The sequence below is a fragment of the Schistocerca cancellata genome, chromosome 1 (assembly GCF_023864275.1).
Source record: "Schistocerca cancellata isolate TAMUIC-IGC-003103 chromosome 1, iqSchCanc2.1, whole genome shotgun sequence".
NCBI lineage: Eukaryota > Metazoa > Arthropoda > Insecta > Orthoptera > Acrididae > Schistocerca > Schistocerca cancellata.
In genome coordinates, this window is record NC_064626.1 from 366,919,267 (window position 1) to 367,207,624 (window position 288,358).

The 288,358-nt window shown below is 43.7% G+C and overlaps 2 protein-coding genes across 2 annotated transcripts; one reads left to right on the top strand and one right to left on the bottom strand.

Annotated features, from left to right (window-relative positions):
- Nucleotides 1-8,999: 8,999 nt before the first annotated feature.
- Nucleotides 9,000-37,318, bottom strand: LOC126176815 (uncharacterized). Its single transcript, XM_049924031.1, has 2 exons — nt 36,075-37,318; nt 9,000-9,111 (listed from the first exon to the last, which is right to left on the bottom strand). The coding sequence occupies exons 1-2, from the start codon at nt 37,316-37,318 to the stop codon at nt 9,000-9,002; spliced, it is 1,356 nt and encodes a 451-aa protein (XP_049779988.1).
- A 52,284-nt stretch (nt 37,319-89,602) lies between these two features.
- Nucleotides 89,603-237,341, top strand: LOC126174785 (transient receptor potential cation channel protein painless-like). The gene is made up of 4 exons (XM_049921153.1): nt 89,603-89,690; nt 206,136-206,314; nt 215,081-215,438; nt 234,567-237,341. Exons 1-4 carry the CDS (start codon nt 89,625-89,627, stop codon nt 237,021-237,023), a joined length of 3,060 nt encoding a protein of 1,019 aa, XP_049777110.1. The 5' UTR covers nt 89,603-89,624; the 3' UTR covers nt 237,024-237,341.
- Nucleotides 237,342-288,358: the final 51,017 nt, after the last annotated feature.

The window sequence follows — 288,358 nt, forward strand, 5'->3', positions numbered from 1 at the left end:
GGTTTTACTACTTGCCGTGCAATCAGCTACATCTGCACATGTACGGGGACCTTTCAACAGAAATGGCAAACGGTCTCAAAAACAGCTAGAAAACATGTAAGAATAAAGTGGCCTCAAAACGTTTAGAAAACTATCTTTGTAATTCTTTCAAAGCCACAATGACGTCGTCAGACGACAGTGATCTTAGGAAATAGACTGTTTTTGTCTGTTTGTGTCCCTCCTAGAATGAGATTATACTTTTAAATGCGTCCCCATCAAATCAAAAATAAAATGCGAGGCCTGAAATCAACTCCGGATTTTCTAATTTTTGTTCCTGCACTCCTGTTCCTTCATAAATTCAACATTAGCGAGCTTTAAATCGAAAACTCGTTCCAGGTATGCCCCTTGACTTGAAAAACGTATCTTACAGTGGTATATGAAGCCTCCATATTCCTCGTTCAGTCCCACCGAGAACTTTTGCAACTGACAGTGGAATAATGTGTGCGACTTCAGAAATTTTACTATTCATGCCACCGGTTTCTTCACGTGCTGCATGCCTGCAAATTTAGCACTAAGTACTCCTTGATGTACTGAACAATGAAGCTCGTCTGTTGACCATTAATCTTTCCCTCTTTCATTGTCAGCTAAATCTTTAAATTCTTTGTGCGTGGTACTGTGCTATCGTTTCATAGCAAATTTTTTGCAGTACATGTCACTTTGCAACTCACTCCCATTCATTTTTAAACGCTTGTGACGTTAGATCGCTAGACTGCTTCTTTTTGTGCGAAAATCCACTGGACCTGTGAACATTCTTGATACCTTGAACAAATAGCGGAGGGTAAACAGTGCTGACATCGCGAATCAACCGAAATGAAGAGAATTGTGCCAACCGAAAAATGCCACACCGTAATACGAAATGAAATGTTGCGCCGTGATGAAGGGAAGGAATGAGCAAATCCCAGTGAGGCAGAGCCGTAGTCTGCACACACCCGGCCCACCGTGGCTGCAATGGCAAAGATTCACGAAATAATTATTTCCTTCACACAGTGTTAGTCTTCCGTAATACTTAGAACAAATTAACGTTAGCAGACAAGAATAAAGAAACCGAAGTATCAATAAACATATTTAAATATTTAATCACATAGCTTGCTTGGGTGAACGCTGCTGCATAGCCGTAATTTAGGCAACTATGTTACGTCAGCATCAAAGATATGAGTGCATCGGCAAATGGACTTATATCGATAATATCACACGACTTTAATTATCGGCTGCTTAATTGCTCATTCATTCTACCTTAAAATGTGTTGAACGTAATTAAAATTCCATTAATAACTAAACAACGAAAGACTTTTCAGACTTGTTTTAGAATGAGTAATCCTGACCTTATAGATAACACAGACATCGCTTGAAATTACATAGCAACTAACATCTCGATCAGCTGAGGGACTGATATCTGTTGTGGTTGGCTTACGGACCAGATTTGCTAGTAAATTTTACTGCTACACTGTTTTCGGATAATATTTATTCATTATAGTGGTGAGATCTACCTCTTCATTTACATCTAGAGCCATACTCTGCAAACCACAGTGAAGTGCATGACAGAATATACTCCATTCTATCAGTTATCAGAGTTTCTTCTAGTTCTATTTACGTATGGAGCCCCGGAAACAATGACTGTGTGAATGTCTCCGTGTATGCTGTATTTATTCTAATCTTGTCCTTATTCATCTACGTGAATGATACGAAGAGGGTTGTAGTATATTCCTTAAGTCATCATCTGCGGCGGGCACTAAATAAATAAAAATAGTACCCAGTTCGCTTGTGTAAAGTCTGTACCAAAACTTAGATTATTTTCTGGTCCCAGCACCACGAACCGTGCGTAGTCTCAAGTATTTTAGAAGAATTTAAAGAGACTATTTCGCAATCCCACTGTCTGTCTAGCTGGAGGCATTTACAGACGGATTCCATCTACATCTACATCTACATTTATGCTCCGCAAGCCACCCAACGGTGTGTGGCGGAGGGTACATTACGTGCCACTGTCATTACCTCCCTTTTCTGTTCCAGTCGCGTATGGTTCGCGGGAAGAACGACTGTCTGAAAGCCTCCGTGCGCGCTTGAATCTCTCTAATTTTACATTCGTGATATCCTCGGGAGGTATAAGTAGGGGGAAGCAATATATTCGATACCTCATCCAGAAACGCACCCTCTCGAAACCTGGCGAGCAAGCTACACCGCGATGCAGAGCGCCTCTCTTGCAGAGTCTGCCACTTGAGTTTGCTAAATATCTCCGTAACGCTATCACGGTTACCAGATAACCCTGTGACGAAACGCGCCGCTCTTCTTTGGATCTTCTCTATCTCCTCCGTCAACCCGATCTGGTACGGATCCCACACTGATGAGCAATACTCAAGTATAGGTCGAACGAGTGTTTTGTAAGCCACCTCTTTTGTTGATGGACTACATTTTCTAAGGACTCTCCCAATGAATCTCAACCTGGTACCCGCCTTACCAACAATTAATTTTATGTAATCATTCCACTTCAAATCGTTCCGCACGCATACTCCCAGATATTTTACAGAAGTAACTGCTACCAGTGTTTGTCCCGCTATCATATAATCATACAATAAAGGATCCTTCTTTCTACGTATTCGCAATACATTACATTTATCTATGTTAAGGGTCAGTTGCCACTCCCTGCACAAAGTGCCTATCCGCTGCAGATCTTCCTGCATTTCGCTACAATTTTCTAATGCTGCAACTTCTCGGTATACTACAGCATCATCCGCGAAAAGCCGCATGGAACTTCCGACACTATCTACTAGGTCATTTATATATATTGTGAAAAGCAATGGTCCCATAACACTCCCCTGTGGCACGCCAGAGCTTACCTTAACGTCTGTAGACGTCTCTCCATTGATAACAACACGCTATGTTCTGTTTGCTAAAAACTCTTCAATCCAGCCACACAGCTGGTCTGATGTTCCGTAGGCTCTTACTTTGTTCATCAGGCGACAGTGCGGAACTGTATCGAATGCCTTCCGGAAGTCAAGGTTCAAATGGTTCAAATGGCTCTGAGCACTATGGGACTTAACATCTGAGGTCATCAGTCCCCTAGAACTTAGAACTACTTAAACCTAACTAACCTAAGGACATCACACACATCCATGCCCGAGGCAGGATTCGAACCTGCGACCGTAGCAGTCGCGCGGTTCCGGACTGCGCGCCTAGAGCCGCTAGACCACCGCGGCCGGCCGGAAGTCAAGGAAAACAGCATCTACCTGGGAGCCTGTATCTAATATTTTCTGGGTCTCATGAACAAATAAAGCGAGTTGGGTCTCACACGATCGCTGTTTCCGGAGGTGCCGTCGTGGCTTCAGCCAGCAATAGCTCAATAGTGCGATTATGCTGACATGTTTAACATAACGTTATTGGGTGTCCACGGGTCGCTAGCTGATGGAGTAATAGCTCATGGATAAAAATTACATACAATTGATAACACTCGAACACTGAAGTGCTCCTTGTCCCCCCCCCCCCCCCCTCTCTCTCTCTCTCTCTGAAACACACACACACGAACGCTCAAGAGTTTGTATCATCCGTGTATCAGGTGGCAAGCAAAACCACGTTGTATCATCCCTGTATCAGGTGGCAAGCAAAACCACGTTGTATCATCCCTACCCTTCTATTTTCAAAATAATGAGCATTTACATTTCACTATAGCTTGCCGTGCGGAAAAAGTGCGTGTAACTAGATTCGAAGAGCAAGCTTACTATTCCAATTTGTTTGTGGCTGATATCCCTGCTCTCATTGTCAGTTCCTACTTCTAATCTTGTTTAGTAAATTACCAAAAATATTCGTGTCGGTGCGAGACAAAGACGCTGTCTTAGAACAGTTATTCTCTAAGCAAGGTAATTTCTTTTGGCGTCAACCAGCAGGATAGTTGAGTTGCAAAGAGCTCACACACTAACAAGTTTCCTAGAATTTCTTCTATTACTGAGCGTAAGCATCTCTTACAGCATTTACACCCGCATTGTTAGGTATCGCCACAGTTGTATGCATAGTTCCCCAGTCAGTAAATTCGTGTTGGTTATTACATATTAAAACAAGTTATTTCCTGGCCGCGCCTGAGTGGTCGTCAGGTAGCTATTGCATATATCCGAGCCAGTGTCTGGGAGAAGGAGGTTTCCTCTAGCACAACCTCCCTAATGGACGGGTCTTTCCCGCCACCGGTAAAAGAAAAAGTTGTAAAGGTCCTACCAGGAGGCAGCACCTTACATAAGGTATTAGCAGCAGCAGCAGCAGCAGGAAATGAACAATGAGAATGGCTACGTTCTGCTGATTCTGAGTGATCGAAAGGCCCAAACATTAAATAATTCCTTGGAGCGGTTTGGAGCTCGCGAAATTCACCAGTCGGTCGATAACCATCGGCCGGTGTAGAAGTCGTGTGCCCTCTGGGGCAGAGGTGGTGTCTTGCGTTGGGTATTTCTGAAGTCGGGAGGGAGTGGTCCTCTATGTTGAACAGATTTATTCCCTACAAAGCAGAAAACAGAGACGCCGCAAGTGCGTTATCGTGCGCTGTTGAACTATTTCTAGGCTAGTGTCGCCGTTTAACTAGTGTTCAGAGGCTCAATAGACACAGACCTGAAATTACTGCGAGTGAGTTGGAAGCGGCGTGTGAACTGTTAGCGGTGTTCATATTCCAGTGCTGTCGTCGGATTAGGGACTCTTTGTGAAAGTGGTTGGATTGGTACAGTGCTTTTAATTATTGACGTTGGAGTAATGGGTCGCGTGGTTTGTCTCGCGCACCACACGGCGCTAAGGCCGTCGTAACACGGAACCAGTTAGCTAAAGTTTACGTGGTTGTTTCACGTTGAGCATCCATTTCGTGATATGAAACATAAAATAAGTTGTGCGGTATTTCGGCAACGTGCCACGTCAAGTAGAGCCAGTAGGAAGCAAAAGCGCTCTGTACATCACAACCAGAAAGCGGGGCTTAATATACACTCCTGGAAATTGAAATAAGAACACCGTGAATTCATTGTCCCAGGAAGGGGAAACTTTATTGACACATTCCTGGGGTCAGATACATCACATGATCACACTGACAGAACCACAGGCACATAGACACAGGCAACAGAGCATGCACAATGTCGGCACTAGTACAGTACATATCCACCTTTCGCAGCAATGCAGGCTGCTATTCTCCCATGGAGACGATCGTAGAGATGCTGGATGTAGTCCTGTGGAACGGCTTGCCATGCCATTTCCACCTGGCGCCTCAGTTGGACCAGCGTTCGTGCTGGACGTGCAGACCGAGTGAGACGACGCTTCATCCAGTCCCAAACATGCTCAATGGGGGACAGATCCGGAGATCTTGCTGGCCAGGGTAGTTGACTTACACCTTCTAGAGCCCGTTGGGTGCCACGGGATACATGCGGACGTGCATTGTCCTGTTGGAACAGCAAGTTCCCTTGCCGGTCTAGGAATGGTAGAACGATGGGTTCGATGACGGTTTGGATGTACCGTGCACTATTCAGTGTCCCCTCGACGATCACCAGTGGTGTACGGCCAGTGTAGGAGATCGCTCCCCACACCATGATGCCGGGTGTTGGCCCTGTGTGCCTCGGTCGTATGCAGTCCTGATTGTGGCGCTCACCTGAACGGCGCCAAACACGCATACGACCATCATTGGCACCAAGGCAGAAGCGACTCTCATCGCTGAAGACGACACGTCTCCATTCGTCCCTCCATTCACGCCTGTCGCGACACCACTGGAGGCGGGCTGCACGATGTTGGGGCGTGAGCGGAAGACGGCCTAACGGTGTGCGGGACCGTAGCCCAGCTTCATGGAGACGGTTGCGAATGGTCCTCGCCGATACCCCAGGAGCAACAGTGTCCCTAATTTGCTGGGAAGTGGCGGTGCGGTCCCCTACGGCACTGCGTAGGATCCTACGGTCTTGGCGTGCATCCGTGCGTCGCTGCGGTCCGGTCCCAGGTCGACGGGCACGTGCACCTTCCGCCGACCACTGGCGACAACATCGATGTACTGTGGAGACCTCACGCCCCACGTGTTGAGCAATTCGGCGGTACGTCCACCCGGCCTCCCGCATGCCCACTATACGCACTGACTCAAAGTCCGTCAACTGCACATACGGTTCACGTCCACGCTGTCGCGGCATGCTACCAGTGTTAAAGACTGCGATGGAGCTCCGTATGCCACGGCAAACTGGCTGACACTGACGGCGGCGGTGCACAAATGCTGCGCAGCTAGCGCCATTCGACGGCCAACACCGCGGTTCCTGGTGTGTCCGCTGTGCCGTGCGTGTGATCATTGCTTGTACAGCCCTCTCGCAGTGTCCGGAGCAAGTATGGTGGGTCTGACACACCGGTGTCAATGTGTTCTTTTTTCCATTTCCAGGAGTGTATTTTTCGACGTGCACTAGATAGAAACCCATAATAGGTGCTTTTTATATCGTACCTTATACCCTATGAATATATGCTGTTTCTAAGCACCAACACAGTGAGTGTCTCGAGAAGTAATCGTTTTTGGTACTATTTGTTGTATTGGTAGTTAAAGAAGTTTCGTATTTAGCTAGTTTCGCGTTATGGTAGTTATAAGAGTAAAGGGGCATGAAAGGGAAGCAGTGGTTGGGAAGGGAGTGAGACAGGGTTGTAGCCTCTCCCCGACGTTATTCAATCTGTACGTTGAGCAAGCAGTAAAGGAAACAAAAGAAAAATTCAGAGTACGAATTAAAAACTATGGAGAAGAAATAAAAACTTAGAGGTTCGCCGATGACATTGTAATTCTGTCAGAGACAGCAAAGGATTTGGAAGAGCAGTTGAACGGAATGGACAGTGTGTTGAAAGGAGGATATAAGATGAATATCAACAAAAGCCAAACGAGGATAATGGAATGTAGTCGAAATAAATCGGGTGATGCTGCTGGAATTAGATTAGGAAATGAGACGCTTAACGCAGTAAATGAGTTTTGCTATTTGGGGAGCAAAATAACTGATGATGGTCGAAGTAGAGAGGATATAAAATGTAGACTGGCAATGTCAAGGAAAGCGTTTCTGAAGAAGAGAAATTTGTTAACTTCGAGTATAGATTTAAGTGTCAGGAAGTCGTTTCTGAAAGTATTTGTATGGAGTGTAGCCATGTATGGAAGTGAAACATGGACGATAAATAGTTTGGACAAGAAGAGAATAGAAGCTTTCGAAATGTGGTGCTGCAGAAGAATGCTGAAGATTAGATGGGTAGATCACACAAATAATGAGGAGGTATTGAATAGAATTGGGGAGAAGAGTTTGTGGCACAACTTGACTGGAAGAAGGGATTGGTTGGTAGGGCATGTTCTGAGGCATCAAGGGATCACCAATTTAGTATTGGAAGACAGCGTTGAGGGCAAAAATCGTAGAGGGAGACCAAGAGATGAATACACTCAGCAGATTCAGAAGGATTTAGGCTGCAGTACGTACTGGGAGAGGAAGAAGCTTGCACAGGTTAGAGTAGCATGGGGAGCTACATCAAACCAGTCTCAGGACTGAAGACTACAACACGTGTGTTACGAAAGTAAGGCATTTTAAGGCAACCGCACACTGAAGATTCATGAAAAAGGGTGTCGTTATTGTCAATATTAGTTATAATCGAACTTCGATTATAATATTTTGGCGATTATAACCTTTACAAGACCGCAACATAAAGTACGTCATTAGTTGCAGACTTTCAGCGTAATGCAGTTAGTAGAGGCTCAACATTACGGAACAGAAGGTACACTGGCAGAGGCCTCACGTTCTACTTATCCAAATTTTTTTTCACCGTCGCCTTTTTTTAAAATCGTATAGGACCTGACCACAATATTATTGTACTTGGCTTCCCGCGGTGAGTAAGCAAAGTGCATCGCATTGTGAATGATTTCAAGACAGTTGTGCACATACTGTCAAGTGCTTCAATGGGTCTTCGTGAAATATCACGATAAAAACAGAAGCGCCCGTAGTTGCAGGTGCAGTAAGATTGTGGTCGACTACTAATAGAAATAATTTCTGTAACATTTGATCTTATGTAACTATAAGAGCGCTCTCTCAGCAGAGAGTTTATTCGATTTGGTGTACTTCTATGAACTGATGTGCTTAGTGACTGAACATTTATCTTTTCTTGTTGGTTCATTACATGTTCACTGATATTTAAGTTCTTATTTCTGTGTACCACAGACAGAACAAAATGAGTAGCTGATGGACAAGGGAGGAAATGTGCGTTTTAATACAGCTAATGTAAGATTTTTACGCCGGTCGATTTTTGTAAACAAACTGTATAGTTGGCAACACAAATGACGTCGACAATTCCCGCTGGAGAGCGCTGAGAGCACACACTGAGCTTGTCCCGTGTTCCGTCTGCAGTCTCTCTTGTGACGTTGGATACCCGTATGTGTGAACGTCAACGTTAGCTTCCTCGTCTCGTGTGATGACGGCTTAGAGAGTGTGGACTGTGACCACGGCAGGAGTGCGACATCACATGATGATGCGGAAGCTCCGAAACGAAAGAAGGGCAGGTTGATTGGTTTTTCTGGGAGGGACCGAAACAGCGAGGTCATCGGACACATCTGAGTAGGCAAGGATCTGGAAGGAAGTCGGGATGCTCTTTCAGCAGAACCATCCCGGCATTTGCCTGAAGCGATTTAGGGAAATCACGGAAGCTCTAAAGCAGGATGGTCGGACGCGGGTTTGTACCGTCGTCCTCCCGAATGAGATTCCAGTGTGCTAAACATTGTGCCACCTCGCTCGGTAAGACGAGCAGGAATGTTTCAACTATATTACTTCCTGACCCTAACGGAGATTGCAAATGGACCATCCCTCGCAGTTTCTCTTGAGTGTAGACTCGTTATCGCTCGCCTTGTATGCTTTGCACGATGTTTTGGCACAGCGGATGTGAGTGTTGCCTTCACAGGAAGCGCGGCGCCTGGCGAGGCACACCTGCAGCAGGCACACCGCCCCCTGTTTCAGGGGCCGCCGTGGGCAGCGGTTTTACTGCTGCGGCGCTTCCCGGAACGGCTTGTCGCCCAAAGGTGCCGCCAGTGTGGGCCAGCCTTCGGCATCCCTGCACAGTATATGACATCCGACAAGTGCGTACCCCCACCTACAGCGTGGAGCAGAGTTTAATGAAGCTCACTGCGCATAATGTTAGTCAAGTCCTTGAAAGAGCACAGTGGCAGCTATGGAGCGCTTCAGACAGTATGGAACTGGTACTAGGCGATAATGTGACATTGCACTTCTGACATTAAGTCATGTCACTGGTATGTACGCGCCAGTTGGATGTACGAACTTGGCGCAGAAAGTAGGCTCTACATGGATAGCTGACTGAATAGGGGAAAGGGGCTACACTACTGGCCATTAAAATTGCTACACCAAGAAGAAATGCAGATGATAAACGGCTATTCATTGGACAAATATATTATACTAGAACTGACATGTGATCACATTTTCACGCAATTTGGGTGCATAGATCCTGAGACCTCTGACAGCTGCTTCAACGCGATACCACAGTTCATCAAGAGTAGTCACTGGCGTATTGTGACGAGCCAGTTGCTCGGCCACCATTGACCACACGTTTTCAGTTTGTGAGAGATCTGGAGAATGTGCTAGCTAGGGCAGCAGTCGAACATTTTCTGTATTTAGAAAGACCCGTATGGGACCTGCAACATGCTGTCGTGCATTATCCTGCTGAAATGTAGGATTTCGCAGGGATCGAATGAAGGGTAGAGCCACTGGTCGTAACACATCTGAAATGTAACGTCCACTGTTCAAAGTGCCGTCAATGCGAACAAGAGGTGACAAGTTCATGACCACAACCATCAAAGACTTTGCCTGATTTATTGGTACATCAAAGCGGATTGTCCAACATGTTTATACAGCAATGGTGTACCACAAGAAAGCCACCTAACATGCCCTAAGAATAATCGTCGTAAAAGGGTCCTACTCGTCACAGGCCGCGTTCTAGTCTCTCAAGCGTTATCACGGACAACCTGTTTCAATCCAGACAGGAAATGTGCGGTACCGCAACTAAACTGATTTCGTTTGTTACTTTTCGACTGATCCTTAGTTTGCGAACTAGGGAATTTCGAGAGGTCTGCATTTTTCGAGAGGTTGATATTTTTCGAGAGGTCATATCTTCCGTGAGTCGATATCTTTCGAGAAGTCGATCTTACGAGAAGACGATATTTCTCGAGAAGACGATATTTCTCGAGAAGTCGATATTTCTCGAGATTTCGATAATTTTCGAGCGGTCGATAATTTTCGAGCGGTCTATAATTTTCGAGCGGTCTATAATTTTCGAGCGGTCTATAATTTTCGAGCGGTCTATAATTTTCGAGCGGTCTATAATTTTCGAGCAGTCGATGATTTTCGAGGGGTCGATGATTTTCGAGGGGTCGATAATTTTCGAGGGGTCGATAATTTTCGAGGGATCGATAATTTTCGAGGGGTCGATAATTTTCGAGGGGTCGATAATTTTCGAGGGGTCGATAATTTTCGAGGGGTCGATAATTTTCGAGATGACGATAATTTTCGAGCTGTCGATAATTTTCGAGGTGTCGATAATTTTCGAGGGGTCGATAATTTTCGAGGGGTCGATAATTTTCGAGGGGTCGATACTCTTCGAGGGGTCGATACTCTTCAGGTGTCGATACTCTTCGAGGTGTCGATACTCTTCGAGGTGTCGATACTCTTCGAGGGGTCGATACTCTTCGAGGGGTCGATACTCTTCGAGGGGTCGATACTCTTCGAGGGGTCGATACTCTTCGAGGGGTCGGTAAATTTCGGGAGGTCTGTGTATTTCGGGAGGTCTGTGTATTTCGGGAGGTCTGTGTATTTCGGGAGGTCTGTGTATTTCGGGAGGTCTGTGTATTTCGGGAGGTCTGTGTATTTCGGGAGGTCTGTGTGTTTCGGGAGGTCTGTGTGTTTCGGGAGGTCTGTGTGTTTCGGGAGGTCTGTGTGTTTCGGGAGGTCTGTGTGTTTCGGGAGGTCTGTGTGTTTCGGGAGGTCTGTGTGTTTCGGGAGGTCTGTGTGTTTCGGGAGGTCTGTGTGTTTCGGGAGGTCTGTGTGTTTCGGGAGGTCTGTGTGTTTCGGGAGGTCTGTGTGTTTCGGGAGGTCTGTATATTTCGAGAGGTCGACATGTTTTCGGGATGTTGGTATTTTCCAACATAGGTCGGTACTTTTTCCGGAGGTCGGTGGTTTCCGAAGGGCCGGTACTTTTCGCTCTCGTGCCAGAGCATCCACATGATCAAAACCAGCTGTAGCCACAAGAAAATTATCTAGTATTGCCAATACTGAGGACAACATAATCGTCACAAGTGGAGGCTGCGGTAACAAATTACCACTTGACGTTTCTCGGAGACGATAGAAACGCTTGCTGTTGGTTTATTAAATAATTTCCATTCTGGAACTTCAGCAAGGATCGCATCTCTTCCCAGTTTTCGCCTGAACCTGCCGCCTAACAGTTCCCTCCCATTTCTGTGACCTTCGCGAGCTCGTTTCTTATATCCTCGGTTTCAGAAGCGTTTCCCTGTTTGCTTCGCTCCAACTCGTCTTGGAGAGCACTAATCGCGCTGCTATCGAGCTCCATTAGGTCTTAATGGGCCCTAGACACTGTGCGCCGGCTACCTGCATCTTAGACAATAGGTCGAGGGGTCGGTATTTTCGCCGAGGGTCGGTAGGTTGTGTGATAAGGTGAGAGAACAGAATAACAAAAAATGACATTAGTCACAAACTATATATTGTAAGCTGGCAACAGCCTTGCACCTTACATGAATCCAGTTAGCGGGACACTTAAGGTTTTGTTGGAGTAATACTCTAAATTACCGTGTTAGAAATCTATGTGGAAACGCATCGGCATGCGAGAATTCTGCGATTTTGTAATTATAAGATTTTGCGGAAAGGCAGTACGCGAGGCAGAGCTCAGCTACAGAGCTCGGCTACGTCCCCGCCTAGCCGCCGAAGGCCACAGCGTAACGGTATGAATGGTGAACTGGGGGATTTCTGTAAACTGTTTAGAGAGGCCACAGCGATCGCCAACCTCTGAGGGATGTGCAGCTGCAGGTGTTCAAGTGTTTACCAAAACAGAACAGTGGAAAATCTCGAGTGGTCTAAATCAAAATGGTTCAAATGCCTCTGAGCACTATGGGACTTAACTTCTAACGTCATCAGTCCCTTAGAACTTAGAACTAATTAAACCTAACTAACCTAAGGACATCACACACATCCATAGCCGAGGCAGGATTCGAATCTGCGACAGTAGCGGTCGCGCGGTTCCAGACTGTATCGCCTAGAACCGCTCGGCCACCCCGGCCGGCCCTCGAATGGTCTCTTGGGAGAAAACTTCCAGTAAACGTCTTATTGCCCACAGCTGTGGTTCTTCCCAGCCGGCGAGGGCGGAGTTTACTTGTGAAATTTTATAGAAATAAAAGAATTGTGGAAAAGAGTTCTATTCCCAGGCCTTACATTGGTCGGCAGTGGCAAACTGGGTATTTTGAGAGCTTCTACTGATGTGATCCCCTCGGTAAAAGTTTGGGTGAGAAAAGAAAGGTGAAGAGCGATCTTGCTGGACTCTCGGTCGTGGTCTTCCGTTCTGGGCTCTCGTACTGAGAGGACGTTAGCCAAGTCGCCTCCCCTCTTGGTCATTCGTTAAAAGAGGACGTTAGCCGCGCGAGCTCATTGCTGACGGAAACATTGTGGCAATTAGAGAAGTTTACGGACAGCAATCTGGTGTTCGAATACTGTAAAATTGTACTTTCCGAGACGCCAAACGTCGATCGCACGGCCGCGCCGTCGCCGTCGGACACCGCCGCTACAACTGGAATATTACGGTGAGATCGCTCCCGCTTCGGCCTGTGTTAGGAGTAACGTTAAATAGTTGGATCAACTGCAATTGCTGTTTACACAGAGGTTTCACGGTACTTTGGAGTGTAGTGGTTCTTCGTTATAAGAGATCGCGTTTTGGACCGATTTTAACACAAGTTACTGCCAATGCCAGTTAGGGGGATAATTTGTAAATTGTTCATTGTGTTTCATTCAGCATTGATCTGAAGGTTATAATAAAATTATTGTGATTCAGTAGAGCCTTTCCTTCAGTAGTTGATCCTGTATTCACCCTTCTGCTTTATTTTATTTTTGTGTATGTGTTTGATGTCATTGAACACCCTAAGTGTTCGTGATCGTTCATGTTTGGAAGTAAAAATAGGTGTGATTTATCGTCAATACTACCACCGCAGATTAATTACGGGTGACAGTGCCACATTTAAATCTAGCGTTATCCATTTTTGCGTACAGTTCCACTCCCAATTTCTCTGTAAGTGTTTTGTCAGGGGCGAACACTCACAAAAATCGGACAAGCAACGGGTGGGGTGTTACATGTGGCTGACCCATGCCTAGGGTTAGTAATTTTGGGATCTGCCTGAGATACAGTTAGGAGAAACCTCAGTTTTGTTTTTCATTGTGATGCAACTTGTCTGATCATTTTGATAGTAGAATCACGGATAAAAATAAGTAGCATTAGTTGTGTGTTTCTTGCTTCTATGCTGTAAGCGCGCTGTTCTTTTGTAGTTTTGTTGTGTGTTCTCAGCAAATGCTAAACAGTAAGTGCACAACCGTTTGTGTGTCAATCCTATTAGCAAGTATAAGTTGGTGGCATTTCTGTTCACTGCGCAAACCCAGTTTAGCATTTTGTTTTTTGATTTGTATTTTGTACCTTTTTATTGTTAAGACTAAAATATATGTTGTTGTCGAGTGTACACACGTTGACTAGAGCGAAAGCCAGGGCCACAGCAGAGCAGAATCTCGTCCGTAATAGTGATAAAATGGGTGACAGTCGCGAGGGTACTGCAAGCGAAAGTGACGAGCGTGAATTGCACATGCCGGATGGTGATGATAAGGATAGGTTCAGCCCAGTGGGTAGTAGAATCAACGAGTCCGACAGCGACGCTAAGGAACGGAGGCACGTGGAGGCTGATGTCGTAATCCATAATTATGGAGGATACAGCCCACGGAGCCATAGTGCCGCTGAAACGAATTATTTGCGATCCCCGTCGAGTGGTTCAGTCCGGACCGACCCGACCGACACAGAAAGGTTAACAGGAAAACGGGAAACGGTGCTCATTGTAGTTCACAAGGGACAGAAATTCAAAATGGGCCAAGTCTAGAGAACATTGTAGAAATTTTGAAAGGAATGCTGGCAGAAATAAAAAATGACAACACCTCGCTTCACGCCGATCTTAATACAAAATTATCGAACTGCTAGCGCGAAAATGGTGTGTGAAATGAAAGAGGAGGCAAAGATCCTAGGTGCAAAGTTAGAAAAGGAGGTAGCTATAATTAAAAGTACAGCCAATGTTGCGAAGCTGATACCAAAGGGGGCAAAGAAAATTGCGAAGGAAACTCGCGGCTTGACACCGAATACCGCGAAAGTAGGGAAGGCTGTCTTATCCAATTTGCAGAGTCGTATTAAGCGAATTGAGGACAAGCAACAGCAACAACCGGACGTGGCGCCTGGGGACGCACTAAGAGATGAAGTCTCCAAATTAAAACGAAACCTAGAGAATGAAGTTATACGCATTATCGGGAAAACCACAGTACCAACTGAAGGTAGCCATCCTGGCGAAATACACTCCTGGAAATGGAAAAAAGAACACATTGACACCGGTGTGTCAGACCCACCATACTTGCTCCGGACACTGCAAGAGGGCTGTACAAGCAATGATCACACGCACGGCACAGCGGACACACCAGGAACCGCGGTGTTGGCCGTCGAATGCGCTAGCTGCGCAGCATTTGTGCACCGCCGCCGTCAGTGTCAGCCAGTTTGCCGTGGCATACGGAGCTCCATCGCAGTCTTTAACACTGGTAGCATGCCGCGACAGCGTGGACGTGAACCGTATGTGCAGTTGACGGACTTTGAGCGAGGGCGTATAGTGGGCATGCGGGAGGCCGGGTGGACGTACCGCCGAATTGCTCAACACGTGGGGCGTGAGGTCTCCACAGTACATCGATGTTGTCGCCAGTGGTCGGCGGAAGGTGCACGTGCCCGTCGACCTGGGACCGGACCGCAGCGACGCACGGATGCACGCCAAGACCATAGGATCCTACGCAGTGCCGTAGGGGACCGCACCGCCACTTCCCAGCAAATTAGGGACACTGTTGCTCCTGGGGTATCGGCGAGGACCATTCGCAACCGTCTCCATGAAGCTGGGCTACGGTCCCGCACACCGTTAGGCCGTCTTCCGCTCACGCCCCAACATCGTGCAGCCCGCCTCCAGTGGTGTCGCGACAGGCGTGAATGGAGGGACGAATGGAGACGTGTCGTCTTCAGCGATGAGAGTCGCTTCTGCCTTGGTGCCAATGTGTGGTCGTATGCGTGTTTGGCGCCGTGCAGGTGAGCGCTACAATCAGGACTGCATACGACCGAGGCACACAGGGCCAACACCCGGCATCATGGTGTGGGGAGCGATCTCCTACACTGGCCGTACACCACTGGTGATCGTCGAGGGGACACTGAATAGTGCACGGTACATCCAAACCGTCATCGAACCCATCGTTCTACCATTCCTAGACCGGCAAGGGAACTTGCTGTTCCAACAGGACAATGCACGTCCGCATGTAACCCGTGCCACCCAACGTGCTCTAGAAGGTGTAAGTCAACTACCCTGGCCAGCAAGATCTCCGGATCTGTCCCCCATTGAGCATGTTTGGGACTGGATGAAGCGTCGTCTCACGCGGTCTGCACGTCCAGCACGAACGCTGGTCCAACTGAGGCGCCAGGTGGAAATGGCATGGCAAGCCGTTCCACAGGACTACATCCAGCATCTCTACGATCGTCTCCATGGGAGAATAGCAGCCTGCATTGCTGCGAAAGGTGGATATGCACTGTACTAGTGCCGACATTGTGCATGCTCTGTTGCCTGTGTCTATGTGCCTGTGGTTCTGTCAGTGTGATCATGTGATGTATCTGACCCCAGGAATGTGTCAATAAAGTTTCCCCTTCCTGGGACAATGAATTCACTGTGTTCTTATTTCAATTTCCAGGAGTGTAGCTGGTAATGATAGCAACAGGGAGGTAGTGCGTGCTGAACAAATAGTTCTATCAGCGCGTAAACCGACTTCTCTGTCCGGTAATTTGGACGGCTCGAGTAACACGGCGGAAGCGGGTAGCAGTGGAGCATACCGTAACGCCGCGCCGACGCCTGTAGAAAACTCGGTGCGCACGCATACGTCGACGGGGCACAATTGCTGTCACCTAGTACGTAGTACGGAACATTTGTCGAGTACCCACATTGACAGAGAGGAAGACAGTTTCTGAACAAGGAAGTTTGCACCCTGAGATACCGCTTCAACAAAATGTAGGAATGATGACTGACAACCTCAGCTGCCGACAGGTGTTGTTGATATACCTCGATGTGGACAGCTGAAAATGTTATTCCAGGGAAAAGCTGCGTGGTCATCAACAGTAACTGTTCTTTCGAGAACAAGTTACTGTCTTCGTAAAATGTAGAAAGAAATCAAAACTATCATGGCGAAGATAGATTTGATTTTAAACACTTCATCTCGGTGAGGAAGTTTCAACATTACAGAGATGAAGGCAATAGTCCTCATCCCAAAACATTTATAGGCCAATTTGAACTGTCTTTGCCTCCCCACTGGCCACTCATGTATAAGCTCGATTTCGTGTGCTCACATATGCAGGAAGCCACAGCGGAATATATGAGGAACTTTGACAGGACTTGCAACTCGTATGATGCGTTCCGGAATGCCTTCTTGGGCAAATTCTGGTCAAAAACTCATTAAGAAGGAATTAATGATATCTAGAGATATGGAAGGCGCAGGTTACCGAAGTCCTGTAAAATTCTTCGAGAATATGACAACGAGGAACCAGTATCTCGACAAGCCGTGTAGCGCAGCTGAAATTATACGCCTGTGTTATATGAAGCTACCGATTGCCTCCCAGCAAACACTTGCCGGAAGATGTGGAAGCGACATAGAAGTATTCAAAGGAATATTGAGGGAACTCGAGTTCGCATTTAACGAGGATCAGGCCCGTGAGAAACGCCGACAGCGGGAATGGCAAAACGATCGATGAAATAACGGCTCACAGTGGGAGAACAAACAGGTGCATAAGCACAACGGATTTGGTCAGGATAAGAGTAACAGTGAGCCTGGGAATAAGCGCTCTCCCGACAGTAACAAGTGGAATAAGACGTGGAGAAGAGGTCAGCAACCGAATCAGGGTTGGCAAGGTGGTAATAGAAACAATGCCATAGAAGAAGTAGAAACTCAACCACCAAAACCTGGGCCATCTCACGTTATTGATGTGGAACATAATTGACTAGGACGCGCAACGGACACGACCCTTAATGCGTCCGTGTCCTCAGTCAAAGCCAGTTACATAAACATCGTGGAGTACGATGATGTGACAGAATTACTTCTAACATTATGCGTGGTGTCTGTTGTTCTAAGTCGTGTCTCCCTACCACTTTCGCGTAACGACGCTCTGAGTGTGTTTTTAGGGAATTGACTAGTTTGAACCTGGGACCTGTTGCTGGTAAGGAGACGCCAGACCACACATGACATGTAGAGTTCAGAAGAGTTCAGTGAGACTAGCGATGACATAACCAAATACTTAATGATTTCAACGTCAGTTCCACTGCACTCCCTGTAAAAGAATCTTTAATACTAACTAAATTTAGTGGAAGGGGTTCAAGGCTTTCCTATTTTTAGTTAGTTGGTAAAATAACGTCGAAAAAGCAGTTAAGTTTACCATTGGAAATTTTATTCTACTCACAAAACATTGTTTATAAATTGCACTATTGATAAAAGGAAATGTTTTAATACGGGATGATAAAAACCAACTGCATTCAACAAAAATGTGAACGAATATTCCCTGAATGGGTTTCCAAGTTCTACAATGGATCGAAGGATGACCTATGCCATATCATATCTATAATCTAGGTTTAAATTAAGTTTCACAAAAGAGAAAACTATCAAAATGGTCTACAGTGACCCTCAATTATCTTTAATTACGTATCTAACTTGTCGTAAATTACAGTGGCTGATGTGGCTTCTCAGTAATTATATAACGGAAAAATCATCGCGTTTCAGATTTTAACTTATGTAGCAAATGTGAATACCATGATCTTCAATTGACGATCGACACTAGTATTTCGCAAAAATGGGGTGTAACAGATGAGACTTCTGCAGTTCAGAGTGAAGCCTTATGCACTCAAAAATGCGGCATCGCATGCGTTCATTACCTTGTCGGTGTTCATCAGGGTGCGGCGGCCGGCGCAGCTCCATACAGCTCGCCGTCTCAGAAGCAACTCTCTCCTAACTTCTCCTTACTACAATTTACCGAAGTTGGTTTAAAAAAACTATCTGGCTGTGTTTTCATCTGACCAATCAGGGTCTCAATGTTAACCTTAAGCTCTGCCTACAAAAATTCTGTCCATCCAATGAGAAACATTATACTTTTTGTGGTGGGGCAATGTTTTTTAAGTTTGCAATGTAACAGAGACGCGAAAAAGTCTCACGCTAAAATTTGCGGGTGGTGTGGCCCTTTTAGTGTTATCATAAGATCTATACTGTTCTTCTGGAGGGCTCTATCCTTTAACATGGGCTGGGGGGTGGGCCTGGTGGTCATCTGGTGACGTGGGTGTCCGTCCCTTATCATAGGGCCTTCCAGCATAACACAGTTCTGCTCTCGGCTTCTGTTCTCGTTTCTTCCCTCGGAACTGTGTCTGTCTCACGGTGGGAAATTATGACATGCATTTAGGCACTTTTGTGTTAGTCTGTGGTATTCCATTTGCTCACTCGTTACTTGTATTACTTTGGTTAATTTAATGTCACGATTTATTTGGAGCTATGTGACATACTACTGGATTTGCTTATCATGTCAGGGTTTTCATGGAAGGTGTTGGATTTGCCTGCCTTACATATCACCACCCTTCAAACTTAATTTTTGCACTGAAGTTAGGCAATGATTGAATCGTTGTCTAAATCAGTCAAAAATTATTCCTTTATCTAAATTTTGTTGCCTACTGTTCAGCCACGTTATTCTGGTTCTATGCTAGTTTGTATTACTAATTTATATTTTTATATTCTTCCACATTATTCTCAAAAATATGTTTATATTGATAATAGAAGAATATTTTTATGCTATTATTATTATTATTAATTTTTAATTAGTTTCTTTCTTTATTTAAGTGTGAAGTTTGTTTTTTTAAGAAGTTTGCTATCGAAAGTGAGGAGTCTTTCACATCGATTTTCTTAGAGATATTTTTTTTATAAATGTAGTAATTAAGTAAAATCTATTCCTAACACATTTTCTAAACATCATGTACAAGTAAAATGTTTTTGTTTCTAGACACTCATTTCAAATTGTTACACTAACAAATAAGAATTATTTCCAAGAATTGCTTTGACAAAGAAATATACATACACAAGTATTGCAAAGAAATATACATACACAAGTATTGAGATATTATCCTAACAAATGGTACAAATGTTAAAAAAAGGGGAAAACATCCAACAAGATAATTTTTTATTCTTTGTTTTTATAAGGAGAAAATAAGTAAAATATAGTTATTCTTTTATTTTTATGAGGAGAAAATAAGTGGCATATAGTTTTAGTGTTTATTATGCCTTACTTTTGTTCTTTATATACTGTCCATTTCAGAACTAATGACTTATTTTTAACGATAGTCTATTTTTTACTTAAGTCCATAGTCAATGACTGTTATTTTGTAGTTTATTAGCTGTTTGGTGTGCTTAACTTATTTAGTTTTTCACACGTTTCTTTTGCACTATTCCTATATCACACAATTTGATTTCACACATTCACACAATCCTATGAATGTTTAAGCATGAGGTTACCGAATGTTTTTGCACGAAGGTGATGGACTTGAACGAGATGGATGTGGGCAAGTATTTGATGTACAGCTTCGTTCGTCATTTCTCATTGGCTTTGCAAGTGTGTGTTGCTGTTGTGGAGCTCCCATAATGGAATGGAGCTGTGAGTGCAGAATCTCGTGGTTTACTGGCTTTGTATGCATGAAAGTCATCGTTATGTGTCGCTGAAAGCGGTAGTTTTTCGTTGTAATAGTTTGCAGACGACTAGTTTACAGTAGGATAGGGATTTGGGAAGGTATGTCGTCTATTCTTCACCCATCTTCTTTCTTGGTCTCAATCTTGCGAATCGTCAACTTCTGTTCTTCCTGCTTTTTCTCTGCTTCTTACTTGCTTCTTGGTTCTTCTCTGGGCAGGATATGGAAATATTTATTGATAACTAGTCGCTTTGATGTCCTACTCTTAGTAACAGTTTGATAAATTGTTTGGGCATGTCATTTTTACTTTGTGGAAGTTTTCTTCAGTTTAGTGCATCAGCGTGCTGTTTGATAGCAGTAGTGTGACTTTCACACATACTTTTTTGCCAGTCATGGCTTGCCCAAGCAGTCTTCTCGTCAGGCCGTTTTTTGCTCACTCCGCTGAGTGGGGGCGTTCCAAGACCCTGTTGGCCTTCCGTGTTCCACCACTCTGTGGTTCCGTGTTCTGTCCCAGCAGGGTTCCGCCACCCAGTGGTTCAGCAGATTTACTGCCCACTTCGGCTACAAGGCCCCTCTGTTGGTCTCCTGTCCTTTCCCTTCTCTCGACACTTCTGCCTTGTAGGAGTCGTGTCTTGCTAATTACGTCCTTTTCTTTCTTGATACTTCTTGTGTTGCAACTTGTGGGTCGTTGAATCTGGTCTTTGCTGGAGTTTTTACAATGGTTCTTACAAAAAGTTTTACTTTTAATCATCTAACATATGTCTAGTACCTACAATGTTTTACGCCTTCTTAAAAAGCTTTACAAATTTCGGCACCCTTTCCATGTTACAATTCTAAGATATTTTGAGTCTTAACTTCTACAAGAATCCTCAAATTCGTTTTTTATTTTTGTGTAGTGTCGTGGTGTATAGCATTTTAGTATTTCATGCTGTTAGACTATCTACAATTTATCCCTTCACCTTAATCTATGGTACTATTGGTGTTATTTTTGTTTTTATTGAAACTACTTTCTTTTTCCCACCTTCCTCTTTCTTCATTCTTCTTTCTCCTGACGATCTTATCTGCAATATGATCTTGAAATATTGTGCTGATGAATTACCAGTAATAAAATTAATCTTCAAACTTTTTGATATGGCTCACATGGTGAAGTCCTAAGGTTTTGCCTGTTTTTGGGTTCATTAGTTCCATAGCATTATCATGAGCAATTCGGCTAATTATGACAGGTCCTTTGTATGCAGCGTAAAACTTATGTATTTTGTGTTTCTGTTTGCTGGAGAGATGGTGTGTTTTTACAAATACTTTCTGGCCTACTGAGAATGTTCTTTTAATTGCTGTTCTATCTCCTCTTTCTTTTCTTTTAATGGCTGCCTTTCTGATGTTGGAGAGTGCTGTTGCTATGACTTGTTTGTGCTGTCTACGTGGTACAATAGGAAATCTAACATTTTCTCTGGTTATGTTTGGGGGTTCAGTATTTTTAAGTACAGTAAATGGAGGTAGTAGTGTAGTGCTATGTGGCATTTCATTTATTACTTCTTGAAAATCTTTAAGGTATAAATCCCAAGTGTTGTGTCTTTTGCCTGCGTATAATCGGCATGAAGTGCCTTCATAGATCGTTCTGCTGGATTTACGCTAGGTTTGTACTTAGATATGTAAATGGGTTTTATTTTGTGTTGTTTTAAAGTGTTCTGCCATTGCACTGATTTGTATTGTGGGCCATTGTCCGAAATTATTCGTTCCACTCGACCTACTTGTCTGAAAAAATCTTGTCTAAATGCTTTACTTATAGTAAGTCCTGTTGCCCGTTTTAAAGGTGTCAAGGTAACATATTTAGAAATAAGTTCGAAAACGACAAATATGAAAATATATCCATTTTTTGTGCCTGGGAGGGGCCCCATCAAATCTGTTGCTGCTATTTGTTTTAATTTTTTAGGGATTATTAGAAACATAGGTGGTTTGGTTTGGAAAGTGACATGTTTAGCCCTCATACATTTTTTGCATTTGGCTAATACTGTTCTAATTCGTCTTTCCATATTAGGAAAACGACTTGTTTGTTTTATTTTTAAAAAGCATTTCTTTGGTCCAAAGTGGCCATTACTTAAATGTGTATACCATATGTACTTATTAATTAGTTCATCTGGGATATAAATTAAACATTCATTCGTTGCAACATTTCGTCTAAAAAATAAAACATTGTTTTTTACGAGATAGTGCTGTCGAATGTCTGGAAAATCCTTTCTTCTCCACTTGTGTTTGATTCCTAGTATTTCGGGATCCTTGTCCTGTTCTTTGGCTATGTTTTTCAATGCTGTCGTAATGTCGTTTTCGAAAGGTACTTGTTTCATATAGTACATTGTAAACTGGTCTTCTGCTGCTTCCAAACCTATGTTATTGGATGCACCCTGTGGACATCGTGATAAAGCATCTGCTAATACATTCGCTGGTCCTGGTATGTGTGTAATAGTGAAGTCAAATTCTTATAATATTAACATCCATCTGGCTAACCTCCCATGAGTTAGTTTGGCGGACAACAGAAATTCTAATGCTTTGTGGTCAGTGTATACTTTTGTTTTTCTTCCGAATAGGAAGTATCGAAAACGGTGGAAGCCCCATACAATGGCCAATGCTTCCAGCTTCGTGACTGAATAGTTTTCTCGCTTTTTGTGAGTACACGACTGGCAAATGCAGTTGTTCTCTATGATCTTAGCCCTGCCTGTTCGTATTCTTGGAATAAAACAACTCCTAAACCTGTTTTCGCGCTATCAGTGGCCATACAAAATTTTTGTGTTAGATCAGGATGTGCTAAAATCGGTGCTGTTGTTAGTGCATTTTTCACTTTTAAAAATTCTTCATTGGCTTGTTGATCCCATACCCATGGCGTGTTTTTTCCAGTCAATGCACATAGGCGTGGTGTTGAGAGAGAGTCGATCGAAATAAATTTTTTATAGAATCTGGTGAGACCTAGAAATCCTCTGAGAGTTTTCTTATTGTATGGAGTACAGAATTCTTTGATTGCCGTTAGTTTTTCTGGGTCGGGCATTACCCCTTTCTCGGAAAATGTGTGTCCTAGAAATTTGACCTCTCGCCTTCCAAATTTGGATTTTGTTATATTTACTGTGACCCCATGCTCTTTCATGATCTGTAAAAACTGATTTAATGTGTCGTTGTGATGTTCCCAAGAGGGTTCTGCTGTAATCACATCATCAACATAACAAGTAATTTTTTGTAAAATTTCAGGACTGAGTATAGTATTAAATCCCCTAATAAACGCTGCTGATGATATGTTTAAACCCAATGGCAATCGTTTAAACTGGTAACATCTACCGAATACGATAAATGCTGTAAATTTTATACATTCTGGGGCCATTTCTATGAAACAATTGATGAAAATATCTTCGCACCGTGGAAGTTTTGTATTAATGTCTTTAATTTTTCTGGACGATCTGTCTCAGTGATTATGATTGTGTTGATCTGTCTGGAATCAAGCACTAACCTGATGCTCCCATCTCGTTTTTGTACAATATGGAGCGGGCTGTTATATGTGGAGGTAGCTGGTTCAATAATATCATCATCTAACATTTTAGATATCTCCTGGAATACTTTATTCCTATAGCTTAATGGGATTGTATAGGGTGGCACTCTAAATGGTTTGTGCTGTTTTACTTCAAACTTGTACTGAAAGTGTTTAATACTGCCAGTCTTAGGTAAAAATGCCTCTGCTTTATCTCGTAAATTACCCTCTAATTCTCTTTTACTGTGTTCCGAAATACCTTGAACTTCTTGCAATTTTTTGTCGATTTCTTTATGGACTTCCTAACATGAGTTGAGGCGATTCCCCCTTTTGTGCATACCATTCTAATTCTTCATCCTCTTTATCTCGCGTCATTCTTAATTGTTTGTTTATAACTGGTATTTCTTCTAATTTTAGCTTTTGCTCAAAGAGAAGTGTGACATTCCCGAATGTTACGCTACCTTTCCCCATATCTATTATCGCTCGTCTCTCATTTAAAAAATCTGCACCTATAATCAAATCTACAGTTAGTTTAGGTGTAATCACGAAGTTGGCTTCGATCTTTTGACCTTGACACGAAAGAGTTAACCTTGTTTGTCTCCTAACTTCCGCAGCATTGTTTCTAATAGGACCTTTTACTTTAATCTTACTTGTTTTCAGAACTGGCAATTCCTCATTGGCATTACACTGCATGAATAAATTTTCTGTGATCGCAGTCAGTTCACTTCCGCTATCAATTACAATATTGACTGGGATATGCTTTACCATGGCCTTCACAATTGGTTGAATTTGAAAGGGTTGGTTCTGTTCTTCTTCTTGCATCAACGAATCCTCCACTCAATCATACATCAGTCTTTTCAGGAATTTCCCTTGTGAATTCGAACTTTCTCTAGGATAAGCTTCGACTGCTACTTCTCTCTCTTTTATTACTTCTTCTCTATTTCTTCCTTCATTTACGCTTTCTTCAACATCCTCTACTTTTTCCTCATCCTCGTCTATCTTCTCCTTCTTCGTCGCTGCTTCCACATAATCGCATCTAAATGCTCTAATTATCGCTTCATAACTTCCTTCATTATATACGTTGGGTTGTGTGCCTACTAGTAACTTAACTTATTTTCAACTTCTGTCGACTGCGCATTATCCTCATTGTATTCGCTTTCCCTGGTTTCCATATGAAATAGCTCTGCAATACTCATTACTTCGTCCTTTCCTCCTACATTCGTTGTGCATGCCATTGGTAATTTATCTTCCTCATCAGTATTCTCCCAATTCATTTCGTCCCAACACGATATTGTTATTTTCCTGTCTTCGTTTTCATCTGGTCCCTGCGGATTTGTTTCTTCCTTCTTCTCTTCTCGTGATAAGGTATTTACTTCTCTGTTCAAGGTGCTGCAATTGTCCTGGGTCGGTGCGTCATTCCCTTTGGCATGGGCGCTTAGCTGTCAATTCGAACGTTTATCGGGGTTTGGTGGTCTTACCTCCACCTCTTCTATCTGTATTCTCTTTTCTTGCTCCGCTTGTTGATATTGGTTTATTTGTTGATAATTTGTCTGTCTATTGGCACTCCAATACACGTTCCGGTTTTCGTTATTCCCTCTGTAATAGTTGTTGCCGTTCCTGGGTGAATTATAGTTATTGCCATATTCTCTTCTAAATCCATAACCGGTTCTTTGTTGAAATCCATTGTCGTTTCTTGGTGCGAAGTTATCACATGGTTCGTAATTATAGTTTCTTCGTACTGTGTCTTGTGGATTCCACTGCTTTTTGCTTTCGTTCTCACGTGCGCTTCGTCTTTTTCTTGCGTCATCTTCCGAAAATATGAACTCTAGTTCCCTTAGAATACCTTTAAATGCCTCGACGTCATTGCCTCCGTGACCTACTAATGATTGCTGGTATTTCAGTGGTAACTTCATCGCGCATAATTTAATCAACTCTCCGTCACTGTATGGTACATCTAAGCATTGATTTTTCTTTGCCATTAACTCGAAAAATTTCACGGGACTCTTCTCTCCTGAATTCTCAAAATATGGGTTCTGTCATAATTCGTACTTCACTCTGTTCTGTGCTTCGCTGGAGCAATATCGTGAGAGAAACTTCTCTCTGAAATCTTCGTACGATCGGCATGTCGCTGCAACATTTTGCATGGTTTCTGCGACTGTTCCTGACATGTGTGCACATATAAAGTCTAATTTGTGTGCTAGCGTCCAGTGTTCTGGTAATCCTACTCGGAATTGATCAATAAAAGTTCGTGGATGTAATGAGTTTCCTTCTCTGAAAGTGGTGAAATTTTCTGACTGTGAGGAAATGATCGTTGTCGTACTTCGTCATAGTTCCGTATGAAATTCGCAATTCTTCGCCACTTTTGTTTTTGATCATTTCTCCCGTCGTTATTTCCGGTTGTGGTAGATCCATTGGATATTGTCCACTGTAACTTTCGCCTACCCTTGCGTAGTATCGTTGGAGTGGTACGCAATAATTTTCTTCAATCGGTTGTTAACGTGTAGCTGAATGCATTGCACTGTACTCTTCGCGACCTGGCTTTCCATTGTCATGTATTGGTTCGGTATCTTGTCTGGCCAATCTTGCCGCTTCATTGCACGATCCAAACTGTCTTGACACATACATTTGTGGTTCTGCATGTGTTTGTGGTGCCGTTTGTTCATCAAGAATTTCGAAACATGTTTGTTGCTGTGCAGGCTGTCTGATTTCACGTATGTTATTTTCCGCCTGTGATTGTAATAAAAAATGCATGATATCTTCGTTTATTGCTTGTTTTTCCGGTGCTGTTACAGATACGGATGTGGTCGCAGACTCAGTGCTTTTTCGATCCTGTTCACTACGCTCTTCTATAGTTTGCAACAACTCTGTTCGCAATTTCTGAAATTGTTGTTTCGTTTGCAATTCTATTTAGACTATGCGGTTATCATATCTTTTCAGCGCTGCTTTTGTGATACGTTTGTGTAACACAATGTTTTCAACAATTTCACGCGCTGTACCTGCTGCTTGTCTAGTAAGTACGTTTATCTATTTCACTAGTTTCTTGACTTCTCCCTGGGTATTGTTACGTAATGTTTTGATCTCGTCCTGAATGTCATTACGCAATGTTTGTACGTCCGCTTGTACCTTGTCAATGTCTGTTCTCAATTGATTGTGACCTGTTACTAAGTTTCCTATCACTTCTCGAGATTCTTTTGCCTCGTCTTCAATATTATTTAGGTGTAACTGAATTTTTTTTTGTTTTGTTCTTTAATCTCACGCATTTGTCTCGTGATTTCTGCAATTTGGTTCGTCGTTTCTGCATTCTGAATTTAATTTGGTTCGCAATTTCTTTGTTTTGTCTTGTCATGGTTTCCGTCATTAATTGTAATAATTCTGCCAGATTGGTGGGTACTATTGCGTTTTCTTCCGACGTCCTACGCTCTGTGTTTTCGCGCAAGTATTGGTTTGCAACCGATTGCATTGAACTGTGCGGTGACACGTTTCTGCAGGAATTCCTTGTACTCTGTGGTGAGGAAGCTCTGATTACTTGTACTATGGGTTCTACGTATTCAAGACGCAAGTTAGAATCCTCATCGGCTGTCTCTCCTGCTCCTCTGTCGTATGCTGACCTAGGTTTTCTGTCCCTGGCGTACATTATCCTCGTTATGGTGCGTTATTTGTCCTATTTCTCGCGATACTGCATCGTCTGTTGTACTGTCCTCTATTCTCTGTCCATCTTCATCCTGGGTCTCTACCTCAATTCGGTCACGGTCTCGATCTGCCATTGCTAATCTTTCCGAATCCCTTATTTTCTGTTTTAAAAGCAAGTCAAGCGCCCTACTTCGCGTCAACATGCGCTCATACGACCTCACCCGTTTCATAAACTTTTTGCACACACGACTTGACAATCCATTTACTTGCTTGTTGGGTCAGAAGCAACTTGTCAACGATGTATCCTCCACCTGTGCGCTTGCACTGGAGAGAGAACTTAATTCTAACAATATTAAAATTCATAACTTAATTATGCTATTGTCTCTGCTAGAATGTCTCACGTTCTATTGAATAGTTTCTTACGATCTATCGCTGCAGCTACTGTTGTCGACTATTTATAACTTTAGGAAAAAATTTGTTACTACGAAAATTTTTCAACATGATATTTTTCTGACCTGCTTAGGCATTTGGTCGACCTTCAATCATGGTATTTTACCATCCTGGCAGGGTCGCCATTCTCTAACATTCTGCGTGGTGTCTGTTGTTCTAAGTCGTGTCTCCCTACCACTTTCGCGCAACGACGCTCTGAGTGTGTTTTTAGGGAATTGACTAGTTTGAACCTGGGACCTGTTGCTGGTAAGGAGACGCCAGACCACACATGACATGTAGAGTTCAGAAGAGTTCAGTGAGACTAGCGATGACATAACCAAATACTTAATGATTTCAACGTCAGTTCCACTGCACTCTCTGTAAAAGAATCTTTAATACTAACTAAATTTAGTGGAAGGGGTTCAAGGCTTTCCTATTTTTAGTTAGTTGGTAAAATAACGTCGAAAAAGCAGTTAAGTTTACCATTGGAAATTTTATTCTACTCACAAAACATTGTTTATAAATTGCACTATTGATAAAAGGAAATGTTTTAATACGGGATGATAAAAACCAACTGCATTCAACAAAAATGTGAACGAATATTCCCTGAATGGGTTTCCAAGTTCTACAATGGATCGAAGGATGACCTATGCCATATCACATCTATAATCTAGGTTTAAATTAAGTTTCACAAAAGAGAAAACTATCAAAATGGTCTACAGTGACCCTCAATTATCTTTAATTACTTATCTAACTTGTCGTAAATTACAGTGGCTGATGTAGCTTCTCAATAATTATATAGCAGAAAAATCATCGCGTTTCAGATTTTAACTTATGTAGCAAATGTGAATACCATGATCTTCAATTGACGATCGACACTAGTATTTCGCAAAAATGGGGTGTAACAGATGAGACTTCTGCAGTTCAGAGTGAAGCCTTATGCACTCAAAAATGCGGCATCGCATGCGTTCATTACCTTGTCGGTGTTCATCAGGGGGCGGCGGCCGGCGCAGCTCCATACAGCTCGCCGTCTCAGAAGCAACTCTCTCCTAACTTCTCCTTACTACAATTTACCGAAGTTGGTTTAAAAAAAAAAAAACTATCTGGCTGTGTTTTCATCTGACCAATCAAGGTCTCAATGTTAACCTTAAGCTCTGCCTACAAAAATTCTGTCTATCCAATGAGAAACGTTATACTTTTTGTGGTGGGGCAATGTTTTTAACGTTTGCAACGTAACAGAGACGTGAAAAAGTCTCACGCTAAAACTTGTGGCTGGTGTGGCCCTTTTAGTGTTATTGTAAGATCTATACTATTCTTCTGAAGGGCTCTAGCTTTTAACATGGGCTGGGGGGTGGTCCTGGTGGTCAGCTGGCGACGTGGGTGTCCGTCTCTTATCGTAGGGCCTTCTAGCTTAACACGGTTCTGCTCTCGGCTTCTGTTCTCGTTTCTCCCCTAAGAACTACGTCTGTCTTACGGTGGGTCAGTATGACATGTATTTAGGCACTCTTGCGTTAGTCTGTGTTATTTCATTTGCTCACTCGTTACTCGTATTACTTTGGTTAATTTAATGTCACGATTTATTCGGAGCTATCATGTCAGGGTTTTCATGGAAGGTGTTGTATTTGCCTGACACCTTACATACTATTAGAAGAAAAGGAGGGGCAACAGAATAAAGAAGTTTATCCGGTAGTCCAAATTAAGATAGATTTGTTACTGGCAGCAATAATTGACAGTGGAAGTCAACTTTCTGGAATTTCCGAGGAAGCGTTCAGGAAATGCAAAAATACGCGGAATCCACCGACTCTAGGAATACAAAAGACCAAAGTCAGGGGTGCGCCCCTAGGATAAAGTATGGATATTTCACAACAGACACGGTTGGAGTTCGAATGTCAGGGGCATAAATTAACGGCGAATTTGTGCGTAATCCCTAAGCTTTTAATTGATGTCATCATCGGAATGGACTTCCTATGTATGAATAAAGCGATACTCGATTTGGGACGAGTTGACGCTAGGAGAAGACGATAAAATTCATATTCGGTTCGATGAGCAAGCAACCCCAGGTCAAATTCATAAGAGCTGCCTGAGGCTGCAATCCTCAAATCAGGCGGATCTGAGAAATGAATCGCACGATGGAAAGAGTAGAAGAGAGGGCGAATCCATTGAAGCGCAGTTGAAGTAAATCCACAGGGAAATTAATACAAAATTAGAAGAAATAAAAGACATAAGGTACACTGACAAGGACGTGTTGAGGAACAATGTCAGTCTTTCTTCTGAAGACGGGTTCGATCCAAGGTTACCAATACAGATTCGAAGTGAAAAAGCACAAACCTTTCCGGGTAACACCATACGCCATTCCCTGGTCATACCGAGATCGCGTTTTGACTGAACTGGAGAGAATGTTATATGAGGATGACATTGAACACACGAAATCTCAGTATAACAGCCCCTTGCGGATTGTGGACCAGAAGAACGGAGAGATTCGGCTCGTGTTAGATTCTAGACAAATTAACACGATTATTGTACCTGAAACTGACAGACCGGAAAGGCTCGACGAGCTACTTCTGAAGTTCCATGGAGTTTCGGTGTTCCCTTCCCTCGATATGCGATCGAACTTTTGGCAAAGTGTATTAGACCCTGATTGCCAAAAATACACAGCATTTATTGTGTTTGGTGGGTGCTACCAATTCAAGACTCCTCCTTGGGTTAAACATTTCGTCAGTGGCTTTTATTAGGGGTCTCGGAACAATTCTTGATGACAAACTGAGGGATAAAATTACATGTTATGTAGATGACATTCTCATAGCGGAGAATACCTGGGAATCACACACCGCTGTCCTAGGAGAAGTTTTATCCAAGCTGAGAAAACGTGGGGTGACCGTGAACATAAATAAGTCGTGTTTCGGAGAAAGAAAGGTACGTTTTCTGGGACATGTCATCTCAGGGGAGGGAATCACACCCGATCCAGAGCAGATAACCGCAATTGCAGATTTTGCAACGCCGATGACCAGAAAGCAGTTAATAGGATTTCTTGACGTTATCAATTTTTACAAAAAATTTATATACGTATCGGCATTGGCGACCACGCGACTTTGTCAGTTGCCGGGAAAGAACACGCCCTGGGTATGGGACGAAGAGGCAGATAGAAAAGTCAGTGTTCTCAAGTGAGCTCTCGCGAAAGCCCCAATATTGTCACATCCTGATTTGTCACAGGATTTTTGTATGGCCACAGACAGCGCAAAAACTGGGCTGGGGGTCATGGTATCTCAGGAATACGAAGAAGACGGGAAGAAGATACATAAAAAAAATTGCGTTCGGCAGTAGGGTGTTAACAAAGAACTTGAGGCCCTAGCTGTGGTCTGGGGATTCCAGAAGTTTAAGTATTTTCTGTTTGGACGAAAAATGCGGGTCTACACAGATCACAGAGCTCTGGAGTTCCTCCTAACGGCAATACTAACTCATGGAAGACTAGCAAGGTGGGTCGCTGTTCTCCAGGAGTATGACTTTACGACGATCTACGTCCCAGGCCCAACGAATGTCATTGCGGACGCTCTATCCCGTTCCCCTCTGGGGATAACAGAATCTGTGGCAGAAGAACTCGAACAGGAGCATTTTTCTCTGTTCTACCTGCAGAAAGTGGCGCTTGAAAATTATATCTCCGTCACAATGCGTGACATTAAGAACGAACAGGACAAAGATCCCGTACTACTAGGGATAAAAGAGAAGTGGAAAGATAGGACCCTAACCAAAATCAGGCAGCACTACCTTTTACGGAAAGGGATACTCTTTTACCGGAGAAACCCTGGTGAGTCGTTGTGGGTAGTGTGTGTACCGGATGAGGTAATCAACAAGCTCAATTGGTATACACACCTCAGCTACGCTCATTTCGGACCCCAGAAATGCTTCCTGAAATTAAGGAACGTCTGCCACTTCAGCAACATGGGGAGAAGAATCCGCAGGGTTCTGTCGGTGTGTAAGAAATGCCAGAAGGCGAAGACAAGTACAGTGGCAATGCAAGTACCGCTGTACCCTATAGTACCACAGAAATTACGACAGACAGTGGCAACAGACTTGATGGGACCTTTACCGACGACACAAAGGGGGTATAAATATATTATGGTGGTCCTCGAGTTAACCTCCAATTCGTGACTCTGACTCAGTTCAAGAGAGCGACAGGGAGAACAGTGAGTCGAGCGCTTTGCAGAGATTTCCTCACGCAGGTAGGACCTGTGGACTGTATTCTATCGGATAACGGGCCGCAATACAAGTCGGTGATGTGGAAGAGAACAATGGAGAAGCCAGTGTTCATATCCCGCTTTCACCCCAGCTCTAACCCGTCTGAAGGACGATGAAAGATCTAAGAAACCTGTGTAGGCTGTACTGCAGCAAGAAGCATGCCACCCGGGATGTCTTCCTAAAAGACTATCAGGATGTCATGAACGAGCTACCCCACACCCCACAGTACCACGTTATTGGCTCCTATCACGGTACTAAAAAATAGACCCACCAGATAGGCTTCGACAACTGGTCGAGTTCCCTCCGAGGACTCGTCGACAACATCGAGCCATCGTTGAGGAAGCTCTGCGCAACATTCGTCTCGCAGGGGAAAGGCGAAAAGCATTCGCAGATAAAGGGACACGTGTACGTCAATTTGTTGTTGGAAAGAAGGTACTGGTTAAGACGCATCGTTTGTCCAACAAACAGAAAAAACAGTGCCACAAGTTCTTCGCAGCGTACAGCGGGCTTGTACGCGTTCGGAGAATAGCAAACGCGAACGCACTGGAGGTAGAGTCCGTCAAAACGGGAAAGCCACTTGGGGTGCACCCCATTTCCCACATCAAACCATTAGTGGAATAACGGACAACGTGTAAATAATTGCAAATAGTAAACTTAGAATTAGAAGAAGATATTTAGATTAAATAAATTAAGTCTGTGTCGTATTTTAGAAGTAAGTAATCGACAAGTATTCCTGACAAACACTGTTTAGATGAGAGGTAGATATACGTTCTGAGGAGGCTGCACCAGTAGGTGGCTCTCTGTTGAAAGGCGGTAAAAGAGATCTCAGAATTCATATCTCCGTCAAAGGAGACAGCTGAAACTTGAAGTGACCTGTCTCGCCTGCCGTTGTGGGGACGCACCGTTGTATTTACTCCTGATAGAGTGTACAAGTGGTTTTGAGGTGGCCAGCTATGTGCAGTGGCGTACGTAGCGCTACTTAGTACACACAATTCTGTGAGAATAGCGTGATGAAGTCGCGGAAATAGCGGGCATTAATAACGGTTTTAAGAATACTTGTCGAGAAATTTGAGTTATCTGAACAACTGCGTGTGCGAGCAGTGGGTTGTTTGTTTCCTTTTGTGGTTGCATTACACTAATAAAATTCCTGTCAACAGGTATAAAGAGACCATAATATGGGCAAGGGCTAACAGGAGAAGAGCAAGAGAATTCGAAAGGCGTAACTATACCGAACAAGCCTGGATCATTGGGTAAGATAAGAAATTTGTTGTATCTGCTTGATTCACAGGGACTGCTGGAGGGACATCAGACCTGGAGTAAAACCCCGGAATGCATCGACTAGTGGCATATAAAACATTGTTAAAATCTACATAGCTTGTAGAGATGGCCATCTCTGTGGTAGTTAGAAAGGTGATGGAATCCCGATCCCCTGAATACAGAGATTCCCTTTCCACTCAAGTCTGATAAAAAAAATGATACTCAGACGATTTATTATTATAAGGAGATTTCATTTTGTCTGATGTTATGTTTTCCGTGTATATGTTTGATGAAATGAATTAATATATAGTGAAAATTAGTTAACGTATGTAAAATTTTGTAAATGACGAATATGGAAATTGTGGTCATCCCTTATTGTAGAAAAATAAGTTCCTTATGTAATGTCATTATGTAAATGTGTCAGCAGAGAATTCAGAGGGGGTAAAGTAAGGCGACATGGAAATTGGCGCACCACACTTTCGATGGCACGGGAACGAGGACGGTGGCAATCAGGAGATGAGAGAACAGCTGGCCGATGGAATGCAGACCAACTCCTGCAATGATGGAGGGTGTGGTACACTGACCACTCACTGAAAGCTGACATGCAGAGGTCCATGACGTGCAGCTGGGATACACCTGGTCCCTGTACGCACGTGGTGGTTGGGAGGCCAATTCGAAGAAGCATCATCGGTAACTTCCATTTGTTGCTCACCGTGTCTGGCGGTGCAGCATTACTGCAGAACCTCTTTGTGTCTTATGGCACCTTCACTTAGGCCTGAGCCAGGCAACAGCTCACGTCTTATGGTATATCAACCATAACCACCACTAGCCAAAGAAGGAGTTCCGTCTTGCTGCCTGTCTGCATCAGGTCTCTGCAGATGAGGACAAATCAGAGGATCACCGGTCTCTCATGTGAGGGACATCGACGCCGAGCTCTAATGAGGGAGCGGTCCTTCCAGCTGTTGGGCCAGAAAGGACCTCACTACGCACAGCAGCACTGTGATCCACACAGTCGGTACTGTTGCCTCCGCATCAAGAAGATATGGGTCGCCATGCCGACATCTTGCTACCATTGTTGGTCTCACTGGGCTCTCGCGTGCTCCTGCTCGTGATAACCAGTTTCATCGTTCCTCCTGTTCCTGCCACATAAACATTACAAATAAGGGTGTGCGTGTAGCTACAAACAATTGGACACCAATGCAGTGAAGTTGTCCCTCATAAATATGAAGAAAAAAATTTAAATTAACCCCGACAGTCAGACAATCCTGAAATGACTTATATATTTTTTAAAACTTTTATGTTTGATAATCTGATACAATCTATGTATTATGTCTTCAGTGTGATTTTAATTATCATTTTATTACACTTGTACATTTTATCCATATTGTCATGTTTTGAATTCCTATGTTAGGTTAATACACAAAGTACTTAACGTGGTCATTCCTTATTACATAAATATCAAGAGAACTTGTCAATTTGGCTTCTATGTGGATTTACACAATTGTACACCAGCCAAGCACTGGACTTGGGCAGACATTGATAGGACTGTATAATTAAGACATTTACACCACAAACAAATAAATGTCCAGCAACAGTGACACATAGTTTGTTTACAGACTGTACTAATGGCTATTTGCCTCACCTTAAGTGTAAAAAGAACGACCATGACATTAGTCACTGATTTACATTAGGTTATAAATTTTTTATTTATTTGAAATTGTATAGGTAAAGATGTTTGAGCTTTCAATGGACCTTCAGTCAAAATCATGAAAAGCACTGACTTTGCGACGTGAGTCCTTGTATCTTACATTTCCTTTCTACTTTGGCCATGAATTGTTCATACTTGACAGAGAAATTAGTCAACAATGAAAGTGATGACCACATCAATAAATGTAAATTCCATCAATGAAAGCATTATCCCAGGGATAAGTGAAAGAATGATTGAGAAAGGGCAGCTGGCAGTCAATTGTCCGTGAATAACACTCTCGAAACGGTTATGAACCGTTAAAATGATAAAAATACTAATTTTGAAATACAGGAGATGACACAAAATGAGTCATCGCCTGTACTCCAAAATTGCCCTGAAGGAGGGGACATTGTAAAGTGGCAACGGCCTTGCACCTTACATGAGTCCATTTAACGTGACACTTTAGGTTTTGTTGGAGTAATACTCTAAATTACGGTGTAGGAAATCTATGTGGAAACGCATCGGCACCCGAGAATTCCGCGATTTTGTAATTGTAAGATTTTGCGGAAAGGCAATACCTGAGGCAGAGCTCGGCTACGTCCCGACCTAGCTGCCCCCCTTGGTCTGCCCCCCACTCCCTTGGTCTGCTCCCCCACTCCCTTGGTCTGCTCCCCCACTCCCTTGGTCTGCTCCCCCACTCCCTTGGTCTGCTCCCCCACTCCCTTGGTCTGCTCCCCCACTCCCTTGGTCTGCTCCCCCACTCCCTTGGTCTGCTCCCCCACTCCCTTGGTCTGCTCCCCCACTCCCTTGGTCTGCTCCCCCACTCCCTTGGTCTGCTCCCCCACTCCCTTGGTCTGCTCCCCCACTCCCTTGGTCTGCTCCCCCACTCCCTTGGTCTGCTCCCCCACTCCCTTGGTCTGCTCCCCCACTCCCTTGGTCTGCTCCCCCACTCCCTTGGTCTGCTCCCCCACTCCCTTGGTCTGCCCCCCCTCCTCCCTTGGTCTGCCCCCCCTCCTCCCTTGGTCTGCCCCCCCTCCTCCCTTGGTCTGCCCCCCCTCCTCCCTTGGTCTGCCCCCCCTCCTCCCTTGGTCTGCCCCCCCTCCTCCCTTGGTCTGCCCCCCCTCCTCCCTTGGTCTGCCCCCCCTCCTCCCTTGGTCTGCCCCCGCTCCTCCCTTGGTCTGCCCCCCCTCCTCCCTTGGTCTGCCCCCGCTCCTCCCTTGGTCTGCCCCCCCTCCTCCCTTGGTCTGCCCCCCCTCCTCCCTTGGTCTGCCCACTCTCCTCCCTTGGTCTGCCCCCTCTCCTCCCTTGGTCTGCCCCCTCTCCTCCCTTGGTCTGCCCCCTCTCCACCCTTGGTCTGCCCCCTCTCCACCCTTGGTCTGCCCCCTCTCCACCCTTGGTCTGCCCCCTCTCCACCCTTGGTCTGCCCCCTCTCCACCCTTGGTCTGCCCCCTCTCCACCCTTGGTCTGCCCCCTCTCCACCCTTGGTCTGCCCCCTCTCCACCCTTGGTCTGCCCCCTCTCCACCCTTGGTCTGCCCCCTCTCCACCCTTGGTCTGCCCCCTCTCCTCCCTTGGTCTGCACCCTCTCCTCCCTTGGTCTGCCCCCTCTCCTCCCTTGGTCTGCCCCCTCTCCTCCCTTGGTCTGCCCCCTCTCCTCCCTTGGTCTGCCCCCTCTCCTCCCTTGGTCTGCCCCCTCTCCTCCCTTGGTCTGCCCCCTCTCCTCCCTTGGTCTGCCCCCTCTCCTCCCTTGGTCTGCCCCCTCTCCTCCCTTGGTCTGCCCCCTCTCCTCCCTTGGTCTGCCCCCTCTCCTCCCTTGGTCTGCCCCCTCTCCTCCCTTGGTCTGCCCCCTCTCCTCCCTTGGTCTGCCCCCTCTCCTCCCTTGGTCTGCCCCCTCTCCTCCCTTGGTCTGCCCCCTCTCCTCCCTTGGTCTGCCCCCTCTCCTCCCTTGGTCTGCCCCCTCTCCTCCCTTGGTCTGCCCCCTCTCCTCCCTTGGTCTGCCCCCTCTCCTCCCTTGGTCTGCCCCCTCTCCTCCCTTGGTCTGCCCCCTCTCCTCCCTTGGTCTGCCCCCTCTCCTCCCTTGGTCTGCCCCCTCTCCTCCCTTGGTCTGCCCCCTCTCCTCCCTTGGTCTGCCCCCTCTCCTCCCTTGGTCTGCCCCCTCTCCTCCCTTGGTCTGCCCCCTCTCCTCCCTTGGTCTGCCCCCTCTCCTCCCTTGGTCTGCCCCCTCTCCTCCCTTGGTCTGCCCCCTCTCCTCCCTTGGTCTGCCCCCTCTCCTCCCTTGGTCTGCCCCCTCTCCTCCCTTGGTCTGCCCCCTCTCCTCCCTTGGTCTGCCCCCTCTCCTCCCTTGGTCTGCCCCCTCTCCTCCCTTGGTCTGCCCCCCCTCCTCCCTTGGTCTGCCCCCTCTCCTCCCTTGGTCTGCCCCCTCTCCTCCCTTGGTCTGCCCCCTCTCCTCCCTTGGTCTGCCCCCTCTCCTCCCTTGGTCTGGCCCCCTCTCCTCCCTTGGTCTGGCCCCCCTCCACCCATGGACTGGCCCCCCCTCCACCCTTGGTCTGGCCCCCCTCCACCCTTGGTCTGGCCCCCCTCCACCCTTGGTCTGGCCCCCCTCCACCCTTGGTCTGGCCCCCCTCCACCCTTGGTCTGGCCCCCCTCCACCCTTGGTCTGGCCCCCCTCCACCCTTGGTCTGGCCCCCCTCCACCCTTGGTCTGGCCCCCCTCCACCCTTGGTCTGGCCCCCCTCCACCCTTGGTCTGGCCCCCCTGCACCCTTGGTCTGGCCCCCCTCCACCCTTGGTCTGGCCCCCCTCCACCCTTGGTCTGGCCCCCCTCCACCCTTGGTCTGGCCCCCGTCCACCCTTGGTCTGGCCCCCCTCCACCCTTGGTCTGGCCCCCCTCCACCCTTGGTCTGGCCCCCCTCCACCCTTGGTCTGGCCCCCCTCCACCCTTGGTCTGGCCCCCCTCCCCCCTTGGTCTGGCCCCCCTCCGTCCCCTGGTCTGGCCCCCCTCCGTCCCCTGGTCTGGCCCCCCTCCGTCCCCTGGTCTGGCCCCCCTCCGTCCCCTGGTCTGGCCCCCCTCCGTCCCCTGGTCTGCCCCCCCTCCGTCCCCTGGTCTGCCCCCCCTCCGTCCCCTGGTCTGCCCCCCCTCCGTCCCCTGGTCTGCCCCCCCTCCGTCCCCTGGTCTGCCCCCCCTCCGTCCCCTGGTCTGCCCCCCCTCCGTCCCCTGGTCTGCCCCCCCTCCGTCCCCTGGTCTGCCCCCCCTCCGTCCCCTGGTCTGCCCCCCCTCCGTCCCCTGGTCTGCCCCCCCTCCGTCCCCTGGTCTGCCCCCCCTCCGTCCCCTGGTCTGCCCCCCCTCCGTCCCCTGGTCTGCCCCCCCTCCGTCCCCTGGTCTGCCCCCCCTCCGTCCCCTGGTCTGCCCCCCCTCCGTCCCCTGGTCTGCCCCCCCTCCGTCCCCTGGTCTGCCCCCCTCCGTCCCCTGGTCTGCCCCCCCTCCGTCCCCTGGTCTGCCCCCCCTCCGTCCCCTGGTCTGCCCCCCCTCCGTCCCCTGGTCTGCCCCCCCCTCCGTCCCCTGGTCTGCCCCCCCTCCGTCCCCTGGTCTGCCCCCCCTCCGTCCCCTGGTCTGCCCCCCCTCCGTCCCCTGGTCTGCCCCCCCTCCGTCCCCTGGTCTGCCCCCCCTCCGTCCCCTGGTCTGCCCCCCCTCCGTCCCCTGGTCTGCCCCCCCTCCGTCCCCTGGTCTGCCCCCCCTCCGTCCCCTGGTCTGCCCCCCCTCCGTCCCCTGGTCTGCCCCCCTCCGTCCCCTGGTCTGCCCCCCTCCGTCCCCTGGTCTGCCCCCCCTCCGTCCCCTGGTCTGCCCCCCCTCCGTCCCCTGGTCTGCCCCCCCTCCGTCCCCTGGTCTGCCCCCCCCTCCGTCCCCTGGTCTGCCCCCCCTCCGTCCCCTGGTCTGCCCCCCCTCCGTCCCCCTGGTCTGCCCCCCCTCCGTCCCCTGGTCTGCCCCCCCTCCGTCCCCTGGTCTGCCCCCCCTCCGTCCCCTGGTCTGCCCCCCTCCGTCCCCTGGTCTGCCCCCCCTCCGTCCCCTGGTCTGCCCCCCCTCCGTCCCCTGGTCTGCCCCCCCTCCGTCCCCTGGTCTGCCCCCCCTCCGTCCCCTGGTCTGCCCCCCCCTCCGTCCCCTGGTCTGCCCCCCCTCCGTCCCCTGGTCTGCCCCCCCTCCGTCCCCTGGTCTGCCCCCCCTCCGTCCCCTGGTCTGCCCCCCCTCCGTCCCCTGGTCTGCCCCCCCTCCGTCCCCTGGTCTGCCCCCCCTCCGTCCCCTGGTCTGCCCCCCCTCCGTCCCCTGGTCTGCCCCCCCTCCGTCCCCTGGTCTGCCCCCCCTCCGTCCCCTGGTCTGCCCCCCCTCCGTCCCCTGGTCTGCCCCCCCTCCGTCCCCTGGTCTGCCCCCCCTCCGTCCCCTGGTCTGCCCCCCCTCCGTCCCCTGGTCTGCCCCCCCTCCGTCCCCTGGTCTGCCCCCCCTCCGTCCCCTGGTCTGCCCCCCCTCCGTCCCCTGGTCTGCCCCCCCTCCGTCCCCTGGTCTGCCCCCCCTCCGTCCCCTGGTCTGCCCCCCCTCCGTCCCCTGGTCTGCCCCCCCTCCGTCCCCTGGTCTGCCCCCCCTCCGTCCCCTGGTCTGCCCCCCCTCCGTCCCCTGGTCTGCCCCCCCTCCGTCCCCTGGTCTGCCCCCCCTCCGTCCCCTGGTCTGCCCCCCCTCCGTCCCCTGGTCTGCCCCCCCTCCGTCCCCTGGTCTGCCCCCCCTCCGTCCCCTGGTCTGCCCCCCCTCCGTCCCCTGGTCTGCCCCCCCTCCGTCCCCTGGTCTGCCCCCCCTCCGTCCCCTGGTCTGCCCCCCCTCCGTCCCCTGGTCTGCCCCCCCTCCGTCCCCTGGTCTGCCCCCCTCCGTCCCCTGGTCTGCCCCCCCTTCGTCCCCTGGTCTGCCCCCCCTTCGTCCCCTGGTCTGCCCCCCCTTCGTCCCCTGGTCTGCCCCCCCTTCGTCCCCTGGTCTGCCCCCCCTTCGTCCCCTGGTCTGCCCCCCCTTCGTCTCTTGGTCTGCCCCCCCTCGTCTCCTGGTCTGCCCCCCCTCGTCTCCTGGTCTGCCCCCCCTCGTCTCCTGGTCTGCCCCCCCTCGTCTCCTGGTCTGCCCCCCCTCGTCCCCTGGTCTGCCCCCCTTCGTCCCCTGGTCTGCCCCCCCTCGTCCCCTGGTCTGCCCCCCTTCGTCCCCTGGTCTGCCCCCCCTCGTCCCCTGGTCTGCCCCCCCTCGTCCCCTGGTCTGCCCCCCCTCGTCCCCTGGTCTGCCCCCCCTCTACCCCTGGTCTGCCCCCCCCTCGTCCCCTGGTCTGCCCCCCCCTCGTCCCCTGGTCTGCCCCCCCTCGTCCCCTGGTCTGCCCCCCTCCACCCTTGGCCTGCCCCCCCACTCGTCCCCTGGTCTGCCCCGCCGCCCCCTCGTCCCCTGGTCTGCCCCTCCCCTCGTCCCCTGGTCTGCCCCTCCCCTCGTCCCCTGGTCTGCCCCCCCCCTCGTCCCCTGGTCTGCCCCCCTCTCTCTCTCCTCTGCCCCACTTGGTCTCTCTCTCTCTGTCTCTCTCTCTCTCTCTCTCTCTCTCTGTCTCCTCTGCCCCACTTGGTCTCCTCCCCCCCCCCCCTGAGAGGACGTTAGCCGCGCGAGCTCATTGCTGACGGAAACATTGTGGCAATTAGAGAAGTTTGCGGAGAGCAGTCTGGTGTTCGAATGCTGTAGGACTGTACTTTCTGAGACGCCACACGCCGATCGCACGGCCGCGCCGTCGCCATCGGAGACCGCCGCTACAACAGGAATATCACGGTGAGATCGCTCCCGGCAGGCCGCGGTGGTCTAGCGGTTCTAGGCGCTCAGTCCGGAACCGCGCGACTGCTGCGGTCGCAGTTTCGAATCCTGCATCGGGCATGGATGTGTGTGATGTCCTTAGGTTAGTTAGGTTTAAGTAGTTCTTAGTTCTAGGGGACTGATGACCACCGATGTTAAGTCCCATAGTGCTCAGAGCCATTTATATCGCTCCCGCTTCGGCCTGTGTTAGGAGTAACGTTAAATAGTTGGATCAATTGCAATTGCTGTTTCCACAGAGGTTTCACAGTACTTTGGAGTGTAGTGGTTCTTCGTATATATGTTATAAGAGATAGCGTTTGGGACCGATTTTAACACAGATACTGCCAATGCCACTTAGGAGGATAATTTGTAAATTGTTCATTGTGTTTTATTCAGCATTGATCTGAAGTTTATAATAAAATTATTGTGATTCAGTAGAGCCTTTACTTTCAGTAGTTGATCCTGAATTCAACCTTTTGCTTTATTTTATTTTTGTCTATGTGTTTGATGTCATTGAACACCCTAAGTGTTCGTGATCGTTCAATTTTAAACATACACAACCAGTAACATTTTACATGCAAAGATGGGGTTAACAGTAAAGATCAAATCAATAACTCACGGAAATTCGAAGATTAATAATTGAAAACAAAATTGTAACCATATAACATTGCTGTTGTTCTGTCACATAAGGTTATCCAAAGAGAAGAAAAACATGTAAACAGAACAAGAAGGGAACAGCCAACAGAAAATCTCCTCTATAACACCATTAACGACCAACATATGACTGTATAGTTTTTACACTCATAACTCCACATATAAGACACAACAACCAAATAGCAGTGACAGCACCAATCGATGTTTTGTGGATGCTAGACGTAAGTTCCTTTGTATAATCTTTGGAATACTGTCAGTATTATACATAGGAATTGGAAAAAGTTTGATGACATCGTGTATTATTTACAGGCAGCTAGAAAATATCGGTTTAGCCGAAATAGGCCCCTCGCAAACCAGTGAAGCACTATATGCTTTAAACATAGCAGCGATTTGATTTCTCTACTTTTAATGTCTCTGCAAGACATACATCGCGCTGCGGGCCCTCAGGAACACAAACTGTGACACAATGTTTCTGTAGTCTTAAGATACTGCGTTATTTCGTTTTTTGAAGCGCAAAATTTTTCATCTCTGAACATTTGAAGCAAGTTGCCAGTCTTTGCACCGCTGTGCTGTCTTATTAAAATCTGACTGAATATTTGTGCAGCTTTTTCTAGAGTGCTTCATTACATGTAAGTGAATCATCTGCAAAAAATCTGAGATTATTGCTAGTAATGTCTACCAGGTCATTAATATACAAAATGAACAGCCAGGGTCCCAACATACTTCTCTAGGACCCACTTGAAGTTACTTCTACACTGGTCTATGACTTTCTATCACATTGGTCGACGACTTTCTATCCAAAAAAGCATGCTGCGTCCTTCCTACGAACAAATCCTCAATCCAGTCACAAATTTCGCTTAATACCTCATACGATTCTAGTGGCCATAATAAGTGTACGAGTGGTACTTAGTTAAATTATTTTTGGTAGTCAGGATGCACTGCAGCCACCTGACTGCCTTGATCCGTGGTTTTCAGGCTACGATGTGAAGAAGTGCGAGTTGTGTTTCATCTGATCGACATTTTCGGAGCGACGCGGGAGCAGGGTTCAAACTCCAGTCCCAGCATCCTGGTTCTCCGTGGTTTCCCTCAACCATTTAATATATTTTCTTGAGCACCCTTGTCCGTTACGAGCTTGTGCTTCGCCTCTGACCACCTCCTCGTCTACTGGACCTTATACGCTAATCTTCCTCCCCTTTTTTCGACTTTAACTAAACGTAGTCTCACTGTGTAACGTGTGATGCGACATAATTACGGACAAGAAATTTATGGTTGGCTTTAATAAATGTTTGTTATGTACAAGATGGATGAGTCAGTTTTGTAAGTCATATGTAACATCTGCACAATGTTTTCTTACCCCAAGCAGCAAAAGAGCATGACTTATAGGGATTTGTGGTACCGTCTGGAGGGTCTATGAACTCCATAGTAAGCGAATTCTGTGCTTAATGCAAAAATGCTCGGCGTGTTAAGGGGTTCGGAAGGATGATTGTGAGCACCAACACATCCTCTGAGAGCAATGGATAGATGAACTAAGGATTTCGGGTTGGAAAAGTGAGCTTCCTTCATGGGCTCCATAGGCTAAAACAAATGGTGTTTCAGGAAGAGCAGTAAACATTTTAGGAGGTAGTAGTGTAGACTAATTCGAATAAAATATTCCATATAACATGTAACACAGAGCCTTTCAAAAAATGGTTCAAGTGGCCCTGAGCACTATGGGACTTGACAGCTGAGGTCATCAGTCCCCTACAACTTAGAATTACTTAAACCTAACTAACCTAAGGACATCACACACATCCATGCCCAAGACAGGATTCGAACCTGCGACCGTAGCGGTCGCGCGGTTCCAGAACGAAGCGCCTAGAACCGCTCGGCCACTCCGGCCGGCCAGAACCTTTCCAGAGACGCTTAGAGTACTTGTCAAAGTCTCTATAGTGGTCCAGTTCCTTTACAAAGAGAGGGGGTAAGATAAAATTAGAATTGCTGTTTCAATCACAGCTTCTGGTTCCTAATACAATTACGACTTCAATGGTGGTAGGCAAGGGGCTACACACCTCTTCCTTAAAAAGACGATGAACTTAATTCACTTAATTATGGATTTTCTCAAGCCAGCTGTAAACATAGATACGAGGGCTATTCGGAAAGCACGGAATGGTAGGTCGCGAAATGGAAACCACAGTGAAAATCAAAACTGTTTTATTTGCAACAGTTAGCTTCCAGCTACTTATCTCCATAGTCGCCGATCCGACTTAGACGTTTGTCGTATCGTTGTACCAACTTCCCAACACCATCGTTCTAGAAAGCAGCTGCCAGTGCTTTCCACCAATTCTCTATGCGGGCCTACATCTCGCCAAAATGTCTTCATAGCCAGTGGTTCATGTGAGCAGAGGAGAAACTAAGAAATAGACAATTGGGTGGCTGTATTGTGGGTAATCAGTCATTTCCAACTGAAAATGATGCAAGAGCTTCTTCATTGACCCTGCAGAATGCGGCTGAGAATTGTCGTGAATAAGAAAACGCACAACAGTTATGTAATGTTGGATGCATAGCTTCAGGCGAAATTTCTCTCCAGGCCCTCGTACTTGGCGGGAGACACTATTGCTCGAGGTATCTTTAAGTGCTCCCTGTGCGCTCAGAATTAAAAAAAACGACGTAACGCGATCGACGGGCATACTAGAGACACTGCCCAACTCACCTGTGCAAAACTTCATCGGATTTTCACTGTGGTTTCCATTTCGCGACCGATCGTTCCTTACTTTCCGAATAACCCTCATAGCTTTCCTGGTTAAAGGACTACCAAATTTTCTGAGTTCATTGATGACTTAATTCATAAATTCGTCAAAATGTCGTAGAGCTGCAGAATATCTGGTGGTCAATGGTTTCAAATGTCCTCTGATACTAAAATGTAGACTTTCACGGCCGGAAATATCATGTTCATTATAATTATCCGGGCTGTTATGCCGTGGTCGGTTGATGCATTCTGTGTCAGTTCCCAACGTTTCGTCTCAGACTGCGGGAGACACCTTCAATGGGGTCCGTAGCTCGATGGAAGGTCCAACACACCCACTGGCTTGCTACTGACTGCCGCTAAATTCCGTGTCCGCGCGCTTCCGCTTGTGGCCGCTCCTCGAAACGAATATTGTGGTTCCCTGGCTGGAAAGCATGCTCCGCAACAGCTGATCGTTCCGTTTCCCCTCTTCTAGTGGGTACCACCAAAAGAACTGTTTCTAAACGTTTGGAAGAGCACAAGGGCAATTGTAGAAGAGGGTAAACGGAACGATCAGCTGTTGCAGAGCATGCTTTCCAGCCAGAGAACCACAATATTCGTATCGAGGAGACGCAAGTACTAGCGGCCACAAGCGGATATTACGAAAGGCTCTACATGGAGGCTATCGAAATCGCTACACACCCTAATAATTTCAATCGAAAGGAGAGGGCGTGAAATTAAACGGTAGATGGATGCCGGTGTTAAAGATGTGTACCACCCGTCCACTATTGGGTGATGGCAACGGCGATCGACGGCGACGGACAGCGGCCAATTCCACTGACGTTTTCAAACCACGTGACGTCACGCCGCGGCGCGGGAGGGCGCGGACACGGAATTTAGCGGCAGTCAGTAGCGAGCCAGTGGGTGTGTTGGACCTTCCATCGAGCTATGGACCCCCTTGAAGATGTCTCCCGCAGTCGGAGACGAAACGTTGGGAATTGACACAGAATTCATCAACCGACCACGGCATAACAGCCCGGATAATTATAATGGACATCAAATGTCCTCGTCAAGGCGACGGTTGCGCGGAGAGACACCGGCCTCTGCGACGGCCAGAAGCCTGGCGCCGCCCCGGTAACGCCGACCTGTGCGTGGGCGGTCCGAACAGCCACTCGGCTGGACGTCTAAGCGACCGTCTGCTTTCCCGCCCCCTCTCATGTTGGCAGCAGGACCTTTTCCTCTTGGAGGACACGAGTTTACAAAACCTCTGAGAGTCGACCTCTTGGGCTCATTTCGTTGCAGTGATTGGCAGGATCAGTTCGTGGCAGGACGTTGTAGGCTTTATTTCGTGACCAGCAATCGTGCCGCAGTATCTGCCATTTTGTGCTGCATGTGTTCGTTTCCATCGCCATGGAAGTAGCCAGGAACCACTACGCTCGGTTTTAATCAAGTCGTTCGCGGTACAATGATCATCGCAACACTGACCGTGTTTAAGACGTAAGTATTCGGTTTGGCCGGAGAGAGATCAGCCTCCCGGTTTAACAGCGTCAGTTCAGTAGTCTTTGTCGTGTTTCCCCTGTTCGTGTACTCTTTATATAACTCGTGATTCGAATCCTGATTTCGTCTTTGTCAAGCCGTATCAAAACTCTCTCTGTCGACTGGGATGGTTATCGTTATCTTCATTAATATTTTGTGTCTTTCCATGTATGTACTGTATTGCCCACACTTAGCCCGATGATCGCTTTTGTAGTCCGAAATTGTGAACTGGCTAGTCACTGCCTATGTGTATAGACACTGCATCTCATTCCAATGTGTTCACGAGGATGTATAAGCTTTTCTTTATGCTGTCAGTGATCTGTAGTCTCCCCCTGTTCTCTCCATTAATCAGTTAATTTCAGTCAGCAATCGAAGTCCTGCAATACGTGGAGAAGAATCGGACATCATGGTCCGGAAAACAGCAGATCAGCAGGTGAGGTTCTTCTGATACTGTGGTAGGGAAGACGGTGACACGAACAACGCATTTATTTATTTCATTTTTATCCCTCTTAAGCCGAAAGAAACGAGGAAGCTACGAACGTATCTCCAACTTTTATTGGTTAGAAAGGTAAATTCTCATTGCTAACATTCCCAGAAATAAGATGTCAGTAGAAATGGTCCCCTTTCTTGGCCACTAGGGTCCCCGTACTTGCCCCCTTTATATTGCCTGTGCGGATGGTTGAAAGATAAAACCTACAAAGAAAAACCTAAGCACAAAAAACGAATAGATCGCTCGGGTTATGAACAGTGCTGTCCTCTTGAAAACACGCCAAGATGACTTGCGAAGAGCTGTTCGTGATAGTGTAAGGCGAAGTCGAAAGCGCATTAAAGCCGGCGGTGGAATTTATCAAAATCAACTTCTAAGTAAATCATTTGTGTTTGCTTAACACCTTCTGTATGTATTTGTTTGGATTACATTCTAACAGCTCTGTCTTTGTACCAATAAAAATTGACTTTCGGGATTTGCCCACACAGCCATCTTAACAGTGAAAAGTCAGTTATCACGATACGAACGTAACGACAACACAACACCCAGGCCCCGAGCGGAGACAATATTCGACCCGAGCGGGAATCGAAGCCGGGCCTCTTCACATACAACCCGCCGTGCTGACCGCGCAACTACCGCGGACCGCACCACACTTGAGGTCCCGTCCCGCCGCTCAGCAGCCTTTTATTCTTTTCTTTCTTTTTTTTTTTTAAGTGTGGGCTGAAGAGATCATCCTTGATGACTTATTCTTCTAGGATAAGATGTAAGGATAAAAGGAAAGCACTTTATTTATTACACATTCAGTTAGGCTTGAGCACTCAATTGATCCTTTATCCTGCTGTCTTTGGTGATGTCTATCTGCTATGGAGGGTGAGATGTGTCTAGGCTGTTATGTGTGACTGCTTCCTCGTGTTATGACAGAGTGCCTATGGGGTTGAAGCGTTATTGACTTCGGGATACTTGTGCCATCTTGCAGGGTTTACCGTTCCTACCTATTCTAATTGTCGAACTTCGTCCCTAAGAGAATCGATCTTGTCAAAAAACTCGTAGACCCTTGTCATGGACCTTCTCTTGTATAGTCGTCTCGTGGAGTGCGGTGCGGATGTCGACGTTTCTTGTCCACCATGGAGCTCCTGTAATCCATCGGTAGCAAATGTTTTGCACCGCTTGGAGTTTGTTGTAGTTGGAGACGCATGTAGTTCCCCACGAGGTGGAGCCATATAACATTGTGGGTTCCACCGTTGCCTTATACAGTTGGAGTTTAGTCTTAGGGTTGAGATCCTTACTCTTCAGGAACGGAATCAATGACCTGGCCATCTTCTGGGCTGCCGTCTTCTTGTCGTCAATATGCTGCGTAAAGAGTAATTTTTTGTCAAGGTGGACACCGAGGTACTTCACTCCCGGCGACCATGGGATAAACTGATCAGCTATTTGGAGTCTGTAGTTCAGAACTGGTTTCCTCCGTGTGAACATAACGGCTGCCGTCTTCGTCGGGTTGTTCGTCATCTTATTTTGCAGCGCCCAGCGTTCCATTACAGCAAGTTGCCGTTGCATCCTAGCGATTAGCTTCTCATAGTGTCGTCCAGTCGTCAGAAAGGCCATATTATCCGCATAAAAACTCGCCGTAACAAGGGGGACTGTTGGGATATTATTTATATATAAGTTGAAAAGCAGAGGCGAAATGACAGAGCCCTGCGGAATTCCTGCGGAGATCAGTTTCATTTCGGAGTTCTTATCATCGACTCTGACATACAGTTTCCTGTCCTGCAGAAAGCTGTCTATGAGTCCAATGTAACAATCCGCAATAGGGGTAGTGCGATGCAGTTTGACGATAAGTTTGGACCGCCACACCCTATCGTATCCTTTTTCGATGTCAATGAATACACCAATCGTGAAGTGCTACTTGTTGTATCCTTCTTGTATCCGTTCAGTGATCCATAGAAGTTAAAGTTCGGCAGATAACTTGTCCTTGAAACCGAATTGTTCGGGTCGTATAACATCATTCGCTGTAAGCGTCTCATGGAGCCTCTCTCGAGCACCTTGCCAAGGGTCGGCAAGAGGCTAATTGGCCGGTAAATGTTGGGTTCTGCTAGGTCTTTACGTGGCTTTGGTAGTGGAACTATTCGAGCCGTCTTCCATGCCGTAGGAAAATATCCCTGCAGAAGACAGCTGTTGAAAATTCGGGTAAGGAGCACAGTTGGCTTCCTGGGCAGCTGCTTCAAATCGGTGTTGCTTATGGAGTCGTTGCCTGGTGCGTTATTCCGAGTCTTCCGGATAATTTTACGGTTCTATGCTGCTATGGTGAGTTGTGGGCGCTCTGCACAGGCGCAGTACGAAAAGCAGTCCATTCTGCTGTAACGACGGCTTCCTGTTCTTGCAGTAGATGTCGTTCACGGAGGTCGCTGGTGTATCTCAGCAGCCGGTGCCACAGCTGTTGGCAGTTTTCTCCCTGTTGACTGGAGGACGCTGGTATCATCAGAGCAGGCTGCCGCCAGAGCTACCGGTGTTCACTACGTGGCGACCAGAGCGGAACGATGGTGGTCTGTCTGGCCGGAAATAATGGAACGAGCGGGTCACCTAGTGCCCGATGCCTTGCTGTTGTAGTGCAAGGAAACTGCTTGTACCTTGTGCCCTCTTCTAGAGTACCCAATTGAAACATCTTCCTATTTTACTGAAGTTCAACTGAACTGATTGAATACGCCATGTGGCAGTGAAAGAGGAATGTTATGTACCTTACTCCTTAAATGCTATGCGTTTCTAGTGTAGAGCTGATTTCCTGTTGATGTTACTGAAAATGCTGCTTCAATTTCTTTTGCCAGTGAATCTCGCGTCCGTCGGCCGTCGTAATATAATTTATTATTTATTGGTAATGTTTATTGTTGCCGACTTATGTGGTGGTCCTTAATCAAGACATTTCATTCAATTTTGATTTATAATTAAATGCTCACGTGAAATTCTCCTTTTTAACAATATTAATCTTAAATTATTTGTTACGTTAATGAATGTTAGACTCGTTGAATCTTAAAACATGAACATGTAAGTCAAACAATGGAATAAATTTTTATATTAATTGCCTCGGCTAGTTAGTTCACTTTAAAGCAAAAAATCTTTAGTTATTAATTACACACACGCGCGAGAGTATTTCTTCTTACCTCCGTTAACTATTGCATTGTAGTCGGAGTCCTGGCTCTGGCTCTCGGCTGTGGTACTGAAAATAAGAATCTTAAAGCTACGTATTTTCTGCAACGTCAGGTGGCTGTGGAGAAAAATGTATATTATGTTAATAGCGGGCGAGTTTTTCGCTTCCGCTAAATTTTATAATATCGCCAGGTAATGGCGTCGTAGGCTGCATCGGCCGCTGCGATTGTTGAACTGTAAATTGCTCGAATGCAGGTTAATTCAAGGAAGGCGGACATGCAATCGGGATCACCTCTTACAAATTAAAAGAGTGCAATAATATTAAATCAATATATTATCTGCTTAATTAGTACAAATATGCTTAAATTTGCCAGCACTCGCAAGATGTCCGTCTACACGCAACCAAGACAAGAGAAGACGACTAAAAAATTAACAAAAGAGCGTATCTTGTCATCTCTTTAGATCATTTTGTTACATTTCTTTGCCCTCGAAACTTACACATAGAAGTTATTATAATACGGGTACATGAGAAAAATGTGTATTATTCAATTTTAAAATGTCTCTTCTTTATAAATACTGTTTTTAAGTGTTTTCTTGTTATTTCGCTGGGGACGCTATACAGTGCACTTACCTGAGTGCATACCGTATTATATTTTTGTTGTTTAGTCATAGCAGTTCTTGTGTATAGACCTGTGAGCTTATTTTATTTTCATTTTATTGTTGTTTCTTAACGCCAGTCACATATCTTGCATATAAGCCTTTGAAAATATATGTTTTACACTGAAGCGGAAAAGAAACTTACAACCGCCGTGCGGGGTAGCCACGCGGTCTGAGGTGCCTTGTCACGGTCCACGCGGCACTCCTCGTCGGAGGTTCGACTCCTACCTCGGGCATGGGTATCTGTGTTGTCCATAGCTTACGTTAGTTTTAAGTTTGATTAAGTAGTGTGTAAGCTTAGGGACCGATGACCTAAGTAGTTTGGTCCCACAAGATCTTACCACAAATTTACAAATCTTATAGCCATGCAATTCAAATACGGAGACATCTAACCAGGCAGAATACGGTGCTACGGTCAGCAACGCCTATATAAGACAACAAGTATCTGGCGCAGTTGTTAGATCGGTTACTGCTGCTACAAAGGCAGATTATCAAGACATAAATGAGTCTGAATGTGGTGTTATAGCCGGCGTTCGAGCGATGGGATACAGCATCTCCGAGGTAGCGATTAAATGGGGATTTTCCCGTAAGACCATTTCACCAGCGTACAGTGAATATCAGGAATCAGTTAAAACATCAACTCTCAGACGTCGCTGCGGTCGGTAAAAGACCCTGCAAGAACGGGACCAACGACGACTGAAGAGAATCGTTCAGCGTGACAGATGCGCACCCCTCCCGCAGATTGCTGCAGATTTCAGTGCTGGGCCATCCCAAAGTGTCAGCGTGCGAACCATTTAATGAAACATTATCGATATGTGCTTTAGGATTCGAAGGTCCCTTCGTGTACGCTTGATGACTACACGACACAAAGCTTTACGCCACACCTGGGCCCGTCAACACCGACATTGGACTGTTGTATCCTGGAAGCATGTAGCCTGGTCGGAGGAGTCTCGCTTAAAATTGTATCGAGCAGACGGACGTGTACGGGTATGGAGACAACCTCATGAATCCATGGTCAGTGCATGTCAGCAAGAGACTGCTCAAACTGGTGGAGGGTCTGTAATGGTGTGATACATCTAGATACGACTCTGACAGGTGACACGTAAGTGATCATCCTGTCTGATCACCTGCATTCATTCGTGTCCATTGTGTATTCCGACAGAATTGGACAAATTCAGCAGGACAATGCGAGACCCCAAATTTCCAGAATTGCTACAGAATGGCTCCAGGAACACTCTTCTGAGTTTAAACATTCCAATGGCCACCAAACTCCCCAGGTGTGAACATTATTGAGCTTATCTGTGATGCCTTGCAACAAGTTGGTCAGAAGAGATACCCACCCACTTGTATTCTTACGGACTTATGGAGAGCCCTGCAAGATTCATGGTGTAAATTCCCACAGCACTACTTCAGATATTAGTCCAGTCCATGCCACATCGTGTTGCGGCACTTTTGCCAGCTCGTGGGGGCCCTACACGATATTAGGCAGGTGTACTAGTTTCTTTGGCTCTTCAATATATTTTATTACTATTTCTTAATACCAAGTACCTTTCTCTTTATAAATCAGTTCTGTTTATTATCCTATCTCTTTTTGCAATAAAAAGCGTACCTAGATACCTATATGCAGGGCGTTTCACAAGCCCTCTTACAGCCCTCTAGGGATGAAAAGTGAACTTAGTAGATAAAGTCCTACAGATGATCGAGCGGGGACACGTCTGTGTGAAATCAGGATGCTGTTGGGAGCCTGTGAACTGCACATGACGTTACTAAAGCATTAATATAATTCAATCATTTATTCTCAGTGTTTACAAGTCGTCGTTCTTCCGCACCATCCTCAGCTGTTGCTCTTTCAGCTTTGTGAAGGATTATAGATGACATCTGTCCAGCCAGCTCGCACAGGTGAGGTTTCACGATCCTGGCAACCCGACAGACTGCCGGAGAGCATAGTGGTGTGTGGCACGGTGTAAGTAGGCTGTTTAGGTTTTAATGTTGGTAACGCCACGTAGCGCTCTGTATGAAAATCACTGACTGTGCTATGTGCGGTCTGTGGCTAGTTGGCATTGTTGGATTATTCACTATTGTAGTGTTTGGCAACTGGATGTGAACAGCGTGTAGCGTTGCGCAGTTGGAGGTGACCCGCCAGCAGTGGTGGATGTAGGGAGAGAGATGGTGGAGTTTAGAGAGCGGATGATCTGGACGTGTGTCCATCAGAGACAGTAAATTTGTAAGACTGGATGTCATGAACTGATATATATATTATGACTTTTGAACACTATTAAGGTAAATATATTGTTTGTTCTCCATCAAAATCTTTCATTTGCTAACTATGCCTGTCTGTAGTTAGTGCCTTCAGTTGTTAGATTCCTTTATTATTTTAGCTGGCAGTATTGGCGCTCGCTGTATTGCAGTAGTTCGAGTAACGAAGATTTTTGTGAGGTAAGTGATCCATGAGAGGTACAGGTTATTGTTAGTCAGGGCCATTCTTTTGTAGGGATTATTGAAAGTCAGATTGTGTTGCGCTAAAAATATTGTGTGTCAGTTTAGTGTTGATCAGAATAAGTAAAGAGAGAATTGTCTTGAGTACGTTCAGTTTTGTTCAGCTGTTTGAAAATCTAATAACGTAAGAGTTCTTCCAGCACTGTCATACTTCACATTCTAAGGAGATGTTACATATGTCGACCCTTACCCGAGGATACCCCACTGGAATCTTCTGATTTTTTCTTGTAGTTTGTGTAAATAGTGTAGCTATTGTTTGTTGCCAGTGCGATATTGTAGAGAAAATCTTTGTAGTTCTAGTTTTCCATTGTTGTACGGTAAAAAAGTTGTGGCATGCATGTAGATTTGTACCAAAAAGTTCGCAGCCGTGCTTGCAATTAATTACATATTATTTTCAGTGCTATTTTAACGTGTTTTCTTATTTTACCCTTCAAATTGTGCTTTTCTGTGTTACGGTGTGAAATATTGTGACTATTATGGTGTGTGAAAAAAGTAATACTAGGCTCCAAAATAAACTGAGAAAGGACAGTGAAGACGAGAGTAATGTGTTAGCGCCACTGTCTAATGAATTAACTAATGTTCAATACAGTAATTTGGTACTTGTGCATAGGGGAATGGACCAGGCAATAAAAAATCGTGTAGACAGTGAAACAACTGGTGAACAGGGTAGTATTGTCGATAGATCGGTCGCAACAGCTCGCCCCAGGAACCCGAAATGACAGGACACAATCTTGCAAATACCGTTGATTCAGGTTTTGCGTCCTCACATTTTCTGCTCTTCAAAATGTGAATGTTGCCGGTGCAAATCCACTGCCGTTTCAGACGCAAGCGCATTGTTATTACAATTAATGCAAAAAATGTGAGAAAAGCTCAAAGTTAGACAGAGTGGAACAAAATCTTCAAAAGTTAGACACAATGCTTGAACAAACACACGGTTTAACTACTGAGTTACATAACATCGAATCTAAATGTCAGAAGATCTATAATGACGTAAAAACACAAATTTGTGAGCATTTTCAACCTATTTTTTGGCTGCATGAAAAGGCATTACAGAATCACGAAGTAGCCATAAAATAACTGCAAACTATTGCTCATGAAAATCGCAACACGTTGCAAGCTAAAATTCACTCAGTTGCATTTACCGTTTCGGTTACACAATTTGCAAATACTCAAGAAAAATTAAAGGACACAATAGATACGCTTTCAACACAAATAGATACTCTAAAACTTGGTTCAGAAAAACACACAGAGGAAATCAGCACATTATCGGAAAAGTTGTCGAACATTCCCATCAGTTAAATAATTTATATACGAAGGTAAACGATGATCTGAATGACACAAGACCGGTAGCCTTCACTGACACAGAAGATTATGAACAAATTACGAATTTTAAACAAAATCAGAATCAAATCAGTACACAGTAAAAAGAGAAATCCGGGAAGTACAAGATCAGTTCACACAGGTAATACAAGAATAACATATTTCAGAGGAGACTCGCGCTCCAACACGGGAAGAGGGACTTAGAAATACGGAAAAGCCACAAAATAATAACACAGGGAATTTCGGAAATTATGAAAGAAATTGGCATGGTGCACCACCGACACGACGTAACAATGACCGTTATGCGACTCTCTGACAAGATGACCTTGACTATAGGCTGTTCATTACTACACGAAAATTCAAAACATTTAAGAATTCCAGCAACGATATTTATCCACAAGCATGGCTTCATCAATTCTCTCATTGTTTTCCTCCCAACTGGTCAGTGGAGCACAGATTAGAATTTATGTGTCGCTACTTAGAGAATAAACTAACTGTAAGAATGCGATCGGTCATCCACGATTGTCACAGTGAAGGAGAATTTTATCATGCCTTCCTCTCAGCATATTGGTCTCAAGCTAATCAAGATCGCGTAAAACATAGCATCATAATGATGAAACAGTTCGAACAATCTGAATTTTCCAGTCCTGTCGAATATTTTGAAGACATTTTGCATAAGAATCGGTATCTGTGAAACCCATACAGCCCCTCAGAACTTATTCGCATTTGCTTAATCAAATTTCCTGAACATTTATGATATATTATTTTGGCATGACGTTGCAAAGACGACATTGAAGCTTTTTGGGGACTGTTACAAGAATTGGAAATTGACACTGACAATCGCGGGATGCGAAAACAGTAACACAGCAGTTACAGGTCACATCAGTCACATTTCCGTGATGACAGAAAGAATAACTGGACACGACAAGGCTGTTCTTACAACGCAAATCATGACCTAAACAGACACTATCCGCATGACAACCGTTGGCAGAGTAGTAATGATTACAGGGAAAGATCACCTCCCCACGATAATGACTGGCAGAGACACTCAGAGAAACAGACAATATGGGAACCAAAATAATTATTATCAAGGGAGACAGAATAACTTCAGACGCAACGGTCCACCACGCAGTTATGACTCAGGGAGAAGTTCTCCACCACAGGACCGACAAGAAAGAAATTACAGAAACTACCAACATGACGACAGACGATATAATCATAATAACAGACCTGAATTTCATCAGAACTAGCGGGATTCAAACAGGGCAGGGCCCTAGACAAGGTGAATTTGTAGAAGTTAGAACTCCAAATCCCAGTAACAATGCACGACAACAAAGGTAACAGACAGTGACTCGACAACAGGCAGCCACGTGCGCCGGCTGGCTCAGAGAAAAATAACATAGACGCTAACCTAGAGAAAAATCTAAGCATTTTTTACCAATGTATACCACAGAATAATTGCGTTGAAGCTGAAGCTCTGCGTACCAGGAAGAGTAAAGGTTTACACCACATTTCATATGTAAAATCATTTATTGAGAGATAATCTGCTTTTTAACTTAGTCTTTGCCATAATATCTTTCACTTCACATTATTAGTACGCTTTGTCACACTTAGACTCTGTTAACATGCAACAATATTTTAAAGTTAAGTATCCACTCAAGAACCTACTTCGTGTTCTTTGTGAACTAAGCATGTGGAAAGCACTGGGAGCACTAGCTAATATGGTATTTGCTTATACAACTTTACACATCGGTACCATATTTCTGTACCACAGAATTAAACAGCTATCTGACCATTTAACTACGAGAGACAAACATTGTTTTACTACGTCAGTGACACATGTTCACGCAATTACACAGTTGGATAACTTCACACTTATGAAATTGTAGTTTGTACTTTGTGAACTCTTCATATTTTTTCAGAACCATTGTGATACTATGAGAGCTTTGAATGATGTATTTGATATGGGATCATGATTTTTAAAGTACGTTTGAGGTAGATGACATTATTGAAATTAGCAGAGAATTTTTTTTACGTTTTGATATTATTGAAAGAAGCTGCGATGATGATGTTATTAGGATGATGATGTGTTTTATGCTATAGAGGTATGTTTATGATCAATAAGCTGATGCTGTATGAGGAATTTGATTATGCTACATATGTATTATGATGAAATATTGAAGAAGTGTCGACGAATATGTATTTGTAATAAGGTAAGGAATAATGAGTAGTGGTTAGGGACTCTGATTTGTGAAAAACGATGTTGGAAACCAAGAATCGTACTTTAAGGGTTATGAAATGGGTGTACATGTGTGAATGTATCACAACACTGCTATTCATGAGATTTCGTTTCTACACATTTCTACTCTAATTTCTCGACCTAAAATTAGAGATGGGGCCCCTCCACACCCACACCAATGTGGTGACCAGACCAAAAGTTCTACTGTCAGCTCCGTCAACATGTTAGTTATCTAATAAGTGGATCACAGGATGCTGGGCTGTGATGTTATCCGTGTGCCTGGGTAAGACTATGCATTAATACGGTCCATCAGGTGATAGATACTGAACGAAACATGAATGAGGGTAGCAATTTGAAGAGCAGAGGGAAAGAAAGAGCCAAGGCTCGTGCCATGGGAAAAAACCTCTGCGACAGTGAGATGGGTAGTAAGACCAGTAGTGGCTTACTAGCTGCGATAGTTCATGCAAGGTTGGATTTGTTAGTATGGGTATCATGCATCATTACTGTGTCAAGCGATGGTGATGTATCCCAGTTTGTTGCAGCCGCTGCATTCCTGGAACAATCAAGATCATTGTATAGTAGTGGGAGATCGGCCATAGATAATCTCACTGTGTGGGGTGTGTGTGGAGCTTGTCTGCATGTAGTATACGGTACGGCTTCCCTGCGTGGTTCCAGTTATTCGGCAAGTGTGTTCCAGCTGGATAACCAGTAATGGTGTCTGATTAACAGAAATTTTATTTGTATCACACTCTCCCTGCAGCAGAAACTGCTGTCATAAATATTTCGGTAAGGAACGTAAGTGACCTTGATGTATTGCATTGTGAGCACCCAGCTGCGCAACAGTCACCTGAAAAAAAGGCCATTAGGTGGAGAAAAAGAGGCCATTAACTTCGCTATTGACATTTCTTTGTAGAAAGCATCGCAAATACGACACGCTCAAACTTGGAAACATATGATTACACTTTGGAGCTCATACTTTCTGATATTTCTGGAAATGCCTATAAAATTATGACAAATATTATATGTCTATACACCAGATTATGACTAATGTCTTTCTAGTTGAAAGATATTTTACTGCCTTAGGAGATGCAGCATTGGTTAAAATAAAGTTTAATAGATGTACTAACAGAAATGTTTTCTGCCTACAGACCCAGTATATAATAATTTTATGATCTACTTTCTTAAAAAAGGGAGCACAAATAGACATTTCCCTTCACAGGAATTGCATACATAATTTTTTCAACGATTTGGTAACTTTTTTGGCAGAGTAAGTTTTTGTGATGCATCACTCTAGTGTTAAGATCTGACATAGGTATTAGACATTTCTTATCTTCACTGTAATATTTTTTCTGCTTGAACTTTGTCATGTTTATATATAAGTTAATGCATTTGCTGCTGTTGTTTTCCAGGCATATGGCTACTGAATTTTACTTTGTGTTACTCTGCTAAGCCAGTTTTACTACTGATTTTTTTTTTTTGTTGCTGCACATTGGCTCATATTAGTTGTAATGTTGTATTTGCTTTGTTACTTTAGATATACTGCTGCTTGCATTGCCAGTTTGCATTATTTGTCATTGCTGTTTGTGTTAATTGTTTTGTGCTGTTGCATTGCCTCGTGCCTTAGTTGATGCATCTGAGCTCAGTAGATTTAAGTTAGCTAAAGAGGGGGAGGGGATGCTATATGAGAAACTAACTATGAAGAATGAGGAAAGAATGCATTGAGAAGTTATATGAAAAAGATTTGGGCCAAAATGAGTATTGTACAATGAGAAATAATTATTTTGAAAGAGGGTATGGAGAAAACAGTAGGGTTTAGGGCAACTGGTATAGATAGGACTTTTTTGGAATAATGATGAAGTAAGGGAGATCTCCAGGAAGTAAAGAAAGTTTTGTTTGCAAATCAAATACGATAAATACTGCAGTACCAAATGTCATACTGAAAACAAACCCTGTCCTTTCCTTTTGTGTTATCCCACTATGTGTTTGTGTATCCTTGTGTATTTGTGTTCTTCCTATCTTTATATGTTTATCTGATAAGAATTATCTTGTAGAATTTTTCTAATAATATGTTATTTACTTTGTGAAGATGTTTAGACATTATTTATTCTGTTTTGTTTTAATACTCATGTGTGAAGTTGATGTTTCGAAAGCTATTCTGATCTTTTATGTATTTACTTATGTCATAATTCCTGTAACAATGATGTATATGTTTATTTCTATTCTTTTGTAAAGCCTGTATTACTACAAATGTTATCTGTATTATTATGTTCTTTAATGATGTATTCTGTGCCTTTGTAATTGTATTATAATTTTGTAAATTTATAATCTTATAGACACCAATTGTAAAAATTAAGTTTCATTTCACTGCACACGTTTCTGTTGGTCATAGTATATGCATAATATGTGAGAAGTTAAAATAAAGGGGACTGTTAGCGTTTGCATGTGTGTTGATAATTCAGCAAGGGACTGGTTAACAACACTGCTGGTTCTACACCTACAGTGTTATTACAAATGATTGAAGCGATTTCACAGCTCTACAATAACTTTATTATTTGAGATATTTTCACAATGCTTTGCACACACATACAAAAACTCAAAAAGTTTTTTAGGCATTCACAAATGTTCGATATGTGCCCCTTTAGTGATTCGGCAGACATCAAGCTGATAATCAAGTTCCTCCCATACTCAGCGCAGCATGTCCCCATCAATGAGTTCGAAAGCATCGTTGATGCGAGCTCGCAGTCCTGGCACGTTTCTTGGTAGAGGAGGTTTAAACACTGAATCTTTCACATAACCCCACAGAAAGAAATCGCATGGGGTTAAGTCGGGAGAGCGTGGAGGCCATGACATGAATTGCTGATCATGATCTCCACCACGACCGATCCATCGGTTTTCCAATCTCCTGTTTAAGAAATGCCGAACCTCATGATGGAAGTGCGGTGGAGCACCATCCTGTTGAAAGATGAAGTCGGCGCTGTCGGTCTCCAGTTCTGGCATGAGCCAATTTTCCGCGGGCTAAGCGTGGAACTTGCCCTCGCGCGTTCAACCGTTTCTTCGCTCACTTCAGGCCGACCCGTTGATTTCCCCTTACAGAGGCATCCAGAAGCTTTAAACTGCGCATACCATCGCCGAATGGAGTTAGCAGTTGGTGGATCTTTGTTGAACTTCGTCCTGAAGTGTCGTTGCACTGTTATGACTGACTGATGTGAGTGCATTTCAAGCACGACATACGCTTTCTCGGCTCCTGTCGCCATTTTGTCTCACTGCGCTCTCGAGCGCTCTGACAGCAGAAACCTGAAGTGCGGCTTCAGCCGAACAAAACTTTATGAGTTTTTCTACATATCTGTAGTGTGTCGTGACCATATGTCAATGAATGGAGCTACAGTGAATTTATGAAATCGCTTCAATCATTTGTAATAGCTCTGTACTTCTTCAAAACTTCGACTCTGCTGTGGGTTTGCTCTGTTGTGGTCCATCACCTATCTACATGTCAAGATTCGGCATTGTCTTTCCGTTGGAAGGACAACATTTCTTCTTCAAGACTGCATGGAAATCCACTACTTCCATGTGCATTTTCTTTTACTGCTCAGACTTTGTGCATAAAATTGCAATTACTACAGTGATGAATGATCAGGACTCTCTTTATGGACTGTGAGGACAATTTTTGCTTTTAACCAACAGTGTATCAACAAGTGTGTGCATTTGATATATTTGCTATCGTTAATATAAAAAAATTCAGCAAATAAGTATTGGCCACTGCCCAAAACAATTTGTAAAATTTTTTGTGGGGAGCATGGGGGCTAGAGTGCTCTGTGTGAAAATCGCTGACTGTGCTGTGCGCAGTCTGTGGATGGTTGGCATTGTCGGAATATTCACCGTTGTAGTGTTGGGCAGTTGAATGTGAACAGCGCAGGTGAGCTGCCAGCAGTGGTGGATGTGGGGAGAGAGATGGCAGTGTTTTGAGAGCGGACGATCTGGACATGTGTCCGTCAGAAAAGGAAATTTGTAAGATTGGATGTCATGAAGTGATATATATAATGACTTTTGAACACTTAAGGTAAATACATTGTTTGTTCTCCATCAAAATCTTTCATTTGCTAACTATGCCTGTCTGTAGTTAGTGCCTTCAGTTGTTAGATTCCTTTATTATTTTAGCTGGCAGTATTGGCGCTCGCTGTATTGCAGTAGTTCTAGTAACGAAGATTTTTGTGAGGTAAGTGATCCATGAGAGGTACAGGTTATTGTTAGTCAGGGCCATTCTTTTGTAGGGATTATTGAAAGTCAGATTGTGTTGCGCTAAAAATATTGTGTGTCAGTTTAGTGTTGATCAGAATAAGTTAAGAGAGAAATGTCTTGAGTACGTTCAGTTTTGCTCAGCTGTTTGAAAATCTAATAACGTAAGAGTTTTTCCAGCACTGTCATACTTTACATTCTAAGGGGATGTTACAACGGTGCTGGTATGTCCTCAGTCGCACTTCGAACTCTAGGGTGACCCTTGATGACCTATCCGCGATGTACCTGGTGTCGGTAGTCGTGTAGTCCTCCCTACCGGCTGGTAGGTTTCAGCACCCGGAGCAGCCTGAGTGCTGACAAGGAATGTGAACCCCAAGATGCATTGTTGCTGGCTTCTGCATCGAAGTTACTGCTGGCGGCACCGTGCGACGTGGTGTTGTCGGTTTTTCCATCAGTAATGACAGGCGGCGAGCATCATGAAGTTCGTCAGGTGAACGTCATCATCTCGAGTGCATCTTCAGCTAGTACACAGACTGTGCTGGAGCATCTAGGACATGGATTCACAACTGCATTGTAATCATAGAATCGAGTGCTAATAATGTGAATGCCGTCGATCCCAATGACCAACACAGGACGAGAGCGAGGGTATTTAAAAGGAGCTAGCGCGAGGCTATGATGCATGATGCGGTTCGTAATTACAGCAAGTATCGTTCTTATTCTGCTATATTTACATAACAGGCTGCTAACTCCTGTGTCAGTTCCTCCCTATGTCCTCTTGCGAGAACGATGCAATTTCTTGTAACATGTCTTACCTGATAGCGAATAGTTTGTCTCACTTTCTCTAGTTTTCTGTCACAGTCTCCTTTATGCTGAATGCATATGCTCGCTCTATAGATGGTGTCGTAATGTACCGACGACCTGACCCCCTTGCAACAGACTGGCTCGCTTCCACCTCTGTCTCTGGCATGATTTTATTTTGCCTGTGGCAATGTGAGTGAGTATTACTAAAATTTTTCTAGTTTATAGCCCCCTAATATTCTGTGCCGTAACAGTTCTGATGAGGAACCCGTGTCCAGAAATGGATATAAAATAAGTTCGAAGATCGAATCACATCCACATCTCCCTCCTCTCGGTACACACAAACTGAGAAGAGAGAGACGTCGTCAGTACCTGTTATAATTACGACATCAGATATCATTTTTGTGCGATTACAACTGGAGCTACGACAAAATGGTACGTTCGCACCTGTATATGAGGGTTGACTATGGCGGTCTCACGGACGCCCGCACTCTTGACTTTGAAGTGGGCGTCCTTCATCACATAGAACCGAACCCGACGACGAGTACTCGAAGCTTAGTCTATGTCATGGGCTCCCGTGGACCACTCAGGCCAGAGCTGTGTTAGTACCATGAAACGGGAGATTGAAAGTAATCCGACCTTCAAACTTAATTCACACCCGAACGATTTATTTCTGGACATAGGTTCGCTATCAAAACTTTATCTAAACAGTCCCCTCCACAAACACTGTAACACCCGACCCGTTGCTTGTCCGATTTGTGCGTGTCTTCGCCCCTGTCGAAGAACTTCCAGAGAAACTGGGAGTGGAACTGTACGCGAAAATACACTCCTGGAAATTGAAATAAGAACACCGTGAATTCATTGTCCAAGGAAGGGGAAACTTTATTGACACATTCCTGGGGTCAGATACATCACATGATCACACTGACAGAACCACAGGCACATAGACACAGGCAACAGAGCATGCACAATGTCGGCACTAGTACAGTGTATATCCACCTTTCGCAGCAATGCAGGCTGCTATTCTCCCATGGAGACGATCGTAGAGATGCTGGATGTAGTCCTGTGGAACGGCTTGCCATGCCATTTCCACCTGGCGCCTCAGTTGGACCAGCGTTCGTGCTGGACGTGCAGACCGCGTGAGACGACGCTTCATCCAGTCCTAAACATGCTCAATGGGGGACAGATCCGGAGATCTTGCTGGCCAGGGTAGTTGACTTACACCTTCTAGAGCACGTTGGGTGGCACGGGATACATGCGGACGTGCATTGTCCTGTTGGAACAGCAAGTTCCTTTGCCGGTCTAGGAATGGTAGAACGATGGGTTCGATGACGGTTTGGATGTACCGTGCACTATTCAGTGTCCCCTCGACGATCACCAGTGGTGTACGGCCAGTGTAGGAGATCGCTCCCCACACCATGATGCCGGGTGTTGGCCCTGTGTGCCTCGGTCGTATGCAGTCCTGATTGTGGCGCTCACCTGCACGGCGCCAAACACGCATACGACCATCATTGGCACCAAGGCAGAAGCGACTCTCATCGCTGAAGACGACACGTCTCCATTCGTCCCTCCATTCACGCCTGTCGCGACACCACTGGAGGCGGGCTGCACGATGTTGGGGCGTGAGCGGAAGACGGCCTAACGGTGTGCGGGACCGTAGCCCAGCTTCATGGAGACGGTTGCGAATGGTCCTCGCCGATACCCCAGGAGCAACAGTGTCCCTAATTTGCTGGGAAGTGGCGGTGCGGTCCCGTAAGGCACTGCGTAGGATCCTACGGTCTTGGCGTGCATCCGTGCGTCGCTGTGGTCCGGTCCCAGGTCGACGGGCACGTGCACCTTCCGCCGACCACTGGCGACAACATCGATGTACTGTGGAGACCTCACGCCCCACGTGTTGAGCAATTCGGCGGTACGTCCACCCGGTCTCCCGCATGCCCACTATACGCCCTCGCTCAAAGTCCGTCAACTGCACATACGGTTCACGTCCACGCTGTCGCGGCATGGTACCAGTGTTAAAGACTGCGATGGAGCTCCGTATGCCACGGCAAACTGGCTGACACTGACGGCGGCGGTGCACAAATGCTGCGCAGCTAGCGCCATTCGAAGGCCAACACCGCGGTTCCTGGTGTGTCCGCTGTGCCGTGCGTGTGATCATTGCTTGTACAGCCCTCTCGCAGTGTCCGGAGCAAGTATGGTGGGTCTGACACACCGGTGTCAATGTGTTCTTTTTTCCATATCCAGGAGTGTAGATAACACTAGATTTAAATGTGGCCCTGTCAACCCTAATTAATCTGTGGTGGTAGTGTTGACGATAAATCACACCTATTTTTACTTCCAAACATGAACGATCACGAACACTTAGGGTGTTCAATGACATCAAACACATACACAAAAATAAAATAAAGCAAAAGGGTGAATTCAGGATCAACTACTGAAAGTAAAGACTCTACTGAATCACAATAATTTTATTATAACCTTCAGATCAATAATGAATAAAACACAATGAACAATTTACAAATTATCCTCCTAACTGGCATTGGCAGTAACTGTGTTAAAATCGGTCCAAAACGCGATCTCTTATAACATATATACGAAGAACCACTACACTGCAAAGTACCGTGAAACCTCTGTGGAAACAGCAAATGCAACTGATCCAACTATTTAACGTTACTCCTAACACAGGCCGAAGCGGGATTGATCTCACCGTAATATTCCTGTTGTAGCGGCGGTCTCCGACGGCGATGGCACGGCCGTGCGGTCGGCGTGTGGCGTCTCGGAAAATACAATCCTACAATATTCGAACACCAGACTGCTGTCCGTAAACTTCTCTAATTGCGACAATGTTTCTGTCAGCAATGAGGTGGCGCGGCAAACTTCCTCTCAGAACGAAAGACCAAGAGGGGAGATGACTTGGCTAATGTCCTCTCAGTACGAGAACCCAGAACGGAAGACCTCTATCGAGAGACCAGCAAGATCGCTCTTCACCTTTGTTTCCTCACCTCAAGTTTTAACGAGCGAATCACATCACTAGAAGCTCTCATAATACCCAGTTTGCCAGTGCCAACAAATGTATGGCCTGGGAATAGAACTCTTTTCCACAATTCTTTTATTTCTACAAAATTTCACAAGTAAACTCCGCCCTCGCCAGCTGGGGAGAACCACAGCTGTGGGCAATAACACGTTTACTGGAAGTTTTCTCCCAAGAGGCCACTCGAGATTCCCTGTCGTAGCAAACACAGATTCTTGCATTGAAAGTTTGTTATTTGGAACTCCTGGCCTGCCCCACTTGAGTTACTCGAAGGCGTAAAATTAGTGGGACATAGGCGAGAGCACGCACAGGAAAGCTCATCCAGCTATCACTGCTCTGTTTTGGTGAACACTTGAACACCTGCAGCTGCGCGCACCTCAGAGGTTGGCGGCCGCTGTGGCCTGTCTAAACGGATTACAGAAATCCCCCCAGTTCACCATTCATACCATCAGGCTGTGGCCTTCGGCGGCTAGGCGGGGACGTAGGTGAGCTCTGTGTCGCGTACTGCCTTTCCGCAAAATCTTATAATTACAAAATCGCGGAATTCTCGGGTGCCGATGCGTTTCCACATAGATTTCCTACAACGTAATATAGAGTATTACTCCAACAAAACCTAAAATGTCTCGTTAAATGGACTCATGTAAGGTGCAAGGCCGTTGCCACCTTACAACACTAGAAGCTCGCAATAGAAACTGTGAAACACCCTGTATATTTATGCCCCCTCCAGAACTACCAGTCACTCAGATTTCACTGCCTACCCTGCTGCTAATCAATCCACTATGCCGACACGTAATATACAATATCTTATTGGTATTAATCTATACCTCGTATTTGTTATTCCTCCTAAAACATCCTATATTTGCCGTTGAAGATGTTACATCTTGAACTAACGAGACATGGCAGTTTATCAGAAATACGATAATTTCATAAGCTGTAAACTTGCTGAAGAGCTTCACCCCAAAAAATTAAATACATGAGACTTTAGATACGGATTTCCTCTGAAGTCGTCAACCAAAATACCATTAATCGGTACCTGCTGCATGATGACAACAATCCTAAACTACATACGGGAATGTGAGCAGTAGTACAATATTCTCTATGCAGCAATGATGTCCATTTCGCATCAGTTCGATAATCTTACGCGACTCAAGCCTTAATATTTCTTAGGTCAAAGATTAAAAACAAAGAAGACAGGTACCTGCTTTTCATTTCATTATTTTATTACTATCACTCACAGTGCTCTACACAATTTACCTATCCTTTTTCTCTGGCACCTTCTATGATACCACTGACATCTATTTACCATCCATTTGTGATTATTGTATTTTTTTCTGATACTTCGTGGTTGTCTCGTTTCGTTCACTTCCTCAGCAACCACACCTAGAATTTATCGATAACATATCATTGCTCTGTATTTGAAGGTGGATAAACTCCCTCGAGTTTGTTTCCTACAGAGATTATTTCTGCAAAAATACCTCAGTAAACTTTTAACTTCTTCCTCTTTAGATATGATAAAAGAGTTTTTGTCGTTAAATAAAGGCGTTCCAGTATCTCAGTACTCTTCCTGTCATTGGTAATATTTCAGAGTTCTTTGATAAGACGTTTGAAGTGAGACTTTTATGTAACAAGTGATCTGTATTTCTTGCAAACATGACGCGGCAGTGTTGGCAAAAAATGCCAGTGGGAATTAACAGTAGACTGATTTTTCAGGGTTGGGTTTAACTGTCTCGTCGTACGCAAGTGAATAACACAGAACCAGAGAAAAGGACACATTAAGATCGTTCAGCAGTGTTGCAAAACAATTTTGGCCGAATGAAAACGACTTTTCATATTGTCTAGTTCATTGTTCAGCTGCAGACAGAACATGCAAACACGTAGCTGAGAGCCGGTGTACAAATATTAGTTTCCGTCGGCTTAACCTGTTGTATTCTTCCATCGTTCCAACGGCAGGAACAAGAAAATTAGCCGGCCGAAGTGGCCGAGCGGTTCTAGGCGCTACAGTCTGGAACCGCGCTACCGCTACAGTCGCAGGTTCGAATCCTGCCTCGGGCATGGATGTGTGTGATGTCCTTAGGTTAGTTAGGTTTATGTAGTTCTAAGTTATAGGGGACTGATGACCTCAGAAGTTGAGTCCCATAGTGCTCAGAGCCATTTCAACCATTTGAACCAAGAAAATTAAAGTAAATACTTATCTAGAAACACTGCTCTGATAAGGCCAAATTTTTTTGCCCATATCGTTTCATGTTTTCGTTCAATTTTGTTTCGCGTACTGTTGCGCTGACTCAACAGACAACAGAACCTAAGATGTGAAACTTACATCGCGAGCTGCTTCGTTCCTGCTAGTAGGCCCACACATTATCCGCCTTTCCCGTTCCATACCATCAGTTATTACTCTCGACTAGTTCTAGTGGCACAAGCACGCACTCTGCCGCCTCTTCACTTCCAGTGATCAATTACCCGCAACTTGTTCTAGTGCTGTAAGCGCCTGACTTGTTGACTGGATCATTAGGCGGTTCCGAAATTTTGCTCTTTTTATTTTTAATATATTTTGAATTTATTTCCCACCCCATTGGGCAGCGGGAGGAGAGGAAAAGGGGAGTGGACGCTGTTGGTGGTACAGACATCCCGTTCTTCAGCCAAAATGTTTAAAATCGAAATAGAACAATTGAAAGGTGAAACATTTACATGTGCTTTTAACTGCATTGACTGCCTATTCCTTCGGTTCTTGGTAGAAAATTTTATACATTATGAATGAAAACACGCACAGCACCGCTGTAATATTCTACAGTATTTATTATTCGTTTCACAAACTGATTTTCGGCTGTTACGTCGTCATCAAGTAGAAAGGTAAATATGTGCTGCTGTGAAATTTTGTAGGATCAAAGATTTTTAACTAGTGTACCTACAGGGTACGTCCTTTTCCGAATATAAAAAGGATTAATGTTAGATTTAGGAACAAACGAGACTAATTATTTCAGTGAAGGTGCGATGTAAGAATATTTAACTAAGATAAAATACCTGACACATTAACTAATGAACTACATACATATTACAACAGTTACCCACACAAGAAAATAAGTCGAACAATAAACTTCGGTGGCATGTTCCAAAAGTGTGGCTGAATAAACCATTCTTTTCTTTAGTAGATCCTAAATTACAGACAGATAAGATATGCTGGTGAGATAGAGCAGGTGAGTCAGGCAGCTGTGATTACACAAAGCAATTTTTTTACTACGATAAGAGAAATTGTAGCAAATGAAATAAATGCAAATGGGGTATCTGAGTAAGAGGGGTAATTTACAGCATGGTCTGGGTGGGCTTATGAGTAGTATCTGCAGTCAGAAGTGGCGAGTAAGGGAACCGTATCTGGTCATTCTGTACTAAGCTTGGGCAAATGGACATATGTTTATTAATTTCCATTATGTCAAGGTAGTTCGTCTTGCTTCCTTTATGGATGTGATATATTTCATGTCGCACCTTGTAGCTATGGCCTTTTTTTAGCAGGTGATCTGCAGAAATTTTCCAAGTTTCCAACGAAGTCCACCTTAAAGCGGGAGCATTTTGCTCTGCAAGTCTGACCTACATAGAATTTGCCACAATTCTAAGTAAGTGTATATATTCCACTCTTTTCCAAAACTGGTGGGCTGTCTTTGCCATTCGACAAAAACTGTCGAATAGTGTTGTGCAAATAAATGATGTTTTTTAGTTCCTGGATTTAAGCTTTCTGGCTATATTCAATGAGACTTTTATTTATGGAACTGTGTACCAGTTATTGCGCTCTTGAGGCGGTGGGTCGAAAACATGGTAAAGAAGGAAATACATCTGTTGTTTCTGCTTTTTGTCCGTTATAGAATCTACCAAGGTAGGAGTGTAGCCATTGTTTCATGCTATTTGTTTGAGTGCATTTAATTCCATTTGGAAGTTGTCTTTATACATGGGGATGAATATTAGGCGATGTATCACTGAATGAAAGGCAGCATGTTTATGGGTCACTGAGGAGTTGCGCTATCTGTGTTGGTAGATTTCCTATAAAGCTTGAAAGTATGAATGTGATCACTTATGTCTATCGTTAGATTAAATAATTTATGCAGATGCCCCCAAACTCCATTCCATTGTCAATTTTATATTGTTGTGTTAAGAATTTAGCTGGTTTTTTTTTTTTTTTTTTTTTTTTTTTTTTTTTTTTTTTTTTTTTTTTTACTAGCAGTTTAACGGATCAGATTGTGGGTCGACCGAGGCAGGGTGGGCAGGCGTCGCAACGCAAGGTCTAGCCACAATGTCCCCTCCCTCCCGTTCCTGGGGATGTGGGCACCCTCCCGTTCCTGGGGATGTGGGCAAAGCGATGAAATGGTTGCGTTTATTTTATTTTTTAATTTCTTATTTGTTTATGTCTGTTGCGATTTATAGGAAAAAAACTCGACATAAAGAAACCGAAGGTGCTAGTCAACATATCCAAACGCGAAACGGCTTCCTATGCTGCATAGATGTAACGAACTCATTATCAAAACAAAACGAGACACTGCAACGGAACAGTTGGCGCGTATTCAGATTTGCTTCTCGCTAATATGTAGTCTCCCGAATACATAAGGCATGAACATAATGTCCTGAACCACGATCTATCATCTCACTCATTTCTTGCACCCAGAACACCCCAGCTAACCAGAAGATCCGTAAATAAAGAACCCACGTAATTGGCAAAATATGTTCTATATTTCCACGTGGCCGCAAAATCATATGTTAGTCTTGCAGTATGTACTAAAACTCCAGGACATCCTTGTCGTCGGCACGATACAGATATTACATCGCCATCTCCTTTACTCAGTTGGTGGCGTTTGTCCGGGAGGTGGAAAAGTAGATTCCGTCGTGGAAGAGCAGGTCGTCAGCTTTGACTGCCGTGTGCGCTGTACGCGGTAAAAGGGCCAACATTTTCTTCGTGAGTATCTAACATTCGATTGCTGCGTCACATGCCAAACGATGCTAGTTAAGTCGACGAACACGCAGTGGGAGTACATCGGTGTGTCGACCAGGTGAATAGAGTGCAGTCGTTGACGGTACGGGAATTTGCCGTCCACCGCTACATATCACGACGCAGCTACCTCCATATGGAAAGAAGGGGGATGAACTGCTCTCCATATGCCCTGCTATTGTACAGGCGCATACTTTTGTTTGACACCCGGCCGCTGTGGCCGAGCGGTTCTAGGCGTTTCAGTCCAGAACCGCGCCGCTGCTACTGTCGCACGTCCGAATCCTGCCTTGGGCATGGTTGTGTGTGATGTCCTTACGTTAGTTAGGTTTAATTAGTTCTAAGGGACTGATGACCTCAGATGTTAAGTCCCATAGTGCCTGGAGCCATTTGAACCATTTTTTGTGCGACAACATTGCGAGGGAGTCGTTGGGGGAAGCGTTGATAAACATCTTTCGTTGTGGGCGGCCTGATCTCCGGAAAACCGTCCTGAATGTAACTGTTATCAGCGAAGAATTTCCGGAGTGTGCTAGTGGTGCCGTAATGTGACCAACATTGTGTGGTGGACGGGGTAAAAGGGGGAGCCACTTCGTTGATCACAGTGACCGTTAAGAGGACGTGCTCGGCTCTCCAAAATCGTTGCATTGTACTAAGAAATATTGTGCGCGTCCTTTTCCTCACGTTTACGAGTCTGATTCGTCCTTCCCTTGGTGGCAGCTTCAAGGTATCGTAGGGGATTTTAACGAGGCGGTCAACAATGTCCAAAGGCTGGCAGTAACCCTGTCGCGATCGTGGTGGGCAACGGCAGTATGTACGCCAAATAAACTATTTTTGGGGCCAAATAGAAGCTGATGTCCTGTGCGAGCTGGAAAGTATCTGATGCACGCAGTGCGTGTTGTCGTACTATCAGACGAATCTGCCGCAGTAGCCGTCGATAATTATCCACCGCTGTACGTCGTATCTTTCAACTGAACACCACTCCCAACCACTTGAGAGTGGGGACCTTGGCAATGGGCACTAATGTGCCTGGTGGCAGCCTTCTTGCCCACTTCCATACATCGGGTCTTTTTTGTGTTAGTGACACTACCCGTCACCGTTCCATGCTGCTGAAACCATTCCAGCGCCGCCTGGACTTCGTCTCCTGACTTGACCAAAATAACAACGTAGTCGGCATATGCGCGGCATCGGAAACATGCGGTCCGTAGTTGGACACATCCAACGCGTCGTCGAAGGCCGTGTACAGCTGCCTCAAGAGCGATAATAAGATGGCCGATAGGAGGTAACTCTGCCGCTTAGAGCGCTGGATCGTGATAGGTTCAAAACTAGTATCATTCAACAAGACTCTCGCGTGGGCGCCGTGAGTCAACCGCAAGATTCCCATAAGTTCCGTGCCCGCTCGTAGAAACACATGGTTCATCGGCCGAAAGCGTAATCGAAATCCACTGCCACTAGGGCTCCTCGTAACCTGCACGCCCGACATCAGTGGTCTGACATCCCAGTATGCCCTTAGTGCTGTGCGTATGTTGCTCTTCTCTCCTAGATACTGAGATGTTTATTTTCCATCTCCGCGTCGTTGTCGATTTCACAGTCCAGCTGATCCACCTCTGCGTTGCAAATGTTTTGAGTGAAATGCCCACTTGATGCGCTGTTGTTTTCACGTCAATTCTACCAACATTGAGAGTTATTTAGTTCTCGGGGTTTTGTAAAATTCTTGGATTCATGTCTCGTCGCTCCGCAGCCTATGAAAAGGATTGCGGAAGACTCCCAAATAAATTCCAAAGCACAGTGCAGTTTTAATACCAATATATTTCCAGGACTCTGGTGTCCGAGCCTGGTGAACTGTACCGGTTACATCACATGTACATAAAGTTGACATCAAACAACACAGAGTTCACGCCACAAAAATCAACAAACGAATCAGCCTGCAATACATGTGCTCGCAACCATAGTCAAAAAACGAGTGCCCCAATGCGCCTGCACGACCTCTATTTATACTTTTGTTAACAATTGCATACAGTGAAAATTACGGTTTTATGTAAAATCACAATTAGAAGTTAAACAGAATATGAGATACACATTGCTAAAAATTTACAATCTCAGTGCTGAACAAGGTGAACCTATTTTCAACTTAGTTACGAGTTAATATAACATTTTCTGACCAATTATGTTACAGGTAACAATTACATTTCTAAATTTGTTTATAACAAATCAACTAGTGCCTGAATTTTAGTGCTAACATATATCGGAGATACAATTAACGTGCTTTATTTAAATGTTCTATTTAATTTGCTGTAGTAATTTTATAATTATAGGTTTACTGGTACGTCCTGGCCATGTGCTCCATTTCTTTCGATTAGTTACAGTATTAATTTCACATTTATAGTGAGTTTCTCATATAAGAACAATGTTAAATGCTTTTGGCACATTCAAAATACACACGATGGCTTTTAGACATATGGGTTCAGCCAAGCATCGTTTTCGAATTATATATATACTGAAATAGTGGTTATTTTTGTATGTAATTTGGAAACAGGTCACTTTACATTTTGTTCTTTATGTCGAAATGACTGCACTTGAAACAGTTATTTAGTTATTCACATTGGACAATTAGGACTGGTGTTCATTTTTAATGCTCTCCGAGGGGTTCTGATAGGTAGCAATGAGATACAGTAATATTTCAATACCTTGATCAAAATGTCTCCTGTCCTTTACTGTCGCTTGAAGGTGGGCATGAAGGATAAGTACAAAGATTTTGTAATCTGCATTCAATAATGTCAAAGGCCGGTAATCTTGTGGTCTCTGATTGTTCAAATAGCTCTGAGCACTATGGGACATAACATCTGAGGTCATCAGTCCCCTAGACTTAGAACTACTTAAACCTAACTAACCTAGGGACATCACACACATCCATGCCCGAGGTAGAATTCGAACCTGCGACCGTAGCAGCAGCGCGGTTCCGGACTGAAGCGCCTAGAGCCGCTCTGCCACAGCGGCCTGCTCTTGTGGTCTGTGACTACCACTTGGTTTTGGAGTGGTTATCATTATGCCCTCTGTGAACACGGTAGGGAGTCCCCTTCGTTGTACATCTGTATCCACGTCGGTCCCATCAGAGGAGCAGAAGAATTCAAGATAGAGTTAACCCAGTCCAGCAGATTTGTTTAACGCACCACACTTCAAGGCTGCATTCAGACAGTCTATATAACTTCAGCTATAAGATCGTCCTCTTCTGTAGAATGTTCGGCCGAAGGTATTTCTCGAAGCACGTCATTGAGTCGTGCTCTGTCAAGTTGGTCCTCGTCATAGAAACTGCGACAGCGGTGAGCAAAAGCACATGCAATATCTTTCTGTAACATGGCCCGCGACCCATCGGCCATTTCATCACGTGTAAGTGTATGTCGCCGCTGCCGCCTTTGTCTCACTATATAGAGTAATGACGGTCGTTCGTTTCGTAATCCATCCAGTATCCTTGCATGTACTTTAACTCCTTCCATCTGCACTGCCATAAGACGCGGCAGTTTTCTTTGATACGTTGAACATCCCGCTGACGTTCGGGGGACGGTGGTTGTGGTGCCAGCTCACATAGAGCTGTGAAATAAAATTCGGAAGTCGTCCGTTGTCAAATTGACTTGGCTGTATAATGTGAGCGTTCTGCGTAAAGCTGCTTTGACACTGTAGAGCCACCATTTAAGCGTTCAATCGTACGTGCGTTGACGCCGCTTTCACTGACGCCGTGTGTCTTCAGTCTCCTGGACACAGTCCTCATCTTGTAGATGGATAACGTTGAGCTTCCATGGACCCCTGCTGCGCCATGTTCTTTGTCGTGACACAGCGATGGTGCACATGTAAGCCTGGTGGTCTGTAAATGGCGTAGGCCACATCTCAGCGTCAATTGTCGCTGTGCGTAGCCCACGAGACATACGCCCTGTCTAGTCGACTGGCCAAACGGTCGTAAGGGACATATATCCGCAGCTGTCTCCGTATTCACTTCCCAGGTATCAATCAGCGCAAGGTCCCAGACCAGCGTTTGTAACGTAGGGCAGGGGACGAAGTGTGGGCATGTAATTCTCTTGACGTCCTCGGAAGCGCGGTGTCACTTCCTCTCAATAAAAAGTTGTGCGCTCGTATCTCTTCGTCGAACAAGACGGCGCGTAAACATTCATCAAGCGGACGTCCGCTACACTTAGGGCAACACCACGCGTCGATAATAAGTATTACACATCCTCCGCCACTATTCCTTCTCGGAACAGTATGGTTGTGCCACCGCTACCGTCGGCGCCCTTTTAAACGATATACGTCCTAACCATAAAACTCTATAGAGGTATCGGTTCATACCTCCTGCAAAGCAGCTATGTCGATGTTCGCTGCCCATAGCATGTCTCGCAGCATTTGTATCTTTACTGGGGTGCTAATACCGTTGATGTTAACTGTGCCAATACGGTAGACAAGCACTGCTACAAGGTTACCACCAACGGACAGTCTGACAACGGAGCATTTTTCCTGGACGGGGACCATAAGACATAGGCTAATTGGCCGCTGTCGAGAAGAAACAATTTCCACCTCACACTACTACAGAAGTCAGACAGACGCTCCTAATGTACCAACAAGAACTGCTTGAAAAACATTCAGCCACAAACATCTTCTGGAGTCGTCTGCTGTAAGGAAAAGACACAAAAATATTCTATATTCTTATGTAACTAGTGGAATACTTGGGTACTGGAGTATTGCTGGTTAGTGTAAGAAAAAGATTAAACGAACGAAAAATATTATTTATTGCAAAAAAATTCTGAGAAATCAAGTGAAACTTTTTCTTATAAATTAATAAATTTCTGGGTTCTTTTCGGAACAGTGGATTGCCTCTTATGGATAGGAATGCTATTATTTTACAAACTATGGAAATGTTCTTTTCTCCCTTTCCTTTAAGAATGTTATTTACTCGGCAGAATGGCTGAGAGCCGCGCCTACACAACTTAAATAACCTTTCTAGGTATGGTCAAGGCTGTCGTGTGAGAAAAGTAGTGGAGTGTACTGTTAGGGAGGAAAGATGGGGCTCGCATACGCTGTGGCACGCAATACCAGGAGCTACGACAACTGCTGCTTGCGTCACTCGCTGCTGACAAATAACACAACCATCCCTTTCTATCTGGATTGACCTTCGCCAATCAAACTCTCCCTATGCCTTGATGAAGTCAAGGACTGCTATCTGCCCCTAGTCTAACTACTGGTGAGGTACACCGGTCAGATAACCAGTCCACCGCAATGCCACTCAATATTCGCTCGCAGGCATTTAACTACTACTCTGTCCATGTTCACACTGCACAATAAGTGTGGCGGCCAACACAGTGAACAATGCTTAATCGTGAGCGACTCAATATAGAGTACCACTCTGATTCGCTTATGACAGAGGTTCTCTCCCAGTGAAGTACTGAGGAGAGACTTTGTTCCTCACTTTTTGCGTACATGTATGAGCGCACTTGCTCTCGTTATGTGTTCCCGCTCCAAGAGTCACAACGGATTGGCCCCTTTTTCAGGAAAAGTTGCAAGGGTATATAATTTGCTGTCTTCCCTCACTCCTCTGGCTCTTTGCATCAGAAATATTCCGCCAATCAGCACTGCTGTTTTGAACGGGAGAATGACGTTTCGTTTAAGTCGATCAATGTGGAAATACTGTAGCATCTCCGTTAGGTGTGTACTGTCCTCCTGTGGGAACTCTGTAGCTACACAGTCAGTCCATCAAAAAATGCGTCTTCTGGGCGCTCCCACACAATGTAGCGGAATTTGCTTTTAAGTCGAACATGGGGGTCGTTATCCCTTTGCTCTGGCAAAAGCTTTCCTCTCTCTGGGCAGTCGCTCCAGCCGAACTAGGTGTGTATTGATTCACCCCTCTGTAGGGACAGGCCTCCCAGCGGGCTGGTTGTCTCTTTAGAACGGAAATTCCTGTGGCCGTCATGTTGTTTATGCCAGCCTCAACTTTTTCAACCTCGGTGCGCACTTGCGATTTACTTATTAGATCTGCATATCGATTACATGAATTCATACAAAATTGACTCTACCTTATCGAGTTTGGGTTCGAATGAATCGTCTTGATGTGCAGAATACGATAGTCAGGACGGAATATGTAAGAAATTAAGGTCAGGAGACCACACCACCTTACAGTATGTGCTTCCAGAGTTCAATCCTTATTTGGCGCACCCCACTGAGGACGGGATACGTCTCGAAGCTGGTCTATTTCTCCGCAGTATGATTACTCCGTCCGCAGGAACTTTGAATAAAAGTACCGCTCTAACTCCGAGACCGGTATGATAAACTCAAACAACACAAATGTTCTGGTGTGGCAAAAATGATAACTATCAGCGGATCGACGAATGGGTCTGTTGCACGCTGCTTTGTCTATAAGTTTGAAGTATAGTACTGGACACTATGGACAGGTGGTTTTCCTGTCAGCTCCCGTGGATCTATATTCACCACATCTCGCATGTAACGTTCGATTTCGTGCGCTTTCGGCCTTGTATATTGTGCGTCGGACGTGAAATTGATTGTCGCCTTCCGGTAGGAAAGAGCCATCATGATCTGTAGTGAGCAACACACCGCTATGTGAAGCCTTACAAATGTAAACAAAGCTCGTGTTAATGTAGCACTGGCAGAGCGCTAGGCACATCCGAGCCGCTACAGTGCCGAAGGTGGACTGTACCACTAGACCACGAGCTGGGGACAGTAATGAGTTAATGAAGAACCACGTGCCTGTAAGTTAACTTTCATCCTTACTTCTTTCCACTGTTTTGCTGAAGCAAACTTAAAGATTTTGCGCCAGAGTCTGTGGTCTGAACTGTTTTGTGGCCGACTCAGGAGAATGTGTTAGCTACCAGTAAAATAGCAATTTGCTTTACATTATTATCATGTTATTTTATCCTATATGCACATTGATACTACTGCTGTATTGATATATACATAAAATGTTTACACGAACATGGAATACACACACACACACACACACACACACACACACATACACACTGACACACACACACACACACACACACACACACACACACACACACGCACATACACACACATATACATACATACCACACACACTGATGAACCAAAACTTTATGACCACTGTCCACCGCGAGAATGAATGGCACCTGGTGCCGTTGCAGGTACGTGACGCGATGAAGAACGTATTGTCCGACCTCGATATTACTGCACTTGGATTCCCATGCCAACTATCGGAAACATGCGGTGACGTTACGGTAAACAAATGCAGTGGTGACCAAGGAAAGTGCATCACACTGTGGATGATTTCAAGACAGATGTGTACATACTGTCAAGTGGTTCCGCCTGTCTTCGTGAAGTATCAGGACAAAAACTGACGATAACCGCCCTCACTCCCAGGTTCAATAATATTGTGGTCGACTAATACAAGGTGGGTAATATAAAACTATCTGAGAAAATACTTACAGTAAGACTGACACGGTATTGACCCTCGTTAATGAATATCAAACAAGAGGCTGGAAATGGGCACTGTCGATGCCGATGCAGCGCTGTGCTTGATTTACCAACGTGTGAGGCCCGCGTACCAGCTGTGCATGAAGCACAACAGCGTAGCGTTTCCAATGTTCTGCTGTAGCTCTTCCAGTGTGTGAGGGTTATCTGAGCACATCTCACCCTTCAATTCTTCCCGCAGGTCAAAATCACATGGAGAGAACGAGGCAATCAAAGTGACCAGAAGATTGCACTACCCATGCTGATTGTCCTCTCCTCACCGAGTACCTCACGCGCTACTAACAAGATTCTGAAGACGGTGTGTGCTGTTGCTCTGTCTTTCTGAAAATATCCATATAGTCGTTTATCTTCTGTGAGTTGATCCACATATGGTTTAAACGATTTCTGGACATAACAGTTAACATTAACAGCTTGGTGAAAGCATCATGTTACAGTCTTGACGTTACACAACGGCTCTTCAAGTTACTGTTGGGGCTTTCCCGGTACATAATGTCGCATGTTCTCTCCTCTCCCCCTAAGTCCACATACCTCTACAGGCTGAACAAGGCTTCATCTGAAGAAACGAGAAACTGAGGATCCAAAATTCTCGATACCACTCCACTCTGACACCAGTATTCAACACGCGAACGTTCGTTTGGACGCTTCAACTCATGCGCAACAATAAATTTGTAAGGATTCAGACAAAGGTCTTTTTTAATAATTTTTCGTCATGATGATATCTTAAATTCCATTTGCTCAGGTAAACGGCGTTGAGATTTCGACAGATTTTGTTCCAGGCTTTCCTGCACTTGACCAATGTCCCGTGGTGTTCGGACTCTTTTTCGGACAGTTACGGATTTTATTCGCTGCACAGCCCTTTTCGGGATATTTTACCACTAAGATTTGCAGTGCGCACTTTGCTGGAGATTCTGCAAATCACTTCCAGTCTGAAACTCTTGCGTAAAGATTCTGCACACATTTTCAACGAAATTTGCCTCTCGTAACACTCGACAATAAACTCGTTTGTCTTGAAGTCAACTGGCCACTAAACACGTCTGCTCCTTTCACTCAATCAGTTGTAATGACCCAGAGAAGTACTCATGACAGAGCATGCAGGAGTTGAGCATATGAAGACATGTGACAGCACCGATTGACCCATCAAAATCACTGTTTCCTGCAGTTTCTGCGACGGACAAATCTCCTGCTCATTAACAAGTGCCATCTTCCCGTCGGTCTCATCTGTACTTTCCGGGGAAGTTTTGTTTTGCCCAAACTATATATAAGCGGACAGTAGATCGTACGCAAGAGCAGCATAAATTTGGACAGGATTTAGCATTGATCAAGAGGTGACTTTAAGTTTAAGAGAGTCGTCCGGAAGAATCAATGCACAAACAAGTGGTATACTAAATTATTGACGCTGTGAAAACCACAGTAGACAGTTCGAATGAAAAAAAAAGGTCACCTACAAAAAGTCCAATCACAGAAGCTGGAAAGACAAAGATAGGTACAAGAATCTTGGGTAGCAGAAGAACCACTTCAATTGATTTCTCTCACTGAAAACTTGCGAATCAAAGATATGAATTTCAATTTTTTTTATTATTATGATTATGAGAGATCTCATTATGCTTGGTGGCTGGATAAGAATGACTGCTGTGTAATGTGCGTATAGCGGCGCAGTTTTATCAGGAAAAGGATTAATATACTGATTAATTAATTTCAGAAAATCAATAATTACGTGGAACAGTCTCCCCACTTTATTTGTCGTAATCTTCAATCATCATCAATCAACATAAATCGCTGAATCAGATTCTCGTGATATAGCTATCTCCATCTAAATGTAAAATCAGACAAATCTCTCAACATTTTCCTTTTTTGGTAAGAAATTATGGAACAATTGAAGTGTAGCAGCAATAACAATAACCTCACAGCACTCTTTACTGTCAAGTTTACTGCAGCCACTCACACAACAGCTAGTTTGCCTTACAAATAACGTAAAAATGTTTTGAGATATTACGTGGGGAAACGACAGCAACACACCAGTATAACCCTATTGGGAATGAAACAGACAAGAAGCGGATTGAAGCAAGGCAAAATGACTACAGGAAAAAGCGATAAAATAGGAAAAGAAATGGTCATCGGAACGCCTGATTCAGCATGTAGAAAACTCAAAACAACTATTAGTGAAATTAGAAGGAGGGACTCAACATTAAGAGTGCAACGGGAATTCCGTTGTCAAAGGCAGAGGAGAAAGCAAATAGATGGAAGGACCACATTAAAGGGGAAGGAGTTGTCTGTAGACTGATATAACAAGGAATGGGAGTCTGTGTAGAAGACATATCGTAGCAGTAATAGTTATGGTCGTTTTATTCATCCATAGATCACTTTTACAAGGATAGTCGACATGGTGTGCAGTTACAATTTAAAAATAACGTAAATAACTTAATTCATATACATAGGTCTACTTTGATAAGGACGCGAGAGCTACACGGCCGCGGCCTTACAGTAGGAACCATCCAGGCATTTCCCTGAAGCATTTTGAGCGAAACCACTGAAAAGCTTAATCAGAATGGCCGGATGAAGACTGGAGATTCCATCCTCCTGAATACAACGCCACGGGATCCAATACCACAGTCAGAGTTCAACAGAGTTCTGAAAGACATGTGATCAAATAATGCAAAGTGGCATATAACAATCCTTCGGCATACAATAAAATCATTCATGGAGGTGGCAACCAAGCGACTATTCAAATTGGCCTGTAGAATCTCTGAGTCTGGAGGCATACCATCAGACATACGTAAAAATATCATCCACGCAATCCCGAAAGCAGATAAGTTGCGATTACTGTCGCACAGTCAGCTTAACTTGTCATGCATGCAAGTTGTTGACAAGAATAGTACACAAAAGAATGGAAAAGAAAATCTAGGAGCTGTTAGATAAAAATTTCTTTTGGCTTTAGAAAAGGAAAAGGAAAAGGGATGAGAAAGACAGTTTTGAGGGAAGCAAGACTTAAGAAAAATCCAGATAGGTTCATTGGATTTGTCTACCTAGAAAAAGCGTTTGACAATATGAAATACTGTAATACTTTCGAAATTACGAAAACACAGGAGTGAGCTCTATGAAAACTCGGTTAAATATACTATGCGTACAAGAAAGAAGAGGGAACAGATGGAAGGTCACGAACGAACTGCTCAGATTGAAAAGGGTGTAAGGCAGGACACAATCACTACTCTTCACTCTATTCATCGAAGAAGCAATGAGGGAAATAAAAAGGAAGGTTCAAGAGTAGGACTAAAATTCAGGGTGAACGGAAATTAATCATACGATTCGCTGATGACATTGTATTGTCGATGCAAGAGATGAAGAATTAGAGGAAATATTGACCTGAATGAACAGCTTAATACGGGTTGAGGGTAAATATCCACATCTACCGAAGAAAGGCGAAACTAATGAGGAGTGGCAGAAATGAGATTAACGATAAACTTTAACATCAAACTTGGGGACCACAAAGCAGACGAAGTTCAAGAATTCTCCTACCTCGGAAGCAAAGTGACACACGACGGATGGCGCAGGAAGGTCATAAAAAACAGACTAGCACAGTAGAGCATTCCTGACCATCAGAAGTTCACTGATATCAAACATACACCTTAATTTCAGGAGAAAATGGTGAGACAGCACATTTGGAGCACAGCATCGTACGATAGTGCATCAAGAACTGTGGGAACACCGGAAAAGAAGAAAATCGAAGCGTTTGAGATGAGGTGCTAGTGAAAGATTTGAAAGTTAGGTGGACTGTTAAGATAACGTTTGAGATGAGGTGCTAGTGAAAGATTTGAAAGTTAGGTGGACTGTTAAGATAACGAATCGGCGAAGAAATAATCATACGGAAAACACTTAGGAGACGACGGTAAGAAATGATAGGACAAATGTTAAAACACACAGAAACAACATCCATGCTATTATGTTGTGGTCTTCAGTACTGAGACTGGTTCGATGTAGCTCTCCATGCTACTCTGTCCTGTGCAACCTTCATCTCCCAGTACCTATTGCAGCCTACATCCTTCTGAATCTGCTTAGTGTATTCATCTCTTGGTCTCCCTCTACGATTTTGACCCTCCACGCTGCCCTCCAGTACTAAATTGGTGATCCCTTGATGCCTCAGAATATGTCCTACTAGCCGGTCCCTTCTTCTAGTAAAGTTGTGCCACAAATTCCTCTTCCCCCAATTCTATTCAGTACTTCCTCCTTAGTTATGTGATCTACACACCTAATCTTCAGCATTCTTCTGTAGCACCACATTTCGAAAGCTTCTATTCTCTTCTTGTCTAAACTATTTATCGTCCATGTTTCACTTCCATACATGGCTACACTCCATACAAATACTTTCAGAAACGACTTCCTGACACTTAAATCAATACTCGATGTTAACAAATTTATCTTCTTCAGAAACGCTTTCCTTCCCATTGCCAGTCTACATTTTATATCCACTCTACTTCGACCATCATCAGTTATTTTGCTCCCCAAATAGCAAAACTCCTTTACTATTTTAAGTGTCTCATTTGCTAATCTAATACGCTCAGCATCACCCGCCTTAATTCGACTACATTCCATTATCCTCGTTTTGCTTTTGTTGATGTTCATCTTATATCCTCCTTTCAAGACACTATCCATTCCGTTCAGTTGCTCTTCCAAGTCCTTTTCTGTCTCTGATAGAATTACAATGTCATCGGCGAACCTCGAAGTTTTTATTTCTTCTCCATGGATTTAATTCCTACTCCGAATTTTTCTTTTGTTTCCTTTACTGCTTGCTCAATATGCAGATTGAATAGCATCGGGGAGAGGCTACAACCCTGCCTCACTCCCTTCCCAACCACTGCTTCCCTTTCATGTCCCTCGAATCTTATAACTGCCATCTGTTTTCTGTACAAATTGTAAATAGCCTTTCGCTCCCTGTATTTTACCCTGCCACCGTCAGAATTTGAGAGAGAGTATTCCAGTCAACATTGTCAAAAGCTTCTCTAAGTCAACAAGTGCTAGAAACGTAGGTTTCCCTTTCCTTAATCTTTCTTCTAAGATAAGTCGTAGGGTCAGTATTGCCTCACGTGTTCCAACATTTCTACGGAATCCAAACTGATCTTCCCCGATGTCGGCTTCTACCAGTTTTTCCATTCATCTGTAAAGAATTCGCGATAGTATTTTGCAGCTGTGATTTATTAAACTGATAGTTCGGTAATTTTCACATCTGTCAACACCTGCTTTCTTTGGGATTGGAATTATTATATTCTTCTTGAAGTCTGGGGGAATTTCGCCTGTCTCATACATCTTGTCACCAGATGGTAGATTTTTGTCAGGACTTGCTCTCCCAAGGCTGTCAGTAGTTCTAATGGAATGTTGTCTACTCCCAGGGCCTTGTTTCGACTTAGGTCTTTCAGTGCTCTGTCAAACTCTTCACGCAGTATCATATCTCCCATTTCATCTTTATTTACATCCTCTTCCATTTCCATAATATTGTCAAGTACATCGCCCTTGTATAGACCCTCTATATACTCCTTCCACCTTTCTGCTTTCCCTTCTTTGCTTAGATCTGGGTTTCAATCTAAGCTCTTGATATCCATGCAAGTGGTTCTCTTTTCTCCAATGGTCTCTCTAATTTTCCTGTAGGCAGTATCTGTATTACCCGTAGCGAGATAAGCCTCTACATCCTTACATTTGTCCTCTAGCCATCCCTGCTTAGCCATTTTGCACTTCTTGTCAATCTCATTTTTGAGACGTTTGTATTCCGTTTTGCCTGCTTCATTTACTGCATTTTTATATTTTCTCCTTTCATCAATTAAATTCAATAATTCATCAGTTACCCAAGAATTTCTAGTAGCCCTCATCTTTTTACCTACTTGATCCTCTGCTGCCTTCATTACTTCATCCCTCAAAGCTACCCATTCTTCTTCTATTGTATTTCTTTCCCACATTCCTGTCAATTGTTCCCTTATGCTCTCTCTGAAACTCTGTACAACCTCTGCTTTAGTCAGTTTATCCAGGTCCCATCTCCTTAAATTCCCACCTTTTTGCTGTTTCTTCAGTTTTAATCTACAGTTCATAAACAATAGACTGTGGTCAGAGTCTACATTTGTCCCTGGAAATGTCTTAGAATTTAAAACCTGGTTCCTAAATCTCTGTCTTACCATTATATAATCTATCTGAAACCTTTTAGTATCTCCAGGGTTCTTCCACGTATACAACCTTCTTTCATGATTCTTGAACCCAGTGTTAGCTATGATTAAGTTATGCTCTGTGCAAAATTCTACCAGACGGCTTCCTCTTTCATTTCTTAGCCCTAATCCATATTCACCTACTACGTTTCCTTCTCTTCCTTTTCCTACTGTTGAATTCCAGTCACCCATGACTATTAAATTTTTGTCTCCCTCCGCTACCTGAATAATTTCTTTTATCTCATCATACATTTCATCAATTTCTTCATCTGCAGAGCTAGTTGGCATATAATCTTGTACTACTGTAGTAGGCGTGGGCTTCGTATCTGTCTTGGCCACAATAATGCGTTCACTATGCTGTTTGTAATAGCTTACCCGCACTCCTATTTTTTTATTCATTATTAAACCTACTCCTGCAATACCTCTATTTGATTTTGTATTTATAACCCTGTATTCACCTGAGCAAAAGTCGTGTTCCTCCTGCCACCTAACTTTACTAATTCCCACTATATCTAACTTTAACCCATCCATTTCCCTTTTTAAATTTTATAACCTACCTGCGCGATTAAGGGATCTGACATTCCACGCTCCGATCAGTAAAACGCCAGTTTTCTTTCTCTTGATAACGACGTCCCCTTGAGTAGCCCCCGCCCGGAGATCCGAATGGGGGACTATTTTACCTCCGGAATATTTTACCCAAGAAGATGCCATCATCATTTAATCATACAGTAAAGCTGCATGCCCTCGGGAAAAATTCCGGCTGTAGTTTCCCCTTGCTTTCAGCCGTTCGCAGTACGACAACAGCAAGGCCGTTTTTGTTAGCGTTACAAGGCCAGATCAGTCAATCATCCAGACTGTTGCCCCTGCAACTACTGAAAAGGCTCCTACCCCTCTTCAGGAACCACACGTTTGTCTGGCCTCTCAACAGATACCCCTCCGTTGTGGTTGCACCTACGGTACAGCTATCTGTATCGTTGAGGCTCGCAAGCCTCCCCACCAACGGCAAGGTCCATGGTTCATAAGGGTGGCGGGGGGGGGGGGGACATGTTATTAGAGGAGGGTAAAAACTGCAGGGGAAGACAGAGTTGGAATGAACCCAATAAATAATTGAGGACGTTAGGTGCAAGTGTCACTTCGTGATGAAGAGGTTGGCTCAAGAGAGGATTTCGTGGCGAGCCGCGTCAAACGAGTCAGTAGACTGATTATTTAAAAAAAACGAATAAATAAAGGAAGAAAAAGCATAGCAGAGAAGAATGGGTAATCATTCTATCGTCGATTAGTCCACAAATGGGGAAATCGAGTTTCATAAGCGAATTTGATAAAGGGCCAATTGTCATGGTCCGGTGACTAGGAACGAGCATCTTACTTGTTAGAAACGGCGAAGCTGCCACTCTCGCAAGCATCTATGGAAAGTGCAAAACAAATAAATATTGCGCCACTTAAACACGACACATTCGGCGTTGCCATCTTACTATTTAAGAGAAGTAACAGTCCTAATTCACTGAATACTCTCCAGAACTGCCCTCAGCTGTCACCTTCACCTGAGACGGCGTCTGTTTATTATGGCTGCTTGTGACGTCATTCTTATAGTTTTAATTAATCCGAACGTTAGGATTACGAAGTCTCTTTTGAATCAAATGATTATCTGTACAATTACAAATGAGACTGAAGCCCAATTTTCAGTATGCCGTAGATTGCCGGTTCTGTTTGCGTTAAAATCATGCTTGTAATGTATTCAGTGGACCGTGTAAGTGTTAAAAGAAAACGTACAGAAAGGAGGTGCACACCTCGACCTACAGCAAAGGAAGAAATTATACTCCACATTTTGCAAATAGATTGTCCCAAAGGTGTTCGGGGGTCAGTCTGTCAGTGGCGCCAGGACAGAAGCTGAGTCCATAAGCAAGTCCTTAGATCATAGATACATTTAAATTTCGCAAGCCCCTATCTCTGCTCTGTTAAGTTTTGAAACCAACATCTAAGCCAGGGAAGCCCAACACGCGGTCCCAAGCAACTATGAGTGCTGCCTAAGAAGTGAGGATCTATCGCACGAGTGACAAAAAAAAATCTGTAAAATTCCGTTTATATAAATTTATGATAAACTGGATATTTTCAATTTGAAACTCTTGGCACGCGATACTATTCTCCCATTCGTCCATCCTCCCATCTACTTTTTTGCTCAACGATTGTTAGTGTTACCTGTAGGTATGAATGTGCGGCCCAAAAATATTCGTCTTCTTCCATTGTGGCCTAGGTAAGCTAAAATGTTGGACACTCATCAAAGCCGTGTTACGGTGTTACGGAAGGCAAGAACCAGAGTCTCTGTTAGTGTTGCACTGTAAGAAGTGGAGCACCCAGTTACTGTTTTTCTCATTTATAGCTGAAATTAAGCATTGATTTTTAACAATTTAACGGCTTCCTTTGTTACTATTACTCATGCAATAGCACAATTATCACTGTTTCTCCAAAATTCTCTGTATTAATGGGAGGATTATAACTTCTTTATATTTGACGAGAGGATAGGTAAACAGTTTGATACATTGTATTGATAGTTCTCACTTTTTACAAATGACATAATTACAGTTCTTCAGTGAATTACTGGTTTGTTGCACTGAGAGTAATTTAGTTCACCGCTTTCATAGGAGCTGAACACAAAATATTAGTCTGCCAGGAAGCACTTATTTTGCTAATGATTCCTCAAGAACACGTGTATAATGTTGTACGTTTATGATAAATGACATCCACTTCCGTCCATATCGTCCGGTTTTTCACACAAAATAAGCGTTTATGCTCTATGAGTTTTCTTTGATCTCGTTCAAATACCGAAAAATATCAAGAAGCATAATGAATTTTAAAACTGTGGTTGTAGAGAAAACTCTTGCATTGAGTATGTGATCGAAAGTATCCGGACACCCCCAAAAACATAGTTTTTCGTGTTAGGTGCATTGTGCTGTCACCTACTGTCAGGTACTCTATATCGGCGACCTCAGTAGTCATTAGGCATTGTGAGAGAGCAGAATGGGGCGCTCCACGGAACTCACGGATTTCGAACGTCATCAGGTGATCGGGTGTCATTTGTGTCACACGTCTCTACGCGAGATTTTCACACTCCTAAAGATCCCTAGATCCAATGTTTGTGCGATGTGATAGTGAAATGGAAACGTGAAGGGGCACGTACAGTACAAAAGCGTACAGGCCGTCCTCGTCTGTTGACTGACTGTTGAAGAGGGTCGTAACGTGTAATAGGCAGATATATATCCAGACCATCACATAGGAATTCCAGATTGCATCAGGAACCACTGCAAGTACTATGACAGTTAGGCGGGAGGTGAGAAAAGTTGGATTTCATGGTCGAGCGGCTGCTCATAAGCCACACATCACGCCGGTAACTGCCAAACGACGCCTCGCTTGGTGTAAGGAGCGTAAACATTGGACGATTGAGCAGTGGAAAAACGTTGTGTGGCGTAACGAATCACGGTACACAATGTGGCGATCCGATGACAGGGTGTGGGTATGGCGAATGCCGGTGAACATCATTTGCCAGCGTGTGTAGTGCCAATAGTTAAATTCGAAGGCGGTGGCGTTATGGTGTAGTCGTATTTTTCATGGAGGGGGCCTGCATCGCTTGGTCTTTTGCGTGGCACTATCATAGCACAGGCCTACATTTATGTTTTAAGCACCATCTTGCTTACCACTGTTGAGGAGCAATTTGGGGACGGCGATTGCATCTTTCAACACGATCGAACGCCTGTTCATAATGCACGGCCTGTAGCTGAGTGGTTACACGACGATAACATTCCTGGAATGGACTGGCCTGCACAGAGTCCTGAACTGAACTTGAATCGTACAGAACACCTTTGGGATGTTATGGAACGCAGTGCCAAGCCTCACCGGCCGGCATCGATACCTCTCCTCAGTGCAGCACTCCGTGAAGAATGGGCTGCCATTTCCCAAGAAACCTTCCAGCACCTGATTAAACGTATGCCTGCGAGAGTGGAAGCTGTCATCAAGGCTAAGGGTGGGCCAACACCGTATTGAATTCCAGCATTACCGATGGAGGGTGCCACGAACTTGTAGGTAATTTTCATCCAGGTGTCCGGATACTTTTGATCACATTGTGTATCAAATTATATCCTCTCAAAATCTTCTTCACTTACCGCATTTTATATCTGACAACCAAATATACCGTAACTTTCAACTCATGGAAACATCTTTTCTAGGATTATGAAAGCTGCATCTACATGACTACTCTGAAATTTACAATGTGCCTGGCAGAGGGTTCATGAATCACCTTCAAGCTGTTTCTCTATCGTTCCAGACTCGAATACCGCGCGGGAAAAACTAACACTTAAATCTTTCCGACCGAGCTCTGATTTCTTTTATGTCGTTATGATGATCATTCTTCCATACATAGGTGTGTGCCAACAAAATATCTTCACACTCTGGGGACAAAGTTGGTGACATATTTTACGAGAAGATCCTGCCGCAACGAAAATCACCTTTGTTTTAGTGATTTCCACCCCGATTCGCGTACCAATCCGTGGCACTCGCTCCCCTATTTCGTGATAATACAAAACGAGCTGCCTTTCTTTGAACTTTTTCGATGACCTCCGTCAACCCTATATGACGCGTATGCCACACTGCACAGCAGTACTCCAGAAGAGGGCGGACATGCGTAGCGTAAGCAGTCTCTTTAGTAGGCCTGTTGCATTTCCTAAGTGTTCCGCCAGTAAACGGCAGTCTTTGGTTGACTTTTCCCACAACATTATGTATATGATCTTTCCAATTTAAGTTATTAGTAACTGTAATCCCTATGTATAACTGAATTTACAGCCTTTAGATTTCTGTGTTTTGTCCTGCAACAAATTCCTTTTAGTACTCATGTGAAAGTCTTCACACTTTCCATTATTTAGAGTCAATTGCCACTTTCCACACAATATAGATTTCTTGTCTAAATCGTTTTGGCATTTGTTTTGATCATCTGATAACTTTTCAAGAAGGCAAATGACAGCATCATCTACAAACACTCTAAGAGGGCTGCTCAAATTGTCTCCTAAATCGTTTATGTAGATGAGGAACAGCAGAGGACCTATAATAGCCGGCCAGAGTGGCCGAGCAGTTCTAGGCGCTTTAGTGTGGAACCGTGCGACCGCTACGGTCGCAGGTTCGAATCCTGCCTCGGGCATGGATGTGTGTGATGTCCTTAGGTTAGTTAGGTTTAAGTAGTTCCAAGTTCTAGGGGACTGATGACCTCAGAAGTTAAGTCCCATAGTGCTCAGAGCCATTTGAACCAATCTTTCTGTGCAACCAAACACTACATAAGATTTCACCACTAGAACCCTACTGCTAATACTATGATTAAGATAAAGACTGGACTTAGCCTGCAGATAGATCTTGCCATCAGTCGACTGACAGAAATGTTGGTTTCAATTGAAACCCACGAGAAATTCTATATAATGTCATGCGCGGTCTGTATGATCTATGGTCAAAGCCAGTTTTGGTCCCCCGTGACCTATGCTGTACAGCAGTTACACATTGTACGATATCCGAAGAGTCTGGAATTCCTTTTGAGGCGTTATGCCACTTTATGCCGATACACAAGTGTATTCACAAGCAGCACACACGTGCAAGACGAGCGGAAGTCTTCACAAAGAGTATACAGTAGACTTGGCCACTGTTTCTATGTTTCGATACAGTGTATCGATACGTGGAACTGTTTCAGTGTTTCGGAACGGTTGTGGTTCACTGTTTCGAAACAATGGTGTTTCATTCCGCCCCCGTCTCGGACCAGATTCGATCTCGAGCCAGACACAGAAACTGTATCGTTGTTTCAAAATAAAGCTGTTTCAGTCCACCTGTGCCTGGAACGGACTAATTGTATCGAAACAGTGATGTTTCATTCCACTCTGTGTCGGACGAGACTCGGGCTCGGCACAGGTACTGAAACACAACATACCACTTCATGAAACTCTTTCAAGAGTGTCGAAATCTTTTTGACAAGCAATAGCATGAAGCTTAAGATATCCGAAAATAAAGCTTCGTTTCTAGCTGACTGTCCTGTTTCGAAATGGCGTAACATCTGCTTTATAAACACTAACCAAACAATAAAACAACGCATACTATTCACATTCAAAATAATAAATATGTGAAAATCATTCAGTTAAATTACACTTTTTTTATAACATACGCTTCTCTGTTCATGCACAGTAATCATATTAAGAAACGCAAGTAAGCCTACAACATTTTGAATAAAAAAAGGCGTAGAGTGACAGTTATTAGACATATGCATAGATTTGATGTAGGCATAATTGCAAGCAATCTGTTTGACAAATCACTGATAGTGTAATGGTGTACGGGAAGGGCTGGGAAGCATGGTGAATTTATAGTAACGGTTCGAAACACTTTGAAAGACAAAAAAATTTTCTGTTATATTTTGTTATTTATTCGAATTATTTGGCGTTATTTGTGAGTCTATAGTCACTGTGCCTATTATCCACAATGATTCCCTTTGTGTAGATGGAAATTAGCAGTATGGGTATATTACCCATACTAACGGAATGTGTGTTTCTGCAGTTTGCTCCCACCTCCAGTTCCGTTCGTGGTGGTTCTTCTGTCTTCAGCTATGGCTGTCCTCAGCCAATTGAAAAGTATGAAAGTCACGCGACACGAAAGCAGCACATTTGCTGCAGGAAATACGAAACTGCCAAGACGCCTATGTGATAGTTCCATTCTTTTTGCGACATGATTAGCGCTCTCGCACCTCATTTGTGTTTATATGGACATACTTATACAGTAGACATTCAAGATGATAAAATGTGTAGGTTTATTAGAATACAAAATACAAACTGTTTCACTGTTTCGAAACAACGTATCGGAACATTACATTGTACTGTTTCATTTGTTTCGAAACAATTACGTGTTTCAGTTTGCCCATCTCTAGTATACAGTCTTGACTGAGGAGTTGGCAGCGGCGAAAATGGGCGGAGCGCGTTAGGTTGGCAACAGTGGCGCAGTGGGCGCACGGGAGCCGCTGCCGGCAGTGCTGGAGATGCAGGCGCTGAGGAAGGGTGTGGGTCGCCACAGGCGGCTCGACAGCGGCGACCAGGGCTGCGAGGTGAGTGAGTCTGCGGCTGCTTGCTGCCCCGCCTGGGCCGAAGCGCGCGTTTCCGCCTGCACACCACACCTCACCGCTTGCGAAATAGTTGCAGCCGGTAAGGCGGAAGCGGCAGTTCTGTCATTACGCGGTACCATCTGTCAGTACCGATCAAGTCTCTGCGTGGTAGATGGCATATCACAAACATAAGTAACTGGCAACATAGGCAGAGCATTTACTTATTGCGAAATAAAAAGAAAAAAATAGCACTGTAAGCTGCATCTGTAAGAAGGTATTTTTGAGGTACAAGCGGACTCGTAGCAATGTCAACAATGATACAATACGGCTGAAAACTGTATGTGATGAGAGCCACTAAATATAGTATTGCAAAGCGATATAGCAATATTCTGAATCTTGTACAGTGATTCCGGCCGCAGAAAGGAGCTACATCAAAGATTTCGGGTCATATCAATATTACCAACTTCATAATTTACATATTGTTTTGTATTATGACATCAGTAATACACACATGTTCGTTATGTAAAGGAACCAAGTACTAGTTCACTGGCCGAGCGCTTCTAGGCGCTTCAGTCTGGAACCGCGCGACCGCTGCGGTCGCAGGTTCGAATCCTGCCTCGGGCATGGATGTGTGTGATGTCCTTAGGTTAGTTAGGTTTAAGTAGTTCTAATTTCTAGGGGACTGATGACCTCAGCTGTTAAGTCCCATAGTGCTCAGAGCCATTTACTAGTTCATCTTATTGTCTCACTTGCCCTTTCGGTCACACGGCTCACAGGCGAAAATGTATTGGATTGCCACTAACACAATTTAAAATGTGAAACGTGAAACATTTCACCCGATTGCATTATTAATTACTCAGAGTTTCACACAGCAGTCGATTACGACGAATTAATAACTTTGTATATTTTGTCCGTTGCTGAACATTGTCCTAATTTTAATATTTCACCTGTTTAGGTGGTTTTTAAAAATGGTTAAAACTGTAAACAAATGTGTTTTAAACTGCGAGAAGGACAGGAGATTACAAATTCTAGATACTATACTATTCAGACGCAAAAAGAAACAATAGTATCGTTAGCAATTTACACGATATAAAAGGCTGGTATTAAACCTCATGTAAATACTTACTAGCGCGAAACGTAGCTGTAAATCGCTCAAGCACGGAAATTGCGAGCTTATACAATAATCTCGCTTACATTTTAAATGTCGGAAATGCTCCTTCATCAGCGGTAAGCTGAGCTGTTGTTTATACTTTATGAAGATATGAAACTAAAGCTTACACACATACTTATTAGTATAGAAAACGACTGAATACCACCTTCAATTGTGAGCGCATTCGAACGTCTCGCTTTAATGGGCTAAACTCCGGAAACGCCCCTTCGTCAGCGGAAATTCGAGCTCATGTACTGGCCCGTTTCCTCGCGGCTACATACGTTGATGCGATATTCACGTATGAAAAATAAAGAACTTCAGATTCCATGTCACAGGACTACAACGTAAGTACGATTTGTCTTCTTTCATTGTTAAACTTTGCCGCTGTGAATCATCACCGAAAACGCTGCCGAATTTCGACCCACGAATTCTTTCTCCTCTCTCATACATTAAAATCCTGTTTCCGGCTGCTGCTAATTTTATTATACATTCGATTAAATATGTTGGAAACCGTTTTCTACGGTGTCATATTGCCATTATTCAACTTTCATGCTTGTGCCACATGAGTAAAACCCTAGTAAAGCTGAAGGTCTGACGTGTTTTAAAAGACTGTGTTGATCCATCATAAATCGTTTTGAATGTGTAACATGCAAGACGTTTTCCCTGAATTTAATATTATTAAAAGGAAAGGTATTGCAAGGACTGGACAAAACTATCGAAATGTATGCTTGAACATAAAAGCAGATACTAGCCAAGCCTCCAGATTGCGGTGTTGTATTTGAACACGAACGGCATCTGTGCAATTTCCTCAATGCGTTGGAAATATTAGTCGTGGTTAGAATAGTGTTATCCGTAGCTGTGAGAGCATTATGTTGCAAAAAAATGTTCAAATGTGTGTGAAATCTTATGGGACTTAACTGCTAAGGTCATCAGTCGCTAAGCTTACACACTACTTAACCTAAATTATCCTAAGGACAAACACACACACCCATGCCCGAGGAAGGACTCGAACCTCCGCCGGGACCAGCCGCACAGTCCATGACTGCAGCGCCTTAGACCGCTTTTTTTAAAATCTCATTTTGTTCTATAGTGTTCGTTGAATTTGTTCGTGGTGGACGTCCGATGACATCCGTTCAGGTTGTTCGTTAATCCGTTCACGCAGTTTTTTTATTACAGAGTGGAGCTAAACCCTCTGACCGAACACGTTGAGCTACCGTGCCGGCAGACCGCTCGGCTAATCCCACACGGCGCATTATGTTGCAGCTGAGTGAATTAGAACATGGGCAAATTATTGGTAGTCCTACGGTGAGTGCTTCCGTAACCAACGGAGCCGAAGTCTTTGATATTTCAAGATTAGATTAGATTAGATTAGATTAGCACTTGTTCCATAGATCATGAATACGACACTTCGTAATGATGTGGAACATGTAAGGTTAATAAAAGGTGTCTATACAAGATATTACATTAGACAAAACATTACATGACACTCAATTATTTTTTTTTTTTTTTTTGTGTGGAGGTTGGGAAATTACCCACTTACTATATCCAAAAATTCATCTAATGAGTAGAAGGAGTTGCCATTAAGAAATTCTTTTAATTTCCTTTTAAATGCTATATGGCTATCTCTCAAGACTTTTGATGCTATTAGGTAAGTGACCAAAGAGGCGCCTATCGAAGATTCGTACCAAACACAGGAAAAGCGGAAAAACATCATTCGTTAAATCATAACATAAACGAAAGCGTGTGTTGAGTGATCGTGACGGACGATCATTGAAGAGGATTGTAACGGAAAATAAGACGACGACAGCTGCGAAACTAAATGTCGCGCTAGTGAGCCATGTCAGCACGAAAACAGGATGAAGAGAGCTCCAGAAGCTGAGAATTCCAGGGGGAGCTGGAATTTCAAATCCAGTCATCAATGATGAAAATGCCCATAACAAGGAAGAATGGTACCCAAGCCATAAAACTTGAACTATGCAGAAACAGAAGAAAGTCGTTGCGTCGGATGGGTCTTATTGCACATGGTTTCCAACTTATGGGCGACTTTAGGTTCCGGGAGTGAATCATGGAGGGGTTCGATGATAATTTGGTCATCCACATCAATAAAACCCTAGTAGTAATAGACGGAAAGTCATCGAGTAAAACAGAAGTAATATCCGGCGTTCCCCAAGGAAGTGTTATAGGCCCTCTACATCTACACCTACATCTACATGATTACTCTGCAATTCACATTTAAGTGCTTGGCAGAGGGTTCATCGAACCACAATCATACTATCTCTCTACCATTCCACTCCCGAACAGCGCGCGGGAAAAACGAACACCTAAACCTTTCTGTTCGAGCTCTGATTTCTCTTATTTTATGTTAATGATCTTTCCTACCTATGTAGGTTGGGCTCAACAAAATATTTTCGCTTTCGGGAGAGAAAGTTGGTGACTGAAATTTCGTAAATAGATCTCGCCGCGACGAAAAACGTCTTTGCTTTAATCACTTCCATCCCAACTCGCGTATCATATCTGCCACACTCTCTCCCCTATGATGTGATAATACAAAACGAGCTGCCCTTTTTTGCACCCTTTCGGTGTCCTCCGTCAATCTCACCTGGTAAGGATCCCACACCGCGCAGCAATATTCTAATAGAGCACGAACGAGTGTAGTGTAAGCTGTCTCTTTAGTGGACTTGTTGCATCTTCTAAGTGTCCTGCCAATGAAACGCAACCTTTGGCTCGCCTTCCCCACAATATTATCTATGTGGTCTTTCCAACTGAAGTTGTTCGTAATTTTAACTCCCAGGTACTTAGATGAATTGACAGCGTTGAGAATTGTAGTATTTATCGAGTAATCGAATTCCAACGGATTTCTTTTGGAACTCATGTGGATCACCACACACTTTTCGTTATTTCGCGTCAACTGCCACCTGCCACACCATGCTTCCTTGTTATTATTATTGGGGTCTTACAGCTTTCTTTCAGAGCAATCAGCATATTACTTACGTATAGGTATTCTTCGTATAAGCTGTCTGTTGAGGTAATGGTAATTCCTGCAACGTCCCTAAATGTGAAATTGTGGACGGTCCTGATCTATATTAAGGACATAGGAGAAAATCTGCGTAGCCGTCTTGGATTGTTTGCAGATGATGATGTCTTGTAAAGTCATCAGATGGTCAAAACGACTTGCAAAATGATTTAGGTAAGATATCTGTATGGTGCGAAAAGTGGCAATTGACCCTGGATAAAGAAAAGTGCGAAGTTATTCACATGAGTACTAAAAGAAATCAGCTAAATTTCGATTACGCGATAAGTCACACTAATCTGAGGGCTGTAAATTCAACTAAACACTTAGCGATTACAATTACAAATAACCTAAATTGGAACGATCACATAGATAATATTGTGGGTAGAGCAAACCAAAGACTGCGATTCATTGGCAGAACAATTAGAAGGTGCAACAGGTCTACTAAAGAGACTGCTTACACTACGCTTGTCCGCCCTATTCTGGAGTATTGCTGTGCGGTGTGGGATCCGCATCAGATGGGACACGGATGACATCGAAAAAGTACAAAGAAAGGCAGCTCGTTTTGTATTATCGCGAAATAGGGGAAATAGTGTCACAGACATGATACGTGAATTGGAGTGGCAATCATGAAACCAAAGGCGTTTTTCGTTGCGACGGGATCTTCTCATGAAATTTCAATCACCAGTTTTCTTCTCCGATTCTAAAACATTCTGTTGGCACCCACATACATAGGGAGAAATGATCATCACGATAAAATAAGAGAAATCAGGGCTCGCACAGAAAAATTTAAGTGCTCGTTTTTCCCGCGTGCGGTTCGAGAGTGGAACGGTAGAGAGACAGCTTGAGGGTTATTCATTGAACCCTCTGCCAGGTATTTTTTTGTGAATAGCAGTAATCACGTAGATGTAGATGTAGATCCATATCGTGGTAGTGCAAGGCCACCATGCTTACTCTGCAAGATCACATTACTGCCACGTATTATGTGATCATTTTGTTTGATCAGGTTGTCCCATGGTACAATATTTGATCCCCAATAATGATGCTGTGTTACAAGACAACAAGGGCCTTGTTTACAGAGCTCTTATAATTGAGGATCGGTTTTGTGGGCACGAGCACGAATTGTGGCGTCTCCCCGGGGCACCACAATCATCAGATCTCAATTTATTGAGACTTCCTGGTCTGCTTTCGAGGGAAAATTGCGTAATCACTACCCACTTCCATCTTCGTTACCTGAACTTGCCACTATTTGGCAGAGGGAACGGTATAAGATTCTCTTGAAAACCATACACGACCAGTATTTAAATAGTCCAAGACCACTAGAACCTGTTTGGAAAAACCGACGAGTTTTGCTCGCCGTTTTAGGCATGGTGAAGTAGGGAGTTTTTTATGTTTCCGTATTTTTGTCCGACCACTGTATACGTTCAATTTCATCTTTAGTGACGGAGTCATTAATCGGACAGAACAGTCTTAATTATACTCGTAAGAATTCTCTCTTTAATACCAGTCGCTACAAATTATTACCACCTTCAGTGAAAACAAAACAAAAATTAAGGCCGAGAAGCACCAAGCCTTTTATTTGTTGCTTCCTTGTTACTGTTATTTGGTACTTACAGCTTTCTTTCAGAGCAATCAGCATATTACTTACGTATAGGTATTCTTGGTATAAGCTGCCTGTTGAAATAATGGTAATTCCTGCAACGTCCCTAAATGTGAAATTGTGGACGATCTAAAGAACCTTCACTGTGGCTTATATGGGCTGCATCAGGTCACAGTGTTGACATTCGTGCAGATTCTGCGATGAAACTTCCTTAGAAAACGCGAGTAATTGCCGAACGTTATAACTGTGTTTAGGAAACTGTTCGGTAAGAAATCCGGATACGCTAAATATGTGTCTCTGGACCAAGTACATTATTCGTGAGATAAAAAAATCTAATACAATGCCCACGACAGCTGAATAAGTGGTTGCATTTGTCTTATTTCTTACATAAATGCAAGAACAGTACCTGTTTATTCTTTCCTATCTACTTTTCTGTTTGAAGACGACTGGTCTTGTCTATCCACATTTTGAGACTTCCTAGCAGATTATGACTGTCAATCGTACCAGCATTCGAATCCGAGATCTTGACTCTTTTTCCTGCTTTACCATTTGATCTACCCATACACGCCTCATGACCCAACTTACAGCTTAAATCTGCCACTGCTTTCCTACTTTCTGTTTCCAAAGATAGAAGTGTGTTATAGGCTCGCGTCCCAGCCCGACACATGATCTCAGTCTGTCAATAAATTTGACAGCAGCGCACCCCCATATACATAGAAAGAAAGATTCCTTCTAGATGCACATATTTTGTTAGTTAAATGCGAACTTGGGCCAAAAAAAACCAAAATATTCTCCCTCTACGGTATCAATTTTGCATTACAGTACTTATTTATGTAATATGTAACCTCAAACTACCTACTTTATTGAAACTTCCTGGCAGATTAAAACTGTGTTGCCGGACCGAGACTCGAACTCTGGACCTTTGCCTTACGCGGGCAAGTGCTCTACCAAATGAGCTACCCAAACACGACTCACGCCCCGTCCTCAGAGCTTTAATTCCGCCAGTACCTCGTCTCCTACCTTCCAAACTTCGCAGAAGCTCTCCTGCATAGGCAGAGGTCCCGAGTTCGAGTCTCGGTCCGGCAAACAGTTTTAATCTGCCAGCAAGTTTCATATCAGCGCACACTCCGCTGGAGAGTGAAAATTTCATTCAACCTACTTTATTCTTCGCCAATTCAAGTTGAGTATTTGTGTAATACGTCCTTACTTAGAATTGACGAAGCATATAATAGTCGCAGGCTCATTGAAACTGACACGTTACTCCCGTAACCAAGGTAATAATATTTAATGACGGCTTTTCTCAGTGCAAATATTTCGTCAGATATTTTAAATTTGTGACCAAGGCGGACAATAAATTTTGTTCTAATAGTGTAATAAATTATCCCACTGATCTCCAACACACACTATGTTAACCTTGTATTTTTGTTTTATAACACAAGAATGGGAAACAAATCACCTGCAAACAGGAAGTCCAGAAAGTAACAGCCAGTTTCTCCGTAGATAATTCTGGACGAAAAAAAAAAAAAATGCAACAACTATTCATCTACAATTATTTGTACACTCCTGGAAATGGAAGAAAGAACACATGACACCGGTGTGTCAGACCCACCATACTTGCTCCGGACACTGCGAGAGGGCTGTACAAGCAATGATCACACGCACGGCACAGCGGACACACCAGGAACCGCGGTGTTGGCCGTCGAATGGCGCTAGCTGCGCAGCATTTGTGCACCGCCACCGTCAGTGTCAGCCAGTTTGCCGTGGCATACGGAGCTCCATCGCAGTCTTTAACACTGGTAGCATGCCGCGACAGCGTGGACGTGAACCGTATGTGCAGTTGACGGACTTTGAGCGAGGGCGTATAGTGGGCATGCGGGAGGCCGGGTGGACGTACCGCCGAATTGCTCAACACGTGGGGCGTGAGGTCTCCACAGTACATCGATGTTGTCGCCAGTGGTCGGCGGAAGGTGCACGTGCCCGTCGACCTGGGACCGGACCGCAGCGACGCACGGATGCACGCCAAGACCGTAGGATCCTACGCAGTGCCGTAGGGGACCGCACCGCCACTTCCCAGCAAATTAGGGACACTGTTGCTCCTGGGGTATCGGCGAGGACCATTCGCAACCGTCTCCATGAAGCAGGGCTACGGTCCCGCACACCGTTAGGCCGTCTTCCGCTCACGCCCCAACATCGTGCAGCCCGCCTCCAGTGGTGTCGCGACAAGCGCGAATGGAGGGACGAATGGAGACGTGTCGTCTTCAGCGATGAGAGTCGCTTCTGCCTTGGTGCCAATGATGGTCGTATGCGTGTTTGGCGCCGTGCAGGTGAGCGCCACAATCAGGACTGCATACGACCGAGGCACACAGGGCCAACACCGGGCATCATGGTGTGGGGAGCGATCTCCTACACTGGCCGTACACCACTGGTGATCGTCGAGGGGACACTGAATAGTGCACGGTACATCCAAACCGTCATCGAACCCATCGTTCTACCATTCCTAGACCGGCAAGGGAACTTGCTGTTCCAACAGGACAATGCACGTCCGCATGTATCCCGTGCCACCCAACGTGCTCTAGAAGGTGTAAGTCAACTACCCTGGCCAGCAAGATCTCCGGATCTGTCCCCCATTGAGCATGTTTGGGACTGGATGAAGCGTCGTCTCACGCGGTCTGCACGTCCAGCACGAACGCTGGTCCAACTGAGGCGCCAGGTGGAAATGGCATGGCAAGCCGTTCCACAGGACTACATCCAGCATCTCTACGATCGTCTCCATGGGAGAATAGCAGCCTGCATTGCTGCGAAAGGTGGATATACACTGTACTAGTGCCAACATTGTGCATGCTCTGTTGCCTGTGTCTATATGCCTGTGGTTCTGTCAGTGTGATCATGTGATGTATCTGACCCCAGGAATGTGTCAATAAAGTTTCCCCTTCCTGGGACAATGAATTCACGGTGTTCTTATTTCAATTTCCAGGAGTGTATTTACTTACCAGTCAGCCTGGCATTCGCAACACCTGACGCCGCAACAAGTCTTCCCTATAATGCTTTCTGAACTACATTATTTCAAATTCTCCAACATTTTACGTGAGAGCACATTTTAGAGTCCACTTCTCAGATGCTGATCTTTACCTACGTTATTTCTTGATGTCTTATATCATTATCTTCATCGGTTACATTTGAATAGGGAAATAGAAAACACTCTAAGTGCAATTTTTTTTTTACAAAACTCATTTTCAGCGCTGCTGTGCTCTCAGCACTCTGTCCCTACACTTATTCGAAGTAACAAATCATGGAGAAAATATGTCAGATATTCATTACTAGGTGGGGGATACTTTTTGTGCGAAGCAGTCTTTCCCAAAGGATTTCCAAGTGCTATTCGTCAAGGTCTCCTCCATTTAGTCCCGGATAGTTGGAAGAGACCACACACAAGTGTTTGTTGAAAGAGTACAGTTTCTTGAACTGGCATGGAGTTTCACTATTATAGAGAAACGAAGAAAAGTAAGCAAGCATTTGGTCCACAAAATTTACACAAGACTACTGAGTCAGTTAAAATATGAATCCGTTCCATGTAATTCAAATGCATACAAGTAACTACGTTGATTTTAAATATGCTGCTGAAATATTGTTGTTAATGCAGGCGTGTTGGACCTTCAAAAACAATATGAGCAAAGGCTCTCATCCTCATCCACCTCAAGTGGATATTTCAAAACGCTTACTTTCAAATAGAAAAATGGAAAAATCTCAGTGTATTCAAAAGAGGAAAGATGTACGCAGTGACGTACTTCATCTGAAAGACCAGCCACGTATATCAGTTGCAAAACAGAAAGACTGCTCCCTCAAAGGGAGTTTTACAGTAAACTTTACAATATTTGAACCTAAGAACGGAGTTGTGTAAGAAACAGAAGTAAATACTGAGAGATTTTTCTATTTTTGATTTAACGTTATTCCCTTGTGAAGAATTTAAAAGAAATGAGAGATGATTTCTGTTGAATACATTCCTATTTGGATAGTTAATATATTACTGCTGTATTTCTATGCTCTTGTATTATCACGAATAAAATGTAGTGCCTCAGTATTAATAGCATTTGAAATAAAAATTTTCTTATTTGAACTTACAACCAGTGAGTTTCCTGGAATGGCATGTAGAACATCCTTAATAAATTCCTCATCTGATTCATTGATGAAGTGAGCAGCATAATTTTGTGGTATTAGCGTACCTTCTCAGTTTATTGGATATAAATAAATAATGTACAAAAGGAGATACAGGTTTTTTTAATTCTTGTGACAAATGTGAGATTTGGCGCTTGGAATATTTTCAGTTTCCTCTCTCGATTTATATTCTTGTCTCTTCTACGTGTGGGTGCTTTTCTTTTGATGTTCCCTTTTGGTAAACGCAACATTTACTGCAGACTCGTTTTGTTGTGTGTGTGTGTGTGTGTGTGTGTGTGTGTGTGTGTGTGTGTGTGTGTGTGTACGTTTTCAGTTTCCATAAGTGACACTCTGGTTCTCGGTCTCCACATTGAACTCTATGAGGTGTGTGAGAATAGTAATGAGACTGATCTTTTATCCACCAAAGTTCATTTTTTTAAGAAACAGTATTTTTTCCTTCAAAGCAGTTTGCTTCAGCAGTTGTACACCGGGGGAGACATTGTTCCCAGTGTTGGTAGTAGCGCTGAAAGGCTTCAGTTGATAGGGCGGTTAACATGTCGGTCACTTTCTTTCTGAATGTTCTCCACAGTCATTAAATGAGGTCTTTTTAAGGAATTTATCAATTTCTAGAAAATAAAAAAGCCACGAAGATTTATATGGTGAATAAGGGAGCTGTGGAACAGAAGAATGCTTTTGAGGTCAAAAATTCCTAGATGGAAATTATCGTGTGACGTGGGCGTTGTCATGATGCACCATCCACTTGTCTGCAACGTCTGGTCTCACTCTATTCACCCTTTCCCTGAGCCTTTCAAGGACATTTTTGTAGAACACTTGGTTGACAGTTTAACTTGGAGGTACAAACTTTTTATACGCGATACCCCTCCAGTCAAAACAACAAATCAGAATTGTTTTGATGTTTGATTTGCTCATTCGAGCTTTTTTCGATCGAGATGTTTCAGTGTGTCACTCCTCTCTTTGCCGCAGGATCGCACTCAAAAATGAACGACCGAACCATTTGTGGTCATTGGCAAGAAGACCAACTCACATATTTCTTCGACTGTCCTCCTGGTCAATTGTTAGGTTTTTCGGCACAATTTTGGTACAAACCTTTCACCTGTGTAAAACTTAGGTCAAAGTGTTTCGGTGAAGTCGTTTATGTTTAATCGGTCACCCACCATCCTTATTATTAAACGTCGATCTGATCTCACAAGCGCACGCACACGTTCGACATTTTCGTCGGGTTTTGAAGTCGAAGGTGTACCTGAGCGAGGGTAATCTTCAACGTATTCTCGGCCTCCCAAAAATGACTTGTTCTAGCGAAAAACTTGTATTCTCGACGTGGAATGTTCTCCATACGCCTCTTTCAACCTTCCAAAGTTCACTCTCGCGGATTCCCCAAGTTTAACTAAAAACTGATGCCGCAACGTTGCTCTAAATTTCGCAGTTCCATTTTCGTAGCACACAATAAAAACACAGCTTCGCTGAAGACGCTATCAAAAATCACTTGTTGGCTGAGATGAGCTGAAACTCGGACTGGGCATCTGGAAGTGATGAATACACAGGTCTACACAAATAGAACAAGACAGCATTACCAGACTATGCACAGTCTCCTCAGTCTCATTACTTTTCTCACACACTTCGTATATTGGACTTCCCAAGTTAACGGTCTATCTGGCTGACACAAGACCCAATCTTCTGTTGTTTCTGTATACTGTCATTAAAACACGGGAAAGGTTTGTATAAAAACTGAATATGTTCCAAACAAGAAACTGTTAATTACAGTCCGCAGCTCGTGGTCGAGCGGTAGCGTTCTCGCTTCCCACGCCCGGGTTCCCGGGTTCGATTCCCGGCGGGGTCAGGGATTTTCTCTGCCTCGTGATGACTGGGTGTTGTATGCTGTCCTTAGGTTAGTTAGGTTTAAGTAGTTCTAAGTTCTAGGGGACTGATGACCATAGATGTTAAGTCCCATAGTGCTCAGAGCCATTTTTTTTTTTTTTTGTTAATTACACGTAACACATTTTAACGCGCCCGGGCGCTAATGACCGTAGCAGTTTTGCGCCCTAAAACTATAACACAAAAAAAAACAAAATTATCGTAATGACGTGGAACGTGTCATTTTGCTGAATATGCATATATCTTTTGTTTCTGCGTATGAGTGTATGCTATCCATTAACAGACTACTAAATAGGACATTGGCTTAAAATTAAGTCAGTACTGGAATGACAAACAGAACCATGTTTCATTAGTCTAAGACCGTCAAATATAAAATCGGTTTTTGTGTATCTCACCGTATTTCCGAGTAAAACCTCGCAACTTCATTAACTCACAGATCTTAACTGACGCTTTTACACATATTGGATATAAAATTTGTCAAATCTAAATCCAAGATACACAGTTTGTCTACTACACTACCCATGCTACCGGTGTTTAACCAAATATCGATCTAGAGAATAGAAAGAGCTGACTAGAGGAACCGGTTTCAGAGCACATTTATGTTTTGCTACCTATTAGATATTTCATGTTACTGTCACTGACAGCTTTAGTGATGAATAACGAACGTCGCTTTTTCTTATAGTGTAGTAACCGTGTACATTATTGTTCTTCTCAAACTGCGATTGATCATTTGTGAATAATTCCATTGTAGGTTGTCAAGTTGCAGTTAGAATATCTAATTCTTTGAATAGGCGTCGATTAGAACATCACTGCTCTGGTAGAGACTAACATAGACGGGTCGGATGCCGCTTAAAGATTTAATTTTCCACGGAACTTCTACCTGGCCATACCACTATCCAGTGGATGGTGACAGAAATGCAAACAGGAGCAGACGCCACTTCATTATGTCCCGTACAGATATACTGGCCATTTCGAGCCGTTAGGCCAACGGTAACGGTGCTAACCGTATTGTGTGATGAAACTCTGTAATGAGTCCAGAGCGCCGGCCGAAGTGGCGGAGCGGTTCTAGGCGCTTCAGTCTGGAACCGCACGACCGCTACGGTCGCAGGTTTCGAATCCTGCCTCGGGCATAGATGTGTGTGATGTCCTTAGGTTAGTTAGGTTTAAGTAGTTCTACGTTCTAGGGGACTGATGACCTGAGCTGTTAAGTCCCATAGCGCTCAGAACCATTTGAACCATTTTGAATGAGTCCAGAGCGAATATTTTCCTGTTGCTTGTAACGCCATACAACATTCGGTCGCACACCTGTCACTTGAAGATGATCATGTCACCGTTGGCGGTAGAAGAATGGAACACTTCATTAGCACCTGTGACTTTTAGTGATGGTTTATTATGATGCTGGCCATAACAGTGTTATCTTGTCAATTCTAGTGTGTGGATACAACTTAGTTTTCTAATTTATTGTTATTTTTAATAGATTTTTACCACACTCGCCTTTACCTGAATCGAGAAAGGGTGCTAATGTTCTTGCTGTTTGCGCCCTAACCCACAATACATCATCATTATCATAGTAAAAATGAGTTTCCTTATGAAATACTCAGCAGCTGTGGAGCACGATATGTGCAGAAGCCTCATTAAAATCTTTGAATTACTGAAGATGGAGGTTTTGCTCTGATGTAGGAAAAGGTTAAATAAAAGCCGATTTTACATTTTCCAGAGGTAGACAAATGGAATACACATTTTTCGCTGCCTCTGTTTGTCAAGCCAATATCGATTCGTTAAAGAATGTAGTTTTTTTAACTCTATGTTAGAATAAGTCGAACGAGTTAATTTCGAACTACATGTAAACATTAAGAGCTTCTGATATTAAAGACGTCACTTTACAGTAATTAATTTATGAATCCAGGAAAAAGCACTCCTTGTATTGAACTGTGTTTTACAGAAGCAAAGTGGCGTTCTTTCGGACTAGCGTTGAAACGAAAGGGAGGATGCTTAAAAAATATGACCAACCATACTTATCAAATTTCATTTTTAGAAACTGTACGGAGCTAAAGATACTTGTTAAACGGACTGTCTGAAATTGAAAAAATTTGGAAATTTGTTGTCAGTTTTATGGGACCAAACTGCTGAGGTCATCGGTCCCTAGGCTTTCACACTACTTAATCTAACTTAAACTAACTTACGCCAAGGACAACACACACACCCATGCCCAAGGGAGAACTCGAACCTCCGACGAGGGGAGACGCGCGAACCGTGGCAAAACACCCCTAGACCGCACGGCTATCCCGCGCGGCCTCTGAAATTGAGCAGCTATTCATTCTTCCTGTTTGGAACGACTTCTCTGTGGCCCTTGTCATTTATTCACGTTGCATGATCGCTTGTAGCACGTAGATGGATTGACTGGAAGCAAGTAATTTTAAAAGTTGCTTAACGGGACAACACTAATGCTCCTCAAACTGATGTTTCAAAATTCAGAATCATAAGAAGTAAAGCGTGGAACTGTCTGTTTCCTACCAGTAAATTTTTCATAATACTGTATTACGAGCCATCTTTTCGATAGTGGAGTTTTGCTTTATACTGAAGCACTCACATAATCAGCGTTTGGAGGAGGAGTGGTGGAGGGTTGGCGAAAATGGTTATCAAGGTCCAGGAATGGCTTTTTCCTCCTAGAATTATGTTTGAGTGACTTTGCATGTACTGCTAGTTGCTATTTCTGAATTTTTTCCCTAATTACACGATTATCTTCCCATACGATAAAAATTGGAGTTCTGACTAGGCTGATCGGGCAAAAAAATTAACAGCTGTTCTATTGTTCACAGCTTTGGTAAACTTTCAGTTGAAAAATTATAGAGAAACTCAGTTGTTGTGTTAGAATGGTATGCTGTCTGTATCAGTGATGCGTATCATTCAAGCCGCCACGAGATGCAGAGAAGTAACATACAGTTATTGTAACTAGTCGTTGCAGTTAGTAACGAAATATATATTTGCATTATAGTTTCTGCAAAGTAGGAAAGACATAAGGTTTCTTGTTGCAGTTATTTTTCGTTAACGTGAAATTTGTTCTCATTTCATCTCCTGTGCGTGTAAGTTGCGGAAAGAGCAGAACTAAAATATGAATCAAGTTTTAAATATACTTTAAATATACACCTCCTCAGTCGAAAACGGATTTCGCATTACTAATACTACAGTACTGGCCATTAAAATTGCTACACCACGAAGATGACGTGCTACAGACGCGAAATTTAACCGACAGGAAGAAGATGCTGTGATATGCAAATGATTAGCTTTTCGGAGCATTCACACAAGGTTGGCGCCGGTGGCGACACCTACAACGTGCTGACATGAGGAAAGTTTCCAACCGATTTCTCATACACAAACAGCAGTTGACCGGCGTTGCCTGGTGAAACGTTGTTGTGTGTAAGGAGGAGAAATGCGTACCATCACGTTTCCGACTTTGATAAAGGTCGGATTGTAGCCTATCGCGATTGCGGTTTATCGTATCGCGACATTGCTGCTCGCGTTGGTCGAGATCCAATGACTGTTAGCAGAATATGGAATAGGTGGGATCAGGAGGGTAATACGGAACGCCGTGCTGGATCCCAACGGCCTCGTATCACTAGCAGTCGAGATGACAGGCATCTTATCCGCATGGCTGTAACGGATCGTGCAGCCACGTCTAGATCTCTGAGTCAACAGAGGGGGACGTTTGCAAGACTACAACCATCTGCACGAACAGTTCGACGACGTTTGCAGCAGCATGGACTATTAGCTCGGAGACCATGGCTGCTGTTATCCTGGACGCTGCGTCACAGACAGGAGCGCCTGCGATGGTGTACTCAACGGTGAACCTGGGTGCACAAATGGCAAAACGTCATTTTTTCGGATGAATCCAGGTTCTGTTTACAGCATCATGATGGTCGCATCTGTGTTTGGAAACATCGCGGTGAACGCACATTGGAAGCGTGTATTCGTCATCGCCATACTGGCGTATCACCCTGCGTGATGGTATGGGGTGCCATTGGTTACATGTCTCGGTCACCTCTTGTTCGCACTGACGGCACTTTGAACAGTGGACTTTACATTTCATATGTGTTACGACCCGTGGCTGTACCCTTCATTCGATCCCTGCGCAATCCTACATTTCAGCAGGATAATGCACGACTGCATTTTGCAGGTCGCGTACGGGCCTTTCAGGATACAGAAAATGTTCGACTGCTGCCCTGGCCAGCACATTCTCCAGATCTCTCACCAATTGAAAACGTCTGATCAATGGTGGCCGAGCAACTGGCTCGGCACAATACGCCAGTCACTACTCTTGATGAACTGTGGTATCGTGTTGTAGCTGCATGGGCAGCTGTACCTGTACAAGCAATCCAAGCTCTGTCTGACTCAATGCACAGGCGTATCAAGACCGTTATTACGGCCAGAGGTGGTTGTTCTGTGTACTGATTTCTCAGGATCTATGCACCCAAATTGCGTGAAAATGTAATCACATATCAGTTCTAGTATAATATATTTGTCCAATGAATACCAGTATATCATCTGCATTTCTTCTTGGTGTAGCAATTTTAATGGCCAGTAGTGTGTACATTCACCTCAACAGTTTAGAAGTACTTCGAGCATCGGAAATAGATTGAATGTTATTTATGCGCAAGGTGACTTGTACCTCTTGGAATATTGTTTCCAAGAATTTTGTATGTGTACAGTTCCATTTTATGTACAACAGTGGTCTATGTACAGTACTGGTCTGCTTGTATTGGAATAACTGCAATTGATTGTGTATAAAGTGTGCTTCTTAAATTGTGCATAAACACATTCTTAATCTATCAATACAGCATTGCTTTAAACTTAGAATCCAGCAGCGTGCTGTATCTTCATGACGTGTATCTTACTCATGCTTCTTCAGCCACGTGCATGTGTTAGTAATTTGTCAGCGATCGGTGAATCAGAGTACCGAAGGAGTAGCGCGCCTGCGAGTGACGTCTGGACCACCTGGAAATCATTAAAGATGAAAGCAAATTAATGATTGTGACAGTCGTAGACCACTTGTTTTGTACTAGCGCAGTCTGGACTAGTGAGACTGCGCAGTGGTAAGAGACTGAACTGGCATACGAGGGACAGCGAATCAAACTCCCGTACGACTATGCAGCTTTTGCTTTTGCGTGGTTTCCCGAACCCGTCTAAGGTGAATGGCGCAATGGTTCCTTTGAAAAGGACACTTTAATATACCAACATTCTCCATTCCTAATTCCTGCTATGTCTCTAACGAACCCGTCGTCGATGTGACGTTGAATCCTAATCTGCCGTGGATAGGTTGCTGTGGATCGAGGAGAACGTTATACATCACGAAATGAAATTTTCTACAGATGAAGGTGATGTAAGGCTTTGACATACAGTATAATCATAAAAAATGTCTTTTCGTGGACAGTAAATGACTCTCTCACCAACGGAGTCACAGAAAAGGACACGGCAATGAATAACAGATATTTCTATGCATCACAGGTTTGTCGCGATTAAGGTTCTTTATCATTGTCAACACAGAGAGTTTAGTACTGTCACTCATCTTTAAACGGGAGTGAAAAGCCGTTTTACTGACCTCTAACCGCATTAGTTTTCTCAAACTGTGTCAGCCTGCTGCCACAGTGATATATGAAAACAAATATTCATAATCTGCTACTTCTGCAGCGTCTATTGCGTTCCTTCGAATACAGTTTCTCAAAATTTAAAACAAAGTAAATGTAAAGACTCTCGTTATCAGTAACGCTGTAAGTATATTTATTTTCTCTTTCACATTTACATCTTATTTATTTTTATCTTTGACTGATGCTTCCAGTCAGTGAAATTCAGTCTCTTAAGTGTCCATAATTCAGGAGCCGTACAGTATTTCAATTGGTTTTCATTGATTGCCGAATTTTCGTTTCCCAACATTCCTTAATGAAACATATTAGAAGCAGAAGACATGCATACTTTGTAGCATTCTTCGGTCATTTTGCTGCTGAGTTTTCAGCATCTGCAATCAGCTGAAACTTACTTAATGTTGAAATTGCAAAAGTGAATTTTTCAATAAATAGTACAGCTAATAGCGGATATGATGTTATTTGAAAATTGTTATAGTTGGTTAATGCACTGTCCAATGTTCTTCGTTCTTTTTTTTCGCATTTCTGCACGAGATCCCTCAGGTATACGAACGTATACACGAAAACTTTTTGCCGAAAGCATACGTTTGGCATTACATAGACGGTGTCCAGGAAGTAGGGGCGAATGATACAGTGCTATAAAACATGCAAAATTTACTGAAAATGTAATTTTTTTTAACAAACACATTAAATAACTTCTCCCATTTATGTATGAAAAATTGGATCCTCCATATGACCATCCAAGGCAGCGCGGCAACGAGCAATGCGTTCACTGAAGTTCTCGATGACGCGTTAGCAAACATCTGGTGAGATGCCGTTAATAACCCTTTTAATTTCATCCTTGAATTGGTGTATTGTTTGTGGTTTGTTCTCTTACACTTTTGATTTCAGTAATCACTACAAAAAAAAAGTAACAAGGCGTAAGATCACATGACCTGGCAGGAATTCCCGGTTGCCACGCAAAAAGATAATTTTTTGAGAAAACTTTTCATTCAGAAGATTCATTGGATGTGTGACATGTCACACCACCTTGTTTTCAATAAAGTGCGGGCCTATCGCTCCTGCCCAGTACCCACACCGCACAGTCGGGCGTTATGGAGGCGTCTCATCTCCCACAGACGCTCGTGGATTGTCGCTACCGCAAATTCTGCAGTTCTGCTTATTGACGTACCCACATAGGTGGAAGTGCGCCTCATCTGAGAAAATTATTCTTTTTGTGAAGTTCTCGTTCTCCGCTTGTTGAACCAAGACCCATTGGGCAAATCGATGTCCCTTCTCATGTTCCGCAGGCTTCAGCTATTGTGTACGCTTGCATTTTCAGATCTTTTGAAACGATTTCATGCAGTGAACTTGGTGATAAATTCAGCCGTTGAGTTCGTCCGCGAACCGATTTTCTGGGGCTTACGGTCACGTGGTCACGCACGACACGAATGTTTTGTTGTGTTCGATCAGAACGCGGTAGTCCTGTTTTCTTAACTTTTGAAACAGAGTCCTTGGTCGCAAACTTCCGTGTTAGCTTCCGAACTGATGATTCGATTGGAGTAGCATTATGCCTGAGTGTCACATGCAATTCACGAACGGTTGCCGTGGGACTTTCTCTGTTCCTATAACAACTTTTTATCACTTGGATACGTGGCTCAGTTGTCATCTGCTCCACGACGAAAATAAACATCAAACAACAATGCTCACCACACAAAAGCTATCAGGCTATTTATGGAAAGGATCACAGATAATAAAACATGAAAAAACCACTGCTGCCAACCGTCATATGATAAAATGCCGCAAAATTCAAATTCATCCTTACCCCCTGACATCCATTAGTTATCGCCTTGTAAATCTTCCACTTTTTAATATAGAACTGTGACTTATTAGTGTTTTGCTCACGTTTAAATGAAACATGGTACAATTCTCATTTTGTAGCGCTGCCTAGCTTGTCCCGTGAAGAAAAAAATTTAGAACGAAGGTGTTCTATAAAGAGACACACTAAGCAATGCTACTAGAAATCCGATTCCTGCTTTCGCCCTATGTAAATGATGTTGAGGTGACCTTGAGTCTAGGGATCACATCGGTAACAGCGATTACACTAGATGTCTCGACATCGATCGGCCGTGTTGACGAAGTACTTAGAGACAACGTTGAGAAAAGCGAAAAGTATGTGCACGGAATAGTGTAGCTAGAAGAACACGTTTCTCTAGCAACGACCGCAAATAGGCCAAAACATGATCTGGACGTTCCCTGCATTGCTCACTGCAGTAATTTAACTGAACTTCGTCTCCGGCTACGAATGCCGGAATTTCCAATTGGAACTCCACCTCCGACTCCGGTGCCGATAGTTTTGAAATAGAAGTACCACCAAATACGAAGTTTCAAATTCTGATCTTCAAAAACCAAAAAGTCAAGTAGCAGCTATAATAATGCCAGTCGTCAGTCACGTTACAATCTCTCAAGCCGCCTCGGACCACCATGAAAGACTGTCGCTGTTTACATACCGCCTCAGAGTTTACAAGAGACTTCTGCAACAGAGAAGAATATCCATACCGCTTCCCGGTGACGGTTGGCGGACTTTAATTGAGCTTGAAAAATAATCGTAATGGCCCCTAAGAAAAATCTGAACTGAAATTACTTCAATAAAGTCGGCGGAAGTGCTGCGAAGTGTTAAATCTGCAGGACTAGTCAGAAAATAGAGATTCAATTACCTCAGTAAAAGAAAATTTACAATCCTTACACGCTGCTAAATATGAACAATGCGGGATACTCGAACTTTAGAGAAGTGTTACTTCAATGTCCTACACTTTAGTCACGGTACGAACAACTAAACAGCACGTAACTTTCAACAAGGTTTTCATGAGAAATCAAAAATAAGATGCGTTGACCCTAATAATAAAAAATTCCTGAAATCGTCCGTCAAGACTTCGCCTTTAATTTCGTGGTGTCGGTCTCCAACGCGTAGTGTAATTTGTTATACCATGCTATTTGTTAAGGGGTACCTATTGCTTTATTTTCAGTACAAGTATTTTTATTATATATTTTAATCGTTAATTCCGTAAGTCATTTACAATAAAAGTACTTTTGCTACATGAATTTATAAAGTGGCAATTTTACACAATGCCGCTGTTATTCAGAAATGATCTACATATATATATTATGAAACATACTCCGCAAGCTACCATAAGGTGCATGGCCGAAAGTATCCTGTACCATTAGTGTTCATTCCCTTTCGTGTTCTCCTCGCAAATGGAGCTAGGAAAAAGGGAGTGTATGTATGCTACCGCACAATTTCTGATTTGTCTTATCTTGTCTTCGCGGTCCTTACGTGAGATGTGTATTGGCGGCAGTAGGCTCGTTCTGAACTGTGTCGCAAACGCCGGTTTTCTAAATTTTCTCAATAGTGTTTCAGGAAAAGACCGCCTTCTTCCAACCAAGGGCAACATTTGAGTTTCAGGAGCATTTCCGAAATACCGATACTCACTGTTTGACTGAACCTATCGATGACGAATCTAATAGTACGCCTCTGAATGGCTTCAGTGTCTTCCTTTTAAACCGACCTCTTGCGGATTCCATGCCCTGGAGCAGTACTCAAGAACGGGTCGTAAAAGTAGTGTGTACGCGTTCTTCTTCATAGATCAGCTATACTTTCCGAGAATTCTCCCAATGAACCGAAATCTACCATTCGCCTTCCTTCAACAACGTTACGTGCACGTTTCATGCAAGTCGCTTTGCAAAGTTACGCCTATGTATTCAATCGACGTGACTGTCTCAAACGGCACACTACTAATACTGTATTCAAACATTACAGGATAATTTTCCTCACTCGTCTACATTAACTTACATTTTTTTCCAAAATTTAGAGCAAACTATCATTCATCACACGACACAGAAATTCTGTTTAAGCCAGTCACTCAACAATGAAACCACCCCTTGCACTACAGCGTTATCCGCAAACAGTCGCAGAGTGCTGCTCACCCTAACCGACACATCGTTTATGTACACGGAGATCAAGAGCTGTCCTGTTTCACTTCCCTGGAGCTCTCCCGACGATAAATACGTAAATACCACGGCGGCCAAAGATTCCGGCAAAACAGTTGCCTAGACGTTCAAGTTCCTTCAACAAGTATAACAGGTGATCTGTCATTACAGGCTACGGCTCTCCATACCGTGATGTCCGAAGATGCCCTAAATGACGCTGCCAAATATAAGTGTGTACTTTCAGCTCTCCTAGTCAACGCCGCAATCGCAACCAACCACCCGTGTCGCCAAGGCAGAATCTTCTCTTATCACAAAACACATCTTTGCGTCATTCATCCTTCCCGTTACTTGTTTCATTAAACCATCGGAGGCTGGTGTAAGAAAGACATCCTCGCAGCTGGGCTTCTATTAATTGTCATCGCGGTATAAAAATCATATAACAGTTACGTCTCATGTCTACCTACCACATGATGCGTTACTAATATATGATTTTTTGTACCATGAAGATTGTTGATAACCGAAAGCAGTTGTAATAAGAAAATATAGATATCTGTGAGTCACGCACTTCCTAAAAAATATAACAGCTGTTGACAATCGCCTACATAAAAAGGTCGCCCTTCCGTCAAACTGTTCCTATTGATTCTAGCTGGCTTTGTGAATGAGGCGTTACTTATTTTTTGTACTGCGGACGCCTTGCAATTAGCAATTGTTGCCGATCTACGTCTACATCTACATTTATACTCCGCAAGCCACCCAACGGTGTTTGGCGAAGGGCACTTTATGTGCCACTGTCATTACCTCCCTTTCCTGTTCCAGTCGCGTATGGTTCGCGGGAAGAACGACTGCTGGAAAGCCTCCGTGCGCGCTCGAATCTCTCTAATTTTACATTCGTGATCTCCTCGGGAGGTATAAGTAGGGGGAAGCAATATATTCGATACCTCATCCAGAAACGCACCCGCCCGAAACCTGGACAGCAAGCTACACCGCGTGAATCTACGAGTATTTTCCTCCCCCCCCCCTCCCCTCCCTGGAGCCAAAACGGCGAGCATGTGCGCCTTCCAAGGACTGAAGGCACTATACTAACACAGAATCACACTGGGCCTCTCACTTCCGACGTGCTGGGCAGCTTTTCAAAAGAAACGTCCAGTTTCTCCCTGTTATACGATATGACGTAACTGAAATGTAGTGAATTTCAGGAATCGTGGCCTCTCGGTGCCGTCCTGGCACGTCTGCGATGTTACAAACCCAGATCGTTACTCGAAACAAGAGAGCATAATTTCATCAAGTAGTTTGCTCATCATTTGCACGCTCAGTACGTGGCTCTTCCCACCGCTCCAAAGAAAAACTTTGTCAATCGTTAACTATACCGCCCTTCAACAGTCTGTGCAACCTGGAATGTAGCTGACACTGGCGCTGGAAGTGGAGGACTGGAGTGTTTGTCTGCGCTGACTGGGTGCTCCTCGGTTCTGGCACGCGCTGACGTAACACAGCTGTGGCCGTGTCAGCGAGAATAGGAAGGGTGCGTGCTGTCTGCTGTCTGCTTCCGATAAGCTCGCCGGAAACAGTCGCGGCATCGCACTACACAACTCTCTGATGGACTTCTTACACGCTTGGCTGGACGGTTACCGTCAACAGCGTGGCATGCCATCTGCATCTACATTCACACTCCGAAAGCCACCTGACGGTGTGTGGCGGAGGGTACCTTGAGTACCTCTATCGGTTCTCCCTTCTATTCCAGTCTCGTATTGTTCGTGGAAAGAAAGATTGTCGGTATGCCTCTGTGTCGGCTCTAATCTCTCTGATTTTATCGTCATGGTCTCTTCGCGAGATATACGTAGGAGGGAGCAATATACTGCTTGACTCCTCGGTGAAGGTATGTTCTCGAAACTTCAAAAAAAGCCCGTACTGAGCTACTGAGCGTCTCTCCTGCAGAGTCTTCCACTGGAGTTTATCTATCATCTCCGTAACGCTTTCGCGATTACTGAATGATCCTGTAACGAAGCGCGCTGCTCTCCGTTCGATTTTCTCTATCTCTTCTATCAACCCTATCTGATACGGATCCCACACTGGTGAGCAATATTCAAGCAGTCGGCGAACAAGTGTACTGTAACCTACTTCCTTTGTTTTCGGATTGCATTTCCTTATGATTCTTCCAATGAATCTCAGTCTGGCATCTGCTTTACCGACGATCAGCTATATATGATCATTCCATTTTAAATCACTCCTAATGCCTACTCCCAGATAATTTCGGAATTAACTGCTTCCAGTTGCTGACCTCCTATATTGTAGCTAAATGGTGAAGGATCTTTCTTTCTATGTATTCGCAGCACATTACCCTTGTCTACATTGAGATTCAATTGCCATTCACTGCACCATGCGTCAATTCGTTGCAGATCCTCTTGCATTTCAGTACAATTTTCCATTGTTACAGCCTCTCGATATACTACAGCGTCATCCGCAAAAAGCCTCAGTGAACTTCCGATGTTATCCACAAGGTCATTTATGTATATTGTGATTAGCAACGGTCCTACGACACTCGCCTGCGGCACACCCGATATCACTCTTACTTCGGAAGACTTCTCTCTATTGAGAATGACATGCTGCGTTCTGTTATCTAGGAACTCTTCAATCCAATCACACAATTGGCCTGATAGTCCATATGCTCTTACTTTGTTCATTAAACACGATGTGTCACTACGAAGAGATTTCCGGTTTAATGCAACGCATTGGAGCAAAGTCTCGTCATGAAATTTACACCCCCCACCCCCACCTTTGTGTCATCCACATACCGGTGTTGAGAACTTCTTCCACTCCCAGGACGCGAACCGGTTACCTCGTGTCGAGCGCCATCCCCCAAGCGAGGTTAGCAGCTTCGGCTACCGAGGAAGCTTAATGCATACTAATGCATATCATCGAGCAGAAAGGAAACTCAATTTCAAGAACTTTTCAACAGAATAAATAGTTACTTCCTAAAATCTCAGAATACCATTGAGGGAGAATGTAATCAGCTGCGACTTTTTCAAAGGGATCATCCCGAAGTTGGCGTCAACCTTAGTAAAAAATGCGAGCCTAAGGTCTTAACCACAGCGACACCTTCAAAAAGTGAAAGTAATGTTGAGGCACGGAATGGACAATGTCGACCGTCTAAACATATATTTGGGCAATAGACAACAGAAAATTGAGACCGGTATATTATCTTGGAACTGAATTACACCAGATAGCCGAAGCAAGCGAAACGTCGAAAACACAATGGCGCAAGTGAAGAAACTTCCTCTAACGGAAGTTAACTAGTGCAGGCCGTGGTGGCCGAGCGGTTCTAGGCGCTATAGTCCGGAACCGCGTGGCCGTTACGGTCGCAGGTTCGAATCCTGCCTCGGGCATGGATGTGTGCGATGTCCTTAGGTTAGTTAGGTTTAAGTAGTTCTAAGTTCTAGGGGACTGACGACCACTGAAGTTAAGTCCCATAGTGCTCAGAGACATTTGAACCATTTGAAGTTAACTAGTATAAAAATTGGCATATTGTAGCATTGAGAGAAATCTTCTAAAAATTTACTATTTCGGCATTGCATTGTGTTCGAGTGAGATGTGAGACGCGGAGAAATTATAAGAAACGGCGGTATATGAATTCGCAAAATAATGTCAAAAATTATGTATATAAGAGCAGTTCGAAATGAAGGGAATACTAGAAAGACTACCAGGAAAAAGAAAAGTGTTAGAAGCACATATCCTATGACACCCAGGAGCATTGAAGGAGCTGAAAAGAGCGATTATTAAAGACAGACGAAGACTATAGTTTGTAAAACAGATTACCGGGAACGATGCAGGCAGTAGGAATCCAAGAAGTAAAGGGTTACCATTGAATATCAAGAGACACTAGACGATATAAAAGCATTTGTAAGAATGGTATCCAAAAAGAGAGAACAGCAACCAGTATAGAAGAGAAATGTGTGGTGTGATGCGATAGAGTAATTGAAGAAGTTACACCGATATGTTCTAACCATAGCGGAAGCATAAAATCCAGACTGGGGTAGTCAAATAAAAGCTCCTACAACCAACCATAATACTGCAAGAATATGAAACTTGACTAGAAGAGGATTGGACTAAAAATAATGATAATGTGGTATCAGACGAAAATGTTAAAAATCGAATGGATTACGGTAAGTCCATAAATAAAGAGCTATTAGACAGCACAGTCGAAGAAAACGTTGTAGTTAACTCTTTCCAGAGACAGGTTTGTGCAGAAATTAATGTATGGTAGTATAAAGTAAACGCTGCAGCGCCCGGTAAGGGATCATTGAGGAGTTTTAGTAGCAACGGAACTCCTGATAAAGAAATAATTTGGAGAATGTTCAGGATATAAACTGCGAGAATCGCACGGTCGCGCAGTAAAGTGGCTGTTTTGCTCTATCAGCGGGGCCTAACAGGGCGTTAATTGAGTAGACGGTGTTTTTGTAGCTGCCTCAGCGTCCAGCCGTAAGTTATCTCTGGAACTATACAGCGTACCACGACTATAGGAATACCTTCTGTGCTGTTATGCTCCAGCAGTTTCCTATTTACACCGCATCAGCCTCATCGCTCTGAAGCCAAGAGTGGAACAAGAACTACAGTTCAAGCTCGCCAGCGAGTTAACACTCCTCTGGCACAGGTAGATCAACTTCTGTTTAATTCCTAATGTAAGAAATAGGAGTAAACCGCTCACACTTCGTTAACTGCAAGCAGTTCTACAAACCAACCTTTCACGTGCGACTGTTCGGAACTATTTAATCATTTTCCAAGAGCTATTTCATCATTTTCCAAGACCAGCTCCGTTATAAGCGGAACAACGCGCGGTAGGCGTTTGAGAGACCCAAACGAAGTGCTCGCAAATGTAGGGCCAAGGCTGAACGCAAATGAAAAGAGAACAAGGCTGAAAGAACAAACAAAAAATGCTTCTTTCTTTGCCGTAATGGTGACTAACAATACCTTCACTTCAGACGATCGCCGTGTGTGCATACGTGTGCGGTGGGGTGAGGTGGTGAGTAGTACCGGCGTACTTGATAGTTTCCCCACACGGTTCACGCAGTATATTCGAAACATGTACGACATGAGCAGTTAACTGACCGAGCGAGGTGGCGCAGTGGTTAGCACACTGGACTCGCATTCGGGAGGACGACGGTTCAATCCCGTCTCCGGCCATCCTGATTTAGGTTTTCCGTGATTTCCCTAAATCCTTTCAGGCAAATGCCGGGATGGTTCCTTTGAAAGGGTACGGCCGATTTCCTTCCCTGTCCTTACCTAACCCGAGCTTGCGCTCCGTCTCCAATGACCTTGTTGTCGACGGGACGTTAAACACTAATCTCCTCCTCAGTTAACTGTTGCTGGTGATTCGCCCATACTATACGAGACCATCTGTTCTTACTTCGCTGAACGGACTGTTCACTTTTTGGCATTTTTACCATTTGACATTAGTATCAATATTTCATTACAACACTGTCGAGAATATAGCCGGCCGAAGTGGCCGTGCGGTTAAAGGCGCTGCAGTCTGGAACCGCAAGACCGCTACGGTCGCAGGTTCGAATCCTGCCTTGGGCATGGATGTGTGTGATGTCCTTAGGTTAGTTAGGTTTAACTAGTTCTAAGTTCTAGGGGACTAATGACCTCAGCAGTTGAGTCCCATAGTGCTCAGAGCCATTTGAACCATTTTTTGAACTGTCGAGAAAATAATATAAATCGCTGTCCCAGAAACAGATTACAAATATAATCCCCCGCTTTCGAAATAGGATTTCGGAAGGTTTCATTTTGTTAACTGTCGACTGCTGGAAATGGAACAGGTTCTCACGTAGTCGCAATTGGGAAACCGTTCTTGAGGCATTCAACTGAGAAAATAAAAATCCTGAGTCCTACAACAGCCCGCCCAGCACACTTGGGCGGAAAGTGAAAGATTTAAAGAAACGTTAAGCTAGGAACAAACTGAAAATTTTTCCAGAGCCTTTGCTCCGATGGAAGTTTTCGGCATATTTCCTTTGATTATTAGGCGACTGCTGGAAGCGGAATTGGCTTTCGAAATAGCCGGAATTAGGAAACCGTTTGTTCCACTGTCAATTAGGGAACTGATTTCGGTGTTGGAATCCTCTCATTGGCAAAATATTGGACAAAATACATGGATCTAAAAGGAGATGAGATCTAAAGGTAAGTGCATTGTAGATAGCCTGGCTGAGAACTCTTCAGCTTGGTGTTTGCATAGGACATCCTCGGGCGCTAGACGCGTTGGCCTATCCAGATCCTGTACTGCACTGAGTAAGACGCTCCTGAACCTATCGTTTCCATATTTCATGACAGTCGCTGGATTCCGACCGACGCGAGTAGCAGCAACATCGCAGAATGAATGACCACGGTGTTGAGGGACCATGGTCCTGCCATTGTCAAATTCCAATATGTGCCGGTAGACATTCCTCGCCGGCCGGAATGGCCGAGCGGTTCTAGGCGCTACAGTTTGGAACCGCGCGACCGCTACGGTCGCAGGTTCGAATCCTGCCTCGGGCATGGATGTGTGTGATGCCCTTAGGTTAGTTAGGTTTAAGTAGTTCTAAGTTCTAGGGGACTGATGACCTCAGAAGTTAAGTCCCATAGTGCTCAGAACCACTTGAACCATTTTTTAGACATTCCTCTCTTCTTACACGAGGCCTAACACAATCTTCTTACAAACAAACAACACTCAGATGATTCTTCTGAACTAGAAACCCACTGCGTAATCTTTCCTCATATACAGAATACAGTTAGCGCTGCTCCTATCTACATAGTGCGGTTGGGCCGAAAATCTGAAATGCTAGTCACTTGCGCATCCAAGCACTTTACTACTGTCCATGCCAATTTTGCGTTTGTTGCATGCCACCTTCGTGGCGTTGCAATCATAATGGCCAGCGGTGTATATATCAGTAGACATCACAGTTAAGACGACTCACACCATAGTGTTTTATAACATTGTTACGGAATCATCAGTAGTTTGTGAAGTATTGTTGTCTGTCGGGTTACCCGGGACACACAGAATATCCTTTCCATCCATTCCAAACGATTCCTTTTTTTACAACACATCGGGGTCCCCTCCTTCAGTGTCCATCCCAAAAATCTTTCACTGGTTGTATTTATTCACTGAATCGCACTCGTCTGTTACAGTAGGATGCAAATTGTTGTACAAAATCCTCTCCCGATTTCCCTGTTCCAGCTCCATTACAACACTTACATCTCCCATCCCCCTCCCCCCTGCAGTTAACTATTAAATGATGTGGCGCATCTGTCAGCATATCCGACTGTATAGGCTGAAGAATTTTACTTCAAGTGCACGATTTTTGGGCCATCATTCCTCGGTGTTCTTTTTATATTTTTTGTTGTTCTTTAGTTATACCGATAGAGCTAATCCAAAGTTACAGTGCTGTCTCTCTTCTGAAGACATGAATCTATTGTTTCTACAACTTCCGGGAAATTTAAAACAAATTTCACTGACAGGCTGAATAACACAAAACGAAACGCAGTGGCCTCTTAGGTTAAACAACAGATTGCTAGCAAACTGCACGCCAATGTAACGGTTATAGTTTGATCCCAACTTCTAACACGAATTCCACAAGCAATTTACAAATTTCTGTATCCACTGAAGTCAAGAGCGTTAACACATTCGAAGAAAATTCTTGATTCATCTAGACAATGTCCGTAAACAGCTAATCTGATTCTTTTTTGAATCGAGTAGGCATTTCAGTTGAAGAGGACTGGACGTCTATACGAAGTGCAATCACAGAACTTGGAAATAAAAGCCTAGGTATAAGGAAGGTAGCTGCCAAGAAACCACGGGTAATAGTTGATCTACGAAAGAAGGAAGCACAGAAATATTCACGGAAATTTACGAATAGAGAAATACAACTCACTTAAACGCGCTGTTAGGGAGTGGAATAGTAGACAACTATTGTGAAGGTGGTTCGGTGAACCCTCTGCTGGGCACTAGAGTGTGACTTGCAGAATGTCCATATACATGTATATATAAGTGCATGGTAGCTAAGGCGAAATGACTGCGTGAAAAATGTGAAGAAATTTGAAAAGAAATGACTGTCGGAAGGACTGACACGCTATACAGATAAGTGAAAACAACCTTCGGTGAAATTAAAAACAAGGGCGGTAACATTAAGAGTGCCATGGGAATTCCACTGTTAAATACAGAAGAGAGAGGGGATAGGTGGTGAGAGTAAATTGAAGGCCTCTATGAGGGGGGATTTGTCTGATGACGTGGCAGAAGAAGAAACAGGAGTCGATAGGGAAAAGATGGTGGCCCAATATTAGACTTTAAAAGCGTTTTGAGACGCTTAAGATCAAATAAGGTAGAAGGGATAGATAACATTCCATCGGAATTTCTAAAATTATTGGTGGAAGTGGCAACAAAACGACTATCACGTTCGTGTATAGAATGTACGAGAGTGGCGATATACCGTCAGACTTTCGGAAAAAAAACGTCATCCACATAATTCCGAAGACAGTGATAGCCGATAAGTGAGAGAATCATCGCACTGTCAACAGTTCATCCATTGAAGTTGGTGACAGAGGAATGGAAAAGAAGTTTGTAGATATGTTAGATGATAATCAGTTTAGCTTTACGTAAGGTAAAGGTACCAAAGGGGCAGTTCTGACGTTGTCATTGACAATGGAAGCTAGACTAAAGAAAAACCAAGACACGTTCATTGGATTTGTCGACCTGAAAAAAGCGTCACAACAGATTGATGCAAGACGTTAGAAATTCTGAGAGAAATAGGTGTAAACTATAGGGTAAGACGGGTAATGTACAATATGCACAAGAACCAAGAGACAACCTTAAGACGGGAAGATCAAAAACGAAGTGGTCGGATTAAAAAGAGTGTCAGACAGGGATGTAGTCTTTCGCCGCCTGCTGTTCAGTCTATTCGTCGAAAAAGAAATGACGGAAATAAAACAAAGGTTCAAGACTAACTAAAGAACAACAAAAAATAAAAAAAGAACACCGAGGAATCCTGGCCCAAAAATCGTGCACTTGAAGTAAGATTCTTCAGCCTATACAGTCGGATATGCTGACAGATGCGCCACATCATTTAATAGTTAACTGCAGGGGGGAGGGGGATGGGAGATGTAAGTGTAGTAATGGAGCTGGAACAGGGAAATCGGGAGAGGATTTTGTACGACCATTTGCATCCCACTGTAACAGACGAGTGCGATTCAGTGAATAATTACAACCAGTGAAAGATTTTTGGGATGGACACTGAAGGAGGGGACCCCGACGTGTTGTAAAAAAAGGAATCGTTTGGAATGGATGGAAAGGATATTCTGTGTGTCCCGGGTAACCCGACAGACAACAATACTTCACAAACTACTGAAGATTCCGTAACAATGTTATAAAACACTATGGTGTGAGTAGTCTTAACTGTGATGTCTACTGATATATACACCGCTGGCCATTATGATTGCAACGCCACGAAGGTGGCATGCAACAAACGCAAAATTGGCATGGACAGTAGTAAAGTGCTTGGATGCGCAAGTGACTAGCATTTCAGATTTTCGGCCCAACCGCACTATGTAGATAGGAGTAGCGCTAACTGTATTCTGTATATGAGGAAAGATTACGCAGTGGGTTTCTCGTTCAGAAAAATCATCTGAGTGTTGTTTGTTTGTAAGAAGATTGTGTTAGGCCTCGTGTAAGAGAGAGAGGAATGTCTAAAAAATGGTTCAAATGGCTCTGAGCACTATGGGACTTAACTTCTAAGGTCATCAGTCCTCTAGAACTTAGAACGACTTAAACCTAACTAACCTAAGGACATCACACACACTCATGCCCGAGGCAGGATTCGAACCTGCGACCTTAGTAGCAGCGCTGTTCCGGACTGAAGCGCCTAGAACCTCTCGGCCACGCCGGCCGACGCTGTGATGGTCATGGCATGTCTTACTGCCCCCTCGCTGGCTTATTCATTTCGCTATTATTACTAAAAACGTACAAGAGGCACCATAACTATAGTAAACATAATCAGAAAAAACCACACAGTACTAGCAAACCGTCAGTAATGTTGTTTCGTTTTTGTCACCATCACGTGAAATCGTATTTCTTACTATGGTTGGTTGGCTAATTTTGGGCAGGGGACCAAACAGCGAGTATTTCTTACTATTTATCACGCTAAATCTTTTTCCTATTTTATTCATAGCTGTTTCCCACAGCTTGGGTGTATATTCCTTTCACCAAAATTAAAAAGGAATCGTCAGGTGCACAAAAACACCTTTTATTTCGTTTTATCAGTTTCAACAGATTAATTTGTCATCGTCAAAAGTTTGATACAGGCTTAGTAAAAAATTGTTCAAATGGCTCTGAGCACCATGGGACTTAACTTTTTGGTCATCAGTCCCCTAGAACTACTTAAACCTAACTAACCTAAGGACATCACACACATCCATGCCCGAGGCAGGATTCGAACCTGCAACCGTAGCGGTCGCGCGGTTCCAGACTGTAGCCAGGCTTAGTAGTTCGATTCTGTTTAACATTCCTATAGGTGGCGACAGCTTAGTTTGACAGATTACAAAATAACAAATTACTGCCTAGTGAGGTAGAAAACTAACTGTCACCAAGTATAAGAGTATTAAACAGAGTCCGAGCAGTAAGTCTGTATCAAACTTCTGAAGATGACAGATCACTCTGTTGAAATTTGTGAAATGAAATTAAAAAAAAAAAACAATAAAAACATGTGCAGCTGACTACTGATTTTTATTTTGGTTAAGGATAATAAGATCTTAGTACCTTTAGGGCTAGAATCGTCGCTGGTTTCCTTATGTAATTTCTACTTTTTTTCTGAAAAACTACGCAGGAGTCGTCTGCCCATTGCATATACAGGCATCTACATGATACAGTTAACGTGGATACGAGCAAGGCATCTCCCGAGGCGGTTTACCAAGAAAACAGAAAGGAATACATTCTTAACAACAGAAGTGATGCAATAGTTAAGGCGCTTGGCTGCTGTTTGGAAATGTGGGAGCTGAAGTTCACGACCATTCATCCATCCTGACTTTCGTTTTCCGGGTTTCCCTAAACCTCTTGACACAACCGCAGGGTTGGCGTCATTAACAAGGCCGTGGTAATCTCGTTCTCTCTAACCTTTTCGTACGCCACTAGCATTCCATCTCTAATTACCTCGCTTTTGTTGACATGTAAAACTCGCCTTTTTCTAATTTTGTGGTAAGATCGTCTGGAACCAAACTGCTGAGGTCATCAGTCCCTAAGCTTACTCACTACTTAATCTAACTTAAACTAACATACGCTAAGGGCAGCACACACACCCAGGCCCGGGGGGAGGACTCGAACCTTCGTCGGGGGAAACTCACCTTTCCTACAACCACAGAACAATTAACATATCGCGCTGAACTGAAAAATAAATTAAACAGGAACCGTCGCCAGAAACTGCTTCATTCGAGCAGGGCAGACGGTCATTACGTGGTGGTGTTTCGTAAACGCTAGCGCCTCATCGAGAGGGCAGAGTGATCCAACAGGTTGCTGCCGCCACACAGCATTCCAGAGTCACGAGCTGCCCCGAGCGCTCCAGAGCAGGAACGGAGGGGGAGGATGATGGTGACGTCACGGGTTGCGCAATTGGCGTGCGCGGTGCGTGGGACGGAGGCGTCGCCTCGCAGCCAGATGTCTGTGGCGCGACCTGCCCCGCTCTTGCCTTGCAGATGACATGCTAATGCCGCGCCGTCCTGTCTGCGGGGGTGCAGTGGGTCCATGAATAAGTTTCGCGAAGTAAATTACTGTGTACGCTCTGTTGGAAAACTCTTACAACAAGTTCTGGAAAACGAAGCTCCTTGTTGCCGGCCGCTGTGGCCGAGCGGTTCTAGGCGCTTCAGTCCGGAACCGCGCTGCTGCTACGGTCGCAGGTTCGAATCCTGCCTGGTGCATGGATGTGTGTGATGTCCTTAGGTTAGTTAGGTTTAAGAAGTTATAAGTCTAGCGGACTGAAGACGTCAGATGTTAAGTCCCATAGTGCTCAGAGCCATTTGAACCATAAGCCCCTTGTTGATTAAAACTGTACTCGAAGTCATAACCTTGCCGTCACAGGTAATGCTATCAGCGAGTGATCCTTCAGACACGACTTGCAGTGCGCTTTAGCAGCTTTAAATCTACCAGAACCTCTCTCCCATTCCCCCATCTTAACAAAAGATCACGAAAGAACCTCAGACGGGGACTACACCTCCGATTGTAACACACTGAGGTGACAAGTCATCGGATAGCGAAATGCTCATATACATATGGCGGTAGTATCGCGCACATAAGGTATAAAAGGATAGTGTCATTTGTATTCAGGTGATTCATGTGAAAGGATTTCAGAGTTTGAACGCGGAGCCAGACGCGTGGGACATTTCCAGATCCACAGTGCCAAGTGTGTGCAGAGAATACCAAATGTCAGGCACTTCTCTCTCCACGAACAACGCAGTGGCCGACAGCGTTCACTTAACGACCGAGAGCAGCGGCGTTTGCGTAAAGTTGTCAGTGCTAACAGACAAGCAACAATAGGTGAAATAACCGCAGAAATCAATTTGGGACATACGACGAACTTATCCATTAGGACTATTCTATCGCTTTGCGCCTTGTCCTGCAGTTACGCAGGGTCGGCCTTGGTTAACCGGGTTTGGCATTTTAATTGTAAGGGGTTGCTGGATGCCCTTCCTGCCGCCACCCTGTACCCCCCAGGACGGAATCAGTGTACCCCAGCTGTCTGTATCTAGTGTAAATCGTGAAATAGTGTGAATGCGTTTCAAATGTCCTTGAGTCGTGTAACTGAGGCGGGACGTGGGGACCAGCCCGGTATTCACCTAGGAGGATGTGGAAAACCGCCTAAAAACCACATCCAGGTGGCCGACACACCGGCCGTCGTCGTTAATCCGCCGGGCGGATTCGGTCCGGGGCCGGCGCGCACACCCGAGTCCAGGAAGCAGCGCGTTAGCGCTCTCGGCTATCCTGGCGGGTTTAAACTTATTCGTTAGGACAATGCGGTGAAATTTGGCGTTAATGTACTATGGCAGCAGACGACCGACGCTCGTGCCTTGGTTAACAGCACGACATCGCCTGCAGCGCCTCTCCTAGACTCGTTACCGTATCGCGTGGACCCTAGACGACTGTAAAACCACGGCCTGGTCAAATGAGTCCCGATATTATTTGGTAAGAGCTTATAGTAGGGTGCAAGTGTGGCGCAAACTCCACGAAGCCATGGATGCAAGTTGTTAACAAGGCACTATGCAAGCTGGTCGTGGTTCCATTATAGTGTGTGCTGTGTTTACATGGATCATTATTGTTTACTTGGGGACCATTTGCAGCCATTTGGGCCACAACTGCTCGCGATTAGTTTGAAGAACATCCTGGATAATTCGAGCGAATGATTTGGCCACCCATTGAACATTTATGGGACATAATCGAGAGGTTAGTTTGTGCACAAAATTCTGCACCGCCATCACTGTAGAGCCGGCGTGGCTCAATATTTCTGCAGATGACTTCCAACGACTTGTTGAATCCATGCCATACCTAGCTGCTGCTCTACGCCCGGCAAAATGAGGTCCGACACGATATCAGGTGATATCTCATGGCTCTTGTCGCCTCAGTGTATATTCCGTATACAAGGGAAGATTACGCACGGGCTTTCTTTTTCAGAAATGCCTTTTCAGAGTTGTTGTGAGAAGACGACGTTTTTGTACGAAGAAGAAAAGTCTACTAGCACTTGTCGGAATTTGACAGTCGCAGTTTCATAGTCTATCGGAAGAAGGAAGGAAGGAAGGAAGACTAGAGCTTAAAATGGTTCAAATGGCTCTCAGCACTATGGGACTTAACATCTGAGGTCATCTGTTCAAATGACTCTGAGCACTATGGGACCCAACTTCTGAGGTCATCAGTCCCCTAGAACTTAGAACCACTTAAACCTAACTGACCTAAGGACATCACACACATCCATGCCCGAGGCAGGATTCAAACCTGCGACCGTAGCGGTCTCGCGGTTCCAGACTGTAGCGCCTAGAACCGCACGGCCACTCCGGCCGTCCTGGTGTAATGGCCAGAATGTTGAATGCAAGCATGCAAAAGTGCATGCATGTGTTGTACAGGAACCGGATGTCAGTTTGTGGAATGGAGTTCCATGCTGTTGCACTTGGTTGGTCAATACGTGGACGGTTAGTGCTGCTTGTGGATGACGCTGGAGTTGTCGTTCCATGATGTCCCTTTGCGTGCTCGATTGGAGACAGATCTAGTGATTGAGCAGGCCAAGGCAACATGTAGACACTCTGTAGGGCGTGTTGGATTCAGCAGTAGTTTGTGGACGAGCGCTATCCTGTTGGATAACACCCTCTGGAGTGCTGTCCATGAAAGGCAGCACAGCAGATCGAATCACCAGATCGACGAACAGATTTTCAGTCAGGGTGCGTGGGATCACCACGAGAGCCATGGTTCGTGGGATGAGCACGCGAGTGCTCCTGCTGTCATACGAAATCGCACCCCGTATCACAGCTACAGGTGGAGGTCCAGTGTGTCTAGTAAGCAGACAGTTTGGTTGCTGGCCCTCGACTGGCCTCCTCCTAACCGACAGACGTTCACCCCTGACACGGAGAGAGAACTACACTCCTGGAAATTGAAATAAGAACACCGTGAATTCATTGTCCCAGGAAGGGGAAACTTTATTGACACATTCCTGGGGTCAGATACATCACATGATCACACTGACAGAACCACAGGCACATAGACACAGGCAACAGAGCATGCACAATGTCGGCACTAGTACAGTGTATATCCACCTTTCGCAGCAATGCAGGCTGCTATTCTCCCATGGAGACGATCGTAGAGATGCTGGATGTAGTCCTGTGGAACGGCTTGCCATGCCATTTCCACCTGGCGCCTCAGTTGGACCAGCGTTCGTGCTGGACGTGCAGACCACGTGAGACGACGCTTCATCCAGTCCCAAACATGCTCAATGGGGGACAGATCCGGAGATCTTGCTGGCCAGGGTAGTTGACTTACACCTTCTAGAGCACGTTGGGTGGCACGGGATACATGCGGACGTGCATTGTCCTGTTGGAACAGCAAGTTCCCTTGCCGGTCTAGGAATGGTAGAACGATGGGTTCGATGACGGTTTGGCTGTACCGTGCACTATTCAGTGTCCCTTCGACGATCACCAGTGGTGTACGGCCAGTGTAGGAGATCGCTCCCCACACCATGATGCCGGGTGTTGGCCCTGTGTGCCTCGGTCGTATGCAGTCCTGATTGTGGCGCTTACCTGCACGGCGCCAAACACGCATACGACCATCATTGGCACCAAGGCAGAAGCGACTCTCATCGCTGAAGACGACACGTCTCCATTCGTCCCTCCATTCACGCCTGTCGCGACACCACTGGAGGCGGGCTGCACGATGTTGGGGCGTGAGCGGAAGACGGCCTAACGGTGTGCGGGACCGTAGCCCAGCTTCATGGAGACGGTTGCGAATGGTCCTCGCCGATACCCCAGGAGCAACACTGTCCCTAATTTGTTGGGAAGTGGCGGTGCGGTCCCCTACGGCACTGCGTAGGATCCTACGGTCTTGGCGTGCATCCGTGCGTCGCTGCGGTCCGGTCCCAGGTCGACGGGCACGTGCACCTTCCGCCGACCACTGGCGACAACATCGATGTACTGTGGAGACCTCACGCCACACGTGTTGAGCAATTCGGCGGTACGTCCACCCGGCCTCCCGCATGCCCACTATACGCCCTCGCTCAAAGTCCGTCAACTGCACATACGGTTCACGTCCACGCTGTCGCGGCATGCTACCAGTGTTAAAGACTGCGATGGAGCTCCGTATGCCACGGCAAACTGGCTGACACTGACGGCAGCGGTGCACAAATGCTGCGCAGCTAGCGCCATTCGACGGCCAACACCGCGGTTCCTGGTGTGTCCGCTGTGCCGTGCGTGTGATCATTGCTTGTACAGCCCTCTCGCAGTGTCCGGAGCAAGTATGGTGGGTCTGACACACCGGTGTCAATGTGTTCTTTTTTCCATTTCCAGGAGTGTAACTTTCATTAGAAAACCTGGCCTACCTCCACCCTGCTCTCCAGTGAGCCCTCGTTTGACGCCACTGAAGTCGCGTGTCTCGGTCAGTGGAATGCACGCTATGGGGCATCTGGCTCAGATGAAGTAACCGATTTGTAACAGTTCGTTGTGTTACTGTGGTGTAAACTACTGCTCAAATTGATGCTGCGGTTGCAGTACGAGGTGCCAGAGCCATACTCCGCACACGATGGTCTTCCCTCTCGGTAGTGCCACGTGGCCGTCTGGGTCATACCGTACATTCTCGTGGCCACCGATGCCACCAATCTGCCACATTTCTAGCACGTCTTCCTGAAATATCGCAGAAGGAACAGTCCCCAGCTTCTCGTAATGATAATGGCGCCTTAGTCGCCGTAAAGGCATTCTTGACTAACATCTACTCATCACGGCCGGTCTCGAAGGTAAAAAACACGCTTGATCGTTACACCGTGTATTTAAAGTAAACCTGATTTGCATCCTGATAATGGCGCTACTAGCACCATTCTTATATAACTGGCAAGGTATTTTAATTGTCGTCATCTTTCATATGTAGAAGCACGGCTTCTACATATTCGCTTCGTTTATGTCGTACAACTCCTTTTTGGTGTTGGAACTTTTTTTCCTTCAGTGTATATCGTCGAGCCCTGACACTTTGTGGATATCCGCGGCAATCGCCACCGTTTGCACGTCAGAGAAATGAACGCGACGCAAACGGTGGACGATCGATAGCTTCTTGAAACGATTGCATCTTAACCTCTACATTTGACGTGAAGGTATATGTATCATTGGGTACACAACACAACGGTGTTACAGCCGCTAATTTAGACAGCAGGCCGATAGCCATGCCCCATCTTCGTGTATCCGGGATGGTACCGTTGAATGAGACAACGAAATACAGCGTAATGCCTGCGCTGTCCTGACCTACCTCTATACAGACGCTGCTTTAATTCTACCTGTGCCTCTCTCGCACTTACCGTATATCAAACAGCTACAGAATTATGAAGTATCGCAACCGAGATCACAATACGTACTTACAGGGCACTTTTGCTGGATGCATACAGCATGATAATCAATAAAACGTTGTAAACTACAGATAGTATCTGTACTACGAAGAATTAATACGCAAGCAGAATGTCAAACGTTTACACATATTCCTGTTATGTCAAAACATACTTTCCGTAAACACTAAACGCTGTGCTCCTGTATTATGTTGTTGTAATAGTGACTGTATCTGAAGCTGGTAATAATTTATAGAAACTAATAATAATAATACGAGGGTTGGAACTTAAATAGTGGCAACTACTTATTCACAACCGATACAAAAGAGTTACATGTTTGCACCTCTTACTGTCCTTCAAAGTAGTCACCAGCGTTGTGTAGAACCCATTTCCAGCGATGTGGAAGGCGTAGTATACCGTTAGCAGCGTCTTTTCTGTTGATGGTGCGAATGGAGCGGTCTACTGCCTGTCGAGCCGACCGGGTTGGCCGAGCGGTTATAGGCGCTACAGTCTGGAACCGCGCGACTGCTACGGTCACAGGTTCGAATCCTGCCTCGGGCATGGATGTGTGTGATGTCCTTAGGTTAGTTAGGTTTAAGTCGTTCTAAGTTCTAGAGAACTGATGACCTTAGAAGTTAAGTCCCATAGTGCTCAGAGCCATTTATTGCCTGTCGAAGCTCTGGAACAGTTCTGAAGCGAATGCCACGAAATGGTTCCTTCATCTTCGGATTCAAATCAAAGTCGCAAAGACGTAAGTCCTGGGAGTATGGTGGATGGTACAGTACTTCCCAGTCCCATCGACCGGATAGAGCAGCCACAGCTTGAGCTGTATGCGCCAGCCCATTCTCGTGCGAAATGATGGGTGGGCTGCGCAGAAAGTGTCGCCGTTTCTTTCGCAAAGCTGGTCGCAGGTGATGCTCCAAAAACAAACAGTAATACCACTTAAGTCCTTGTGACTTTGATTTGATTCCGAAGATGAAGGAACCACTTCGTGACATTCGCTTCAGAACTGCTGAAATGACACCATTAAGTATGCTTTAAAATATTTATTGTGTTCACGGAAATTTTTACGGACCAGTGCCCCCTTTTTTTAGCAGTCGAGGCCTATGAAAATCGCGATGAATGTAGTATGGTGGATGCGGAACATACTGTGGGTCTTTGATGTCGCAACTTTGCACAGGCCATTTGGGACCGTGTATTATCATGTTGCACCAAAACACTATCAGAGTGCAGTCAAAGTGTGCATACTGCAAACCCAGAAGAGTTTTCAGGACGGTCTGAGTTTGATACGTGATAATGGCATCACGGGACTTTAACCGGAGCCGGCCGGAGTGACCGAGCGGTTAAAGGCGCTACAGTCTGGAACCGCTCGACCGCTACAGTCGCAGGTTCGAATCCTGCCTCGGGCATGGATGTGTATGATGTCCTTAGGTTAGTTAGGTTTAAGTCGTTCTAAGTTCTAGGGGACTTATGACCACAGCAGTTGAGTCCCATAGTGCTCAGAGCCATTTTTGACTTTAACCGGTCCAAGATGAGGACTTTTCCGTTCCCATTAGAACCCGCGATGCAATACTGGTGTTACAGTTGATGTTAGAGAGTAAGTTATTTAAAGACCAGCCAACTTTTATAGCATTTGTAGGCTCACAGAAAGTTGTTGACTGCAATATACTCTATCAAAGTCTGGAGGTAGGGGGGGGGGGTAAAATACAGGGTGTCAGGTTTATTTACAACTTGTGCGGAAACTAAACTGCAGTTATAAGAATCGAGGGGCATGAAAGGGAGGCAGTAATTGAGGAGGAAGTGAGACAGGGTTGTAGCCTATCCTCGATGTTATTCAATCTGTACATTGAGCAAGCAGTACATGAAACCAAGGATAAATTTGGAAAGGAAATTAAAGTTCAGGGAGCCGGCCGCTGTGACCGAGCGGTTCTACGCCCTTTAGTCCGGAACCGCGCTGCTGCTACGGTCGCAGGTTCGAATCCTGCCTCGGGCATGGATGTGTGTGATGTCCTTAGGTTAGTTGGGTTTAAGTAGTTCTAAGTCTAGGGGACTGATGACCTTAGATGTTGAGTCCCATAGTGCTTAGAGCCATTTGAGCCAAAGTTCAGGCAAAATTTCCTTCAGCCACGATAGTGGACTTGGAAGAGGAGTTGATGGTTCCGTGGTGTCGTGAAAAGAGTTTATAAAATGAATATCAAGAAAAGTAAATTAAAGGAAATGGAATGTAGTCGAATTAAATCAGACAGTGATGAGGGATTTAGATTTGGAAACTAGAGGCTAAAAATCGTAGCTGAGTTTTGCTATTTAGGTAGCAAAATGACTGATGAAAGCCGAAGTAGAGGGGACATGAATGCAGACTGGACATAGCAAGAAAGGCATCTGAAAAAGTGGAATTTGTTAACATCTATTACAAAGTCAGGCGTTAGGAAACCTTTACTGGATATTTAAGTGTCTTGAGTATAGCTTTTTGCGGAAGTGAAATGTGATTGATAAGCAGTTCGGATAAGAAGAGAATAGAAGCTTTCTACATGTGGTTAGATGGTTAGATCGACTAACTAATGAGCAGTTACTGAATCGGATTAGGGTAAAAAGAAATTTATGGCACAACTTGAATTAAAGAAGTGACCGGTGGATAGGCGCACCATGAGTCTACGACTAATGATCAATTGGTGATGGTGTGGAGCGTAGGATAAAACATGTCGAGGGAGTCCAACGTGTGAATACGATGATCAGATTCAAATGGGTGTAGGTTGCGGCAGTTATGTAGAAATGAAGAGGCCTGTACGGGATACACTGTAGTGGAGAGCTGCATCAGTCCAGTCTTCGGACTGAAGACCACAACAACAAGAGGAACAGAGTCAGCATAACCTATCCTGATGATAGCTGTGTCTGGAATTTTGCTCATTTGAGTGATGAAAAATATCGCCATTCCCTACTCGCCCCTCTCGTTCTTGGATGGTGGTAGTGGACTCAGGTTTCGTACCTGGTGCACGGAAGCCAACACTGCGTTCAACGCGCAGCAAAAGTTCTTTACACGCACCCACGTGTCAGAAGGCAGTATGGTTGGTAACCACCTTGCAGCCTCCCTGTGGTGGGGGTGGCAGGCGAGCACTCAGCAGCGCAGTGGGTGGTGGAAATCGATGGAAGGAGGCGTGGCTTGCTGGCGGAGCCACGAGGACCATCTGACGTAACGCGCGCAGACCGAGAGAGACGCAAGATGCAGTTTCAAGCGGCACAAAATGTCGCCAGGTTACAAATAAATGCTGACCATCAAAGCAATAATCTGGTGCGGACACACGGGGCTGCATCTCTCAGCCTGGCAGTCCCTGTAGGACGCAAGGTCTGAGGGCATCAGTTATTACTGATTTCCCGTCTTAGGCTTACTTTAATTTAAGAATAGTTTCTCCAGAGACGTTTTACTTTTATTTCTGAAGCATCTTCCATAGTAATTCTGCAAATATCGATCCGTAATGTGTGTGTAAATTCTGGCATTTATACAGAGTGAACCACCTGAAACTTGGACCGCAAATATTACGGAAATGGATGCTGCTAATGATGTGCAGTTTTCACAGAATGAATTGGCAATCAGGGACAACCAACAGATCGTAATAATGTTTTCAAATTGCATTTTTTGAGAAAACATACACTCTTTAATGGAACAATTCCTGTTGACATTAAGAAACTAAAAGCAGGATAAGTCAGTATGTCAGTGGTGTTTGTTGCAAGATCCTAATGCGAATCTGTACGAGATATCGCATTTTGAAAAGTTTCCACACAGACACCTGTTTGTGCCGTTCATCAACCGCATATGCTAGGTATGATGATGTTATGTTTGCTTACAGTGTGTTTGTGTGTGTTCCTTGAGAGGCCGCGCGGTGCAGCCGCGTGGTCTGCGGCGCCTTGGCACGGTTCATGCAGCTCCCCATGTCGGAGGTCCGAGTCCTCCCTCGGACATGGGTGTGTATGTTGTCCTTAGCGTAAGTTTAAGTTAGATTAAGTAGTGTGTAAGCCTAGGGACCGATGAACTCAGCGATTTGGTCCCATAGGAACTTACCACAAACTTCCTAATTTTGCCACCATCGTTTCAGTCCTGGACGACATTCATTACTTACGAATCATTGTTCTATATTATTATTATTATTATTATTATTATTACATTTCACCAGGCGAGCTACTTACAAAACTCGGTACACTCCTCGGTTGTAATTCGACTACTTCCTCCAACCGACTTATCGCGACCGCCCGCATCTGTAGACTCCCCTTTAACGATTGCCGCCCTGACGCGATCTCAAAGCCAAACAACCGCAAAGCCTACTGTCGAGTCAGGAGATACTTTGTCACCCCCTGTCGCGTCTCACAGAGGTTGTATTTGTTCGTGTATCCATCGATACACAGCAACGGTAACCTCACAAGCCGGATGAACAACATCGCCACTCCCACTTACTTCTTACCAGAACATCTCGCTTCGTCACCGAAACATTTTGTGGACATAGACCAACATCATATGTATAAATTCTGCCGTCTTTAGACTGAAGTATCTACTATTCAGTGAATCGGACGTATTAGTAAGTTTGTATGTCTCATTTTTCACTCTGAGATTCGCTAGGACTAATCGGCAGTATGTCTAAAGTCGACATAACAACGTTGTTCCATCGTGCTCCACTCTCAGCTTATTTTTTATTCAGTAGTGAATATTTTGCACTAACCGACGGTGTTTTCGACACACGAGTCAAGGGCACGTAAAACATGAATCTCCTTCTGGCGCTGTGTGGGGAACACGGTAAGTAAAAGGTGTTAAGTTTTTTACATATAAATCCAATCCACAAGAATATCCAATTCACTATGGAAAAGGAAGAAGATGACTGTCTACCGTTTCTAGACGTCTTAGTCAGTCTGAAAGGATGACTCATTCGAGCATTGCACTCCCCGTAATCCCGCACATACTGGTCTATATTTCCAGACGTCTAACGACCGCAACCTTCATAAGCTTTCGGCGTCCTACGAATTGTGGCGCGCAGGAAACGTGCTGTATATAATGGGTTCAGCCTTGCAGAGGAGTTGGAACTCTTACTTACTATATGCCGCTCGGAGTGGCAGCGTGGTTTGAGGCGCCATGTCACGGATTGGGCGGCCCTCTCGCTGGAGGTTCGAGTCCTCCCTCGGGCATGGATGTGTGTGTTGTTCTTAGCGTAAGTTAGTTTACATAGTGTGTAAGTCTAGGGACCGACGACCTCAGTAGTTTTGCCGGCCGGTGTGGCCGTGCGGTTCTAGGCGCTTCAGTCTGGAACCGCGTGACCGCTATGGTCGCAGGTTCGAATCCTGCCTCGGGCATGGATGTGTGATGTCCTTAGGTTAGTTAGGTTTTGAGTAGTTCTAAGTTCTAGGGGACTGATGACCACAGATGTTTAGTCACATAGTGCTGAGAGCCATTTGAACCATTTTGAACCTCAGCAGTTTGGTCCCTTAGGAATTCACACACATTTTTTTCTTACTATATGTTTTCAAGGAAAATATGTCTTTGAACGTCAGTTTTGTACAGCTTTAGTGATGAGTAAACGTGGCCGGTCACGAGATAAGAAGTATAAGGCGCTTTTCAAGTCCTGGTAGTTCCACCCATTTGTTTGCAGCGTTTCATCTGAAATAGAATATTAAACAGTTGAAGCATTTTTTCCGCCACTTAAAAGTGCCTCTGCCAATTTCGGCTCGGTAAAAGATGATCTTGGTTTGCGGAAGGTTAACATCTACAGAATACCACGTCAATGTGGCAAAGTCTATTTTCGCCCGATGACATGCACAATAGATGGAAGGCGCGTGGAATGTGATCGTCACACTTACCTTTCGCGGGCCAGTAAGTCAGCCATAGCTGAACACTGCATCTAGATTATTCTGTCACGAACATCACGACCAGAACGAGATTCTTCCAGGGTTCGATTATCAAACAATCTATATTATGCTTATCTGAAAATTGTATTAATCGTAATGACGGTTTTCAGCTGGATAATGCATGGGATCTGAGCGTTTCATTAATTTTACGCTCAGTGCCACGTCCAGTGATTTTGACTACTGGATTTTGATTCCGCGCGCCCACAGTCCGACAGATGAAACCGTCAGTCGATGTCAGGTATAAACGTAGCGAGGTTGGCCAATAATCTCCAGTTTTAAAACTCATTTGGTAATGGCTAGCCGGCTGTCAGCCGGAATATCACGGCAAGAAATCTACGTCATTCTGCAGCAATCCCGAAATCTCATAGAATAATAGACAATGGTTGTGGAGTTCACCGTTTCCGACAGCTCGTCCATGACTAATTGTCGAAATTAGCACATTCCTCTTTAGTGGAACCGCAGACAAGCATTTGACTCGTTATATTTATTTTTAAAAAATGGTTCAAATGGCTCTGAGCACTATGGGACTTAACATCTGAGATCATCAGTCCCCTAGAACTTAGAACTACTTAAACCTAACTAACCTAAGGGCATCACTCACGTCCACGCCCGAGGCAGGATTCGAACCTGCGATCGTAGCAGTCGCGCGGTTCCGGGCTGAAGCGCCTTGAACCGCTCGGCCACCGCGGCCGGCATTTATTTTTTATGTAAAGACACAAATCACACATTACTTTCACATAAAAGTCGGCCAGATTTTGAAAAATAAAAAAATCATCGGGTTTTATAAGGTGAAGCAATCAGTAAGTTTCTTTTGAGCCAAATCCGTACATTGCAGCACCATCACGTAGCTTTTCAACAGCAATAGTTCAGCCGAGGTTGTTCCTGCCTGGTGTTCCAAATAAACCATTTTTTTCAGCTACAGTGTTGCTCCTGTCTATGTTACAATGTCTTTGGACGGAGCGCCAATTTCGACAGTTAATCCATCATTGTCTGCAGAGGCTCAAACGACGATAATTTCGTCATCATAAATCATGCCGTAGCAAAGATCACTGTCATTACGCAGCCAGCCATTTCTATCTGTAACACCTAAAGTACGTCTGAACATCGTAGAATCTTTGCAAATGCTTGAACACAAAATTCAGCAGCAACGTTTTTCAACAGTTCAGCTTTATCCGCGTTAAGCAGTACATCTAACTTTTTGTCCCGGAACGCTACAACATTCTTTCTGTTTTATTTCATTTTACACTTGCAACAAACGGAACAATGTAGTTCTGTACAGCTCAATTTCAAGTTGTTGATTGGCACCTTGCTAAGATCCGTGTATGGCGCTTAGGCGCTTAGCTGAATTTAAGTCTAAAGACACGTGCCATAGATTGTTGCCGCTGTTACTTCAGCAGCATCAAATACGGTACAGTTACTGTACTAAAAAATTAATAAATAAAAAAAAGATCCGGATAAACCGTAGACATAAATTAATGGGGGCCTGATAAACAAGGTTTCGCGGCCCTTGGAGATCCGGACAAAAATACAAAGAGTTTCGCATCGACCGCTATCGTATTTGGAAGAAATTATCCCAAAGGATAGAAAATTACGAGGGCTGGGTCGCACAAGCCCACAGAGTTACTCGACGTTCTCAACAAAGAACTGTTCGTAAAGTAGAGTTTGAGGAGATGGTTCGTGTGGGAGAAGATTCATCAGTAAGGACACATCAGATTACCCCCAAAACGGACAGTTCGAAGAACACAGCTTTGAGAATTGTTGTGTAGGAATGATTACACCCCCGTCACAAACAACGTGTGCAGGCAATGTAGCTGGATGATTTTGAACCCAAACTTTAGTTCTGTCAGTAGATTATGTCATAATGCTTGGACTGAAATTTGGCCTTTGAACACTTTCTACGTACTTAAGAGTCGAGGGGCATGAAAGGGAAGCAGTGGTTGGGAAAGGAGTGAGACAGGGTTGTAGCCTCTCCCCGATGTTATTCAATCTGTATATTGAGCAAGCAGTAATGGAAACAAAAGAAAAATTCGGAGTAGGTATTAAAATTCATGGAGAAGAAGTAAAAACTTTGAGGTTCGCCGATGACATTGTAATTCTGTCAGAGACAGCAAAGGACTTGGAAGAGCAGTTGAACGGAATGGACAGTGTCTTGAAAGGAGGATATAAGATGAACATCAACAAAAGCAAAACGAGGATAATGGAATGTAGTCAAATTAAGTCAGGTGATGCTGAGGGAATTAGATTAGGAAATGAGACACTTAAAGTAGTAAAGGAGTTTTGCTATTTGGGGAGTAAAATAACCGATGATGGTCGAAGTAGAGAGGATATAAAATGTAGACTGGCAATGGCAAGGAAAGCGTTTCTCAAGAAGAGAAATTTGTTAACATCGAATATAGATTTAGGTGTCAGGAAGTCGTTTCTGAAAGTATTTGTATGGAGTGTAGCCATGTATGGAAGTGAGACATGGACGATAACTAGTTTGGACAAGAAGAGAATAGAAGCTTTCGAAATGTGGTGCTACAGAAGAATGCTGAAGATAAGGTGGGTAGATCACGTAACTAATGAGGAGGTATTGAATAGGATTGGGGAGAAGAGAAGTTTGTGGCACAACTTGACTAGAAGAAGGGATCGGTTGGTAGGACATGTTCTGAGGCATCGAGGGATCACAATTTTAGCATTGGAGGGCAGCGTGGAGGGTAAAAATCGTAGAGGGAGACCAAGAGATCAATACACTAAGCAGATTCAGAAGGATGTAGGTTGCAGTAGGTACTGGGAGATGAAGAAGCTTGCACAGGATAGAGTAGCATGGAGAGCTGCATCAAACCAGTCTCAGGACTGAAGACCACAACAACAACAAGTTGTCGCTATAAGGCGCAAGTGTCAACAAAAAACTAATTGTGCATTTTCGATCGTTCATGATCTCAAGGTATCAGTCTCAGTTTAGGAAACACTACTATCTGAATAATGTTGGCCCTAAAGGTCTGGTACACCACAGACAACACTGACGCCACCCACCACAAAAACAAGTCTTATGCTCGTACATTCAGTAGGGTCTCTCGCTACACAATCCGTGGGGGCTGCACAGTGGCCAGGAGTGAGAGGGAATCACGGGGACTACAGAGTTGCTCACGTCTCAGCGTCCAGCAAAAGGTTCCTGCTGGCCGCAGTGAACATTGGTCGTAATTTGAGCTCTGGTCGCTGTGCGTTCACAGTGTCAGAGACGGTAGGTGGTTCCTCCTGTGACAGTAGCACAGCGTATTATATAACCTACTTGGTTTTTCCGCCCTCTGGCAGCGCCCCATCAAGAATAAGTTTCTACGTCACATATTCCGAGACGATCATTTTTAATTTTCCGCTATATCCATGAAAAGTTTCTCGTCTCCGTTTTATATTCATTATTTTATTTATTTATTTAACCTGATACGATTAGGGTCATCAGTCCCTCTCTTACATCGGCACGGGGTTGCACACATACAGTACCATTTTTTAGATCATAGTTACCAAATAAATAACAATTTTAAATAATATTAAAATGAACTGAGTGTCTGCAGTAACAATGTAGCCTAAGTAAATACTGACTATGACTTAATTACATTAATACTGTCAGTACTTGTGCTCCTGTTGCTGCTGCTGCTGCTAATAGTGATAATAGTAATAATAATTACAAAGAAAATAATAATAATATTGGAAGATATAGAAATAATTTAAAGATGTTCAAAATAGATGTTTTCTGATGCAGCGAGTTCCGTGGAAGGAAGTTTAAGAAGACTGCACCATCTAAGAACACTCGGTGATAATAAACGTACTTTAGTCCTTTATTGCTCTAAGCAACGTTACAATAAATGTTCAAAATGAACACTTCTAGCTTCATCGCAGAGACGGCACCGACATAGCAGGGAGTCGCTTGTTGGATGCAAAATTCATTTATTTTATTTACACCTCAAATTCCGTAGGACCAAATTGAAGAGCAAATCTCCAAGGTCATGGAACATGTCATTACATGAAATTACAACATAAAAGTAATAACAGATAAAATAAAATGTTTATTAACCCGAAAAAAAAACAATCCATAAGTTTGAGTAAAAGCAATCAACAATACAAGAATCAGTTTAATTTTTCAAGGAACTCCTCTGCGCCGGCCGCGGTGGCCGTGCGGTTCTGGCGCTGCAGCCCGGAACCGCGAGACTGCTACGGTCGCAGGTTCGAATCCTGCCTCGGGCATGGGTGTGTGTGATGTCCTTAGGTTAGTTACGTTTAAGTAGTTCTAAGTTCTAGGGGACTTATGACCTAAGATGTTGAGTCCCATAGTGCTCAGAGCCATTTGAATCATTTGAACTCCTCTGCAGAATAGAAGGAGTGGCCCATGAGGAAACTCTTAACTTTCGATTTGAAAGCGCATGTATTACTGTTAAGATTTTTCAATTCGAGCGGTAGCTTATTGAAAATGGATGCAGCAGTATAGTGCACACCTAATTTTCGTGTCGAACGATCACTCACTTCTGATACCGTTCGAGTAGTAATAATGGCAGCATTAAGTCTTTGAACAAGATACTGAACGTGGGCTTTCCACGACAGTTTACTATCTATCTGAGTACCTAGACATCTGAATTGTTCAGTTTCACTAATCATATGCCCATTCTGTGAAATTAAAACGTCAGGTTTTGTTGAATTGTGTATTACAAACTGTAAAAACTGAGCCTTACGCCGGCCAGAGTGGCCGAGCGGTTCTAGGCGCTACGGTCTGGAACCGCGCGACCGCTACGGTCGCAGGTTCGAATCCTGCCTAGGGCATGGATGTTTGTGATGTCCTTAGGTTAGTTAGGTTTAAGTAGTTCTAAGTTCTACGGGACTGATGACCTCAGAAGTTAAGTTCCATAGTGCTCAGAGCCATTTGAACCATTTGAGCCTTACTGTGATTTAGCGTTAGTTTACTTTCTATAAGCCATGAACTTAGGTCATGAACAGCACTATTTGAAACCGGGCCAGTGTTGCACACAACACCCTTCACTACCAAGCTAGTGTCATCAGCAAACGGAAATATCTTAGAGTTACCCGTAATACTAGAGGGCATATATATCGTGGAAGACGAACCGCAGTCTGGACAGGGCACGATGTGCTGCTGTGGAATTCCGTCACTTACAGGAAGACGATTCTCCCTTTTACTCGCGGCATTAGAAGATCTTCTCACAAACAACCAGTATTCAAATGTGATTTATGAATGAAAAGCCCACTGCGCACAGAACATAGATGGCTTTACTGGTACCTACTTCGAGTGGTTTCGCTCATAAACCATTCGCATATCCAAACATGTAGAAGAGTTCCCGCCGGTTTGACGATTTTTTGCGTGCCGCCCTCCTGATAAATGGAAATGTCGTGTGGCTAGGGCCTCCCGTCGGGTAGACCGTTCGCCTGGTGCAGGTCTTTCGATTTGACGCCACTTGGGGATGAAATGATGATGATTAGGACAACACAACACCCAGTCCCTGAGCGGAGAAAATTTCCGACCCAGCCGGGAATCGAACCCGGGCCCTTAGGATTGACAGTCTGTCACGCTGACCACTCAGCTACCGGGGCGGACGCCCTCCTGATGTTAGAATTTTAATAGCTGCCTTATATAAGGTTGCAAAATTCGAAAATGGCTGCGTGAAATCTCAGGAAGCAGAAGAGGTGAGTGAGGGTAAGCAGAAGCTGTGCCGCGTAGTTGCCGGATTTCTGGTACACATGCGTCTGAGAGAGCGCAAGGAGGGCTACAAAAGAGGGACTGAGATTGATAATTAAAACGGAAGGAAAGCAAAATAGTCGCGAGGTAATATGAAGGACAGTGCCGCAGTTGTTCGATTATGAAACGGTTTATTGTTCTGATGTGTCTGAAATCAAGTGTTCCTTCACACATTAGCATTCAATGTGTGTTGATGTACATGAAGGTCTCATTCAAATCTCAAACTGCCATATGAAACATGAGTAACTGACATCATTTTACTTTACTAGAAAAAAAACTAAACTCCGCCCGAATAGGCCATAAAGGACCAATGATACAGTCGGCCGCCGTGTCCTCCTCAGCTCACATGCGTCACTGGATGAAATATGGAGGGGCATGTGGTCAGCACACCGCTCTCCCGACCGTATGTCAGTTTACGAGACCGGAGCCGCTACGTCTCTATCAGGTAGCTCCTCAATTTTCTTCACAAGGGCTGAGTGCACCCCGCTTGCTAACAGCGCTCGCCAGACTGGACAGTCACCCATCCAAGTGCTAGCCCTGCCCGACACCGCTTAACTTCGATGATCTGACGGGAAGCGGCCATTTTACTTTCGATTCATACTAAATTATTCAGTACAGTTAGCTCTTCTGATTAGCCTTTTATCAATGACAAACGTTTGTAAAAATAATACACTCCTGGAAATGGAAAAAAGAACACATTGACACCGGTGTGTCAGACCCACCATACTTACTCCGGACACTGCGAGAGGGCTGTACAAGCAATGATCACACGCACGGCACAGCGGACACACCAGGAACCGCGGTGTTGGCCGTCGAATGGCGCTAGCTGCGCAGCATTTGTGCACCGCCGCCGTCAGTGTCAGCCAGTTTGCCGTGGCATACGGAGCTCCATCGCAGTCTTTAACACTGGTAGCATGCCGCGACAGCGTGGACGTGAACCGTATGTGCAGTTGACGGACTTTGAGCGAGGGCGTATAGTGGGCATGCGGGAGGCCGGGTGGACGTACCGCCGAATTGCTCAACACGTGGGGCGTGAGGTCTCCACAGTACATCGATGTTGTCGCCAGTGGTCGGCGGAAGGTGCACGTGCCCGTCGACCTGGGACCGGACCGCAGCGACGCACGGATGCACGCCAAGACCGTAGGATCCTACGCAGTGCCGTAGGGGACCGCACCGCCACTTCCCAGCAAATTAGGGACACTGTTGCTCCTGGGGTATCGGCGAGGACCATTCGCAACCGTCTCCATGAAGCTGGGCTACGGTCCCGCACACCGTTAGGCCGTCTTCCGCTCACGCCCCAACATCGTGCAGCCCGTCTCCAGTGGTGTCGCGACAGGCGTGAATGGAGGGACGAATGGAGACGTGTCGTCTTCAGCGATGAGAGTCGCTTCTGCCTTGGTGCCAATGATGGTCGTATGCGTGTTTGGCGCCGTGCAGGTGAGCGCCACAATCAGGACTGCATACGACCGAGGCACACAGGGCCAACACCCGGCATCATGGTGTGGGGAGCGATCTCCTACACTGGCCGTACACCACTGATGATCGTCGAGGGGACACTGAATAGTGCACGGTACATCCAAACCGTCATCGAACCCATCGTTCTACCATTCCTAGACCGGCAAGGGAACTTGCTGTTCCAACAGGACAATGCACGTCCGCATGTACCCCGTGCCACCCAACGTGCTCTAGAAGGTGTAAGTCAACTACCCTGGCCAGCAAGATCTCCGGATCTGTCCCCCATTGAGCATGTTTTGGGACTGGATGAAGCGTCGTCTCACGCGGTCTGCACGTCCAGCACGAACGCTGGTCCAACTGAGGCGCCAGGTGGAAATGGCATGGCAAGCCGTTCCACAGGACTACATCCAGCATCTCTACGATCGTCTCCATGGGAGAGTAGCAGCCTGCATTGCTGCGAAAGGTGGATATACGCTGTACTAGTGCCGACATTGTGCATGCTCTGTTGCCTGTGTCTATGTGCCTGTGGTTCTGTCAGTGTGATCATATGATGTATCTGACCCCAGGAATGTGTCAATAAAGTTTCCCCTTCCTGGGACAATGAATTCACGGTGTTCTTATTTTAATTTCCAGGAGTGTAGTTGTTGCCTCTTTGGTAAGGCGATCCTATTTTCTTCTCTTCCCTCACTTTGTCCTTCGTGTTATGAGCGACCACCTGTTCATAATTTGGTAATTACTTTCTTTTGATCCTGAGGACGGTCGCGTTTTCTGACTCTGTTTAGTTGCTCGTTCATCGTATTCTATAGACATCACCAAGAAGAAGAACCTTCAGGGATGTGGTACAAATCAAGTATTACAACGAAAGAGAAGGAAATCATTGAAACTTAACCTGTATACTTATTTACAAAATACGATCACTAAATTACTAAATGCCACTCACGTTTACGGCATCTAAATGTAATCGAGTAAATTATAAAGTAAGCTGCTGCTTTGAAAAGGTATGGTACCCTCTCAGCTATACTATGGGGCTGCTGCTTTTTTGATCTTAGCAGCTTAATATTTACTTGACGACAACGGTATTTTTTAAAGGAAATACTGAGTCCTGTTTACAATACATTATGTCATGCAGCTTTGCAACGACAACTGCTTCTTGCCATGTAGCAGCAGAACTTTTCAGTCCCTTAATCTACACTTTTAGATAATTTTTATAAAGAGTGCGTTATGTGTTGATGATGTTATTGTTGTCGTCTTCAGTCTGACGGCTGGTTTGATGCAGCTCTCCCTGTTACTCTATCGCATGCAAGCCTATTCGTCTCGAAATAACTGCTGCAACTTCATCCATTTGAATCTGCTTGCTGTGTTCATCTCTTGGTACCCTTTTACAATTTTTAGCTCCCGAATTTTCCTAACTGGTGATTCCTAGACGTCTCAGAATATGTACTATCAACCGATCCCTCCTTCTAGTAAGGTTCTGCAACAAATTTCTTTTCTCTCCAATTCTGTTCAGTACCTCCTCACTAGTTACCTCATCTACCCACCTAATCTTCAGTATTCTTCTGCAGCACCACATTTCAAAAATTTCCATTCTCTTCTTGTCTAAATTTGTTATCGTCCATGTTTCACTTACGTACATGGCTACGCTCCACACATATAGTTTCAGGAAAGACTTCCTAAAACACTTAAATCTATATTGGATACTAGTAAATTTCTCTTCTTCAGGAACGCTTTTCTTACCATCGCCAGTCTACAGTCTATATTCTCTCTACTTGAACAATCATCAGTTATTTTGCTGCCCAAGTAGCAAAACTCATTTAATTTCCTCAGCATCAAGTGATTTAATTCGACTACATTCCCTTATGCTCGTTTTGCCCTTGTTGGTGTTTATCTTATATCCTCCTTTCAAGGCACTGTCCATTGCGTTCAGCTGCTCTTCCAAACGTTTCCTGTCTGTACAGAATTATAATGTCATCGAGAAACCTCAGAGTTTTTATTTCTGCTCCCCGAACTTCAGCTGAGCCTCCAAATTTTTCTTTCGTTTCCTTTACTGCTTGCTCAATGTACGGATTGAATAACATCGGCAACAGGGTATAAGCCTGTCTCGCTCCCTTGTCAACCCCTGCGCCCTTTCGTACCCTTCCACTCTTACAACTGCCGTCTGATTTCTGTACAAGTTGTAAATACCTTTCTCTATCTGTATTTTACCCTGTTACCATCAGAATTTGAAAGAGAGTATTCCAGTCAACATTGTCAAAAGCTTTCTCTGAGCCTATAAATGGTATAAACGTAGCTTAGCCTTTTCTTAACCTAGCTTCTAAGATAAGTCGTAGGTCAATATATCTCTGGAATCTAAACTGATCTTCACCATGGTTGGCTTTTACCTGTCCTTCCATTCTTCTGCAAAGAATTCGTGTTAGCATTTTGCAGCCATGACTTACTAAACTAATAGTACAGTAATATTCACACATGTCAGCACCTGCGTTCTTTGGAAATGGAATAATGATGTTCCCGATTTTTTAATTCAGTTGTGCATTAGTGTATTTGAATACTGGAAATGCGAAGCGCTCTAAATATAATTTTTTCACAGAACGCGTTGTGCTATTGAGATCTCGGCACTCTCGCTAGAGCTGATCCAGGTGCCAACCATGGGGAAAGTGTTACAAACATTCTTTAGTAGATGGCGCATGGTCATTGTGCCAAGCAGTGTTTCCCTCTGGAGCTGGAAAATGTGAAAGATCTGAGAAACTGGTTTTTGTTGAATAAAGGAATATTAGTCAGAAATTTATTGCTGTATTTCTGTACTTGTATTATGGTAAATAAAACATAGTGCCTCATTATTAATGGCACTTGGAGCAAAAACTTTCTTATTCACACTTACACCCGGTCGAACTCCTAGTATGGCACTTAGAAAGTTCTCAAAATGTATCTACTTCCTAATTTGTCTCATTCATTTTTTGTCGTGATGCGGTGAGAAGCATAATTCCGTAGTACCAGAATACCTTCTCAATTTTTTGGATACAAATCAGTTATGTATATAGAGAGATACGTCGTTTTTTCATTCTCCTGACAAATGTGAGAGTTGGCGTTTCGAACGTTTTCCAATCCCACTTATCATATGATTTTCTACTATTTTTTCTTGCGTGGTAGATATTGTTCTGCTATTAATAATCGTCGCTTCAGAAACTTGTTGAGATGGATGTGCATTCACTAACACCAGCAGTTATTGTAGAGTTTGAAACCTATTGTTATTGATAAGGATGACTTTCGTCTTCTACATCTACATATATACTCCACTAGCCACCAAGCGATGTGTGACGGAGGGCACAATTCGCGCCAAAGTCATATCCCCCCCCCCCCGTTCCACTAGCGGATCGCGCGAAGGAAAAACGACTGTCTGACACGCCTCAGTACGACCTCTTATTTCTCTTATCTTTGAATGGTCGCTGTCGGTGTGTGTGTGTGTGTGTGTGTGTGTGTGTGTGTGTGTGTGTGTGTGAATTCCTTAGGGACCAAACCGCTGACGTCGTCGGTTCCTAGACGTAGACACTACTTAAACTAACTTACGCTAAGAAAAATACGCACACCCACGCCGGATTGAGGACTAACCGCGCGGCCACTCCACTCGGCTCGCTGTCGGTTACAATAGTTTTACGAACGCCGTTCGTGCGCAGTGTTACGTCGCTGCAAGTGGCATTCATTCCTGGTAGGCAGTCCGCGCTGATGCACCAACAAGTTAGGCAACTTCGTTCGCGTTGTCGTCGTAGTTACACCGAAGCACTCTTTCTTTCTACATATCTATCGCATCTCCACTGCGCTGGTTCCACACAACCGAAGGCACGGACACACCACATCACAGCCACAATTTACAACAGCGCTTACATCAGCGCTGGAGGAACACCATCAACAGCACTGCAAAGCCGGCAGTGAGTACTTTGAATGGGATCACTAATATTTTGTCCGACGAGCTTAGCTTCGGATGGAGTGGAGGCGTTATTTAAAAGAAACAACTCTATTGTTCCCAGTTTCAGCAGCGGAGTTGGAAAACAGAATAGCGAGAGGAAACACCAACAGTGGAGAGATTGTAAAACAAAGCGCGAGTCGCTACGGTCGAGAGATCCCGCTGGCTCATAGGCGCTGCCAGGTGGGCCGGAACGGCGGTATTCAGCGGCGCTTCCGCGTGAACCCAGTCTGGGCGGACAGCAGCCACAGCCGACCTGGTGCACAGTGGCTCCCGCGCTCTCCCCGCCCGCTATGAACCCGGTAACGGTCGGGTCCACACACTCGCAGCTTTGTTTCTGGCAACTGAGGTCACAGCCACTGGGGCAGTGGTTCCATACCTGTCTGAGATCATTATCCCTAAATGCAATCAGAGATTAGCTGGTACTGTCCCCCTCCCCTCCACCGCCACCGTCATCATTAGACTAACTAAGCTTTACAACGAAAACGAATTTTCCTTGAACACTATTATTTATAAAAGGACAAAACATAAATGAAATTAAGCTTTTCTAGTGATTTTGTTAAACAACGAACTAATGAGTCAACGAGACAACTAGTACTGCTTACTCCTAACTATATTTCTTAAACAGAGTGAGTCACTAACTATTGCCACCAAGAATAACTCCGAAAGCATGATAGTAGCCGGAAAGTTTGTGGGACAAATGTTGCATCGGACAACAGGGGTCATACTTTGACATTTAATGGGATGCTATAGTTTGGTACTTATTTTCTGGTAGCGGCTATCCAGACGAATCCGATGATGTGTAATAGTAAGGTCTTTGAAGGTCAACGCCCGCATCTCGTGGTCGTGCGGTAGCGTTCTCGCTTCCCACGCCCGGGTTCCCGGGTTCGATTCCCGGCGGGGTCAGGGATTTTCTCTGCCTCGTGATGGCTGGGTGTTGTGTGCTGTCCTTAGGTTAGTTAGGTTTAAGTAGTTCTAAGTTCTAGGGGACTGATGACCATAAATGTTAAGTCCCATAGTGCTCAGAGCCATTTGAACCATTTTTTTTAAGGTCAACGAAGGTCAAAAAGGTGGCATCAACGTCCATTTACAAAAGGTGTTCGAAGTGACAAACCTGGGTTTCAACGCAGTGCTGGAACTTCTTATTGTGCATTGAGTGGTATTCCTTAGCAGTTCGGCACTTATCGAAGCACATGCTCTGACAATCCTCTCTCATATATCGTGTAAATGATAAATATTCGCCGAATACGGCGTATCCATCTAACGCGCCATTGACATGTAAACACCATTCGACGGTTTCGCAACACAACATTTATAGGAACGGTAAGACTAGTATCGTCGAATCAAGCGAATGTGAATGATGTATTCCTTCGAAGAACAAGTCGATAAGCTTCTCATTTACGGAGAATGCCAAGGAAATTCAGTGAGAGCTAGAGACTTATACGCTGCACGATATCCTTAACGTTCTCAGCCGGCCGAGGTGGCCGAGCGGTTCTAGACGCTACAGTCGGGAACCGCGCGACCGCTACGGTCGCAGGTTCGAATCCTGCCTCGGGCATGGATGTGTGTGATGTCCTTAGGTTAGTTAGGTTTAAGTAGTTCTAAGGTCTATGGGACTGATGACCTTAGAAGTTAAGTCCCATAGCGCTCAGAGCCATTTTGAACCGTACTCACGCTACACGTCGTACATTTAAATATGTGTATGATAAATTGAGAACAACTGGATCTTTAATATATCGCAAACATACCCGGAAAAGGAAAGCTACTACCGAGGAAACGGAAATTGGTACTCTTGCCACTGTGGTTCGACATCCTTGTGTTAGTTCGCGTCAAATCGCAAGGGAATCTGGCATGAGCCAGAGTAGTGTTTCCGTATTCTGCATGGTCATAAATATCATCCTTACCATACCACTCTCCACCAAGAATTAACTGGTACGGATTGTATGCGACGCACTGATGTGCTCAACTTCAGATTCAGAGGGATGACACATTTATTAATTTGATTTTATTTACTGACGAGGCTACATTAACGAACCATGGAAATGTTAATTTGCATAACATGCATTATTGGGCACTGAAAATCCATGTTAGCTGTGGCAAGTGGCACACCAAAAACCGTGGTCGGCGAATGTATGGTGTGGGGTTCTGGAGGACAGAATTATAAGCCCCTATTTCATCGAAGGAAATCTTAATGGTAGGAAGTACACCACATTCATACAAGAAACATTACGTCTGTTATTGGAAGAAATACCCTCAGCAACAAGGAACAAAATGTGGTATCAACACGATGGGTGCCCGGCATATTTTTCGCTGACGGCTAGGAATAAGTTGCAGAGACAGTACCCAAATCGTTGGACGCGGAGGATTTGTGTCGTGGCCAACCCGTTCGCCAGACTTGACGCCTCTGGATTTTTTCTTGTTGGGATTCGTAAAAGACATTGTTTATAAAGACGTTCCAACTACACCTGAAGATATGCGAAAGAGAACTGTCAGAGCATGTGTTTCGATAAGTGCCGACGTGATAACGAATACCACTGAAGGAGGAGGATTGCAGCACTGCATTGATACCAATGGTCAACACTTCGAACACCTTCTGTAAATGGACGTTCATGCCACCTTTTTGACCTACGCTGACCTTCAAAGACCTTACTCTTACACATCACTGAATTTGCCTCGATAGCCGCTATCAGAAAATAAGTACCAAACTATAGCATCCCATTTAAAAAAACAAAGTTGACATTCATATCTCTGAAGCGACCCCACCTAACAACAAAAAACCAACGTCATATTATGGCCCCCGTTGTCCCATGCAGCATTTGTCCCTCAAACTTTTCAGCTCCTGTCATACTTTCGGAGTTATTCTAGGTGACGATAGATAGTGACTCACCCTGTAGAATGATGAAGTATATCTCAATCTATTGCCAGTGTTACCTACGAATCCTTCTCAGAAAAGAAAGCTTGCTATCCACTTTGAGGGTGAACACTTGTTACAAAACAAACTTCCTTTGCACCACTCCTCTCCCTAGCAACGCTTGGTTCACCCACACCCTCCACCCTCATTTAAAATAAACCGACTTAAAACGTTTGCACTATTCTTACTGTTTGTAAATCACTTGATTGCTGGACTCCTTACTTCTTTACTGACAGACACTGGAAGACTTCAGACTGCCAATGTTTTGTGTGTAACCTCTGCCACTAACAATACTTATAATAATAATAATAATAATACTGTTCATGCTGCACCGCAGTGTAGCAGCCATTGTGCTGTCAACCAACTGACTAATAATTCATTCGTGCATCTGTTGCGAAGTGAGTAATGAAGCAATTCCGGCCACTACCTACAACTCGTAGACGACTGTTTCATGAGATTTTTAAGTGTATGTTATGCATATATCTCAATTTTACTGTCACAATTGTATGGTATAGAGTACAAAGTATGTGTGTAGTGGGTGGACTACATGAGGAAGAAGTAGTTCATACACTCGTTTCACAAGCTGTAACCTCCACCGCGCGTAATGCCAGTATTTAAAAAAATTAATTATTGGTAACGAACGTAATATTTATTACAGTCTTACGAAATAGTGATAATAGTAATGATCTTTCAGAAATAACTTATTTTCGTGATCGAAACACAATTGAACTCTTTTGTTTTTATCCCTCTGAAAATTTCATTTTACTCATCAACGGGTTAATTACCCTCAGGTCGGTAACAGCTGATTGCGGAGACTTTTCATAATGCCCACCAAAGAGCAAAATGTCGAGAAAGTCTTCGACTTTACTCTGTATATATATAAAAAAGCACACGTTTACATTCACTTGTTTGGAAAGTGCTGTTCCAGAATTAAATTACAAGTACTTCCCACCCCCAGTTCTCACCAAGGTCTTCGGATGGTTTTGCTTGGCTGTAAAGCAAGTGACTAAACCTGGAGACCCTTTCTCGAATGTTCACAATTTGGATCGCCCCCACAACCCCATCGCCTCATCCCCACAACTAAGAGCCTGTTACATTACCAGGTAACTTAGAGAATAAAAAGTAAACAAAAAAATCCATGTCCTCCGCGATTGGGTGGTGTCTTTCCCAGCACCAGGCACTAATTATCTGTGTGACACAAACTGCGTATCCACTCGCACTACATCTGTTAAAGTCTTACATTTGCAATAGCTGTCTATAAGATGGCGCAGATCAGAATGATATCAAAGGACTGAAAATAAATGGGTGATCTTAACTAACTTTTCTAAACTGATTCCAGAACTATTCTTACTATTATTTTATTACGTTGAGTTTTCTTCGTAATGGAATAAATTTTGTTTAATTTTTAGTTATATTTATTTTATTAGAACAGCAAACTGAATGTATGAAAATGCTCGCCTTTTTTATATGAATGAGGTAGCCAGTCAAAGCAGAAGCACTGGAGTGCAAAGGGTTGGCCAAATCGGGGACGTTTTGTGCCTGGGGCAGAAAACACTTTCCACGAACAGAACATTGTCAGAACTATGTTGGACAATTTCAAGAAGTTGGTTTGTAGAATGAGTGCAAACAGTTACACCCTACACTAACAGTTTGATACTTCCATGAAAATGTGGGATGTTATAGTGAGGAACAAGGAGAACGCTTCCTCCAGAACGTTAAAGGAATGAATAAGAGGAACCATGGAAGAAACAGTGATTATATAGACCTATACTGATATTTTATTTTAATATTTGCGATTCAATCACTTAATTCTTTAAGACGTGAGATTTTATTTTTTGAAAAATCGTGAAGTGAAAGAACAAAATTAAGTTTCAGAATCACCATTACAAATTAGTTCAAGAACACCTGTCCAATACAAGTTTTAAAAATTCAGGCTTGTGTTATCTGAGATCCACTTTCTATTAGATGAAAGGAACGAAATCTGACAGACTTAACTAATATCGTTGCAAGTTCCGTAAACTTGGTGGTCCATAAAACTCTGTCAGGTGATCCTCTAAATCAGTATTTCACCTGGCAATCAGGGAGACAAATTCCACAGTTTACTCTACTATTACGTTTCTATTCTTTATTCCAGTTTCCGTCTAGGTCACACGCGTAACTTATTTGATTTCAATTACATAATATAAATGTAGATACTACATTGCTGCTTCCACTTTCAGGTCAGACTCTCGGATGTGGTAGTCTCGTTCTCGCTGTAGTACATTTTTCATTCTTCGAGGTCATCTTGAGAATCCATCTGACAATGCAGCGGCGCCTAAATAGGAAAGAGGCTGCTGCGTGATGTGTAGCGAAGTTCGTGCAGCCTAGGCGGTGACGAAACGAAACCTGTTCCGATGGCGAGATTCCAATGTCGCGGAGTCACGGAGAAAGTGCTGCGCATACGAGTACAGCATCTCAGTAGCTCGCGGCAAAACAGTTATACCAACTTCTGAACTGAATATAGATGGTTAACAAAATAATGAAATCGCTTTACGGGCGTGGATAATACTATGTTGGATAACGTTCAGGTTGGTATACAGTGGTTTATGATCGAATGAACCAATGTCCATACTGCACGACACGTTGCTCCATTAGTGATAATGAGGACAAAAACACGAACTGAATCTTATGCTGTAACGAGGACAACAGTTCCGTGATAATCTTAAAGCCAAGTGATTGGGTGGATCTGAGACTTAAAATGCACCCACTCGTTTCTTGAAACACGTACGAACACAACATTTGCATTGCACGACGTAACCCTTAATAAGTGAGAATATCTGTACCACAGGATGCAGTAATCACCTACGATGTCCAACAATTTTTGGCTGTAATTCATCTTAATAACAGCAGAACAAATATATTACAACAAAAATGCTATCACAGAACTCTCTGCTACAGTTACATGTCTGTACAAATAACGTGAGCGCTCGGAAGTTTAATACTGACCCTCTCCATAATGAAGAACGGCTTTCTTGTAGCGTCTGGCGCTTTTCTGTGAAGCAATCACGCTGACTAAACGAATCCGTGACGGAACGCGCACCCCTTCTTTGAATCTTCTCTTTTCTGCCCTATTAATCCTATCTGTTATTGGACCATTCTCAACACATAACACCACACAAAGAAACATTTATTTTCTTTTTTGTGTTGTGTTTTAAGCACATGTTTATTACACGTATTGTTGATCGATGATGACAGCGAACTGTGATGCCGAGGAAGTAGCACCTAGTATCGATTAGAAGCATATATACACAGTGTATGTGAGAATGCAGCTGGTAGCCCCAAAACTGATAAGGCAATAAAGAAATTGAAAATAATTGCCCTTGCAGCCAGACATTAATTTCTTTATAGTTTCAACTAATCACACGACCACATTTCCCCCTTGCACCATGATGACACCTTTAGCAAATGAGAGGGTACAAAATTAAAAACCACGCAATATTGACGGCTTACAGCCCAAGATCACATTTGCTGTTGTTACTTAAGAGAGGAAAATTATCTGTCATGTTGAAATCATTATAAGAACAGAAATAACTTTGTCTTATGCTAAGGGTCTTCATCTTATTCGACTGCTAGAGTGCAGACAATCATACACTTCTATTTATGTAGCCCACCATCAGAGGAAATGTAGCGTCGCTGATAGCGTTGCGCAAACCTAATTGATCCGTAACGACCCTTCTGCGAAACTATCTCCCCACGCGCAATGTTGTGAGTATTCTAAGATATTTAGGACATTTGAATTGCTTAGAAACTCCCAGAAATACGTTTTGAAGACCAGCCGTGTAGCGGCCGTCACCTTCATATATATATATATATATATATATATATATATATATAATTCACGTTTGGGCCCTACTGGACCACGCGAAGTACAATCACGGGGCATTCAGTTATTTTCTTTTAGACTTTCTCTCTGCCCACATTGTTTTCATTCTCTCGGAATGAGCTCTTTTCCTTTCATCAGACCATGTGGTTCCAGTTTTCTGTGGTTTTTCAGCTTGACCAACTACCCAGTCATGAATTTTTTGCCTAAATAATTTTCTGTCTTGAATTTCATCTTGTTTTATATCTGCCTCTTTCATGTCCTCTTTTATAGCAGCAATCCATTTTATTGTCTCAAATTTAGCTTTACTTCGATTTTCGTAGAATTCCACTACTTGTTTAGTTAGTCTGGTAGCATCCATTCTTTTAATATGCCCATAAAATTTTAATCTGCGTTTTTTCATATCCGAATATATGCTGGTGTATTGTTGAATTTCACTATTTGCTCTTAGCCTGTATGTTCCTTCTTCAGTATATTTTGGACCTAGAATTTTTCTGATTACTTTTCTTTCTCTTTTTTGGATTTCTTGAATGTCCTTTTTTCTGTTTAAAATTAGCGTTTCAGCCCCATAAAGGCACTCTGGTTTTATGACCGTGTTGTAATGTCTCAATTTAGAGTACCTCGAGAGACATTTTTTGTTGTAGATGTCTTTTGTAAGTCTAAAAGCTGTCTCCATCTTTTGACAACGAATTTCATTTCCAATTTTTTCTAGACCAGTCTCTGAGATTGTTTCACCTAAATATTTGAATTGCGAAACTCTTTTGATTTTTCCATACTTAGTTTCCAAAAGTTTGGGTGCCAGTTTGTTGCTAGTCATATACTGTGTTTTTTCAAATGAGATTTGGAGACCTACTCTTTCTGCTGTTTCTTTAAGAATTTCTATTTGTTTCTGAGCAATTTGGATGTCCTGCGTTAGAATAACCAAGTCGTCTGCAAAGGCCAAACAGTCTATTCGAATATTTGTTCGTCCTAATTTCACTGGTTGGTCAATTTTGAACTCCAATTTTCGTTCGCGCCACTCTTGTATTACTTTTTCTAGAACGCAGTTAAATAGCAACGGAGAGAGTCCATCACCTTGCCTCACGCCTGTTTTTATTTCAAAGGGTTCTGAAATTTCTCCTCTGAACTTTACTTTTGATTTTGTACCAGTTAGCGTGTCTCTGATAATTGCCGTGGTTTTAGGATCCAGGCCTTGTTCTTTCACAATTTGGAAAAGAGATTCACGATCCACTGAGTCATAAGCCTTTCTAAAATCTACAAAGGTACAAACTAGTTTTTTATTGTAAATTTTTTGATGTCTGAGAATTAGTTTGAGGACTAAAATCTGTTCTGGGCAAGATCTATTTGGCCTGAAACCTGCTTGATATTCGCCAATTTTCCATTCAAGTTGTTGTTGTGCTCGGTTCAGAAGACATTGAGAGAGGATTTTGTATGTGACTGGAAGAAGAGAAATTCCTCTGTAATTATTAACATCAGTTTTGTCTCCCTTCTTATGAAGTGGGTGAATCAAGGCGGTTTTCCATTCATCGGGAATTTTTTCAGTTTGCCAAATGTTTTGCATGATTGAAGTAATTTCTTTAACGGTTTTTGGACCAGCTGCCTTTAAAAGTTCTGCAACAATTCCATCTTCACCAGATGCTTTGTTGTTTTTCAACCTATGCATTTCTTTAATGATTTCCTCTTCATTTGGTGCAAGTGAAACTGGATTGCATTGTTGGGGAATTTTTGGTGGAAATCTTTCTGTGGGCTCGGGGCAATTTAGAAGATTCTTAAAATATTTAGAAAGTTCTTTGCAATTTTCTTGGTTGTTAAGAGCCAACTGTCCATATATATATATATATATATGGCTATTACAAATGATTGAAGCGATTTCATAAATTCACTGTAGCTCCATTCATTGACATATGGTCACGACACACTTCAGATACGTAGAAAAACTCGTAAAGTTTTGTTCGGCTGAAGCCGCACTTCAGGTTTCTGCTGTCAGAGCGCTCGAGAGCGCAGTGAGACAAAGTGGCGACAGGAGCCGAGAAAGCGTATGTCGTGCTTGAAATGCACTCACATCAGTCAGTCATAACAGTGCAACGACACTTCAGGACGAAGTTCAACAAAGATCCAGCAACTGCTAACTCCATTCGGCGATGGTATGCGCTGTTTAAAGCTTCTGGATGCCTCTGTAAGGGGAAATCAATGGGTCGGCCTGCAGTGAGCGAAGAAACGACTGAACACGTGCGGGCAAGTTTCACGCGTAGCCCGCGGTAACTGGCTCATGCCAGAACTGGAGACCGACAGTGCCGGCTTCATCTTTCAACAGGATGGTGCTCCACCGCACTTCCATCATGATGTTCGGCATTTCTTAAACAGGAGATTGGAAAACCGATGGATCGGTCGTGGTGGAGATCAAGATCAGCAATTCATGTCATGGCCTCCACGCTCTCCCGACTTAACCCCATGCGATTTCTTTCTGTGGGGTTATGTGAAATATTCAGTGTTTAAACCTCCTCTACCAAGAAACGTGCCAGAACTGTGAGCTCGCATCAACGATGCTTTCGAACTCATTGATGGGGACATGCTGCGCCGAGTATGGGAGGAACTTGATTAACTGCTTGATGTCTGCCGAATCACTAAAGGGGCACATATCGAACATTTGTGAATGCCTAAAAAAACTTTTTGAGTTTTTGTATGTGTGTGCAAAGCATTGTGAAAATATCTCAAATAATAAAGTTATTGTAGAGCTGTGAAATCGCTTCAATCATTTGTAATAATCCTGTATATATATACCCACTGACACTAAGAGTTGTAATCAGCTTTCGTGAATAGCTGTAAGGGTGACATGTCGCAAATTCCATATCTTTTATCTTCTTTTCATTGAAATCTTTTCCCAGACTACAGATTTCCTTTTTTCGTAGCAATTGTGCACTGAAAGCATAGGTATTTTCAAAATAGTATGAAGCAGTGATATAGGTATCATTGAACCATTCAGTTTCATGTCGAAAAGTATTTGCACATCGTTCAATTATAGGGGAGTTAAACTGAACCGCGCCACCGCTACGGTCGCAGGTTCGAATCCTGCCTCAGGCATGGATGTGTGTGATGTCCCTAGGTTAGTTATGTTTAAATGGTTCTAAGCTCTAGGGGACTGATGACCTCAGAAGTTAAGTCCCATAGTGCTCAGAGCCATTTTTTTGAAAGAAACTACATAGTGGGATAACATTTCAGTATGTCATAAACTGAGGTGACATAAGTCATGGGATAGCGATATGCACATGTACAGATGGCGGTAGTATTGTAAACTCAAGGTACAAAAGGGCAGTGCATTGGCGGAGCTGTTATTTGTACTCAGGTGATTCATGGGAAAAGTTTCCCGACGCGATTATAACCGAACGCGGAATGGTAACATGGGACATTCCATTACGCAAACCGTTAGGGAAATCAATATTCCGAGATACACAGTGTCAAGTGTGCACCAAGAATACCAGATTTCAGGCATAAGCTCTCCCCATGGACAACGCAGTGAACGACCTTCTTCAGCTGACGACCGAGAGCAGCGGCGATTGCGTAGAGTTGTCAGTGCTAAGAGACAAGCAATACTGCGTGGAACAACCGCAGGAAACAATGTGGAACGTACGACGAACGTGTCCGCTAGGACAGGGCGACGGAATTTGGCGTTAAAGAGCTTTGGCAGAAGACGACCGACGCGAGTGCCTTTGGTAACAGCACGACACCGCCTGAAGCGGCTCTCCTGGACTCGTGACCATATCGGTTGGACCCGAGACATTGGAAACCGTGGCCTGGTCAGATGAGTCCCTATCTCAGTTGGTAAGAGCTGATGGTAGGGTTCGAGTGGGGTGCAGACCCCACGTAGCCATGGACGCAAGTTGTCGACAAGGCATTGTGCAAGCTGGTGGTGATATCATAATAGTGTGGGCTTTGTTTACATGGAGTGGACTGGATCCTCTGGTCCACCTGAACCGATCATTGACTGGGAACGGTTATGTTCCGCTACCTGGAGACCATTTGCAAGTATTCATAGACTTCATGTTCCCAAACAACAATGGAATTTAATGGATGACAATACGCCATGTCACGAGGCCGCAGTTGTACGTGATTGGTTTGAAGAAAATTTTAGACTACTCGAACGAACGATTTGGCCATCCAGATCGCTCAACATGAATCACATCGAACATTCATTGGACATAATCAAGAGGTCAGTTCGTGGACAAACTCCTGCACTGGCAACACTTTTGCAATTACTGACGTTTATAGAGGCACCATGGCCCAGTATTTCTGCAGAGAACTTCCAACTACTTACTGAGTCCATGTCACGTTGAGCTGCTGCACTACGCCGGGAAAAAGGATTTCCGACACAGTATTGGGAGGTACGCCATAACTTTTGTCACTTCAGCATAAATTAGTTGCAAAAGTGGAAAAGTGCACGATACCTTCATTTTCATTTATTCCATGAAATTTCCTCAAGCCAGTTTAAAGTCGGAACTGCATTCCTTACACTTACCAAACATTTCTTTTTAGTTTCCTCAATAAATTGTCTGTTATATTTTACCTGCGGTTAGACACTGTGATTAAGGCACAGGCCATGTAGATTTCGCGTGATTATGTTAATCAGTTTGCTTGCGCTGGTGATTTGTTACTGGTGACTTACAGTCCCGTAAACAGGTTCTCGTCCAGTGCACAGCAAGAGAAGACATTCGATGATGATATCTGTGTTGTCACCGCTAGGCTGATGAATGTCGGACGAGAAGTTATTCGCAGTGGAGAGTCGCAGTGATGTGCGAGTCCACTGTGAGCGGCATGAATGTCACATACATTGGGCAGTACCTCTGGAGTCGTAAATTCTCTGGTTCGGCTACGAGGACTCTGGACTACTACGTCTACGGTCGTTTACATTCGTGTTGTTAGTTTTCCGTGCTGTCGTGGTCTCTTAGCTGCGGGTTTGTCGCTGACGGTGCTTTCGGACCCTCTGCTCGCCGGTTAGAATGACAATCAATGGCTGTTCAGGAGCACTACGCTGATTCCTAAAGTAATTAAGAGATATATCTTACGAAGCGAGATATAATAGTACTAATGGCTCTTCTGTCATGAAATCCATCGATAGTCAGCCCTTACTCTAGCTGAGGCTGACAGCGGATAAGAGACAACAGCTATCGCAGAGACACTACTTGCATGCCATTCCATGAGGACACCAGATGCTTCCAGCCTTCCACCTCCACAGCCTGTACCTCCGAGCAAGCCTCCAATCACCACTTGTTCTACGCATCACGTATGCTTCAACTCCAAATAACGTTGACGCTCGTGGCGGTGGCGGTGGTGGTGATTTGTGTGTGTGTGTGTGTGTGTGTGTGTGTGTGTGTGTGCACGCGCGCCTCCGAGTACGCCTCCAATTACCACTCGTTTTACGCATCATGTATGCTTCAACTCCAATTATCGTTGACGCTCGTGGCGGTGGTGGTGATTTGTGTGTGTGTTTGTGTGTGTGTGTGTGTGTGTACTCACAATCTGTGCGGAAAACGATGAACAAAAACATTGTCCTGAGGTTCAGGACATGTGAACAACCGTACTGTTTCTCTTGAGAAGTTTCACAAAAGTGAGGTGAAGTGGAAATAACAACGATGCAATATGAGAAAAATTGGGTTCAAAAGAGAAGAAAAATTGTCAAGAGTGTATGTGAAACCAAGTTTCTTCAGACCTCATCGTTCGCTAACAACCAAACAAAAAGTAGCGACTTGCTGAATATGTAAAAAAGAGACAAAAATACCGTAAGCAAACTATACGCCAGTTTCGTAAAATAATACTTTTATTAATATACAGGATGAATCACCTAAAACTTGCGCCACATATGTTGCGGAAATGTGAAGTGCTATTGATGTGCGGTTTTCACATATTGGATTGGTAGTTAGGGGCTCGTATTGTTAGCCAATCGCCGGGCGGAGTGGCCGCATGGTTTGAGGCGCCATGTCACGGGCCGGCCCCTGCCGCCGGAGGTTCGAGTCCTCCTTGGGGCATGTGTGTGTGTGTGTGTGTGTGTGTGTGTGTGTGTGCGTGTGCGTGTGCGTGTGTGTGTGTTGTTCTTAGCATAAATTAGTTTAAGTAGTGTGTAAGCCTAGGAACCGATGACCTCGCCAGTTTGGTCCTTTAGGTATTCACACACATTTGTTAGCCAATCAACAGATTGTAATAACATTTAGAAAGAGTTTACTTTGTGCAAACGTACACCTTTTGAACGGAACAATGCCTGTTGACGTTAGCAGGCTATAATTAGGATAAATTACAGTGTCAGTGGCGTCTGTTGCAGGATTCTAGAACGCGTCATTTACAAGATATCGTTTTTTCAAAAGTTCCCACATCGACATTTATACATACCTGTGGAAGCACACGCTAAAGAACCACACAAGTATATACACTAGTTATGCGGATTCTGACCATGAACGAGACAATCAACCATCACAGATTGCGTTCGAAATGTCACGCTTCCATTCTGGTGTGGAACGTCTGCCAGACGCGTATTAGCATTTCAACAATGTCTGAGCAGGCGCAGTAATATTTCGCTGCATACCATAAGGTGTAGTTGGCATGTGCCTGTAGACAGCGTCTTTCAGTTTTCCCCACAGAAAAAAGTCTACACGCGTCAAATGCGAGGAACGGACCTGCCAAGGTCCACGTCCACTGAGTCCGGCGACAATGTGGAAACAATTCGTAAAGACAAGCTCTAGAGCTTCGTGCACTCTGGGCTGGACAGCCGCCGTGTTGGTGCCACAGGTTCCTCTTAGTTTGCAGAGGATCTTAAACTACACCACGAAGATGACGTGCTACAGACGCGAAATTTAACCGACAGGAAGAAGATGCTGTGATATGCAAGTGATTAGCTTTTCAGAGCATTCACACAAGGTTGGCGCCGGTGGCGACACCTACAACATGCTGACATGAGGAAAGCTTCCAACCGATTTCTCATACACAAACAGCCGTTGACCGGCGTTACCTGGTGAAACGATGTTGTGATGCCTCGTGTAAGGAGGAGAAATGCGTACCATCACGTTTCCGACTTTGATAAAGGTCGGATTGTAGCCTATCGCGATTGCGGTTTATCGTATCGCGACAATGCTGCTCGCGTTGGTCGAGATCCAATGACTGTTAGTAGAATATGGAATCGGTGGGTTCAGGAGGGTAATACGGAACGCCGTGCTGGATCCCAACGGCCTCGTATCACTAGTAGTCCAGATGACAGGCATCTTATCCGCATGGCTACAACGGATCGTGCAGCCACGTCTCGATCCCTGAGTCAACAGATGGGGAAGTTTGCAAGACAACAACCATCTGCACGAACAGTTCGACGACGTTTGCAGCAGCATGGACTGTCACCATGGAGACCTTGGCTGCGCTTACCCTTGACGCTGCATCACAGACAGGAGCGCCTGCGATGGTGTACTCAACGACGAACCTGGGTGCACGAATGGCAAAACGTCATTTTTTCGGATGAATCCAGGGTCTGTTTACAGCATCATGATGTTCGCATCCGTGTTTGGCGACATAGCGGTGAACGCACATTGAAAGTGTGTATTCGTCATCGCCATACTGGCGTATCACCCGGCGTGATGGTATGGGGTGCCATTGGTTACACGTCTCGGTCACCTCTTGTTCGCATTGACGGCACTTTGAACAGTGGACGTTACATTTCAGATGTGTTGCGACCCGCGGCTCTACCCTTCATTCGATCCCAGCGAAACCCTTCATTTCAGCAGGATAATGCACGACCGGATGTTGCAGGTCCTGTACGGGCCTTTCTGGATACAGTAAATGTTCGACTGCTGCAGTGGCCAGCACATTCTCCAGATCTCTCGCCAATTAAAAACGTCTGGTCAATGGTAGCCGAGGAACTGGCTCCTCACAATACGCCAATCATTACTCTTGATGAACTGTGGTATCGTTTTGAAGCTGCATTGGCAGCTGTACCTGTACATGCCATCCAAGCTCTGTTTGACCCAATGCCCAGGTGTATCAAGGCCGTTATTACAGCCAGAGGTGGTTGTTCTGGGTACTGATTCTCAGGATCTATGCACCCAAATTGTGTGAAAATGTAATCACATGTCAGTTCTAGTATAATATATTTGTCCAATGAATACCCGTTTATCATCTGCATTTCTTCTTGGTGTAGCGATTTTAATGGCCAGTAGTGTAATTGCAGAAATGGTTGACGTCTCTCGCTATATCTTGTGCATACAATGTACAAGAGCGAATTGCATTTTCCCTAAACTCTCCGTACACCATGAGCGTGCTGGTTTTTTGTGCATTCGTAAATCCCTTCGCCCACTCACGACATACTGCTTGGACTGGCATACACTAACTGACTAGGAAGTCGAGTGCACTCAAATAACACATAGGCACACATCATGCAAAGATAACAACAACTACGCATTTTGAATGACACAAACAAGTGTCGGTGTGGAAACTTTTCAAAATACGATAACTCGTAAACGACTCGCACGAGAATCTTGCAACAAACACCACTGGCATATTGATTTACCCTACTTTTAGTTTGCTAATGTCAACAGACATTGTTCCATTTAAAAAGTGTGTGTTTTCTCGAATATTACAGTTTAAAAATGTTGATACGATCTGTTGATTGGCTAACAATAGGAGCCCCTGACTACCAATACATTCTTTGAAAACTGCACATCAGTAGCACGTTCCATTTCCGAAATATTCGCGGTCCATGATTCAGGTGGTTCACCCTGTATAAATAGCAAAATGTAGACACATATTATGGATCGATATTTCAAGAATGAGCGCGGAAGATGCTTTATAAATAAAAGCGAACTGCGTCTGGAGAAACTATTCATTAATTAGGGTAAGCTTAAGACGGGACATGGGTCATACTTGACGGTCCGCAGACGTTTCGTCCTCCAGGGACTGCCCGGCTGAGAGATGCAGCCCCGTGTGTCCACGCGTGGCTCCCCCTACACGCGCAGTGGCCGCCCCAAGGTCACTTGACAGCTACCCACAGAGCGGCAGCTGCCGACACGCCGTTCTCACGTTGCGGCAGGTCCCGCCACCGTCACCACAGCACGCTCCGCTCGGCTCAGGTGTCCGCCCTCGTTTCACAGTCGCTGCTCCGCTGAACAAGGCACTCAGCTGTCTACGCGAGGTGCAGCTCTCCGACATCATACTTTACAGATCCGCCGACGTTCACGAAAAAGTAGCTCAGAGGGTGACCAATGGTCTGCAACCACAGACCTCTCCCGGATGATACCATCACCTATGGTACGGAATGTTATCAGAGCGACACTTTACTAATATCAGTTGTAGCCGTTGACAAGTGCGCTGACGGGCAACTTGATACAAATGTAGGTAAATTTAAACCTACCCTCTTTCGTGAAGTCAGTAACCGAGGTCTTACAAACTGATGAGCCAAAACATTGTGGCCGGCCGGGGTGGCCGAGCGGTTCTAGGCGCTACAATCTGAAACCGCGACCGCTACGGTCGCAGGTTCGAATCCTGCCTCGGGCATGGGTGTGTGTGATGTCCTTAGGTTAGTTAGGTTTACGGTTCTAAGTTCTAGGGGACTGATGACCTCAGAAGTTAAGTCCCATAGTACTCAGAGCCATTTGAACCAAAACATTGTGACCACCCGCTTTAATAGCTTGTTTGTCGTTCTTTGGAACGAAGTACAACATTGATTCTACGTATCCGGGAACTGACAGTTTGTTGGTAGGTTTGTGGAGGTATGTGGCATTGGATGTGTATGCACAGGTCATGTAACTTGTGTAATTGCGCTGATTTGCGTACACGCCCGATAGCGACCCAAATGAGTTCCATAGGGTTTCCATCAGACAAATCTGGTCGCCGAGGCATCAACGTGAGTTCACTATAGTGCTCCTTAAACTACCGTAGCCGGCCGCTGTGGCCGTGCGGTTCTAGGCGCTTCAGTCCGGAACCGCGCTGCTGCTACGGTCGCAGGTTCGAATCCTGCCTCGGGCATGGATGTATGTGATGTCCTTAAGTTAGTTAGGTTAAGTAGTTCTAAGTCTAGTGGATTGATGACCTCAGGTGCTAACTCTCATAGTGCTTAGAGCCATATTTGGAACTACTGTAGCACATTTCTGGCTCCGAGACACGGACAGTTATGCTACTGAAAGATAACGTGACCGTCGGGGAAGACATCAAGCATGAAGGGATGCAGGTGGTTCACTGGTTTCAGAGTGTCTTCGATTGCCACCACAAGTCCCGAACAAGCGCAGGAGAATGTTTGCCATAGTGCAATACTGCTCCCACCAGCCTGTATCCGTGGCGCATTGCACGTGTCTTTGTGGAGACGACCACTGACATCTGTCTATCGCTTGGGCCTTGTCCCGCAGGGTCAGCCATCGTTAATCGGATTTGCCATGTTAATGTTTAAGGGGTGGCCGGATGCCCTTCCTGGCGCCACCCCATACCCCCTGGGACAGAATTAGTGCACCTTAACTGTGTCGAGCGTAATCCATGGAATAGTGCGCATGTCTTCAGATGTCTGCGAGCCGTGTAACAGAGGCGGAACATGGGGACCAGCCTGGTATTCACCTAGCGGGATGTGGAAAACCGCCTAAAAACCACATCCAGGCTGGCCGGCACATCGGCCCTCGTCGTTAATCCGCCGGGCGGATTCGATCCGGGGCCGGCGCGCCTACCCTATTCCAGGAAGCAGCGCGTTAGAGCTCTCGGCTACCCTGGCGGGTGGAGACGACCATCGACATAGTGTGGCAGAAATGTGATTCACCCAAAGACCCGACAGGTATTGACTGACGGTCGAATACCAATGGTTCCTTGCTCACTGAAATCGTAACTGACGATGTCGCTGGGTCAACATGTGAACGCGTAGGGGTGGTCTGCTGCGGAGCTCCATGTTCAACTATGTACGATGAACGGTGTGCTCCGAAACACTTGTGCATGCACCAGCATTGTGCTCTTTCGGCAGAGATGCCACAGATCACCATCTGTCGTACTTTACAGACCCGACAAGACTGCGAACCCCACGTTCTGCGAAGAGTTGTGGACGTCCAACCATTTAGCGCCTATTGGTAGTTTTACTGTCCTTCTACTTCTTTCCGTAGATGTTCACGACAGTCGCACGTGAACATTCGACCAGCTTCCAGTTATCGAGATACTCGTTCACAGGCTCTGCGTATTAATAGCCTGCCCTTTGTCGAAGTCGCTTGCCTCAGTGGATTTCCCCATTTGCAGCCCGTATCTTCATTAGGGTAATCCCCCGCCCATGTTTGTTCCGCATACATACTTTTGTTACCGCGTCGCGTGCCCGCAACGCCACCAATCGGCTTCCAGCGTCGCGGAGGGCAGTCGCCATAATGTTTTGGCTTATCAGTGTACATGAAACTTACCTTCGTCAGTGCCTCGGAGATTCCGTTGCGTCGCACGAAGACACACACGCGTTGTGCAGCACGTGAAACGAATTGTACAACACACTGTTCTGTGCGTTTAATCGAGAAGGTTTATTGATGGCCCCGAATTAATTTTCAGCTCTGTCACCCTTTTTTTACGTTATTAAGATGAGCTGCCTTCTTTGAAGGCTGCATTTCTTTCTGTAAGCTGTTATGACCATTTTAACATTAGTCTACTTTTGCAGAACATTTGGGCTCTAGTCCTATTGCCAAGTTCGGGTACTGGTTTCACTTTATTCCCCATAAGGGGTCCTCAGTGATTCAGCGTGACATTTTCACACGGTGCCATCTTTCTGCGTTAACGGTTCATGTCTAGTCTATGTATCGCGTTGTCGGTCTCAGATTTTCAGTCTTCTCTAGCAGTTTCCTGGTGTGAATTTTGACCATCTCGCTGACTGTAAAGACGTTTAGTTCTTATCCTTGCCCAACGGAGCACTATCAGTACTAGTTGTAAACACCTTTTGTGAATTGTTTGTAGAATTGTAATATTCGACTGCGGTGGTTCAAATGGTTCAAATGGGTCTGAGCACTATGGGACTTAACTTCGCAGGTCATCAGTCCTCTAGAACTTAGAACTACTTAAACCTAACTAACCTAAGGACAACACACACATCCATGCCCGAGGCAGGATTCGAAACTGCGACCGTAGCGGTCGCGCGGCTCCAGACTGTAGCGCCTAGAACCGCTCTGCCACTCCGGCCGGCCGACTGGGATGCTGTGCCCCAATACGAACTGGCATATCTCATTGCAAGTACCATAAATGCCTTATAAAATCTAAGTTTGGTGGTGACGTTTACGATTGTGCTTGATAGTACTGGATATAGGCGTATATTAATCGGATCATCTTTCCTGTATTTGGGTGTGGCTCTTAAAGATGAGTCTGATGTCGGGAATAGCTTCCAGGTATCTGACCTAGTTCGTCCACTAGATCACTGTGGTGTTGACAACCGCTCTCGCAGATCAGGGACAACCGATCTCGCAGATCCGGTCTTTTTCGGGTGAACAATGGTTCATATGGCTCTGAGCACTATGGGACTTAACATCTGAGGTCATCAGTCCCCTAGAACTTAGAACTACTTAAACCTAACTAACCTAAGGACATCACACACATCCATGCCCGAGGCAGGATTCGAACCTGCGACCGTAGCGGTCGCGCGGTTCCAGACTGTAGCGCCTAGAACCGCTCGGCCACTCCGGACGGCGGGTGAACAATATGGCACGAGTTTTGTCTGCGTTTATAGGTTAGTCATGTTGCTCTTTGCCCACTGTTCCGTGGTCGTCAACTGTCTCTGTAGGCGGGTCATTGCCGCGTTCATTCGACAGCTGCTGGTAAGTAGAGCTGTATCAACCATGAATTCAGATGCTACTGTCTGTGGCAATGTTTGCAGTTCGTTGACGTAGAATATGAACAAGGTTGGTAATAGGACTGATCCTTGAGGACTCACTTGGTCAAAATATTTTGTACTAGATCGATGGTTATCAGTTCTTACAAAGAACCTTTATTCTGTGATAAAGCAGTGGATTATTTTTTTCAGATAGCCTGGTATTTTGCCAATGGCGTTAATTTTTATTAAAGGTTTAGCTTTCCACACTATCGTACGCCTTCTAGGTGTTAAGAGAGACCCATGTTGTATAGTAGACGCGGTTCATGTTGTATGCAATAAATTCATTCACCTTCAGTAGTTGTAGTTCTGAGGACACGTGCGTCTGAATTGCAAACTTCTCTGGTCGTATTATGTCATTTTTTGCCTGTGGCCGTCTTAGTTTGTGTAGAATTATTCGTTTATATATGTATTTTGGCATAATGGTCATTAAGGCAACCGGCCTGTGGTTGAATGGTTGTTTCGATTATTTGAAATACTCGGGATAATTTTCAAGAAGTGGGAAAGTAGTTTCTGAGAAAGCAGCTATTGAAGGCCTCGTCAATAACACGATGGGATTCCTTTTTAAGTGTTTTAACTGTTCACTGGAAATCCCATCAGGACCGGGGGCCGAATTAATGCCTAAATTTCTCATAGTTCTCCGCACTTTTGCAGGTATAGTGATGTCCGGTTTTACATTTCGGGGTGCTAGTCTGATTTGTTGTTCGTCTTGAGTTATTCTGAGAACTTCGTCCTCCCCTAGTCCGAAATCTTGCGAACTTAACGCACTTTGTCCTTCACACGTCTTGTAAAATCGCTTTGTGCAGAAGTCGACGTTAAGCCTGTAGGGCCCAATAAGGCCGTCTTGGCCGGCTTTGGTTGCCTTAGTGACCTCATTAGCTTCCTTCCAGTTGTCCTCTGTTTGTAGGAGAAAGGTCTCCATCCGTTAATCCCACATCTCGTTTCTCCACTCCAGGGCTCGTCTGTGTGGTTCTCTTGTGAAGCGTTACAGTTCCCTTTTGTCATATGGGTCTCTGAAAGGAAGCCACCGCTTACGGCCTTGCTATGCGGATTAAATCTCAAGTTTTCTAGAATTGTAGTGACTATATCATCCAGTTGGTGGTTGCTATTTCGTGAAACATGTGTGGGTTCTTCTGGCCCATATGCGATTGCCTGGAGCCTCATTTCCAATTCATATAATCTGGCCCCTTTCGGATTACCACGCTTCGAGCCCAACGACAAGTACTGGCGAGAAGTCGCCACATGGTATAACCTTGTCAAATCTATTGAAGACTGCAAGAAGATCGTTCTCGTCCAGTGGATCATTTGGTCGAGAATAGGCTGTAACCATTGTTAACTTTCCATATGCTGTGGATAGCTGTTGCCTTTAACGTGTTCGCGGGAGGCAACTTTTCAAGCGAGTAGGTGTGTGTGTTCCGCAGTAATATCGCAGTGCCACACTGTCGGTTGCATACACTGTCATATTTAGGATACGAAACGGTTGCGGTGGTCCAAGATGCGCCTCCGTTGAAAACAATATATCCGTTTTAGTTAAGAAATTCTGTCAGGTCCACCTTTTTGTTATTGGCCCTCTCTGCTCTGAATTTACAAAAGTTAATTTCTTTGTCCTCAGGGGTCTTAAGTCCATTGTATACTAAATATCTTCATTACACCCTCTACAAGTAGAATTGCTTTCGCGTCTGGTGCTTGGTTGAAGTTACGCATCGTATCAGTGATAACCGTGAGTATATTTTCCTGTATTAGGTTTGCTAAAAACGTGCTTATCGCAAAAATCGCCATCTGGATTTCCCATCGGTCTGATTGTGTTTGTTGATGATTACGTTCACCACCAACGCATTGTGTGGTCTCGCTTATGTTTCCCCAAACTTGCCTCTGTTTTGGTAATTCTTTTAAGTTGTCCACGTTAACTCTAAATCCGGGGGTTGTTATAGATGTCCTCCGGTTGTGTCTGCGCACTGTAAGTGCGTAACGCCTCTTGGAATTCGGGGCAGCCTCTTCACGACGCTGCGTGATCTGCGCCGCAGTGCACACATATGGGTTTCTGCCCTCTTGGCTTACCGCAGTTCTTAGTGAAGTGGTAGCCTTCGCATCTAACACATCTTGCCAGCAGTGAACAATAGCTAGCCGTATGGAAGTAACGTTGGCAACTTTTGCGCTACAGCGGGTCCTCCTTACGTCTGTATGCGTCTACTGTTATCACTGTGTCAACTATATGCCTAATGTCGCATATTAAGTCTCTTGTCAGGCCTGGCGGTAAAAATGAATGTAAATGTCGTGTGACTAGGGCCTCCAGTAGGGTAGATCGTTCGCTGGGTGTAAGTCTTTCGATTTGACGTCACTTCAGTGACTTGCGCGTAGATGGGGGTGAAATAATGATGATTAGGACAACACAACACCCAGTCCCTGAGAGGAGAAAATCTCCGACCCAGCCGCGAATCGAATCCGAGCCCTTAGGATTCACATTCTGTCGCGCTGACCACTCAGCTCTCGGAAGTGGACAAATGTTCAAATGTTCGTGAAATCTTATGGGACTTAACTGCTAAGGTCATCAGTCCCTAAGCTTACACACTACTTAAGCTAAATTGCCCTAAGGACAAACACACACACCCATGCCCGAGGGAGGACTCGAACCTCCGCCGGGACCAGCCGCACAGTCCATGACTGCAGCGCCTTAGACCGCTCGGCTAATCCCACGCGGCTGGAAGTGGACAGCCGGGCAGTACAAAGACCCAATAAACAGGATAGAGGACAAGTTTCTGCGTATTGCCATCTCTTGTTTCACATTGATGGACTGTAGCTTGGGTAAATCCAAGGTTATGTAGTTCCTCCTGGGCTATTTTTACCGCTATCTCAGCCCGCAATACTTCAACGCGATCTTTAATATTTTATCTGTCTGATCTTGCCGCGTGTAAAGGGGAATTCTGTTGACTTCGAAAATCTTCAAGGCAATCTTCTGGCCGGAGAGTGACTCTCACAAACTATCACATCAGTCTAAATAGGGAATGGCAAGTTCACTTTCACCTGCGAGCTAGGATTAAACTTATCACTACTCCAAAATCAGTAATCAAAGGCCTGTAAGCTATCCATCTACCTCCAGATAGATTTTGACATGCGACCGCTGAATTGAAGTGTGTGCAACTCTTATAGTTCCTGCACCGTCTCCAGCTGGCTCCTAACAACTTCCGTCTATAATCTCCCGGAGTGCCAGTCCCACAAGGTGTGCAGGAGAACTTCTGTAAACTTCGGAGGGTAAGAGATGAGGTACTTGCAGAAGCAAAAATGTGAGGGCGGCTCGTTATTCGTACTTAGTTAAGTAGGTAGTCTGTTTACACGGGAAAAGCAAAGGTCCTGGGTCGGGTCCTTATTAGGCACAAAGTATTAACCTGACAGCAAGTTCCAAATAGAAGCACACTCTTCTGCTGAGTGCAGTTTCGCTCTGGAATCTTCAGGTACCAAAACAAGAATATACATGGTCCGCAGCTCATGGTCTAGTGGCTAGCGTTGCTGCCTCTGGATTACGGGGACCCGGGTTCGATTCGCGGCCCGGTTGGCGATTTTCTCTACTCGAGGACTGGGTGATTGAGTTGTCCTGATCATTTCATCATCATCATTCGTGACAGTGGCTCGATTGAATTGTGTAAAAAAATTGGGCTGTGTTGAAATTTGGACTTTGTTCGGGCGCTGATGACCACGTAGTTGAGCGTCCCACTAACCAACCAAACAAGAATATACACTGAGCGCCAAAGAAACTGGTATAAGCGTCCGTATTCAAATACAGAGATACGTAAACAGGCAGGATACGGCGCTGCGGTCGGCAACGCCTATATAAGACAACAGACGACTGATGCAGTTTTTGATCGGTTACTGCTGCTAGAATGGCAAGTTATCAAGATTTAAGTGACTTTGAACGTGGTGTTATAGTCGGTGCGCGAGCGATGGGACGCAGCATCTCCAAGGTAGCAATGAAGTGGGAATTTTACCGTATGACCATTTCACGAGTGTACCGTGAATATCAGGAATCCAGTGAAACACCAAATCTCAGACATCGCTGCGGCCGGAAAAAGATCCTACAAGAACGGGACCAATGACGACTGAAGAGAATCGTCCAGCGTGACAGAAGTGTAACCCTTCGGCAGATTGCTGCAGATTTTAAAGCTCGGCCATCAACAAGTGTCAGCGTGTGAACCATTCAACAAAACACAATCGATATGAGCTTTCGGAACCAAAGTCCACTCGTCTACCCTTGATGACTGCACGACACAAAGCTTTACGGCTCGCCTGGGCCTGTCAACTCCAGCAGTGGGCTGTTAATGTCTGGAAACATGTTGCCTGGTCGAACGACTATCGTTTCAAATTGTATCGAGCGGATGGACGTGTACGAGTATGGAGACAACCTCATGAATCCATGGACCCTGCATATCAGCAAGGGACTGTTGAAGGTGGTGCAGGCTTTGTAATGGTATGGGGCGTGTGCAGTTGGAGTGATATTGGACCCCAGATACGTCTAGTTAAGACTCTGACAGGTGACACGTACGTAAGCATCGTGTCTGAACACCTGCATCCATTCATGCCCATTGTGCGTTCTGACGAAATTGGGCAATTTCAGTAGGACAATGCGAGACCCCACACGTCCGGAATTGCTACAGAGTGATTCCAGGAACACTCTTCTGAGCTTAAACATTCCGCTGGCCACCAAACTCCCCAGACATGAACATTATTGAGTATATCTGAGATCCCTTGTAACGTGTTGTTCAGAAGAGATATCCACCCCGTCGTACTCTTCCGGATTTATGGACAGCCCGCACGATTGATAGTGTCAATTCCCTTCATTACAAGTTCAGACATTAGTCGAGTACATGCCACGTTGTGTTGCGGCACTTCTGCGTGCTCGCGGGGGCCCTACACGATATTAGGCAGATGTACAGGGTGTTTCAAAATGACCGGTACATTTGAAACGGCAATAAAAACTAAACGAGCAGCGATAGAAATACACCGTTTGTTGCAATATGCTTGGGACAACAGTACATTTTCAGGCGGACAAACTTTCGAAATTACAGTAGTTACAATTTTCAACAACAGATGGCGCTGCAAGTGATGTGAAAGATATAGAAGACAACGCAGTCTGTGGGTGCGCCATTCTGTACGTCGTCTTTCTGCTGTAAGCGTGTGCTGTTCACAACGTGCAAGTGTGCTGTAGACAACATGGTTTATTCCTTAGAACAGAGGATTTTTCTGGTGTTGGAATTCCACCGCCTAGAACACAGTGTTGTTGCAACAAGACGAAGTTTTCAACGGAGGTTTAATGTAACCAAAGGACCGAAAAGCGATACAATAAAGGATCTGTTTGAAAAATTTCAACGGACTGGTAACGTGACGGATGAACGTGCTGGAAAGGTAGGGCGACCGCGTACGGCAACCACAGAGGGCAACGCGCAGCTAGTGCAGCAGGTGATCCAACATCGGCCTCGGGTTTCCATTCGCCGTGTTGCAGCTGCGGTCCAAATGACGCCAACGTCCACGTATCGTCTCATGCGCCAGAGTTTACACCTCTATCCATACAAAATTCAAACGCGGCAACCCCTCAGCGCCGCTACCATTGCTGCAGGAGAGACATTCGCTAACGATATAGTGCACAGGATTCATGACGGCGATATGCATGTGGGCAGCATTTGGTTTACTGACGAAGCTTATTTTTACCTGGACGGCTTCGTCAATAAACAGAACTGGCGCATATGGGGAACCGAAAAGCCCCATGTTGCAGTCCCATCGTCCCTGCATCCTCTAAAAGTACTGGTCTGGGCCGCCATTTCTTCCAAAGGAATCATTGGCCCATTTTTCAGATCCGAAACGATTACTGCATTACGCTATCTGGACATTCTTCGTGAATTTGTGCCGGTACAAACTGCCTTAGACGACACTGCGAACACCTCGTGGTTTATGCAAGATGGTGCCCGGCCACATCGCACGGCCGACGTCTTTAATTTCCTGAATGAATATTTCGATGATCGTGTGATTGCTTTGGGCTATCCGAAGCATACAGGAGGCGGCGTGGATTGGCCTCCCTATTCGCCAGACATGAACCCCTGTGACTTCTTTCTGTGGGGACATTTGAAAGACCAGGTGTACCGCCAGAATCCAGAAACAATTGAACAGCTGAAGCAGTACATCTCATCTGCATGTGAAGCCATTCCGCCAGACACGTTGTCAAAGGTTTCCGGTAATTTCATTCAGAGACTACGCCATATTATTGCTACGCATGGTGGATATGTGGAAAATATCGTACTATAGAGTTTCCCCGACCGCAGCGCCATCTGTTGTTGAAAATTGTAACTACTGTAATTTCGAAAGTTTGTGCGCCTGAAAATGTACTGTTGTCCCAAGCATATTGGAACAAACGGTGTATTTCTATCGCTGCTCGTTTAGTTTTTATTGCCGTTTCAAATATACCGGTCATTTTTGAAACACCCTGTACCAGTTTCTTTGGATCTTCAACACACTTCAAACCCAGTAAGGGAAAAAGGCACACAGAAACATCACTCCCGATTTTCCACACGCAACAAGTATAATTTATTGGCTTCTACACCACCTTGGATGGTGCACTCAGCCTTTGTGAGACAAACTGAGGAGGTACTTGATTGAGAAGTAGCGGCTCCGGTCTTGTAGACTGACATACGGCGGGGAGAGCGGCGTGCTGACCACATTCCCTTCCATATCCGCATCCAGTGACGCTTGTGGGTGAGGATGACACGGCGACCGGTCGTTCCCTTGGGCCTTCCAAGGCCTTTTCGGACGGAGTTTAGTTTTTATTTTTATTCGTAATGTGTAGTAGAGAGATCTATAGCATAGGCGGATTTCAGGTTTTTTATACCATTTTTGTAGGAGTTTAAAGCGATTTTCTGTCGCCGCGGAGGGCTGTGTGCTGTACAGGGACTACTTGTCACACACTGTAGCAACTTCGCCTGTTAAAAAGTGGTTCAAATGGCTCTAAGCACTATGGGGCTTAACATCTGAGGTCGTCATTCCCCTAGACCTCGAACTACTTAAACCAAACTAACCGAAGGACATCACACACATTCATGCCCGAGGCAGGATTCGAACCTGCGACCAAAGCAGCAGCGCAGTTCCAGACTGAAGCGCCTAGAATCGCTCGGCCACATCGGCCGGCCGTATGTTAAACGTCAGATACCAACTGAAATGAGTCCTACCTACGGATAAAACAGTAAGATTTTGTATCAACAACACGCAGTGGACATGTACCGGGTGATCAGAAAGTCAGTATAAATTTTAAAACTTAATAAACCACGGAATAATGTGGATAGAGAGGTAAAAATTGACACACATGCTTGGAATGACATGGGGTTTTATTAGAACAAAAAAAAAACAAAGTTCACAAAATGTCCGACATATGGCGCTTGACAGCAAAACGTCAGTGACTGCGCATGACAATCGTGTGTAAAAGGAGCTGTAATGAGAGAGAGAATCAGATGCGCCAGCAGTCGCAGCAGGTTGACGTTACCTGAAAAGGGGCTTTTAGTGAAGCTGTATTATCAGAATGGGGAATGTGCTAGTTCAGCTTTACGATCCCATCGCCATAGGAAGGGGATTCAAACGGGTAAAGGTCTGTTGACAAATGCAGCTGTGGCGAGAATGATTTCGAAGTTCGAAGCCATGGGTTGTTTAGACAATAGACCCCATATAGGCCGACCGAGCACAAGGCGTAATGCTGCTGAGACAGTTCAGGAAGAAATGGAGACTGTAGCGGGTTCGTCTATGCACGGGGAAGTCAGCGCTCGTGCAGTCGCACGTCGCACCGGCATTCCATACACTACTGTTTGGTTGTCACTTAGGCGTACCCTCCGATGCTATCCGTACAAAATCCAACAGCATCATGAACTGTTACCTGACGTTTTAGTGAAGCGGAGGGCATTTGCGGTGTTGGTGTTTCAAAAGACGGCGGAAGATGACAATTGGTTGAGTAACGTGTTGTGGACCGACGAAGCTCATTTCACGCTCCGAGGGTCTGTCAACGCCCACAACTGCAGAATTTGGGCTACCGAAAATCCTAGAACTGTCGTGGAAACTCCATTGCACGACGAGAAAGTCACGGTATGGGTTGGATTTACCACATCTACCGTTATCGGGCCTTTTTTCTTCGAGAAAATGCGTGATTCTGGTTTTGTAACTGCTACCGTCACGGGTGAGAGGTACGCCGATATGTTACAGAATCGCTTCATCACCAGCCTGGCTGATAAACACCTGCTGGAACGTACGATGCTTATGCAGGATGGTGCTCCACCCCATATTGCTAGACGCGTGAAAGATCTCTTGCGCGCGTCGTTTGGTGATGATCGTATGGTCAGCCCCCACTTTCGTCATGTTTGGTCTCCCATGTCCCCAGACCTCAGTCCGTGCGATTATTGGCTTTGGGGTTAGCTGAAGTCGCAAGTGTATCGTGATCGACCGACATCTCTAGGGATGCTGAAAGACATCATCCTACGCCAATGCCTAACCATAACTCCGAACATGCTTTACAGTGCTGTTCACAACATTATTCCTCGACTACAACTATTTTTGAGGAATGATGGTGGACATATTGAGCATTTCCTGCAAAGAACATCATCTTTGATTTGTCTTACTTTGTTATGCTAATTATTGCTATTCTGATCAGACGAAGCGCCATCTGTCTGACATTTTTTAAAAGTTTGTATTTTTTTGGTTCTAATAAAACCCCATGTCATTCCAAGCATGTGTGTCAATTTGTGCCTCTCTATCTACATTATTCCGTGATTTATTCAGTTTTCAAATTTATACTGACTTTTTGATCACCCGGTACATAAAGGTGAAGTGCTGCAAAGACAGAAAAATCTATTATCCTGACAGCGCAGTGCTCATGCTCATGCCCCGCCGCCGTAATTGCAGCATTGAACATTCCTCTGCTCCTCTGCAGTGGTCGAGAGCAGAGTAATGAGCGACAGCGCAGAAGCGACGGAGCGCGCCTCAATTTGCGCGTTGCTGGAAGAATGTGGTGGCGCTTTACTGCGGCGGACGCATCAGCCAGCAGCCCCGGCATCGCGGCGTCATCGTGTCTGGCCAGTGAGTAACGCCGCGGCATTCCGCTGCTCGCAGCGACCGCAATATTCAAGGCGTCGCCACATCGCTCACGGCCCAGCGGGTGACAGCGGAGTTAACAGCAGGAAAGCGCCGCCGCCACCCTTAATTTAATGGAAAAACTACTGGCGGAAAGGACTGGCAGTTTATGGGGCGGACGAGACAGAGGGACACGGGACGGCTTTCAGCTTAGGGCCCTCAGCGCATGAGTGCGTCGGCCGCCGGGCTGCCCGTGACTGTGGCTGTGACGACAGCCAGCAACAGAATTCAGGAGACAGTTGTAGCTACTAAGGGATGTGTGCGCTGTTATGTGTTACAGAGCAACACACTTGCCAGATTTTGGTAGGAGTAAGGGGGACGTTGGTGGGTGGAGGGGGGGGGGGCAGTGTAGAACTACTTGTATGACGTTCAGAAACGAAAGACGACTATCTCATTCAGTCAGACAGAAGAAGAAAACTGTAACAGTGATGCAAATTCTCAGAGACACTACCCGAAAAGTACCATAGTGAAACAACGTAATTTCCCGCGAAACGGACAGACAGCCGTTGCTGAGGACACACACACACACACACACACACATGCAGCTGCCCCTAATGATGCGTCAGCAGTAAACAAATTCTCAGATTTTCAGAGACACTACCCGAAAAATACCGTTACGGAACAACATAATCTCCCGCGAAACGGAGAGAGAGCCGTCGCTGAGGACATACATATTGATTTAGTTGCCCCTAATGATGTGTTTTATGCAACCCGCGACGGTCAAATAAATACCATGCGCAAGATTTTCATATTCTCTCGTTCACTATGTGCAAACTATTGGTCCTACAGAAGAAATAAACAGAACCTATTTGTAGGAGATTTACTGTACAGTGAATATTCGATTGACTGGACTATTTGTTGTAGTAAGTCATTCGGATAATCAGAAATCTAGGTAACTGAATGTATGAAGAAAAACGATTTTTGTGCTGTTAACTCTAGAAAGATAACTTACGTCTCCCGCACACTATTATCGTTCAGATGTCTTGTAAAACGACTGTCTTTCTAAGGTTAATATATAATGTTTGATGCTTGTTTAAAACCGTACAGCCGGCCAGTGTGGCCGAGCGGTTCTAGGCGCTTCAGTCTGGAACCGCGCGACCGCTACGGTCTCAGGTTCGAATCCTGCCTCGGGCATGGATGTGTGTGATGTGCTTAGGTTAGTTAGGTTTAAGTAGTTCTAAGTTCTAGGGGACTGATGACCTCAGATGTTAAGTCCCATAGTGCTCAGAGCCATTTGAACCATTTTTTGAAAACCGCAAAAATAAATTAAACTTATTAAAATTAACAAGAATAAATGTTTACTTATTAAGAGTTCGAGACAGATAATAGTACATACTCAAATATTCTCTTCAAAATACTAAAATACTGTAATCTAAGTCATGAAATACCTAACAAAAGTGACACAGAGTAGTCACACTAGTCCAACTTTATTTAAAATATTTGGTAATTATCATTTGACTTAAACAATTTTTTGTCTATATATCACAATCTGCTTGTTTTTCGAACAATTTGAAAGCATTTACAACTATTGAAATGTTTCCGTAGGAGGTGATACTGCATCATTTTCTGCATCTGCGTTTCCTTCTGTTACATTTTCTTGCATTCCCTGATGTTCGTTTCCTGCAATATGTTTTCAACAATTTCGTTCAAAAAATGGTTCAAATGGCTCTGAGGACTATGGGACTTAACTTCTGAGGTCATCAGTCCCATAGAACTTAGAACTACTTAAACCTAACTAACCTAAGGACATCACACACATCCATGCCCGAGGCAGGATTCGAACCTGCGACCTTAGCAGTCCCGCGGTTCCGCACTGCAGCGCCTAGAACCGCACGGCCACCGCGGCCGGCAACAATTTCGTCATCCAACATGATCTGAAAACGTTAATGATTACTGTTACAACTGAACCATTCTTTCATATCATCAGTATCATATTCCTGACATATTTGTTTGTTTGTCATTAGCTTATTTATATTCTCGAAAACAGAATCATCCGTATTGGTTATAGAATTTTGGCGCTCACATTTTAGTTTTCTGTTCCAAACTTTGTTCAAAGTCTTCCTTTCAGTCAAATCCCACAAACCTACAACCATGTAGTAAACTGCTTCAAATTCATTCGCTTGAAAAATTACAAAACGTCTTCAACTTTCCTTCATCAACAGATAACAAAACAGGTAAAAGTTTTTTTCGTAAAATAGTTTTAATGTTTGAATAACACTTCGATGAATTTGTGTATCAAGGATGTCCCATTAGGAGGCAAAAAATTCACAATAAACATTCCATTTTCTCGCTCTCTAATAATTCAGTCGAAGGATGGCTTGGCGCATTATCCAGCGAAAGTATGACTTTACCAATTTCGTTTTGAATTTTTTTTTATTTCGGGGATAAAAGTGTTTTCATGCCAGTAAATGAATATTTCGCTCTTCATCCATGCACTTTTTAGTTTTTATGAGTTAAGTAAACTATGAAACTTTTGAAGCATCTGGGGTTTATGCATTTTCCGATGAGGAGCAAGATCATTTTATTAATCTGGGTAGCGTTTACGCAAACTAATATTGTTATTAACTCGTTACAAGTTTAATATCCTGGAGGTGAACTTTCTCGCCAAGAAAGTAAAGATTTAGACGGTAATGAATTCCAGTTTAATCCGGTTTCATCAGCGCTGTAAACGAGATTCAAGTACTAGTAATTTTCGTCAAATGTGTTTTTAAAACCATCTATAAAAGTATTCGCTGCACCTTCATCAGCTGACAGTTTTTGACAAATGGCTCTGAGCACTACGGGACTTAACTTCTAAGGTCATCAGTCCCCTAGAACTTAGAATTACTTAAACCTAACTAACCTAAGGACATCACACACATCCATACCCGAGGCAGGATTCGAACCTGCGACCGTAGCGGTCGCGCGGTTCCAGTTTTTGACCATGTATTTGGAATTCGCTAATTCCATGACGAGATTTAAATCTATACAACCATCTGTTACTTTCCACAAACGATTCATCGCCAGCTTTTTAATTTAACTGTAATGCACCCTATTTTTTTTACTTAACAGTAATGCCTTTTCCGAGAGTAGACCAGATATCGGTTGCCCAGTTGATCGTTTCTTAATAAAAACAAAACTACGAAACTTCTTCCAAAAGTTCATTTTTCGATTTCTTCATCATTTTTCGACATTTACGCCCACTTTTACTATGAAGTTTGGAAATGTACTTCAAAACTGAATCGATATTTTTCTGAATGTTGCTTATAATAGAAGTACCTGCATCATACTTATCGGCTAACTTACAAGTCTCTCGCTCTCTCTCTCTCTCTCTCTCTCTCTCTTTTTTTTTTTTTTTTTTAAGGTATCAATAACGTCTGTTGTATCTTTAAGCAATGCGGAGCGAAACATGTCCGTGCTTACATGGACTAGATTACAAAGATATTTGCTCGCGGCTAACGGTCCGGATAATCACAAAGCTGAGGTCCGCATAATCGAGTCTGCACTGTAGTTAAATTTTCTACTGGGATACTTTTCCATTAGAGGCCGTAGCTTTCGAATTATTCAAGAAAACCGCGCAAAAATTACCTTCAAATGCGTTTTTCTTGAATAATTCGAAAACTGTGGCCTCCAGCAAAAACATATCCAAGTACAAATTTTATCTAAATCACATTTACTACAAAAAGAAGCAGCTGACTCACCCTGTATATCACAAACTGCTTCTTCCAGAAAATATTTTATCAGCTACGGGCCCATAAATTTTTTTCCTTTTTGAGTAATGGAGAAGATAAGGAAAAATTATGACATTCCTTAATAATGGAGACGTAGTGCTGCTGGCAGTACCTTATCACAATTTGGCTGAGCTGCAGCTCTTTTTTATGAGAATATTTTAGCCTACGGCCGCTGACAATGTCCAGTCCCAGCTTAACAGATTGACTGGTTACAAGAAAAGGATGAGACATAAATTAATAAATATATAAACAGGAAAATGTAAGTGAGGAAGTGGTATTTACTCTTAGTTACTGGCCCAAAAAATTAAATTCTCCTTCAAAAACAATGGGCAAGATCACGAAGCTCTTTCATTGGTACGATTCTGACGCGTAGATAATGAACGTGTACACTCTATAGCAGGAACCAAAGCAGTCCTACTTCGACGTCAAAGCTCCTTAGGATGGTAGGTTGGAAGTCAACGTCTATTCGTCATTAGAAACGAAGCAGTAGGGTAGTTGGATAGGAATGGGGAAATAAATCGACCCGAGCTTCCTTACGCAACTGCCTGACATTCATCAAAATGGGGTAGCCTCAATAAAAATTAAACAAAATGGCCCTTGTGGAACGAACCCACACTCTGGAAAACGTTGGAAGAGTGTATTTACTTAAATAAGGCGCTTGTAAGCCCTAAAAATGTACATTTGTGACCACACAAAAATAGTCTTTAATCACCATGCTGAGAATTTTCTTCTATCTCCCGTACGTATGAGAAAGAGAGCGTCTTTTGACGATTATCGGGTCGTCCGTTCTTGAGAAATACGAGTTAAGTTTTACGTGACGTATAACATGTTTGCTGTAGTTTCCACTTCCGCCCCACCTCTCCCCCGGCAGATTTTAGGCAGTGCTACGAAGCTCCCAGAAAACTTGTTATAATATAAAATTCAAGTGTGTGCCGCTATTTAGAGTTGATCCGGCCAACATGTGCAGGGGTGGGGGGGGGGGGGTCAGAATAACCGGTCGAAGACCCCTATATAAGCGAGATGTAATGTAATGAGTAGCTCGAGTACACGTTAAAACGTTAGCCCGCACAAGTAGTAATGAAACCTTCCTTTGAAATTGGGAAGCCCCAACCCTCTAACCCGGACGGGACCACGCTGCCGCTTCATACCGGAGTCGACAAATATGACATTTCCGCAGGAAACGACAGGATAAATGCATTAGTTAGTGCGCCATCATCGTACGGAGAGGGAATATTTGTGCAAGATACACATTTCACTGAAAATGTACGAATCTAAGATCCATACTTTGTGAAGAAGCATAAGGGAACAGCGTTCGTATACACTAATTGCTCTTTGAATTCGATCCGTCACTTCCAGCCGGTTGAGTGCCGTCATTTTCATCGGGCAGCGATCCCCGACGATTTGTGGTGAGCGACTACCGTTGCCCTTGGAATGACAGCTTGATGAAAACCCCGCAAAGGTAACAGGGTGCATTTCCGATCATTAATACGGGCCCCAGAGAGAGAACAAAAGAAATCCAATATGTCCTTGGGTGAGGATGTGTCATCGATATGACGTAGCAGTACCATAACATCATCTGCATACGCTCGCACCGAGAAGGTTTCTCCCAGTCTCTTCCAGACATATAACTGATCAGCAATACAGCGAAGCAGAGGCTCTAGGGACAGCACAAAAAGCGACGCAAAGAGGGGGCTCCTCTGTAATAAGTCCCGTCAGATCGTAATCTGGGAAGTAAGTCGCCCATTCACCGCGACATACGCTTGGATGCAGTAAAAAGACTGGCTAATACCTGACACGCAGTGTAACTGAGACCAGTCATCTCGAGCACTCGAATCAAGAAGCATCTGAATACCTTATTAAAACCAGTAAAAAGTAAGGCTCCAGAAACAGAAGTAGCCGTAGCCACCGAGACTACGTTCCGTCATTCGACTACAGAAGTCAGGATTGAGTACCCAGGCACACAGCTTTGATGAACAGCAAGAATTTTCTCTAGCAGTGTCGACAAACGGCTATTAACAGTCGACAGTTTTGTAATAGAAATTAAGGAATGTGGTTGGGCGTGTTTTACCAATGTCTGGATGCCCTCTTGTCTTCGGAATTAGAACGATTTTTCCAACTTTGAAAGGTGCAGGAATCAAATCTCACCCCCTGATCATCTTATTTGCCAGTGGCGTGATGGTACCGCCTAGAAGAGGCCAAAAATGTACATAAAATTCCTTAGCAACAGCGTCGAGTCCCAGCGATTTTTGCGATGGTGAACCAACAACAAGGCGATATATCATCTCGAGTAAAATCACTCTGAAACTCATCACTTAATGGAGGAGTAACCGCGTAATTGAGGACAGGAGTAAATGCATCAGGGAAAATCTTATCAGTAGCACGGACGTCATAAAGTCGGTAAAATAATTATAGACTGCTCTGGAAATGCCACGTTGGGACGTGACTATTGGTGTGAATGAGGGACGCGATACATGCTCTTCTTCGAAGCGCTCGCGGGCGGATAAGATGAAATAAAGTGGTCAATTCATCCTGTAAGAATGGGGGGTATTTTGATCGCGCCCTGAGTCCATCCATGTGTTGTCTTTTGAACATGACGGTCATCCATAATCCGCAGGAACATTGTCTGGCACCGTCATTAAGTTGTCATAAGACAGAATAATAAAATTCCTGGATCTGCCGCAGATTCCAAACCCTCTCAGCGCCGTAACGCATTAAGGCTTTCCTGAGTAACGATTTTGCATGCCCTTACTACAATTCCATAAGAGAAGGATAACGGTCCTTGGAACGCAAGCTATGCGTCCTAACCACTCGAAAGATAATCTCGAAGTAAGAGTCCTTTAAGAGAGATGTTTTCAACATCCAGAGAATGTTGAACACGTTTACTGGTTGCTGCACATGATTTTAAGTGACAGTTGTGGCACAGTCATCACTGAAATAAGTGGGTATCACGTTTATCGCTATTTTCCACATAAAGAATCAGAAAGATAAAAACGGTTTAGTCTGCTGCTGGAAGAAGCTGTAAAATGAGTATGCCTGACGAAAGTGGGATAGTGACAGATCCATGTATCGCGATAATGTGAAGAGCGTACCAAATCATCTACCTGTTTGTTGAAGTTAAAATTGGTGTTCTGATCCACAGGACGCAGAACACAAAATCTCCGCATAATAGAAGTTTCTGCGGATTTTTAGGAAATAAATAAACTATATCCTCTTTGTAAGAACGAGCTCGATCTGTGAAATGACCAGATCCTTAATGGACATAAAGAAGATTTAAGGTAAGGTTACAAAAAGTGCAGACTATCCTTCGGCCGTTATTAAAAACTTCGAAGTCAGCGGTATCGCCTCTCTGTAAAATATCGCATGTTTCGGTAGATAGTTCAGCAGCCACATTAAAGGAAGTAGAAAAGCCTGCAAATGATATTTAAGGTATTGTATGACAGCCCATGGCAGAGTAAACGGATGAATTTGAATGAATCCTCTCTTCCACCCTGCCCGCATCTCGTGGTCGTGCGGTAGCGTTCTCGCTTCCCACGCCCGGGTTCCCGGGTTCGATTCCCGGCGGGGTCAGGGATTTTCTCTGCCTTGTGATGGCTGGGTGTTGTGTGCTGTCCTTAGGTTAGTTAGGTTTAAGTAGTTCTAAGTTCTAGGGGACTGATGACCATAGATGTTAAGTCCCATAGTGCTCAGAGCCATTTGAACACTTTCTCTTCCACCCTCGTCATGTTTTTTACTTTTTCGCGACGCGGCACGCTAAGATGGAAACGCTGCTTATTGCGGCTTTGCGGAAAAGCGACTGCCGCACAATACAACGTGGTGGTGGTGAGGGTGGGTGGGGGGGGGGGTGGAAGCTCCTACGGACACATTCAGTTTCAGGCACAGAGGACACTCCCGACGGTGTACCTTCACCTGGCAAGCCTTCTAAGACCCTCAGTAAAAGTTACGATAAGCATAAGTGAACTGTGTCAATAACGAATAAAAATATGTATCTAAATCCTCTATCAAGGATGAAATATTATTTTGGAACGAGAGAACTATCCTCCTTTACATGTTTTGGACATAAAAATATTAATAATTAATATATTTCTGTGTAAGAAATACTAAGAATACCAAAGACTATGAGTAAATCATGTCATGCAAATTCTGTATAATTGTGGGATAAAGTCTTGAATTAATAAAATGATCACACTGGTGTCAGCTCTCGAACTTATTAGACGCTTCTGTACGAGGTTTCTTCTACATGCACGATTTTGTTAGTTGTACGTAAATTTATTCACAATATATTAATACAAAGTAAATGTCCTTTTAATCTCATTTCTTACCTCTCCCTCCATGTGAATATAATTAAATGGAAATAATTAACTATCGATAAAATTCAAGTTCTATCATTGGCCATGTGCCGTTCTATTGGCGTAATGGCGCATTGGCAGCCATTACGTGAAATATAATTAATCACATGATTTTCGGGCTTCACCCACAACATAACACGAGAAAGTACTTTAAATATTTTGTTATTAGGAAATGAAAATATTGTTTGCAGAAAAATTTTCATTAAATATACACGACGAACGCAAAGATAATAAATAATAATATGAGACGCAGGCTTGCATATCAGTAAACCGCTGACTGGTAAAAATCTTGTCTGCACTGGCGTAAATATTATTCACACCATAATTAACAGTATAAAAGGTCAGTGCTTAACAAAGCACAAATACACGTAACATTGAGAATAATAGCGCAGCTACGTAAGTGATTATATATCGTATCTCTCTCTGCAACAATATTTATTTATGGGGCATTAACTACAACAGTTTCAAACAGACCACGCGTATTTCTGAGCTAACCGTGTGTGTTGACAATATAAGTAAATTGTTAGTCCAGCCTAGTACAATTATTCAGAATTATTTGTCTACGTAGCAACAGTGATGATTGTTAGCATATATTCTAGCAACTATTACGAGTGTGCGAAATATACACAACGTCACTGTTTATAAAGATCTTCCTCGAAGATTCCAAACGGTACAAATCGATACCTTTTATAACGAGAGAGAGAGAGACGACAAACATGTGGGCGGTGCGGCTACTGAGAATTAACGGAAACGAAAATTTATGGTATGTCTTGTCTTCATCACGTGTTGCACTGGCGCACTTGTGCCAGGTTGGGTCTGATCACCAGCGACCTGTGGCATGCTTTTCCCAACCAGGGGCGCAGAAGAAGGGTGAGAATACGTTACAGACTCGCGGATGCACGGCAAGTCTGTCGATATAGTTCGGAGTTGCAGGACACGTCCATCCTCATGCGACCCCGAAGAGGCTGGTCGATCTCGGGAGATACATCGGAAGGAGTGCTGCACGCTTTCGGACCTTGAACAGCAGCTGACATGTTATCATCCGGTTTGAAGTCGGTGAACGGAGATGCTTCGGAATCTTTTCACAAGAGCGGAGAATGGAAGAGGAATCATCAGACTCCTAACTCGCTTGTTTACTCTTGTTTTGAAGTGGAAGTGGCGGCGACGCGAGAGCGACAGCGGGGAGGTCCCTAAGCGTATTTAACGGCGGAAATTCTCTAGGGCCGTGAAACAATGGCTCGCGTTGCCCCTCAGGAAATTGCTTAGGCACAATGGTTGTCCCTTGGGGAATGAGGTCCGCTAAAGTTAGCCTTTAACGGAGTTCATAAGTGGATTTTAAGACCGTAGCTCGACGAGGACAATCTGTGTTGAATTGTGCACTCTCCTTACATATAAAACTAGTCCCTACTTGTCCTGTGTAAATTCTATGTACTCGGGATCCACACACCTGCAAATGAGAGGGGATAATCCGTTTGACTACCATATCCATGGATCGAACACCACTATAAACTTGTAAACGATGTTGAACGGACCAGCGTTGTCGCCATATGTTCCGTATGTCCTCAAACGAAAGCAGGACGGTCTTGAGGAGACTGTCATCAACGTCGAGAGGAAACTTAAACAGCCTGACATTCGTATATTCCACCTCCGCGTTGGCCAGAATAGCCATACTATTATAACCATCGCTATGAGTGAAAGAGCTTTGTCGTCCGTGCTGCAAAAATGGTTCTAATGGCTCTCAGCACTATGGAACTTAACATCTGAGGTCATCAGACCCTTGAACTTAGAACTACTTAAACCTAACTAACCTAAGGACATCAGACACATCCATGCCCGAGGCAGGATTCGAACCTGCGACCGTAGCAGTCGCGCAGTTCCGGACTACAGCGCCTAGAATCGCATGGCCACCACGGCCGGCTCCGTGCTGCAGAAGGAGCCTGTCAACCTGAAGTGAGTCTAGAAATTAGACGTAAAACACATACGGATCAGAATCAAAACAAGCCGTGTGAACCTGTTCTGAAATTACCTTGATCGTGTCTATAAGTCAACTGTAAATTTGTGTCGAACCTAACCGCACATGCCGCATGGACTTCTCAAAACTAAAACTGACGATACATGCACGTGGAATGTTCCTGGGAGCCATGAACGAATCATGGCGCAAAACAACGCCGCGTCAAAATTGATTCACAGACACGAGACGCCGAGAAACTAAGGATAATGCGACGCGCACAAGGACTCGCACGACAATGAAGGGAAATAAGGAAGAGGTGGAAATAGAACCTTCTCGCCTGACGCACGAAGTGAGAATGAAACGCTGGATCACCATGCCCTACATTTGATTAGATACACTCCTGGAAATGGAAAAAAGAACACATTGACACCGGTGTGTCAGACCCACCATACTTGCTCCGGACACTGCGAGAGGGCTGTACAAGCAATGATTACACGCACGGCACAGCGGACACACCAGGAACCGCGGTGTTGGCCGTCGAATGGCGCTAGCTGCGCAGCATTTGTGCACCGCCGCCGTCAGTGTCAGCCAGTTTGCCGTGGCATACGGAGCTCCATCGCAGTCTTTAACACTGGTAGCATGCCGCGACAGCGTGGACGTGAACCGTATGTGCAGTTGACGGACTTTGAGCGAGGGCGTATAGTGGGCATGCGGGAGGCCGGGTGGACGTACCGCCGAATTGCTCAACACGTGGGGCGTGAGGTCTCCACAGTACATCGATGTTGTCGCCAGTGGTCGGCGGAAGGTGCACGTGCCCGTCGACCTGGGACCGGACCGCAGCGACGCACGGATGCACGCCAAGACCGTAGGATCCTACGCAGTGCCGTAGGGGACCGCACCGCCACTTCCCAGCAAATTAGGGACACTGTTGCTCCTGGGGTATCGGCGAGGACCATTCGCAACCGTCTCCATGAAGCTGGGCTACGGTCCCGCACACCGTTAGGCCGTCTTCCGCTCACGCCCCAACATCGTGCAGCCCGCCTCCAGTGGTGTCGCGACAGGCGTGAATGGAGGGACGAATGGAGACGTGTCGTCTTCAGCGATGAGAGTCGCTTCTGCCTTGGTGCCAATGATGGTCGTATGCGTGTTTGGCGCCGTGCAGGTGAGCGCCACAATCAGGACTGCATACGACCGAGGCACACAGGGCCAACACCCGGCATCATGGTGTGGGGAGCGATCTCCTACACTGGCCGTACACCACTGGTGATCGTCGAGGGGACACTGAATAGTGCACGGTACATCCAAACCGTCATCGAACCCATCGTTCTACCATTCCTAGACCGGCAAGGGAACTTGCTGTTCCAACAGGACAATGCACGTCCGCATGTATCCCGTGCCACCCAACGTGCTCTAGAAGGTGTAAGTCAACTACCCTGGCCAGCAAGATCTCCGGATCTGTCCCCCATTGAGCATGTTTGGGACTGGATGAAGCGTCGTCTCACGCGGTCTGCACGTCCAGCACGAACGCTGGTCCAACTGAGGCGCCAGGTGGAAATGGCATGGCAAGCCGTTCCACAGGACTACATCCAGCATCTCTACGATCGTCTCCATGAGAGAATAGCAGCCTGCATTGCTGCGAAAGGTGGATATGCACTGTACTAGTGCCGACATTGTGCATGCTCTGTTGCCTGTGTCTATGTGCCTGTGGTTCTGTCAGTGTGATCATGTGATGTATCTGACCCCAGGAATGTGTCAATAAAGTTTCCCCTTCCTGGGGCAATGAATTCATGGTGTTCTTATTTCAATTTCCAGGAGTGTAAATAGTAAAACAATTACAATGTACGAAGACACAGAAATGTTATATATTCAGGTAACAAAAAATAAGGAAAACAAATTTATAGTACAATAGATGGAAATAGGAGGATATGCATTTCCGGCGTTACAACACCACCGCACGCGCTCCTGTCTGTGATGCAGCGTGAAGGGTAACCGCAGCCATGGTCTCCGAGCTGATAGTCCATGCTGCTGCAAACGTCTTCGAACTGTTCGTGCAGATGGTTGTTGTCTTGCAAACGTCCCCATCTGTTGACTCAGGGCTCGAGACGTGGCTGCACGATCCGTTACAGCCATGCGTATAAGATGCCTGTCATCTCGACTGCTAGTGATAGGAAGCCGTTGGGATCCAGCACGGCGTTCCGTATTACCCGCCTGAACCCACCGATTTCATATTCTGCTAACAGTCATTGGATCTCGACCAACGCGAGCAGCAATGTCGCGATACGATAAACCGCAATCGCGATAGGCTACAATCCGACCTTTATCAAAGTCGGAAACGTGATGGTACGCATTTCTCCTCCTTACACGAGGCATCACAACAACGTTTCACCAGGCAACGCCGGTCAACTGCTGTTTGTATATGAGAAATCGGTAGGGAACTTTCGTCATGTCAGCACGTTGTAGGTGTCGCCACCGGCGCCAACCTTGTGTGAATGCTCTGAAAAGCTAATCATTTGCATATCACAACATCTTCTTCCTGTCGGTTAAATTTCGCGTCTGTAGCACGTCATCTTCGTGTTGTAGCAATTTTTATGGCCAGTAGTGTAAGAGGAAAACAGACGAATGGGAACCATTCTTATTGCCCAACGCCTGGGAACGAGCATCTCAGGGACAGCGATGCTGGTCAACTGTTGACGTGAGCTTCTCTGGAAAGTGCCTGAAGGGCGGTCAAACCACAAGTAAGCGGCAAGCTGTTGGACATCCACGCTTCATCATGGAAAGTGGAGAATGGAGTCATGGCCGCTGCTCTGTAAACTGAGTCGAAAAAAGTTATGGGATACCTCCTAATATCGGGTTGAACATTGTAATGGTCGCCTGGTCGTAGATATTGCTAATTGCTATAATCGCACTATTTCACTCCCATTTACGGAGCTTGTTAGCACTTGATGTTAGGTTGGCGCCATTAAAATGCATTGCGTTGTAGTAATCGCTGCTACTTGCTGGATCGCTGCTGTCTCTCGATGCTGATGCTGGCTCTACATCTGGTTGTCTAGGGTTAAAAACATGAGGTCCCGTGTTTTTTATGTGCTTTTGATGATAAAGAACGAGCGAAACAAACAAATATGTAAACTTCAAATATTTATTATTCTGGTGGCCATCTTAATTCCACTGTCCACCAAAGACCATGACACAACACAAAGTAGTATTTCCTTTACATGTTCTTTGCATTGTTTATCCACCTCAAACAATAACACACGAACACACTTTACCGAAGTGACATTCCGACTGCCTCCCGACCGTTCTTGCTGCTTGTATTTATAACCTTGTCAAAGAACTACTAAAAAGAGATATAGTTTACAAGTCACATGTACATCTGTTATCATAATTTGTGCAGAAAAGTTATTAATTTGCATCGAGTGACATAATTTAACATGTTATTAAAATGACAGACAGATTTGTTGACTTGACAGAATAATTGTTTGTTACAAAAAGGCCGTTTTTTAGAAGTTTGTCAATTGACTTCTCTAATTTGCATAAATAAGTAAATAACATGAATTATTAAGAATTACATTGGTTTTCGTCTAAAATAGGATTGATTTCGTGAATACTGAGTGAAAACGCTCCTAGTGAACAAATAGGTTTCACTGGGTGATTTTTATTTAAGGAGATCCAAAATACCTAAGTTGCCCACTATTTTTCGTACTTCATATTAATTATTTAAGATGAACTTAGTGTTTTTACATGATGACATTTGGTGTATCAGTGATCAAGTGATATAAACTTTTGTGTGGGTCAGTTACTCAGTATAATTTAATGGGTTGACTGTTTATGCAGCCATGTTATGCAATCATTGTTAACATACACAATAACTTTTCTATAATCATAAATACTCGTTAAACTGGTTGAATTTGGAGGGTATCGCATACTTCGGTACAGTAAAGCCTTTAATATGTTCCGTTACAACATCCTTCTGCCTGGCGTAGTACAGCAACTTGACATGGCATGGACTGCCAAGTCTTTGGAAATGCAGAAGTGTAGACCCATGCTGCCTCTGTAACTGGCCATAATTGGCAAAGTATTGCCAGTGCAGGATTTTGTGCAGGAACGGAGCTCTCGATAATGTCCCATAAGTGTTCGGTACGATTAATCTTGGGTCATCTGAGTGGCCAAATCATTCACTCGAACTGTCCAGGATGTCCCTCAAACCACTGGCGAATAATTGTGTCCTGGTGACATGGCGCATTGTCAAAAATGATTCAATTGGCTCTGAGCACTATGGGACTTAATATCTTAGGTCATCAGTCCCCTATATTTAGAACTACTTAAACCTAACTAACCTAAGGACATCACACACACCCATGCCCAAGTCAGGATTCGAACCTGCGACCGTAGCAGCACCGCGGTTCAGGACTGAAGCGCCTAGAATCGCTCGGCCACAGCGCCCGGCGGCGCATTGTCATTCATTAACAATTGGGAACATGAAATCCATGAATGGGTGCAAATGGTCTTTGAGTAGCTGAACGTGACTATTTCGAGTCAACGATCGGTTCACACCACACCATAATGGAGCCACCAACAGCTTGCAAAGTGCCTTGTTGACAGTTTGGGTCCATGGTTTCGTGGGGACTGCGCCACAATCGAATCCTACCGTCAGCTCTTACCAACTGAAATCGGGACTCATCTGACCATCCACGGTTTTACAGGGTCCAACTGATATGGTCACAAGCCCAAGAGAGGAGCTGCAGCTGATTTGGCGCTGTTAGCAAACACACCCACGTCTGTCCTCTGCTGGCATAGCCCATTAACGCAAAACTTCGCCACACTGTCCTAACAGATACGTTCCACTTTGATTTCTGCGGTTATTTCACGCAGTTTTGCTTGCTTGTTAGCAACGACAACTCTACGCAAACGCCGCTACTCTCGGTCGATACGTAAAGGCTGTCGGCCATTACGTTGTCCGTGGTGAGGGATAATGCCTGGAATTTGGTGTTCTAGACAAGCTCTTGACACTGTGGTTTTGGGAACACTGAATTCCCTAATGATTTCCGAAATGTAATGTCCCATGCGTCTAGCTCCAACTACTACTCCGCGTTCAAAGTCTGTTTATTCCCGTCATGCGGCTGTAATAAAGCCGGAAACCTTTTCACGTCAATCACCTGAGTACAAATGACAGCTCCGCCAATGCACTGCCATTTTATACCTTGTTTACGTGATACTACCGCCATGAAAATGTCCATATCGCTATCCCATGACTTTAGTCACCTCACTGTACAGCTGGAGCGGCTGTCTGTAGCAGATCTGATGACAGGGTATAATACTGGTGCAGACACAAGTGTTTCGGAGCACACCGTTCACCGCACACTGTTGAACAAGGGGTCCTCAGAAGACGGCCCCTAAGTGTTCCTAGGCTCACTCTGCGACGCCGTAAATTACGATGGCAGTGGGCAGAGGATCATCGAGATTGGACCGTGGATCAGTGTAAATGTGTCGCCTGTGAGGTTGGATCACGTTTGTTGTTACACCAGGTTGATGTTGGGGATCACGTTTCTTGTTACACCAGGTTGAGGCTGGTGTCCGGATAAGTAGTCATCTAGGCGAAACGCTGGTTGAATTCATGCACCCTCGCCACGGACGCGGGTGGATCCGGGCAGTATTGCACTGTGGGAGATTTTCAACTGGGCTTCAGTGGACCATTGTTAGTAATCGAAGGCAGCCCGCCCTGTTAACCGTGCGGTCTAACGCACTGCTTTCCGAGCGGGAAGGCGTGCTGGTCCCCGGCACGAATCCGCCCGGCGGATTCGTGCCTAGTTCCGGCGTGCCAGCCAGTCTATGGATGCTCTTTAAGGCGGTTTTCCATCTGCCTCGGCGAATGCGGGCTGGTTCCCCTTATGCCGCCTCAGTTACACTATGTCGGCGATTGCTGCGCACACACTGTCTCCACGTACGCACACACCGTAATTACTGTACCACGCAAACACAGGGGTTACGCTCGTCTGGTGTCAGACGTTTCCGGGGCAGTCCACTGAGGGCCAAACTGCACAATAACCCTCGGTTCGGTGTGGGGCGGCGGTGGGGTGAGTGGACTGCTGTAACCTGTGTGGGGTTGTGTGCCACTGTGGGCTACGGCGTGGACGAAGCCTCTCTGTCGTTTCTAGGTCCCCAGTTCCACACAATACAATACAATCGAAGGCACCTTGACAGCTTTGGACTATGTACAGGTGGACTGGCAGACTGTATGGGAGACAAATATTTTACACCATATTCTTTATTCACTACTCGATGTAACTATGCTTTTCTTGTGAACTGTGGCTGGGCCTGGGCTAGTTGGCACCGGATACCAAAACCAACAGAACGCCCTGTTCCCATGCTCCCTGGTAAACACCACTCTCACGGTCGGCATTGCTGACGAAGTGACGCCTTAGAAACAGCGTCTGTGGTGTCGGACAGCCAATCAGAAGGTTACAAAGTGTCTTGTGAGGACCGTAGAGCGAACTGGGAAGCGCCGTTGAGCACAGCTCTCGTCCTCTCTTGGCAATCAGCTTTCGTCCTGTTGCAATACACCCTCCTGATCCTCTCGATGCCGTTTCCATTCAGTCTGTAGGTAGCCTCCATACGCTCTGATTTATCCCTTATTTTTAGCAATAAAACTGATAAACCAGTCAGTTTTCAGCTGGAAGCCAAGCCTTGGTTATTTGTACCATCCATTCCACCGGTCGTCCCCTAAAACCTGACCGTCTTTACAGGGAAGCCTGAACGACAGCGTGAACATTATTACGGACCACCTGCATCCTACATCACCTCATGCTTGATACCTTCTTTGTCGGCGATTGCATCTTTCAGCAGGACGTTTGTCCGTGTCACAAGCCAGGATCGTGCTGTAGTGCTTAGAAGAGCGTGTTACTGCACTCACGTTGATGCTTTGCCCGCCAAAGCCGATGAGACATATCTAGGACGCTATGGAGCGCCAGCTTCGTGCCTACGATCCACCGCACTGCAATTTACGGGAATTGCACTACATGTGCCTAAACATCTGGAGCTACATATCTGCGCAAACCTGTCAGACCTTTGGCAAATCTTTGCAAAGTAAAATCACTACTATATTGTGTTCCAAAAGTGGAGGAATAGGATAATAAGCAGATGGACATAATGTTTTTGCTTGTCAGTACATATGGCAAACAGAATGTCAAGTACAGTTCTTCGAGAAAAAAGGAAGTAACGTTCAGCTGTCAGAAACCAACGCCTGAAGACAAAAAGAAGGCAACTGCTAGGAACTGGGAGAGGCTGGACTTGGCAAGACAGGGAACGGCTTTCAGCAGAGGGGTAGTCGAGAGCCTCTTGAGATGCGTCAAGGACCTGCGGAGGATCGCAATGGATAAGTGGCCTCGCGGGGAAGGGGGGGGGGGTGAAGGAGGAAGGGCGTCGGGGTCGGGACGCTAGCAACAGCGCCGATAAATCGTGACAGCAGGTGATGTTGCGCTGCCTGAGGGGACAACCCGGCACGGTTCCGAAGCCAGTTCTCACGTGTACAGTGCAGATGAACCCCAAGCTCAATTCCTACGGGAATCGGCGAGATACATGAGACTAATGAGCAGGGGCACTACATCGGTAGTTGAGAATTTGGGTCTTACAGGAACCGAGGTAGGGTAGCCCGTGTAGTTATGGTGACCACTGTGTTTGCATTGTGTATAGGTCAGCGCATCTGCCTTGTAACTGGAGACCCAGGTTCGAACCCCGGTTCGGCTCAAATTTTCAATTTGCGCCATTGATATAAATCAGTGCCTACTGGCAGCTAATGGTTTTCATTCCTCTATGTCTCTATAACGTTTCGTTGCGATTTCGGATCTCATTGGGATATTTCCTCGTCACGTGAAAAACTTACCCCTTTTCCAGCAGTAACCTATCGCAGGGAGCTGGAGGAACAAAGCGTTCCAAGTGATCGGAAAAATGCGAAGGTCATTCCCGTTTTCGAGAAGGATCATCGAGCATACGCACTCTAGACCCATGTTGCCGATGTCAGCCTGTTGTAGAATTATGGAATATATTTTATGCTCGCTCCACCTTTGTGGATACTGATTTCTTCTGCAGGAATCAACATTGGATTGCACAAGTAGCGATCATGTGAAAACCAACTCACTTTGTTCGTCCACGAGACTCAGAACACATTATATACCGATAGCCAGGTTATGTTCCGTGGCTTCGGGAAAGTGTCGTATACCCTCTCGCACTGGAACCTAATAAATGAAATATGAGCGTACAGAATATAAGATCAGCTTTGTGATTGGATTGAAGAGCTTATAGTAAACAGAACACAATGTGTCAGTCGTAACGGAGAGGAACCTTGAAAGCTAAAAGTAACTTCGGGCGCACCCCTAGGTAATCTTATATGATCATTACTGTTCACAGTATATAGTATAAAAGACCTACTGTATAACGTCATTACAGTTTCGTGTGGCCGTTCGCGGATGATGCTGCTGTACTAGAGAAGTCGCAAAGAGTCGCAGAGGATCGACACTTGGTGCAGGGAGCGGCGGTTAACCATGAAATGCGACATACTACGCATAAATAAGCGGAAAAATCAGTTATTGTGTGATTACACGATTTAGGAACAGTTACTTGAAGCAGACACATCCATTGCGTTTGCAGCAATTTAAAATGGAACAGACACGGAGAACTAACTGTACAAAAGGCAGATGCCAGGTTGAGATTCGTTGGAAGTATAGTCCGCCTCGAAGGAGGTGACTTACAAAACGTTTTTTCGACCGATACTTGAGTACTGCTCGTCAGTCATGAACCATAATCAGATAGGATTGCGAGGAGGTTGAGAAAAGTCCAAACAGAGCACCCCGTTTCGTTACAGATTCGTTTAAAAAGCGCGAAAGCGGCACGTAGATGAACGTGCATCTCCACTGTTACAAGAGAGGCGTCCTGGTATGGTTTACTGTTAAAACTGCGTTTCCAGAAGAGTCACCAGATTTATAGCTTTCTTCTACGTAAGTTATATCTCGTGAAAAGGCTGTGAAAGTGAAATTAGATACATCCGAGCTCAGACGGAGATTTGCCAACAATTGTTCTTCCCGCGGCTGGTGCATGAAAGGAGAAAAGTACCCTCCGCCAAGCACCATAATGTGGCTTGCGGAGTATAGATGTGGTAGCAGTATGTCAGTTTATGTTATCACTGTCTGGGGAGCCTATCGTTTCGAAAAAATAAGGGCCGGCCGCGGTGGTCTAGCGGTTCTGGCGCTGCAGTCCGGAACCGCGGGACTGCTACGGTCGCAGGTTCGAATCCTGCCTCGGGCATGGGTGTGTGTGATGTCCTTAGGTTAGTTAGGTTTAAGTAGTTCTAAGTTCTAGGGGACTTATGACCTAAGATGTTGAGTCCCATAGTGCTCAGAGCCATTTGAACCATTTTTTGAATAACCAGTTTACTTACTTTTTTCAGTATGTCTCGTTTTCTTTTGACTGGCCCTTATATACGTAATTTTTAAGCTTATCCACAAGTCTTACATCTATATACTGACAACAAGTATCTGGTGCAGTTCTTAGATCGATTACTGTTGCTAAAATGGCAGGGTATAAAGATTTAAATGAATTTTAACGTGGTGTTATATTCGGCGCACGAGCGATGGGACACAGCATCTCCGATGTAGCGATGAAGTGTGGATTTTCCCGTATGACCATGTCATGGGTGCACCGTGAATATTAGGAAAACGGTAAAGCATCGAATCTCCTACATTGCTGCGGCCGGAAAAATTGCAACCCTTCTGCAGATTTCAATACTGGTCCGTTAACAAGTGCCAGCGTGCGAACCATTCAGCGAAACATCATCGGTATGGGCTTTCGAAGCCGAAGGCCCACACGTGTACCCTTGGTGACTGCACAACACAAACCTTTACGCTCAACACCGGCATTGTACTCTTGATGACTGGAAACATGTTGCCTGCTTGGACGAATCTCGTTTCAAATTGTGTCGAGCGGATGGACGTGTACGGGTATGGAGACAACCTCTTGAATCCATGGACCCATGGAACATTCAGGAGACCGTTAAAGCTGGGAGACTGTTAAAGCTGGTGAAGTCTCTGTAATGGTGTGGGACGCGTGCAGTTGGAGTGATATGGGATCCCTGATACGTCTGGACACGACTCTGACATGTGACCCATACGTAAGTATCCTGTCTGATCACCTGCATTCATTCATGTCCGCTATGCAATCCGACGGACTAGGGCAATTCCAGCAGGACAATGCGACACCCCACACGTCCAGAATTGCTAAAGAGTGGCCCCAGGAACACTCTTCTGAGCTTAAACACTTCCACTGTCCGCCAAACTCCCCTCATAATTGAGCATATCTGGGAGGCCTTGCAACGTGCTGTTCAAAAGATATTTGTCTTCTCGTCCTCTTACGGATTTATGGACAGCTCTGCAGGATTCATAGTGTGAACTCCCTCCAACATTACTTCAGACATTAGTCGAGTCCATGCCACGTCGTGTTGCGGCACATCAGCTTGCTCACGAGGGCCCTACACGATATGAGACAGGTGTACCAGTTTCTTTGGCTCTTGAGTGTATATGAAGGCAATGTCCGGACTGACTGATTCATTATCGTCCAACCCAAACTGCTAATGATAGAAATTTAAAATTTAGCAAGGATGTTGGTCTTATACTGCAGGCGTTGTCTAAGAAGGGATTTTTCGAAAATCCACCTACAATGGGGGTGATATAGGGGATGAAAGGTTATTTGAAAATATGTAGCTATTAATGCACTTTTGAAGCTATACCTACGAACATTGGCATTTGGTTTCTCTGTCAGAAACAAATAAATAAGTGTTTCAGTATTTTTGGAAATGTGGCCCCTATGCGTGTGAAAGAGTGGGTGAATTTTGTCTTAAATAAATTTTTATCAAAGAACTACTAAGGCATTTTTAAAACTACATCTATAAAAGCTGGTATTTGACTTCTCGGTTTAGAAATAAAAAAAATACATGTTCCAGAGCTTTTGCTAATTCAACTCCTAAGGGAGTGAAATAGGGGATGAACATTTTTAAGAAAATAATTCGTTATATTACACAATTTTAAAGCTAAATCTATGAAAGTTGGTATTTCACTTCTCGTTTGGATGTGAAGAAATATGCGCTAATGGATGGAAGTTTCTAGAGAAAAGTCACAACAAGAACGCAAAAGGCATGAGTAAAGAAAACTTGGCCTCCAGCTATCGGAATCACTTTTGTCAGAATTACCTTTGGAAAAGGCCATGTTTCTATTGCCTTAGTAGTGTGAAAAGCTCAGAAGGTGTTGCAATTTGTGAACAACATCGAAAATTCGATTAAGGAAAAACAAAAAAAATCTGTGCAGATCGTGCAATCTACTTGAGCAAAGCAGCGGGTGATAAGCTGGTATTCAATAATCATAATCACACACTATGCTATATTTTAATATTATGAAAAGGACATATTGCTACTCACAATATAGTGGAGACGTTGAGTCGCAGACAGGCACAACAAAAAGACTGCTAAACAAGAAAGCTTTCGGCCATAAGGTCTTCTTCTGAATTAGACAATATACACAACATTCATGGAAAAGCAACTCATACAAACATGACCACTGCCTCTCGCTGCCGAGACCACTCAGAAGAGTGTTCCTCTGTAGCAATTTGGACGTGTGGGGCGTCGCATTGTCCTGCTGGAATTGGCCAATGGACATGATTGGATGCAGGTGAGCAGACAGGATGTTTACGTGAGTGTCACCTGTCAGAGTCGTATCTACACGTATCAGGTGGTCCCATATCACTCCAACTGCACACGCCCCACAACATTATAGAGTCTCCACCAGCTCGGACAGCCCATGCTGATATGCAGGGTCCATGGATTTATGAGGTTGTGTCCATACCTGTATACGTCTATCCGCTCGCAGCAATTTGAAACGAGACTCGTACGACCAGGCAACAAGTTTCCAGTCATCAACAGTCCACGATCGGTGTTGACGGACCCAGGCGAGGCGTAAAGATTTGTGTCGTGCAGTCATCAAGCGTACACGAGCCCATGTGGATGATGTTTCGTTGAATGGTTCGTACGCTGACAGTTGTTGATGACCCGGCATTGAAATCTGCAGCAATTTGCGGAAGGGTTGCACTTCTGTCACGTTGAACGATTCTCTTCAGTCGTCGTTGGTCCCGTTCTTGCAGGACTTTTTTCCGGCCACAGCGATGTCGGAGATTTGGTGTTTCACTGGATTCCTGATATTCGCTGTACACTGGTGAAATAGTCTTACGGGAAAATCTACGCTTCATCGCTACCTCGGAGATGCTGTGTCCCATCCCTCGCGCACCTACTATAACACACGTTCAAACACACTTAAGTCTTGATAACTTGCCATTGTAGCAGCAGTAACCGATCTAACAACCGTACCAGACACTTGTCCTATATAGGAATTGCCGACCACAGGGCCGTATTCGGCCGTTTACATTTCCCTGTATTTGAATACGAATGCCTGTGTCAGTTTCTTTGGAGCTTCAATGTATATTACCCTGACTGATATGTACATGCCTCGGCAATCCTCGACTCTACGCATACTCGTTTAGGTGGCCATTACGTTTTGTTGATTCTTTTAATTACATTTTATTTTTGGCTGCCATTTTCTATTGCAAAAATAAAACTTATTGTTTTCCTCTATCTCGTTTTTTGGATCTATTGATGTTAGTTATGTGCTTAGAGAGGCTACTTGATCATAATGAGTGACGCTTGAGGACTCGTTCTTATAACGAGAGATATGCCATTAAATTTAAATTAACTGTAGTCCGTAAATTTTATTTTCCATAATTGCTTGCAAATTATATTGTAATAGTCGTCATTCCCTGTCTACCTGGGAACGGGGGAACTGTAATCGCCCTGATGAGCGGAACGTTCTTCTCGTAGACTAGCGTGTTAGCAGATCCTTTTCGATTTGGTGAACGACATGGTCCATGACCTGTTAATAGATACACCGTACCTTCTGCAGAGCCAGGGTCGCACATACTGAGCCTATTCTTAATGTGCTGGGAATATTCTGTGTACTCGCCTTTTAGTGCTGTTAGTGTTCCTATCAAACTACCATTCATTTCCATCTTTGTCTCCAGCCGTGTTATTGTAAATCGATGATTTGAACTGGGGTCTCTATTCTTGCCGTAACACGAAAGGCCCAAAATCCTCTGCGGAATAAACATTGGCATTGTGTAGATGTATTCCCGTTCTTTTCCACCTTCTCTACTGTCGTTATCCTGCCAAAGGCACTTCTGAATACATCACTGCAGTCGTGAGTATTCCTGCCCGAAATTTCACCATTTGAGGAACATGTCGTCTTATAGTACCACATAACAGACAGACAGATGCTACCATGTGGACATGTGAGCAATACCGTATAAAAATTGTAGATCGTTGCCTATTGTGGACTGAGAAAAGCGAGTTGTTCTGTCTGACGCCGTGTTCCCTACCATCAAACTAAAGTAATATCACCTGATAGTCCTCAGCTGCCTGCACCGTGACGACATAGGGTACCTTCTCGTACCGCACACAATTAGACTGCCGAGATAAAATATTTGATTAATGAAGGGAACAGGGAGAGACTACAGACCGGTAACAGACAGACAGCTGCTATTAAACCAGTTGTATGCTTCATAATATAACAAAATTCGAGGCAGTCTCGCTAGACAAAAGTGGAAACTTACCAGCCACAAATCTGGATTACACGGCGATCCACATGCTTGCTGTGGACCAAGCCCAAGTATATGAAAAGACATAGAAACATGACTAGTCTAGTCTCTAGAGCGGGTATTGATCAGGAAATGAGGCATGAACTCCGTAATTTAGAATCGCTAGCGAATATAATGACGCAGGAATAGACAGATGATTCGAGTACGTAGACATGGGCAATGTCACAAAGCTTACTACGGTAAGACTGATAAAGCCCGCCCGGTTGGCCGTGCGGGAAGGAGCGCCTGGTCCCCGGCACGAATCCGCCCGGCGGATTTGTGTCGACGTCCGGTGAGCCGGCCAGTCTGTGGATAGTTTTTTGGCGGTTTTCCATCTGCCTCGGCGAATGCGGACTGGTTACCCTTATTCCGCCTCAGTTACACTATGTCGGCGATCGCTGCGCAAACAAGTTCTCCTCGTACGCGTACACCTCCATTACTCTACAACGTAAACATAGGGGTTACACTCGTCTGGTGTGAGACGCTCCCTGGGGGGGGGGGGGGGGGTGTCCACCGAGGGCCGAACCGCACAATAACCCTGGGTTCGGTGTGGGGCGGCTGAGGGGTGAAGTGGACTTCGGTAGTCGTCGTGGGATTGTGGACCACTGCGGCTGCGGCGGGGACGGAGCCTCCGTCGTTTCTAGGTCCCCGGTTAACATACTATACAATACAATACTGATGACACGGAAATGCTGATTTCTTGCGGTGCAGATCAGTACCTTAATCATGAACGAGTTTGCTGTGAGCGTAGTACCGCGAATGGCTTGACAAAACCTGTTGTTTCCAAGGCGGTGGAAAGCAACACACGTATTGCGAAAACGGCAGGAATTAAAGCACCGATGCTCACGACGTGATGTGAACCAAGAACTGCAACGAAGAGTGAGAAGGTGTCTCTCAGTAGGTCTGCTACCTCGGACACCGAACGACTGTGTGCTTCCTCCGATAGAAAATGGTTCCTCTAGTCCTCTCGACTGGAAGATGGCACTACAGTTTTTACTACAGATTTCTGAGGAGGGGCATTTCTGCCCTCCCAACGCGCAGTTTGGTGATCCTGGAGTCTCATCAGTTCTCTGACCACAGGAGGTGTTGCCTTGGCTTTTGTTTGAAACTAACGGTCATTGGAACTCTTGCATCTTTGCTCCATCTTCAGTGTTTCATAAATTAAATGATTGCTGTCATGAAAACTGCTCTGTCCCCGCTACTGATAGTCCTAAACGTAGGTGTGCTACCGGCAGTTTCACTTGGCTTCAAAAAATTTCTTTTGGTGTATAAATGAGCGAATAAAATTCATCGACTTTTAATTACTTGGTTTAATTAATTCCATAAACAGTCTGAATCAGTGATTGGAAGGGCGATTATAATTTTATTTCATACTCTCTCTCTCTCTCTCTCTCTCTCTCTCTCTCTCTCTCTTTCTCTTTGTTGTGGGACTGGGCTCAACAGCGGCTGAGATACCACTACGTGTTCTAAACGCCTCCGAAAAATCTCTGTGCTACAACTTCCAGTCAGCTTAAATTACAAGTTGCGTTTGTTACTTTGTGGTAGCCCAGAGGTCTTAGGCGCCTTGCCAGGGTTCGCGAAGTTTCGAGTCCTCCCTCGGGCATGGATGTGTGTGTTGTCCTTAGGGTAAGTTAGTTTCAGTTAACTAAATAGTGTGTAAGCCTAGGGACCGATGACCTCAGCAGTTTGGTGCCACAGGAACTGACCACAAATTTCCAAATTTTTGTTACCCACAGGCATTAAATAAACCCTTTTACAGTTACAGTATTTACTGGACGCCAATATTAACACTGAAAGAACCAGATGTTGTACAGAGTTTCAGGGAGAGCATAAGGGAACAATTGACAGGAATGGGGGAAAGAAATACAGTAGAAGAAGAATGGGTAGCTTTGAGGGATGAAGTAGTGAAGGCAGCAGAGGATCTAGTAGGTAAAAAGACGAGGGCTAGTAGAAACCCTTGGGTAACAGAAGAAATATTGAATTTAATTGATGAAAGGAGAAAATATAAAAATGCAGTAAATGAGGCAGGCAAAAAGGAATACAAACGTCTCAAAAATGAGATCGACAGGAAGTGCAAAATGGCTAAGCAGGGATGGCTAGAACACAAATGTAAGGATGTAGAGGCTTATCTCACTAGGGGTAAGATAGATACTGCCTACAGGAAAATTAAAGAGACCTTTGGAGATAAGAGAACCACTTGTATGAACATCAAGAGCTCAGATGGAAACCCAGTTCTAAGCAAAGAAGGGAAAGCAGAAAGGTGGAAGGAGTATATAGAGGGTCTATACAAGGGCGATGTACTTGAGGACAATATTATGGAAATGGAAGAGGATGTAGATGAAGATGAAATGGGAGATATGATACTGCGTGAAGAGTTTGACAAAGCACTGAAAGACCTGAGTCGAAACAAGGCCCCCGGAGTAGACAACATTCCATTGGAACTACTGACGGCCTTGGGAGAGCCAGTCCTGACTGAACTCTACCATCTGGTGAGCAAGATGTATGAAACAGGCGAAATACCCTCAGACTTCAAGAAGAATATAATAATTCCAATCCCAAAGAAAGCAGGTGTTGACAGATGTGAAAATTACCGAACAATCAGTTTAATAAGCCACAGCTGCAAAATACTAACACGAATTCTTTACAGACGAATGGAAAAACTAGTAGAAGCCGACCTCGGGGAAGATCAGTTTGGATTCCGTAGAAATACTGGAACACGTGAGGCAATACTGACCCTACGACTTATCTTAGAAGAAAGATTAAGGAAAGGCAAACGTACGTTTCTAGCATTTGTAGACTTAGAGAAAGCTTTTGACAATGTTGACTGGAATACTCTCTTTCAAATTCTAAAGGTGGCAGGGGTAAACTACAGGGAGCGAAAGGCTATTTACAATTTGTACAGAAACCAGATGGCAGTTATAAGAGTCGAGGGACACCAAAGGGAAGCAGTGGTTGGGAAGGGTGTCAGACAGGGTTGTAGCCTCTCCCCAATGTTATTCTGTCTGTATATTGAGCAAGCAGTGAAGGAAACAAAAGAAAAATTCGGAGTAGGTATTAAAATCCATGGAGAAGAAATAAAAACTTTGAGGTTCGCCGATGACATTGTAATTCTGTCAGAGACAGCAAAGGACTTGGAAGAGCAGTTGAATGGAATGGACAGTGTCTTGAAAGGAGGATATAAGATGAACATTAACAAAAGCAAAACGAGGATAATGGAATGTAGTCGAATTAAATCGGGTGATGCTGAGGGAATTAGATTAGGAAATGAGACACTTTAAGTAGTAAAGGAGTTTTGCTATTTGGGGAGCAAAATAACAGATGATGGTCGAAGTAGAGAGGATATAAAATGTAGACTGGCAATGGCAAGGAAAGCGTTTCTGAAGAAGAGAAATTTGTTAACATCGAGTATAGATTTAAGTGTCAGGAAGTCGTTTCTGAAAGTATTTGTATGGAGTGTAGCCATGTATGGAAGTGAAACATGGACGATAAATAGTTTGGACAAGAAGAGAGTAGAAGCTTTTGAAATGTGGTGCTACAGAAGAATGCTGAAGATTAGATGGGTAGATCACATAACTAATGAGGAAGTATTGAATAAGATTGGGGAGAAGAGAAGTTTGTGGCACAACTTGACCAGAAGAAGGGATCGGTTGGTAGGACATGTGTTGAGGCATCAAGGGATCACCAATTTAGTATTGGAGGGCAGCGTGGAGGGTAAAAATCGTAGAGGGAGACCAAGAGATGAATACACTAAGCAGATTCAGAAGGATGTAGGTTGCAGTAGGTACTGGGAGATGAAGCAGCTTGCACAGGATAGAGTAGCATGGAGAGCTGCATTAAACCAGTATCAGGACTGAAGACCACAACAACAACAACAACAATATTAACACGACTAAAATCGCCGGACACTTAAAGTTCTTGAAGTTCTGCGTCTGTCACAGGGTGCAACTACTGACACTTGACAGCACCGTGAGCAAGTCTGCCAGTCGCTGTGGCCGTGCGGTTCTAGGCGCATAAGTCCGGAACCGCGCTGCTGCTACAGTCGCAGGTTCGAATCCTGCCTCAGGCATGGCTGTGTGTGATCTCCTTAGGTTAGTTAGATTTAAGTAGTTCTAAGTCTAGGGGACTGATGACCTCAGATTTTAAGTCCCATAGTGCTTAGAGCCACTTGAACTATTTGTGAGCAAGTCTCTAGAGCCTTCCACTCGACATAGGTCACGGTTACAAAACAGATATCCACAGGGAATGTTTGCAAATCTATCAACTGCAATCGAGCATTGTTGACAGAGTAGATCGTCGATAAATGGTTCAAATGGCTCTGAGCACTATGGGACTTAACTGCTCAGGTCATCAGTCCCCTAGAACTTAGAACTACTTAAACCTAACTAACCTAAGGACATCACACACACCCATGCCCATGTCCATGTCAGGATTCGAACCTGCGACCGTAGCGGTCGCGCGGTTCGAATTTGTAGCGCCTAGAACCGCTCGGCCACTCCGGCCGGCAGATCGTAGATATTCCTGCAGAAATACAGGAGGGCGAAATGACGAATTCGGTAGACTTCAACAGGGGGGAGCAATTTCATACTCTGACTTCAACGGCAGTGGCGGTATGAAGATGGTGGCTCAGCATAGCTGACAATGATCGGCTTGAGGTGGTTGCCCGAAGAACAGACTTCCCGTTTTTTTCACTCATGGAGTTATATATTTATTTTCATATTTTACATTGCCATTATCAAATTACATTTGTGTTTCTTAAAATTTATATTTTCTTTCTTTTCTTCTGACATAGTGACACGTTTGATATGAATTCTGGATCTTTTCAGTAAGGTGTGTAGTATTCGTCTACTTCTTCGTGCTCGGAGTTTCTTCTGCCACCCCTTCATCTTCGATGTTGTCCTCGCTCTCCCTTTCCATTCGAGCGACTATTTCTTGGTTTACCAGCGCGCGGTTGGCCCTGATTATATCGTAGGTCTGCACTGTTCGATTGGTCAGGACCAGTCGGCGTGCTCGGAGTGGCTGCGTCACCCTTTTATTAGGTCCGTCTTCTTCGGTGACTTTCGTCGTTTGCACTGCTCGGTATCCCACTGTCTTTGGCGTGGCTGAGGTTCACGCGTCTGGGTTGCACGTCGTTGCTAATAGTGGTCCTCAGCTTCTCCGGTCGCCATCGCCTTATCCCACTGCACACTGATCTTCGACGCTCGGCTTTCTGTCTCTGGTCTTCGATGGTAGACCTCCTGTAACAGGAGGCGGGCAGCTTCCATTTCTGTGCGGGGTGTCCTCCTGAAGCGGGCTTCAGCCCCTTGTAGCACGGCGTCGATGTTGGTGTTCCAATCAGCTTCCTTGGTCTTGCGCCGCCTTCCGACACTATGACGTCTTATACTTCACGGCGCACTGGCGCAGACTCCAGTCTGCTCTGTAGCAGGTTATATGGTCATTTTCGTACTTCCCCAGGCGGCCACTTCACGTGTCGCAGTTACCGCCGCTTGAGGCGGTGCCGCTAAACTCACGGTGTCCATGGTTTCTGTCACCGATATGCCTTCGTCCATCGACGGCAAAGATACAGAGTGGCGCACGGAATGTGTTACCATTTTGTTTTTGAATATAAACTTTATTGTCAATACAGTCTGAAAGGAACATATACCACAGTGAAGAGCCGTCCATGGAGATTTGTTCCAACTCAGCACATGCTCAATATGTTCACCATTTCGTTTCCTAACTTCCTTCAAACGAACACTGAAGTTAGTGATTACCCTATGGCACATTTCTTCCGTAATTTCACTGCAAGCTTGAAGAATAAGTCTTCTGAGCTTCATTAAATCAGGTGGACGTTTCGGGAAAATTTTTTCCTTTAGGTACCCCCAAAGAAAAAAAGTCACATGGATTGAGGTCTGGACTATTGGGGAGCCAATTTTGTCCGTCATTGAAGCGACCTGGAAACCTGAGTGAAATGATCCGCATGTCGAAATGCTCGTGTAAAAACTCCAACACAGTGTTTGCAGTATGTGGCCTTGCTCCATCTTGCACGAACCTCTGCGTGTTGAAAGGCAAGTCAGTAGCAAGCAGCTGTGGAATGAAGCTATTGCGAAGCATGCTCAAATAACGCTCCCTGTTCACAGTTTCTTCAAAGAAAAAGGGTCCAATAAGTCCGTGACTGGAAATTGCTGCCCACGCTGTAATCCTTGGAGCATAATGTTGTCGTTCATGAAGCAGTTGAGGGTTTTCAGTGGCCCAAAAGCGTACATTTTTTTGTTAACCACACCGTCTAAATGAAAATGCGCCTCGTCTGAAAACCAAACGTTGTTGAGAGTTTCTTCCCTATCCTCCGCCCACTGAGCAAACAGTAGTCTGTGCTGCTTGTGTATTTCAGTGAGCTTCTGTGCACAGGTCATCTTGTATGGGTACATATGGAGGTCACTTTTAAGAATGCGTTGAACGGAGCGTCTGGATATTCCCAGTTGCACTGCTGCCTTTCTATACGATTTCCCGGGATTTCTCTGTACAGCAACTCGTACCGCTTCAATATTCTCCGGCGAACAAACAGGCTTAGGCCGAGGTCGCTTCGCTTCCAATACTGTTGCTTCCTGTACAAATTTATCGTACAACCTGTGGACGGTCTTCTTGCAAGGGAACCATCGTGTGTTAAACTGTTGTCGAAAACGCCTCTGAGTCACAACAAGGCTTTTCGTTTCATGAAAAAGTAACACAATTGCCGATCGTTGCTGTGTCGTCAGTCTTCCATTGTCACCCATTCCTGCTTACTAGTCTCCTAGCGGCAGTACCGTGAATTACACGTCATTTAGTAACTCATTTGTTTTTCCAAGGTCTGCTGGTACTGCTTGATACGTGTTACGAACCGGACACAATGGGAAGGACCAGGCCAGTTTTTTTTTTCTTTTATCACTCGTTTATTTCATCAGAGAAATAGACATTTTAAGACAAAATATAACTACATGAAATATTGCTCCCAGTAAAGGTTAACATAAGCAGTGACAAAACTTAGTTGTCTTAAGGGTTTCTGCTGGCAACAAATTTTAAGGAAGGAATGTAAGGTTTATATACATTTAGCTCAAACACGTAGCTAGTGATTGAATCACGACACAGACACTTCAACAATTTCGGTAACAAATAAATAGCGTGAATTTGTACTCGCAGTAACCAACTAATCAACAGCCTTGCCATTGAATAAGTAGTAGGCCATTTGGAACAAATTAGCAACACGCCGCAACTAGGGGAGTTAATACCAACAGGCTTTAAATGTCTTGCTCCCCATTAAATAAACAAACTTACAGTAATTAAATCAACAACAAATCAAACACACTACGCTCCACTCAAACTCTTCAGTGGAAGCCAAGCCAAAATGAAGATTCCATTAACTGACTAGCACTGAAGTCACACTAAAGCTCATCTCTGTGTTCCCAGACACACATGGGGAAAACTTATGCAAGAAAAGATTTTGGAGGGAGCACATCAGTAAAACCGGTAGTGGAGCTAACTCGTGGCACTGAAAATTAAGGTACTAGACCGGGGCACAAGGTGGTATACAATGAGGTTGCCTTAGTGCTATACTGCGCTCCAAAATATTAATTCAAATGGCCAATTCAAAATTAAGTACACATAAACCAGCATTAATTAACGAGGAGTGACACCAGGTTGCTCGAAGGGATGACAACACTTAATTAAAAAGACAAATGCCGGAAGCGGCAGTAACATCAAACACCTTCTCCGAGTTTGAACTAGGAGTCACTTCCCGCTATACAAGTAAATATTTAACCAAGCACAAGGAAGGAACCCCAAAGAGAAAATTCAAATAGAACCCCCAAAAGATTATAAAGGGTATGGAACCCCAACTATTTAAATTTAAAAGAATTAGCTCTCCCCAAAGGCTGTGTAGACGTGAAGGCCACACTCAAGAGGCTACCAAAATTGTTGACAAAAGGTCTTATACTTTAAAGAAACACAAGGCTGCTTAACTTCTGTTGGCTTCTGCTGGACGTCTGGTATGGCTCGTTTAGGATACACCAGGCAGCAACCCAAGCTAGGCGGTCGCAAGGCACGGCGAGCAAAATGAGGAGAGCAGACAGGCAGGCAGCCAACACATATCCTCCATGCTGAACCGGCAGACCGCGTACAACCAACTCCACATATACGTGGTTGCTTCCACCCCGTTCCTCGCGGCGTCTCAGCAGGTAGCCCGAGCAAACGTCAACTGCCACTCGCCCCGCGAATGCGGAAAACAACAAGGCAAGCAAAGATAAGAAACATCGAAGGATCGATAATGGACATCCAAGAGACTGGCGCGCTAGTAACGAGCGCCACGGCTCACTGCTGTAGAGATCCCAGCGGGATATCTAATGTGTGTCATAAATTGTGAAAGAAGCAATTGGTAACACATTTCGTGTGCCACCCTGTACAAGACAGCCGACACAGAAAAACAAAGTGCTTACCCATAGACAGTGGTACTCTTGAGGGAACTTGTCTTACGTGTCGTTGTTGGCTGTGATTGCAGATGCGGCCGAGCGTGCGGCGCATGCTGAGCGGCTGCTACCCGCCGTGGCAGCAGCTGGTGGACGCCCTCCAGAGGAACGACGCGCAGGCGCTGCGGGAGCTGCTGCAGGCGGCCGACATCTCCATCGACATGGAGCTGCCGGCACCACACCTCGTCACGCCACTGCAGCTCGCCTGCAAGTAAGCACTGAAATGTGTGTTCTTATAGGACAACTATCCAAGGAGTTCCACCCAATAATATCCAAACAGCAGACTCTGTACACAAATTAATTAAATTGCCAATACTAAACTCTTTTAAATAACAACAAATTCATATAACTTACAGAAGTTAACAAATGGTTAAAAGAGTGAGCTTTAAAAACAATAACGGCGGCTTGCCACCATAAAATCAAAGAACCTTTTACAATAGTGCTTTTAGAGTTTACCCAAAAGACAAAATCCAATAATAAGTTAACTTGGCATTGCAATTTAAAATGATTTATATAAAAAAAAAAAACTTTGAGGAAGATAATGGCGCTTGGCACCATAAAATGAAAGAAGCGCAACACACAACCAATAAATATAATAACAAAATAATAATTTGATACAACCAAAGGGCGACGGCAACTCCCAACGCAATCACAGGCGAGCGAGCTCTCAACACTTAGGAGCCTTCCCACTAGAAACGGTCCCCGAAATAAACCGCTGAGAGCTCTCCGACATGCCTCCCACAACTGCCCATCACTCACGAACCTTGGTTATGTTCTCTAACACACGACAGATAATATCAACACAAGATACAATTAAAAAATACAGTATAACATCCCGACAGGGCATGATAACCACGGCGACGTTCACTCGGGCGCTCTTAATAAGTGCCGGAAGCCAACACACACAAATCTCAATAAACAATTCTCTCTTCTTAAAACAAAACAATAAAAGCCAAGCGCACATGAATAGTCAAACCACAGTCTTAGAAGTGCCTTAACGACACCAAACGCGACTATTCCACCAAGTTAATAATAACACAGTGAGAAAAATACAGAACAATCCACTAAATGCTGTTACACAACCAAATTGACGAGATCGTGTTGCTCTGGACCCAGAAGACCACATGTACCAAGCAGCAGTAATTCACTATGTACACTCCTGGAAATTGAAATAAGAACACCGTGAATTCAATGTCCCAGGAAGGGGAAACTTTATTGACACATTCCTGGGGTCAGATACATCACATGATCACACTGACAGAACCACAGGCACATAGACACAGGCAACAGAGCATGCACAATGTCGGCACTAGTACAGTGTATATCCACCTTTCGCAGCAATGCAGGCTGCTATTCTCCCATGGAGACGATCGTAGAGATGCTGGATGTAGTCCTGTGGAACGGCTTGCCATGCCATTTCCACCTGGCGCCTCAGTTGGACCAGCGTTCGTGCTGGACGTGCAGACCGCGTGAGACGACGCTTCATCCAGTCCCAAACATGCTCAATGGGGGACAGATCCGGAGATCTTGCTGGCCAGGGTAGTTGACTTACACCTTCTAGAGCACGTTGGGTGGCACGGGATACATGCGGACGTGCATCGTCCTGTTGGAACAGCAAGTTCCCTTGCCGGTCTAGGAATGGTAGAACGATGGGTTCGATGACGGTTTGGATGTACCGTGCACTATTCAGTGTCCCCTCGACCATGACCAGTGGTGTACGGCCAGTGTAGGAGATCGCTCCCCACACCATGATGCCGGGTGTTGGCCCTGTGTGCCTCGGTCGTATGCAGTCCTGATTGTGGCGCTCACCTGCACGGCGCCAAACACGCATACGACCATCATTGGCACCAAGGCAGAAGCGACTCTCATCGCTGAAGACGACACGTCTCCATTCGTCCCTCCATTCACGCCTGTCGCGACACCACTGGAGGCGGGCTGCACGATGTTGGGGCGTGAGCGGAAGACGGCCTAACGGTGTGCGGGACCGTAGCCCAGCTTCATGGAGACGGTTGCGAATGGTCCTCGCCGATACCCCAGGAGCAACAGTGTCCCTAATTTGCTGGGAAGTGGCGGTGCGGTCCCCTACGGCACTGCGTAGGATCCTACGGTCTTAGCGTGCATCCGTGCGTCGCTGCGGTCCGGTCCCAGGTCGACGGGCACGTGCACCTTCCGCCGACCACTGGCGACAACATCGATGTACTGTGGAGACCTCACGCCTCACGTGTTGAGCAATTCGGCGGTACGTCCACCCGGCCTCCCGCATGCCCACTATACGCCCTCGCTCAAAGTCCGTCAACTGCACATACGGTTCACGTCCACGCTGTCGCGGCATGCTACCAGTGTTAAAGACTGCGATGGAGCTCCGTATGCCACGGCAAACTGGCTGACACTGACGGCGGCGGTGCACAAATGCTGCGCAGCTAGCGCCATTCGACGGCCAACACCGCGGTTCCTGGTGTGTCCGCTGTGCCGTGCGTGTGATCATTGCTTGTACAGCCCTCTCGCAGTGTCCGGAGCAAGTATGGTGGGTCTGACACACCGGTGTCAATGTGTTCTTTTTTCCATTTCCAGGAGTGTATATACTGTACAAAACCGCCCTTCTTAGGCAGACTTTACCAAACACATCGAATGCCAAATATACCACACATGAACGCAACTCCGGGTAGGACTCCAGTTGAGCAAATAAATTAGTACCAACAAATATCGTAACGAGCCACACACAAACAGCAAAAAGTTCCAACAACGCCGTCCCACATCAGAATGAAGTTCAGAGCTTCCAGGGGAAAATCTGACGAGCCAACCGAGCTCACACCCTAACCTGGCAGACGACTCCAAAATTCAGCAACTAGTTGTCTCCGGGCCAGAGTATCACAGGACCCCTCCGGACCTCCACATCAGACAGGCAAGCAGAACAAGTACGCCGACTCCAATTAATCACCACAGCATGGCCAGCACAGCGGCGAGTCGCCTCCGCCCCAGACCACTCTGCTCATATTGCGAGGCACAACCACCTTAGCGCTAGTCACCAGCAGGTCAGGCAGAGCGAACTTCACGTTCCGTGCAATACCCGGAAACCAACTATCCTCTCCCTTTCCGCCGGCCACCGCAAACACACGCCAGCGACGTCATAGCAAATCGCCACCGGAGCGCCTCCCGCACCAGGACAGCGAACTGTAATCGATTACAGTGCGCGCTCTGAACAAGATCACAGGATAGCGGTGCGCGTCATATCAAGCACTACACGTCCCCAGCTTCTCTTTCCCATTTTCACACTCTGCACTTCGTAAGTGTCGAAAAAGTTTCCAGTGAACAATGCCCACAAAAAAGTGAAGCGCCGAGAACACATGGTCGGATGTCAACGTAACTTCGTACACACTACAGGCTGGTATGTAAACGATTAGAGTTGCAATTCTGTACAACTGGTAGAACGGCCGCCAGAGTGCATTACTGTTGTTACCAGGCTTGGTAGGATATTTAAGGAGCATAAGCAGTGTCAGGTGCAGAGTGATCGCTGTGAAGGATACGGAGATGCCACGTATCGTGTGGTACAGCGTTATCAGGACATGACAGAGTTTTAAAGGGGCTTTATTTTGGGTCTCCATTTGGCTCGATGACCGAACTGTGCAATATCCAGATTTGTGGATCCGACAGTACATTGCATCGTGAGGTCACGGTTCCGGTTGAGCACATCTGATCACCGCAAGGGAGTGTCTCCGTATTGTACGCCAAGCACTTCGTAACGCTTTCTCATCTGTACCAGCCACCCGAGGCTCCCTGTTATGTTGGCATCGCTTTGCGTTCAGCGATGAATCGCCGTTCTGCAGTTCCCCAGATGACCATATTCACCATGATGCGTTGTTGGTATCATGTTGACAACCTTATTCTTTTTTGGTATGTGTGAAAGTACTGCTACAGCACCACAGTAACCATAGACTGAAGAAGACGTATTTCTGCCCTTCGGCACGGAAAAGTCAAATTACACCTCGACAACTCACTGAACAATTCCATACTTTAGAACCAGTTGTCCCCAGTTACATTTCTGTTACTTCCTTTGATTGGTCCAACAAACCGCATGACAACTGCTGTTAGTATGAATACACACTGCGGGACGGCCACAGATCATTTTCCGGAATGTATCTCCACATTCAAACAACAATGCATTTTGACATCAGCTAGAATGAACATTTTTATTCCATATTCCCTTGGTTTGGATGGAATGTGAATCATAAACGGACGTTTTCCACGGGATCCAACAAGTATCTCGTTCGCAGTGACAAACTATCTGACAGAGCAGTTTTCTTGTGAAGCTCTTATCAGTGAACTGAATAGCCAAGAGATGTGGAACGGTCTATCTGAGAGTTTCCAGCCGTCACAGGTTGGTGACTCATCAAATTGAGGGCAACATATTGAAAATATTAGACGTTTCAGAGGCATAGTTACTCTGAAAATCGGTCTATCAGTGCCATTTGTTGCATGTACGACATCCAGATCTTCTTTGTTTGATTTTGACACTCCCCAGAAAAAAGAAAGACCTATGAGGGTATCTATTTCCATATTATCAGTTAGGCCTACTTTTGAAACAGAATTTCTTTTTGACTCAGCTGGCAATGATGTAACCCGCTCATTGGTTCTGAATACTTTCCGTGCAATCGTTTCATCGTTGAAAAGCAATTCCCAAAATGTTAGAGGGGATTTTTTATTTTTGTTAGATGTCTGGCTGGACCACGTACTCCAGGAAAATGATTTGGGGCAATGTTGGTTTGTGGGGTCCTTACACGTATGCTCGGTGTTCTTGACCACTCGTCCCATACAGATAATTAGTTCCAGTTCGTCCATCATCACTGTCGTCATCAGCACTTTCATCACTCTAAGTTTCATGTTCACTAGGTTCACAATCGCTGTCACTTCCGCTTATGTCATCGATATCACTATTAGTGATCGATATCACTATTAGTGGTTCCTTCAGAGTAGCTGTAATATAAGTTGACAATTATTGAACTACATGAAAAAAGACGTAAATTAGTTACAAACTATGGCGTGCATACACTTTATTCAACATGTAAACGTCACTACAGATATTCGGATTTAGGTTATAACATGGTCGATATGACTGCCATCATTGATGATGATGTGGCGCAGACGAATAGTGAAATTCTGCATGACCCGCTGAAGCGTCGTAACATCGATGCTGTTGATGACCTCCCTGACTTCCGGAAGGCGTTCGATACAGTTCCGCACTGTCGCCTGATAAACAAAGTACGAGCCTACGGAATTCCAGACCAGCTGTGTGGCTGGATTGAAGAGTTTTTAGCAAACAGAACACAGCATGTTGTTCTCAATGGAGAGACATCTGCAGACGTTAAAGTAACCTCTGGCATGCCACAGGGGAGTGTTACGGGACCATTGCTTTTCACAATATGTATAAATGACCTAGTAGATAGTGTTGAAGTTCCATGCGGCTTTTCGCGGATGATGCTGTAGTATACACAGAGAAGTTGCAGCATTAGAAAATTGAAGCGAAATGCAGGAAGATCCAGCGGATAGGCACATGGTGCAGGGAGTGGCAACTGACCCTTAACATAGACAATTGTAATGTATGCGGATACATAGAAAGAAGGATCCTTTATTGTATGACTATATGATAGCGGAACAAACACTGGTAGCAGTTACTTGTGTAAAATATCTGGGAGTATGCGTACGGAACGATTTGAAGTGGAATGATCATAATTTTGTTGGTAAGGCGAGTACCAGGTTGAGATTCATTGGGAGAGTCCTTAGAAAATGTAGTCCATCAACAAAGGAGGTGGCTTACAAAACACTCGTTCGACCTATACTTGAGTATTGCTCATCAGTGTGGGATCCGTACCAGGTCGGGTTGACAGAGGAGATAGAGAAGATCCAAAGAAGAGCGGTGCGTTTCGTCACAGGGTTATTTGGTAAGCGTGATAGCGTTACGGAAATGTTTAGCAAACTCAAGTGGCAGACTCTGCAAGAGAGGCGCTCTGAATCGCGGTGTAGCTTGCTGTCCAGGTTTCGGGTGGGTGGGTTTCTGGATGAGGTATCAAATATATTGCTTCCCCCTACTTAAACCTCCCGAGGAGATCACGAATGTAAAATTAGAGAGATTCGAGTGCGCACGGAGGCTTTCCGACAGTCGTTCTTCCCGCGAACCATACGCGACTGGAACAGGAAAGGGAGGTAATGACAGTGGCACGTAAAGTGCCCTCCGCCACACACCGTTTGGTGGCTTGCGGAGTATAAATGTAGATGTAGATGTAGAATGGCTGTTTTCAGCTCAGCAATGGTTTTGAGGTTATTGTTGTACACTTTGTCTTTAATATAGCCAGAAAAAAGGAGTCGCGTGTGTTCAGATCCAGAGAATATGGCGGCGAATCGAAGCCCATGCCCGTGGCCTCTGGGTACCCCAAAGCCAGAATGCAGTCCCAAAAGTGATCCTCCAGGTCATCAAACACTCTCCTGCTACGATGGGGTCGAGATTCGTCTTGAATGAACCACATATTGTCGAAATCAGTGTCGCTTTGGATAATGAAGATGAAATCATCGTCCAAAACCTTCCCGTCCCGTTGGGTAGCCACCATGCCATCAAGGAATATCGCACCGATTATTTCGTGACTGAACATTGCACACCACAGTCACCCGTTGAGGGTGAAGAGGCTTCTCGATCGAGAAAAGCAGGTTCTAAGCCCCAAAATGCGCCAATGTTGCTCTTGATGAACCCATCGAATTTAAATGGGCTTCGTCGCTAGACCAAACCGTATTGCGCATACTAATTCCCATCATGCCCCGTGGCCAACCGTCCCGTTTGAACGTCCTAATGCAAACAGTTCAGAAGTTATGACGATTTTATTTCATATAGTTCAATAACTGTCACCCTGTAACTTCTTCGTTCATTTTTCGTAAGTTTGGTAGCGCAATTCATGATACTGAAAATGAGTCCAAGGAAAAACAGCGTTTACTAAAGATACACCTGGGTCGTCAGGACCTGATCACCTTTCTGTTAAAAAACTGAATGCTAAGGAATCAAAGGGAGACGCAAGTCAGTGCTGTTACACATATTGCAGCGTTGGAGAAGAGAAATTTCAACGCCTGTTGCAGTATGCTTCGGTAGTTTTGCATCGTTATTGATTTTCATCAGTCGACTCCTGAACTTGCAATCACTGCTCATTTTGTTAGAAATTCAACAATTTTCAACAAATTTTGCTGTCACACGTTTCATACCTAAAACATCCGAAAAGTTTCGTGGAATGAGACAAATGATATGCTAACATCATCATCGACTACTCTAATTGTGATTCGGCGATCGTTCATAATTATTTTTTCAATTTTTGCCACGATTTGATCCAGGGGTCGTCCAGGGCGCTCGTCATCTTTACAGCTTTAATCGAAAGTTGACACAACTCGTTAACCATTCTTTTACTCATAGCGGATTCAACGAAAGCAGTACTTAACATCTGTAAACCCTTATTGCACTTTACTCCGTTCTAACAACAAAATTTGATACAAATTCTCTGATCGATTTTCATGCAAAATAAATAACCGCTGGTACTACCAGACGGCATGTAACCTTTTTGACAGCTCACAAAAGAATAAATATCCGATACGGCTAACACTAGACACTGTACAGATATTTGTCAGGCATGTTCACCAACACAGGAACAAAAAAAACAGCGCGAATCGGACTCAATAACACGCGAAATTACAAATTACCCATTACGTTTTGATCATGCCTCACACATTCCCTCTTTTTCAGTATATCGTTTTGTGTATAATATCTTGTCTTGAAGAACCCAGCAAAAAAATTATTTAGTGTATCTTCCAACATAGTTTCCACAAACAGTGTTCGACAGCTCTTAAATGATTCAGAAAAGTCAGGTCGACAAATCCTAATCTGTTACAAAAATGTATGTGTGAATGCTCCACATCTCCTCCTAAGCCACTGGACCGATCTCAGCCAGACTTGCTACACATATCGCTCGTATCTGGAAATAAGCGCTAGGAGGGTAAGAACCACCTACGTGTAAAAAGGGTGGGGATGAAAAAGATGTGTAGCCCACGGCGCGCTAATGCCCGAATTTTATTCATCCGGTATTTGAGAATGAGAGCACATAATGGCTTGATACAATCTTTACACATAACTTCGTACCTTCACGACACCCTTTCTCTCTGACAACCCGCGCAATTTGATGAATGGAAAAAGGTTTATTGCATATTACATTTCCGTTGTTCGTGCCGTAAAACAGCATCATCAGATATAACTCAGTTTATTAATTCTGTACTACAACCTGTATTCACGACAAATTTCGCAGAGAGTGATTACATATACCACTGAATGTACCTACAAAATTGTTTCATTGTACGATACATAGTTCTGGAGTCATGATTTTAGAAGCACTGAGATGCGTGAAAAGCTACTGCATCATGCGTGATATGTATATTTATTATTTCTTTGCTACGAGTTGTACTCACGATACATTTCGCACGACGGTCGTTGTGGAAGAGCGGTTCTAGGCGCTTCAGTTCGGAACCACGCTGCTGCTACGGTCGCAGGTTCGAATCCTGCCTCGGGCATGGATGTGTTTGATGTCCTTAGGTTAGATAGGTTTAAGTAGTTCTAAGTCTAGGGGCTGATGACTTCAGATGTTAAGTCCCATAACGCTTAGAGCCATTTGAACCATTTTTTGAACACATAAAGCACTGAAAGGGGACTATCACAATACAAATAATGCGAGTGACAGTGAAGACGCATAAAACTCTTTGTTTTTGGTATAATAAAGTGTAGTTTATTTGAAAATAGTAGTTTTTGTGTCCATATTTTATATTTTGACACCCATATTATATGACATATTTTGTCATTTTTAATACGTGTGTACCCGAACCCCAGTAACATGCCAATTGCAAAATATTTGAATTCTGCGAGAGAGTTCTCCATTGTGCATGATGGTCATGTTTGTTCCAGATTAAAACATGACGTAGTGAATGAAGAGTCGTGTATTCAGATTCTGCTGGATGCTGGAGCAGATCCGAACAAGCCAAATGAGATACGGGACGGGTGTACGGCTCTGCACATCGCCGCAGAAGCTGGGAACTTCAGTGCAGTCATGACGCTGCTGAGAGACGGCAGGACTGAAGTCAACGCACTCAACAGCCGAGGGGAGACCGTGCTGCACGCCTTGGCCAACAGGCCTGAGCCAGAGACCTGCAGTGAGAAGACCAAGCTCAAGGAGTGCCTCGAATTTCTCTTAGAGGATCCCAAACTCGACGTAAACAGGCCGAGCCGCCAGAACCGAACAGCAATATTGAATGCTGCGTTGAAGGTAAACGTTACGCTAAATGTTGTTTTAAAACCATTTTTAGTTCATATGTTAAATTACGGTCAGAGCGTCATATTGAAATATGTAGCTGCCGATATCTGGTAATTTATCATTAATACCGAATCGTTTTCACATTTCCGTGGGTAAAATTAGTTGACATTCTTGTCAATGGTTGTGATTTATGAGGTTTTTGGTGTTTTCGTAACAACAGAACCAGGGGCGGTGGCAAGAGAGGGGGGGCTGTAGCCCCCCCCCCCCCACACACACACACACACACAATGGAGTATCATATTACACTGGATAAAACGACTTCAGAAATCAGTGAATATACTACTCCAACAGATTCAATCACTTTTTTTTAATAATTATGAAGCAATATAGGTTGCAATGTATTTCCAACAATTTTAACGAAAGAATAACAGCGGCAAATAGCTTACTATCCAAACCAATAAATATCATTTAACTTAAAATAGGCGTCTTATTATTTATTAATGCACATTTTTTACCCTGAACTCCAAAACAGTTGCCAAAAACTACTTTAAGCAACGCCAAATTTTACTAATTTTTCAGTAGAGGACTCCAGCTCTCCTTTTGTTAAGCGATATTCCATTCCCCCAAACCCCCTCCCCTCATTAGTCCCCCCCCTTCCCCCGCCGACCAACTTCTAGAATCGCCCCTGAACAGAACTATAAACCTGATTGGACACCCAACAACTTATTGTCTTCCTGAAATACACGGTTGTTTAGTCATTGTGACAAGATTGGCATAATGACTTAAACTGACACCTGTGTAATAAAACAACTTGTGTATCATATTTTAGTTCTGCAAAATACTCGTCAAACTATTGCCATCTTATTTTATTAGCTTGCTGACAGTGATGTTTGTCAACCTACTCCGTCCTTCCGAACAGGCCTCATAATGCCCAACGCTACCAGCCGACCGCAGTGTCCTCCTCAGCCGTTAGGCATCACTGGACGCGGATGTGGAGGGGCATGTGGCCAGCAAACTGTTCTAATGGCCATTGTCAGTTTTCGCGACCGGAGCCGCTACTTCTTTGTCTCACAAGGGCTGAAAGCACTCCGCTTGTCAACAGCACTCACTCAGGAGACTCAGGTGGTCCCTGTCCACAGCACTTAATGTCAGTGATCTGATGGCAGGCTGTGTTAGCACTGCAGCAAGGTTGTTGGCTGTCAACATACACCACTTCTAAAATATTGCATACCAGTTTCCATCCTGAAGAAAAAGAAGTTGCTGTGCAGCTATTATCTAAGTAACAAAAATACCGTGAAATAACCAACTGTTTCAGTACAGTTTCTTCTTTTCGCTCTCTAAATTAACTGCAGTGATTTACATTGTAGCTATCACTCAGTACTGCATACTTGCAGAGTCATACCGAAATGCACTGGCAGCAGTGACTAAGTTGTGTCCTCCCCTTTCCCATCCTGTAATACTACCTTTCAGTAATTTTCCCTACAGATTTAGCAAATTTTATTTTGTAAGTGGGTTTAATCAAAATGAAAGCCCGCCCCCGGTAGCTGAGCGGTCAGCGCAACAAAATGTCAATCCTAAGGGCCCGGGTTCAATTCCCAGCTGGGTTGGAGATTTTCTCCACTCAGGGATTGGGTGTTGTGTTGTCCTAATCATCATCATTTCATCCCAATCAATGCACAAGTCACCGAAGTGGCGTCAGATTGAAAGACTTGCACCCGGTGAACAGTCTACCTGACAGGAGGCCCTAGTCTCACAACATTTATTTATCAAAATGAAGCGTTATTGAAAAGCATTACTGATATCGTCTGCCATGCACAATCTGTCTTATCTTTTGTGCCTTGAAAATGATGGGAGCTCACCTGTTGAAATATTGCTGATTGTTTAGGACATTATCTGGTTTATTCTCAAAAGTTATTTGAACATTTGATACATTGGAATGAGGTCCAGTTTTAGAGCAAACATACTGACTGGAGGGTTTAGTAAACTACATATTCCCCCTCCCCCTTTTCTGCTTGCTTCCTCCACTGTCGCATCTTGCTTTAGTCATCAGTCAGCACAAATCGTGAGCTTTCGTTTAAATCAATCAATCAGAGAAATCAATAATGTTGAGTATGAATGAGCTGCATAGATGACTATTATGTGAACCAAATACTGCACACTGTTGCCACTTAAATCATGTTAGCGATAGCTGTATGTTATGGACAGATAAAGAAGAAGCGTTGAACGGCCTGCAGCCATTAGTGCTTTGCATCTGAAAGCTATCACAGACGCAGCTAAGTCTCACAGATCTTCTTATGCTGAGTCAACTGTAGTCATTTCTTCATGTTACTGCTTGGACAAAATGACACTGTGACAACAACATGTGTTTGCAGTCGCGGGCTCATTGTAAGGCTTCATCTCGTTGGCAGGAGGTTGGAGAACTCAAGCTTTGCTTCTTCCATTTCTTCACAGATATTGCCTATCTCTATGCTACACTATTGATGGGACTGATCTCACTTTTAATCTAGCAACGTTTCTTCTGAATATTTCTCAAGCTGAGTCATATACAACTTCGCGAAGTTGAACAGTTGTAGAAATGTTGTACTGAGTTAATTAGCTTTTAACCATATTGATGTACATACCATACTGAATAAGGAACCATACTAGATGGTCTTACAAAAAATAAACTTTTCATGGGGGCATTTTTCTTCTTCGTGAATTTTTCTAGAAATAGTAAGTCAAAAATTTGTGTTCTGCCTTACCAGAGTAGCTGATACTAGTTGCTCCAAAAAGTTCATTCTGTAGAAATCATGGACTATATCATGCTGAGAGATCTGACAATAAAACTGCAGACAAATTATGTTAACAGTTGCATAGGAGGTGGTCAAATGAAAACGAGATAGATGGAAAAAAGTAAGTAAACTGTTTATGATTTCAAAAGTAACTTTGTAATACATCAATGCCTTCATGAAAAAATGTTAACTATGGAACCTTGGTTTTACACATCCGAAGCAAATTGGCAGCCATTAATGTCTTTCTTCAGGGCTCCAAAAATATGGGAATTGTTTGGGGAGAGTTTGGGAATGTATGGAGGATGTGTAAGGGCTTTCCAGTGAACTTGTACAGTGTAATCAAAACAATCTTGACAACATTAATAGCTATGGTGATTACTTTTGAAATAATAAACAATTTACTCACTTTCTTCCATCTGTCTCGTATTTGACTGCCCCTTATAACTTGTATGGGTGCATCCAGTACTTCCTTTCCTTTTTCAGTTTTTTGAGCCTTAAGTAATAATAAGTCTCAATAACATCCTCTTCAGACGAGCTCATGATTGCAACTGAAACAGGAACATGATCTGCATTGTGCTGTGCCAAGTTGCATCATGGTTATCATATTATCCCAGTGGAAACACAACTATTGCACTGATAAGTGCCGTGTCATGTGATGCTTATTGGAATCTATCATATTGCACATCCTATCCTCAGTGTGAACTGTGCCTTAAAGCTACCATAATGGTAAACAGAGAAAGAAACACACAAACAGAAATAGAAATACAAAATAGCTTTAATCAATTCCATTTAAATGCATTTCATGTCAAATTTGAAAAATATAATTAATCTAGTTTTTGCTGTGCTTACAAATAGTCTCCAAACACTGGAAACTTATTTAAGTGACAGCTCAACCTACAGTCAGCAGTCAAAAGACCAGAAGGCTATTTCCATAGAAGCCTGCCATTCACTTCCTTATTATTACATCTACACCTAAACCAGAAGGCATCACAGTATTTTCCACAAATCACACACATCTAATTCATTTGAAGTGGTGTAATGTCTTACCATTTCTTGAGCTGGATGGCTGCTCACCATTCATGGTTACATTTGTTCACCGTTGTACCTACGTCATCTCTGGTTCTCTTGTCACCAACATACTCAATAGACTCCTGCCAACTTCTGTGTCTTTTTCAAGTCTCTTTCTCAACTCTCGGTCCTTTTTCATGTCTTCTCGAATAGTCATCTTCTTACTGATCCATACAGTATACCCTCCCAATTGGCTGCCTCAGAATTGTTAATAACAATATTCTAGGATTGGTGAACATGATCTCCTTCTCTGCAAATGTTTCAAGTAACCAATGTTGGGCCATCCCATGACTATTGTCTTGTGCAGTTCCTCTCAATCATCAGTTTGTCACTGTGGTGGGAAAATTCACCTGCTGCCACTGGCATAATATCCAGTTGCTATGTTTGACTTCCACAAACTTTTAAGCGTTACACAGTGCCAGCTGGAACATCAGCAAGTCCTCTAGCCCAGTTTCTCTGAGAGTTTCTGTGGATGCTCTTCCAAAAGGAGCTACCTGCAAAAAATACTCAAACCACCTTGTTGGAACTCTTTGCCTGTTGTTCCCAATTATTTCATCACTCATATAGTAAAATGAGGTATATTGCAATATATATAACACAATCTGTCACAAAAAATGAAATTCAATATGTATGCCTTTGCATCCTGTACACAAAACAGAAAAAAAATTCTAGAAAGATACAGATTTAAGGAGTGCCACACAGACAATCTACTTTTATGACAAAGGACATTCAGCATCTATAACTTATATCAGCAAAATGTAAAAAGCAAAATAAGAAAAGCAAGCTACAGAAAGAAAGAAAAACTTGCAATTTTAAAAATGTGTGCAAATTTTACTGCTGAAGACAATTATCAAAGTGGAAGAAAACATTTCTGAAAAGTAAAAGTAAATTTGTCATTTTGTTGAGTGCTGTCAGGTGGATATCAAGAGTCGCAAATCAAACACGAAATCACAGTTGTCAGTGAAAGGCAGAAGTCAACACTGAAAACATATTTATTAAATGAACAAGAAGCACTATGTGCTTACACTATGTCGGCAATTGCTGCACAAACACTGTCTCCACATATGCGTACACCATCATTACTCTACCATGCAAACATTGGGGTTACACTCATATGCGCAATAACCCTAGGTTAGGTGTGGGGCGGCAGTGGGGTGAGTGGACTGCTGTAGCCTGTTGTGGGGTTGTGTACCACTGTGATCTATGGTGGGGACAAAGCCTCTCCATTGTTTCTAGGTCCACAGTTCACTACCATACAATATAATACTAAGAAGCTCAAAAAGTTTTGTTTTGTTGTATGTTCTTCCACGATACTGCAGTAGTTAACAGGTAATAAATATGGCAACAGACACTTAGAAAGGCTACATTGTGCTGGAATTTCATTCACATTTGTCTGTTACAACAGCATGAGACACTTCAGAATGTGGTTTTGACAATCTTCAGTGAGTGTCATTTACACTGAGTGATAGTTTGCACAGTCATTGTCAACAGGTGGCTTTCTGTGTGGAAATTGCTGAATCATCTATCTGTGACTGAAAGAACTTTTGGTACATACGTCATAGAAACTATCCAGTTCAGCAAAATGTTAGAAGAACATTCCACTGCTCAGAAGATCTTAGGGAAATGGCTAAGCAGAAACTTTACCTCTTGCAACAGCAAGCTCTAATGTACAAGAACAAAGTTCTCTGAGTATGCTATGCAAGTGCAACAGGATACAGAAGACAGGTTTTAACAGACATTGAAGTGCAAAATGTATGGATGAAACTAACTTTTGTATTATGTGTCACTTTCAAGTAACATATCTTGATGAAACTTGGACCATACCTAGAGAGAACAGCTACACAACAGTACCAAAAGTGAAATAAATATGCAATGAAACTTTTATACAAAGACAATAATTACACTGAAGTCACTGTGATTTATGATGGTCCCCTGGACATTGCAAAAGGTGGGACATGGTTCTTAACAGGGTGTATGATCACCACTAATGGCTCTGCAGTATCCTCCCATGCTGGCCACAAGGTTGGTAAAAAGTTCTTGTGGTAGAGCATTCCATTCCTCCATCATTATACTTGACAACTGGTGGTCGGTTGTTGGTGCATGTGGACATGCTGCATTAAGTCGTCCCAATGGATTCCAAATGAGTTCAGTGGGATTGAAGTAGGAGGAACAGAGAGGCTAGCCCGTTTGCTGAATATCCTCTCATTGCAATTCCTCCACCTGCACTGTTCTATGCGAGCTCACATTGTCATCCATAAAATTGCAGTCTCGGTCAACATCATGGCTCCCTACACAATAACATCTGGACCACCAAAACTACTCTGTTTGAAAATGTTTCTGTGTGCATTACATGTTCTTACCTCTTGCCACATGAAGGTTTGTCCAGCATCACTACTCAGACTGAATCTGCTCTCATCAAAGAAAAGCATGCGACCCCACTCCTCATTGGTCTGGACCCTATGCATCTGGGACCATCGCAAATGGCGCCATCAATGTGGAGATATCTGTGGAACACAACATACTGCTCATCAGGCAGAGACCATCCCCATGCAGTCACTGTGTCACTGTGGAGCATGCAATTGCATGCCTTGCGGTTCTGTTAAATGTGGTTGCAATTGCATCTGCTGTTTGTCATAGGTCTCTCCTTGCCTGTTGCACAATGGGCAGCTGACTGATCAGTGGCCTCATCTCCTTTGGGCAGCAGTGTTCGTGGCTTGGAATGCTCCCCATGCACATGAAACAATGCTGTGAGCCCTACCAAACTCCTGGCCTATACTCGGCAAACTTTGTCCTCCTTCCACTTCCACAATGATTCTGCTCCATGTGAAGTCATCCACATGTTGTCTCTGGGTCACGATGTAATGAAGAAAAACCACCGCAGTGATCCATAACTGCTTGCTTATTGAAACATACTGACTTTTCCCATCCTTTCAGCTGCCTCATGTTGTGGGACCAGCTTTCCGTTGCACTCTAGTAAAGCTGACACCACACCATGTTACATCCAGCTTTCTGTGCATGACTGGGAGACCTTTGGAAACATGCTCCCACTCTTTCATTCATTTCCACTGAATTGTTACTACATTATGTTAGTTTTTCTGCCTTGCCCTTAAGTTTTGCAGAGTGGAGTAGATTGTCTTTAGTGATGAAGCAAATGTGGGATAGTATAATGAACAAGCACAATATGTAAAATTGAGGTACTGGAAATCTCAGCATCTGACAACTTTTCCAATTCCAAACCCATAGGTTTCTTCAGACATAGAACGAAGAAATGGTTGAATTATTGAGACAAAGTCATGTAGTATATTAGGGGCAATCAAAATGTTTCCATTTGAGGGCATTGCTGTAACGTATATGCAACATAGTGTGACTCTCCTGTGAATATATACACACTGACAAGTAGGCAAGGAATTAGTGCAGTGTTTGTGTCTTTCAAATGTGTGTGCAGTAAATGCACGACATGAACTATGGCAGCATTATTACCAAATGCATCCAAAGAGGACCAACGTTCTATCCATCTCTTCCTGACTGCCGAAGGACAAACCGCAGTAGACACCCACGTGGAGAATGAAGAATGTGTATGGGGCAGTATGTCTGTTGAAAACTACTGTTGTGGAGTAGTATGCCATTTTCTGTGCTGGTCTGACGTGATGCACGTTGATCTGGAAGGCCAGCCTCAACCATAATGGGCAAGTGGGAGACGCTTGAGCATCTGTCATATAGTCCTGATCTCTCCCCAGGCAATTATCACATCTTCAGCCCCTTAAAAAATGCCCGTGGAGGGTCCATGATTCCTGTTGAATGAGGATGTGCAGCAAGCAGTGGTAGACTTCTTCACACTGTGGGACATGGTGTTTTACAAAATGGGTATCTTCAACCTTGTGTGGCAGTAGGATGATTGGCTCAATGCTCATGGCAATTTTGGCTGATGGTATACCAGTTCAGGATCGTACAGCCTTCAAATGGAAACTTTTTGATTGTTTCTTATAGATTACATAGTATTAGTGAGTAATTTCTGTATAATATAGATAACATCCCAAATAAAAATTTTACTTACAGCCAAAAGAAACTACACATTAAATCAGTAAAGTATTGCAGTATTTTGCTATACACACGAAGATGAGCCATTGCTTTTCAGCATCACAATGAATCAGCTGAAGGCTTATTGGGAAGGATTCCTCTAGATGGCCCATGAACAGGTTAGTATAGGATGGTGCCATGCAGATGCCCATTGCACCATTTTGTGGTTACCTATTCATGAGCCTAGAGGAATTCATCCTAATCACTCAGGACACCAAGCACTTCACCTGGTCAAAATTCATTGACGATGTCTTCATGACCTGGACTGAGGGTGATGACATCCTACCCACGTTCGTCTAGGACCTCAACTCCTTCTCCCCATTTGTTTCATCTTATCTCCCCCAGCCCAACAAGCCACCTTCCTCCACTTCAGGTATAGGTACATCAGTAGTTTCCTCCATGGTGTAAACAAGGAATGACCCAATGATATACAGAAATGTAGAATCTCAAAATATATCCTTTATTTAACACAGTATAGTACACAAACATCAATCACTGTCGCTCGGCCCAAACTGTTTTGCAGCACACATATACTTCACTTTGCGTTGCCATCACTGGTTAGTGATAGTCTTTGGGGCACTGACCCCCCCCCCCCCCCCCCAGAGTGTGTAGCACAGAAGAAGGGAGGAAGGTTTGTCTACATCTGCATGGTTACTCCGCAATTCACACTTAAGTGCCTGGCAGAGGGTTCATTGAACCATTTTCATACTACTACTTTACCATTCCACTCTCAAATCGCATGTGGGAAAAAGGAACACGTAAATCTTTCTGTTTGAGCTCTAATTTCTCTTATTTTATTATGATGATCATTTCTCCCTATGTAGGTGGGTGTCAACAAAATATTTTAGCATTCAGAAGAGAAAGCTGGTGATTGAAATTTCGTAAATAGTTCTCGCTGCAAAGAAAACTGTCTTTGTTTCAGTGACTGCCACCCAACCCTCGTATCGTATCAGTGACACACTCACCCCTATTGCACGATAACACGAAACGGGCTGCCCTTCTTTGCACTTTTTCGATGTCCTCCGTCAATCCTACCTGGTAAGGATCCCACACCATGCAGCACTATTCCTGCAGAGGACGGACAAGTGTAATGTAGGCTGTCTCTTTAGTGGATTTGACACATCTTCTAAGTGTTCTGCCAACAAAGCGCAGTTTTTGTTTCGCCTTCCTGACAGTATTATCTATGTGGTCTTTCCAATTTAAGTTGCTTGTAATTGTAATTCCTAGCTATTTAGTTGAAATAAATCTTCTGCCAACAAAGTGCAGTCTTTGTTTCACCTTCCTGACAATATTATCTATGTGGTCTTTCCAATTTAAGTTGCTTGTAATTGTAATTCCTAGCTATTTAGTTGAAATAACAGCCCTTTGATTTGTGTGATTTATCGTATACCCAAAATTTATTGGATTTCTTTTAGTACCCATGTGGATGACCTCACACTTTTCTTTGTTTAGTGCCAACAGCCACTTTTCGCACCATACAGAAATTCTCTCTATATCATTTTGTAATTCGAATTGATCGTCTGATGAGTTTACTAGACAGTAAATTACAGCATCATCTGCAAACAATCTAAGGGGGCTGCTCAGATTATTACCTAGATCATTTATGTATATCAGGATCAACAGAGAGCCTATGACACTACCCTGCAGAACGCCAGATATCACTTCTGTTCTACTCGATGATTTACCATCTATTACTATGAACTGTGGCCTCTCTGAGAGGAAATCATGAATCCAGTCACACAACTGAGACGATACTCCATATGCATGCAATTTGATTAATAGTCGATTGTGAGGAACGGTATCAATAGCCTTCTGGAAAACTAGGAATGTGGAATCAATCTGAGATCCCTTGTCGACAGCACTAATTACCTCATGGGAATAAAGAGCTAGCTGTGTTGCACAAGAACGATATTTTATGAATCCATGTTGGTTATGTATCAATAAGTCATTTTCTTCAAGGTGATTCACAATGTTTGAGTACAGTATATGCTCCAAAATCCTGCTGCAAATTGAGGTCAGTGATATGAGTCTGTAATTCAATTGGTTACTCCTATTTCCTTTCTTTAATATTGGTGTGACCTGTGCTACTTTCCAGTCTTTAGGAACAGACCTTTCGTCAAGTGAGCAGTTGTATATCATTGCTAAGAAAGGCGCTGTTGTGTCTGCATACTCTGAAAGGAACCTGATTGGTATACCATCTGGACCAGAAGACTTGCCTTTATTAAGCGATTTGAGTTGTTTTGCAACACCTAAGATATCTACTTCTATGTCACTCATGCTAACAGCTGTTCTGGTTTCAAATTCTGGAATATTTACTTGATCTCCATTTGTGAAGGAATTACAGAAGACTGTATTTAGTAACTCTGCGTTAGTGGCACCATCATCGGTAACATTTCCATCACTATCGCGCAGTGACGGTATTGATTGTTTTTTGCCATTGGTGTACTTCACATATGACCAGAATCTCTTTGGGTTTTCTACCATATTTTGAGACAATGTTTCATTGTGGAAACTATTAAAAGCATCTCACATTGACCTCCACACTAAATTTTGAGCTTCCGTGAAACTTAGCCAGTCTTGTGGATTTTGTGTTCTTCTGAATTTGGTGTGCTTTTTTCATTGCTTCTACAACAGTGTTCTGATGTTTTTGTGTACCATGGTGGATCAGTCCCATCTCTTGTAGTAGTGGGTGCTGTGCAAGATTGTGTGACAGGACATGCCTTGGTCAGCACTTTCACGTGACATGAATGTGTCATCTCTTGTGGATTGGAGTGCTGCAGATGCTGTTGGTAGGAGAGGACCAATTGACTTCATAGGTGGTTGTTGATTGGAGACAGCATAAAGAAGATAGGGAGCAAGCTGTGGTGGAAGACATAGCAGTTGGCTGTAGCGTGATGTGGTGGAGGCTAATGGTGCTTCCTCATCTGCCTGAGAATGTGATATTTCAGCTACATACAAAAGCTGTTGCGTTTTTGAAGTCACAACTATGTTGCTGGTCGTGGCAATAGTTGACAGGAAGACTGTTAGCCAGCCTGTCTCCAAGAGAAGTTGTGACATTGGTTCGAAGTCCACTGTGTTTTGCAAGTGAAAAGCGTGGATAAATTTTGTGGTGATGGGTATAGTCATAGAATCCAGTGCCATGTGTGTTGATTCTATAGAGAGATGATTGTCAAATAGTTTTACTGCTACTTCTTCAGGCTGAAAATCTCTGGTAACATCTATGATGATATCTGCTGCTTGTGCCAGCAGAGCTAGTGGCAGGCACATCGCCTGAGGTGTTACTTTGTTGGAGATGGCTCACATTGTCCAAGTGAAGAATTCATGCTGGCTGTAGTCTGTTGACAGACACTGTTATTATCTTGCCATTTAAGTCTACACCAAACATGTGGCTATGCCATTGCAACTCATTAAATGGTCCATTATAAGGTGGCTGCAGTACTGTCCATACAGTAGCATCTCAAATCATTACACAGTCATAGTCAGTGAGCCCTTTATGAAGGAAAAGGGTCTGTACCATATGTGCTGGTGGAGGAGGTACACTTGAGTTTCATGTATGTGTTTTGACCAGTGGGTCAGATGAGCCGGGAGTGAGTGCATGCAGCACAAATTCTGCTGGCAATGTCAGTGTCTCCCCATCTAGAATCTCTGTTAGTGCTTTTAAATCATCCTTGTGTGCCATGCAGACTCTCTGGAGTGGCCGTGTGAGGGTCTTCATCCATTCACCCCTGTGGTACACAGGTGTTGTTTTTATTGTTCAGCTCCATTGTTCCATGAGGCCATGGAACAATGGCAAGTGACTCTGCACAAGTTGAATAATGTGTTAATTTCTGGGATTGGTCTGCAATCAAACCTGAAGTTAGTTAATGCATCCTCAAGCAATGTAACAATTGTCTAATCGCATTCCTGTTCTCCCACAACTTTGTTGAAGTTACGAATGAGGGAGATGGTGCTGACTCTTGACAGGAAATCCATGAATGTGTGTGTATGTATATTGATGCTATCTCCCTCATGGAGGTGGTGAACATCCGTAGCATACTATGCGATCAGATCAATGTGATGAAATTCTCTTGGGTTGACCGTAAAGACGAGTGTTGAATGGCATCCACCAGAGGTTTGTGATATGTGTAGGTAATAACATGAAGAACATGAAGAGTCCCAGTATTCACATAAGACCTCATAAACTATGAGTAGTTCATAGGCAAAAGCCAACTATTTTGTCTTTAAGGCTGTAAGCTTTCTGGAGAAAAATTGTAGAGTTTGTATGTCACCTGCTACTTCCTGCAGGAGGATGTGCCTATGGCTGCATTGCCTGCATCCATTATAATTGTAAGCTGTGAAGCCATTACTGGGTGCACCAGAGCAACCACATCTTCCAAGCACTCCTTCAAATGTGCAACTGTTGCTTGCATTTCTGGTGTCCATTATACAGTGAAGAGCCTAAAAAAACTGGTACACCGGCCTAATATCACGTAGAGTCCCCGCGAGCACAAAGAAGTGCTGCAACACGATGTGGCATGGACTTGACTAATGTTTGAAGTAGTGCTGGAGGGAATTGATAACATGAATCCTGCAAGGCAGTCCATAAATCCGTAAGAGTACAAGGTGATGGATATCTCTTCCGATCAGCGTATTGCAACCTTTCCCAGATACACTCAATGTTCATGTCTGGGGACTTTGGTGTCTAGCGGAAATGTTTGAACTCAGGAGTGTGTTCCTGGAGCCACACTGTAGCAATTCTGGACTTATTGGGTGTCACATTGTCCTGTTGGAACTGCCAAAGTCCGTAGGAATGCACAATGGACATTAATGGATGCAGGTGATCAGCCAGGATGCTTACATATGTGTCACATGTCAGAGTCGTATCTAGACATATCAGGGGCCCCATATCACTCCAACTGCACATAACCCACACCATTACAAAGCCTCCATCAACTTGAACAGTCCCCTGTTGACATGCAGGATCCATGGATTCATGAGGTTGTCTCCATACCCATACACTTCCATCCGCTCGATACAATTTGAAATGAGACCAGGCAACATGTTTCCAGTCATCAACAGTCCATTGTCAGTGCTAACAGGCCCAGGAAATATGTAAAGCTTTGTGTTGTGCAGTCATCAAGGGACACGAGTGGGCCTTCAGCTGAGAAAGCCCATACCGACTATGTTTCATTGAATGGTTCACACGCTGACACTTTTCGATAGCCCAGCATTAAAATTTGCAGCAATTTGTGGAAAGATTGCACATCTGTCATGTTGAATGAGATTTGATGTTTTACCAGATTTCTGATATTCACAGCACACTCATGAAATGGTCACATGGAAAAATCACCACTTAATTGCTACCTCACAGATATTGTGTCCCATCACTCATGTGCCAACTGTAACACCATGTTCAAACTCACATAACATAAATCTTGACAACCTGCCATTGCAGTAGCAGTAATCAATCTAGGAATGGTGCCAGACACTTGCTGTCTTATTTACACATTGCTGACTGCAGTGCTGTATTCTGCCTGTTTACGTATCTCTGTATTTGAATACACATGTCTGTACCAATTTCTTTGGTGCTTCAGTGTGGTTTAGTATTGCCATGCATATGAGGGTATTCACCATTGGTGCTTGAATCTGTGCAGCATGTGGGAAATGTCGTCTATAAAGTTAAGGATTCCCAAGAATTACCGAAGGTTGGGATATGTGGGATGAGGTGGCAGCTGTTGAACTAGTTGAGTGCAGTCTATTGTGAGCTTCACCCTTCCACATTGAGTACATGACTCATTTTTATGTAATTGTGATTTATCTTTGTTTATGGTCATCCCTGTTTCATAGAGGCCAGTGAGGAAGCATTATAGGTGACCTTTGTGGTTCCGATGACCATGGGAAAAAATTAGAATGTCATCTAAACATGCAAAACAGCAGGCCAGTTTAAACAATACCCCACTACATTTTCGAAGCCATATGGCATCACCAGAAACTCAAATAAGCCAAATGGCATAATGATGGCCATTTTAGCAACAAGATCTTGCTGCATCAATCATGAAAAAACAGTTGCCCCTTCAGTGTATGGGTAAAGTCCCATACGTTTTGTATAGGGTAACTATCATAAATCATGTATGTGTTAAGTGTTCTGTAATCTTGACATAGTGAAATAGAACCATCTGTCTTTGCTACTAATTTAATGGGAGATGCCCACGTGCAACATATCATTCACTGTCACCTTATCTCCCTGCAGGAAGGCCAGGGTGAGGCAGCATGCTTTGTGCTGAAAGGCAAGCCTGTTGTTGTATTTATGTGGTGTATCATAGCATTTTTAAATGCACACTGATGGGTTCAGAGTGTTTTTGGGAAGATGCGAGAGATGCTGTGATATGCCCTTTACTGATATGAGAGAACTGTCTGTGTAGTGTTGAGGTGGTGCAGTATCTCCAGATGTGGCAAAAGGGTGTGAACATCTGACAGAGATGGGGCTGCATCGTTCAAGTTGCTGTGGCTTGTGTTTGTTGTGGTTGTAGCAGGTCGGACTGCATGTCCTTCTCAGCATGTTACTGAGGGGTGTTGTTGGCTGCTGGAGGTGAGGCTGCGTCTTTCGCAGCCACTGTGGCTGCACGACATCCTTGGCTGTATCATTTACAGCCACCATGACATATATTAGGTCCCTTAGCTGCTCACATGTGTGTTAGAGGGTGAGCAACACCTACTGTATTTTCTGGTGTAATCTGTCACTGTCATAATATAGGGAATTTGAGTCATCCCAGGTCATGAAGAGATGTGCCTGGACAGCAGGGAAAGCATATGCTGTCTTGACTCATTCGATTAGTACTGGAGTTAAGTTGTTGGCTTTTGTACTGTTAGTTGTGAACAGACATGGATGTTGTCTCGCAGCCTACCTCAGATTCAAGATGAAGAGCCTGGGGATGAAATGTTGCATTGCATGATGAAATAGAGTGGTCTGGTCAAGGTCAAGGGAGAGACAGAAGATTCTGAGGAATTGGAAGCCCAGTATTAGTTCTGTATGACGGCGACATAGAACGTCCAATGACGATATAACTTGTCCTTGAGTTGTGCAGTATGTTCTACTTTGCATGCACATGGATCTTGGCATTATTTGTCACATGGAGTTGCACACCCAGAGCCTTGTAGCAATGTTTGAGTATGTCTTGTGGTGCTGTACATACTTCTGAGCCTGTGTCGATCAGAAAGGCTGTATTGGTGGATCCATCCCAGATGCATATGTGGCTTCCAGGATTTGGTTGTCATTGAGGGGGAGAGGTGATTTGTCAATTCTGGATGGGCTGGAGTGCCTACAATGGCTTGTGCTTGAAGTTTTGGGTGTGAGCAGGCTATTAACATTTGAGAGGAGCATTGCCGAAATGCTGATTGTGCCAACAGTGGGGAGGCAACAAAGTGGCAGAATCAGATGATTGTTAGTTGGTAGTGTTCTATTGTGCCCACTCCAAGTGCCATCACTTAGGCAGGGTGTCATGACATCATCTTTGCTTATTGCCAGACAGTGTCAGCTTCATTCATATGTGCTGGCCGGTCAGACAGGAAGATGAAGTAGGCTTGTTCGTGCAGATGCACTGCCTGTGTTCCATAACTAAAAAAATCTGTCTGCAAGAGACAATTTCCTGCCCAACAAATCGTTTTTGTGGGGAATCATTGTCAGATGCAGATGCTGATGCAGTTTCACAATTCATAGTATCAAGATGGTTGGGTCTGTCATCAGGATGTGATCCACTAATGACTGTAGCTGGTGCCACATCTGAGAGGTTGTGCCATCTGGTAAATGTTTCTTTGTACATCACTTGCCACACTTATTTCTCCGATGCACAAAAAAATTCTTGCAAGAGTGCTGCCTTCATTATGTTGTATTTGTTGCTGGCAGGCAGGACGAATATAAGATCACTGAATAACACTGTGTGCTCAGCGAGATGGCATATTAGCTAGCAAATTTTGAGTTACTGTCCACAGTTTCTAACTTTGTAAAATACACTCCATCATTGTGAAACACACAGTTAACCAATCATTTCTTAACAGAGGGATTTGAGGTTGCTTTTCTACTTGTCATTGTGTGATACAGTCCACCAGTTGCAGCCATGTGAGGGCCAAATAGTAAGGCACTATTGTGACACCTGTTGGTAGACATGGCATAGTTGTCAGATCAATCATTGTGGTGCTATTGTTCCTTGGTGACCAGAGTAGTCTTTTTGAAAGTTTTTTATCATAGTATGGCAGACACAGTAGGCATGCAAGTTGCAGTAGGTACAGCATGCACAGTCAAAATGTTGTGTGTCCTCACAAAGACTGAATTTGTCATTTTGCTGCACATGGCATCAGTGTTGTGGTAGGCTCATATGTTGCAGCAGGTACAGGATGCACAGTCAAAATGTTATTTGTCATTGCAAACAGTAAATTTATAATTTCACTGATACTGCATTGGTGTTGCACAGTAAATGTGAGTATGGAGAAGTTGTACTGAAAGTCTGTGTACATGATGCAGTAGGTGCAGATCGTGTAAAATCAGACTGTAGGTTATGAGGGATCACCAAAATTCACATCATTAAGTTTGGAGCACCATTTCATTGTTAAAGGTGACATTGCACTCACTGTGTTCTGCACAACAATGTTGGCACTCACATCCTGTTTTAATCTGCATGCACACCATTTGTTGTGCAATTACTGTGGGTACTGAGCACCAATAATACCTGATATAACTGGAGTCATTAAACCTCATAAAGTGGCCAATGGGCATGAAGTATCTGTTGGTTGCATTGTTGGCACTTAAAAAAAAAAAAGAATCACTTTGATGTGGAATATCATTGTAATCATAATGCTTTCAAAGTTGGGGTCACCAGTGTGGGTAGTTTTGTCTGTAGCATAGACAAGGAATGACCCAACGATAGACAGATGTGTAGAATCTCAAGATCTAGCCTTTTTTTACACAGTATGATGCACAAACATCTTACAGTCACAATCGCTTGGTCCAAACTAACTGTTTTGAGTACAGGCACTTCACTCCATGCTGCCATAACTGGTCAGTGATAGTCTGTCATATGCTGTCCATACAAGTACCTTCATCCACATTGAATCTAGCAACACCCATAATACTGCCACTTTGACAACCGCCACCAATTCCGCACCAAGAAATCAATTCTGTAAAGCATAGTTACACATGGTCATTGCATCTTTAGTGAGGAGTTGCCCCTCTCCAAATCAAATATGTTAGGGACTCACTGAGGCCTTCACAGACTGAAATTGCCTCCCCTCCCTGCCCCATTGTCAATAAACAGCTCACCAGTTCCTTGTCTCCACAGTAACCTACTATCCTCCACATACCCATTGTTCCCAGCCTACTGAGTACAAATCTGCTCCCTAAACTACTGTTTAAATTTTCTTTGCCTCCAACTTCCAGAGCCATAATTTTAAAATGTTACCTCATTAGCCACTCCTCCAGTTATTTATCAGAATATTTGGACAGATGATAGTTGTATGCATAAAGAAATAGAAATGAGTTGTTTGAAGTTTGAGATAAGAACAGCAGGTGCTCTGTAAAAGAAGAGAACCAGTAACACTTTTTTTCTCCTAATACATAAATATGTGGAAAATAATTTAGAAATAATTCCTGTCATTATCATTAAGAGTAGACAGCACTCATCACAATTTGTTGTTAGTTTACTTTACAGAAGTACGCTGCAGTGACAGATGTTGCCTGTTAATATGTAAGTTGACGTACTCCACATTCCTTCACGTATGCTGTTGTTCGTTATGAGATTTACAGGACCTGGTGTAGAGTAAATGAATGAATTCTTCCTTTATCACAATGAATCTTCAATAGAAACAAAAGTAACATTTATTGCACTTCAAGGAAGTGTTCAGTTTACATAAATGGTGTGTCAAATAATCTCCACAGCACTGACAATGCTGTAATCTACAGGAAAATATCACCACTTAATGCACCATCTTAGTTTTCTCCAATTGTTTTAATGTACAGCATTTCTCTTAAAATGTGGATAAAAATACTGTCCATAACATGAGAAATAATCTGGTAGCATCCACGTAGAAAATAAATGGTATACTTTTTTACTAAAAAGGGATAAAAATGGGGCAAATATGTAAAACCGTAAGTAGACAAGATAAATGAAAAACTTACATTTGTTGATAGCATTCAGAGGAGTACAGAGCATAAGTAAAGGAAATTATATACAAGAGGGGCAGAGTGGCAAATTCAAGAGTATTTCCCCAGCATTCAAAGCCCTTCATTGAATAGGTATGGCAGCAGACATTAAATTAATTCAGATGCCGTGCTAGTATTTTTAGAGATTAGTAAGATCATACAAAAATTTAATACAGATGCCCAGGAAACATAAATGGGAATCTTTCAAAGAACAGCAGTATGAAAAGGATAGGCTGCTACTCACCACAGAAGTGGCACTGAGTGGCAGGCAGGCACAGTGCAAAAGGCTGCTATTAGACTAAGTCCTTCATCATATGAAGACAACAATATATACACACATTCAAACAAGCCATTTATGTCTCTGGGTACCAATGCCCAATTGTGACCATTTGATTTAATCTTTAAAAGAGTGTAGACATAGTTCTTGTGAAATCCTGTTGGGTAAATTTTAGTGACTGCTGCATGTATCCATTCATCTTCAGTGCACTCTTGTGTCTTCCCTCACCCTTCTCATTCCACAGCCCTTGTCCATTGGCACCTTCTCTTCACCAAATGCTCAATGCTGCTTCTATACAATTAACAGTGTTTATCATCCAGCAGACATTTGTATTCCATTCTGGATTTTCAATATTATTATTATTATTATTATTATTATTATTATTATTATTATTATTATTATTATTTTAAATTTTCCCTTATAAAGCTAATCATTCAACACCATGATACTTTCCAGTGATCTCTACTGTAGCCACAGATAGGGTTTATTGCATATAAAACTGAAGATTAGATTTATGAACATTAATATTCCTCACATAAATATATCTGTAGTTTTGTACAAATAGTGGTCACACACTACTTAAACTAACTTATGCTAAGAACAACACTCACACCCATGAGGGAGGACTCAAACCTCCTGCCGGGAGGGACCGTGCAATCCATGACATGGCGCCTCTAACTGCACAGTGAAAACTCAGTGCTCTGTTATTTATTCATACTTTCATAGCAACATGTCTATATAACGCTAATTGTCTCTTTTCTTTCTGGTTCTTGCAGAAAAATTTGACAGTGTTGGCAACAATGTTGGACACTGGAAGATTTGATGTGGATGTACCAGCACTAAGAGACAAGGAGACAGCTCGTGATCTCATCAAACGATGCTTTCCAGATCTAGTGCTACCAGCTGCTGGAAGTGTCCAAAAGACAGAGGATACCACAATTTCATTGTTTCGCCTTCTCTACAATCGTGAAGTTGATGGTTTCATACAGAAACTTGATGCAGCTCTTGAGAAAGACCCTGTTCTTTCAACAGAAGAAAAAGAAAAGTTCCTAAATTCAGATGATGGCATGTGGACACTTCTACAATATGCATGCAACTTTGGCATGACTGAGGTAGTGCAGAAGCTCCTGCTGGAAGGTGCTGATCCTAATGCTACTTCCAGGTCACGCAGAGCTCAACTTCCATCTATTGCAGCTGCTGCAAGTGGCTATATTGACATCTTGCATTTACTACTGAAGCGTAAGGGAACTCTCTTAGCACCACGGAATGGTGGTGACAATGCTCTGCATGCTGTACTAAAAGATTTGCATTGGAACCCAGAGAATTCAGATCGTCATGGTTGCTTTGATCTGCTTATGCAGTACATAGAGAAAAACTATGGAATCATTGACATTAATGCCCCTGATAACAATGGTGATACACCATTGCATCTTGCTGCCTATTCTGGTGATGAACACTACATCCTCTCACTGCTAAGAGCAGGTGCTTACATAGGCACAGAGAATAAGTTTGGTGAACCACCTATTGCCAATATCTCAGCTGCTATTCTTGAACATTACTTGGATGAATGTGTTACAAGCAATGGAGAGTTTCCACGAGTTGATAAGTATGAGATACAGTTTGATTATCAGTTTCTTGTACCGCCTGCTGACCAGGTGGATGTTGATGTAGATCAGGATTCAACATATTCAGACTGTGAGCGACCAATGCATAGTGCCAACACTTCTGGCCACATTTCTCCTGTTCCTGAATCAAATCCATTGTTGTACATCAGCAGATCAAAGGATCTGAGGCATTTGCTGAAGCATCCAATCTTCACTAGCTTCCTAACATTAAAATGGTATTCAATTCGCCCCATGTTTTATGTAAATCTTTTCTTCTATTTTCTTTTTGTTATGCTAATGACAGTTTACATTTTGGTATTCTATGATTATTCTGATGAAGCATCAGAAAATACATCTGATGGTCCAATTCCTGCACCCACTACCTCTAATCTTATTGTAAATAGCAGTAATAAAGTTCAGAAGGCTGAAGCACAAGACAGTAACATAGATGAATCACAATCACCTGTTATTATATCCATTATACTATCAGTACTTCTCATTGTGCTGATAGTCAGGGAACTCTTTCAATTTGTTATGTGGCCCAAAAGATACATATGCAACTGGGAAAATTATTTAGAAATACTGCTCATAATCTTTAGTAGTATGGTTTTGTTTGGTAACGTACAAGACATGAATCTGAGGCCCCATTTATCAGCCTTGACCATTTTACTTTCTTGGGCAGAATTAGTTCTCCTGATAGGACGTCACCCTAGCTTATCTACAAACATTGAAATGCTAAAGACAGTATCATGGAACTTCCTACAGTTTTTAGCATGGTATTCGTTTTTGATCTTGGCTTTTGCTCTAAGTTTCTACACTTTGTTTAAGAGCAGCCAAGAAGATGACAACTTTTTTCTCAATCCTGGTTCATCATTTTTCAAAACTGTTGTTATGGTAACAGGGGAGTTTGATGCTTCAGATATTCCTTTTGTTCTCTTCCCCGGAACCAGTCATCTTGTATTCATGTTGTTTGTGTTTTTGGTAGCAATTGTATTGTTCAATTTGCTCAATGGTCTTGCAGTCAGTGACACACAATCTATAAAAGACAATGCTGAACTTGTAGGTTATGTCTCACGTGTGAAGCTTATATCCTACACAGAGAGCATGCTCTTGGGCCATCCACTTTGGTGCCAGACACCAAGAAAGTGTTGCTGCTGCTGCAACTGTTGTTGCTTACCAGCTTTTTGCACTAGACCCTTCAGGTTTACCCAGATCCCATGGTTGATGCAGATGGTAAGGCTGTTCTCTGGTGTGTTGCCTGAAAAGAAGATAAGAGTACTCCCAAATCAAGAATGCAGAATTTTATTGCAGCAGCATGACCAGACCAAAATTAATGAGAGCTCTACAAACTGTTTGGGGAACTGTACTGCATATAAGCTAGAGGAAGAAATAATTAAGTCTGCAAAGAACCTCTTACTGCAGAAGGGCCACCAGTCAGAGATGGAAATATTTAAGGAAATGCTTAGGAAGTGTCAAAACGTAATGCTGTATTGTGAGCAAATGGAAGAATATCGTATAAAAGTTGAGGAACTTGAATTTAAGCTCAGGAATGTGGAAAATGCTGCTCTCAGAGCTGAGAGAAATACAGATAAAATTTTAGAAGTACTTAACAAGATGAACAGCAAATAAACCATCAGACCAGCTTGTAAAAATTTAGCTCAGTATTTACTCGTCTGATCTGTATCATGTTTTCATTCAAAACAATAATTACGTAATCATCATGAACAATATGTTATCTACTGCAATTAATTGGAAATATATTCCATTTATTGTTAATCATTTAAAATTTTGTATGCTGGAATGTATTTATGCAAGTGAATGAACTTTTTCAACAGCAAATGGAAAAAGACTGTTTGTAATAAGATTGTATGTACACATAATCTATTGGATAAAAGTTTGTAAATGTGTAACTTATTATGACAATTAAAGTTTTATTTTACATTCTTACATTTTGTAATTCTATGCTGATGATTTACAACTGACAAATACAAGTATTAATTGTACATTCCTGTTATGCCAACATACATAGCTGAGACAGTGAAAACTAGACTCACTGTAGTTACGTACCCTGAAAGAAACAGACTGTATTCAAAATTTATAATGTCTGTCATTGTGTTTCAACAAAAAATATTAGCTGCACTCTAGTATAGTATGGTTTATTTATTTATTTACTTGTGGTAAGGAACACATATTATGGAGTATATTTTAAATTTACTTTATTTGTCAGTATTACCAGCAATATTGTTAGAAACAAATTATATCACTTAAAGTCTCCACATACCTCACTGAATGATGCATGCATCAATATGTAAGCTAATTCCACATTCCATAGAGAATAAGCACAATTTCTATTGAAATAATTAGAGTGAGTTGGATGGGGACATCAAATTCAGCATCCACCTTAGTGCTTTTTAACAGGAGTAGCCCATATGCCGGTGCTGGCTTTCACCCTCTCCTTTCTCTCATCATCTCCAACATGAATGTGACACTACATTACACACACCCATTACAGTGACCTACACTTAACAGATACACTTACACACACACACAGCTCTCATACCTCATGAATGAAGGGTGCCTGGGGTATGTAGGATAATAAAAACTTTTCCAATTAAGCGGATGAACATGCCCTTTGGGGTCTCCCAGCCATTCATGTCATACAACTTTATTAGGTCTACAAATTTGCTTCAGCTGTTTTTTCTCAAGGTTTGAAGCTTTATTGTGAAAAACTTATAGAAGATTTATGATTAAATGTACTGACCATCATTGGCCATTACTTTCTCCCACCTTTCTTCCCATGGCGGAAGAACTGGGTATCTTCTGAGGAGATCCATTAATTGATCCATTTTGTCCTTGTTCATATGACTGAAAGTGCTGGTCAGCCAGGCTGTATGCAGTTGATCAAAAAAGGTGGTAGCTAAAGGGAGCAATATCTGGAGAATATGGTGGGTGGGGTAAAATTTCCCATTCCAATATTTCCAAGTATGTTTTGATGAGTACTGTGACATGAGGTTGAGCGTTGCCATGCTGCAAAATCACCTTTCATGTCTATTACTGCATTGTGGCCATTTGTCTTTTAGTGTTCAGCTCAACTGCTTTTGATAATGATCTACTGTTATTGTGTCCATTAGTTTCAGTAACTTTGAAAACCTCCTCTCTTCCACTGCCATGCTGGTCTTTGACATCAGAATCACCATTCTTGAAGCACTGAAACTATTCTCTGTGTGTGCTTTCACCAATAGGTGACTCACCTCATCATAGGTCTTACCCAGAATTTTAATCCTATTTATAAAGTGCGCCAACTGGAAATAATATTTTTTTGTGCACCATTCCATTGTTGTTTCATAATTATGAGAATGCCTATTCTTAATTGTTGCTTCAGCTAACAAAGGGATTAACTGAGTTGTCAAACAGTAATATAAAGTAAACAGTGAAGGTGAGAAAAAATGTGTGTTCCATGCAAGAAAATGACCCAGATTAGGAACTAGCAGCACAATTTGACAGTAAGGCAAATGTGTACAAGATAATTGGTAATCAAATAAGCTGTTGGCTGGGACCTGATGAAACTGCACTGCTTAATTCTTCAAGTGGGCCATTACACCGTCTGCAGCAATAGAGTGAAAGGTTATTTCATATTAGTTAACTAAACAATGCTGTAGCTCATATTGTGTAAGTTTATTTTACAGTTGTTTAATTAAGCTGCGATTTTGCTCATACATATTTACCTTGGTAACATAAAGACCACTATTCTTTACATGAGAACAAAGTATGTCATGCGCCCACTCATGTTTTGAGAAACAGCATGCCTGCTCAAGGGTTAAGAGCCTCAGCTGCAGATTTCTCCATGTTAAAAGAGAAAATTAAAACTTCCCACAAATGAAGAGAATTGGGTTTATAAGTGGGTATACTCAATCAAAAATAACTTTGATGCAATTGCAAACTGCCTCATATTTTAATGGCATTGTGTTTACAACTACCTAAGCCTAATGTATAATCCTTGCAGTGTACCACCTGCTACTGCCATTTATTGCAAAATAATGGAAGCAGAGTTGTAAGCGTAATACTTTATTAGGGTGAGTCAGTTTACAGTCTATGTATATATGATTTATTTCTGACTACATCTTGGCCATTACTTGATAGTCTTTGATACTGCTCAAGTTACTAATGGATAATACTTAAATTTAACAACAATTGTAAACATTTTTGTTTCAGGTGTTATACATGCTACTAGCTTTTAATTAAAAGTCTGTGTACAGAACAGGAGGAGGTATCCAGAAAAATGGTTTAAAATTAGATGTAAAACCCACTTTGCTACCTCTCAGACTTTAATGTAATGCATTTTTGGGCAAGTTGTGAAATACTTTTGTGGTTTTACTTTAACACATTATTGTGCCCCTGACAGCTTCAGTAATGAGAAATGAAGGCCATCTTTTCTTCTAGTGTTGTGACTGTAAAATTATTATTTTTTTTAATGATGAATTATTCATAACAAATTTCATTGGTGAATATATATAAAGGTGAAGTTAGTTAGAATGTGTAACAGCTTGGAGAGGCACCTACCAAGATGACCATGGTTGTACACCATGTGCTGTTCTCACTGATTGCTTTCATGCATTTAATACCTCCTTTTTAAGTGAGAAATTATCTAAAAATAATGCTATATGACATCAATTAGTGGAAATTTACTAAATATTTTAAGATATTGATTTCTATTTCTGAAACTAATGATTTTGCAAATGACATCTGTTACTCTTAAGAGCCAAACTCATAGGGTATTCAACAAACCTGAAAGCACAGTGTATGAAATAATCACTACACATCCTTGAAAACCATTGTAGATAAGAAATATTACTTCAGCTCAAGTAGAGATGACAAGCGAGGATCATGCTACTGTCTAGAAATCAATGAATTCATAAACATTTGCTATGCCAACCTGGAAGATACTCTGGCTTGATCTAGCCTGACATGAATCTCTCTCCTGTGCCATCTTCTTCATTTAAGAGCAACACTTGCACACACAACTATTTGTTAGTTATATTTCAAGATCTGTCTTCACCTATAGTTTTTACTCTCTGCAATTCTTAGCCAGGAATTCTCATTTTGCCTGTGTCAGTCTGCTTCTTAAGACTTCCTTGCCTTCTCTGTCATGCATAATTTTGCTTCCAAGATATCAGAATTCCTTCATTTCACCTACTTGACAGTCCCCAATTTGTTGTTAAGTTTACTGCTAATCTCATTTTTGCTATTTGTCACTGTTATCGTCTTTCTTTGGTTTACTCTCAATCTATATTCTGTGGTTATTAGGCTATTCATTCCATTCAACATGTCCTGTAGGTCTTCTTCACTTTCAGTGAGGATAGAAGTGTCATCAGCAAATCTTATCACTGATGTCATTTCACCCTGAATTGCTTTGATTTCTAACAGTGGTTTTTTAAGGTATGGATTGAAAAGTAAGGGACAAAAGACCACATCTCTGATTTATACCCTTCCAAATCTGAATACTTTAGTCTTGATCTTCCATTCTTATTATTCCTTCCTAGTCTTTATACATATTGTGTATTACCCACCTCTCCCCATCTGTTTTCCTGATAATTTTGAACATCTTGCACCATTTGACATTGTTAAATGCCTTTTTTTTTATAAGTCAGTGACTCATATGAAGATGTATTGATTGTTCTGAAGTCTTTCTTCCATTATCAAGTGCAATGTGAGAACTGCCTCTCTTTTACCTTTACCTTTTCTATATCCAAACTGAGCATCATGTAATGGAGGCTCCATTTTCATTTCCATTCTTCTGTGTATTATTCTTGTCAACAACTTGAACACATGAGCCATTATGCTGAATGTGTGATAGTTCTTGCACTTATCTGCCCTTGCTGTCTTCTTGATTGTGTGGATTATATTTTTCCAAAAGTATGATGGTATGGCTTGAGACTCAGATCCTACAAGTCAACCTGAATAGTTGTTTGGTTACCACTTCCGCAATGATCTGAGAAATTCCAAAGGAATGTTATCTGTGCTTTCAGCTTTATTTGATCACTCTTTCAAAGCTCTATTAAAATCTGCCTAATACTGGTTCACCTACTCTTCCATATCAACTCCGATTTCTTCTTCTATCATGTCATCAAACAGTTCCTACTCCTTGTGGAGACCTTTACGTTACTCTTTCCATATTTCTGCTCTCTCCTTTGCATTTAATTGTGAAATTCCTGTTGCACTCTTAATGTTGATGCCTTTACTTTCAAATTCACCAACAATTCTTTCATATTTGCTGAATCAATCCTTCCGACAAACATTTCTTTTTTGATTTCTTTGCATTGTTCCTGCAGCTATTTTGCCTTGGCTTCATTGAACTTTTCATTTCTTTTGTTTGTAAGTGACTTGTATTCCTGCCTTTTCCTGGACTTTTTTTGTACTTCCTTTATTCATCAATTAACTGAGGTATTTCTTCTGCTGCACAAAGTTTCTTCACAACTGCCTTCCTAATCTAATCTAAGCTATATTTGTCTGTACAATTTCTGTGATTACCCTTTTCAAATATATCCATTCATTCTCCACGTAGCTGCTTATCATGGTATTCCTTATTCCAGTATTAGATAACTTCAAATGCACCTCATCATTCCTCAGTACTTCAGTAACTCACTTCTTTTCACACTGACTATTTCCAATGATTCTCTATAAGCTTCAGTCTCCTCATAATCAATACTAAATTGTGATCTCAGTCTGTATCTGTGTCTGGGTGCACTACAATCAAATATCTGATTTCAGAATCTCTCTCTAACCATGATGTAAACAGGCTGCATCTTCCCATGTCTCCAGGCCTTTTCCAAGTACACCTCCTTCCCTTGTGATTTTTGAATAGTGTATCTTTTTTTACTAGCTGAAATTTATTGGAAAACTCAATCAGTCTTTCTTCTCTCTCATTCCTACTACCAAGCCCACATTCTCTCATTTTTGTCTTATACCCCTTCCCCTACTACAGCATTCCAGTCCTCCCAAATATTAGATTTTCATCTCCCTTTACACACTGGATTACATGTTCACTATCCTCATACACTTTCTCTACATCTTCACATTCTCCTCATGACATCGCCAAGTATACCTGAACTATTGCGTTGGCATTTGTTTGCTGTTGTCTGATGAGAACAGTCCTATCACTAAACTGTTCACACTAACTCATTCTCTGTCCTACCTTCCTGTTCATGATGAATGCTAAACCTGTTATGCAACTATTTGCTGCTATTTATAATACACTGTATTCAGCTGACCAGAAATCATTTTCTCCTTTTCATTTCACTTCATTGACACCACTATACCTAGACTGAGGTTTTCACTTTTCAGATTTTCTAGCTTCCCTACCACATTCAAACTTCTGATATTTCATGCTCTGACTTGTAGAATATTACACTTTCATTTATTATTCAACCTTCTTCTCGTGGTCACCTCTCCCTTGGCAATCTCCTTGCACATATCAAAACAGGGTACCAATCGGGAATCTTTGGTCAGTGGAGAGATCATGATGACACTTTTTCAGTTACAGGCAATATGTCCTGTAGATATAGATTTTGTGTCTTTTAACTTTTTTCTACTTCCTCATGCCACTGATCATTGCTAATTATTTTGCCTTTTAGTGGAAAATTTCCATTCCAAGGGAAAGAGAGTGCTCTGAACCTCTGTCTACTCCAAAGTCCTCTTTCACAAGGCTGTTGGCAGAATGAGGGTGACTTCTTATACAAGAAGATGAAAGGCTTTGGCTGCCATTGGTGATGATTTTTATTCTAAATGCAAGCAGATGTTAGCATCAAACCTGCCAAGACATTTTGATTACCAGTCTGTCCCTAGACCATAATGTCACTATATACCTAGCAAATGGTAGTTACCTTAATGTGTTATGGTAATAGTGAGAGATTTCATGTAATGCCTTAGCACTGTTTTACTCTGATTAAGTGTCAAACATGAAGTGCTACAAAACATAGCATGAAATTATCATTATGGTCCATGGAATAAGCAAATAACGAGCTACCTAATCTAAACTGTAAAATGAGTCTGGGATGTGGCATTTCTCTATCACTCTGATAATGGAAGTTAAATAAGGGCCATTGCATTTGGCTGAAACAAAATCAAGTAGATATGAATATTGGTATGCTCAGAGCCTAAACCTCAACACTGTAGAACACCTTTAGGATTAATTAAAACATCAGTTGTGAACAGATCAGTTTTCCCATTTATCTCATAAGTTCCAGAATGAAGTTTCATCTCATAAGTTGTTTCAACAAGAGTGGAAATTTTTCACTTTGTTAGATATTGGTGGTAACAATTCCCCAGGTGTACTAGTACTTAACAGTACCAAATGGAGATTCTACACCCTATTAATTACGCAGCTGACTGTGGTAACACGATTCACATTTCCGTCGCACTTCACCTAGTGTAGACCGGGAACTGTCTGCTAGGCATGCCTGATGTGAACTGGCTGGGCACGGCCCGTGCTGCCTGAGTTGTTGTTGTTCCGCTGGCAGAGGACGCGGCCGAATTCTCTCGTGCCCTCTGTTGGGCGGGACTTTACTTGCGGCAACTACAGTCCGTGATGCGCCGTGCTGATGTGCGCCTCCCGCGATCTTTCTGGTGGCTACTGCACTTACATCTTGGCGACAAACAGCAATGGCCATTATAAGTCTTTTGAATATACTATGTATGTAAATGGAGGAAAAGAGCATACATGTCTGGATAATTTGGATATATATAGCACAAAAAATCCTGAAATTTTGGAATTTACATCCCTTATTCTGAAGACATAGACAAAATTAAGAAAGAAGAAATGCACAGAAACTGTAACAGACTCACTAAAAAATGTAATCCAGGCAGAACTCTTAATGGAGTCATGCAGGGAATGAATATGGATGTAAGTCCGAAAAAAAGAAAGAATATATTTTGTGGGACAATCAAATTTTTTCACTACAGATCAACAATAAATGACACAAAATGCACTCTTACAACTAACACAATACTACTACCCATCACTGTAACTATTTCTACTATTAATGACGATGATGCCAACTATGATATGAGACTATGTATACCACTAGTTGCCTTACAGCTAGTTTGCCTTCCATCTGTCACTGGAACACAGTATGTTGTTACAGTCTTCAGTCCAGAGACTGGTTTGATGCAGCTCTCCATGCTACTCTATCCTGTGCCAGCCACTTCACCTCAGAATAACTACTGCAACTTACATCCTTTTGAATCTGCTTAGCATATTCAGCTCTTAGTCTCCCTCTACAATTTTTACCATCCACACTTCTCTCCAGTACTAAACTGGTGATCCCTTGATGCCTCATAACATGTCCTACCAACTGACCCCTTCTTCTTGTCAAGTTGTGGCATAAATTCCTCTTCTCCCCAATTCTATTCAGTACCTCCTCATTAGTTATGTGATCTACCCATCTAATCTTGAGCAGTCTTCTGTCGCACCACATTTCAAAAGCTTCTATTCTCTTCTTGTCTGAACTGTTTATCATCATCTTACACTCCCATATATGACTACACTCTATACAAAAACTTCCTGACACTTAAATCTATACTCAGCTTTAACAAAACTTATCTTCATAGAAACAATTTCCTTGCCAAAGCCAGTCTAAATTTTGTATTCTCTCTACTCTGACCATCATCAGTTATTTTGCTCCCCAAATAACAAAACTCATTTATTACTTTGTCTCATTTCCTAATCTAATACCTTCAGCATCACCTGATTTAATTAGACTACATTCCATTATCCTCATTTTGCCCTTGTTGATGTTCATCTTATATCATCCTTTCAAGATACTGTCCATTCCGTTCAGATGCTCTTCCAGGTCCGTTGCTGTCTCTGGCAGAATTACAATGTCATCGGAAGACCTCAAAGTTTTTATTTCTTCTCTGTGGATTTTAATTTCTACTCTGAATTTTTCTTTTGTTTCGGTTACTGCTTGCTCAATATACAGAGTAACATTGGGGATAGGCTACAACTCTCTCTCTCTCTCTCTCTCTCTCTCTCTCTCTCTCTCTCTCTCTCTCTCCCTTCTCAACCACTGCTTCCCTTTCATGCCCTTCAACTCTTCTGACTGCCATCTGGTTTCTGTACAAATTATTCATAGCCTTTTGCTCCCTGTATTTTACCCATGCCACCTTCAGAATCTGAAAGAGAGTATTCCAATCAACATTGTCAAAAGCTTTCTCTAAGTCTACAAATGCTAGAAATGTAGGTTTGCCTTTCCTTAACCTATCTTCTAAGATAAGTCGTAGGGTCAGTATTGCCTTGCATGTTCCAACATTTCTACAAAATTCTAAGTGATCTTCCCCAGGGTAGGCTTCCACCAGTTTTTCCATTTGTCTGTAAAGAATTCTTGTTAGTATTTTGCAACCATGACTTATTAAACTGATAATTCGGTAATTTTCACACCTGTCAACACCTGTTTTCTTTGCGACTGGAATTATTATATTCTTTTTGAAGTCTGAAGGTAGTTTGCCTGTCTCATACATCTTTCTCACTAGATGGAAGAGTTTTGTTATGGCTGCCTCTCCCGAGGCTATCAGTAGTGCTAATGGAATTTGTCTATTTCCGGGGCCTTGTTTCAACATGGGTCTTTCAGCGTTCTGTCAAATTCTTCATGCAGTATCATATTCCCCATTTCATCTTCATCTACATCCTCTTCCATTTAAATAATATTGCCCTCAAGTACATCGCCCTTGTATACACTGTATACTCATTCCACCTTTCTGCTTTCCCTTCTTTGCTTTGGATGGGTTTTCCTTCTAAGCTCTTGATATTCATACAGGTGGTTCTCTTTTCTCCAAAGGTCTCTTTAATTGTCCTGTAGGTGTTATCTATCTTACCTCTAGTGATACATGCTTCTACATCCTTACATTTGTCCTCTAGCCATCCCTGCTTAGCCATTTTGCACTTCCTGTCAGTCTCATTTTTGAGACATTTGTAGTCCTTTTTGCCTGCTTCATTTACTGCATTTTTAAATTTTCTCCATTCATCAATTAAATTCAATATCTCTTCTGTTACCCAGGGATTTCTACTAGCCCTCTTCTTTTTATGTACTTGATCCTCTGTTGCCTTCACTATGTCAAACCTCAAAGCTACCCATTCTCCTTCTACTGCATTTCTTTCCCCTGTTCTTGTCAATCATTCCCTAATACTCTCTCTGAAACTCTCTATAACCTCTGGTTCCTTCAGTTTATCCAGGTCCCATCTTCTTAAATTCCTACCTTTTTACAGTTTCTTCACTTTCAATCTACAGTTCATAACCAATAAATTGTGGTCAGAGTCCACATCTGTCCATGGAAATGTCTTACAATTTAAAACCTGGTTCCTAAATCTCTGTCTTACCATTATATAATCTATCTGAAACCTTTCAGGGTCTCCAGGCCTCTTCCATGTATACAGTCTTCTTTCATGATTCTTAAACCAATTATTAGCTATGATTAAGTTATGCTCTGCACAAAATTCTACCTGGCGACTTCCCCTTTCACATACACACTATTGCATGTATGTGAAATCGATATTTTTTTCAAAAAAATATCAGTATACAGCGCCAATATCGTTTTCACCAATATACTGATATCAAAATGACAATATCAAGTGCCAATATTTTTACTTTTACTGTGCGAAAGAGTCTTACTACTTTTTGAGCTTTCATCACGTCCAGTCTTTCTCTTTGACTGTGTGATCCAAGTATAGAGGGCACAAAGAAGTCCAGTTGTACTGGGGAGTGGTGGAGGAAGTGGAATAACAAGATATCCAATGTGAAGATATAGCACACCAGTTGCATTAAAATACAGTTTTTAATACAACTGGTGTGCTATTTCTTCACACCAGCATTCTTCAAAAACAGCTGCTGACACTGATGAAGAAAAATCTAAATGGCAAGACTGGATGGAGACATGTGAGGAGAAATGCTGACAAAATCGGCACTTGGTGCTACCAACAGAAACTGCAACATTTAACTTCACAGTGCAATTTTGACACTACAGCTGCTGGGTCACTGGCATTTGCAGAAATGAAAAAGACAAGGAAGTCAACATGAAGTGTTCCCGACAAATCCAATATGTGACGAAACCAAACGACCAACTGTATACCTTTTATTGTTCCACTTACCTGCAGTTACCATAGTTAGTGCATTGGTTATCGACAAGTGTGAATGTGCATCATGTTCCTTTCAATTCTTGCACTATGGGGGATATGGAGGTTGCTAGCTTGTTGATGTACAGAATATCTAATAATAAATCAATACTTAAAAATACACCTCTCAAACTGACAGTGTATTTACCAATGTGCAGCCGATATTTTTTTTGGCCAGTATGATGATATTTTTCCCACTGATATACAGATAATTGTTTTCAATACATTGAGGGCCAATAATGATTTTTTTTTAAATACTGATATATTGGATGCCTGATATTTCTAAAAATATCAACATTCCTACCTCTTGCATCACCCAACCTCAATCTGTGTAATTATTGGTTATGGGGTTTTAGAGATGCTAAAAGAGAACATCCAATGACAATTTTTCTCCATGCCTACTGTTATGCTGTACAATGCTGTGCACAGCATTGTCCCTTGACTACATGTCTTGTTGATGAATGATGGCCAACATGTTTAGCATTTGCTATACAGAACATCGTCTTTGTTAAAAAGCAGCTGTTACGCTGATTAACACTTTAGTATCATATGAAGCAACATATGTAGCTCATTTTGTGCATGTTTTTGGTTTCAATAAAATCCCACGTACTTTCAAGCATTTCTGTTACTTTTTAACTCTCTATTTACATTATCTCATGAGGTACTGAATTTTCAAATGTTAATGGACTTTTGGGTCACCCTGTACATTTAAAAGAAGACTAAGCTATTGGACAAAGTTCTTTCTCATGGACAGAAAAGTACAAACACATTCACACATGCAATTTATGATTTTTTCTACTTTTATGTTCGAAGATGTACTTTGTCTGATCTGATTGTTTGGTATTCTTCTAAAGGTACTTTAAATGTGACAGTCCGTAAATATAACTATCTGAAATAGATCAAGTAGTAGTGACACCAGTTTTTTGTCTGCCACATTCCACAATGCATCCCATCACACCCTAGTCTGTGGGGATCCCCTGCTGGTTCCTTGGATGATGCAGAGGGTGTTATGGTAGGTTCTGCCTCTCCACTATTTGCTGGTTGCAAGAGAAAATCCCCTTGTTCCAAGGGAGCATCATTGTTGCTGGTGGGGAGTACAGCCACATGCTAGATCACATCATCCCAATCTATTTCCTTCTGTCGAGTCACCCAGCCCACAGCTATACTTCCAGTCTGGCATTGTTAGTTATGATTACTACACTACTGATTGTTCATTTGCCACAACTTTTGACTTCTGCTTCTTGATCTTCCACAATAGTCACTGGAAATGCAGCAGACAGGTGTTAATTGATAAGGTGATATGCTACTCAAGCCTTTCTTGAAAAAGCATTGGTGATACTGCCCAAAATCTGCTACATTGTCTCATACTACAGTATCTTCCTGAAATCTAGTCTTCCGTGCCAATTCAGTTGCTGTTGACTGGTATGAACAACATAAGCTTAGAGAGGAAATCCCCAGACAGTATGTTCTGACATGTCTTCTTCACCAGAGGCATATTTGGAGGCTTTTCTTTGCCAAGTTTAATGCCAGTATGTGGTGTAAGGCCCATGACTCATCAAGAAGTGTATCAGGTCTTTTGAGGAATTCAGGGGTCTCATTCTCAGTCTCTGTTTCATGTCTGAGAGAAAACTACAGATGTTTCTCACTGTTTGGGCATTTTCCTATTGTTTCTGCCACAGGCTGTTGTGAATTTTTAAATTTTATGCTTGCTTGTGGCCCACATTCCTATTAAATTCTGCACTTTACAATATTCTTTCTTAAGGTAATACAGTGCCAGTTTTTTCGTATTTGGAGAGTGTGTGTACATGTCTCACATATTACCTGCAATGTCTCAGTAATACAGCACCAAAAGCTCCCTTCTGCTGAAGAAGTACTGTGCATTGCATGCTGTTAACTACCTGTGTTGATGTTATGAAGAGAAGCCTGTGCATCCAAGCATTCACACTGCATACCGCGACCACAGTTATGGAAGCATTATGATACATTCTTATTGTCTGTATTGGTAGTTTACAGTTGTAAGTAACTAAACTAATAATTTTGTTCATCATATCCCTATATAATTTTACTGCTCATCCAAAAGAAAACCTAGGTATCTGGTGACAGACTTCCTTTTTATGGATATGTTGTTTAATTTGATGACTGGATCTTTTCAGGCCATCAGACAGTTTAACTCATTGGCACCACTGTTTAATTCTTGAAGGCCTGTTACATCCTTCCACCAGGTTACTTCTGGAACTTTCCTTCACAAAATTCATCATGTTGTTGGCATATGTTCCCACTCCTACAACTGCTTCACTATCCTGCAGCTTTCCCAATATCGAGTAGAGTACCAGATTCCAGAAGACATAGCCACTAATGGATCCCTGTGGGATCCTTTCAGACTTTCTTTTGTAAGGGTCTCTGCTGCCTTAGCAAAGTTTCTTCTCTGTTTTGAAAGTATTTCTTACAACAGGATTATGCCACTCATGGGCAGTCCAATTTCCTCAGGCAGTCACAAAATGCCATTAAGGTGTACCCCAAGGATTTAGGATCAGTGCACTCAAAACCTAATTCACCTACCAACTGTTATAAACTTAAATATTTTTTCCCTTTGTATTCCAGTCAGTTTTCTCTATAACTTTTCAGCATTCATGTCTGACTCAGTCTCAGTCTCTGTCTCTGTTCTCTCCTCTCTCTCTCTCTCTCTATCTATCTAGCTCTCCTCTCTGCCCCTCTCCCTTCCACTGTAGGGCTTGCTGATACATGCAGAACTCCTTTCTCAAGTTACATAGTTCTGCAATTCCAGGTGCCCTCCATTGTAGCTGTTTGTTTCTGACAGTTAACCTAACACTTCCCATTGCCAGTTTTATTGCTTTTCCTGACCTGATTGCTCTCTTGTAGAGGAGGAGATGATCTGTTATCCTTCTGGAAAGTTAAAACCTTGCCTTAAAAGTGACCAGTCAACTCTTTGAATATTGTAATGATGAGTCACACACTTCTGTGTTCTTGTGTCCTGATTATGCTCCACAGCTAATTTTATGGTGTTGTAATCACTTATAATTGATTAATCATCTACCCATCATTCTTTGACATCCTCAGACACTTCTACTGTGGCTGACGTTATGTCAATTTTGGAACTAGCTCCTGCTTTATTCTGATACGTCAGTGGTTTATTGATTGTTTGTTTCCATTAGGTCTAGTTCCCTTGAATCAATGCAGTCACAGTTCCACAATACAGAACTCAGGTTGGTGTCCATAGTTATTACACATTTTCTTCTGGCTGCCACTGAGGCTGCAGTCTTGACATGATTAGAGTACCCTCTTATATCATCTTTATAATGAAAATAAGTACTCGCTACTACCAGTCCTGCAGATACGCTAAGAACTTGCTCATTTTAAACCCACTTCCTCATCATGAACCTGACCCAACTTAAAAAAACATCAGATTTTTGTTAAAATATTATGGCTACCCTGGAGTCCTTATCTTCCAGTAGAACTTTTGCTTTATTAGGTAGATGTACAATTTTGCTGTTTCTAATGAAGGACTCCTGGAAACATGTACATCAAGGTAGTTCACTTATAACCACAGTGCTCCTTAGGGCATTTAAGAGCATTATATGCATATGCTTCAGACTATTAGCCATTTTATTAGCACAAATGCAGCTTCCCCTTTGTAATCACTTGAGGTACATCATATGTCAAATGCAGTGAGCCTGTAACATGATCTATCATGCACCACTTCCTTTTGTGCATGCTCTTCAAGACCAAGAAGCTCTTTCACATCCTGAGGTAAGTTTTTTCTGCATAACTGAATCCAATATTATTAATGAAATGTCACTCCAGTTGAGTAAGTCCATGACCAGTTTCAGTCTTTGCATTAGGCTATTTTCAAGTGGACTGAAACTGCCAGTGTCAACGTGTAATACGACAGATATACAAACATTCAGTGTAAGAGGAGATTTAGAAAAAGCTTTCATATGTACAGTATACATATAGTAATAACATATTATACTGTAGAGAAGCAATGTTAAATGATAAAAAAATAAAAGTCAGGTGATTTTAAAACCTCATGTGTCTAATGACAATGTGAGAACAAGGGGTGTGTCATGGTCATAAAAGGTGTACAATTTGATACAGTAAAAGTATTAGCATATTTTAGTTTTAAGAAGAGAGATAGTCTGATGTGTTCAAAATTCCAAAATATATGCTTTACCATTCAAAGGTTAAAATTAATTTTTAGATTTAATGAAAGTATGAAATAGTTGCTGTGGACATGGTGCCCAAGTCGAGTGTAAAGTTATGTCCCCCAGCACCATGTGTGGATGGTGCTGATTCTTATTAGCAACTGAAGTGACATTTTATTAATTGAACATTAAGTTGTGGAAAAGGAACCCTCTGCACGTGGAGAAACTAATAAATGAATCCGGTCTGCCACCTCTGGTACTAAAAAATTAACTGCCCTGCCTTTAGGATGACCTAATCCCACAGCATTTTAGTGCAATAAGAAAAATATCCATTTCATCTATGGTTCCTAATGATGTCGTCAATGTATTTGTAAATTTTCTTTAGATCCGCATTTTCATGTAGAACCTCATTGTCCATCTGTCTTCCTGAGTTTTACTTCCTTCTTCCAGTCTGCTGCTTGACAAGCTGCTCCTCTACACTCAGCAAGAAAGCCATATGTAGTGTTGAGCTTTGGATTTACTGTTTGCACTTCTAAACTAATCTCCTCTTGCTGCAGCAGGTTTACCTTTGACTCATGATTTATTCCAGTCTTTTCTGATTTTAGGTGATGATTTCTTCTTTTTCCTACTCTCTTCTGGTTCACATCTCTCATCCAACTCATTTTTGTACAATGTAGGTAACTTTATTTTCTTTCTCCATATCATTGCCCTTAATCAATTCCTTTGTTTCCTTGCTTCAGATTTTACTATTTACTTGCACTGATAAACATTTAAATTAAATAAATCTTGAAGTAAACTATCAAATCTACTACCAGTAATTTGTATTACTACCTGTCTTTGTACACGCACACAATAATCATTCATTTGTGTCTTAACATATAATCCATTTGTAATGTTTCTCTGTTTAATTGTGTTTGATAGGTATTACACTATTTTCCAGGCTTTGCACATTCAGCATGCCTTTATTTGCAAGGAATATAAACTACAGAAGCTCCAGTCTTGTTGCAGTTCTTTTTTACATGACCCTTCTCCTCCTAATGTGGGAATGCCTTTTCCGTACCTGTACAGAATTTAGCTATATGTGCATAATCTCTACAGTTCATAAATGTATGTACTGTTAAATAGTCTTTGATAACAAGTGATCAAAATCCAATGTAGACTTGACCTGTCCGTATCAGAATCTTCCTCAGTTTTGAACTGACTTTAATGACGTGATGGACTGTGGGTCTATCTTTGAAGCATGTTCTGAGGGTTCATAGCACCAAGTTTCTCAATCTTCACCTGTACTACAAACTAAACTGGAAACACCATGTACTTCAAACTGAGAAAAAATTGAGATCTGCTACTTTTGCATTATGAGTAGTCTCTGCTTCTCGATATCAAACAATCACAAAGCAGCCTATTTTGCTTATGCACACTCTATCTTGTCATATGGAGTTATCTGTGGAGGAACTCCCCTCTTGCTCAAAAAAAATCTTCACTGCACAGGAAAGAGTGATTAGAATAATTGTCAGAGTAATTCCAAGAACCTCCTGTCACACACTGCATCAGCAATTACCAAGGCTCATGGGATGTTACACTTAGCTACTTATTTTCACATTTGAGTGGTTGTAAAAGCAACTAGTCTGATCCCATAAACTTCTTTGGACCCCATAATGAAGGAAATTCTCCAGCAACATAGAAAAAGTAAACATATACACTCCTGGAAATTGAAATAAGAACACCGTGAATTCATTGTCCCAGGAAGGGGAAACTTTATTGACACATTCCTGGGGTCAGATACATCACATGATCACACTGACACAACCACAGGCACATAGACACAGGCAACAGAGCATGCACAATGTCGGCACTAGTACAGTGTATATCCACCTTTCGCAGCAATGCAAGCTGCTATTCTCCCATGGAGACGATCGTAGAGATGCTGGATGTAGTCCTGTGGAACGGCTTGCCATGCAATTTCCACCTGGCGCCTCAGTTGGACCAGCGTTCGTGCTGGACGTGCAGACCGCATGATACGACGCTTCATCCAGTCCCAAACATGCTCAATGGGGGACAGATCCGGAGATCTTGCTGGCCAGGGTAGTTGACTTACACCTTCTAGAGCACGTTGGGTGGCACGGGATACATGCGGACGTGCATTGTCCTGTTGGAACAGCAAGTTCCCTTGCCGGTCTAGGAATGGTAGAACGATGGGTTCGATGACGGTTTGGATGTACCGTGCGCTATTCAGTGTCCCCTCGACGATCACCAGTGGTGTACGGCCAGTGTAGGAGATCGCTCCCCACACCATGATGCCGGGTGTTGGCCCTGTGTGCCTCGGTCGTATGCAGTCCTGATTGTGGCGCTCACCTGCACGGCGCCAAACACGCATACGACCATCATTGGCACCAAGGCAGAAGCGACTCTCATCGCTGAAGATGACACGTCTCCATTCGTCCCTCCATTCACGCCTGTCGCGACACCACTGGAGGCGGGCTGCACGATGTTGGGGCGTGAGCGGAAGACGGCCTAACGGTGTGCGGGACCGTAGCCCAGCTTCATGGAGATGGTTGCGAATGGTCCTCGCCGATACCCCAGGAGCAACAGTGTCCCTAATTTGCTGGGAAGTGGCGGTGCGGTCCCCTACGGCACTGCGTAGGATCCTATGGTCTTGGCGTACATCCGTGCGTCGCTGCGGTCCGGTCCCAGGTCGACAGGCACGTGCACGACCACTGGCGACAACATCGATGTACTGTGGAGACCTCACGCCCCACGTGTTGAGCAATTCGGCGGTACGTCCACCCGGCCTCCCGCATGCCCACTATACGCCCTCGCTCAAAGTCCGTCAACTGCACATACGGTTCACGTCCACACTGTCGCGGCATGCTACCAGTGTTAAAGACTGCGATGGAGCTCTGTATGCCATGGCAAACTGGCTGATACTGACGGCGGCGGTGCACAAATGCTGCGCAGCTAGCGCCATTCGACGGCCAACACCGCGGTTCCTGGTGTGTCCGCTGTGCCGTGCGTGTGATCATTGCTTGTACAGCCCTCTCGCAGTGTCCGGAGCAAGTATGGTGGGTCTGACACACCGGTGTCAATGTGTTCTTTTTTCCATTTCCAGGAGTGTACATTGAGAAAGTGATTAAACTGTTAGAAGTGCATGTAACTTAGCACAATGAAATGGAGTAGGTATTAAAATCCATGGAGAAGAAATAAAAACTTTGAGGTCCGCCGATGACATTGTAATTCTATCAGAGACAGCAAAGGACTTGGAAGAGCAGTTGAACGAAATGGACAGTGTCTTGAAAGGAGGATATAAGATGAACATCAACAAAAGCAAAATGAGGATAATGGAATGTAGTCGAATTAAGTCGGGTGATGCTGAGGGAAGTAGTAAAGGAGTCTTGCTATTTGGGGAGCAAAATAACTGATGTTGGTCAAAGTAGAGAGGATATAAAATGTAGACTGGCAATGGCAAGGAAAGCGCTTCTGAAGAAGAGAAATTTGTTAACATCGAGTATAGATTTAAGTGTCAGGAAGTCGTTTCTGAAAGTATTTGTATGGAGTGTAGCCATGTATGGAAGTGAAATGTGGACGATAAATAGTTTGGACAAGAAGATAATAGAAGCTTTTGAAATGTGGTGCTACAGAAGAATGCTGAAGATTAGATGGGTAGATCACATAACAATGAAGTATTGAATAGAATTGGGGAGAAGAGGAGTATGTGGCACAACTTGACAAAAAGAAGGGACCGGTTAGTAGGACATGTTCTGAGGCATCAAGGGATCACCAATTTAGTATTGGAGGGCAGCGTGGAGGGTAAAAATCGTAGAGGGAGACCAAGAGATGAATACACTAAGCAGTTTCAGAAGGATGTGGGCTGCAGTAAGTACTGGGAGATGAAGAAGCTTGCACAGGATAGGGTAGCATGGAGAGCTGCATCAAACCAGTCTCAGGACTGAAGACCACAACAACAACAACAACAACAACAAGGTGATGTTGAGCTTTTAGTGACTCCATAGTACATTGCTAACAGATTATGCTCATAAGGAGGAAACTGTCACATGGGCGTACAACCAAAATCTTGTGACGAGGTTACTGGGGACCATCAAGATGAACCATCATGAGAAGTAGTTCCTTGGTGTTCTCTGCCCTTTCATAATCACCAGGCTCATTCTGCACGGGGCACAGTCATAAATGCTGCTTTTTGTGTTGTCAAATTTTGCCTCACATTCCATGTGATATGATGCCCAATGACTTCCATTTCTTTCCTCAGATGAAGATTATCATGACATGGCAGGTATTTCTACAATCATGATGAGGTAATTTTTGGTTGGAACATTTCCTATACATCCAAAACGTGAACATCTACAGTCAAGATCTCTGCCAAGATAACTGCTGTTGGGAGTTGGAGTCAAAATGTTGAGAACAAATTGACTTTTTCATGTACAAGAAGTAATGGCAATCACTTGGAATCAAATACAGCCTAAAGGGCAAAGGAAAACTAAGCAAATGGTGTACTGCACAACAAAGAATACCTTTTCAATTAAAGGACAAATGTCAAAAAGCCCTCTTTGACATAATGCAACAAGTCTTGTCTTAGCTGAGTGCAGCATTGCCAAGGATTGCAGTGCAAAAGAACACCACAGGTAATGAAGATAGTGTGTTGTGTGTTTTAAGTGACTCTTTTCTGTTCTCATAATGTCCCCAGTAGGTTTCAGAATTGATTGTCCTTCCATAATCCATGTTCCATTTAACCATAATATACGGCAGAGCCTTAGAACAAGGAGTTGAGAGAAAACATGGATCACAAGCAAGGAGAGGGTAACAGAAGTGATCCAAAAAGCTATCTTCCTACATCTTTGATGTACATCTGTTGTAGACTCTTAGAATAAGTTCTGAGCTCAAACAGAAATGATCCCCATGCTAAACAGCATGGGTTCTGAATAGATTGGTCACACAAATCTCACATTCTCATACAGTATCCAGAAAGCCATGGATTAATGCAGTCTGGAAGATACAGTATTTCTTGACTTCCAAAAAGATTTTCACTCAGGTCCACATGAACAGTTATGAATGAAACTACAACCAAATGGAGTTTCAAATGAACTTAAATTTATCAATGTTATATGGAAATGTTTGAGGTCTGGACCTGTATTGTAATTTTATGAAATAAGTTCTGTTACCTTACTCACTTTTAACTAATGTTAATTAGCATGATGCATTTTGGCAGTATGCTGCCATTTTGAGGTTCATTACTGGTACATGTAGATTGGATTAACCTGAATGTGATGAGGTCACTTTGGTAGTTGTGCCAGTGAAGTTATGTATAAAAATAGATCCATTTTTGCTGGAATTTTAGTTGTCTAGCACACAGACCACAGAAGCAAATGTATCAAAACCGAAAGAAAAGTTTACTACGTATCATACTGGATCATAAAAAAAATTAAGAAAAAGCTATACTGGAGGAGCCAATGTTTCACCCATGGTTACAGTGGCCTTTTTCTGGGTATACTGATGTGCTTTAGCTGTGTGGAATTCCCACTCCTTCCACCATAAGTGACCAGTCAAAACATTGACCTTTTTAACATTGTGACAAACATCATGCACTGTAAGTAGCAATCACAAAAAATGTGGATTCCACTCAGCTAAAGCACATCAGCAGACCAAGAAGAAGACCACTGTGACCATGGTCGAAATTTTGGTTTCTCCAGTATAGTTTTTCTTTTTCATTATGGCGTGGTACGATACTCAGAAAACTTTTAAGTCCACTGACTTTGGCTGTGGAAGCTTATGCAATTGTATAAACACATCACAACTTAGCATTTTCATATTCAGACTGTAATGCACCTGATAGCAATATGCCGCCGAAATGTGTCACGCTGATTAAAAATTACTCCAAAAGTGACTGAAGCAGTAGAAACTATTCCAATGAAATTTGTGTGTAGATTGATGATTTTTTGGTAGGGAGCATGTAGCATGTTATCTTGAATGGAGAGACACTGGTGCACATAGAAGTAATGTCAGGCACACACCAGGGGAACATGTTCATACCCTTGCTGTTCATGTTGCATGTTAATTGCCATATCAATCATAACCTCAAATATTTTGCTCATAATGCATTTATTTACAGTGAAGTACTGTCTGAAAAAAAGAAAAGCTACACACATATTCACTCATATCTTGATAAGATTTCAAAGATTAACCAGATTAGAGTCAGTTTTCATTCCGTGGTCCCAAAAATGAGATGATTCTCATGGGTATGGAACATGTCAAAAAGTACAACATAAAAAGCATAGAACATTTGAATATAATACTCAGTTCCCCAATCATTTGTCAGGAACTTGTCAAAATATTTACAGACTTAATACACTGTCAGATGGAAGCATAGTTATGCACTTTTAGTAACTTTGTCATACATGGGATCCCTAATCTTGACTGTTGTGACTGAGTCCTGTCACAATTGAAATCTAACACACATTTTTAGAGAAACAGTCCCTGTTAAGACATTCATCTATAGAATAGAAGTAATTGACTACCAAACAGTCTTTCAAACTCTGCTTAAGCTGTGATTTATTTTAAACCAGGTTGTGCAAAGACTGACAATTTGATTTAAATATTCAGAAATGTAAAATAATGCAGAAAAAAACAAGAAAAGGATTATCCAATAACTAGAGTGTCAAAGATTTGTAATTGGAGCCAAACTCATACGAGTACCTGGGTGTAACAAGATGGAACGATGTCACGTGAGAAAAGTAAAGTTCAGTCTTGCATGACTGATGTGCTGATTGGCATCAGGGAGGGGTAATATATTTTTCAGTTACCTTACACACACTAACCAATTAAATCACATCTGATTCAGCATGAAACTGGTCCCTTTCAAAAATCGTTGCTTGATTGTGAATTTTTTGCTCGTGTCCACCGATTCATTATCAATCAAGTATTTGAGGCACTTATTTCTGAGATCAGGGGCAACTTTTAAACTGGACTGTTGCCCGATATGTACAAAAAATTCTAGTAAGTGTTGAGTCCGGTTTTACGATTTGCGGAAAAATTCTAAACTAAGAAAACGTATAAACATTTAAAAAAATTACAAAAAGCGATGTTGAAGTTATCTCAGAATGAGGAAAGTCTGCCAACTGGGTGCGCCACAGAGGTTATGTATCAAAACATAACATTTTTGACCGAATTTTAGTTGTCTAGAAATAACACAACAATAGGAGAGAAAACATAGTTTAAACTACTAAAATTATTTATTGGAAAACAGTGCACTTCTAAATATTCAAAACATTAAAGTAGGCATCTTTCAGCTTAAAAAAAATTCTGAATTTTTCATCAGAAAAGGTTAATTTTCCATATATTTCATTGAAGTGGGGATAAGATCATTGGATATGTTTGGAAATTAAAAACGTTTCCTTCTGTCATTTATTTTAGGTTATTAAAACCTCTCCACAGAACCAATAAGGATTTGTTACTCTATTCTTCCTCATCATTGCCCAAGGCAGACTGGCACTCTTGCCTTTTGAATGAAGTTACTTTTTCAGTTGATATAAGTGGAATATTGCACCTTTCAGCTGCTTTTCCAAAGTTCATTTCCTACTGCAGAGATTGCTAACTGCAACGTTAATACCGTCGTAATTATGATACCTGTGGCCTCGGAGCTAGGTCCTAATGCGTCTTGGTATTTTATTAACAACAACATGCAAAACAAAACGAAAAATTCTCGATCAGAAAAAAAGTTGACATCTTTACGTTGGCAAAGTTGTCCGTTTCCATCACGCTACCAACTGCAATACTGCCAAGTGATACTATACTGAAACACAACAGAAGATTTACATTTAAATGTTATTCTGAAATACTGTTACTATATGCTGCGTTAAGCGATACCATGAGTATAACAGCCATGTCAACGACGTCAAGACTCAATAAACATACTGGCCTTTGAGATTTTATGTTGTGCATCTACAGAGGAACGCAATCATGTTTCGGTAACGAATTGGCTGAAATCAGATGTTTGTTGACGGCTCACCATCTGACAGCTTATATTACTCCTTGTTCTTACTGCTTTTCACTGTTTGTTTAAGATTTTGCCGACCGTGGATGTAAACTGTCACGCTGATTGCCATTCGACTCGTCTCAAACTGATGCTAAGCAACGGCGTCGGTCGCTGCAGCATCCCCTTTATTGTTGAGAACTGCGAAACCGTTACAGTTTGGTGTTGACTCTACCGTTATTCTGGGTATTGATGCTTTCTGCGGTCCCGCCAAGGCTGCTGGAGACCCACTATAATGAAAAATATGTCTTTTTTCTATTTTATCCTTTACTTCACCATACCAAGTACATATTTATTTTTATGATGGCTAGTTGCGACAAATATTTGGTTGTCTTCAGATCTGCGTATTTGCGTAATTTACCCCTTATCCCTGCATAGAAATGCAATTACGACGACACACATAAAGATCAACTACGCTCCACTGTTCCATTCAGACTAAGGAAATTTGTGTGTGAGACTGCAATTTGTAGTTTCATATGGACATGATAGATTACTTCCGCAGCTGCACTGATTTGAAGATGATCAAATATATATCGAAACTAGTTAGGAAATAGTGATGTCCAATTGATAAGTCCGACATGACGTAACGTGGCCTGAAATGTTTCGCACAAGAAGAATACACCAAAAGAAATGCACCGTTAAAATTTTAGCTGCATAGGCGCGCTGCAAGTATGTTTAAAATATAAGAATAAAATTATTCATTTTCGCAGCACGAAGAACTAGCTCGTGTATCGGCGAACAACCAGTCGCAGCCATGACAAGTGAACCGTAGCGCGCTAAGCGCGAAAAGTCCAAAGTCCATACACACGAATTTTAAGCACTTAAACCATGCCACAAATGTCTCAGTTCATTAATTTTTTAAATAATTTGCTGTTCATTTCGACAGTTGTTGCAGGCGTAATTGATAACCAAGTAACAAACGGAGAAAAAAAGTCAAGGCAGCATAGATGCATAACAAAAGTTTCCAGAGTCCAAAAGCGTGTAATATGTATTATTTGTGGAGTAAATTCACGGACGTCCTGTAGAAACCTCTTCAAAGAACTGGGTATACTAACTACTGCCTCTCAGTATATTTACTCCTTAACGAAATTTGTCCTAAAGAATATATCTCTTTTTCCAACAAACAGCTCAGTTCATACCTACAATACCAGGAACAAAAATGATCTGCACAAGGACTTAAAAGCAAGTACTTTAGTTTAAAAAGGGGTCCACTAGTCAGGAACACTCATCTTCAATAATTTGCCAGCAAGCATAAAAAATTTAGTTACAAATAAAGATCAGTTTAAAAGGAGCCTGAAAGACTTACTAGTGGCCAATTCCTTCTACTCCATTGACGATTTTTTTAATAGAAACAAATGATGTATTGGATATAATCATACTATTAGTATTGTTATTTCAGCTTAAAAAAATGACGTATTGCATATACTCATACTATTAGTATTGTTATTTCAGCTAAAACAAAAAAAGTTTGACGTGTTCCACATCCACGAGGATCTCCTCAGCACGGATCTATGGAACGAAAAACTAATCTAATCTAATCTTGCATTACAGACGACTTCCATCAATTGAGACTTTAATTTGTTGACATTAAATATTTTATAAATATTCCTGTTGCACAGTTCCTATGATAATTTTTGAATAATGTATGTATGGCTAACAATAAAACTGTTCCTTGTTTATTCCCTGTACTGTTCACAAACATGCGAAATGTCTATTAGATGATAAAAACAAACATTTTCCTTTCAGAAGGCACAACTGACGAAAGAAAAATTATGGCAATTCACATTTGTTACTACTTTTATTTATGGAAAGCTGAATGGAGTAGGAAACGTTTGTGGTCGGTGATCTGCATATTTTACTGCGTATCAGGCTTATTTGATCAAATTCGTACAATGTGGCGATGTAAACTGACAATGCAGAAATGACTGAAGTTTAACAATACTATTTCGCTGATAAACCTGAAAAGAGAAAGAGCTATCAGAAATTATTTTGTCCGACAATTTTTCGAAAATTGTTTTACACTGTTGAAAAATTTGTTATAAGGAGGCAGAATCACACAATTCATACCAGGTGAAAACCGAATTATGTTAAGTCTCTTCGTCGCCTTCCTAAAGAGAGAGGTGTCGTTATGCCCAGGTCAAAAGTCAAACAAAAGCAATGGATTATTTTCTGCAAATGGTAAGAAGACGTCTTGTATGTGGTGTTGAAAATTATCCTCTCCCATTTTTCCAGAGTTTACTACGCAGATTAAAAGATATTTGCAAGCAAATAGCGCTTTAAACAAAAATCTGTGGTCCTAATTTACTTTGATATTCCTGAATACAGGTATAAAGCTGTGCCCAACAATAATCCACTGATATTTATCACAGAAAATGTATAAGAACGTGTCATAGCATTCGTTGATTGCACAAGCGACTCCCTCGTTTTTTCGTTGAGCTGATAAAATAAGGTTTGCACACAGTTCTTGCATGAAACGCGACTGATGGGCTTTATAAAGAGCAATTTTGGGGATAACGTCAGCTATGAATTTCCCTGTAGTATTAACTGTTAATGACATCTCCTATAATGTTTACCTGGGGTAAACTTCGTAATTTTGCGACTTCCTTTTCCATATAATTTCCTGAATCTGTTAATAGGTCGAAGATGCCTGGAAACCAGTAATGTTCATCTCACTAGCAACTCTAAATCTTTCGAATAGTTTTTTCACGAACTGCGACATAGTCGCGTATACAAACAGTGATCCAATACTGTCAAATGTGTTTTAGTCTAGTCTTTGATCACAATGTCAATTCTTTAGACGATGACCGGTTTCAGTCCGTAATGACCATCCTCAGATCTTTTTTACACCATGGTTGATGACTGAAACCGGTCATCGTCTAAAGAACTGATATTGTGATCAAAGACTGGAATAAAAAACATTCGAATAGTTTTCCTTTCACACTTTTTGCGGGTTTCATTTTGGCACGTATTTCATACTTTGCGTAAACTTTCTTCGAGTTATATAATTCACGTTCAGATTTTATGAAACAAAACCCACTTCGTGCACTGCTTAAGATTAACCGCTTTCTCCCTCCTCTGTTTAACTAAAAAACTTACAGCCCATTCTTCATCACTGAAAGACATTATTGCACATGTTTTCTTTGGGCTTGGAAGGCATTATATTTTTGTTCTGGACTTTAATAAGCACAATAATCATCGTTTGAACCATAATTCATGCAATGATCTGAATTATTCCCTGTTTCTTTAAATGTTTCCACAATTCCTAATCAAATGTCTATATTATTTGAATGAATATCCAAGGAATTTGTAAATAACACGTATGTAGGTCTTCATAAGTGTGTGATTTCGACTGCATGAGATGTTCTTCATATTTCATCTCTGCAAGGTTGAAAACATTAATTGCTTTCCCCATTACTGTGACATTCTGGAACCTGCACAGAGACAGATGCTGCTATCAACCACTGCAGATGATTATGGTAACTTCATGAGTTGCAAATTCGAACTAACAGTAGGTGTTGGAGAACCTGTCAACGGAAACTGGAATTTTCTTTACAGATTACGATCACACTGTGACGGGTTATCTGTTTACCGGTGTGCTATCAACCAAGTGTATGTGCCCACCATGTCGCACATGCACTGCTGCAACTACGGCAGTGGTATACACCTCACCAGCCTCCTGGTGACATATGAATTTGGCAAACTACAACTTTTTTTTTTCATTGCTTGCAGCGTGTCTTCATCAGGTAAAATTCTGACATTGTGCTTCTTTCGGTGTATTCTTCCTGTGTGACAAATTTCCCAGCAGGTTTGGGTATGAAACTTCCTGATAGATTAAAATTGTGTGCCGGACCGAGCCTCGAACTCGGGACCTTTGCCTTTCATGGACAAGTGCTCTGCCATCTTTAATTAATTATTTTTTTTGTAGTCTCATTTTGTTCGTTTTTGTTCGTTGTATCTGCTCGGTGCGGACGTCGCAAGACACCCGTGTCAGCTCGTCGTTGATCGATTAACTCAGTTTTTTATTACAGAGGGCAGCTAACCCTCTGACCGAACACGCTGAGTTACCGTGCCAGCTCCCTCTGAGCTACCCAAGCACGACTCACGACCCCTCCTCACAGCTTCAATTTTGGCTGTACCTCGTCTCCTACCATCCAAACTTCACAGAAGCCCTTCTGCGGACCTTGCACAATAAGCACTCCTGGAAGAAAAGATATTACGGGCACATGGCTTAGCCACAGTCTGAGGGTTGTTTCCAGAATGAGATTTTCACTCTGCAGCGGAGTGTGCGCTGACATGAAACTTCCTGACAGATTAAAACTGTGTGCCGGACCGAGACTCGAACTCGGGGCCTTTGCCTTTCGTGGGCAAGTGCTCTACCATGGTAGAACACCATGGTAGAGCGACTCGGACTCGAAAATACCTGACAGAAAAAAAATCACAATAATAATTAAAGTAGAGTAATGAAACTTCGGGAATGTAATCGTCTAGATAACGCTTTTAAGTGGTTAACATTGCAAGATCACAGTTTAATGTAAGCGCGAGATACGGCATTGCAAATGTGAAATTTTGGTTCACTAATAACCAGTGTAAACACCAAAATGCTGAATGGCTCTGAGCATTATGGAACTTAACCTCTCAGGTCATCAGTCCCCTAGAACTACACTCCTGGAAATGGAAAAAAGAACACATTGACACCGGTGAGTCAGACCCACCATACTTGCTCCGGACACTGCGAGAGGGCTGTACAAGCAATGATCACACGCACGGCACAGTGGACACACCAGGAACCGCGGTGTTGGCCGTCGAATGGCGCTAGCTGCGCAGCATTTGTGCACCGCCGCCGTCAGTGTCAGCCAGTTTGCCGTGGCATACGGAGCTCCATCGCAGTCCTTAACACCGGTAGCATGCCGCGACAGCGTGGACGTGAACCATATGTGCAGTTGACGGACTTTGAGCGAGGGCGTATAGTGGGCGTGCGGGAGGCCGAGTGGACGTACCGCCAAATTGCTCAACACGTGGGGTGTGAGGTCTCCACAGTACATCGATGTTGTCGCCAGTGGTCGGCGGAAGGTGCACGTGCCCGTCGACCTGGGACCGGACCGCAGCGACGCACGGATGCACGCCAAGACCGTCGGATCCTACGCAGTGCCGTAGGGGACCGCACCGCCACTTCCCAGCAAATTAGAGACACTGTTGCTCCTGGGGTATCGGCGAGGACCATTCGCAACCGTCTCCATGAAGCTGGGCTACGGTCCCGCACACCGTTAGGCCGTCTTCCGCTCACGCCCCAACATCGTGCAGCCCGCCTCCAGTAGTGTCGCGACAGGCGTGAATGGAGGGACGAATGGAGACGTGTCGTCTTCAGCGATGAGAGTCGCTTCTGCCTTGGTGCCAATGATGGTCGTATGCGTGTTTGGCGCCGTGCAGGTGAGCGCCACAATCAGGACTGCATACGACCGAGGCACACAGGGCCAACACCCGGCATCATGGTGTGGGGAGCGATCTCCTACACTGGCCGTACACCACTGGTGATCGTCGAGGGGACACTGAATAGTGCACGGTACATCCAAACCGTCATCGAGCCCATCGTTCTACCATTCCTAGACCGGCAAGGGAACTTGCTGTTCCAACAGGACAATGCACGTCCGCATGTATCCCGTGCCACCCAACGTGCTCTAGAAGGTGTAAGTCAACTACCCTGGCCAGCAAGATCTCCGGATCTGTCCCCCATTGAGCATGTTTGGGACTGGATGAAGCGTCGTCTCACGCGGTCTGCACGTCCAGCACGAACGCTGGTCCAACTGAGGCGCCAGGTGGAAATGGCATGGCAAGCCGTTCCACAGGACTACATCCAGCATCTCTACGATCGTCTCCATGGGAGAATAGCAGCCTGCATTGCTGCGAAAGGTGGATATACACTGTACTAGTGCCGACATTGTGCATGCTCTGTTGCCTGTGTCTATGTGCCTGTGGTTCTGTCAGTGTGATCATGTGATGTATCTGACCCCAGGAATGTGTCAATAAAGTTTCCCCTTCCTGGGACAATGAATTCACGGTGTTCTTATTTCGATTTCCAGGAGTGTAGTTAAACCTAACTAACCTAAGGACATCACACACGCCGGTCGGAATTGCCGAGCGGTTCTAGGCGCTACAGTCTGGAACCGCGCGACCACTACGGTCGCAGGTTCGAATCCTGCCTCGGGCATGGATGTGTGTGATGTCCTTAGGTTAGTTAGGTTTAAGTAGTTCTAAGTTTTAGGGGACTTGTGACCACAGCAGTTAAGTCCCATGGTGCTGCCTCGGGCATGGATGTGTGTGAGGTCTTTAGGTTAGTCAGGTTTAAGTAGTTCTAAGTTCTAGGGGACTGATGACTTCACATGTTAAGTCCCATTGTGCTCAGAGCCATTTGAACAACAGACTGAGGCGCCCGCGTTAGCAAGTGCGGGTAGCTGGACATTACACCAAGAGTGCCATCTAGTAGCCGTAAATATAAGTAGGCTACTTAACATTTAAAATATAGATAGCTGATTGTTAAGATGAACAGTATTTAGTACATGAACTAACAGGCGAAGTTTTATTTGACAGCAACAGACATAGCAACTTTTTACTTATGTAAAAGCACAGAAATACAGTTTGAAGACTGAAAACGGATTAACAGTAAGCAGTACTTACACGTCACGCATAAAATAAATATTAAGCGCAAAAGCTTTAGTCACAATTTTTAAGTAGAATGCGTGGAAAGCAAGCCACTACGAGCTGCTCGAATATGTCGAGCTACAGGTAGCATCAGACTGGTGTTTGATATTACTAGACTTCCCTTGACCAGAAATGCCCTTTTTGCCAACGCTAGTTTGCTTTTTACGTCGCCCTTGCTCAGTCTGTCTTGAGTTATTTTACTACCTAGGAACCAGAATTCCTTAATTTCAACTACTTCGTGATCATGCTAAGTTTCTCGCTATTCACATTTCTACTACTTCTCAACACTTCCGCCTTTCTTCGATTTGCTCTCAGTTCACATTTTGTACTGATTAGACTGTTCATTCCAGTCAACAGGTCCTGTAATTCTTCTACACTTTCACTGGGGAAAGCAATGTCATCAGCGAATCTTATCACAGATATCCTTTCACCTGGAATTTTAATTCCTCTTGAACCTACCTTTTTTCCGCCATTGTTTCTTCTGTCTATAGTTGAACAGCATTGGGAAAAGACACCCCTTTCAACCTAAGCACTTCATTCTTGGTTTTCCGGTGTTACTTTTCCCTGTTGATTCTTGAATAGATTGTATATTACCTGACTTTCGCTATATCTTACCTCCATTTTTCTCAGAATTTCGAATATCTTGCACCGTTTTACATTGTCGAACCCTTTTTACCGGTCGATAAATCCTACGAATGTGTCTTGATTTTCCTTCAATCTTGCTTCCTGAATCAGGAGCAACGTGAGCACTTCTCGCTAGTTTCCTTACCTTTCCTAAAGCCAAAGCGATCGTCATCTATAGTCTGGGAGACGAGTCTTTGGTATTGACAGCTCGGTAGCGTCTTTCCGTTGCCTAGCGACCGCAGGCAGGCAGCCAATGACGGCCTGACTTTGAGCGGGTAGCAAGGGCCACGTTGCCGCTCTGAAACCCGGTCGCGCGCGCTTATGAAACTTACCAGTGTCTCGCGTGCAGGCGGTGCGGTCGTTCGTCGTTTGTCTGAAGTTGAATTCGCAGTTTATTTCGTTTTTGTTGTTTTTAGTGTTTTGTTCTAGTGCGGCGGGTAGTACCAGCCCAACACAAGAAGTGAAACGGAGGAAGAAAAGTGTGCTACACACCCAGGCCCGTGAATTCGTGTGCTCTTTGAGGGGTTACTTTGAGAAAGAAAAGGACAAAGGTGGGCCCTTAATTCCTGTCGTTCAGTTGTGAAGAGAACTGCAGCAGCATTGAAAATAAGTAAGAACACTGTTGTAAAGATAGGGAAAGAACAGTATAGTGTATATTGTGACGAGAGTGGCACAACAAAGCTGCACACACCAGGAAAGAAGCGACCGAGAAATAAGCAGGTGACAGCTTTGGACGATTTTCAGAAAGACGCTATTCGTCGTCATATATACAGCTATTATAAGAGAAGGGAACATCCCACTCTATCTAAGTTACTGGTGTCGCTTCAGAAAGACGAACTTTTTAAAGGGAGCAAATTTTCATTGCGTACAGTGTTGAACGACATAGGCTTCAGTTATTCACTGTTTAACGGACGCAAAATATTAATGGAAAGGACAGATGTAGTTGCATGGCGGTGCAGATTTCTGCGCAGGATCATGGGTGTGGAATTCGAAAGTATAGTGTGCTTAGATGAAACTTGGGTCAATGCCAGCCATTCTTTACGTAGAGGCTGGAATGATGGAACGCCCGAGGGGACAATGGCAGTGCCTGTTGGCAAAGGAGGGCGTATTATTGTCTTACATGCAGGAACATCGAAAGGTTTTGTGCCAAACTGCTTGAAAATGTTTCGGTCAAAAAAGACGGGAGATTACCATGAAGAAATGAACAGTGTAGTATTTCAAGAATGGATCGAGACATCGCTTATGACGAATCTGACAAGTCCATCAGTGATTGTTATGGACAATGCGCCTTATCATTCCGTTGTTCACGATAAGGCACCAACCTTGGCAACAAAAAAAGACGATATCATTCAGTGGTTGAAACGGCGAAAAGTAGATTTCAGAGAAGATTTAAGGAAGGCGGAACTGCTCGAAATTGTGGCACAAAAGAAACCCCAATTTCCAACATATGTAATTGACGAGATTGCTAAAAGGCACGGGCATGAAATCGTTCGGCTTCCTCCATACCACTGTCACTTCAATGCAATTGAAGGAGTGTCGGCGCAGATAAAAAATTACATTGCTGCAAACAATAAAAAATTCACGATCTCTGAAGTGGAAACTCTCCTTCCAGCAGCTATCAATAAAGTGACAAGCGAGACGTGGGCTAAAATTGTAAACAGCACTGCAAGTGCCATCAGAGAGGCGGCCAAAACCGAAGGGGTTGTGGAAGAATGCATCGAAAATTTAATTATACATCTGGGAGAGAGCAATGATAGTTCGAGTAGTGCTGAGGAAGACAATGTCAAATCAGATTCTGACAGTGATGTGAGTGGTGTTTTTCCATTACAGTAACTACAACGTATTCAGGAATGTAAGGAGGGAGTTTGCTATCGATCTACAACCATATCATCATATTGTGAATACTTTCTTCAGATTGTAATTCTTAATACACTGACCAATTATTCTGTAGCTTGTAGTAGAATAAATTAATAATGCTAATACTTAACAATGGAAACCAAAACTGCTAATGTTCAACAACTTGCGAAAATAGTTTTCATTTCAGTTGTGAAGTTTAACAAATAACTTTATTATGTTTCAGCATCTTAGATACTTATACTAAATAGCTCTTATCAGTTTTCGAGTTAATATATTTCAAGCATCAACTTTAAATAAATTCACGTGTATCAATACGACTTGTATTTTGTCTCGCTTTCTTCTGTTACCCAAGGATTTCTACTAGCCCTCGTCTTTTTACCTACTTGGTCCTCTGCTGCCTTCACTATTTCATCCCTCAAAGCAACCCATTCTTCTTCTGCTGCTAGAGAATGCGTGTAGCAGACAGGGCGCCGCGTGCTGTGAGCTACATTCGGCAACAGCGCCGTCTGCCCGCCGGAACTGTCAGTACCAATCACTCGTCTCACGGACTATAACAGATCCTCAATTTTCTTTTCTATGCTTCTGTGTATCATTCTTGCCAGTAATCTCGACGGATGAGGTGTTACGCTGACTGTGCGATAAATCTCGCATGTATCGGCTCTTGCTATCTTCTAAATTATGTGGATAATGTTTTTCCGAAAGTCTGATGGTATATCGTCAGTCTCATACCTTCTACACACCGACGTGAATAGTCGTTTTGATGGCATTTCCCCCAATGATTTTAGAAATTCTGATGGAGTATTATCTATCGCTTTTCCCTTACTTTATTTTAAGCCTTCCAGAGCTCTTTTAAATTCTGATTCTAATACTGGATCCATTATCTCTTCTATATCGACGCCTATTTCTGCTTCTATCACGTCATCAGGCAAGTCCTCCCTTAATGGAGGCCTAAAGTGTATTCTTTCCGCCTATCCGCTCTCTCCTCTGCATTTAACAGCGCCCTTGCCTTTAGTTACAGCGAAGGTTGTTTTAATTTTTCGACAGTCATATCTTTTCTGAATCATTCACATTTTGCATGCAGCTACTTCCTCTTAACTTCCCTGCACGTCCTAGTTATTTCATTCCTCAGCAACTTGTGTTTCTGTTTTACTGAATTGCCTAGCCATTTTCCTACTTTCGTCGACCAGCTGAAGTATTTTTATTTCTTACCCTTGGTTTATTTGCTGTCATCTACCTTGTACCTATTCTCTTCTTTCCAACTTCTGTGATTTTAGAGATGTCCATTCCTCTTCAACTGAACTTCATAATGACTATTTATTGTCGTAGTATTTACAGCCTTAGGGAACTTAAAGCGCTCTCTTCATTCCGTAGTACACACGTATCCCACTTCTTTGTGCATATTTCTTCCTGCCTAGTCTCTTAAATTTCAGCTTACTCTGATTACTAAATTGAGATCTGAGTCTTTATATGTTCCTAGTTGTTGTTGTTGTGGTCTTCAGTCCTGAGACTGGTTTGATGCAGCTCTCCATGCTACTCTATCCTGTGCAAGCTGTTGGACAAAAGAATGGACAGCTCCCTGCTTTTTGCGTTTCCGATAGCGCCTACGATAAGAATCTGGTGTCATATTATGCTTCAGACCCCTAAAATGTTTATTTTTTTTTACTTCATACTAAAACAAAAGTTATGATATGAGAAGAGGAAATGACTTATATGCTTCTCAGGACTTGATTTATATGCCCGCTGAACCCAAAATCCGGACACGACTGAGTGAAAATCACCGCTACTCTGGTCACCGTCTGTTAGCTCAATGAGCTCGGTTGAAATATTTGCTTCCAAAGGCTTCAACACCCTCTGGTCCTGTCCGGTCCTGGAATCACCCTGGCCAAACCAATGAAACACAAACATGAACTGTGCAAGCAAAGCCAACTTTACTCCAGGTGGTACACAACCCGCCTGTCGACAGGCGGCAGTTGGATTTTCGGATCCTGGGGAGTCCAGGTTAGCACGGCAGAGAATATCGAAGATCTCTGGTGAATTTCCCTACAAGCAGAAAACATGCATTTGAAAACTAAACATCGATACACTGATCCAAACACGAAAACTAAATAATCTCACAAAAGAAATCGACCGACAAAAATTTCTCATCCTTGCTCTTCAAGAACCATGACCAATTGGCAATGAAACCTTGCATTACAGAAACCATTGAATCGTCAAAAGAAAAATACAACAAAAGGTAGCGAAAGGCGTACCAATCTTCGGCATTGCATTTCTCGAACACAGATCTATCATCAACTCTGTCAAAGAAATCACGCCCATCAACAATCGACTTATGAATATGCTCATCCAGAGCCCCAGTAAAAAATATACACTCATCAATGCACATGCCCCCACCAACATCGAAAATAAGAAAAACACCGAAAATGTCCAGAAACTCTGGAAGACACTCGAAAATACTATGAGCAAAATTCTCCAAGATGACGTGAAAATACTAATAGGAGACTTCAGCTCTCTATTTCGGACAGAAAAAACCTGTAGAAGAATCATTGGTACAAATTCAACACACCGAAACGATTAGACCAACGGCATACGTCTGAATGACATTTGCCAACAATTCAACCACAAAAGGATGTCTTCCCACTTTAGGAAAAAAGCAGTTCCCAGGTAACAAACATGCTTGGCTACCAGGTGCAAGCTGCTTTCGTTCGCCTTTCGAGACTCGCTGAAAGCCAGATTTTTAATTCTTCTGTAGCAGAGCTACAAGTAGGCAGACATAAACTCAATAATGGAATCGTAAGACAACGCTCGAGCAAAATTCGTCTTGCTACTTTCAGTAACCCTTAGTGTCAGAGTGAAAACCTTACGGTACTGCCAAATTCATAATGCCACTTTTGTTTTCTGCCGACATATTTTGTTGTTGTTCTGAATACATAATTTTATCCATGAAATGCCACATTTTCATAATACTTGCGAATGATACAGGAAATGAAGTAAAAACAGATCTTTTCGAAGTCAAAAGTCGGTAATATCCTACTAATTCGTGTTAAAATAGGCTCAATCGTCTTACAGACACTTAATGCTTCATTAAGATAGACTGCCGTCGTGATGTTTCTGTAGTAGGCTGAATTTAATTTGTATTAGTACAGTGAATATTTTAATTGCATTTTCCATTAGTTTACTAAAAGCAACAGTAATTATCAAAGAGAAGTTAATCAGCAGCAGAATTTTCTTTCACGATATCTAAAGCGATCTGACAATGCTTAAGTTGTTTACAAATTCTATACCAGTGGAAACCTACTGGTTCTAACGATGTCGTTAAACCAGAGTAGTTTTACGAGTATTTTCGTCTAGAAATGAATTGCCTTGACGGTTGATCGATCAAGAGCGGGAAAGGTAAAATTTTACGAATATGTGACGAGAGGGAGAAGTGCTTGAGAGAGGACTTCCCTATCAATACAAGCGCCTGAGAGACGACTTTCCTCTCAATCTCCTGGATAGTTTTGTTTCTCAAATCAACAGAGTGCGTTATCATGCAGTATCACAGGTGATGCAGTTTTGTTGCTCGATTTTCTTACACTGCGACGGAAAGGTGTCTTAGTTGTTGGCAACAAATTCCAGCTGTGTTGCACACACCCCTTGGGGGCAGAATTCGTAGCCCAAAACACACTTTTGGAGTGATGAGATGTAAAATATTATGTTGACGCTACTCTTTGCTCGAGTTTACGTCTTTTGGTGGGGCTCAGCCTTTCATTTATTCTTAGGAAGTTAACGATAAGGGCATCATAACACGTCGCCAGTAACAGTACTGCATAGGAATGCTCATTGAGTGACCTGATGACGTTCAATAATAGTCACTTGATTTTTGTTGTTTCGAATTAGAGCATGCAGTACTCCTACACCAGACTTCTGAACTTTGCCTGTTGAATGCAAATGTCGCATGATGGTAAAATGGTAATCTATCACATATAGCAGTAGTCGAGACTTCATTAATGTGGAAAATCATTCATGCCAGAACGATCCTTGTTGAAACAAGAATATCTTTTTCTGGCGTATTTTCCCCAAAAGCACTCGCTCTACACACAGTTCAAATCTTTCTAGCTGCCTCCTCTGCATTCACCCCTCTGTTATAGTAAAAGTAAACGTAGTGTTGCAGATGTTACGCCTTTTTCCACTTGCGACTCAATTTTACAATGCGTAACTGTAGTTCATGATTTTCAAGTATGCAAAATCCAATGCTTAACGGCAAGATGATAACTAGAACTTCAAATTCGAAAATGACAGTTGATACATATACTGACAGCGTGGCGCCGCGTTCACCTGGGCGGCGCCAGATTTCAGGCGGCGGGTGGCGTCTGGCCGGTAGCCGCTGCAGCGCGAGGAAACGCTCGAGCGTGAGCTGCTATGATCGCGACGCAGCCACGAGCTGTCCTGATGATGTTTGGTTTGTGGGGCGCGCAACTACGTGGTTATCAGCGCCCGTACAATTACCCAGTCTTTGCTCAGTCCAATTTCGCCACTTTCCTGGATGATGATGAAATGATGAGGACAACACAAACACCCAGTCATCTCGAGGCAGGTGAAAATCCCTGACCCCGCCGGGAATCGAACCCGGGACCCCGTGCTCGGGAAGCGAGAACGCTACCGCGAGACCACGAGCGGCACGAGCTGTCCTGCGGAATTGTTTCTGGAATACCTGTTATTGCTGGTGGGTAGAATGTTAAGTGAATTATCTTCGATGTTCAATCAGACTCATATCTTTAGACCGAAATGTGGTAAAAAAAAAAAAAAATAAAGTTGGATGCGAACACGCGACTATAAGTTTAGAATGCACGACGACGACGATTATCTATTTTTTTTACTTTTTTTCCAGGACTTTTTTTACACTAATTAAAATAACAAAATGCGTACGTAACTCAAATGGGCATTTTTTTTAATAACCAGCTATCCTAGCCACTTGTTTTTAACAAAAATGAAAAAAGGAAAAAGGATTTTGGAAGGTTTGGTATTCTGCTTTTTTAAATTTTTCTTAAAATGGATAAAAGGAAGGCCGTTCCTCTTCGGCTACATAAACAGAATAATAGGAATTCGTCCCGTTACGACAAAGGATGCTCCATACTATAGCCCGCTGCGAATTTTTCGATGAGTGTCGTCTCGTTGCTGTGTTGTTTCCGTTGTTTGTTCAACCTCATAAAAAAAAGGAACTGGGAAGAGGTGCTATGGTTATCTTCTCATGTCATCGATAACCAGCTGCGAGGCGGATTATGGAATGCGCTCCAAAGAATATTAGAAAAATATTGCCTATATTTAGGGTTCTTGACGATCGCACAATGTCGTTCGTTGAGGTAAGACCAAAAATCTGGTACTGTCTTTTCGCCATTACCGAATAGGTAGTGAACAGCGTGGCCGCTGATCCACGTCACAGAGTTCGTTTTTGCTCTTGGGAAATGAATCTTATCGGGGAAAAGAAGTGATCGGGTAGTTATCCTGTCGGGAGTCGTGCGCGTGAGAAAAGCCAATATCTGACGCACCAAATACCAAACGTCCTTTGCCGACCCGCATTCGAAACGATGTTCATCCGTGTCAATCACTTGGCATGTGGCACACAAGGGTGAGTCGGCGAGGTGGATGTGATGTATGCGGGAATGGCACAACTGTTTCCCATTAACAGTTACGTACCATGCAGATTGTACGTCAGTATCAAGGGTGGTGGCATTCACTGCCTGCCACACAGCGCGCCACTTTGTAGTGGGGTGGTTGCTTTCAACCACATTCGGCGTCCTGTTCGTTTGCATGGCAGCATATATCGCCCTCGTCATCATCAAGCGTGTGGGTAGTAGTGCGGTGCGGATGTAGCTTAATTCAAGGAAGAATTGGCTAATGTAGAAGAAAGGTGCTGGGATGTCCGATATCGTCACAGGGGGTGCGAGTGAGATTGGTCGTAAGGCTTCCAGTAAGAGACTTGTGAGGCACGTCGGACTTCGTCGCCACAGTTGCAGGTGACAGCTGACGAACAGGGCCTTCTCTCTGTTCTGAACATGAACCACTAGACCACGGGTTCACACAGCTCGAGGACATCTCGGAAGTAGACAACACTTCCTATTAACACTTCCGCATCTTACAGTGTTGCCAGATTGTGCAGATGGCCGGACTTAGAGTTGTCAGGGGCAGTCAGTTTTATTGGCCACCTTAAGTGAACCACTCGGACCGGCCGGCGGTCAGTTTTTATGAGGACCCTTAAACTTTCCTGGTTGGAAGAATCGTGCTCATTAACAAAACTACACGAATGTGCTTGAAAAAATGTAAGTATTCTTATTTTTAATTATTAGTTAGGTGAAGCACAACAAACTGCAACTCTTTAAATAACAAATGTGATTTCATAAGCAGTCTTTTGACCTGCTCAGAATTATAATTGGCGGTGCAAATGACAGCACAACGCTAAATTCAAGTTCAGCCACTTTTTCTTAATAAATTAGGACACTCTGAATTAAATTCACTAGGATAGGAATCCTCTCCAGTCTTGTGATTTGGGATAATCATGGGTGTAACATAGAGTTTTTAGTAACACCACGACTATTATCAAAATCAAGGAACTTTCACAAATATCTGGTCCATTTACAGAGTGCCAAATACAAAACTGTTTAATGGAAGGCTGGTGGTACTGGTGCGCAATTTGCAGTGGCTATTAACGTGGAGGCGACGCAGTCGCCCTTATTACTGATGTTCTCGGTGTCGAAATAATATTTTTATAGGCCCAAAAAACCATGCCATGATAAAGGTATCACGAAATTCAGCATCCGAGGCCCATAAATACTACCCTTAAGCTCTGCTGGCCTCAAAACTCCTGGAATATGAGCCACTATGATCCGCTGCTGCTAGCGAGGTGTTAACCACAGCACTGCTCAGCCCAGACTCATTACCCGTCACGAAGGACTAGTTGCCACTTGCACGCCAACCACATCTTTTTGACTCTACCAGGCTACTCCCGTAGCTGCAGGGCTGCCCCACATCTTTTACATGTAACCCAACGTTCCCTACTTATGGACCAAGTCATTTATAGTACATTACATAACAATCATTTCAGTAGTCATTTAAATTCACAAGCATAATTTTAAAAAAATCTTTCAAAAATTCACGTAACTGAAACATGTATGCATAGTGAAAGAATTTCCATGACAGATACAACATTATACATAAGCAATGCTAGAAATTTACATAGAAATATCGATACAGATACAAAATCGGTCAAAATTAGGTTGCGTCATACCATCAAATCTTAAAACCCCACCAGTGCGCTAGCCATCTGCAACCTACACTATTTACTCAAAAGGAATAAAACAAAAATCAGAGCAGCTCCTATATGACTTCGTGAGTTTTACAAGTACTATAACAGAAATTTGATTTTTCCTTTTTCAGATGTTGCCTTTGTAGCCATATCGACTTGCAAGCAAAATAGAGCACTAAGGATATTATGTGTGTTTATTGCCTTTTGTTTTATTCCTGGTCTTGGCTAGGTCGTTTTGAATTGCCTGGGATAACCCATGTGTCTCGTGTCCCGCTATCATTCATGTTTAATAAAGTCGTTACATTTCGTGGAACCAATACGTGCATCGTATTCCGTCTATTCACCACCTCGGAGAAACCCACACCTTGTAATCGGTACTCAGCTCTCCAACTAATATTTTTCAAATACTTTACAAATTACACTCAAACAGTACGGTCAACATCTGAGATTCGAAGCAACCTCCTTCACACATCTCACCGCGTTTTAACATAAAAATTCAAAATGTAGTATACTGCCCGCAGCTCGTGGTCTTGCGGTAGCGTTCTCGCTTCCCGCGCACGTGGTCTCGCCTTCGATTCCTGGCGGTATCAGGGATTTTCTCTGCTTCGAGATGACTAGGTGTTGTTGGGTCGTCTTCATCGCTATGCCTAGTACAGCGGTGCGGTTCTCCTGCTTCGTCCCCTACGCTCCATCATCATGAATATACTGGCTCAGCATCAACACACATGAATAATCTCACAAGACCGGTTTAAGGCGCGAAGGTTTGTATAAAACACGTATCACAAATAGTAGCGAAGAATAACACCGGTAAAATTGTGTGGCTGGTTGGGGGGGATGATAAGCCACTTGTGTGGAAAAATGTTATATCGATCCGGCCCTGTGCAAACTGACAAAGGAGCAATGATTTAACTGTAAATAATTATATTTATAATTTGAGTTAATATACATTAAAAATATACAATTTTGACACTTACACAGCTCTTCACAAGAGAATATATTTAACCCGTGCCTCGGCATTTTGATTGTTGGAAACGTGAAAAAAGGAGTACTCACTGAGATTCATAGACCAGAGTGGTATATCAACAGACGATCCATCGTTGAGGCAGCTAATATTTAAAAAATGCTCTTACATGATGGTGCCAGTGCGATGGCACTTCTATTGAAAAATGACATTTACGACATGTCGCAATTGTGGAAAAAGCCAGATCTCCAGTATATTCAGGTACGTGATTCCTGTAACTGTCTGTTAAAATGCGCACTAAGCGTTGTTGTTTATCACCATTATGAACCGCCTGAGGCAAATGAACGCTATATGATTTGAAACACAAACGTCGCGTCGCCGCAAAACATGCGAAACAGACGCAGGATTAGAGATTAGATTAGGTTAGGTTAGTACTTGTTCCATAGATCATGAATACGACACTTCGTAACGATGTGGAACGTGTCTGGTTAATTAAAGGTGTCTATACTAGATATTACATTACACAAAATATTACATGACAATTTTTTTTTTTTTTGCTGGGGTTTGGGAGATTACGCACTTACTATATCCAAAAATTCATCTACTGAGTAGAAGGAGTTGCCATTAAGAAATTCTTTTCATTTCCTTTTAAATGCTATATGGCTATCTGTCAGACTTTTGATGCTATTAGGTAAGTGACCAAAGACTTTTGTGGCAGCATAATTTACCCCCTTCTGAGCCAAAGTTAGATTTAACCTTGAGTAGTGAAGATCATCCTTTCTCTTAGCATTGTGGCCATGTACACTATTACTTTTGAATTCGTTCGGATTGTTAATAACAAATTTCATAAGTGAATATATATATTGTAAGGCTAGAGTGAAGATCTCTAGCTCTTTAAATAAGTATCTGCAGGATGATCTTGGATGAGCTCCAGAAATTTATCTGATTACACGCTTTTGTGCAATGAACACTCTTTTACTCAATGATGAGTTACCCCAGAACATGATGCCATACGGAAGCAGAGAATGAAAATAGGCGTGGTAAGCTAATTTACTGAGATGTATATCACTAAAATTTGCAATGACCCTAATAGCATAAGTAGCTGAACTCAAACGTTTCAGCAGATCTTCAGTGTGTTTTTTCCAGTTCAACCCCTCATCAATGCATACACCTAGAAATTTTGAATATTCTATCTTAGCTACTGATTTCTGATAGAAGTCTATATTTATTAATGGTGTCATTCCATTTACTGTGTGGAACTGTATGTACTGTGTTTTGTCAAAGTTCAATGAGAGCCCATTTGCAGAGAACCACTTAATGATTTTCTCACAAACATCGTTGACAATTTCACCAGTTAATTTTTGTCTGTTGGGTGTGATAGCTATACTTGTATCATCGGCAAAAAGTACCAGCTTTGCATCTTCGTGAATATAGAATGGCAAGTCATTAACACATATTAAGAACAGCAGAGGACCCAAGACCGAACCTTGCAGGACAAATGGATACCGCTCGCATAGTGCGATGAGTGGATTTCTGTGAACCACAAGCAAAAATTCGTTGAGTTCGCTCTATGTCTTGAATGAAAACACGGGAATGACCAGTGGATTTCTTCTTATACGAATAAAAAAGTATTGAAACTGAATGAACGAGTGGGAGTACTGCGACACCAGGGAGACCTCTGCCGGCAAACATATGAACCAGCAGCTCATAGCAGGCCGCAAAGTAAACTTTCGGTTTTCATGAGTAAGTACAAATTCACCTCATGTTTCCACCTTCATTGATGTACAAGATATAGTCTAGTGAAATCGGATGAATCTTTTTGAAACATACTCTGTTTTGTCAACTGACCTTGTCGGTAACCGTAAGTGAAATGTAGTTGACTGCCCAGGCAGCGAGCACATGTTAAGACACCGCTAGCAGCTCTTTATTGTTATAATGTGCATAAAACAGAAATTATTGATCGGCTTGACACCAAAAAACAGTGTGTTTCATTATTTAGGAATCGAATGAAAAGATCTTCATTCATTCAACCGAGAAAATCACGCACACTAGTGTCCGTAGCTGTTCTAAAAAGTCACTGATTTCTAGAGCAAACAATATTTCGCGATAACTTTTAGCTGCCCTCCACGGGTCGCCTATGTCGTCGTTTCGTTATCATTAGAAAACAACCGCGCAGAAAGTGGAGGAGTATGATACTTCCTCCCTCGCTCACGTTGCAGAATGAGAGAAATTTCACAACTTGTGTATTCGTAAGAAGTGGATGCAATGTAAATGGAGTGTTGTAATCGTAGGACTCTTCGAAAGTGCTACAATACCCTACGTATCGCTCCCATACAGATCATGAAGACAAGCAATTATAAGCAATAATTCTTCCCGCGCTTCATAAACGGGTGAAACGTGAAGGAGTCCTAATAAGTGGTACAATGGGAAGTACTCACTTCCATGTACTGCACTGCAGCAGCCAGTGTATAGATGTAGATGGAGAATGTGTTTCCATCCCCAACCAACCAACCTTACTTATAGACTGAAGGAAAAGAATCACAACATCAAAAAATAATTAATTTAGAGTAATGAAATTTCGGAAATACATGAGTCTAGATAATATATTTAAGTAATTAACGCTGCAAGATTACGGGTTAATAAAAGTGCGAGATAAGGCACTGCAAATGTGAAATATTGGTACATTCATAATCGGTGTAACCGCCAGAATGTTGAATGCAAGCATGCAAACGTGTATCCATTGTGTTGTACAGATGACGGATGTCACTTTGTGGGATGGAGTTCTATGTCAGTTGCACTTGGTCGGTCTATATAGGGACGGTTAATGCACGTTCTGGATGACGCTGGAGTTATCGTTCGATAGTGTCTCGTATGTTCTCTACAGGAGACAGATCTGGTGATTGAGCAGGACAAGGCAACATATCGCCAATCTGTAGAGCAGGTTGGGTTGCAACAGCAGAATGTGAGCGAGCGTTATCTTATTGTAGAAACACCCCCTGGAATGCTGTTCGTGAATGGGAACAGAACAGGTCGAATCACCAGACTGACGTACAAATTTGCAATCTGCGTGCGTGCGATAAAAAATGAGTCAAATGGCTCTAAGCACTATGGGAATTAACATTTGAGGTCTTCAGTCCCCTACACTTAGAACTGCGTAAACCTAACTAACCTAAGACATCACATACATCCATGCCCGAGGCAGGATTCGAACCTGCGACCCTATTTAATATTTTTTTTTGTGGGACCTTAAATTTAAAAACTTCTCTCACACCGGCCTGATTTAGCTTCACTGATCAGGATAGTAAAAACATGCGTATGTTAAGGGAATTTTCATTCACAAAGCAGGCTTATCACATTCACACAGTTCAATACTGTTCTGTCCTGATTAAATTGAGCTTAACTGAAATTCCATAAGGCAGTGAAGCAATTTCGAAGTCTCGGTGCGACAAATATTGTCAGTCGATCTCCTGGAAACATTTGTAATAATTATTAACTTTCGGCGATCACATGGGGAAGACCGGAGATCTGCTGGTAAGACCGTGTTAGCCTATTTATTTGAAATAACTGGATATCTTGAGCATACAAAACGGCAGGTTCGTCCAGTGTAAATCAGACGTTCCCCACTGATCCCGTGCAACACAGCGTAGTAAGCAGACACTGTCAATAATAATCAATTAAATAATACGCGAACACACTTACTTTAGTTTAGTTCATGTATTAAATTCCTTCTCATACAGAATCTCATCAAGATGGCGACTAGCTCAACAATACATACATATACATCCTTCTTTCACGACTAATCCGCAAGAAGTCCTCATTCTTTTCATAAGAGAAAACATAGATAGTAGAGAAGCTATTCCATGGAGTAAATGGACGCTCCATGGAATAGTTGGGCTTGAAACTACTTTGCATTGATAATCGGTAAGATAAGAAGAGATATTTCGAGATATGTACTGAGTTATATAATTTATAAAATTTCTGAAAATATCGCGGAGAGATCGCTGCAAGAGACATTACACCTAGCAGCAGCGCGGTTGCGGACACAAGCGCCTAGAACCGCTCGACCACAGCGGCTGGCGCGTGCGATAACCACGAGAATGCTCTTGCTGTCATACGAAACTGCACTCCAGATCGTAACTCAAGGTTTAGATCGAATGTGTCTAGCACGTAGACAGGTTGGTTGCAGGCCCTAAACTAGCTTTCTTCTACTCAACTCAAGGCCATCACTGGCACTGAGGCAGAACCAGCTTTCATCAGAAAACACAACAGACATTCACCCTGACCTCCAATGAGCTCTTACTCGACACCACTGAAGTAACAAATGGTGGTGGTTTGGGGTCGGTGGAATGCACGGTAAGGGGCATCTGGCTCGGAGCTGTCCTCGAAGTACTCGATTTTTAACAGTTCGTTGTGTCACTGTGGTGCCTATGACTACTTTAATGCTGCTGCAGATGCAGTATGATAAGACAGAGCTATACGCCGAACACGATGGTAGTGCCACGTGACCATTGTGAACCCGGTCTGCTTGCGACCGTGCAACTTGTGCTGCCAGCAATCACGTACAGTGGTAACATTTCTGCCAATGTTCTCTGCAGTATCGCAGAAAGAACATCCAGCTTCTCGTAGTCTTGCTACAGTATCTTGTTCAAATTCAGTGAGGTGTTGATAATGGCGCCTTCGTCTCCTTAAAGGCATTCTTGACTAACGTCAACTCATCACGTCCAATCTCAAAGGCAAGTAACGTTCAGGACCGTTATAGCGTTTATTTAAAGCAAAGCTGATTTGCATCCTCATAGCGGTCTACTAACGCCACTGTTCCACGTTTGTTGCGAAATTTGAATAGACGCCATCTTTCATATGTAGAAAGACGCCTACCAACTTTCGTTTACGTTGCACAGCTTCTTCTTGCTGCTGCGATTTTTTTCCCTTCCCTGTATGTTCCATGGTTTTCCAGGTTTTTTTCAGTTGAATACCAGGAAATTCCTTTAAAAATCACCGCCGATATACACTGATGAGCCAAAACATTATGTCGATTAAGCTTTGGAACGCAATACAGTAACGCTTTTGCGTGACATGTATTCGACAAATCCTTATTAGAGAATCACAAAGCAGACTCAATAAATTCGTTTTTCCTAGCTCATTTTTTCTGTTATTTCATCCCCACTCGCCCCATGTTGGCGAAGTGGAGTGGGGGGGGGGGGGGGGGGGGCGAGGGGCTAGGAGCGGTACAAACAACTTGCTCTTGTAGCCAGTTGAATACGTCTCTAACGTAGATGATAAAACAAAAACAAAGCGAGAAGACATCAGTACTGTGAATTAAAATCGTTTTAAAAGGCGAAGTTAACTGGAGAAAATAAGTAATATAAAGCTGTCTTGATGAAATGTTTGAAAATAGTGATAAAAATGTGGACAGAGAACACAGTTAAAATCACTTCAGAAACACTTGAAGAACACTTAACACTTGAAGAAAAGCCAGTTGAAAATGAAACGCTGAACATGATAGAAGATACACCGACCATTAAAAACACAGAACTGTTCACTTTGACTAAAACTGTCCCTGCCCTCAGACACTAGGCTGTAGGGGAAAGAAAGGGCGGGTACAGAGGGAGAATGAAGAGTGGTGGTGATGAGGAATGAGAACTGGCGAGAACAAGGAGAGAGGGCCAGCTGCCATTGGGCTTTATACGAGGGTTGTCCAGAAAGTAAGTTCCCATCGGTCATGAAATGAAAACCACTGGGAAAATCCGGTAAAGCTTTGCACAGATGTGTTGGGCAGTGTCTCTAGTATGCCCGTCGATCGTGTCGCGTCGCTCTTTTCAGTATTGAGTGAACAGTGAGCAAGTAAAGATGCGTAGGGAGTAGCGTCTTCCGCCAAGTATGAGGGCCTGGTTAGAGATTTCGCCTGTATCATGCAGCCCACATAACACAACTGCCGAGCAGTTCCTTCCTCATGCCAATTCTCGCCCGCTCACTGCAGGGGCAATGAAACGCTCCTGCAGCCTTCCTGATGAGAAGTGTTTGATCACCCCAATACAGTCAGTAACTGGCTCCCCCTGAGTCTCATCTCTGCTCACAAGAACGGCTGGCTATGAAGACAAAATTTTTCCACAGACAACGAGCTGCAGACCAGTGCAGATAACTGGCCGAAAGCACAGGCGGCTGCTTTCTATGACGAGGATATTGGAAAGTTGATACAACTCCATGACAAAACTCGAAGTTGGAGCGGCGACTATGTAGAGAAGTAGGTCGAAGGTGTACCCAACTGTTGCAAACAAAACGTTACTGAAACTTCCTGGCAGATTAAACTGTGTGCCGGACCGAGACTCCAACTCGGGAACTTTGCCTCTCGCGCGCAAGTGATCTACCAACTGAGCTACCCAAGCACGACTCACGCCCCGTCCTCACATCTTTACGTCTGCCAGTACCTCGTCTCCTACCTTCCAAACTTTACAGAAGGTCTCCTGCGAACCTTGCAGAACTAGCACTCCTGAAATAAAGGATATTGCGGAGACATGGCTTAGCCACAGCCCGGGGGATGTTTCCAGAATGAGATTTTCACTCTGCAACGGTGTGTGCGCTGACATGAAACTTCCTGGAAGATTAAAACTGTGTGCCGGACCGAGACTCGAACTCGAGAACTTTGCCTTTCGCGGGCAAGTGCTCTACCAACTGAGCTACCCAAGCACGACTCACGCCCCGTCCTCACAGCTTTACGTCTGCCAGTACCTCGTCTCCTACCTTCCAAACTTTACAGAAGCTCTCCTGCAAAGGTCCCGAGTTCGAGTCTCGGTCCGGCACACAGTTTTAATCTGCCAGGAAGTTTCATATCAGCGCACACCGCGCTGCAGAGTGAAAATCTCATTCTGAAAACGTTTCTGTTTTTCACTGTGGTTTCCATTTCACGACCGATCGGAACTTACTTTCTGGACAACCCTCGCAGATTTGAGAGGAAAAGGAGATGGGGGCAAATGGGAAGGGAAGAGAGGAGGTGTGGAACGGGGAGAGGAGGAGGCAAGAGCCCTTAGGGCGGCCAGGGAGGGGAAATTGAACTCAGAGTTGGTAGGACAGGTATATGTTGGGGCCGACCTCGTGGTCTGCGAGAGGGAAATGGTTGAAATTACTTTTGGGAGAGGATGCGGAGTGTATGCAGGTATAGGTTTGGTGGAATGTGCAGGTAGAGACGCAGCTGCACATTAGGATCAGAAAGGAGACGGGACACAATATGACTGTTGGAATCAAGTGTACAGATGGTGTAGGTTATGCGGAGGTGTTCAACGTGAGCGAGGAAATGTGGGAATTTGATGAGTTCGTAAAGGATCTCTCTGGCGGTTAGGAAAGCAGATGCAGAAAGTGAAGTGGAGAGCATGATGTTCGAGGGTCCAAATGGACTTATAGAACTTTGGAGGGCAGGAGATCCACGCAACATTTTCGTAGCAAAGGATGGGGTGGATCAGGGATTTGCATGTGTGAAGGACAGTGGATGGGTGAAGTTCCAGTTTCGGCCAATTAATAGTTTTAGTTGTTTTAGTCTGTTGTGGGCTTTTTGTTGGATGGTTACTGGGTGAGGTTTTCACGTTAGTCGCTGGTCAAAGGTTAGTCCAAGATATTTTAGTGTGTTAGTTAGCTGATTGTGGTGGCAGTAAAAGGTGAGGTAGAAGTCATAGAGAAAAGATACGAGTGGTTGCATCTGATAACTATTGCCTGTGATTTGGAAAGGTTAATTTTAAGAAGCTACTCGCTACACCGAGGGGTAAACCGATTAAGATGAATTTTTGGACGGATCGTTGGGATTTAAGGAGCATACAATAGAAAGTGTGGAAAGTGGTATCATCAGTATACTGAAGGAGGTGGATGGGAGGAGGTGGTCTGGACATATTAGCAGTGTATAAAAGGTTAAGAAAGGGGAGAGAATGGAACTTTGGGGCACCTCTGCAGTGGTGTGGAAGGTGAGGGAATTGGTGTTGTTAATAATGACGTAAGATGGGCGACTGGAGAGGAAGGACGCCATAAGAGAGGCACAGTTGATGGGAAGTGCAGAAGTCAAATTTGGAAAGGAGGACGGAATGCCGTACGCAGTCATATGCTTTCGCTAGGCTAAGGGAGACAAAGATGGCGCATTGGCAATTGAGCTGTTGGGATAGGATGTGGGTGAGATTCAAGAGTTGATCATTAACAGAGGAGGAGGAACAGAAGTGACACTAGGTAATAGGAATCGGTGGTTGTTGCAGAAGGCAACAGATGCGACAAGAGAGGATCGATTCAAAGATCTTGCTAAACACTGAGGTGATGCAGATGGAGCGGTATGAAGAGGTATCAGTGGGCGCTTTGTTTGGTTTGCGTAAAAGCAGGATTCTGGAGGTTTTCCACAGGTCGGGATAGCAGCTGATGGAGAGGATAGTGTTACAGAGGGCTGCAGGGGTGATGAGAAAGGAGATAGGGCATTCTTTGAGATGGTGATAGACGGCGATGAGCAGGGGATGGGTTGCATTTTCTGAGAAGTACTTCCATTTTCTGTGAAGTACTTCTTTTATGTCCTGTTGTGTGATTGAGGTTTTTAATTCTCTTTCTGATGCGTTATTCAAGAACCAAATATCTGTGATATCTGTGTGTTTATGGACAGCAGGGAATTGGGAGTAGTTAAAGTGGGGGTCGTCAGGGATAGTGAAGAGGTGAGAGAGATAGGGTGCAAAGTGATTGGCTTCGCTCAGGTCGTCAACTAAGGGAAGATAGTTGTGAAGGATCGGGTACTGAGGGAGGGCATGGGTGCCAGTAAGTCAGTGGAATGATCTCCAGTAATTGAGAGAGTTAAATGAGAGTGTAGCATTGAGTCTATTGCATGTCTGGCTCCAGACCCGGCGTTTGGTGGCATTGAGTAAATTTCTGGAGTGTTCCTGTAATTGCTGGCGGCGTTTAAGTGTATCCTGTCATGAGCCCAGAAGAAGGAGTGATACAAAATACGGGATTCATAGAGAAGGAAGACAGCTTGTGGTGGGAGAATGGAGTGTTGAGGATATATGGCTTTAATAGCGATATATGCGGAGCTGGCATCTGACCAAGTCTGTTGGAGGAAGACTGTGGCATTGGTGATATCATCAGGTTGCTGGAAGGTTAGGGAGTAGCTTCCAACTGCGGTGTCTATGGATTCCCAGTAAGCATTTCAGTTGGCACATAATTGGATTGAAGACTTCTGCATTGAGGCGTCCAAGCTACGTATTGGCTTCCTAACGCACACTTAAAAATCTTGGTGTTCCACTTTCATTGCCCCCTTTTAATTTTTATGTGATTCATCACCAATGTTTTCAACGTTTCGAACATTTCATTCCACTCTGGATTTTTGAAGACTCTCTGAAGATTCTCAAGTGCTACGAATATTTCTTTATTGTTTTTATTCCGGATCATGCTATTTGACCTTTTTTCAGTAACTTTTCAGTTTTGCTTTCTGTTCGTGTGAATATTACTGTAGTTTGATGACTATCGCAGAGACATTGTGATAGCTACACTGTCAGTTTGTCGCTCTAAAATCACTGAAAGCTAAATTATACCGTAGACTCAATTAAAAATTGCTTTTATCGTTTTGTCATTTACGTCACTGTATTCATGGTTTCATGAGATGTCAAGGCAAAGAGCGGTTGAAAAATTTCGTTGACCTCGAGCACAATATCAAGGAATATATATTTGTAGACATAAAAATTACATCTTTTTGATGTATACGTTATAGAAGTATGAAATATATTTCAAATTTAACCAACAGGAACTAGGTAAACATCTGTCTTTGAGCTGTCTAGCCAACACAATTTAGGAATCATAGAACGCTGATTACCTATCGTTCCCGACAAAAAAGTCGTCACCCTTTTCCATGCTGAGACTTTTCCTTTGGTTTTGTTACTTGGACTCAGCAGTGTGATGGTAAATCCAAGTTTCATCCAGAGGCGTAGAATTCTGATCCACTTCTAAAATTGATTTCCCGTCTTTTCGCTAAACCGGTCATTTAGACAATTGTATTATTATCAGATAATCGCATTGAATCAATAGTACGGCTTTAGCAATTATTGCATAACATATCTCCATGTCTCCATGGCAATTTTGTACTGTTGTCCTCCTCCCCCCCCCCCCCCCCCAATCACCACATTCATACATTTCTGCGGTCGCCCATCGTTTCAACGACCACATTTAAACTAATTAACGCAGAGTGAATAGTCATCAGTACCAGTGCAGAGAGGGCTCAAATTTAGAACACTTCTCTTTTGATCTGTACATCTGTAGAGCCCTTTAAATGAATGGCGTTATTAACAACACAAGTCACGTTTTCCTCAATTTTGTCCGCCATACGCCATCCAAGTCACATTAGATGGTTTAGTCACTTGAGACTGCTGTCACCCACAGACGACATAGTTTCAACTAGTGCGTTACAATAATCGGTTTATCAGCACCGGTGCAGCTTAACAATATTTACCACTATCTTACAGAAACGTTTACACATACTTTCTTAGTAAGCATATAATGCTCGTAAAGTGAGAGCAGACTTGTTCAAACGCCGCCATTTCTGTCTCACGTTGTTGTTTTTGCTATAAGACTACCAAGAGTTTCACATGTCCTGTATAAAGTTCTTTCAGTTATTCATATCTTGCGCGGTTTTTGTTCCTTTGCTCTAAAATGGATGTCCGTCAATGTACAGTAATAAGCTGTAGCGATCATCAGACCACGAGAGTGAAGATCATGGACTGCCAAGACCGTCGGTGTAATGTACTGCCATTTGCAATGCGACAGAAGAAAATGCCTTAGCCGTTCTAACCACCGGATGACTATCGAGGTTACAAGTGCGCCGCATAAAAAAGATTACCTTCTGTTGTCATTGTCATTAAAAGGTTTATTGTGCTCCGTTGTGCAAAAGAAGGGCAAGGCGCTAAAAAACATAAAACTGGGTCAGTGCCGTTTACAGAACATTGTCTAAACTAGTAGCCGGACTACCCTTGCATTCGAGGGGCAACGAACAGCAGCTTTCGGAAAGTGAAAACGTTGCGCGTCGAACGGTCATAGTCAAATCACAGAGCTAATTTAGATCTCTATATTGGTCATTTTTTGATCATATAAAACCATTTCAGTATGATGCACAAAATGTCAGTGTGCTACAGAATACAATAAATCAGTGTAACTTCGAAGAATTTCTGTGAGTTCTAGATTGA

What these genes read in the sequence shown, in the direction of transcription:
- LOC126176815 (XM_049924031.1), bottom strand. Translation starts at nt 37,318, where the DNA reads ATGGGTGGAGGGGGGCCAGACCAAGGGAGGAGAGGGGGCCAGACCAAG. An exon ending in GGGCAGACCAAGGGAGGAGA is followed by an intron (nt 9,112 to 36,074) that starts GTGGGCAGACCA and finishes TCCACGCTGTAG; the next exon opens with GTGGGGGTACGCACTTGTCG.
- LOC126174785 (XM_049921153.1), top strand. Translation starts at nt 89,625, where the DNA reads ATGCAGGCGCTGAGGAAGGGTGTGGGTCGCCACAGGCGGCTCGACAGC. An exon ending in GCGGCGACCAGGGCTGCGAG is followed by an intron (nt 89,691 to 206,135) that starts GTGAGTGAGTCT and finishes CTGTGATTGCAG; the next exon opens with ATGCGGCCGAGCGTGCGGCG. An exon ending in CCACTGCAGCTCGCCTGCAA is followed by an intron (nt 206,315 to 215,080) that starts GTAAGCACTGAA and finishes TGTTTGTTCCAG; the next exon opens with ATTAAAACATGACGTAGTGA.